Source organism: Scomber japonicus, chromosome 23, assembly GCF_027409825.1.
Source record: "Scomber japonicus isolate fScoJap1 chromosome 23, fScoJap1.pri, whole genome shotgun sequence".
In the NCBI taxonomy this organism is placed as follows: Eukaryota; Metazoa; Chordata; class Actinopteri; order Scombriformes; family Scombridae; genus Scomber; species Scomber japonicus.
The window spans coordinates 19,332,531-19,582,086 of NC_070600.1; the positions used below are offsets into that span (position 1 = coordinate 19,332,531).

General features: G+C 39.0%; 4 protein-coding genes across 7 annotated transcripts; 2 read left to right on the top strand and 2 right to left on the bottom strand.

Annotated features, from left to right (window-relative positions):
• Window positions 1–10,027: 10,027 nt before the first annotated feature.
• Window positions 10,028–10,900, bottom strand: tnnt2c (troponin T2c, cardiac). Of its 2 annotated transcripts, XM_053344206.1 has the most exons (2): window positions 10,802–10,900; window positions 10,028–10,729 (listed from the first exon to the last, which is right to left on the bottom strand). In XM_053344206.1, exons 1-2 carry the CDS (start codon window positions 10,898–10,900, stop codon window positions 10,028–10,030), a joined length of 801 nt encoding a protein of 266 aa, XP_053200181.1. The 2 variants fall into 2 exon arrangements, with proteins under 2 accessions (XP_053200181.1, XP_053200180.1); XM_053344205.1 differs by having other exon boundaries at window positions 10,028–10,900.
• A 9,305-nt stretch (window positions 10,901–20,205) lies between these two features.
• LOC128353269 (transcription termination factor 2, mitochondrial-like) lies at window positions 20,206–22,636 on the top strand. Its single transcript, XM_053313963.1, has 2 exons — window positions 20,206–20,259; window positions 21,027–22,636. The coding sequence occupies exon 2, from the start codon at window positions 21,046–21,048 to the stop codon at window positions 22,183–22,185; it is 1,140 nt and encodes a 379-aa protein (XP_053169938.1). The 5' UTR covers window positions 20,206–20,259; window positions 21,027–21,045; the 3' UTR covers window positions 22,186–22,636.
• A 166-nt stretch (window positions 22,637–22,802) lies between these two features.
• LOC128385271 (cryptochrome-1-like) lies at window positions 22,803–40,307 on the bottom strand. Its single transcript, XM_053344131.1, has 14 exons — window positions 39,382–40,307; window positions 29,412–29,520; window positions 29,139–29,281; window positions 28,791–28,975; window positions 28,587–28,675; window positions 28,321–28,461; window positions 27,851–28,162; window positions 26,299–26,450; window positions 25,749–25,951; window positions 25,218–25,322; window positions 25,005–25,103; window positions 24,374–24,445; window positions 24,086–24,189; window positions 22,803–23,689 (listed from the first exon to the last, which is right to left on the bottom strand). The coding sequence occupies exons 1-13, from the start codon at window positions 39,537–39,539 to the stop codon at window positions 24,098–24,100; spliced, it is 1,860 nt and encodes a 619-aa protein (XP_053200106.1). The 5' UTR covers window positions 39,540–40,307; the 3' UTR covers window positions 22,803–23,689; window positions 24,086–24,097.
• Window positions 40,308–44,010: 3,703 nt separating this feature from the next.
• LOC128385366 (ankyrin repeat and BTB/POZ domain-containing protein 3-A) lies at window positions 44,011–242,114 on the top strand. 3 transcript variants are annotated; one of them, XM_053344233.1, is made up of 19 exons: window positions 44,038–44,902; window positions 67,925–67,965; window positions 146,151–146,178; window positions 183,323–183,472; window positions 210,219–210,426; window positions 217,543–217,695; window positions 220,041–220,206; window positions 224,612–224,701; window positions 227,052–227,153; window positions 228,001–228,094; window positions 230,789–230,924; window positions 236,384–236,619; window positions 238,277–238,455; window positions 238,734–238,839; window positions 239,974–240,076; window positions 240,175–240,256; window positions 240,545–240,613; window positions 240,718–240,831; window positions 241,884–242,114. In XM_053344233.1, exons 1-19 carry the CDS (start codon window positions 44,038–44,040, stop codon window positions 242,112–242,114), a joined length of 3,153 nt encoding a protein of 1,050 aa, XP_053200208.1. The 3 variants fall into 3 exon arrangements, with proteins under 3 accessions (XP_053200210.1, XP_053200208.1, XP_053200209.1); XM_053344235.1 differs by lacking the exons at window positions 67,925–67,965; window positions 146,151–146,178 and having other exon boundaries at window positions 44,011–44,902; XM_053344234.1 differs by lacking the exons at window positions 67,925–67,965; window positions 146,151–146,178; window positions 230,789–230,924; window positions 236,384–236,619.
• Window positions 242,115–249,556: the final 7,442 nt, after the last annotated feature.

The window sequence follows — 249,556 nt, forward strand, 5'->3', positions numbered from 1 at the left end:
ACCTCCAACTCATGAATAACCATGATTCATATTTAGAAGTGAAACTTTTGAACCTTGAAGTGTGAATGTTTTAATTGTAGCAATCAGGGTAGCTGTTCGTCATGCCTTTAAATGTCAGTGTAGCCAATCACACAGAGCACTTATTTTCATTAACCTGCATTTATACCCTGTTTATTTAATCCGTACTGAAGTTGGAGTGCAAAAACAACAAGATGTGTGTTTTCGGTTGGGGAGAGAAGTGCCAGTTTTTGGATTAAACAAACAGGATTTGACATGAGGTGCTAGTGGGCAGTTTCTTTTTTCAGACTTAGCATGCTTTCATTTTTAAGAATGTTTTTTGAAATGTCGAGATGCATTTCCCCCATAATACAAAAATATCTTTATTTCACCACAAAAATGTTTTTACTCTGTAATAAGAAAAATAATCATAGTGAGCTCAGATAAAGACTCAAGCTTTTATGAGGCCTTCAAAGGAATTTCTCCTCTGAGAAATCGTCACTGTTGCTGTTCGCTTCTGATACCTCCCGACTCAGACTTGCATTAATTCCGGTTTTAAAATTGATCTGAGGATGATTGTAAGACACTGTAAGCACCGCTGAGACGGGGAAACAAGAGGTTTCACTGTCTCTCCACCAGGTGTGAGAAGCGGTATTGTCATCAGTACCGTCACAGTGTCGGGAAGAGGTGGTAATAACAGGTTGGGAGGATAAGGTTCTGTGTGATCAGGCCACTCCAGCTGCTCTTCTGATTTACATGGTGAGCAGAGGTGGAGGAGTCGGCATGAATCACCAGAGAGATGGAGAGGACACCGCGGAGGACGTGAGCCTGAATCTAAATGCAGCCTTTCATCAGATGCTGCTCATTCCGTCACAGGTATGGCTCATCCAGCAGTACAGCCATTCATAACCAGTGACACATCCAATGTCCAAATGAAACAGGTGGGCCACGCTGTACAGGGAAGCATTTGTCAGCAGACCACATGAATACAGATAGAGGCATCAGATCTCTTTCACTTAAGCACAAACAATGAATACATCTTCATTTTATTCTTCATGCTTAATCAGAGGTAGGCTCACAAGACACTTTAGACACAGCCACTGGTAACAGACATTATTTGAATATAAACAAGAGCGTACAATCCAATGCTGGAAGCTCTTTGAGGTAATAATAATACTGTTAAGAAAACTACTTTGTACAATGGACAAAAGTTAGAGTTTTTAAGGTTCATAATGACCTCATTAACGTTAAAACATATTGAACATTTAAGTATTGGGCAAATGGAAATTTCGACCTGATAATAGCACTAAATGAGGAAGTCAGAGGACCAGCAAAGGTTTTACAATACAGCATCTGGGAATGAATGTCTGTGCCAGATTTTGTGCCAATCCATGTAGTTACAGTCACAATATTCTGTACCAAACTTCATGGCAATCCATCTAATAATTGTACAATTGATGAAATGTTTTATTTTTTTAAAGCAAAAATGGAAAAGATCTGCTGTTTCCAAATTCTCAAATGTTTCTTTGTTATACATGATGGTCAGCTGAATATCTATTAGTTTTAGACTGTTGTTCAGATAAAATGACACATCTGAAAACATGACCTCTGACTAGGACATTGTAATGGCAATTTTTCACCATTTTCTGGACATTTTAAAGATCAAACAATGAATCGATTAAATGAGAAAATAGTAAATAGTTATAGCCCTAATTGAATAATCACTGGAGCTGGAAATCAACATTAAAGCACTCCAGATCCCAAATTGGAGCCATATCACCTCTACAACTGGACCAAAACTCTTCAAACTTTTGTACAGTATTATTACTTTGAGTTGTTTGACTAAAGTCACTATTTGGCATCAAGGCAAAAGAGCTTTTTGTCATTTCATAGACCTAAACATTTAGACATTGTTAACACTATTCTACAGCTCTATGAAAACTCTAGCATAGTGTTGAGTTTGACACACAGTCATTCTTTGAGCTCTTTGAGACAACAAAAAACATAAACAACACAATATTTCCTAGCCAGCGTCTCAGTCTGAAGCCTGTGATTCTAGCAGCAAGCAGATGTTTGATGTCATCATTGTATTTGAGCTGCTTTTGCATGAATGAATGGCCAGAGCTCCTACACTCAGATGGTGAGTCATAGTTTTGACCTGTGTCCTTACAAAGCGTTTGTAGGCGCCTGGGCGCCACCGCTAGGAAGCTGTTAGATAACGGCAGGGCTTTATATTTATAGGTTATTCCCTGTCACGCAAGAACGACACACACACACATACACACAAATACACACACTCAAAATGACTCACTCACTGGCTCTATGTATTTTACATGAGTGCATCTTACAGTCTAATACATCTGCATTTCCCACACATTAAAGAGAAAGTGTGAAAGACAGTTGTTATTGGACACAAACAGGAATATCATCTAAGAGCATCAATTTTCTTTGGTGAAAATGGTACAACCATCTCTATAGCATATCTAGCCTTGGGTTTGAGATGCATATAAATGTGTTTGAGTGCAGTTAAAGTGAAACTGCTTCACCAACTTTTGACATGATGAAACTGTAGTGGAATAAAGCAGTCTGACCCACGCCTTGGTTTGATGTAACACGAATAATGAAATTCCGCTTGTAACTGCTCTTTTTCAGGTTTGTATAATGCTGCTGTGATCACTGAATATGAGAGATAATCTCCGAACGTAGCACAGGAGTATGCCGACGGCTTGGTGAAACTAAAATTGGGACTGACAGGAAGAAGATTTGCCATTGTCGAAGAAATCCAGGAGGAAATACAGAAGACTCTGGACACAGTGACAAAAGATAGCTACAGGAAATGTTTCCAGGAATAGGAAACATTTCGCTTTTTAAGAAGAGTATTTTTGAAAAGTCAGGGGATTAGAAAGGTACTAATGACAACGGTTTTGGGAAATTGTAGGTCCTTCCAAGTATAAGAAAAGACTAAATTGTGACACACAAATTCCAGTTTAGTTTACTAAAACTAAAACTAGCAGTGAATAATTTAGTTAACTGAAATAAAAATAATAAAAACTAAAACCTGGAAAACTAAATAAAAACTCAACTAAAACTATTTCATCACTTGTAAAACTAACTAAAACTAAACTGAAATAAAACATTTTTTAAAACTTTAAAACTAAATAAAAATAAAACCTAATGAAATTTTCAAACTCATAATAACCCTACTTTAGACTTGTCTCCAATCTTTGCTTCTCTCTTGTGAAATACTGTAGTTGAATCCTTTCAGACCCACACCAAAGACTCAAACACTAAAACTCTCTCACATTGAACTGCTCACAACTTATACTGTGGAGAAAACCTTCAGCAAGGCCAGTCGAAACTTCAGGACTTCCATCCAACAAATATGTTCAAATATTAAAAAAGGAACTTCAAAAAGTCTAAAAGAGGTTGAGTCAGACAGAGTTTAATACAATAAAAGATTCACTGCACAAGTAAACAGAGACTGAAGTACAGATCATAGAGCATGCTCTTATATTCCATCTCAACTCCTCCTATGAAGCTTATTCTTATACTGTCACACCGGCGTCAACACTGAATTCAATGTGTTGCAACATGTCAACAGTTATTTTGTTATCTGCTATTACGTCAATTACAGCCTCCAATATGTTTCAACATTAATCTCATTCTGTGGTGGCATTATTTTCTGACCTTTTCCGAAAGTTTTGCACAGTCATCATTACTATTCATGTGATCATTAATCTCCCTAATTTATTTATCTAAAGATCATCATTTTTGTTACTAATTTATAACGAGTGTTTTATAACAGTTGTGTCTTAGTATTATTACTTATTCTTCCATATAGTTGTCATCTCATACTAATTCATACTAGTCATAAGACGTAACCTTTTAATCTTTACTGACTCACTGTCATAGGATTGTCATGAGAAATATACCTCACAGCGACCTATGACTAGTAGTCGGTTATAAAGAGACAGTGCTTCATATTTAAGGGTCTCGAGCAATAAGGCTGGTTTAAAGTGGACAGTTAAAAGTAACACTTTACACTGTGTAAGAAGGAGCTACCAGGGATATTATTTCCTGTGAATGCTGAATGTTTTTAATGTAGACGTGAAAATGAAGACATGGTTTAATGAGATTTTCACTAAATCACTGCAGAACAGAGAGATGTTGCCAAAAAGCAGTGGAGCAACAGGTGCTATGCAAAGCCAGATGTTTTATATTAGTCAAAATTGCTCGATAAACAAGGTGAATCTTTTAATTGAGAGGAAAGTTTTAGTTTAGTACTGTATGATCTGATTGTCAAGGTAAGAGGTGAAGCTTGTAAGGCATTAATGATAAAAAAACAGTGTACTCTTCAGAGACATACAGTACAGTACTCATATGAATTTGTCATAAAAACAGATGTATGCATATTTTTAATTAAGCATGATCCGCAGCAGAGCAGTGAAAAGAGCACAGAGACGATCTTTAGATTAACTTGAAAGCTGAACCTCCAGTTAAAGAGGGTTGGCAGCAATTAAAGCTCCACTGTTACTATTCTCAACTAGACAAATACAAGACTGATAGCTACATTCCAGCACAGACAGACAGTAAAGCTATGTATTTATGAACTCACTCTTGGAGGGTGGAAATATGCTGCTGATGGGATGCACGGCAACATCAAATCTTTATATGGCAAGAGGGATCGGGGCTTGAAAACTTGGAGGATGCTGAAGAGGTGCAGAGATTAATGCCCTGTCGGATAGGCTAAATCTCCTTTATACCTCTGGCCGCTACCAACTCCCACCTCAATTTGGAGGAGGCTGGTGATAAGCCCAAACGGCACTGTCTCTAGGGCAGGCTAATTTATCCACAGTCTAAAGGCATCTTGAGAGCTGGAGCTGGAGCATTGCTCTCTGCTGGTTTCCCTGCTGCCATTGTGTGTGCATGCATGGGATTATAATATGACAACACAAAAGGCTGCTTGCCATAAGGAAAAATACAAATCCCCTATCAGAGAGAACTCCAAATATAGATATTAAAGTATCCATTAAACAGAAATTCTGAGTTTTATTGTTTTTAATTAACCTGTGAATTCTCTCCTCAAGAATCCCCTTTTAGGTCCATTTAGGGTCATTACTTGAGTACCCAATGCTCTGTCTAATTAATAAGGGGTACTATATTAATGGCTTCAGTTGCCTGAAGTGATTAATGGTCCAATCTAAGACCACCTAGTGATGGAAGAAGTATACAGGTCTGTGAGTGAAATTTAAAATCTTACAGAAAGTCAAAGTATAAAAATATACCAGTAAAAGATACTTAAAGATCCCCTCTAGACATATTACAACATATAAAAATACAACACTGTGGTCTGTGGCTTTGACTTCTTCTCCCTCATTAAAATCTAGACTCTAGACTATTAATATGCAATATATCTTAACTTCAGCTGTAAATGCTGGACAAAAAATGTCTCCTACTTCCATTCTCAGTGTATGTGCACTGAATGCTTCGAGTTTCCACATAACACTTTTATAAGTGAACTAACAGAGCAAGACTGGCTTTAAAATTGTGATGTGACTAATCATGCTCGTAGGCCCGCCCCCCTAAAATGTGATTTTCAATGAGCTCAGAGAAACTATCCACTTTCAGCAGATAAATGAGAAAACAGCCTTCTACTATCAAAATCTGCACGTACATCATTCTGCACAGTGAAGCTCAAACATCCAACATCCACCTGTAGGAGCAAGAAGAAAAATGCTTTTCTGAGTGGAGACATTTTTCACTGCTCTTTTAAAGAAGCGTATAATTAATAGATTACAGGATAGTGAAACACCTACAGTTGCAGTGTTAGTTTAATCTTATACAATACATTGTATTATATAAGCTCAATGTTTTTTTTACTGTAAAATCCTATTCTGCAAAGCCACTAATGACTACAGCTGTCAGACAACTGTAGGGGAGTAAAAAGTACAATATGTGCCTTAATAATACAGAGGTTATTTCCACCAGATCCATAAATCCATAAATTGTTTTTTCTGGATTACTATATGTTGTGAACACATAATACCTTCATTCCTTGGAGAATTTCCATGTCTTAGTTTCCATCCAGAAAAACAGACTCATCCACTCAATAATAACCAGTGAATAAACTCAAAAGCACACAGCACTGCCTGTCTGAATGAAAGTATTTATGACATGAAAGCTGAAATAATGTGACATGTAATACTTTTTAAAATTAAAAACAAAAGCTGATATCTCTTTGGTTTCACTGGATGTTAAAAGATTACTTGCAGCCATAATGAGATCAAACAGAAAACTACACAGGAGTTTGCTGTTATATCACAAAGCAGGGGGGTGAGTCTGAAATGGGTTTTTATCTCTCACAGTGCTTACCAACAGGCATAATCTAATTTAATTGTCATTAAAGGAAATTGTGAATAAATAATAGGAACCATGAGCAACTACATCACACAGACTGACAGCCATTATGGTAGATACTGTGGAGAGAAGTACACGCTCAGGCACACAGACATATGGGAAATTTAGTCAAGGAAGCAAGCCAAGCCAGTATTGTATTGTTCCTCCCTGGACACATTAACATGCAAGCAATAGCCTTCAGCAGCTGCTGTTCATATTCTCAGATATTTATATGAACTATTTTTGTCATTATTGTCTCCATTGGGTGAGAATCACCATAATGAATTTCAACCTTTTTAGAGTAAAAACAGTGACATGTTCCTCTGATAGAGGAAGCACCAAATCCTCTTAAATGGCTTTCTATTAATATAACCAGCTTATTCTAAAAATGTCAAAGCTTTTTTTTTTCAAGAAATCGTTCAACAATTTGGGAAATTTGCTTTCTTGCTAAGATTTTTAATGACATTTTTTGTCAGAAAGTTCAGAAAGAAAGTTAGTCTAGTACATTTTTTACAGTCCGTAAGATACAATAATGGAGAATACTGGTATGTTTAGATATGTGAGTGGTGTGGATATACTTAGTTTATAAAGATAACATTCACAGTCCACCTGTGACACTTATATATTTGTTTATTTGCGTTGATATTTAGGACTATAGGACTATTTATCGCTGCAGCAAGGTTCACGGCTCAGCCATGGACTGCAGTAGTTCTTTGATTTGTTTTGTTTTGTCTGAATTGTAATCTTAAGATCTATTATGCAGCATGTTTGCATCTTTAGAAGCCTGCCTGTGATGAAAAAGGACTCACGGCGAAAAAGGAAAACGAAAGAGATGTCTGCTCCGAATCTTTGATAAGTAGTATCACATCATCACATCAAAACATCAGTTGACAGCACTTCAATCTTCTCCTTAAGCAATGTGTGTGTGTTAAAATTATCCATTTCAATCAGCAGTCAAGCAGATATGACATCTTTTTTTTCAAAAAACACCATTATCAGTGTCAGATATCTAGATGTAAAATGGTTAAATATGCTGGAGGTCTCACTCTGTTGGCAGATCTCTAAACTTGTTAGAAGGAAAACAACATTTTGGCAGTACTGAAAGAAGAAATGCCAAAAAAACCATCCCTACAATGCAACACAACAGACCACTGAACAGCTAATTTAAATGCAAATATCATATGTAAAACCAAACCAGATAAGTTCCTAGTCAGGGTTGAAAATGTGGCCTAGGAGCTGTCAATCATGCAGCACTTACATTATCCTCTCGTCTCGGCTGGCTACTAATGAGCACACAACGACCCCCTGATGACCCTGCAGCTGCTGTTCCAGGTGCACACACACACATACACACACACATACACACACACACACACAACCACACACACTTTTAGCTTTTCTGATATGACACATTTCAACTCCTTGTGCATCACTGTGAACTGCATGCTTCCTTTCAAATCATATACATCCACTGTGATAGTTCAACAAAGCCGCCTAGAGTGAAGGGAAATTCACCACCCAGCAACCACTTGTTGCCCAATTTACTCCACAGTTTGGAAACATTGTGTTCTTTGTGTGGCAGATTGATGCAGTGGTATGTCCCGATGTTGTCAAGTCAGGCATTTTTTACAGCATCGTCAATACAATCCACACCACACCTTTAGATTAAAGTGGCAAGGTGTATGTGCGAGAGGGTGTTGTATTGCGGCTAGAAGAGAGATGGAGTTGGGGGTGGGTGGGGGATAGAGACCTGATAGCATAGACGGCCTCTCCCAGTCTCTATGGTAACCTGCTGGCATACAGCCGTGTCTGGGGGGCTTTTAATGGCTTGTCATGCCCATGAGAGAAGAACAGCGGTAAGGCATTGACAGTCCAAGCCTAGGTGACAATCAAGAGCCGCAGGGGAGAGGAATGTCCCTGTACCTTGGTCTGACATATATTTTTATTGCAGTTCACTGAATAACTGCCGGTAAAGAGTGTGTTTTCCCTGCTGTGCATTGAAAAAGTCTGTCAGGGATAACCCGCATGCATCCACAAAGACAAGAAATACTTGGGCAATAATTAAATTGAGAGTGTATAACTTAAATGTTTTGTTTGTTAGCTTTCCTTGAAGTTTTAAAATTAAACACAAACTCATAACTGCTGTTTAAAAGTTTATCTGTCTGCATCATTTAATGAGTAACAAAATATGTATTACATATATAAATGCTTAGTTATGTAATGTACTTTTTTCTTTTTTTTTACAGCAGAGTGGGTATTAACCGCTGCATGCAACAAACCGGTGTTCTAGTGCCATCTAGTGGACATACAGTGTAACTACTGTGCATTTGACGTTCATTTGACTTGAGATGGGATGGATGTTGTGGCAAATAATTCAAAGTGAGGGCAATTCAGATCATTGCAGTGTGGTTGTAAGACTTTTGATGATGGTGTTTTTTGTCTTTATTTGATAGTTGACAGCACAAAAGTGACAGGAAAGAGAAATGGATGATGTAGTAGGGATCTCAGAGTGAACTGGGAACTTCTTGGTACTTTTACTTTTATTAAACAAGCAAAATCTTCAAATGTGTTTACCAGCTTCTCCAGTGATGCATAATTTGCTAAAGAATCTTGAATCTTTGAATGAAAATAGTTTATTTATTTGAATTTTTTAGCAAAGCAATGTCAATATTTTTTTTTTTCATAGCCTGTGGATTTCATTTTTTTTTTAATCATTTGTACTGTATGATTGTGCAGACAACTGAATAAAGTCTTTTACACTTTCTCAAGTAGTTTATGTCACTTTGACTAATTCATTACTACAATGTATTCAATTAATGGGAAAATGGTGGTCTATGATTATAATTCTGATAAATTTGATAATGTTTTGCATAAAATAAAATTGTCGAAATGACTTAAAAAACTGCCCTACAAAACATTTTATCTGTACACTGAATAACTGAGCTTATTGTTAGCATCAGACACCCTGCTGCTGGTCTTCACCTGTTAGTCAACTGTTGCTTCTTTTCCTGCTGAAAACACTTCAGGCCTGCACTGCTAAGTCCTGAGCTTTAGAGACTAAATTAGCTTCCTGAAAAGTCAGCTGCACAGCACCTGTTAGACTTAAGCTTTTCAGACATTTAACACAACCTACAGTAGTACACCATTAAACATACTCAATACTTCTGCCCCCTTTTGTAACACTGTAACATGTTTCAAGAGGAAAGGCACAAGTGGACTAAACAGAGTGAAAATAAAGTTTGAATACCCTGAAATATATAATGATTTAAAGTATGAAAATGATTTCACTTAACTCTAACAGAAATTTAAATGAGTTTTGATTTATTTAAAACAAATACAATTTCTTCACCCCCTTTGGAAAATGTGAAACCTCTGTTCACAAAATTCTAGAAATCTTTGGAAAATGTTTGTGAGACAAATCCTTAACATTTGTGCAGGTACTAATACTATCATACTTTGGTGGGATACTGAAAATACATCACCAAATACTCAAATTTAATAAACTTTTCAACCTCAGCTTGTGAACAAACAGACTGGTGAGCATCCCAAAGTTAGAACAATTGCAGATAATACATGAAATCTAATACAATCCCTGGGATATTTTATATAATACAAGTTGGTCCAAGCTGCGTCCTCACTTCCAGGAACCAGACTTGCCCTTGGCCCCACGCAAGGACTTGGATGCTTTGGAGCCCCTCTGGTGGTCACTGACTCGGTTTCGGAGCACATGGATGTCATACTTCTGCCTCTTCAGCTTTTCCGCCAGCTCAAACTTCTCAGCATGCAGCTCATGGAGCCACCTCCACAGGTCCTGCGCCTTCTCTGCCAACTTCTCCTGGTTCAGGTGGTCAATGTTGAGCGGCTTACGGCGCTCCATCAGCGCTTTCTTCTTCTCTTCTCTTGCAGTCAGCTTCTTGCCCTTCTTCTGGTCGACCTTCTGCAGGTAGCCACCGAATGATTTGTTTGTGAATATCTTCTTCTTCTTGGCCTCCTCGTCTGCACGCAGCTTTGCCGCCTCCTCCTCACGCCTCGCCCTCTCCTCAGCCAGCCGTGATTGGCGTTCGCGGTCCTGCTCGGTACGGACACGCTGTTGCTCTGCTCTGTCTGATCGGCGGCGTTCAATACGGCTACGCAGAGCGACAAGCTCTTCCTCCTCTTTCTGGCGGCTGGAGAAATGCACCTCGATGAGGCTCTGTAGGTCATTGAAGTCCTTTTCTACTCTCTTGCGATGGAGGTCGTCAAAATCCACCTTCTCCCCATCCGGGAGCTTTGGAGGTGCAATATTTGGCACATAAGTTGTCTTATGTCGCCGTTTGGACTCTTCTTCATGCTCATTCTCCTCTGCAGGCTCTTGTTTTTTCTCTGCTTTATCGTCTCTCTGCTCCTCTTCTTCTTCTTCTTCTTCAACTTCTTCCTCCTCGTTCACCTCCTCATCTTCCACCTCCTCCTCTTCTTCCTCTTCCTCCTCTTGCTCATACTCCTCCACAATTTCCTCAGTGTCTGACATAATGGTACTTTTGGAGGCTTGCCAGGGAAGAGAAAGCAGGGTGAGCACCAAGTCCAGCTGGTGTCTGACACACAAGAGTTGACTGGGGTCTTGGGTGTGCTGCCGGGGGTCTTTTAAAGGTTTGTCCTTACCATGTGATCATAGGCTGACCAAAGTCTCCAGAGTGTGGGTCAGCAGCAGGGCAGATTTTGAGACAGATGGAGTAGTCTATTTTCTCCTTCAGCAAGTCTTGTCAGCCTCACACACCCCCACTTATCCCCTACAGACCCCCACTCTGCGCCACTCTGACCCTGTAGCCCCCTCATTCCTTTGTAAGGACAAGATGAGAGACTATTTCAGATGCACAACAGATGCGCACATAGCACAACACAGTATCATCTAGAACAAATACCATTCATAGTTTTAAAGGCCTACTGAGCCGCTGGTGCTGATAAGAGATGGAGTTGTGGAAGCAGAAGCACAGAGGATGAATAGAGAAAACTGCTATAGATCATCCAACTTACTTCTTTGGACATGGATCATCCATTGTGTGCACCATTTAGCAAACTTGCTAATCCAACATTTAAAAGCCACTGTGGCAAAGCCTTTGGTGCTTAAGAACTTCCATTAACAAAGCAAACTGTAGTCTCTTTAGTACATCAGAGAGCCAGCGAGGGTTTTAATGATGAGAAGTTACAGCTGTCACGTTTTCTAAAATGAGAAATTACACTGAATATCCTGAGCCCTGTAGCACCAACAAACGAATGTTGTTTTTGAGTTGAGAAAGACACCACTGCAAACTCTTTGTTTTTCTCTTGCAAATCAATCTATCTTACTTCATGATCTTGTTCTGTTTTTATATTCATGAAGCACTTTAACTACTGCTAGCAGCCAACCTTATTACCCTACCAACATTATTTTCATCATCTATTAATCTGTTGATTATTTTCTCGATTAATCGATTAGTTGCTTAGTTGAGAAAATGTACTAAAATGTTGATCCTTGTTTCCCAAAGCCCAAGATGCCAACTAATGTCTTGTTTTGTCCCAATTAACAGTCTACAACCCAAACAGTTTACTATGCTATAGTTTAAGATAAAGAAACCAAAAAATATTCACATTTTAGAACCTGGAAAAATGGGATTTTAGTATATTTATTTAAGAAAACTAATTGACTAATCAACTAAACACTGCACCTTTAATACCAACAGTTATTTCTGTAAAGCATAGCCACTTTAAAAGAAAGACAGGCGCCACAGAAGACCCTCACTGAGAACAATGACGTGCAAGATGAACTTTACTACTCCGGCCTCGTCTCCACTTTGGAATGTAATTAAAACATTCTTGCTTTTAGAAGCTTTCTGCTTTCAAGCACTGAGTGGATTAAATGGTGATTGGTCCCACGCGGCAAAGTTTAAATACTGATGTCAAGAATCTATGTTCCCAAGTCTTGAGTTATCAGTGGAAAAGGACAAACGTAGTTTATAGATGACGAGATAACTGACAGGAAGAGACAGGTGCTCTTGTAGCGTCTGAGAATCCCAATTAAACTGTTACATGCACCTCCTTGGGATAAAGCTCCTGACGTTATTCTGCTATACATGTGTGTGGCAGAAAACACATTAACTCTAGGGGGTTAAATTTCAGTCTTATAATAAATCTTCTGATGCTGTAACTTAGTGAAGACAGGCTATATGTGGCCTAAACAAATCTTAATGCCAATGAGAATGCCCCATGCCTGTCTCATCCCAGCGTGGATTGAGCTGTGCTGAAACATGCCTGTGCAGAACATGAGGACAGCAGGTGGTTCCAGTATAATCAAGGCACTCTTGGTTGCTGCATGGTGGCAAGGGACAACTGTGTATATCAGTAGAGGAAGGCAACAAATGACCAGGCCTTTAAATAGCAACATGTTCTGCTGTTTCACACACTTCAAAATGAACAACATAAAGCAGCATATTAAAACTATGCCTACAATATTTTGCTATCGAATTGAGAAAAATCAGCATAGAGGTTCTGCAAAGAGATCAATACACTGTACACTTTCCTTTGACAAGAAAGATGTTATTTTTCTCATTGGTTTTCTGTGGCAGTTGCATTACTGCCATCTATTGGACTTAAACTAAAATCTCTCAACTGACTAAATAAAACTAACAGGCCAACCCCTTCCCACCCGCAGATGGGAGTTTTGCTTACTGAAAGATGCTTTGAGGGCAGAAAGTACTGTGATTGGTTCATTCAGGCAACTAATCAAAACAGAATAGAGGAGGGGGTAACAAAAGAGAGGTGGGCTAATTTGAATTTCAGGAGTTTAATTTCTCTAAGTTACGTTTGTCCCCCTGTGTAATATAAGCACTCAATTAATAACAGAAGTGATAGTAAGTTGTTTCTGTGTGCATTCGTGGAAGGTTATTTCCCCTCACTCAAATGCTGATGCTAATGCTGAGATATCTTTCTGAAGCTAGCAAGCTAGTAGCCAGTTGAACCATATTCTCCTGCCCTCAGGGGGGTTACATCACAATTTGCTGAGGGCAGTTTAGTCTCTCATGGTCCCAGGGCTGAAGTAACATTGTCCTGCCCTCAGGGCAGTTAAATCATAATTGGTACCAGTACTCACTCTGCTATAAATTCTCTATTTTTCAGGTGCTTGAAAGAATCTAAAAGCTTCTCCTAATGTTTGCTGCACATTTCCTTTGGAAGCTTCGACATCCAGAAATCTCCTTGCTTCATCTACAATTATGTCAATTTTCCTCAGATTTTCTCTCTACTCCAGCAGTGCAGTTGCCAAAAAGGCCCAAAACCTCACCTGATCTTTACAAAAGCAAAATTCATCATGCTTCCTGACTGATTTGTTTTTCTTAGCTTCTTGTCTCTTATAATAACATTATTTCCTCATGTATACGTCTTTTCTTAGACCTGACCCTGATTATCTCTACCTTCCTTACTCTCTTTGAACACTTACCCTCCCATGCTGCATGATTTCCTTTGCAAAGAAGACAGTCTGGATCTTTCACAATTATTCTCCCCACATTAACCACACATGGCAATATCACTCCTACATATAGTACAGACAAACTATGACCAAACTTCCAACAATCTTGCACTACAAAGGTTTGGGATTATACTTTCTTACTGTGTACAAAATATTATCCAGGAATACTCTACCAGTATCAAAGTAAAGCATAACAGACTTAGTTTCATTCTTTTCATCAACTTCTTCGTTCTATAACGGTCTGTCACTCTTTAAATCCCCTGGCATCCAGTTTGAGTGAGACTCCATCAACAACATCTTTTATTGGAGCTGTCTTGCTGAGGAGAAAACATGCCACTGGGCACACATCCATCTGAGAACCCGACACTAAGACCTTCAAGGCTTTTACCATCTGTGTCTCTGATATACACTGAACTATCAAGCCCGATCGTTTACTGTCGATCAGTTTAACATCACCCACTTTATTCTTAATCCATCTTGCCACAGTGTGCTTTGACAATGATACACCTCCAGCACCTTCTTTCAAACCCTGAATCTTCATTTCAACCTTGTAGGTTTCTTTTTCATGTTGACTCTCACTATGACTCAATGAATCAACTTTCCTTTTCTTTCTCTTCCCTGAGGCTATCTCGCCTCTGGCTTCAAAATTCGATTTTCCTTCAACACCTGTGGCGTCCACGCAGACAGATCTACTGAGAGCTTACGGTGATGTACTTCTTTCAACAAGAAAAGTCTTTGTGAAGCTTGGAAATGTATGGTTTGGCTCAAGAAAATACCGGTTGAAGAGTAAAAGGCTGGTCTTTGTGGCCTGGAGGCACAGTGACCTCCTCTGGTAAACATTGTGCAGTACAGGTACATTTATCCCATGCAGTATATTCCTGTCAAATTGAGGTGAAAAAGCCTCTTAATATTATGTCACCATTCTTGCTAGGGTTAAGGATATTAATTCAACATCCAGATTAAGGCAATAATCAATGATATTTTTATAGATTATGGCATGCCAAATTCATTATTAATGTGTTTGTTTTTTACATTTTGTCATTTGGCAGAGGCTTATATCCAAAGTGACTGATATGACAACCCAGTATTCATTTTTGTTCTGTTTGGTTTAACAATTTCTATCATAGAAATGTATCTAAAAAACGCATATACTAAAAAGAGAAATGGCAATGACATAAAGTGAAAATATACAAAATAAATATTTAAAAAATAAACCTTTTTACTCACCAATCATAAGTGCTTCAATTCAACTTTGACTGCAGAAGCCAGCTTCCCAAAGTCATGTGCTGAAAAAGACAGAAAGAAAGAAATAAAAACATTAATTTGGACTTCTTGCTAATATTTATTGTGTTTTGTTGACATTGGTCAAAATGTCCTGTCTTGTTTCAGGAAGCAAGTTATGGATATTATTTTTTATTGTATAGTTGTTTCTGTTATCTAAACAATGAGTACAGTAGAAAGGACAGTAGTCAAAAATTGCTCATAAGGTACACAGCTGTTAACTGAAAGAAAATTTATTTGGATCCCCCCCCCCCCACAAAAAAACAAAAAGTTTTATCCTTATGCCAATGTTGTCTGGAGGAGTAAATTATATCAAACCAAGAGACCAAAAAGTAGACCAGTCTGAGTATGAAAACTAGCCACTCAGTGCTTCCTTTTTAAGATTGTGTTTTTAGGCATTTTTTGCCTTAATTTGACCATTGCTGAGAGGCTAACAGGAAACAGGAACACGCTATAAAAAGGTCAGATACCTTCCGAACCAGCAACATTATAATTCTAGAACGTCCAGTAACCAATCAGCTATCAGGGAACTCTGTGCTAACTAGAGTGCTAGTGCTAACCGATGCTAACCTAACAGTGACGCTACTGTCAGTGTTTGGCGTCAGTTTAGTTTGACGCCAAGCTTATTTTTCAGTAGAAAAGTCACTCCTAAACATTATAGTGACAGTGTGTGACTCACTTTAACTCAGCTATCTGGTGTCTGAACATCAACGACACGCTAGCGTTAGCAGCGCTTGTGTGTATGTCCTCAGCAGGACTAGTTAATTAAGACTCTTTCTATTATCATCAATGGGCCAACGGGGGGCCAGTTTACGTATAATGTGGAGAGAGGGCAGGCTCAATTTGCGGCAGCGGCATCTTCTGCGGCATTTCTTGCGGCACCCAGAGATGCCGCAGAAAGTGCCGCTGGCTGCCGCCGGCAGCGGCACTTTCCGCGGCATTTCTTGCGGCACCCAGAGATGCCGCAGCTAGATGTCGCTTGTAGGCACTTTCCGTGGCATTTTTTGCGGCATTTTCTGCGGCATTTCTTGCGGCACCCACAGATGCCGCAACTAGATGTCGGTAGTAGGCACTTTACGCGGCAATGATTTCATGACTGTGGCATGGTTTTAGGCTTTAGATGGCAATTTACAGACATGTCAACGTTAGAAAATAATTATGTTTTGATGCCACACATGTTAAACGTAGCCTAAAGAATACATATAGAATGGTTGCCATGTTTGGGTTTCCCTGTCCTCATCTTTCTTTATCCACTATAACTAAAATGGACGTGTGCTAAGGCAATACTTACAATAAGATTTGTGACACTTTATGACACAATGAGACTGCGTCACATTTTTAACATCAGCTTTTTAGGCAATTGGTCTATAATACTGATAAACGGATTTGTGTATTTTTGTTATAGTGTTGGAGATATGTGACATAATAAGAGGCAAGGCCTACTAAAATAGCCTATACTTAATTTTTATGAGATTTTTTTTTTAATTATGGAAAATTGTGTATAAAACCGCATTTTTAAATATCATAACCTACTTTGGAGAGTTACCTGTCACACCTGGCAACCCGAGAGCGTGTCAAATCATTTTGACGACTGCCCACTCATTTGTCACATCAGCGTACGACTGTCAGTCCTGTATTTCAAATCCCTAAAGAGACATTGACGACTGGAGAAACATAGGTAAGTCATAATCAATTTAGTCAAATGTGTGCCTTGATTTTAGTTGTATAATTTAAAGCGTCTGCTATTTCCACTCAAGTAATTTGACAATTAAAATAATACCACAACTACAGCATAATGAAAACGTGACTTCACTCTATTTATTGTTATTTGGTTTTTAGGTTTTGATCCGGTGGTTGCAAACAAGCAGCAACATGTGCCGATATCGAGCTGAAAAAGTGCTTCAGGAGTGCTCAACTACCTGGGAAGAGCAAAGGTACACAACTTATTTGCAGTGTGGGTGTAGATGCCAAATTTGTGCCAGTAAATAATTTATGGCGCTAGTTGTGGCATAAAGTGGTTTTGCATCAATACACTTAACCTATATAATTTCTTTTTTATTTTCCAGTGCTGAAGATATGATAACAGCAGACACAGAGGAAGAGGTAACAAGTTACTATTTCTGCACCTAACAAAAGAGCTTTACATATTGGCTCTCAGAAAGTACTGCTGCATCTTATTGTGAAATGAAAAAGTAATTTTGTATTACAGGTTTATGTTATAGCCCACTTAACTTGATCAGTAGTGAGTGCTGATTGGGGGAAGCCATACAGCACATTTAGAGACACCATATATCAAAAATATTAAATGTCACAGATATCTAAACATTTTGCCAGATCCATTATTGTATATTGTAAAAGTGAATCTAAACAAATACAAAATTGGTAGATGAAATCCATACATCTATCTGCTGTTGCTTATCCGGAAAAAGATCACAATGGTAACTTATTGGAAATTGAGATATTCATCACCTCAGCAACACCTTACAGGTCCTCCTTATTACGTACAAGTTATGAACTAGGCTCTATTGGTTAATGGTGTGCAATTAAAAAATTCAAAATTTTAACCCTATTTGAGAATGACATCCATACCTGGACCATGTTTTCATCTTCACTGCAGCAAAATGTGTTTCTCCGCGATGTTGTGGCAGCTGCAGACTGGTGCAAAAAGAGATCCTTTGAAGGACAATTGAAACTGCCAGCGGTTCTTTCAATGGACAACAAAGAAAAAAAGGACCTGCTGGAGGAACTGAAAGTGTGGAACGAGGACTACGACGAATGTTCTCCAGCAGAACACCTCACATTTGTGTTTGGAAAAAAGACCGAATATGACACTTTCAATCAAGAATTGATAGATAAAATGGACTTGAAAGTGTGGGCTAGATTTGAAGATTAATGTGCTTTATGCACACATCCACTACTTACTGAATTTCAGCCTGCTCCTGGTTTCCCGTCCTACAAACGGATTAATCCAGGTGTGTCTGACCAAAAGTTGAGGTCAGACACACCTGGATTAATCCGTTTGTCCAATAATGTAGGACGGGAAACCAGGAGCAGGCTGAAATTCAGTAAGTAGTGGATGTGTGCATCTCTCTCTCTCTCTCTCTCTCTCTCTCTCTCTCTCTCTCTCTCTCTCTCTCTCTCTCTCTCTCTCACAACCTTGTTCAATTGTTGTGTTTGTTTCTTTTTGTTAATAAATTTTTATGGAAAACATTGCAAGGCTATTAATTGAAACCATAAAAATGTAATTTCAAGGGTTGAATTCATCAAAATTACGTATGCTTAAAGTTAGGAACAGGGCAGAAATGAAGAGAATTATTAAAAATAATAATAAATAAACAGCAGAACAAATCTATTAATCTGTTTGGCTATAATTTTGAGATGTTTCGTGGTTGATGGTTTATCTGGACAAATTGTAGTAGGCTATAATTTGGATATCATTGCTAAATACTTCCTCAGGTTTCCCCGAAATTCAAACTAATAGCCTATCCCGCACTTAGGCTATTATCATCTGCCCCGTCCCCCTACGTGTTCCTCCATGCTCCAGCACATGGTGACACAAGCATTATCCCCCGGCACACAGCGGCTTGCCGTATCACATAATTGCACCCAGCAGCCGCGGCATCTCTGGGTGCTGCAAAAAATGCCACGGAAAGTGCCGCAAAAAATGCCACAGAAAGTGCCTACTAGCGACATCTAGCCGCGGCATCTGTGGGTGCCGCAAGAAATGCCGCAGAAAATGCCGCAAAAAATGCCACGGAAAGTGCCTACTAGCGACATCTAGCTGCGGCATCTCTGGGTGCCGCAAGAAATGCCGCGGAAGATGCCGCTGCCGGCGGCAGCCAGCGGCACTTTCTGCGGCATCTCTGGGTGCCGCAAGAAATGCCGCGGAAGATGCCGCTGCCGCAAATTGAGCCAGCCCCTACTGATAATGTGAATGTATTGTTTCCTGTTTTTGTTTTTTTTAATCCTAGCTTTATGTAAGTGCTATACCAAATCATTGGCGTTACCCCTGGCTTTTTGATGGAAATTAATTCATGCACTGTCCAAAAATATTTAGTTTTTGCTGTTAATGTATTCAAATTTCTATCAATTATCTTTTATTAGGCAATGCATTTCTATATTGCACCTAATTTGGAATTTGTATCCAGATACTGAATTATCTGTTATGTTTTAATTAACAGGTACCCACATCTGAAGATAATATAAAGCTTCAGCTATCCAAATAACTCAAGTAGGCCTAGCTATCTGTTACGTTACAGTCTTAGTGCCAAAGTCTCTCTTTTTATACTGCCACTACAGCTCAACAGATAAACACTGAGGAAACACAAAGAGGGAATTTGATGCTAAAAAGACTACAGCAGATATCCACTTAATGTGTTTAACTTTCTCATATAAGCTTCATGTAAACTTTTGAAAGTGGATTTTGGTCTCTATCACTTACTTTGAAAACACATTTGAAGGAGATCTTTTGATAGCCAGTATGAACAGAAGGTTACAGCAAGGAAAATCTCTTTCACTGTGCATATGGACATACCTGACTGTTGATAGACAGACCTGTAAAACCTGTCTTTTCTGTGTACCTCTGTAACTTCCTTGAGGTTTGAAAATGTGATTTTTGGATGAATAGATTTAAATAGTAAGCTTGCAAAACCGTACAGAAGACAAAAGTGTGAAAGTTTTGAGTATTAACACTACACTAGTAGGCCTATAATTTTAAAAGCAAGTATGGAGGTGGGCAGCAGTAGGGAAGACTGTGGCTCGCATCAAAATCACGGTCGTGTCTACAAGGTAACCCTAGATTTGCGACACTCTCGCGAGATTTGTAGTGATTGTACAAAATAAAGATGTTTTATGTGATTGGGCTGTGGTTAAGCTCTTATAACCTTTAAATATAGTTGTTTAGTTAGAATTAGGTATACGTTTGGGTTTAGGTAAACAATACGAAAATCACGAAATATTTCGTAGATATAGGGTTACCATCCAGACGTGACCTAGTCACATGTTTTTCATGTGTTCAACTGACTCCGCCCAGAAGCTCCTCTAATGTTATGAAAGGTGGTGGGTGTGGAAAGCGGAGTCCTTTGGGAGAAAACAGAGCTTGAAAACGGGTAAATTCACTACTTTTAATTTAATACAAATGAAACATGTTCTTTGTGTTGTATAGCCATCATAGCCATCTACTTTTAATGTTTATCTCGTTTTAGTATGTAGTGAAGACGAGCGCTGTTACACAATGCAACACAATACATAACCACGTCTGATGTAGAGTCGCAGTCAGTACACAGTGTTCCTAGTGAGGACAGCTGCTGTGCTCTGAAACAAAAAAACTTGAACTATTTCAACTGTTGATTCATGCTTTGCAATATGAGAGCTTTATTTATTTTAACTTGTCTTTGAAAGCTTGGTGAGTCTGCAACTAATCATAATATATCCTGCATGACTAACAAAATACAATATTTGGTGAAACAGTATAAGGACAGTATGTGAGTCCCGAGCCTACAGTCGAAGCATTTAAGCCATGCTGTAATTTTAAGTGCCTCTTCAGTGTTAGAAATCATAAACGTTGGCTTTATGGGTCTTAAAAAACCTGTAAGTGTAACTTGATATTTAATGTATAGTTGTAAATCTTCAGCTTTTTACTTGTGCCTGCCTTAAAGTTAAAACTTAGAACACATTCTTGCTTTCAGCATTGAGCATATATATTGTGTTATGCTTTTTTTATTTAAACTATTATCTCAGTTATTTAAAACTTCAACTTAACTTATTTTAAACTTTTTAACTTAAAACAAATTAGAACTATTTTATGCTTATGGAAAGAGTGCCACCGGTTTGTTGAGTTCATTGTATTAATCAATATGCTTTATTCTCCTCACAGATCCACTATAGTCATCAACATGCTTCGTGTCACCACTGCCTCACTGTGCACCTACTGCCAGAGGATGAGGGTCTTTCTCCCACAGTCTGCCTCTGCCTCCACAGTCACTTCTCCCAGCAAAAGACTGGAAAACCAGCACACAGTGGACTCCCTCTATGAACTGTCTGTAGACATCAGAAAGGTACGCAAGTTCAAGGGCTGGGTTCTGTCTGAAGGCACTGCGTACGTGTCTGAAACGGCTGATCTATTGAGGGACATGGGTGCAGACCCCACAGTAATTGCCCGCATCCTGGAAACTCACCCTGAGGCTGTCTTGTGCCGGCCACAGGACGCCTCCGCCCAGAGAGAACTCTGGGTGTCTGTGTGCCCCAACAAGCGAGAGCTGATGAGCATTATTGAGAAGTTTCCCGCCTCCTTCTTCACTTTAACTCACCATAGCAACCAGCAGGCCAACATCCTTTACCTCCAAAGCCTGCGCCTCAGCAAGCGGATCATCGGAAAGCTGATGGCCAGCGCCCCGCAGAGCTTCAGTCGGCCTGTGGAGACGAATAAGGAGGTTATCCACACACTGAGGGAGACATACCTGGACTTGGGCGGGGACGAGGGCAACCTGCGCATCTGGCTGCAGAAGCTTCTCAGCCAGAATCCGTACATCCTGATGCGGCCTGCGGAGGCATGGAGGGACAGTCTGGGCTTCCTGAGGGAGCAGGGCTTCACCACAGAGGAGCTCCTCAGCCTTGTCTGCAGCCTCAGGGCCTCCATTGCAGAGCTGCAGCCTGAATCTATGCACCAAGCGCTGGCCTATATTGAAGAAGCTCTTGACTGCTCCAAGGATGAACTCAAGCAGATTGTGATCCTTTGTCCAGCTGTTTTGTACTACTCCTTGCCCACCTTGATCGGCCGCTTCCAGGGGCTGATGGATGCCGGAGTGAGCATGGGGCAGGTGAAGGAATCTCCAAACGTCCTGGAGCTCACCACGCAGATTGTGCTTTACCGGATCCAGAAGTTGGCCTCCTACGGGTATGATGTGCGTGGTGGCAGCCTGGACGTTATTGTGGGAACCAAGAAGGATTTTGAGATGAGCTACGGCAAGCTACACCTCAGGGCGCAACGGCCGCTCTTCAACCCTGTAGCTCCCCTCAGATCTGCTGAGGAGTGAATTTCAGACGGTTGATATGTTGCAATATTCTTCCATGTGGAGGGTTTTTGTGTGTGTGTGGAGGGGATAGGGGGAGTTGTGTGATTGTTTGATGCTGATTTCGCAAAGAGATTCATATCTTGACTTTTGTGCAAGGTGTGTGAGGAAAGGAGGCTGTCTGAAATAACAAACCTCCAGCAATACTTGTTGTATTGATAACAACTTTACTACTCTTAAAACACTATATATAAAACTGTGACTGCTTTAAAATGTTCATTCAGTGTTTGAAAAGAAAAACAGAAGTATTTTATATGACAAGTACGTCAAAGAATGTATTTTAATTGATGTAGTAGTCTTTATAAACAAGTGCCAACCCATGCCTGTCATTCTGGTACATTACTACTGAGATTTACAACTGTAGTTAAAACTGATTGAGGTAACTGAACATGTCAAATGAGCAATAAATGTCAAAGTTTTATGTCTTTTAGTTTTATTGATCGACAATAAGAAGCTAACAATGGGCTAATTTGATAACTGATTTATTATAATCACAATCTAGGTAACATTCAGTTGTGTTTCAGGCTCAATTGATAAATTTGAACACTTGGGCTCCAAAGAATAGACTGAAAACATTTTGTATATTTAACCAAGTTTTAATCAAAACAAGCATATTGAGAAGGACCAAGAAACAAGTGAAGCAGTTCGTTCCAGTGGTACATTTATTGGGAATTATACAGTGGGGACACCGATGATATGAATGAAAATACCGTTATTCCTTTCACCTTTTCTCAATAAACTTTGACAAAGGGCAATAACTAGACAGCAACATCAAACGGATATTGCCTCCACAGTGGTAAGGAATAAAATGAGCCGAGTAGGACTGAGATAGAGGAAGGAGATGATCAAAACACCTCTGTCGATAGATACACTGGATGGCTCAAAAGGGTGAAAACTGGGAGGAAGATGAAGATGAATAAATGAGAAGACAGGCAATTGTATTTGAAGAGATAAAAGGTTTCTCACCTTTTAGTTTTTTTGTTGGAATGGACAGTCTATAAATGCTTTAATTTTTATTGAAAATTTTTCCAAAAAAAGAAAGATCCATCCACAATGATTTCTCATATCAAAAATACTGTATATCAATGGGTCTATGGCTACACAAAGAGAGAATACACACATACAATATCCAAATATTTACAAGTTGTATGTGAGCTGAAATTAGCAAATTCATTATATACACAAAGACTTAAGTCCCGGCAATATTAACCCATAGATAAGCACAGTGTAACACCCTCTGAAGGGCTGTAACTCTGCCGGGATGTCAGCACCGGCCGAGCTGTGCAGTCCAAATGATAATATACAGTCCAGTTACTTCAGAAACGTGAGTGTGTTTAAGGACGGGCTCCTCTTGAAGGTGTGTGTTCATTTATCAGTGTAGTGCCGTGACAAAAAACGCAAATCTTAGCGTCCTTTTTTTATGTTGGCGGTGTACACAATGTGACGGTCAGCGTGGCCGCAGAGGCACCTGTGATGGAAAGAGAGAAAAAAAAGAACAGTGAGATATTGATAATGAACATGTTTCAGATGTAATTAACTCCTCACTCTTTAATAAATGCTAAGTTAATTGAAGAAGAGATAATTGGAGAAAAAGAAACATTCAGTAAGTCACCTATATCTACATTCGGCCATTTAGAGGAATACTTTGATATTTTGGGAAATACTTTTATATGCTTGATATCATTCTCCACAAGAAAGAAAATAAGCTAATTTAACTAATGCTTTAAGAGAAAAACTGAAATAGAATCTTTATCATATTTTTCCTAAAGGGCAATTTTGAAATGACCACCGGAAAGTTTTTTAATACATAATTTAAGAATAAGTTAAACATATAGGATAAAAGGATAAAATGTTCCCAGCTCACCTTTTTAGTGGTCTAGTGTCTCTGGATTTTTGAGCCTTTGCTGTTTCCGGAGTCCTCATTGTGCCGTTTGCCGAATGTGTGGATGGTGCTGTGGTGTTCGAGCCCTGAAAAGACAACAAGCTGTTATAAGCTGTGTAGAAAACAGCCCTGAAGTCACAGTTTAACCATCTCAGAGACTAACGCAGCTGAGGATAAAGGTATTGATACAGGCTGGAGAGCTTGTCCTCAGCTATAAGAAAATGTAAATGACTGACCATTTTCTCAGTCTAATAGCACATTAATATTCACCTTTTTGAGTCCCAGGAATCTGTTGGCTGCCTTGAGTGTAACACATCATGTTGGTACTGGTGCCTGCATAACCTGGAATTCAAGCAAAATACAAAGATTAGCATAGAAAGCATTTGAAACTCAGGCATTAAGTAACATGAGGGTAACAAAGATATCAATCAGTCTTTATTGGTAAAGCACTTTTCATACATAGCAATTAACACTAAGTGCTTTATTTAATTAAAAAAAAAGAAAAGAAAAGAAAACACACACAGTATTATAAATAATGACTCAATAAAAACAGCACCTGAGGAAATGCTATCATAGCTCTCAAGAATGTGCAATAAGGAGATAAATAAATAATATAATAAAGTCACTATAAAATAAAGTGAGTAAAAGCAGAAGTGTAAGCTTGGGTATTACAAGGAAAATAAAGATAATTAAACAACTAAGAGACGCAAACCAGACATAAAAAGTAGGAAAACAATCAAGAAAACAGAAAAAATGGATAGACCAAGTAATAAAACAAATATAGGAAAACTAATGTGGAATAAAGAGTTTAAAGTGAGCATAAGGCACTGGAACAAACGGGTAATGTGTTCAGACAAATGAGACAAGACACATTAAATATGTAATAGCTGAGGGTCCCCACCCTGCTGGTGTGTGCCGATGCTGGTTTGTGAATCACCCTGCAGGTACATCATGACACCGCTTTGCCAATCTCCCTGGGAGTGAACCTGCATCTGATAGCCTGAAAAAAAACAAAAAACAAATGTTAGTCAATTTCACTGCCAGCAGCTACAGAGGAAGTTATGAACAGCTTAGAAGTTTGAACTGAGAGAAATGTCGCTCTTGTGCTACTTGCCAGAAGGTGCAGAAGGTGACGCCTCAACAGAGAATCCCATCGCATCTGAAGACGCCTCGTTGTGTCCATTATTATTGGAGTTGGACGGAACTGTAGCCAAAAGGCCTGCGGACACAGAAAACAAGCAGTGAGCATAAAAAAAGTCTCCATCTTATGCAAAATACAGAAGATAGAAGAGTTATCTGCTAGTATTTATGGGGATTTTTTTACTACTTTAAGTGACCCGATCAGTCTTGTAATAAAGCTAAATGACAGATATTCTAACTCCACTGGAGCTAGACTAACCCAAGGTCTTTTATAAACACTTAAATAAAAATGTGTTGGTCAATGTTTCCCATTTATGTTGTTTTCTCCTTTATTAACTGCCCATCAACTGAACAAGTACTGGTATCTTCCCCATTGGCAGGAAAGTCTGAGTACCTTCATTATCTACTGTATGTAAAACTTTAAAATAAATTATCCTTGATGATCCATATTAATATAAATGATGATTGTGAGAATCTAGTCCAGTATCTAGTGTTATGTCCTTACCGAGGCCTCTGTAGCAGGATAGCTGCTGATAGATCTGTTTCATTCGCTCGATGTTGAGTCGACTGGACTCTGCGTGGTTCACCATGGGCTTCGGGTAATGCACTCCGATAATACATTTGGCTGCTTTTTGCACATTCTCCGGAGCGTTCCAAGGATCATAAATATACTTTGCTGGAAACCCCCTCAGAATGGGCAGGTAGCGCCTGAGTAAAAAGATGGAGGTTTAGTCAGCATGTAGGGTGGTGTAATTTATGAAAAACAAAAACATCTTCTACATCAACTTTGGCGGAGCTAGCCAATACTGATTTGTGTAATAGAGTCAAGTCATCGAGACATAACAAATGTACTTTCTTGGCACAACTAGAAATACAGTTGTTCAATTATATTAGTCTTTGATTCCAATGCCAAATACTGTAAATCTGAGTTTTTACTGTCACTGAATAGATGAGGCTGCCTTCAAAAGTGCAAATGTAATTACACAAAAACTAAGTCTGGGTAGTGTGAGAATTTTTGAATACCACAATATAGGATTTAAGCAGATATAACAAACCTTATGTAATCTCCGTTGGGGTCTGTGCGTCGGCCAAAACCAACTGGGCAGTAGCAGTGGAAGAACTGCTGGAAGAAAGAGCTGCAGGAGAGCCACATCCAGCTGCCGGCATTGACACTCCAGTCTGCATCCAGCAGCAGCTCCTCGAACACCTGAAGACACAAAAAAAAAAAATTATTGTTCAAATATGCTCTACACATCCTTCGGTCCTCCGGAGCTTTGTAGGTCCCACCACTAGAATACACAGGACTCAGTGTTTTTGGTTATGATCAAACAGAACTAAATGTGAAAATGTATGAATGTTTCTTTTGAACATAAAGAAATCAGAATTGGCTAAAGATGCTAGTGGCAAGAACAGAAAACACAATTTCTGGATGCATGATGACTTGAAATCTGTAAGGAAATTTATATATGAGCAGCAGAGGGGTCCTTGAACAATCTCTCAATAGTCTAACGGAGGTGGAAACAAGGTGGAAAAGGAAGCCATCTGAGGCAGAGAGACATCATGGGGCAAGTCTGGCAAGGAGGAAGCTTTAGCCTGGCAGCAAGTGAACCAATTTGGCACAAGGCCACAACCACAAAGTGGAGAAAATTTATGGTCAAAGAGGTAGAAAAAGTGTGAAGGCTGCCACGCTTGCTAAACAAGGGCAATGAATGAAATGGGATCTATGGGAAATAGAAGCAAGATGATGTTTATGATCACAGCTACAATTGAAACTCTTCAATTTAAGAAGAATCTCCATTAGTGCCTTCTGCCCAACTCCAGCAACTTTCAAAATCTATACATCGTGACAGGTTGTGAGCCCTCCAAAGTCTTGCATCAGCTCTTTTGAACAAGTAGAGGGTGACCCAAGTCCTTAATCCCAAGAGCAACCAACCCCCTAACATTCATTCGTCCAAGAAAGACTGAAAAGACCCAAATGTTGTACCACCAAGCCAGAAACAGGACACCTATGCGTCGACCGCGACTGGAAGATGCTGGTGGATATCAATCAGTGGCTAATCTTTTCACCTGAGATTACTTCCACCAAGCTTAGCTGCATTTGGCACTTTGTTGCCCTTCACTGAAGAATACTTACACCATAGAGGTCTTAGTCCTGTGGAAGGACCGAAATACCAAAGTATATCAAGTTCAAGTGGGAAGCAGAGGATTTGTGGCTACTTATACCACCAGAGTGCTAAAGGAACTAAGAGTCCATGGACAGGCACTGCAGCAGGCCATCAGATCAGTGTCTGAGGCAGCTGAAAGAAGCAGAAGGACCTCTGACCCATCACCAAGATAACATCAAGCGATCGAGAAAACAGAACGGAGCGTTGGTTCTGGGAAGCCAGAATCCTAATAATCTTGAGAACCCCCATCTGTCAACTGTCTGCCACTCCTAACAACTATGTGAATCTCATGTTAGTGCTCACCACCTATTGGCACAAGGGATAGGTTAATATAATGTCCTGTGTTTTTCATTCTGACGGAAATGTGAATTCAAGGTGCCAATATGTAAAGTCAACATTCCTTTTTTTCCACCCTCCCTTCCTGTTTATCCACATTATCTACCTTCATGCCCTCCTCCCAGCTGATCCACAGGTCTCCTCTGGTCAGGAAACAAGCCACAGCGTGTCTTGCCAGGTGATGGATCCAGCCTTCCTGCCTCAGTTGAGTCATGATGGCGTCGATCCAGGGAAAGCCACTCCGGCCTTCTGCCCACTTGGCCAGCGCCTCTGGGTTGCGATCCCAGGGAATCTGAACGCAGATTGGGTTACTCTCCATCTTGTCGAAGCAGGGGTTGTTGGTAGCTGCCGTGTAGAAGAACTCGCGCCACAGTAGCTGACCGTAGAGTGAGAGAGGAGGAGAGCTGTTCTTCTTCACCTTGTGGGGTTGGAGAAGTGGCAGAACACATGTTATGGTCTCAGGTATTCAAAGTATTGATCACTACATCAAAAAAAAGTGGAATCTGCTTTGAGCTACACACACACTCATCAATTGAGCTGTTTTTTTAGTTTGGACAAGACCCTTCCAAGACTTACCTTCCTGTAGAGGTCGGTGAGTTTGAAGTAGAAGAGCCGACAGGAGAGGCAGCCGAAGCGCAAGTACGGGCTGAGGCCTGTTGGGCTGGCGAGAAGTGAATTGGCGTTCATTCTGGGACGCTCAAAGTTGGCCACCCACGCCTGGATCAGATAAGGAATGAGATGCATGAGAGCATGTTGTTAAGACATAACAATTGACAAGGTTTCTATCAAGGTTATCATACTGGAAAGCTCCAAAGCTCCATGTTTTATCCAATTTGACTGACCTTCCTCTCCAAATGCCTCTCTAGTCGTGTGAGGGCTTCTGTCTCTCCCCCTGGCCACACAGCTGATGACAAACCTTCAGTATCAAAACCTGCAAGGAAATCAGTAAAAGAACACATTAATATTCAGCCTCTAATTTTCAACTTCACTCTGCAGCACACGTGGTCATATGATCTTATCATTCATATCTCTCTGACTTCACTTACCCAGCTCCTCGAGGGAGGGAACCCCGAACTTGTCATCATGGTCCTCGGACAGCGGCGTAGTGCATTTCCCCATGATGTCAGCTGTGATGGACTCTGCAGGGACCTCCACTGCGTCCATACGGCTGATGAGGGTTTGGAACCGCTTGTAGGTAAGTGGAGACTGACCCCCATTCAACTCTATGATCCTGGATGGGTGGAATGACATCAAAATGGTCAAGAGTCATAATAGATGTACAGATGTTCAATATGGCAGCAATTTTAGGGGTCTAATAACAATGAAATGTAAAGAAAATATGTCTTTGTAGACTTACTACAGTGTAAACACTTTAAAAAAGAGAGATAACTCACTTGTCCAGGTCATAGAGTGTGTGGGAGATGCGAACTGTCACCTCCACTCCAGCCTCTGAGGCCAGTTTCTTAATAGCTGCATCTCGTTCTTTCCCAAAAGGCTCTGAGTCATACTCATAAGACAGACGAGAAATATTCCATTCCTGGAGAACAGAGAAAACAAAAAGGTCAAGTGAGCTAGAGAACAGAATATTTTGGGTTTACACGCCACGTTTTAAAGCCCCCTGATTGGTATTGCTGTAGTTTGGTGATTTAATCAGATAAACATGTCACCTTGAAAAGTCTGGGAAAGACATCAGTTGGTTGGCCTCGAATCACAAACAGTCGAGAGTTGAGCTTACGGAGGCTGGAGTCCAAGTCCTCAAGACTCTGCAGTAAGAACCTTGGGGATGAGAGAAATAAAAAGTGGTCAACACATTGATTTTAACAAATATATGGAAGCGTGTTACAATGTCACTGAATCTAAAGGTATTAAAGCAACATCATTAAAAAAAAAAGTTGGTTGGAAGTTTTCAAAGTTGTACCTCTTATTTTGGTTGCATATATGAGAGGAGTGATTATTTTAAGGTTGTACTGGAGAACTGCAGTAAGGTAAAGCTCTAGTTTCAATCCAATTAGCTAATTCATTCACACATGTATGCAACACGGTGCAGCAAAATCTAATAAACGAAGTACTTCGAGAATCAAATTTTGAAATAAAATATTACTGTTCACAACAAGGTGTTGATACAAAGGATTGATTCAGTAATTAATCAATAGACCAAAAAATAATCAGCAATTGTTTTAAACATTGATTAATCATTTAGGTAATTTTTCAAGCAAAAATGACAAAACATTATCTAGTTTCCAGCGTCTTAAATGTGATGGTATGACTTTTAAAACAGTCAAAAATACAGACTCCGGGTAAACCTGGAATATACCATGAGCACTTGAAGGCAACATGTAATTCCACTTCCTACCACTATATGGGTGTCAATGGCTGAGTGGCGCTGCTGTTATTTCTGCTCATCGACTCAACAGGAAGTGAAGTCTGCAGCATTTCAAACTTTTGCTGAAAACTTTAGTCAAAAACAAGAGATATTCGTGTCTTGCTACATTTGTGGTGAATGAAACTCGTTATATTTTTCTTTGCTCGAGCTGTGTTCACCTTGTTCCTGACATTTATTCAGCTGCTTCTCTCGCTGTGGTACCGGATGAACAGGTAAAAAAGGGGTAATTGTTTTCTCTCAAACAACGCAGATTAACTTTCATAAGGGGTATATTAAAACAATCATTGTGCATCACTACTAGACAATGGCTCTTAACTTCAGCAGGCCGCTTCATGAACAACAAATGAAAATACTCAGGTTACATCAGCAGGAGTATTCAAGAGTATAAAGGAGCACTCTGCAAGCCTTGAAGCAACTTCCTGAGCAATTAAAAGAAAATACAATCCTCTCATGTAGAAAAATGTGTCTGCCAACAAACCTGAAGGCTCAACAATGCCTGCAATTAAACTGACAAGGTTAATGTCACAATGAGAGGAGGACAAACAGCCACCTTAATGATGGTGAAGGAGCGTATTTCTGGTAAATGTGTCACTGTTAGTTAGGTAACAATGCCACAGGCAGAATAAAGTGGGACCTACTTACTCTGGATGACTATTTAACAAAAGAAATGGGTAAAAGCGACTGCTGGAACACTCTTATTAGACAGTGCATGAAAACCAGTTTTATTTTTATTATTATTTATTCTTTATAACCAGAAAGACTCAACTGCTTTAGCATTTAGAAAATGAATGTTTATGAAATGTCCATATTTTCTGATTCCAGCTACTCAAATGTGAATATTTTCTAGTTTATTTTAGTCCTCTATGATAGTTAACTGAATATCTTGTGGACTATTGGTTCAGGACAGAACAAGACATTTTAAGTTTTACTTTAAGGTTTTGGGAAATATTTATCCCATCAGTTTGCACAATCCTCTTCAAGAGCTTTAAAGTCCTTCAGTTTAAATAACATTATAGGTATTAAGAAATCCCAAAGGTATATCAATACTGTCATGAATACAGATCATGTGTAGTGCACAGCATGCGCCACTAGATGTCAGTCTCTACCGGTGCAACAGGCAGCTGAGCTGAGAAAGATGGCGTCTATTGCCACATATAACTTAATCTTGAGATGACTTTTCCAACTTTTAAAAGCAGCTTATTAGCCATGTGATTTTATTAAAATATCATCTCCTTTCAGCCTGATCATGTGCCACTATTTGCCATGGCAACAGCAAGAATCTGTAGGAGAAGGGCGCTTATCTCCTATCTATTCATTATTTTATGGGAGATAAGTAATTGAAGGCAGCAAGACTTGTGTAATTAAGTTAATAATAATTAGACACAGTGTATTTTAGGCTAGACAATGAATGGCTCATCTTCAAGTACATAGCTCCACACATGATGAAATACTTTCTGCATGTAGTATTGTGTGTTATATACTTGATTTTTAGCACAAAGTATACCTTATACTCTTTGTAACTTCGGCCTGTAACCACATCTCTGTAAAATTCATGCTCTATTACAAAAAAAGTGTGAATTAATTTAAGCTGATGCCGTCTTTGCTTGAGGCGTGCAAATGTCCTGTTATGTAAATTCTGATGATGTGACTTTGCTCATTTCATATGATAATTATTCCTAAGGACAAATTTATAAATGCCGACAACATCCCACCCTCATTAATTGTGTGGAGTTTTAGAAGCATCAAACCAGCAGTGCTACAAAGTGAAATTAAATGATTTTCCTTCAGGGCATCAATTTTTCTTCCCGCTAATACTGACGTGGCTCAATTGAACCTCCGCTTTGCACAAATAAACAAGTGTTACCAGCTTACGATGTTCAGGCAATAGATAAGCTCATTCTTTTCTGTCTTTTATTTGATATTTCTCTCACATACTCCCCAACGCTGTCTTTCTCTGTTAATTTGTAAAACTGAAGCGTAACTTTAGTCCCTTCAGACAGTGTTGCACCATTTATTTGTAAAAGAAAGACCTTGAGCTCATGCTTAAAACTAAATCATGCAGACAGTGAATGAGTCAACCAACCTGGATCCATCTTAGCTTAATCATCCCTGTATATGACGTCAGTGAATGTAAAAACGACACAAACTCACCAAACAAAACTTTTTTTTTTTTTAACATAGTAATAAATGTGCTTCTCAATTCTATCATTTGAACTGCACTTCTGTTCCTTAGTTTTCCAAAAAGTTCAGAAAAACAAACTGTAAACACACCAATGTGGTCAGAAACACACACATGTGTGCAGACAGAGCGGCGGTAATGCGCTGCTTCCCGTTGCCGTTGCCATAGCTACCCCAAACTCGTAGGTGGAAGCTTCCTGTACCATTCAGGTCTAATCATGTCTTTCAATGATGTGAAAGCCAGGTGGGTGCTGCACTTTTTTACTGACAGTTAGGCTAAAATACTTTCATCTCCCTCTTGTTAATTACCATAATGTAGATGTTTCAGTTGATAAATGATGAGGCTTAAACCTGCCTTCAACTTATCGCCCACCATCATTTATCTGTCATAGTCACACACAAAAAAATCTGACTTTTACACAGTTTGACAGATGTGAAGACTTTCAGATTCTGATTATATATAATTTGTTTTGTGGGCAACAAATATAAGAGTACATCAACATTCAGATGAGCACAATTTAGCTCAGAAAATGGGCTATGATAGTAAGGCACATCATATCGAATCTGAATGTCGGGACAGAAAGAAAGCTCAACACAAACTTTTTTTATGCCACAACTCACTCATGTAACGCGACAAAAATGCAAACTTGTAAACAATTATGTCTACATGCAGTATGTAACTCACATCAACTTAAATGTTTAACTCCTGGGTGATCCTAAACCTAAGCTTAGAGGAAGTGAGTGCATCATAATCTGAATATTTTAATCACTAAAATATTCAAACTATTTCATTCATTGTAGTGAAATGTATGTGTATGTGTATGTGTATGTATGAGATTATGGATGCATGTGAAACTTAATTTAAATGAGTTTTTAATTATAATGTGCTTATAAGATGATATAAATACAATTAGAGCTGCAATTTTGACAGTTTAAGTCTATTTCTAAGCAAAAATGCCAAATATTTAATGGCTCCAGTTTCTCAAATTTGAGGATTTGCTGCACTTCATGTTTGTATTGAATATTTTTGCCTTTGAGAGTGTTGATCAGACAAAACAAGTTTCCTTTTGCTTTATAGAATAAACATTTAATGAATCAATGGAAATGAATCACCAGTGCTAGATAAGATATGACTCTACTGAAAGTTGATTCATGATAATATTGTATCACAGAGCCGCTTTGTAGAGGAGCTAAAGTAGTGATTTCCTATTTTTTTCATAAGGGAAGTTGATTTCTTTTCTTTTTTTTAATTGTAACTTCAGTATGAATGCTTTTTTCCAGTGAACGCCCTACTGTACTCTCGGTTACATATTCACATCTGGAAGTTATTTACGACTACAATCTTATCTGATGACCACTGAGCAGCAGGTCTCTCTCCGCCTGACCCTTCAGCTCATTGTGACGTTGCAAAGACAGACTCAGACCAACTGACTCCAAAAGAAAAGCTGGGGACTTAATTCCCCCATCTGGGGAGTTTAGACAGGACAAGGTTATATTACAACACACATACAAACTAATCTGTGTCTGTTTTCTATTATTTCTATATTCTGGGGGAGTAACAGTCATTTTTGGTACAGTAGTTAAAAAAAGATGATAACATTTAAGGACCATCTAAATCTTTCTTTTTCTCGCAAGGAGTCAGGACAGCTACTAACAGCTTTTTAATGATGATTTCTAGTCTAACTGTATAAAAACTAGCTCCATCTACAGTAACATGACGTCATATATAATAACACATCAGTTAGAGGGACCAAACCACTACTTTTACTTGCATCATTTTTTAACTCCTTTGTTTCTCTGGTTCTGCCGTCTCACCACATCAGAAATCCGATGTGTTTATCGTTTGTTCTGAGTGGTTTTAAAAGGAGGAGTTAAAAAAAAACGGTCACAGAGAGGAGACGGGGGAGACCACGAAGATGTGTCTCTTATTTGTCATTCGTCATGAATAAATACATTTACCCTCCACCATTTTATTTAAGTGTCTGAGTAGTGTCCGTTATCGACTTATGTCTACTTATCATGCTTACATATTGATCTTTTTATTGACCTCAGTATTGCCACACTTCACATTAGCAGCTAAGAGGCTATTCACGTCACATTGGCTAAGCAAGTAGTTGCCTCCATTCCTCACTGTGGACGTCCTGAGTGGAGACTGCAGAAGTGAGCGGCGCTGCTTATATGGAACTAAAGGTAAAGGTCTGTGTTTTTACCAAAGTGTAGCGCCTGCTCTCCAATCCAACCCCCCCACTTTGAATTATTATGCTATTATATTATCATTATATCAGTGGTTTAAAATGATCTTCAAATGACAATAATATTGTTTATCGCAATTATTTCTGAGACAATATATCGTCCAATAAAAGTAGTAATCGTGACAGGCCTATGTCCGAGTGCTGAGTGTGTAAATATATTCATGAATATCTAAAAAAAGTAGAATCCATGGTGTTTTCAATACTTTCTGCTAACAATCCCATAATGCAATTTTAAAGATGTTAAAAGTACCATCAGTTAGCATCCAAAACCTTGACTTGCTGCCCATTACTGAGTGAACTATTTACTGTCTATTATCATGTAGGGTGTAGTGAATGAGTGATGAGTGATTTCCGACAGCTAAGTGGTGCACTGCTAAAACGTCCTGGGTGGAACTCGCTCTACAATTATAGTTCCTTACGTCAGACTAAGTGGATAAGTAAACTATTTTGACAGTAATTGTTTGAGGTTATGGACAATAAGCTTCTGCACCAAACAATAATGTCCATACCTTTCCATCCCAACTGTCCTGAGCACCCCTACTTTCCTCCTACTAGTTATAAACAACTCTTTTTTTTTATATTATATAACACTGCAGTAATTACATCCACATGAATATCTTTCACTTGAGGAAAAGGTCTTTCATAATCACGGGCCACCCAGCATGACTCAAACAAACAGTCTGAACATTCAGTTTAGAACATAAAAGACGTTAAAAGATATTAAAATGGATATCGGATGGCAGCAGCTTTGTAAGGATTAGTGCTAACGGTTGCGCTGCTCAGAAGAGATAGTTGGGGTCTCTCGCTGCAGCAGAAGTAGGTCAAAAACACGTGGAGGGTGGATGGTTCACTACTAACACACTGACCTACTTTTGCCATGCGGGACTGTGTCGGGGGAAGGGAAAGTTATTGGTTATGTCATCTAGCAATGCAAACTTGGATCTCAAGGACAGGACTGCTCAATGCTCGCACCTTCACAAGCTATTCAAATAATAAGAAAAGGAGCAGGAACAAGAGCTTAACACGGACGCTGCAGGCTATAGTGAGTTAAGCTACCGGAGATACAAAAATCAAAGACATTAAAGTGCAAGAGTTAAAGTTATTTCAGTTCTAGCAATGAAACAGAGCCTGTGTCTTTAAATCTCAACCATGGCTCATTATTATTTAGTTTTTATTCATGCATAAAGCCCTGATTTTGTTTCTTTGAGCCACCTGAGATACAAAATCGGAGACACTGAAATGAGAGAGCTAAAGTTTCACTACACTTTGAATCCACTTCTTGCAATGTCTTTAAATCTCAATTGTGACACATTATTACTTCAAGGGTTTTATTCATGTAAAGGCAAATATGTCACATTTACTGTTTGAAACAATCAATACATCAAAAGTTTAGAAACCTTACTCGAGTAAAAGTGCTTCAAAAGACTTTAGGCATTAATTTAAAATCTCCATTTCTTTACAGCAAACATCTAAAAACAGCAGCAGTGCACAAAGAGAGAGAGAGAGAGAGAGAGAGAGAGATTCTAAATTTAACAGGATAATTTAGTCTTAACTAATAGAGATTTTGATCTTCTAAATACCTTTTCCTCTCCTTCAGTTTTCAGAGATGAAAGATTTTATTTCATGTACCTGTCTATGCACATAAAAAATGAAATAAAGAGATTGAATCAGGACATACTGCATGCTCTACGTGTGAGCGCTGCGTCACTCCAGGCAGCTGTTACATAACTGTGTGGAGGCATAACATGGATGCTCCGTCCATAACAGGCATGCTTTTGCTGCTGCTGCCTTACTCTCCCAGTGACGGCATGGGACCGCAATGGAAACCAGACTGAACACAGCAGGAAAGGAAATAAAAACATCCCAGTGAGACAGAGAGAGAGAGAGAGAGAGAGAGAGAGAGAGAGAGAGAGAGAGAGACCTACTGTACTTAAAACCTGAGGAGCTTTTTCATTCATTAGGAGCAGCAGTTGAATGAATCAGCCAAACAAGATCGAAGCAGGCTTTGGCATATATTTGTAGGGGTTGTAATGAATGAATGCAAAGGTCAATCTGGGTTAAAACAAAAAGAAGAAGAAAAAAATGATGCTAGTTGTTTTGACTGGGGGGAAAACTTTCCACATAACACTGAAGGTTAACCCAGACTTTTAAAACAGTCCTCGCTCTTATCTGTGTCACATGATAAAGCTTCATATACTTAATTGTGTCACCAGACTCCACCAGTCTTTTCTTGCACTCACACACACATACAAGAGCAGTTGCAGACTTTCAGGATAAGTCAGCTATGTAAAGCATTTTCATTTTCCTCTTCACTAATATAAAACATGGATTCAGGTCAAAGTCAGCGTCATTTCTTGTCCATTCATCTTTTCTTTTTTTTTTTTTGCAATAGAAGAACAAACTAGAATCCGCTTTCTCTTTTTTTGGTTTCACTCCAAGCAGTTCCGAATAAAGAACTAACAACTCTCCATTACGTGGAATACAAACGGATTAAAAAACAAAGCTTGTTAATTAATCACTCTCTCCGCTCTGGCTAACGTCGACGTCTAAGTATGTCTGGATGTCTGAACTGAAGTCCTAGACATCTATTCAGGACTGTATTTTTTTCAAACATAACCCGCTCAGGACGTTGAAAAAAGCCAGCTCTCATACCCGGCCAAGGGGGAATAAATAATGATGTCATTTATACTTTCACAGTTTACTGAAACAGGTCACCGCGGGCGACCGTGGTCTAAACTGTAACGAGCCGCGGATCCTAAACGTCAAAGAGTTTGGGAAGTGCTGCTGCGATGGTTTGGTGTTATGAGAACCCTTTTTCTAAAGATGAAAGCATCAGCATGTTAGACTGTAACCCAGTTTGGCTATAATTACAGTTGAGCGCTGAGTCGAAGATCAACACACCAAAACACTGTTTAGCAACTTGAAATGTAACAGAATGAAGTTATATAATAAATTGTACGTCTATGCAGATATAATTGATGTTTCTGCTGTTTTTGATATCTCATTTAATGATGATCACTGTGAGATAATTACAGTTTTATGTACCTCCGCATCTCAAGATGTAACAGTGGCCGAAATTAACCTTTTGAGTCACCTGACAAAGAGACTGGTAGATGAAAAAATATGCAAGCCAAGCATATTATAAATTGCCTTTTTAGGTCATACAGCTGCAAAGTTAAGTAGCTGATGTCCTATATGATAAAACATCCTGCAAAGCTTCGAGCATGTGAGACACTTGAGCTCCTTCCCCTCAGATCATCTTTGGTGCCCATACAGTTTCGTGACCCTGTTTACACGTGAATAAAAAAAACAAATATGTCGACATGTCTCATCTAAGCTATCACGCCACAAGCTGACCCTGCAAACTACCTGCATGTGGCGCTTAGAGGTGTGATATAGGATACTTTGCTTGCAGTGTGTAATGTTATCAATACAATCCAGGTATGCATATCCATCTTTCTGCACATTCCTCTGTTACAATAACAAAACTAAGCTTCCAAGTGTGACAGTCAACAATTTAAAAAAAAAAAAAAGCTCCTGTTGTATAACAAATGCCAACCTGTTTGACGAGGCTACACGGGATGATCTCTTCTACTATCTATTCTTCATTTGACATAAGTTGCAGTCAACTCTTCAGGAAACAACACACACTTGAAACAGTGGCTGGTTTTGTGATAAATTTGTCATCAATTAAGTTTTGTCAGACATCTGCCATCTCTGAACCAGGAAGCATCACAGACATAATAGCTAAAATGTGCATAGCTGAAAAGATTCAGTGCTGAAACTAATGGTTGTTTTCATTGTCGATTAAACTGCTATTATCTTCTCATTTAATCAATTTATTGGTCTGTAAAATGTTTAACATGGTGAAAAATGCCATTCATAGTTTCTTAAAGCTCAAAGTGATTTGTCCGTCCGAAGTAAAACAGTAAATGATCATATTAGAGGAGCTGGAGCCAGAGATTATTTGGCACTTTTCCTTATGTAAAATGACTTAAATGATTCATCGATTTATCAAAATACTAATACCCATCAATTCTCAGGTGATTGACTAACTGATTAATCAACTAATTATTGCAGCTATAGTTAAATACCAAACAAAAACAGAATGGAAAATACAAAATGTCAAAAAAATTGACAATAATTCAATCAAAATTCACAGAGCCCATTGTCACATCTTAGAAATTGTCTGTTTTGCCCAAAATCTTAAGATTATTCAATTTGCTATTATACACACACCACAGAAAAGCAGCACATTTATCTCATTCAAGAAGCTTAAACCAGCAAAAGTTTGGCATTTATGATTCCCAGTACTTCCCACTAAAAAAAGACTGATGCTGTCCATACTATGTAAATCCCAGTAACATTGCACACATGTAAATATAATCTCAGGAATTTCTGCATATTGCACATTTATATGTTGCAGATTTATTTTATTACTTTCACCCCTATGCTGCTACTTTTCTTTAACTGTACTGCTGAGTCAATTTGAATTTCTCATTTCATTGACATGAAATGCTTAAAATTCCAGTGGACACATGCCAATAAGTCACATAATATAATATCTTGTATTTATTATCACACCTTTTATACGTGCTGATATATATATAAATGTAATGATATTTATGAAGGTAGGAAGGAGGATAAGTGCCAAGGCTGCTCTTCATTTAATGCATTCAAGTGTGCAGGAATTACAGTCTGCAGGTATGTGTATGTACAGTATGTATGCATGCATGAATGGTGCTGCTGCCCTACATCTGTGCATGTGTGTGTGTGTGTGTATGGATAGATGGATGGATGCTGGTGGGTCATTGCTTTCCTTACCTCCACCTGTTGATCCCTACGTTGGAAGATCCTGCAAACCAGGGGTCGAGGATGTAGACACAGCGGACAGTATCCGCTCCCAGCAGAGATTCCTTGAGCGACGGGTTGTCGTGGAGCCGCAAGCCCTTCCTGAACCAGTGGATCGTATTAATGACCATTACTCGACTGGATGAATCCTTTTCTTTTTTTTTGTTTGTTTATTTGTCCTTTTTTGTAGGAATGATATTAGCAGTCTTTTGCTGTGCTTGCTCCTCTCTTATTCCGACTCACTGACAAGTGTTTCCAAAGGAGAAGAAGAAAAAACGAGGCTAACAAGCCCACTTGCAAAAATCCAACAACAAGAGAAAAACAGTGTGTATGCTGTTTGAGCATACGACACTTAAATTAAGGTGAAACAGTCCAACTTTTTCTAGATTAACCTTGTTCTAGAAGAATCTTTTCCATTATGTCGAAGAATTTAGATACTGATGGATGCTGAACCATTTGTGCGCTCTGAGGCAATGTGACAGGCAAACCGGCGGGCTCTAGGACCTAGGTCACTACCGAGTGATCGCCCGGCTTGTGTTGTATAACTTGTTTTTCTGAGTCTTGAAATAATGCGTAAAAATACACAACAATTGGCTATAAACGCACCTTACAAGCGTAATTTAAGGAATGACAAATAGCATATGCATAAACTGGCTTGAATTTGAGGCAGTTTGGTTTTTTCTAACCCCAACAAGACACCAGGCTGCTCCCCGCCTGCGAATACCGGGAAAAAAGCTGGTTATGTAAACACAATTTACAACCGCGATTTAGTTAAATTCTTCCTCCTAAATCAACATAGATGAACACTTAGCTGTCATAAAAACGTATCCTCCTTTTATCCGTGTGAATTGTCTCCTGCGTTATTGAGCTGTTGTTTTGAGCGGCTGTGTGACACAATTTTTCCCCCTCAATGGTAAAAGCTGGTCAGTCCGCCGCACCTACAAGCTTTTGGTGAATCCGCCCACAGTGCGACGCACGCGGCTGCGCGCACCAGGATAGGTCAGTGGAGGTGCGTGCGGGGCTTGGCGTGGTCACGTTTCTACAGCGTGCTTCCTCTTGCCCTAAAAACAGCCGAGATAGTTCACATGTACGGAGAACATACTGGTTGTAATAACGTCTATTAACTACCAGGCTTATTTGCAATTTATCCAATTATTATTTTTATCTAAAGACTGCTAGATTAGTTGATTTATTTTAAAACATATTTTGATTTTTTTTTTAACATATTTTTTTCATATAGTGTGTGCATATATTTAATAGTAGTTGAAAACATGTAAGGCATTTAAAGAAATACATATAAATGATGTCTTTGTCATCTTTTAAGGCGCCACTGACTTGTTATAACATAAAAGGACCCGGATAAGCACATGAAGCCTAGCATGAGCCGAGAGGTCGGGGCTCACGCGTGTGTGCATGTGCGTGTGCGTGTGTGGGGCTAGTAGCACTGACGCACTCGGTAGTACAAGTCCTCCTCTCTTTATTTTTACATACATGGGCTTTCTTTTTTGGGACAGGAAGTCCCAATATTTAGTAGCAGAAATTAGAGGTCGATGCAAAGTTTGGAAAAGAATGAAAAGTTGATAAAAGTAGTTTTGAGTGACCCAGCTTGCAATTTAGTTTAAAGTAAAGTCGAGTGACTGAATGAAGCTCTGCTGTATATTCATAGACCCTAGGCTGTGATTTCAGGCAACATTTTACATAATGTGTTGTGCTCTGTTATAACATTACCTTCCTAATTATGCATTCACACAGTCCATATTCACAACTTTTAGCGTATGCTTAAATGAATTGTAAACTGTGTAAATCATCTAATAATAATAATGACGATGATTATAACAGTAATAATAATAAGCAGTAGTAGTATGTAATAGGTTACTTAATTTTCCTTTAATTTGGTTTTCATCCATGTCAAGATAGTGCGTCACAACATGATCTTACATAAATAGGTTTGTAATTATGCAAGACGTAAAATGCTGCCATGGACTGTAAAGGAAGTGCCGCCTTTTGGCCACTGAGTGGCAGCATAACATCACACCACTGACCCTGGCCAACTCTATGCCTGCCAATACATGATAATGAGCAGTTCCTACTGGAGGCTTCACTCTTTGTCTTTTCCACTTTGTGATGCAATATTTCTGTGTGTGCTGTACAAGTCTCTCAATTAATAAAATATAACGATATATGATTAAATGTAACTTATATACTCGTAAGTCAAATTTGGAAGCACCAAAATAATGGCTTTATTTGAACAGTACAGTCAAATAAGAACAAGATATGTAAAAATATGAAAACTAGTCTTAGAAAGATTATACAATATATGTAAATAACATAGTGTAAAACAATATACTGAAGTCTAAAGATGATAACATTAAGCCCATCACACAAATGCAAATATAACAGCTACGATTTCATAAATTAATAAACGTGACTGTATCGAATGACTAGGGAAGCACGATCATGTGATACAGTCATTCTTCTGGCAAAATACTAACAATTTATCATCTTGCTGGGAAAATCATGATCATTTTGCTGTTACCAGGCAACCAAGGCTTAATAAGTGAGGACAAGCTTTAGAGGACCAGAGTGCATGGAGAGAAGCAGCTGACAGCTGCCCACCTCCACCACTCTCACCTGAGTTAGTCAGCAAGATATGCTGCATTGCATCAAGAGCTTGTGGCACACTGCTGAGGAGGAACTGAGTTAATGTCACAGAATGTAGAACAGGATTTACTCACAGTGACACCTGCTTACATGGAAAATAAAACTCTTAGGTGGAGTTCCTGATCACAATGTGTCATTTTGTCAATAATGGAATCAATCAATCACATTCTCCAGACATTACCCTCATTGGCTTCCCACTTTACTGTTAAATAATTCTCATTCAGTCAACAAATATCTTACCAAATTGGTCCTCTCATCCCAAAACATCTTATCCAACAGCTTTCAAAAGCACAGTGCATTTCAGTGGAGGGTCTTCTTGACATATTAATTTTCTTTGCTTGACAAACACAGATTCTGGTAATGCTATTGTTTTTCAACCAGTCAGATTATCTGTCAGTCACTTTGCAATGAGCAACACGTCAGTTCCCTCATTACAAATGTAGGTTTTGGCAGTTTGGGCATGTTGTAGTGCAGTGTCATGCAAAGAAAATATGAAAGGGCCTTTGGCATGGCATGCAATGTTGGACAGATGGTTGGTCCAGCTCAGACATACAAGGAGAAGCCCCAGCAGAATGAATGAATCATCGGTCCACCAACTGTTCCTCTCAGCATGTCCTAAGAATTAAACTCGCTCACTCTTTGTTTTATGGCCCGACAGAAGTGTTGTATTATGGAAAATAGATCCTTATGATGATGATGTTGATGATGATGATGATGGTGGTGCTACACCCAGAAGCAGGACTGAACGTCTTTGTCATCACTGGACGTCAGAACAAGTTACCACTCTGATCTTGAAAAAGCTCAGAACAATGTGCTTTGAACATTAAAATATTTATAAAGATATGGAGAAAGCTACTTCTACTGCCGACCCGCTTTCACTTCTCCACTGAAATGATCAGAAGTGGACTCCTGTGGGTATGCAAGCCAGAAAACAGCAGCTTGTCACTGCAGGACACATGACTGTGTATTTCATCATTTCGCCATTCAGAATCAATTGCAACAGAATGTGAGGTTCATTCAGAAATTTAGTATTTTATCCAGACTTCAAAGAGCTTAAAGTGAAAGTGAGACAGCATATTATTATCTTTATTAGTTGGGCATAATAAAATAAAATTGCAGATTTGTGATGATATTGTGGAGGAAGATTTGTGTTTAATTGAATTTATTTCCATGTTAAATCACAAGCTGCTTTTTGCATGATTATCATCAGTGATAAAGCCATGCGTAAAAATGTGGGGAAACTGCTGCCTGGTTGTAAGTTCCCAAAAAAAATGAAATATATATTTATCAAAAAGGCTCTGCTTAAATTGTAACACTTCCCTGTATTTGAACGTATCAAAAATGTGATCCATCACCTGTTGCAAAGTTAAAAATAAAACAGGCAGTCCTATATTTTTTTGTCCTAATTTTCTCTCCAACGTCATGATTCATGTTTCCACCATTGGGGATATACCTCTCATTGTGACACCGCCATGGTCACTTCACTGCAGCCACACTACAGATTGGTTGGCACAGCAGCAGCCTATGTGTGTGTGTGTGTGTGTGTACATTCTGCAGTCATGTTACACCAGCACCAGGTAGTCTTTGCTGAAAGGTAGCCGGTTGCGTGTGTCAGTCAACCCTTGATGGAAATGCTGATTGGCTTGTTTCAGCCCGCGGGGTTCCTGGCCCCTCCTTCCCATCAGAGTCCTGCCTGTGCTGCGCTTGTTGCAGGGAGCGCGGAGGATTTGTGCGCTCTCCATTTACGCGTATGAAGTTGTGGACAAGAGGAGACCGAAGACATCCAGCCACTTAAGAAGGAGGAAAGTAGATTCTCACTTGTATCCTTTCACCGTCGATGTTTTTTTTTTTAAATGTGGGGAATTACAGTAAAGCCCTCGGACAGCGGCTGAACACCGAAAAACACCTAAACGAGTTTGTGGCATTTAATTGAGAGACCAAGCATACCCAACAGTATGCGGTGCAGTTATGGCAGGCAATGGTAAGACAGTCGTGAGGACGCTGGAGGATTTAACGCTTGATTCTGGTTATGGTGGAGCCGCGGACTCGGTCAGATCGTCCAGCGTGTCGTTGTGCTGCTCCGACACGCATCAGTCCTTTCCACATGGGGGCAACTGCTGGCATCTGACAGAATCAATGCACAGCAGACAGAACAGTTTGGACACAGTCAACACCGTCCTGGCGGAGGACACGGAGGTACTGGAGTGCTCGGGTCAGTGCGCCAAGCTGCCCGAGCTGGAGGACGTGCCATGGAGCCTCGGCGAGGTGGAGGGCGCACTGAGGAAAGACGAGGAGCTGATGGTGGGCAACCCGCCACCCGAGGTCTTGGCACGGCTATCAGCTCTCATCAGCCGTGCCCTGGTGAGAGTGGCCCGGGAGGCGCAGCGGCTCAGCCTCCGCTATGCCAAGTGCACCAAGCATGAGATCCAGAGCGCCATCAAGGTGGTGCTCTCATGGACCATCTCCGTCAACTGCATCACGGCTGCCCTCAGCGCCCTTTCCCTCTACAACATGAGCACCGGGGACAAGTTCAGCCGAGGCAAATCTGCGCGCTGCGGGCTGGTCTTCTCCGTGGGGAAGTTCTTCAGGTGGATGGTTGATAGTCGGGTGGCCCTCAGGATCCACGAACACGCTGCCATATACCTCTCCGCCTGCATGGAGAGTCTGTTCAGAGAGGTGTTCAGCCGCGTCCTGCGTAGCGCGCTGGTGGAGAGGGACAACGGGATCCCCAAGTTTACGCTGGAGTCACTGGAGCAAGCCATCAACAACGACTCGGAGATCTGGGGTCTGCTGCAGCCCTACCAACATCTCATATGTGGCAAGAATTCAAGTGGTAAGAAAAGTTTTAAAAAAGAATAACCTATAACATCATTGGTTAGTTGTTGAAATATAAATCACTGAAACAAAACTGGACTCTCTGAACCTTTGGTGCTGGAGGCTTATTTGTGCTCTCAGTCAATACTCCCCATCCTTTCTAAAATCCACTTTATATTTATATATATATATATATAGCATATTCAGTCATTTCCCCCTCAGACACGTAAGGTGCCACTTATTTCTGATGGATGTCCTCTGGTCTAAGAGATATTTAAAAACAAGTGGCTGTATGGCAGAGTGGTGACTCACCTGTGAGTTATAAAGGTTGATTAAATAAAACAGAATTTTCTCAAAAACAAACACCTCCTTCCTAAGTTTTAGCCTTGTCCATTTGTTTGGAGGACAATAGGACTGTAAAATCTGAATATGTGATCAATGAGATATTTTTTTTTACAGTGCATAAAGTAATAATCATGGTTGGTGAACCCAGATGGAAAAAGACTATTAGCGGTGTAATTATGCCAGGGAATAACCACTGCATCTCTGGCTCGTGTAATTTCACTCCAAACAAAAGGACTTGACAGTTTCTTGAATATTTATTACTCTCAGCGTAGACCTCAAGGCCCACCTCTGAAACAGGAGCTTCCTATCTTGGTTATCAAAGCCCCGAAGCAGCAGCAGCAGTCAGAATAGGTATTTATGGTAGAAAAAGATCAAACAAGCTCAAACTTATATTTCTTTGAAGCTATTGTGTTCTCAGACTTTCATTAGAGACAAGAATGTTAATGTTAATGATTGTTTTTGATTCAGTAGTTCATCCAATCTGAGACTCTCAGATGTGCGTGGTGTGCAGAGATGATATGTGTGTCGTGATGTTGCAGAAACAGGATTTGTGTTTATATTGTGCTCTGGCCTTGTTGGTAATGCTATTACTGTCTCACTGCAGAAGGTGTAAGCTGTCAGTGTGGGATGGCCCTCTTATCCAAAGCCCTGAATGAGCTGGCTGAAACTATAAAGCAGAAGGGACTTGAAATGCTATTCTTTAACAGAGTGCCAACCTGGGCCATGCAATATTGACAAAAAAAATAATTAAAAAATCATGCAGCTCTTTTGCTAATTGTTGCAGCAGGATTGTTTTCCCTCAGCACTCAGTGAGATTTGTTTTCTGTCAGCGCTCAGGTAGAAAAACAAAGACGTTGGCTAAGAGAGGAATTTTTCACATGTGCAACCTGTCTTGTGGATGAGCCATGGCTCCACAATAACCCGTCAGAGGGGATTGTTCCAGAAGCAGTCTGAAGAAAAATTGATCTGAAATGTCTGTCATAGGTTCATGAGTCATAGATTTCAAATTCGGTTTCATGGATGCAGGTTTTTCCCACCGTAAAAGGTTCTTTTCTATAATTCAAACCCTTTAGTCTGTGTCATGTACAACCCACACAACAACAATCTAAACACATGAAATAATTAACATAGGAGGTGAATCAGGGGTGCAATGAACTATTATCATTATTATAATTTTCTTTATGGATTAATTGAACTGTTTGGACTATGAAATGTCAAAAAATAGTGGAGAAAATACTCAAGGTGACTTCTTCATATGTCTTGATTTGTCTGATCAACCCCCTGAAAACACAAATATATTAAATATATAATCAGCAAATCATCACATTGGAGAAGCTGGAATCAGAGAATATTTAGTGTCTGTTCTTGAAAAATACCTACATCCATCAATCATTACAATACTGTCAGTTTGCTGATTGACAAATTAGTTAATTGTGTAATTGTTGCAGCTCTATTATGAATAACATATAACTGGTTGAGGGACTTTCCACATCACCATTTAATCCCCTCATCCACCCTCTTATACGTCTTCATATGACAATGCTGTACGCTACTGCTTTGTCTTGAATTTGTAGCAGAGAAACAGGTACCACTCCGTAGACAAGATGCAGTGCCAAGCATGCATCCCCCTCCACTCCTACCCGTGGAACGCATCATTTCCTGCTGGTGCAGAGGAGGCTACAATTTGCTCTCACGCACACCAGCGTGATGTCACTGTGTGACAGCTATGAAGGCGAAAAATGTGACCTACTATCTCTTATCAAATATTTCAAGATGCTGTAGTTGACAGCCATGACCATACTTCAAAAACACATTAAAAATATGTTTGGAAATGAAATGTCAGATCTTTACATTCAGTCATTTGTGTGTAATCTCCCCTTTTTTCGTTGTGCTGTGTTGAGCCTCTGCAAACAAAGCTGATAGGCATGAGACGTGGGAGCAAGCAGGGCTGCCCTTCTTTGAGAGTCACGCTCTCCTGTCTAACATTTTTTTACCTGGAAACAAAAGTGTTGCAGCACATAATGACTAAATCTACATTTCTCTGCACTCCCACTGACCGCACGCGACAGCTGCTGCTCTGACTAATGAGCAAGAGCAAAGTGGAAGCTTTTCTTTACGTCTTTTGTTTTCAGTCATTCAGGCTGGTACATTCTGATTTATGTATTGGATTTCTAATATTTACCATTATAGGAAAAGGACACGTTGTACATATGAAACATGTTGAGAGAGCACATGTTCAAGCTTTTAATGTAGGTGTCTTATGTGGCTTTCATGTGGTTTTTGAAGTTCTTACTGACACTAATTCTGAAAGTAGTAACACCTATAAAATGCTTAACTGTCTACAGTTGGATGATTAGGTGGAGATAAAAGACTGCCATAGAAAATGAAGATAAAAAGATTTGGAAAAGGAAGCTCATAACGAAACCACAACTAACTGTAATTTCTTATTGTTCTTCGCTTCTCATGCAAGGCCAGATGCAGGTTGCATGACTCAAATAGAAAACAGCTCACTGTGATGTTTTTATCAATAAATCCACTAACCAAATTGACAAAACACTGTAGGATTGGCACCAAATAAACCTAAATGACCAATACAAAAACAATTCATATGAGCGTTTTCTGATCTGCCACCTCTATTGCTGAGATTTGGTTAAGTTTAGGCAATTAAAATGGCTTGGTCATTGTAAGGGTTTGGGAAATATTGTTTTCATGTGGTCAAATAATAACAATGAAGAGAAAATATTCAAACCACAGTCTTCTCTGTCAGACACACGCTTTGTTTATTCAACCAGAGACCCTGACCTCAAAGCTGAGAGGATTTTGTGGCACTAAAAGAGTCATGCTACGCTTGCCTTTGATTCTGAGTGAGAATGGTCATTCTGCATGATGTTGCTTGTTAGGAAAATGTAAAAACTGGTTGTTTTAAGTGCATATATCATAGTGTCTCTAATATGCATAAGTCTTATACCAAGGAGTTAATGTCCCTAACTTATGCTACCATACCACCATAGCTAAAATGAACCAAGTTGTTGAAGTTATTCAACCGTAAACCTTCTATAGCACATTTTGACCACTTGGGGGCAGCGAAAACAACCTTTAAACACAACACTGACATAATATCACTTTTTACGTTGATATGGGAAACTTGTTAGTATGGAGGTGTTTATTTAGACATCCAATATTAATCAACTGGGCATTCTCCTTTTTAGATACATTTGTTTTCAGCAACTCTTGAGAGAAAAACGGACTCTTTAGTTGCTATGTACTCCAATATGTTCACCAGATAGTTGCTAACTTTGTCTGTCTGCCGTTTGGTGCCGAGCTGGTATCGTCCAGTGAGTTTTAAGAGCTTCATGACCTTCAAAATGTCAATGGGAGCATTGAAAGTGAGCCAAAATAGTAGAAACTATGTGCTGTAAAACTAAAACAATGAGCTGAAAATGTTAAAAAAAGCCTTGTAGAGTTGGGGGGAACTGCAGAGTCGGGTAATTCTTTGTGTGTTTTACAAATAGTTGAAAAGTATGATTATAGCAGCTTTAACCCAAACCTTAACTTTATCCTGTTTTGTCTATATCACTATATGTATAGTACCAATCAGGTGGTCTGTAAAAATGCTGCAGGTGAAAATCTGTATTGAATCTGTATAGTTTCTGGCAAGGATTCCCCATGTTGGACTCTTTCTTCCCAGTCATGTTAAACCATCGAATGACAAGTGACGTCAGAAACAAAAAAGCATGGTCATCAGCTTCTAAACCTGCCGGGGTGGCTGTTAATTTTGGAATCCCGAATGACTTGATTGTATCTGATGATGTCTATCATTTGCCGTGACCTTCCCCAAGGAACTGATTCAACCTCCGCAGGACAGATGACACAACATAATGGAATTGCATAGCCTGCTATAGTCAGTCTATTAAATTAGCAGCGGGGTGTCTGTTCTCCCTCCTTCTTCTGTCTCTGTCTTTCACACCATATTTTATTGTGTTTTCTGCTAGGAGGCGGGCTCGGCACTTGCATATTTATTTTGCACTGTGGTTTTTAATAAGCTCAACTCATAACCGCATGATTCTGGCAAAGCCTTTGTTGTCCATTCTGTTATTATTTTCAGCCTGTCCTTCCCTTCCTCGGGGTGGACTCACAGATGAGCTGACAGATTGCTGTCATTCTGGTGGGGATGCAAACACCCGAGCAGGCAAGGGTTGTGATGGATTTTTATGTCATGGTAATTTCATAAAACCAAGGGCTTCACCTACACCAGCCCATCTCATTTTCAGGGGAAGGCATCAGTAATTGCGAAGTTATTTGAAGTTATTTTCTGGGGCCGAGATGTATTTTATAAGCTGCATCAGTTTCTAGTTTTCCTTTCATGTTACCAACTTGTAAAAATATTGACTTTCATTTCATATGCTTCACTAGTAGGGATTCCGAAAACACCTATAACTCTGCTCTGGGCTACGGGGACGAGTCCAATGTTGTGGTTTTATTACTTCCATGTCATTGGAGCGTGGATCCCCTTTTCTCTTTTCAGAAACTAGGTGAATGCACTGGGTCAGGATGAGATAATGAGACGAGTGTGATATCGGTGAATGCCCTAATGTTGTGAGGGAGGGAAAAGCGGGAGGAGAAACTAGGCTGGAGTGTCAGCTGAAATGAGGTGGTGGTGAGGGGGCATTGGCGCAGGTCCCCAAGAGATATAATTACCATGCAGCTCTCTTTAATTAACACTTGTGCTTATCTAGTAGTCATTAAGATTAGGAATTAGCGACGGGAAACACCAGGGAAATGGAGAGAACAAAGATGATAATTCCTCTCATTCATCTTTAATACCCGTTGTGCAGGTTGACGTCGGCATGATTCATCTGATTGGTCCGCGTCCCAGATAACATGTCTTCGAGACATTCAGAACGGTGGATTGTCTCTACCATGGGTCCTTATTGAACAGTTAGGACAAAAAAATAAGTTATTGCATCACCTGTCCTTGATGTCAACACATTTCTACACTCTCAGCACAGATGCCTCCATGTCTGATCAGGAAACTGGCATCAAACACTTCTCCGAGATCCCTGCAGGATTACATTGTTTTGAAGGAATGTCAGGACGTTAACGATGTTGGCTGTCAGTACATTTGAGTGTTCATGTCATCAAAAAGGAACAATGGCGAGACCTTGGATGTGATTTTTTTTTTTTTTATCACAACTGAGAACTGATAACAAAGTCAGTATTTGAGAATTTAAAAACATCTGACAAGGACAATACTAAAAAGGACATGAGCACTTTAACAATAAACTTGTTAGTGCTAGCTGCCAATGTTTCTGTACTGCCATAGAGAGTATTTATCTGTTGATTTACTGTACAGATACCAATATGGAAACATTGGCAGATAAAGGTCTCACAGCCTGGCAGATGTATTGGTTAGATGCTAATATGAAAGCAGATTTAGATTTCAGTATAAAAACAAATGTGCTATTTATTTTTTCTCTGACTAACTTGGTGCCTGAAAAACATCCAAATTGGGAGCATGTCAGTGTTTCCTCAGATCAGTATCACCTCCGATGAAGTAATGTTTTCGCCCCTGCCTGTCTGTTTGATTGTTTGTAGTTGCCGAAAGGGGTGGAGGAGTTGCAATGGTTGTGGCATGTCACAAAAAGGAGCATAACTTTCGATATCTCAAAAAGTTATGGACGGATACCCGTAAAAGCTCATAATTGTACCGGATCACAGAAACCTTTTGAGCGCTTTTTCTGAAAACATTATCAACTCAGGAATCCTCCTTTATGCTAGCAAGCTAAGATTGGGAGAAAACTGAGGAAACACTGTTGTAAAAGTGAGTAAAATCAGTTCAGAGGTCGACATCAGTAGCTATCAGTCAAGCTAACACCTCAATAGCTAACTTAGCCTCCACAGTCCAATAAGCTAAAGCTAAATCTTTTTTCAACACAGCAACTGGCATGTACTGAAGCCTATTAGTTCACTGGCACACATAACCTTAGTTTGTACGTTTGATCTGTTCATATTACATTCAAGTCACAGATCTACGCTTATCTTCTTCTGAAAGATAAATCCCTGGCGATCTTTCAAATCCCAGAGCGGAGTTTAAAACATCCACAGCAGTTTTTAAAAGTATTTCCAGATTCACCAACACTTCTGACCATTTGGATTTAAAAAAAATACTCTTTCTGCTTCACAATAATGAGACATTTTAACCTCTTTTACCAATCTTGAAACAATTTTCTCATCCAAAAGCAGATGTTAGCCATACCTGACTTATTGCTTTGGTCATTACGTATTTACCCTCCAGTGGAAAGCATTAATATAGATAATATACCTGATAATAAAAACGCTTTAATTCCGATTCTGTGTGGTACAAATTGAGTGGGAAAATCACATCTGGCTTACAACAAACATTCTTTCTGCACATCTGGGTTTCCTTAGGTTTATGTGTTATCAATATTGTGGCTGTTGTCTTCAATCATGGCTCAATCAGAGTTGTAATAAGACAGCAACAGCACACAGGGAGACGTTTCTTTGTCCTTGTTCTTTGTTGGTTCTCAGGTAACACTGAGAAAGTACAAAAGCATCCCATGTGTGCAGTAGTTTGCCATGCTTTTCTCTGAATTTTTCACACTCTGCCCAAGACCAAGTTGAAAGATGTGCAGGCGCTATGCTGTGTAATCACGTCCATCTGTTGACCTTTTGACCCGTGCTACAGGAGTGATGTCGGTACAACAGGTGGGCGATTGGTGCAGAAGTTAGCCGTGTTTGATGAGTTTCTTCAAGACTCACACCTCAGCGGGTGGGGAAGAAATCAGTGGAAAACAATGCCGCAATGTTAAATTGACCTAATTGTACATACTAAGTTTAGCAAACACACAGCACAATGATGCCAGCCCAATGAGATGAGACACATCCTGAAAGTCTGAGACTCACTGGGGCTCGTTTGATGTCGACACAACTTGTGACAGCGGCTGTCAGAACATACTGTGTTATTTGATGTCATCTGTCAGCACTACAAAAAGTGAATTCCCTACTGATAGGGCCGTGATGCTACATAGAGTTTTAGCCAAAGTAATAATTTCATGCCTTTTTTTTTTTTTAATTCTGTATTTTTCAAAAACATGGTTGCAGATTTATTTTTATTTGTAATGAGAGTCTTAGTGTTGCAGGATGTCAAACGTCACATGCATTAAAGAGTCAGTTAACTCAAATGATCAAAAAAACATATAGTCAAAGGTTTGGTTTCAGTCTTAATGTCACATCAATGGGACTTTTTTTTTCTTTCATTTCTGCTGCACTGCTGTATGAAACTAAGTGGTCAGTCCAGACTGAAATGTCTAAACAACTAGTAGATGAATTGCCATAAAATGTTGTCTAGACATTCAAGGCTCCCAGACAATGAATCATGCAGACTTTCGTGATCTCTTGACTTTTCCTGTTGAGCCACCATTATGCCTCTCAACAATTATTGGATGGATTGCCTTTAGATTTGGTCCAGGCATTAGTGTTCTTATGATAATATAAAAATACATCAGTGATCTCTTAACCTTTTAATCAAATGCTGACACCAAGCCAAAATTTGAATTACTTCAATATTCTGGTGATGAAATACCTGGAAGAAAAAAAAAAAAAAAAAAAAGCCACTCTCATCAGCCTCAGTTGTACAGTACTTTGCTTTTGAATGCAAATTAGCAAATGTTAACCTTGTAAGTAAAGAAACTTAATTTCTTTTGCCCCTTTCAAAACCAGAGTTACAAGGTGCGTCACAAAATACAGCACAATAACATAAGGGTGCAATTTCAAGATAAATTCAACATAGATGAATAGAAGTAGAGATAGAGAACATAGATTAATTACATTCATTTTCTTAAACCTACAACTGAGCCCGCACTGGCTTCAGAAATTTTAGAAATTGGTATCTCAAAACTTGTCTTAAGTAAAATAAATTACAGGCTCGGCTCTGAATCGTACAGCTCAGGCATAACTGAACTCCAGCAGATTTTAAAATCAAAAAGTGAGATGTTATTGAGCTGTGGCGATGCTCGATCATGTAGTTTCCGATTATGCGAGGTGAAATCAGTTAGGTTTCATTCTCAGTGAAAAACCACTTTATATCCTGTCAGTTATACGCTATATGTTCCTCCCTCTGAGATGGCAGCAGGTTTCTGTTATCACCACATACTCTCTTGTTACATTGAACCTGCAGTCCTTCTCTATCTTTGCTGATGATGCTTTTGATCATCACACCTTCAGAACAAACTAAATCTTTGGTACTATGTAGCTCACAAATCTCCTGTGTGCTTTAGAAACTGACAATCCTTCTATATCCTTCAATTTTTTTTTTTTTAATTGACTTGTCTTCTCATTTGTTTGTTGTTGCTACGATTTCAACTTGTCAGACTGGTGCCATTTCTATTTTCAATGCCTATTTTTCTGTAAAGCACTTTTTGTTTTTGCATCTGTTAAAGGTGCTACACAAATAAACTTTATTTTTTTCACAATAAATCCCAGTCCAGTTTGAGTTGTTGAAATTTCCAGGAAAAGAGAAGAGAGGGAAATAGTCCAAAACTAATATCAAGACTTACGAGAAAACATCCCCATGACTAAAGCTATTCAGCAGTTTTGAAACTCAGGCGTTACTACATGAGTCAAAGTATTGACCGATTGTGAAATGTTTGCCTTTCTGTAACATTGATGTCATTAATAGACAGGGAATGAGGAAGTTGGTCCTCTGACACTCATTTATTGAGTCAGAGATTGTTTCTGTATTTCTGGGATTTTTCGTGATTGCTTTTTTGAACCTGTGGTCAATAAATAGGGCAGGCAGGGTTATTTCAAACTGTTTTTTCTCATGATACCGAAAAGGGGATTTTCTTAAGGTTAAAACCACCATGAGATCAACAATTTAGCATTGCAAAAGCATTGCAAAGGCAGTTGGATGCAATCATATCAAATCAACAATGTATTCAAGCTTGGTTTGCTTACTCATTACTACTCAGCCTGTGTGCTATTGAATTAAGCAGGCGGACTGATGACTTACATTGTTCCAGTACCATTTGAGCTGTTTTTAAAAGCAGCAGGCATCAATCACAACTTCCCCCTTGTACTTATTATCTTCCTCCTACTATTATTCCACACACATACCACAGACTCTTGGAGTTAAAGTTGTTTAAATGTGAACAGAAACACATTCAAGCCACAAACAAAATGTATCAAACGGACTTCTGAATGCAGCGTCACATTGGTATTGTTTTTGAGTGCTCTGCGGCAGACTGTGTGTATGCGGTTATTGACACCATCCTCTCTGTTGACTGTACTTCAAAATGAAAGGAAGTGACAGATGTATATCTCTCCACTGGCTCCTTTTCTCCAGACAATCTCTGCTCTCGCTCTCCCTCGCTTCACTTCAAATTGAACTGAAATTTGTATTCCCCTCACTTTTTTTTTGTAAGCGCAGTACTCTAAAACTATAAATATTGCAGCGTGGTGGTTATTGTGCATATTTTTCAATTTTTTCAAAAGAAGATAAAACTATTTTTGGACGTATTATTTTGAAGCAGCGTTGAAGCCTCTCGGAAGGGTGTTTCCCATGGCAACATCTGACTTGCTGTATATATGAATGTAGAGCTTGAATCAATATCAATTTTTGTTTCTTCATAACATTCATGTGTAAAATGTCGACATCTTCAAAGTCAAGTTATTAAAAAGTGGGTGATGCTTGGCGACTTTAGCTGCCTGGAGACACTAGCCCTAACCCTAACCCTGTACCACAAACATGATTGGTCATTATCTAAAATTCAAAACCCATGAGGAAATTAATTTAACTAATGTTGGCTATTACATCTATCATCTTTTGTTTTTGGTGGGGGTTTTTTCCCAATGTGAAGGATAAAGCTGGTGGTTGTCTTTTCTTGTCTTGTTTAGAAAAGGCTCCAAAACCGAATAACAGCGATCACGTTTTCAGTCTCTAGAGAGTAGTTCTGTGTACTGCAGGCGCCACTGAGAATGTACAGGAAACGTGTTTTTAATAGTTTTTGGGAGAACAATGGAAATCTACAACACAGAAGAATAAAAATCTTCGTCTTTGGATTCACACACAACACTTCTAAGTAAGATGAGTCCATTGTTGGTTTGGCTTTACACATGAGATTTACTGACAATAAAAAAATATAGAAAATTGTCGTATTTTTCAAATGTTTATTGGATATTTTTGTTACATCCAACACACTCGGGGTAGGAAAAACATATCCCCCCCCTCCCCTTTCTCGCTCATCTTCCCCTGCTGTACAAATCTCTGTCCTTTCACTCAACAAGCTGGCATTTCTTCTACTCTTTTGGTTTCCTGTAAACTTTAGGAGAACTTCCTACGCAAACAGGAAGTCTTTCATGTGTCTTCAGCGTACCTCGGTTTGTCTGTACCTTTTGTGTCGGAGCCTTCCTCTTGGTGGGTCACATTTTTCTTCAATGTGATAGTTAGCCGATGTCTGCCAGCAGTCTCTATAAGCGCAGATTACTAAAAACTTTAACATGATTACTTGGCTTCCACTCGTCTGCGCTTCGTGTTCTAGCAGCAGTGATTAAAGGCTTTACGAGAATCAACAAGAAAGAGTTTCTCACACTGCTTTTCATGCTTGCATGTCAACACATAGACAAGACCCGATCCGGAGAAGTGCTGCACTTTTTCTCTTCACGCATCGCCACTTTAAACTTCACCGTGGCCTCGACCAGAGGGCAATAACCTTTTTTGTTTACTTTGTTTGACTGTAATTTCAGCATGGATGAGCTGCAGTAAGTTGGTTTTAAGGGATCAAGACAGATTAAGAGCTGAATGTTAGCATCTCTGCTAGTTGGATGATTTCATACAAAACACCTCACAGAAGATTTCTCTCAGCTGGTGGCCGGCAGTGGTGCATCTCCTCTACCAAGTTTTATCCATAGGCTTAGCAAGAACACATAATTTGTCCGCCTGCATTGAATTATGTAATACTTGTGTAATACCTGTAAATTATGTACCAAGAGAAGCTTCTAAATATACAGTAGAGTCTGTCTCCTCTTCGTGATTATAGACAGAAAGCAGAGATATCAGATTTTTGATGAATAAGATGTTTTATGTCTACTTTTATATGTACAGTATGTAGTGCTGCATCACCATGTCCTCTTGTCCCTTATTGTTAATTGATCTTCATCAGACCAACTTATCTTTTTTCTTTCGCCACTCATTAATTACTTAATTTGATGATAATTTTATATAGTCGCTTCGTCTAAAACAAATTTAAATGCTTTTCTCTAACAGTATAATATGCAATTTAAAAAAATCTAAGCTCAAAGTTGCATTTTGGAGCTTTCAACTGCAGTTTTCATTGAGCAGATGAATAATTTGCTGAATGAAGACAATGAGAGGCCGTTAAAAGCTGTTTTTGACTTTGAGCTTTAATAGTTTTTTAATACATGTAATACAGCTGTTGGTCTGAAAATGCTTGTTTTAATGATTGATTTAATGATTGTTTTAATGATTATCTATTGACATACAGTGAAATCATATTGCGGTAACATAATCATATCATTGTACAAAAAAACGTTATTTAATTGATTGATTCTCAGAAAATTGCAAATTAAATAGTAAGTTACACATATGACCAGAGCTGCATCGATTAGTCACTTAATCAATTAGTAGTTAGCCAGAAAATGTATCTATTTTTAGTTTTGAGTCATTTTGAGTCATTTTGTAAGTAAGAAAAATGCAGACAGAGTGAATATTTTGTGGTTTCTTTAGTTCTCTGTGATGGTAAACTGAATGTCTTTTGGTAATGGTCTGCTTATTATGACAAAACAAAACATTTGAGGTTGCAACTTGAGCTTTTGGAAACGGTAATAGAAAATATTTGCCATTTTCTGACTCTTCATGGTTGCTTAATCAAGAAAATTAACAGATGAATTGATAATAAAAAATAATAGTTTGTTGCAGCCCTACATGTGACACTTCATTGGCTTATCCATTTTGGTGAAAAATATTAATATCATGATATTAATTTCATAGACATTGCTCAGTTATAAGTGAATACAATTCTTTTCATGCTTGGTGATCACATGGATATACCCTCTTTCCATTAGCAACTGGAAACTGAGATTGAAAGTAAATGTTGCACACAGATAAATTAAGAGTGAAAAGTAGCTTGAGATAACTTCAGTTGTGATTTGGCTCTATATAAATGAAGATGTATTGATTGATTGATTGAGATAAGTCGAGCCTCCTGCTCACAGTGAAACAGGCTTTTAGTGTGTTGTGTTGTGCTACTTTGTGCCATTACAGCACTTAATTAATGAGGGCTGAGTGTGTGATCAGTTCCTGGCTGTTCTCAGGTGGCGATGGGGAAATTAATCTCCTTGCTCTGGGGAGAACCATCTGGTGCCACAGTGACACCAAACATGCCAATGATAGCGATACCAAGCATTCTGGGTAATGGAGTCTAGGGAAAAACCATCTGTGATTAAGACCCACACTTCTGCTAAACTTGGAAAGCACTCTGCCTCCCCTGCTCCGCTTTGTTTGCCCGCTCTACCATTTAATCCTGTCTTGACAAGTGCAATCGCCGACTCACACATGCAGCCCACAATAACAAAAGGAGCACCTCTTTTTTTAAAACATTTTTTGTTGTTGCTTTTAAAGCTGTTACATAAGCCGTTTCTCAATGAGCAGTCATTGAGAAACAGCGACAGTGACATCGTCCCACAACAGTATTCCTGTACTTTCTTACAACTCGAATGAAGATGTAGCAATTTTGTTCAGTGCTGCAGTGTAGGCAGGAACACTTCCTCCCACTGACATCAGGCATTTCATAACGATTGCACGACAAACGTTGAAAGGAAAGCTACAAGGCGAACTTCTACTCAGTTCAATCAGTGCCTGTTTGCTGCACTCACCAGCTCCTCTTGGCGACTTTTCTCCTGAGTATTTGCCCCTTTATTGATGTTTAAGGTGCAGTAGCAGAAGTGGAATATAAGTATTTTAATTAGTGCAATCATAATTAGTGCCTTAGACTGAGTCTTAGATGATTTTAATTGCAATCTCCAACCTAACCACTAGATTCCACTAAACCCTACACACTCGTCTTTTAATTAGACATTTGATGCCGCCTGTCTCGTCCTCTAATAGCTGTTTATTTTATCTTAACGAGGGCAGCTAAAGAATTGAGAGCATGTACAGTAACAGCCACAGACCTAAATAATAATAATAATAATGATGATATTTCCATAGAAAGTGGTGGTGGTGGTGGTAAGCGATTGGGGGATTATATACAGCTAAAAAAGCACCATGTTTCTGATGAATATGATGGTTAATTACCTGAAATGGGTTTGGCACTTTGTTTTTTTAATGTATAAATCTAAAGTTAATATCGTGGCCTCTTAACTCTTAGTAAAGAGCATGAATACAAACAGCAAGTGACCTTGTGCTCCTATAGAGTCCTAAAAAAATCATCTCTAATAAGTTTAACAGAGATTTTTTTGTGGAGGAATGTTGAAAGTGAAACTAAAAACATGACATAGGAATTTAGGTGTGTGTGAAACAAATAGTTTCCCAGTGACAGTCATTCATCTCCATTTTGTTCTGTAGCCAAGCTTGGTTTCTTTGTTTATAGGCGGTCTCCTAATACATGTGTGCACCTGTAACTTTAACACCTCATTGCATTGTAACACATGACTGTTATGCTTTGAGGTTTTCTTTTTAATGTTTTTAGTTTTGTTCTGCTGTCACCGGTCTGGTTGAACCTGTTTTGCGTCATCCTAACGCTCTGACATGACAGACAAGTAGAGACACAGTTTGCTGCAGACGGGTTGCATCATAGCTCTTGTTTACCGTGCTCTGATTCATTGCCAATAACCGTACTAATACAGAAATGCATATCAACACCCAAACAGGTGTCTGAACACACACAGTCGCTCCTGCACGTTTGTATTACTGCGCCTGTGGGAGTGTTTAGTAATTATAGTCATAAAACATACCACAACATGCATATTTGGGCTCTTCCCTGAACTTTGTACATCAATCCTAATCAGACTCTAAAATTCAGTTTGAAATCCAAACTAATCCTTTAAAGTACTTTTAAAAGCAGTGAAAGTAAGCAAAGTCTTAAAATCTTGCAAAATATTATAGACTCTCACTAGATCTCATCAGGGCAGCATCAGACATGTATTTCTATACTTGTGAGGACTACAAGTATCGAGGTCTCTGGTCCTGTTTAAGCTAAATGAGCTGTTGTGCTTGGTTGTAACTCCTCTTTATATGTTAAGGTAATGTGTTAGAACTGCAACAATAAGTCCATTAATCTAATCTAAATCAATCCACAAAAAAATAATTGTCAATATTGGCACTTGTTTTGAGTCTTTATTTGTGAAAAAATGTCCAAATTCTCTGGTTCCAGCTTCTTTAATGCATTTTTTCCCTATTCTGAATATAGTTAACTCAATATATTTGGGTTATGGACGATTGGTTGAGACTAATGAGGAAATTTCATTGTGATTGACATTTTTCATCATTTTCTGACAATTCATTGAGAAAATAATCAATAAATCAATCAATAATAATAAAAAATAATCATCTCTAAACATGTGTGCATCCAGTTCACTGTCTTGACTCTTGGCTGCTATGAACTCAGATGTTGAAACATAAGTATAGAGATTGAAACCATAATGACTCATTGAAATAAAAAGACTGACTCAGTATTTCTCGAGAGAAGTTGATGCTTTTTAATCTGATGTGCCAGATGGTTTATTACACAGAACCATATAAGCAGTCGCCCATGGACACTGTTTAGAGAAGGGCAGGCACTTTCAGAAAATACTAGACAGGTGATTGGATGAACCATCTGTCCATCACCATCTGTCTCTCACCGTCTTACCTGTCGAGGCAGCTGGATTCATGACGCTGATTGCTTCAGACACAAGCACATAACTTTGAAGCATGACAGATTCTTGTGTGATCTCGTGAGTTTGCAAATCCAGCTGCCTTGCAAGTTAAGATGCTTTTTGAATGGTTCAGCTGAAGCCGGCATCTAGTGGCTGTCAGTAGCATTGCACTTTAAGGTATTTCCACATGGCATCAGCATTAAGTAGTAGTTGCTGCATTATTATGATGCTTTAGTTGCCGCCAATTACACTAAAAACGATTTCACAGCTTAGTTGGATCACTGTTATGCAATGATCTATTATTTTGGTCACCTTCAGAAATGTAATAAAATGATTTATGCTGCAGAAAGGTGTTTTATATATGTTATCCATCTTATATCGCATCATTTCAAATATATCTTTCATTTTCAGATAGATGTCGTTATCCTGAATAAGAACATTATTCAATGAAAGGTCGGGGCTAATGTGAGAGCATTAGATGAAAAGGCTACAAGTAGGACAAAAATGCCCTGTTGGTCTTTACAAAGATAGAAGTACAAGAGCACTAACACACACACACACGCACACGCACGTACACACACACGCGGGTTATGAGTGCCAGGGAACAATGCAGCATTGTCACTCACCTGCTGTGTCTGCTGCACCCATGTGTGATAAAGACAGCTTGTGTAACTTACAGTGTCTGGTCTATTTTTGTTGGATGCACTAACAGATTTTCTCAGAGCCTGTAACATTATCATCATATTAATGCAACAGCAAAAAAACAAAAAAACAACAGCAAAAAAACAGAAAGAAGTTGTAATTTATATGTCAAGCAGCTTTAATCTCAGAGCTCGTGCCATCACTAAGTGCACAGATAGGTTTTCATGCATATCCTGCACTGCCAAGTTTATTCACCAAGGAACTCATTCACCTATGCTAATGCACACCTACACAAGACAGCATGCTACCATTCCTGCATCCACACATTCACCGTTGTACATAATCCTCAGGCTTCAACGCAGCAGATTTTTTATTATTTTATATTTTCTTTTTTTTCACCACACTCAATCTCATCACAGTATACCCACAATCCATCATGATGTCCCATAGGCTGCCTGTCTGTTATCGTCATCGAAATACAGTTTGTTTTTCTCTCTTGTTTTCACATGTGAATGTATCATCAAGAGGGTGGCAGCATCTCTCTCTTCCTGACCTGCATTTTGCTCGGTGAAAGGTTAGCTGAAACCTGTGAGTCAGGCTGAGTCAGTGTGTAATGTAGCTTAAACTACTAAAGTGAAACTTTTAGAGCTGCAGCTAATCATTATTTTCTACTATTGACTCATCTGTTAGATGTTTTATGATTAATCAGTTCTTCCTTTAAAGTATAATGATGTGGGAAAGTATTAAAAAATAACAAAATCATCCAAATAAATCCATCCAGCCATCTAAAATCTAAAGATATTTTATTTGCATTGATATGAAACAGAGAATAGCTGAAAATCTTCATATTTGAGTCTGAAATCACCAAATGTTTTGCAGTTTTCTTTGATAATTAATTAATGTTATTTTATTTCATGATTCATGAATGCTGTTTTATATTTAAGAATATTTTTTAAATAACCTAAAATATAAGCTGTTTTTATGTCATTCCCTTTTAAGTACTCTGCAATCTGAATATATTCCTAGTTATCTTCAGCAAAACAAGTCAAACAAAAGATTCATTGAGCTTGAAGGTTCATCATTCACCTTGGAAACGGCTTATGCCATGCTGAGGTCACATGATAATATCTGAGTAATTTGAAGGATGCATAATGCCGGCCGGATTACTGTTTTTATAAATATCATGTGGAAATAGTGTTATGTAATGTACATGATATCCACATCACACACATATGGTGGCATATATACTGTATCATATCCACTAGTAGCAACTAAAGCATTGTTATGCCTCTTTATCTTCATATAAGATTGTAGTTTTGATTTGATGCAAAGAAAGTACACAATGACTTGAATACAACAACACTACCTTAGCATTTACATTTTCCATCACAACATAATATGAGTTATATAAATGTGTCGTATTTTATAGCAGACAACCGTGGCTGATTCTACGCTGTATAAAGCTATGAATGTCGCCGCCATGATGTCACCCATCAGTTTGGGGACTCCTGATTTAAAGCAGGCGGGGAGTTCCAGTCCTCTGAAATGAGGCCAACGCAGAAGTAACTTTGAACTGCATTCTATCAAAAGGCCACCAGGGGGCGACCGTTTTGGTGTCAAAAGGACTTCCGTCTCAATACAAGTCAATGGAGAATTCACCAACTTCTCACTTGATTTCTAACCTCAGTAAACGTTTTCAAAATGTGTTTATGGTCTCAATCGCTAGTTTAAAGCCTTCTTCAATGCAGTATGATGTTCATTTGTGAAATTTTGGCCTCCCTGATTTTATATGTGACGATAAAGCAGGGTATGCATTAGGGCGTGGCTACGTCCTGATTGACAGGTTGATTGACCAATGTCCTCGAGATCCAGCCCTCGCAACCATAGCAACCTCCCCGCTCCGCCCCTAGGCTCTGCCTCATGCCCATATAAGTAGAATCCGTGTTTTCATTTTTCCCAGCATGCACCTGAAATTTTCAAGATGGCGCTGCCTAGATCCGAAACTATTGGCTTCCGAGCAGCAGTACACAAACCAATGGGTGACGTCACGGATGTTACGTCCATTTCTTTTATACAGTCTATGGTTTACAGTGAAGCCTCAAGTTTGGCATTTTGACCTTCGCCACCTCACATACTGTAGTAGCAACTTTGTCGATCACAAGTTAGCCACACCTTAAATCCTTCCCTGCTTTATCCTCATCACTTCTACTCTAAATGGGGCCACTATTTACAAAATGAACATCATGCTGTATTGAAGAAGACTACCATAAACTCATTAGGAAAGTGTTTATTGAGGTAATAAATCAAGTGAGACGCTTAGAGTTATTTTCTCATACACTTCTACACAAATTGACTCTGCATTAACTTCTCAGAGCTGGAACTACCTGCTTGTTACTGACGAAGGCCACAAGATGCGACCTTGCACTAAGAGTGTCAAAATATGAGTTATCTGCAAATATTTCTCTTTTGCATGCATGAGTACACAACTTAATGATGTTTTTAGGAGTCTGCTCATTGATTTTCATACCATACGGACAAGAAAGGAAACTAATGGATGATTATAAAAAGTAGAAATGGAGCGTAAATTAATCTAAAATGTGGCATTTGTAGATTTAGGAGCTAAAACTTTGCTCCCGAAAAAAGAAACACAATCTTAAGTGTAATTGTGAAATTGGAAATGGCAAACTGACTTTCACATCTCAAGGTGACTCTCTAGATCACTTCCTGCTGGAGTTTTTTTAGTGTAAATTTGGCAACAGTTGACAGTTGTTCTTTTTCTTTCTGATTCTCGCTCTCCTTCTCTGCTGGAAGTCGAGGGCTGTGAAATTGCCCAGGAAACATCAATCATGCCTTCATTTCCTAGTCTAACCCCCCTTCCCACCCCTCCCCATCCACACCTCTACCTCAGATTGGCTGCTATCATTTTAAGGACCTTCTCCGCTGTATAAATCCCTGCGTCCTCATGGGGGGGCGAGGCTGATAGAGTGCCCCGCTATAAGTTCTCCTGAGTAAGGATCAGGCTCATCCATGTTTTAGTGCAACGCGGTTGATATATTTATGTGTTTTCAGAAGTGTCACTCCAGAGGTTAGCCAGTGTTAGCGAGGAGAGCGATGTGGCAGATAACTCCCCCGCTGGGAGATGGATTGGATGTCGGAATTTTATTTTTAATGGTCTTCTCGCCCACGTCGGGAACAGCGATGAGAATGATGTCAGGCTTTACATTTTGTCAACTGAATGCCCCATCATGTGTATTTGACCATAAATATAAACATTTTTCTATATATATGTAACATTTAAAACAAAGTAAATGCATAATAAAATGAAACAAAACATAAATAAATGATTGCAATAATAAAATCAGTAAAAATGAAAAGAAAATTAGGATGAATATTACACTAAAATAATACAGATTAAAATAATTAAAAATACACATTTAAAGGAACATACACAAAATAAATATGATAATATTTGCAATAATTCAAGACACAATTAATCATTTAAAATATTTAATAAAAATTTAAACAAATGTAAAAAAAATTGGAAAAAAATTAAAAAATAATAAATGAGTAAACATTATGTCAAATAAATAGTAAAACCAAAACCATTTAAAATTAAAAATGTAAACAAGAAAGAAAACTAAGAAAACTAAATAAATAATACATTAAAATATACTCTAATAAACAACAATTAAACTATATCTTTCAATAGACAAGTTATAAGAACACATTTAAATAATAATAATAATAATAATAATAATATTAAAAAGGAATATTAAAACTAAAAACATAATAAAGTATAGAAAGAAATTAAAGTATATATTGGATTGAAAAATAGAAAAAATAGAAAATATATAATAGTGATGTCATGATGCCACCTGTTGTTCCCTCGTCTTGCAGGATGCATGAAAACAATGCTATCTGTCTCTCTGAGTGTCATCGCTGCAGAAATGAGACAGTCATATATAATTCCAGTGTTTATAGCGAGCTGTCAGAAAAGTGACACTGTAGACAAATAATGTGATCAGACAGAGTGAATAATATGCAGAGGAGACTTTGCAGGATGATAGATGGAGGAAAATGAAGCCGCCTGTAGCTGCCGTCGCTGCTCATAATCAAGCTTGGAAATAAATGTGTTGTGGTTTTTTCCCCCCTGGTTTCCTTTCACATCCGTGCTCGACTTATAAAACTTTTATGTTAGTGTGTGTGTGTGTGTGTGTGTGTGGTTTGTCATCATTTTATTTGTGTGTGTGATATTTAGCATGACAATAAATCTATGGGACCAGATGTACTTGTAGACCAATCTCTGCCTTCATTGTCAGACCGTCCCAAGCGTCGGCCGCTCTTTGTTGTTCTTACAGTGCGTGTTCATCAGTGCGTGAGTCTTTTTATGCCACATAGATACTGCTCTGTCAGACATTTTGTGGCTGACACCAATAATCACTGAAGTATACACGCAGACACACAAACAGGGTCCGTCGGGGGGGGAATAAACAAGTTCCCTTCTGTGGAGGGAAAAAAACGACAAAAACGACAAAAACTCTCAGACAGCACAACAGTCGCTCAGAAATCAGCTTTGATCACTTTACTTCTGTGAAGACCTGAACGTGACGGAGGAGGAGGGAGCTCTGAAATGTTCTGCTGTTTCATTTTTTGGTTCTTTTTAATCCTTCGTGTCGTCCTCCCGGGTCAAATTGGCCCCATCTCTCTTTTGACTGTTCCTTCTTTCCTTCCTTCTTCCCCTCCATCCTTCTTTCTTTGCTCCCTCCTCCTTCCATCCTTCCTTCCTTCCTCCTTTCCTCCTTCCTTCCTTCCTTCCCTCCTTCCTTCCTTCCTTCCTTCCTTCTTTCCTCCCTCCCTCCCTCCTTACTCCTTTCCTTCCTTCCTCCCTTCCTTCCTTCCTTCCTTCCTTCCTTCCTCCTTTCCTCCCTCCCTCCTTACTCCTTTATTTCCTTCCTTTTTTTCTTCCTTCCTTCTCTCCTAAATTCCGTCCTCTTTTTGTCGTTACTACTTTCTTTCCTTCCTTCCTTCCTTCCTTCCTTCCTTCTTTCCTTCCTTCCTTCTCTCGTAAATTCCTTCCTCTTTTCATCCTTACTCCTTTCCTTCCTTCCTCCTTTCCTCCCTCCCTCCCGCCCTCCCTCCCTCCTTACTCCTTTCCTTCCTTCCTTCCTTCCTTCCTTCTCTCCTAAATTCCTTCCTCTTTTCATCCTTCCTCCTTTCCTTCCTTCCTCCTTTCCTCCCTCCCACCCTCCTTACTCCTTTCCTTCCTTCCTCCTGTCCTTCCTTCTGTCCTTCCTTGACCTGAGGACAACAGGAGGGTTAAAAAAAAAAGTTTCTCTCTTTTCTTTCCATCTGTGGAGAAATCTGTAGGACAAGATTAATTGACAGACACGCTTCTGTCTCTGTCACAGTCAAAGATAGTTCACACTCTTCTGCGTAAGATGACAGACAGACAAAAAAAAAAAAAAAAAGGTTTCTGTCATCAAATTGGAGGCCTACCCCGAGGGCTTATCAGAGGCGTAAACACTCCTTTTAATCCCAAATAGAAAAGAGTTGGTGTGTGTGTGTGTGTGTGTGTGTGTGTGTTGGTGTGAGTGTTTAAAATTCTGTGTTTCACTGATTTTTGGCATTTAGCTTTTGTTTGATGTTGGGAGGATTATAATTGTAGTTGTATAGCGTGTGTGTGTGTGTGTGTGTGTGTGTGTTTGTGACTGTTATATCCCATCACCACGGCAACAACTACTGCTGAAATGATTAAGTCAATCTACAACTCGCTTTGAAGTCAACCAGTTTGATAATTGCTGAATAATTAAAGTCATGTATCCAGCAAACATGCCAAATATTCTTGAGTTTTCCGCTTCTCAAATGTGAGGATATTACTGCTTTTTTCTTTCATGGTAATGTGAATATTTTGGGTTTTTAGGTTGGTGGTATAAAATTAAAAGTAAAATAAAAGACATTTACAAGGTGTGACGTCATCCATTTCTTTGTGTTGTCACATTTTGAAGCCTTGAGTTTGCATTTTGACTGTCGCCATCTTGGATATTCGGAGCCAGAAGTGACCGTATTTGGACGATATGGTGAAGCTAAACCAAATGCTAGCTGCTAGATTGGTTAGCACGGAGCCTTTACAGCCAGTTTACTGTGCTAATGCTAATGCTAAGTGAAAAACAAGCTTAAAACCACTTAAACAAAAATGTACTTTTAACAAAATAACCGAACGTCTGACTCCTTTTTAGAACAAGCAGACGCTGAATAAAACTTGTTTACGTCACCAATATGTTACACTATTAATGTTAAACTTTCATGCACAGCAGCAGTTATGCCTGTACTTGGTGAATCTGGGGATATTATTGCCCTAAAGCATACCCTGCTTTATTGTCAAAATGAAATATGATGAATAAATGGGATCATAATTTACATTTAGAGGCTTTAAACTAGTGATTGAGACCATCAACTCATACACACACACACACACACACACACACACACACACACACACACACACACACACACAATCTTTCTCAGACCTCTTTTTAATTTGATTTTAATTTTATTTATCGTAAATTTAATTCTTTTTTTTAGCCTGAGTGAGTCAACCCCACACAAATTCCAATGTGCATATCTCCTGTGGTAATGCTGGTAAGACGTGGGTCCAATTTCTCATTTTCATTTTTATTTATTATTATTATATATTTTTTTATCAGGAAAAAACACTGAAAGCATTACCAGCTGTGGGCCTGAGTCAGATTAAAAGCAGTTTTCCAGCAGGTGTCCTGCTGTCCCACAGTGAAGACAAAAGCATTAAAATAGTATAAAAACAACACATGCAGAGAATAAAAAGCAAATTAGACAGAAGATATTCTTCATATTGGCATGTAGGATGAACACATACTGGGTATTACTGATAAAGGAATATGGAAAGCAATATTTGGAAAACAATATCAAGAAAGAATAAACACATTTTTAATATGCATACATTTGGATTGCTTTATATACTGTTAAGTGGTTTAATTTATAACTGCACAATGTTTTGTGTGTAAAATCTCAGTCTGAAAAGTAACTGTATTGGCATCTAAAAATGTGAGTAAAGTATAATGAAATGGAAATACTCCAGTAAAGTCCCAGAACCTAAAAACCTCTCTTCATTACAGTGTTTGAGTAAATGAACTTTCCACCACTGGTCTTCATCAGAGCCTAAATGTACAAAGATATAAAGAAATTACCCTAACCCTACAACAGGTGTTCAAAACGTTAGCGGATTTAAAATCTCTTGTTCATTGTTGTGTTTTCATGGTTGCTGAGAGATTTTTATTATTATTATTATCATGAGTCCAAATGAAACATATCAACAAACACTCAGCCAGCAGCATGATGCAACATCTCATGATTTGTTTCCATCGTGGCCTTTGACCACATGGTGCAGTCCGTCATGTGTACTGTGGCTGTGAGACAGGATGTTTACCGAGCTGATAGCTGCAGGTTTCATTTTTTATTTTTGTGTATGTGTGTTTGTGCATTTGTGAACATCACTGATTCTCTCTGCCATTTATAAAGAGGTCATGAAGAGTTTACATAAGTTTAGTGTAACTTTACATCCTGTGTTTATTCCCTGCTGCTGGCTGAATTTAGTTATGTAACAGATTTGTGAGCGACAATTGGAGGCTTTTGGCGTTATTTGTACAGATGCACTGATCCAATTTCTCTCCCTCAATAACATTTCCTGAACTCAGGATATTAATCAGTACTAGGTACCAGCTCCAAACCAGCACTAACTTCTCTTTTTTTCCTCTGTTTCATTACTGGGATCCTTTTTCTTCTGTATGTAAAGTAACATTCATTTTCAATTTCACATCTATTCCTGACCTCACTATGATTGGAAATGTGAAGAATTATTTTTAGGCTTCTACAAAGTTAGGTTATATTGTTTTGAAGGTTTCATGAAGTTGTATTGTTCCTTTTTTTAATTAGAGGGTATTTCTGAATGAGGCATTTTAAGCTCAAGAAGGTTAATGAGGAACTAGACTTGAAGGCATTTTCATTGTTATTTAGGGTCATTTATAATTCTCCTGGGACTTTTTGTATCTATAACGAGTATAAATATTGTACTTGTATTAAAATGACAGAATAATAACATTGTTCATTCAACGTTTGTCCACTAAGTATTTATAGTGATCTACTGTATAAGCCACACGTCTAGTAAGAGGACTGTATATGAGGAAACGAGAAGCTGTAGTTTCCCCATGTTAAGTCTGGTAAACTAACTGTGATGTAGAGAAATAAAGAAGTGTGAATATTCAGTGTGGTCAGTCATAACGGACTAATACATGATCCTTGTAACCCATAATGTTCATGTTCTGACTCACAGTATCTCCCCTTGATTAGCCTCAATACCAAACTACCTTTCATTCATAAACACTGTATTAGTCATTACTAAATAGGTGATTAATCCTGTAATCACCAATGTCATATGATTATGGTCATATGATACCTAAAACAGGAGAACATGAGAACTATCATGAGTCAAATTAATGTTACTGAATGTGAAAAAGGCAACAACATCTTTCAACTGGGATTTTTCAATCGTTGAATAAGTATCGGTTAAATTTAAGCAGGACTACCCTCCTAAGGTATGTATAAAAATATGTATCAGCTGCCTATATATACATATAAAAAAGGAAATATTCCTTATTTTTAACCAACAGCGTCTGTTTGCCCGTCTGGCCTGGCCTGGACCCACGCCCAGGTCAAAGGTCAAAGGTCAAAGGTCAAAGAATGAGTCCTCATCTGCTCTCTCTCTCTCTCTCTCTCTCTCTCTGTCTCTCTGTCTCTCTGTCTCTCAAGCTCAGCATCTTTCTCAGATTGGCTTTTTTTTCTGTTTTTAAGATGGTTTTCATGGGACACAGAATCATCCAATATTGCCAGAATACTAGGCTGCAAAATAACCCTCAAATTAAAAAGTCGGCAAAGGTTGTTTTTTTTTCGATATAGAATCTGTGAGCGAGGTCTGCTTCCATACCGCTTCACTTCACTTCACTGCTATCAAATGCAAAAATGGGTCAAATGTTGTTTATGTGGATATTTTTTAGGTTTGGTGGTTTCATCCCACAGTTGAAAAACATTTAGCTCAACTTAACGTTTGAATGAATGTGCAAATAGTTGTGAATGAGAGCGTCTGTTAGTCTTTCTGTTGATGCTATAACAACTTGTCTGGAGTGTTTTCATGCCTTTTAGTGCGCTGCATATTACGATAAAGCTTCCCTGTGGTGTGGCTAAGGATAAGTGATAAATAAATGGATTCAGGTCAGACTAAATTAAATATCAAATATCTTTTTTGTTTTAATGGCGGAGCAGTTTTCACAAATAGCCTTTTGATTGTACTTACAGAGACTCAGCTCAGGAGGAGGGAAACACAACATCTCTCGACATCTCTAATTTGTTTTTCAGATCACTTGTTTTCCTCTTTGAAAAATCTTAAGTCTTCAATGTAATTACACCCAGCGGTAGAAAAACCTCTACCTAATGCATAAATAGACAACGTGCCTCCAACAAAAAAAGAAGAAGAAGAAAAAAGAAAATCCTATCAGTTGAGTGAGCTAATTTGTCACAGTGTGTGTGATGATCTTCAGCTGTTCAGCCAGCGCTCATAAGTCAGCGTTGTGGAGGAGAGTAATTGGGAGCGAGCTAATGGGGACCTGACAATTCAGGTCTAGTTATGTGGGACAGCATGAACATTTCACTGCATCCAAGTGTCATTTAAAGGAGCTTAGCCTACAAACCAGTGACTTATAATTGGAATAACTTGAATAAATGGGGAAAAAACGATGAAAGAGAAGCACATTAAAGGTACATTTACTTTTGTTTGTGAGAGTTTATGATGACATTGCAGGCTGTGGTGCATTGATTTAAACTTTGTGTCGTCCTCCTGGGTCAAACTGACCCCGTCTGTTTTGACTGTTACGTCCTTCCTTCCTTCCTTCCTTCCTTCCTTCCTTCTCTCTTTCTTTCCTCCCCCTACCTTTCCCCCTCCTTCCTTTCTCCCTCCCTCCTTCCTTCCTTCCTTCCTTCCTTCCTTCCTTCCTGCCTTCCTTCCTTCCTTCTTTCCTCCCTCCCTCCATCCTTCCTCCTTTCCTTCCTTCCTTCTTTCCTTCCTCCCTTCCTTCCTCCCTCCCTCCCTCCCTACCTCCCTCCTTCTTGTCCTCCCTCCTTTCCTCCCTCTTTCTTTCCTTCCTTCCTCCCTCCTTCCTTCCTCCCTCCTTCCTCCCTCCCTTCCTTCCTTCCTTCCTTCCTCTCTCCCTCCTTTCCTCCCTCCCTTCCTTCCTTGACTCGAGGACAACAGAAGGGTTAAGAGAGTACTCACAATAGCCAGTTTAAGAAGAAGTATAAAAATCGGTGCAGTCAATCCAAGTTATTGTCTTTTTTTTACTCAACGCTAACCCAATAATCGACACACACAGTTGTTCCCTTATGAAAGTCAGATGTGTTGTTTTCAAAATCAAAAACTACAACGTTTTATCGAATTTTCACAAGTTAAAAAGACAATAATAAGGTTTACAGGAAGAGTGGAAACACAAGGGTAGCAAAACCCAGAAATAAACCAATAGAAATAAAAGAAACAAGAACATATACTACTCCAGACACATAGTCAATACACTACCACGTACGTAGCCTTACCTTTGTCACTTTTGGGGTGTTTACATAGACTTATATTAAATTCTTGGAGACCTATCCTAACCCTAACCTTAACTGCTGACCCAAAAATCAATTTGACCAATTACGGACTTGGCTTTTGCCCCCAATTGCAAAAACTGTCCCCAGTTAAGTGGTGTTAAGTCTGGGTTGTGTCCCCAAAAGTGGATTAAGTCATACTCCCACACACACATATATACACACACACTCACTCATTCACTCATTCTTTCCCAAAAAAGTGAAATTTACTATGGTTGTAAAGACCATAAAACACACATACAGAAATATGTAAGACACAATCATATATGCTCCTACAGATACCACACTAGTGCTTTAATCTGAATGGAACTCATACTATTGCAACATGTCATGCTAAATATAATTATCTCCATAATAAAAATGTATGAAACCCATATGCAAATCCATTAAAGAGTATGTCTAAAATAAAAAAATCATTACACACACATACAGTATACAAAATAAGTCAAACACATAGAGACAGTGTATTGCAATGCGTAGGCTATTATGGTAAATTATGATTATTTTGTGGTTCTGTTGTTTTCAGAAACATCATTTAAAAGGAAATGTAAACAGAATATTGATTTGATTTTAATTTGGAGATCTTGCTCAGAAGCTAGGACCTGATTTTCTCTCTCGCCTTTTGAAAAACAGAAAATAAAGTAGTTATATGAACCGTAGCACTCACAGGAATAAAAAGGTGTGCTTGTTCCACACAGTAGGGCGGATCAGTAAAATGGTCTTTTGAACATATTTTTATTACTGTTGAAATAAACACTGCCTCATTTCCTCTGTGGTGCTGAAAGATGCACAGCAACTGATTTCTTCCACTCTTATCCTTCATATTCTTCTTTTTTTTTGTGATCAACTTTTTATTGAAAGAATGCACAATGATATGTTCACATCATACATCTTGTTTTTCTTACAGTCATACATATATAATCATATTTACAAGACAGTAACAGTATTAAATTTGAAACCCCAACACACACAACCCTCCCTCCCTCCCCCAGGCGACTCCGTATGAACCTCCCCCCCCAGAATCTCTCTCGAAATAAATAGATAAATGAAACAAAATAAAGTATACAGTTTATACATAAATAAATAGTTAAAATAAAATAAATAAAATAAATAATCAAAATCGGCCGTGCTGCACCCTCTCCTTAACTAACTTGTGTGCTGCCTCCCAGCCCTGCAAAGTCTTATGGCTGGCTCCATGCATACGGGCAACAGACCACTCCATCAGGACAATCTCAAGAAACGAGTTGGCCCATTGCTGCCAAGCCAAAGAATGTGGCGGTTGCCACCTAAGGGCCAGCATTTTCTTGGCAGCTGTGAGACCGGCCCATAGAATACGTCTGTGTTGTAGGGACAGATTTAAAGAGGAATCATCATTAAGTAAAAGTAAGGCTGGGGAGACTGGGATATTGGTCTTGAGAATATCCTTTAAAGTTAAAGATATTTCCTTCCAGAATTCAACCACACCGGGGCACTCCCAATAAACATGCAAAAACGACCCCTGGACATTAAGTGAGCAAAGGTCGCAATTCGGAGATGTGGTAATCTTCATAGCATGACGCCTTCTGGGGGTGAGATACATCCTGTGAACATATTTATAATGTATTAACTGGTGGTTGGGGTTTTTGGAAGTACCACTGAGGTTTTTCCACACTGTGTCCCAGCAAATTTCTCTGTCATTTAACTCATTTAAATCTCTATTCCAAATGCCCTCTACTGGTAAGGATTTATAGGGTCCATAAATGAATTTATAAAGTTTAGAAACCATCCCCCGCGTAGGTCCTACTGAGGCAAGCAACTTACGTAGAGGGTGTGTGGGAAGAGCTGATCCCCACGGGACACCATATGCGCGCATAGCTGATCTTAACTGCATATAAAAGAAAAAAGATGAGCCTGGAAGATCAAATTCTGCTTGTAGGTCGTTAAAAGCTCGTAACCCATGGACGCTATATAGATCCTTTAGTATGTTCACTCCTCTATTCTTCCATTGTGGAAACGAAAAGGGCATATTACCAGTAAGAAGTGAGAAATTATTGAAAATCGGCGTGTGATTATGCCACTTGTGATCTGTGCCGACATGCTTCATTACAGTACGGTAAGATGCAAGTAAAAATGAAACAACAGGGCCTAAACGTAATTTAGCTTTTTTCAATGGTATGTTAGCATACACCAAGTCTTGCAACCTGTGGGGTAAAGCAATATTCTCCTCAATTGGTCTCCAAGAAACAGAGGAACTAGGGTTAAACCATGTAGATAGGGGGCGTAACACAAAGGACCAGAAATAGATTTTAAAATGTGGCAGAGATAGCCCCCCTTGGTTCTTGTCTCGTTGGAGAGTTGTGAGTTTTATGCGAGGCCTTTTTCCTTTCCATATGAACTTAGAGACTAATGACTGAAGTTTATCCCAGTATCCCAAAGGGGGGGCAAGAGGGATCATGGAAGAGTAAAAGTTTACACGGGGAAGAATGTCCATTTTAACTATTGATATTCGGGCTTGAAGTGAATTTGGCAGATTCGACCAGCGCTCAAAGTCCTTTTCAATCTGACTGTATATTCCTTGGAAATTTTTTATCGCAATAGACGACGTGGATGGAAATATTTGAATTCCAAGATATTTAAAGCTTTTGACTACTGGTATATGGGAGGGCAGGGGAACTTGAAGTGCAGCCGAGTTTAAATGCATCAGTGCTGACTTATTCCAGTTAATTTTGTATCCAGAGAGTGAGCCGAATGTATCAAAGGAGGAAAGCAAATGTGGAATTGAAGAACCAGCACTGCCGACATAAAGAAGGATGTCATCAGCATATAAGGAAATACGATGTTCTGTATTACAAAAAGTGATGGAATGTACTGAAGGGTGCTGTCTTATTTTCTGTGCCATTGGCTCGAGAGAGAGAGCGAAAAGTAAGGGTGAAAGGGGGCAACCCTGGCGAGTGCCCCTTAATATTGGGAATTGGGCGGAGCAGACATGACCTGTGCAGACCATTGCTAATGGATTTGCATATAAAACCTTAACCATATTGATAAAATGTAAACCTAGCCCAAATCTGTCCAACGTTGTCCAGAGATATTCCCATTCTAACCGGTCAAACGCTTTTTCAGCGTCCAACGATAGGACCGAGCAAGGGGAATCAATACTACTAGATGCATGAATGATGTGTAACAAGCGACGGACATTATCAGATGCCAGGCGAGTTCTAATAAAACCAGTCTGGTCATTGTGTATGAGCTTTGTAAGATGTGTTTCCAACCGGGTTGCTAGTACCTTAGCATATAGTTTAACATCCCCATTCAGGAGGGAGAGAGGTCTATAATTACCACATTTAGTCAAATCTTTGTTCAGTTTGGGCAGGACTGTAATTATAGCTGTGTTAATACTAGGATTAAATGCTCCCTTATCAATAGCTGTATTAATCATATCCAATAGTGGTTTGCCCAATATATCCCAAAAAGTAAGGTACAGCTCCGGTGGAATTCCGTCCCACCCTGGGGATTTGCCCTTTTTCATATTAACTAGAGCCTTCCTCAACTCTCCTAAGGAAATTGGGGTATTGAGTGATTCTGATTCATTATCGGACAGAGAAGGTAGATTGAGATCCTGAAAAAAGTCTGCACACGCCTGCATATCAAGGGAAATTTCAGATTTATAAAGAGATGAATAGAAAGATTTAAATTCAGAGTTGATGTCAAGTGGATTGCTCAGGGTGCGACTAGGTGTTTCAATGGCCGTAATGTTTGAATATTTTTCATGGGTTTTCAGTCTTAAAGCTAAAAGGTGACTTGGTCTGGCACCATTGAAATAATATGTTCTTCTGGTCCTGTGTATCAAGAACTCTGCCCTACGCCTTAACAAAGAATTCAACTCAGTTTTTGTCACAGCTATTCTGCCTTGTACTGCACCAGAATATGTGGCCCGCTGCTGCGCCTCCAGCTCAGAGAGCGTATTCTCCAGTTCGGTTATCTTTTTTAGTCTACTCTTATTAAGATGGGATGAAAATGAAATTGAGGAGTCCCTAATACAGCCCTTTATAGCATCCCATAAAAATCTAGGATCATCTACTGAGCCTGCATTTAGATCTATAAAAATGTTTAACTTCTCCTTGAGAAAAGTGCAAAAATCATCATTTTTGAGAAGTGAGACGTTGAACCGCCAGCGTGGAGCTCGAGGTGGTGTACCTAGGAGCGTGAAGCGCGCTGCAACAATGCCATGATCTGATAAGGAACAAGGCTTAATAACAACATCATGTATTTCAGAAAAGGAAGTAGTTGAAGTTAATATATAATCTATTCTGGAAAAGCTCTGATGTCTAGCTGAATAAAAAGTGTACTGTTTAGACGTGGGATTGATAGTGCGGTACAAGTCTGTTAAGCTAAGTGCTGACAGAAAGTTCTGAAAGTCTTTTGATGCTTGCAACTGTGTGGCCGTGGAGCGCTGAGAAGATTTGTCCAATATTACATTTGCATTGCAGTTCATGTCTGCACCGAGAATAAGTGAGAAGTCTTGTAGTTGCACTAAGACTTCTGTTAATCTGGGAAAGAACTCTGTTTCATATTGGGATGGAGCATAAACTGATATGAAAGCAAATTTGCGTCCAGATATAATAGTCTTAATGTAAGAAACCCTGCCATCCTCACTACCAAATTGCCCAAGTATAGTTATTGAAAGATTACGTCTCAGTACTACTAGCGACCCCCTAGTTTTAGTGTCCAGCGACGCTGAGGCGGCCACATAATAGTGCTTATTTGAAAATCTGCGGACATCTATAGCTCTTAAATGGGACTCCTGTATAAAGGCAACGTCCACATGTTGTCTACGTAACAGATCTAAACAGGCTGTGCGTTTAATTTGACCATTCAGCCCATTTACATTCCAGCTAATTACATGCATACTACTCATAATTGCTAATGAAAGCTAGTATTGTGATACAAGATGCAGAGTAGAAAAACAACCCAATATTGCAGCTGGCCGACCAAATTGTAAAATTTAAGTGCTGAGAGAGATCCATCCCACCCCAAGGTCCCTGTCGCCATGAACCCGCCACTCTCAAAAGAACAAGAGAGGGCAAAAACAAAAACCCCCACAAAAATGTGAAAACATAGAAAAACAAAAAACAAAATTTGACTCCTCCTGGGGAGCCTGACTTCCCCCCCATGTTGGACCTGTGACCCTCGAGAGGCGTGTTCCTTCCCGGCGCGCGCACAGGTCCCCCCATACAATAACAGTTATACTTATATCATAGTAATGATCATAACAATTGTAAATGGGCTACACACAATATACAGACGTGTGGTAGATTATCAGTACCTATTAGTACTGGATACAAGTGGAACATGGCTGGTAGAATAGTAACTTAAAGTAGAGTTGGCAGCATGCCGAGACTATAACAGCCTTCCTATTAGAAAATAGAGCTTGATTTTAAACAACGATCAAACAGAAATCTAGTAACAACAATAACATGTAAATCCCTAACATTATGCAGAGTAATGAGGTTAGTATTTCTTAATACTGACTGAGCAAATGAACAGGAACAGAAAGAATGATATAAGCCAGCTGGACTTAATCATAATATGAAGGGTTTAAGTCCAATGAATCCGAGTATGTTTACAGGGCATTTAGTTAAAGTGACCAGCTGGTTGGATTACCTGTGTTGTTGGAGACTATTCACCGAGAGAATTGATGAAACCTTTTACCTCCCGTGGGGTGTTGAAAAAATGGCTCACTCCTCCTTGGATGGCCTTGAGTTTTGCAGGATAGAGGAGAAAGGTGCGAAATTTCAGTTTCTGCAGAGCGTCCATTGCCTCGGAGAAGGCCAGCCTGCGTTTGAACGTGTGCGGGCTGTAGTCCGGGGTGAAGCGGATGGTTCTTCCCTCCAACTCCACGGCCGCACCGCGCGCCACTTTCAGGATCTTGTCCCTGTCAGTGAAGCGTAGTAGTTTAAGGATGATGGTGCGAGGCACAGGTCTGCCATTTGCGTCTTCCTTCGGGGCTCCTACACGGTGTGCGCGCATAATTTCAACAGATCCCAGGTTAGGAAACCACCGTGGCATGGCGTCCGACAGAAAAGCAAGAACATTCAGTGTCTCTGGGTTTTCAGGGACTCCATGCACACGGACGTTATCTCTGCGCGACCTGTCCTCCATGTCGGCAATTTTGTCCTCCAGTTGGGCATGTTTTTCTGCCAATTTGCTCACCGACGAAGAGAGCCGACTGTCCACCTCCATTACACGGTTCTCGTCCTTCTCCATATAGTCCACACACTTTGAAATATCAGCTTGCATAGTAACCATCTCGCCTCGGAAAACCGCGATCTGTGCATCCACCAGAGCCTGTGTCTTGTTAGTCAGATGAGACACCACGTCTTCCACGAGTATGGGGATAGCCTCTTTGATAGCTTCTGCAACTGCTAGCTTAACTAGCTCGGCGAGCTCCACGTTGTTGGCTGAAGTGGTTGGCGTTTTTTCCAAACTTGCTGCCATCACATTGTCGGCTGAAGTCGGGCGAATTGTTGCCGCCTGTATTTTTGTTGTCGGACTTGTTGCTTCCACTACGCTGACGGCCGAAGGAGGTGTTGCTGGCTGTTTGCTAATCGTTGGCTTCGAGTTTGCTGCCACAACGATGGCTGGACGAGGTGTCGCTGGCTGTTTGTTTGTCGGTCTTTTCGAATTTGGCATCTTAGTGTACACAAAACTTGCACAAAACAGAAAAAATTAACCGAGAGCCTAAAAAGTAGCGTTGGATATAAAAATAATACTTAAATATTGGGGGGTTCTGCGGAGCGGCGAAGCGAAGCGTCTACATCCCTTGCGATGATCACGTGACTCCCCCTTCATATTCTTCTTAATAAGGATGATGAGGAAGCTAAAATTAGCTGCTTTATAAATCTTGTATCTTCCATTTCTGACCAAGAAAACTATTTATGTTTTCCTTTTTTTCATGTTGGTGCCCCCTAGCACAGCAAATTGGCTGTTGCCCCCCGGGTACTCGCCTGATGCAATATATGGATAATCCGGCCCAGCTTGCTTACACACACACACACACACACACACACACACACACATACACACACACACACACACACACTCATTTCTATTGGCAGTTTGTATATATAGCAGCATCGTTCCAGATCTGATTACTTTTGATGCTCATAATGAATGATAGCACTCCATCTAGAGCAAGTCTTTACAACTGGCTTAGTTAATTAATTAATCCATGAGTGATAGCTGTCCTAGTCACTTACCTTAGTTCATGCCAGGTTAGTTGGAGTGTGCTTGGCTTGCTTGATCGCCTCCTGGGCTCTTGGCTGCGAACGTGAGCAGCTGTTCAATCAACACGGAGACAAACATTGCACATCGATCGGAGAGTAATTTAAGATGCAGCTCCATGGAAACACTCATATGAAACACTCAGTTTTAAGAATGCCAGAAATCCATCATATGTTCGCCTGTTCATCTCTGTTGCCGTTGTAGTGTTTTGGCGTGAGAATTGTTTGGGCAGCATGAGACTGAAGGTGAAAGCGTGAGAGTTGGCAACCCTAGCATGGATGATTCGGGTGTGTTATGTGAGTAGTGGCTAATGTTGCCTCAAGCTGTTAGTGGTCTTGTAACCTCGCTTCTTTCTGACTCCACACACCCCCCGATTTTTTTTATTTTCAAACATGTAGTCTTCAGCTCCAACTGATGTTGCAACAGTACTGCATAATGTGTAAAATTGGCGCACTTCCCCATAAAAGGTCAGAACTAGCAATTTTCTTTATTTGTCTGACTGGGAACAAATTTCATGTGCAGCGCCAAAGTATTGTGTCTGTATTCAAAGCCTGGGGTCATCCTAAAATGTTTTTTTAATGGAAGAGGACTTATTTTGTTTTATTTTAATAACTGTTAGAGGCTCTAACCTTAACCCTAAAATACTGTAATTCACAATAAATAAAGCAAAAATTGGAGGAAAGCTTTGACAAAAACAACAATTTTGTGTGTCAGAAATATGTTTTTTCTGTTATTCTATCCTATGCTATCATCTCGTGACCCCTTAGATTAACCCTTTGTTAATCTAAAGGGTCTTTGAGGGGGCCCCTACCCCCAGTTTAGGAACCACTGATCTACAGCACAGAGAATCAGACTTTGGATACACACATAATACTTGTAAGTAGCAATCGTTCATTGTTGGTTTGGCTTTGCACATGAGATTTGTTGACAATGAGAACAGCCGTATCTTTTCATATTCATTGCAAAAACAATCAGACATGACTTTACAATTTGCTTGTGCTTGATGTTACTACAGTATCGCTTGTATTGGTATAGAGTTTTCTCTTTATAATTCAGCCTTCGTCAACCAGATTGGATACCAGCTCAGAATTTACCTCACCAACACAGCTGTAGAAAGAACATTTCAAACAGCAGATTTCAACTTAATTTCCTCCTCGCAGCAGCTGGAGCTAGGGGGAAAAAAAGGGAGCAAATTTCAGAATTTTACTGATTGTGCCACGAGCCTACACAGGAGGAATTGGAAACAATAACAGTGTTGAGTAGCACTGACTTTGCTGTCACACACCCACTCAGTCACCCTCATCAAACTCACATGTCGTGCAGCTTGCTGCAGTTGCTATGCTCCTGCTGTTATGTTGCATTGCCAGCGTTGTTTTGTGTCTTGGGCAAGACAGCGTTTATCAAAGGTTCATAAAAGCAACTATTCTTATATACCTCCTCATATTTCTTTGGGAGTACAAAAACATCTAGTTGCATAATAATAATATCTGTAACATATCTGCAGTTGTAGAAGCTTGTTATAGATGAATGATTAATTACCTGCAAAATTGTTCATCCGTTCCCCTGTCATCCTGCACCACTTTCTAAGGTATCTTGAGACATACCTGATGGGTAATATAACCCTCACAGTGTGTTTTGGGTCAGCTCTAGTTTGTCCTCCCAGTTGGAGGTGCTCATAATACCTCAGGGTAGGAACATGGGAGGTGTGTAAAAATGGTTTACAGGGCTGTACTGTACATGGATTGGATTTTACAGGTAAAAACTGGATTTTTGCATACTAATACTGTAATTGAATACCATTATAATACAGTAAATGAAAGTACAGTAGTAGTAGAAAATACACAAATTAATAATATTGTACATTTAAATCATATGGTAATAATATTGTAAATGAAAATGCAGTAATAACGCTGTAAACACTTTCACAGTACCTTACTGGTATTCAGCTGACAGTAGGTTATTGTAAAATGTACTGTGAGGTTTTTACAGTGTAATTATATGAATGAAGCCGAGCAGAAAAAGAGGCAGACATTCAGTTTGGACCAGGTTGAGTCAGGACACTCTGCAAAGGAAACTTAACTTGCGTAATAATGTTTTTCTTGTGGTTGAATTTAGTGTTGTGGTCTCAGGTGATGGTAAGAATGTAGATCAGCTAGAGAGCGGGAAGCATCTCCTGCAGGCTCCTTGTTCTTGTGGACCCTGTTAGAAAGCAGACTTGAATGAAACGCTTCACATGGCATCGAGGGATTCCAGGCGATGCAGGATTAACCAGCGAGGTGAAAAGTGAAAACATTTTAACTTAATTGCACAAACTACACAGTTACTTAATTACACAACTGTATTACACAAAATGTAAAGTTAGGAACATATTAGATCTTTAAATGAATGAAGCTTTCTCTATTTTTTGTGTAACGCTGGATAGGGTGGAGTACATATTATAATAATGGCATTTCAGCAGGTATGGATGACTTTGATATTGAACTCAATTACACAAATCAACATTAACAAATACATGCTGAGAGATCGGCAGAAATATACCAACAGGGACATATGAGAATAAAATAAGTCAGTCCACCTTACTTATTATTACTTACTGGTATGGTGTGGAGGTGCAGTCTAAAAGACATCTGAGGAAATGTGATAGTGAGTTAAAATCCTGTGTGTTACATGGATAAATGTCACCTTCACACCCTGATGAAGACTCTGCTGTGCTTCTGTATGGAGAACTATAGTGGCTCACTGAGGTGTGCGAGTCTGAAAGTTATATAAGAACGTAGAAATAGAATTATAAAGGCCAAAGTCCCCAAAGCTTTAACACCTATGAAGAAAGGAAGTAAGTGCAGAGCTATAGTCCATTATTATTGTTCATCATATAGGTGGTGGTAGATAGATAGATAGATAGATAGGTAGGTAGATAGGTAGATAGATAGATAGGTAGATAGGTAGATGGGTAGATGAATGGATGGGTAGATGGGTAGGTAGATAGATGGATGGGTAGGTAGATAGATGGATGGATGGGTAGATGGGGAGGTAGATGGATGGATGGATGGATAGATAGATAGATAGATAGATAGATGGGTAGATGGGGAGGTAGATAGATAGATGGATGGATAGATAGATAGATGGATGGATAGATAGATAGATAGATAGAAGCAAGCAGCTACATCCACAAATAACATAAAAACATATCTCTAACTATCCACAGGAAAAACATAAACTAAAATAAAATAAAAATAATTACCCTAATGGACCCAAATTTGTTCTAATAAAACAAATATATATATATTTAATGGTAATAATAATAAAAGTGCCCTGCAGTGTGTATATATATCAAAAAGATATTAAAAAATAAGTAAGAAAAATTCTCCAATGCACCAGTGTTTATAGTTGTTTTAACATAAGCCTCCATGCAAGAACTTTGCCCCAAACTATTAAAAATTACCAAAGTTGGGTTTTTTAAGTAAAGAAAGAAGTAAACAAGACAAAAGAGCAACAAACTCCAGCATTGTTTCTGATGTATGTCAAAACCCTCACGTACATTGTTTTCTTGTGCGTGGCATCTTGACACACGTCATTCGTGAGCGTGTCGGGAAGCTCCCGCTCTGCGTCGACATGTGTCAACTCTTCACTAAAACAGGAATTTCATGGCTCCCTACATCAGCACATCCCAGCCACACCGTACCCTCACTACCTCTGCTGTGTGTGTGTGCGTGTGGTGCGCTCATAAATTTAACAAAGCCATCTTCCTTATTTGACAGTTTTCAGTAGTTGGTGCCACACACACACACACACACACACACACACACACACACACACACACACACACACACACACACACACACACACACACACACACACACACACACACACACACACACACACACACACACATTTCAATCTTAAAATGCATTGAGGTCTAATCACCCTAGGACATCTAGTACAGCGTGAGTTGTTTTTACATTTTTTGCATAATGCGGTTTTTTCTATGTTTGCCACAACTGTTAGGGTTGGATGAGACGTCTGCTTGGCAGGGATGAGATGTGATGAAGGAGGGGAAATTCATTGTTAGACAGCTTTTCAAGATTAATGATTTTTTTAATACTAGAAACTGTTGATAAGGCAGAAATAATAAATATAGATCAACGTTTGTGCCCTTTTTTTACCCTGTTTCCTGTTAGAAACCCTTTTTTCCTGCATGATTATGAGATTAAGTCACTGTACTGTATGTCTGTTTTGCCACTGAGAATCTGCTTGCAGACGGTAATTTAATGCACTGATGCATGTGTCCCCTCAATGCCTATTTGGGTAATAGACAAGCTACAGTCATCCAAATGCCCCAAATGACCAATGTTGCCTGCTGCACCCCATGTGTGTGTTTGCACGGCTTGTGATTCAGCCCACAGATGGGGTCATGACTTCAGCTGAGTGTAAATGGACCAGTGGACAGCGAGGACATGCTTTAGACGATGCAGCCCATCAGCCGATCCTCCCAATCTCTTCTGGGGGCACAAGATAGGGTGGCTAGCAGGACGGGAGGTGAAGGAAGGCCAGATTAGCTCTGTTGGTTATGCAGATTGGGCTTTAAAGTAGGCCAGCTCATGCCTGGGAGCAGCCATGCCAAATGAACTTCCTTTGTCGCTGTGTGAGGCGTCGTTTTGGAGGATACTCCAGGGAGCCGGGGCTGTCAAGGCAATGTGAAGCATTTGAAATGCACCAAAAAGGAAATTCAGCTTGATTTTGTTCCTCAAAAATCCCCCATTTGCAGTGCAGGAAGCTTCATATTACGTCAAGGGCTGCAGCTGAGTTTTAATTTCATTTTCAATTAACTGCACCGGCTATAATAATAAATGTTTAAAAAAGGAGAGATGAATTTCAAGTGTGTAGCAATATGAAAGATGTTGCTGATTACACTCTACCAATGTGAGGACTCTTCATTAAGCCCACATGCAGAGAGGAGATGGGACCGGATCCCTGGAGTCCAGACTCATGGTTGTAGTGGCGGAGAAAAGCCGCAGCAGGTGGTTGATGGAAACTCTCAGTTAACTCTCACCGGACATCCTGGAGGTCAGGGTGGTGATCGAGAGGTGGCGGGCTGCAGTGACAGAATTGCAATGATGTTTAGAGAAAGACATCCAGGGACTTATTGGCTTGAGGAACGTGGGCAGGAAAATCATTGGATAGATACAGTGCTGTCATGATTGTGACTGTAGGTGATACAGAAGAGAGGAGATATTCACCAATAGAATAATAAAAGCAGAATTTGAGAGATCTACCCTTTTCAGTTTCTTCAGAGCTTTTTAAAATAAGAAAAATTGCAAGTTCCCCGAGCTCCTGTTACTCTCTTATATTTGCTCATTTTAACTGCAAAATAACCCATAAGGATTTTTGATTTTTTATATTCAGAAACAAAGAAAAGCTGCAAAAGTGTTTGACTGCTCTCTTTGGATAAGATACTTGAAACAATTTTGACAGTTATTGACAAATGAGCTGTGTGTCAGTCAACGGAAGGCCCTAGGCAAGTTTCCATTTTGATGATTCAATATAAAACAATGAGCTACGTCTATTAAAATCTAAATACAGGAGTTATATCAGAGGCATATTCCCTTTTTAATACATCTTCACTTTTACATAAATAAATGGTTGGTGTATATTTTTCACCGCTCCTCACAGCAGGACCTTGCCTCCACACTTATTTAACTGTCAAAAATCCACCAGGGGAGTCTTTTAACAGTTTCTATGATGAAACAGCAATGACTGTTAAACAGTGAGGGAATCCCATGCTGCCAGACAAAGCTCATTTAATGAAGGTTTCATCTAGACTCCGGCATTCCTGCAGCCTGAGGGGACACAAAGACAGACTCTCTATGCATTTATGTACGTATTCACACATAGGCAAAGTGCAGACGTATACATCATACATGCTGATGTATTCTGTATATAGTAAGAGAAGTCGGGAAGAAACGTGGGAGTGCAATAATTGCTTTGACTGAAGGGGTAACGAATACAGGAAGACAGAGGGAGAAGTGAGAAGAAGAGGAGGAGGAGGTGGAAGAGGAGGACCGAGTGGCAGGGGCCCATTCCCGTTGAGCAGGCTGGGATAATCAGAGCAGGGAAATGAGCCGAGTCCCACGCAGTCCTCGCCAACCGCCCCAGAGCGACCGATGACAAGCCTGATGGATGGCAGCACACAGTGAACACTCTCCTCTGGGAGCGAGGGAGGAGGAAAGGAAGGCAAGGGGAGGACTGCGAAGAGGGAAAGCAGAGAGCCGCAGGTGGTCAGAGAGGCAGCCAGGTATCAGGAGACACTGGGGAGGAAGAAGGAGGTGGACAAAGTGGAAATATGTTTGTTAATGACCACTGAGAGCGAGGTTTACACCGAGTACACCAGTGACACGTTAGCCATGAAGGAATACAAATATTTCTCAGAACAGCGATGCTCTGCAGGCAGAAACTGGCTCATAAGTTGATTTCATGATCAGACTAAACACTATTTTGTCATTTTAAACCCACATGACACACAAAAAAGATTGCATACCATCCAGAGAATTAGCATTTTCAAACAATCACAAATGAGAGATGTCCCTCCAAGAATGTGATATAGTGTGTGATTAGACTGCCTTCTTCAAAAGCTAGCAATACAATTAAACTTTCATGATATTATCTTATAACTCCTCCATATATTCCCTTTACATTTTGACTGGGTTTCAGTAAGTCGGCTGTAACTGACTGTGGTTTCAATGCTCCACCAAAAACCAATGTTTAAAATATGAAACACTCCCCCTCAGCACATTTTGAAAAAGTGTCTCTTCAGAATTTATAGTTTCTGCTTCACAATGGCAAAAGTATTCCAACAGCAACCCTGATTTACGGCAAAAAAAAAAAAAAAATGACCAAAATGACCATATAAAAGCCTTAAAAACCACTAATGGAGTATGGGCCTGCTCCTCTGTCCACTTGTTACCTAAGTATGTTCCTAACATAAATATTTTAAGCCACAGAGTGCCAAAATATGGCTTAATATACAGCTTCTGTTTTGGGAAGCACGGTCAACTGTTTGGGTGTTTCTTTGGGATGGAGCAGACATAGTTACAAAACCAAACAGAGGTCAACAGGCACACATGCTATCCACAAACAAGTACGTATTAAGTCATATTTTGGATATCTGGGCAAAAACATGAGTGGCCTATTGGGAGCGTACGCAGAAATAGTAGCAGGAATGAGGAAAGTTTGGACGTTTTCATACTTAATTTTAGCCATGCTGTGAATCCACTGTAGCTGTTGTAAAACCAAGCTTATCCTCCCTGAACAAGTCAACTTTTCTGGGCTGCGTCTCAAGTCAGCAGTGGGGAGTTGGGGTTGAGAGGAGTTGTCAGTTGTTTTATATTCAAGACATTGGTTTTCAGTGGTGTATTGCTTTAAGGTTTAAATCAACCAAGTGTGTCCTCCTCCAGTCCGCCAGTGCAGCTTGTGAGACATATTTTCATACCTAAAACTGTCAGAAATATATCATCCTGGGATTTTTATGTGTCCTTGATTGGCCCCCAACTAAAGGAAGGATGTCCTAAAGCCTCTACAAGAAATAGTATTAATTGACTGTTGTAATCACACAGTGTTGATGGTTAGATAATTAAAAAGCAAGTGAAAAACAACTAAGTATCTTTGTGTGTCCTGAGGATATGTTTTCATCTGCTGGAGCTCAGCTACAAAAAACTGTTAGAGACTTCCTGCTCTTAACTTACAGAAACCTAGATATATAGTACTGCACCTTCATAACACAGACTTTGTACTGCTGCCAGAAAGCAACTGTCTGGAAAATAGACACTCTATACCTTCTTGTCTCAATGCTCTCAAACGTGTGCCCATATAGCACCACTGCATCACACTCAGTGAGACATAATGTAAGAGAAGACAGACTGAACTGTATCAGGGAATCGGAGCCTGGGTTTCCAATTGGCTGGATTAAGTCCCAGCCTGAAGTACACCTTGTGGGCCCATTGCTGGGAGATCAGCAGCCAAGAGAAATAAACAAGGCAGTAAACACTAACTGCCAGGGGGATGGCCTCCAGGGAGAGCTTATTTTTCACTCTCCGTGAGAGGTCTGCCTCATCAAAATATGTCCAACTCCCCACAAAATCACACCAATCAGTTCTCTCTAAAGGGATAAGCGATGATATGGTTGTGTAGAATTATATAAGTCCATGTAGCGGGTAAAAGCTGCAATAAGGAGGGTTTTCATGTAAAGATACACAAATCTCGTCATCCTACATCACCATATTGGGCCTGCAGAGTTGATTCAACACACAAAATGTTGATGTTGCAATAGACATTTTCAATCAGTAGACATTAACAGGCAACAAATGAGTGTTCGTGAGTGTGGCTGAAGTTGTTCCTCAAGTAAAAATAGGAAATGTGTTGGTTCCGGATTTGCAAATGTGAGGATTTTTGTTTTTGAAATCTTAAGTTGTGAACAGTTTGAGGCACAAAAGTAGCATTTTTAGAGCTAGTGATAAACAATCTTCACTATTGATGTCTTAAAGTCGCTGTAATCATTATTTTTATATTACTGACCACGTTTAATACATCACTCCATCAATGTTGTTTTTTGCACTGGTAAACCTATTGCACAGTACACACTATTGTATTTTTATGTGCAATGACAATAAAAGTATCTACCTGTCTATCTATGAAGCACCAGATGACAGAGAGGTTAATGACTAGCTTGTGAACACTGTGGATCATCTGGCAGCTAAAGAGCCAGATCATTTTCTCAGGCGTTATTGGAGACCAAAAAAAAACAGACCTCAGACTTAGATTCATCGGATGGTAGGAAACATGACTTTAGATAAATGTTAACACGCCTAATGTTGTGTAAAATAAGCAACTAAATAACTAACTAAGCTTGCTATATCAAATAAAGCTGATGGCAGTGATGTGTTGACAGCCGTCCCCCAAGTAGCCCAAAAAAATCAGTTAATGGAAGTTTATAGATGAAGAGAAAGAAAATAATATTTGTACATTTTCATGGGCAGTTTTAGGATTTCATGATGTTTTAGTCTTGTCAGTGTTTGTATATGTGTGTGTGCTCAAATTGTGTAAAAAGACACACTAGAAGTCAAACAGCAGAGCATGTACTGTATGTGTGAGAGCATGTGTGTGGGAGGCCAGTGACATTAAATGCAGCTCATACTGGGTGCAAAGTGTGTTGACTCATTAGCGAGTGCGATGCAGATTGCAGATTGCAGATGGGATGATGGGCCGAGTGTGTCACGCTGTAGTCAGGGTTAGAGCTATCAAAAGTTTCAGAAGGAGCCGACCGACACTGAGAGGTACATTAGCTCATGTGAGATATCTAACAAAGGAAATAGCATCTGAGAAAGAAAACCCAACGTGGTGCTTTGTCTTTGGGCAGACTGACAATGTGTTTAAGCTCTGTCTCAGTATTTCATTATAGCTGGCACAGATGGACAGCTTAAATTGTTAATTCACTGCAAAAAGTCTAAATATTATCAATTCTATTTTTGTCCCAACAGTCTGGTTTTTGTGTGATGTGAAACAATCTGCCAATATGAACCCATTTTTTTTGTTCTGTATATAGACATTTTCTGTGACAGGTTGATTTGTGTTGAATGCATACTGGAAAGAAAAAAAAGGGCACATACAGCACATTCTCGCCACTGAAGAGGGCACCTTAGCATGCATTTTGGCTCCCAAGAGGGCACCTTACGATGCATTTTGGCTCCCAAGATGGCACCTTATCATGCATTTTGGCTCCCAAGAGGGCACCTTATCATGCATTTTGGCTCCCAAGAGGGCACCTTAGCATGCATTTTGGCTCCCAAGAGCGCACCTTAGCGTGTTCTGCCAACCAGGAGGGCACCTTAGCCACGAGGGGGGGCCCCCCTGGCCAATTTATGTAGCGACCATTACCATAATATGTACAATAGAAGTTCAGATATATGTTTTTTCCGCCATCTTTCCACTGTGTTCTTAAGCCAGCTTGACAATGCGAGGAGATGCTTGTGTGAGTGTGTTTGTGTACCTCTGTGTGCAACTTTTATCGGTTAGGTCTTGAATTATAGAGGGATGAGACTGCTTTCCTTTAGGGAATGTACCAGAAATAGTTTGTGGAGATAATAAAACTCCTGTGCACCTTTTTAATGCTTTAAGGTAGCTATCAGACAAGTTCAGAGATTGCATGCAAGGCCGTGACTGGCCATTTCTGTGTCTTAGGCTTAATATCTGCCAGTGCCCAATGGGGGTTTAGACTTTTTCATGACCAAATTACTTTAGTTTAATTTAACTTTATTGGACTTTGCTTACTTTCTGCTGCATGTCCTGTTACAAACAGCATTTATTCATTCAAAGAGAATGTTTATATTTACACCAGTATCCTGATTATGAGTGTTTTTCTGATTAAAAAAAATGTATTTGGGATAAAGTAACCTGTTTATTAATAGATTTGTACATATCATGAGTAAATGGATAAAGAAGCAGGCAGTGCTTTCTATCAATGATGCCCCAGCAAGGATTTTGCTACCTATGGGCAGAAGCAGGCTAGCTGTTTCCCTCTGTTTCCTCTCTTTAAACAAAGATAAGCGAACCAGCTACTGACTAGGGCTTCATATTTAATTTAACAAACAGATATGGAAGTAGTATTGATCTTCTCATGTAACTCTTGGCAAGAAAACTATTAAGCATGTTCCCCAAAATATAAAACTATTCCTTTATAACTTAAATTGGCCATCTAGCTGTTGGTACTTAAAAATTGCTTTATGGTCAATAGTTTTTCTTTAGTTCCTCTACCAAATGATGCGGTGAAGGTGAAGAAGTCGGTGCAGTGGGGAGAGCAGCAGCAGCAGTAGGGTATTTTCAAAGCTGAGAGCTGAGGAGGGTGACGGTCAATGTTTCCTCAGAGAGTAACCTTCCTGACCAGCAGTTAGACCGAGACGATGAGCACCTTTGTCTGTCTTTCTGCAGGATAAATGTGTGAAGGAGATATAAAATTCTCGCCCTAGTCCAGACCCATTGGCTCCACAGAGCCATATGAATATATGAGGGGAGCAAAACAACCTGCCTGGCACCTCTAATTCTCTAATTGACCAGAACATGGGCCCCAAGGCCAATTCCTGAGATGATGTTGCCTCTGTGTTCGCTGATACTCACACCTGATTAAGCATGCATGTGATCTTTACTGTGAATGGCGAGCGCAGCCCTGAGCTGGGTCACTCTGAGCCGATCTTGACATTTAGGTTTGTTTAACAAAACAAAAAGAACAAACAAAAAAATCACCAAGTGGTTTTGGAATAATATGGGCGACGTATTTATTTGGGTAGGTCACAGAGAGGGCGTCATTTTAATTCTTGTTCCAGTTTGTAGAAAATGCATTTGGAAGACCATGCACAAGTGGGTAGAATGTAAATGCAACCATGAATCGTGTTAATTATGAAAATCTAAATAATATGAAGGCAACAGTGTCATCCATGCAGATTAGTACCTGTACCTGGCATGTGGCTCTGGTGCCTGAAGTGGCACAGATGGTATTTTGTATGCTGCGTGCAGAAAACTCTGCTTCCAGCTCCATCTACCCTCTATCAAACACAACCTAGGTTGAATGTGTCGCTGCATACAGTGTGATGCCCTTTTTTCGTGTCTGTGTTAAATGTGCTGGTAACCCATTCTGCTTAATGTACTTTTTGTTCCCTTTTCTTACCGCAAATTGTAGCTTTCACTTTTACTTTCCCTGTTCTCGTCACCGCATGAAACCATTAGCTTCAGCGGTAGCCAACGTTCCACCGCACTGACATAAATCAGAACCTAATGAGGCTATCTGTATGCTGCACATGTCATCTGTGAGATTTACTGCAGAGGGCATTGACACTATGGCATCTTCAACATAGCTTTGCACAACAGTTAAACTCTCTCAGACATCACAAACATATGAAAGGTCATTTATAGGTCCAGTATTTTTTTTTCTTGGCTGGAAATAGTTCCTCAAGCATATGATTAGACAACTCAGCTGGGTTCCTTTAGAGACCTCACTGACCCACCAGCCTCCAGGTGGTTTAGATTCATATTAATGTTACTAAAGAATCAGCCAGCCATCTGATTCACTCATCATTCTGCAGCTGCAGTGGTGTCAGTCTAAGGACTTATAGGAGATTAGAGCAAAAGCTTGTTGAAGGAGGTTACTGCAGGTTTTTAATTGTTTGTTTTAAGATTTCGTGTCGGCCTATTTGTATTTTCCACAATGCTGCAAGACCAGAATTATTTGAGGTTGTATTGGAAATCACTACATTTTCTTTGTACCTGAGACATGATCTGAAAGTATGGAAAGTGACAACTACAGTACTCGTCATCTGCATCATGACTGGTGTGGAAATGATTACTACATTAATTGATTGGTCACTCATAATTATGCCACATCAATATGAGGATCAACTATGGACATTGAACTAGTGCTGAAGTGATTAGTCAAAAATCAATTAGTCAGTTGACAGAAAATTGATAGTATAGTCAGTCAGTCATTGAGGAATGTTTGTCTTTTGGACATGTTGTCATGGCCTGTTTGTTAAACTTCTTTTCTGACATTGTATTGATTAAATATGAGTCTACGGAAATGCTAGCAGTGAGGATGACCTTTGAGTTAAATGCTGGGATTTCTACCCTAACATGCATCAAAATGACAATGCTAACACACTAATGTTTAGCAGGTTTAACATTAACCATGATCATCATTGAAGTTTGGTGTGTTAGCATGCTAACATTAGCTAATAACCATTAAGCTGGAAATATGTTTGTGCTGCAGGACTTTTCATAAACTTAATTATAAATATAATATTTATTTACCTAATGGGTAATGTTAAGGGATTAACAACATTATTAGAATTAATCCTGAGGGGGATGTGAAAGTTTGCATAACATTTTATTACAATCCACCCAATAGCTGTTGAGATATTTCAGGCTGGACTAAAGTAGTGGACCGACCGTCTGACAGACTGATCTCTCAACCAACCCTAATCTGGACAATGTCTGATTACCACTGTATTTGAAATGTTTATTTTATTTTCACTTTGGGATATTATATTTTTTCTGTTCCTATAAGAGAAGCAGAAGGAAGGAAACTATGACGTTCCTTCCCATTTCCAGATCCACATGCCTTAAACAGAAACCATATGTCACATTATCTCCTTCATCCTCCCCCCTTGTGTTTTCCGCTCCCCTTTGGTTTCACCACACTAACTCTCAGCCGTACAGAGGCTTTTGTACCTTGGGGACTGACATCGGCGTGCAGGAACGCTGCCAAGCTGGTACAGTAAGATAGGCACGCAACACTGTGCTACTCACAGCAGATAAGCTCACTGAAAGAAAGCAGAGAGGAAGCAGGCGAGTGGTAGAGTCTAGCATACTACAGGGGTCAGCGCCTCGATTATCTACCCTCTCTGAGGCCCTCCATTGTTGCCGATGGCCCATCTTATCTCCAGGCACTAGATCTCTGACACAAATGAATAATCACACCCCTTATCGCCACGTGGGCTCAATCCATCCCAGGGATGCAGTGCTTCATGAGAATACAGAGAGCTGCTTTTTTATCTATAGTGGTCAAGTATAAAATGTGTGTATCTGTGTATGTTAGTGTGTGTAGAAAAGTATACAGAGATGGGGGAAAAAAGGCTTTCAAGGGGTTAGGGAGAAAGATGAGCAAGTAGGGGACATTTATTGAGGTAATGGTAATGGACCTCGTGCCCTGCACAATACCCCAGTGTAATTTCCCTGCTGGTCTTTTATTGACTGACTGTCATTGTGCTCTGCAGCCCTAAAGGACCCCCATCTGTCATACATCTAGTTGTACAGGACTTGCCTTACTGAACTTGGGTCCAATTGAGTAATTGGCTCTCACTAAAGCAGCGTCAGATGCTCGCCAGCTGCGCAGGAGCTAAATTGTTTCATAAATTTTGCTTACGCTTTTACATCTACTGGATTCCCTCTGTATTCCTGATGGCTCCAGTTTCATGTCATGACAAATTATACTGTTTGGGAATGAACGTTTACTAGAGGCCATGTTGGGACACCACTGCCTAATTATTCCAGCACAACTGCTCGGTCTGACTTGCCGCTTTTGACACGGCACACACACCAAGGTTAAACACTGTTTATTTGCTGGAGTTTCTCAACAAGGCTCCAAAAAGAGAAAATAATTGTGTTTACTTGCCCAATTGTTCCACGTCAAGGACATAAACAGAGACAATAAACATGACAAAGAAAACAAAAAAATTAAGGTGACAATAGAGATGGAAGGAGACGCAATCATCCGTAACAACAGTCTGCAATCAGAAGAGTTTCTGGTTTGAGTCAGTTTATCAATACCAATTATAGCTTTTACCAAATAGGAAACTTGCTACTCAAGCATCAACAAGAAATAATTCACTGCTCGCAAACATACGGCTTGATGACACATTACCCTGGGGCCTTTCTGTGGAGTTTATATGTGGGAGTTTCACTTTTCTCCCACATCCATGTTCAATACTGACCTCAAAACTGTGGTATAGACCATATAGGTGGTTGCCTAGGGCGTTGAATGAGGGAGGCGGCACCAAATGAGTCTTCTTACTGACAGGTGCATCTGTACTGTAGAGCTTTTGGAAATATGCACTTTTTCAGTATTTTTCCTCTTTTTTTCTTCTTTTTAATTACATGGGTTTTCATCTGGTTTGTTTTTCTGTCAATTTTCACCCGACAGCCACCAAACGTCATGTCCTACCTCAGGCATTACCACTGAATGTCGACTTGACCGCCACTTTTTCTGTTATGTACTGGGAGGAGGCACCATTTTTTTGCTTTCACTTAGTACCAGCACTCAAAGTGCACTTCACGGGGGGCTCCGATCTTAAAATCCCGCCTATAAACCACCAACATAGTCAGTGCAGGGCCTACATCTACATCGATTGCATGCAATAAAGGTTGAAGCAGGGGCATTGTGATTCATCTTAAACTATCCAGGAAAACATTGTATTTATAGTTGAATGCTGATGTTGCTCTGAGTCTGTTTGATGTGTAAATAGGAAGTAGTTTGATAGATGTTCTCCATAACAACTTAATACAGTGATAATATGTCAATGTTGTGCTTGTTCTGCTGCCCACAAGTGTCCTAAAAATCAATTAATACTGCTTAAATGATACTAAAATACTACAATACTATTTAGGTAATAACATAACCTATTTTAAGAATTACAAAATCATATATTTTATCACAAAATTGTCCTGATAAAATCCTGTTTTTATCACATCCTTTTGGCTTCAGTCATTTTTACTGCTGTTGACCCTTTCTACAAAGAACCCAATGTCATAATAAGGAAACTCACAAAACAGATTACTCATTCTCTCTTGATAAAAAACAGAATGCCACTTAGAAGATGAAAGAAAACTAGAGAGGGAAGAGAAAGTAGAAATTTAAAAAAATGAGGCAGAGGAAGCAGCAGGTAGCTGGAGTGACAAATCGAGCGACATGAAGAGGGCAGAGCGCCCCTGTTGAATGAGACTGCTGAGGTTCGGAATGGATTCTGCCATAATGAAACCATTACCCTCACAAAGGACCTGATGTGATGAAGAAATAAAGCAATTATGTTGAAAGAGAAAGGTCAACTTTATCATATCTGCAGTTAACCTGACAACCTGCCAACAATAGCGATGTTGATGTTGCTCGATTGGATATTTGATGCTTTTGAAGATGCTTTTTTGTGAACAGAAAAGGCTGACATAGCTTTTTCATTCATTTCCTTAAAAATAACATTCAATGACAAGTTGGTAGAGTTGCTCAAAAGCTAAATCAACATGTTGACAGGTGGGTGACTATCATTAACATAGTGTTTTACCACTGACTGACACTATTTTCCACTTTATCAGGCATTTCCTGACACCTTGATGTCAGTGGTAGACATTATGCAGCTCTTGATGGCTTTTTAATTAATTTTAGGCCTATTAAACCTGTTTTTTTTTTAAACATTCAAAGAGGCTGACACATTCAAAACTTTTATTGGCTCTCCGATATCACTCAAACAGCAAGAGTTCAGCGAGATGAAATATGAGCAAGACTAGCTCTCTGTTGAAGTTTTTAATTTTTATTTGTGATCTCAGTCAATCATTTATGCATAAGAGCATAATTTATCTCTCCAATTTTTAAAAAATATTTTTCTGGACAAGAACAGTAAGAGAAAGTATATAATAAACTGGACTGCTATACTGTCACTTTGCGAGACATCTTGAGTTACAGCCTTTTGTCATCAAAAGCTTAAAGATCAAGTGAGAGCCCATCTAAATGTGCTCTTTAAAGATCAATAGGCCATGACCTTAAATCTGCAGGGCAGTTATAAACCTCAGCAGCTCTGCGCCGTTAAGTCAGGAAGTCAACTGCTGCTCAACCACGACACACGTACCCGAGCCGAGCTGACCAAGCAAAAATATCGACATTGAGCTTCACATAAACACGAGCCCTGCGGAAACGTTTCCTTGTGCACTCGTGGCGGTTTTACACACGAGCAGCTCTCATATTCTGTTTTTGTCACATGCTTTCACAGCACTGGGTGATCACATGTACAGTCACTTTAACCTCTCATGCTTTTGTTGCCAAGTTGCTGTAAATAGTGTCTAAAAAAGAAAACCTCTGTGTGTGTAATAACTAACAGCAACAGCCTAACCTGCGGGAGGGGGAGGGGGGCATTAAGTGCAGGGTGCTATTGTTTGTTGACTTTACAGCATGTTTGTTCGGGGTTTTGGGGCAAATCAATGTTAGCCATAGTGGAAAAATCATTCTAACACTGAATAGGAACGATTGCCTGCAGTTTTAAAATGTATTTTTGTTCTAAATAGGTTAGTTGTTGTTTGTTTGTTTGACAGTCATAGTTACTGACAGCAATGCAAACCTAACGTTATATAGCAGGGGTTACTCATATACTCCACTTAATACATTTGCACTGCATCAAATGTCAAGTAAGGCTACATTACATGATGATATGTCAGTACAGTAACTCCAGGAAGTCTGTACAGGAAGTGACACATTCATTGAGAAACTAGGTGCTTGAGCTTGAGCGTAAAAAGGCAATGTCCAGGTTGTGAGAGGTATGTAAGGGTTTATTAATTAGTTCTTCACTGCATTGATAGTTGAACATGTTTGATTACAACCATGCTGCTGGATTCTTCATATCAAGGCTGTTTGGTGTCATAGTGACGTTTTACATTCCCACTCTTTATTATGGCCTCTGTTTCATTTCAAATCAAGCTCTCTGATCTCATACTTCCCTCGGGCAAAATGAATGTGTATATATCTCAGCTGAGTCATCTTTTAAATGCATGTTTTTCCACTGTCAGCCTTAGTCACAGAAGTAGTAGTAGTACATGAAACTAAAAGACTGTGTGCAAAGACCCCTCCTAGGAATTGCAGTAATTATGAACAAAAAGGGACAGAAGTGCGAAACTGTTCAGCGATCAGTATCATACATTGATGGAAACCACAGTTTAATGTATTTTTTAAAAGCTGTAAATCTGTAAAGACAAATCTTTGTTAAAAGTCTTTTTTTTTTTTTGCCTTGGTCTGCAGCTCATTTGATCGTGTTGCCATGGCGACCAAACCAGTACTAAGATTCAGGGCAATCATGGGAACATTACCTTCATTACTGAGTGTGGGAGTAGTCATAGTTGGTTGGGGTTGTGAGGATATGAAACCGCCATTTATTTAATTTAAAAGTGGGACTGAGGGAGGCCTCATGAATCTTCTGGTATATGATTGATGTACATTGTTCATTGCGTGGTGAAAATCTTTTTAAATTGTGTTTTAAAAGGAGAATTTTAATCAGATTATGGTTTATAGAGAGCACAGCGGTGTCCTGGCCCAGGAGTTTGCTCAAATGACGCTACAAACACATTTACGACTTTATGAAGATGAAGCTCTGCTGCTACTCCTTGTCTCATTTTCATACCATTCTCAACAGATTCCCTTTTAAATTCAAAGGCCAGTTATAGCTCCTTAATTTGAGTGGCAGCCAGTTCTCCTGGCCACAGCACTGTGCCTGTGGAGGAAGCCATTACAGCTCTGCTCAGGGTTTAGAGATGACCCAGGTCACGGATGACATCAGAAAGTCTTATTCCTCCCGCCAAAGTCTTCCAAACTTTCGGCACCACAACGAGGTGGCAGAGCTGGCAAAGTGTCTTCTGCTGCTGCCGTCATTTTCATCTCAGCTTACTGGTTTCAAAGGACATTTTTGTGCTGGAACTTTGCAGATAAAAAACAATTTCCCCTGCAGCAGTTACAGAAAATACTACTGAGAGAAATATACTAAAGACAGTGCTTTTGTTCTAAACACAACAGAAAATGTTTGCAAAAAGCATTTAAAGGGGACCTTTTATACTTCTCCCTGTTTTAAGTCTAATGTTTTAAGTATAAAGTTACAATGTTAGATGTTCATATTACATGTGGCCAAAGTGTCAAATAATGAGGTAAATGTATGTAGAAGTAATCCCTGTGAGTAAAAAGCACCGGTTTCACAATGAGTCCACTCTGCTTTGATTGGCTAGCTGTTTATTCTACTTTCGAGCTAACGTCAATTTATGTCAGATTTCTTTATATGGTCATCTGCTCCACTAACATTATGGCATTTTTCCATTGTTTTTGGGATAGTCACGCTGAGCCATAACTCCATTATACAGTATATCAAGGTAAAAATAAGTACACGTTTCATCTCCTGTAAATTCTTTACAATAAAAGTCCTCTGTTATTTAGTCATTTAAAAGCTTTTAATATGAAGCAGTAAATATGTTTGCATCATCGGTAACTCTGATACAGCTGCCCCACAGCTGGCTTCAGGAAAGCTGGCCAATCAGAGCAGAGTGGACTCATTGTGAGCCCACTCTGTCCCTTAGAAACAAACTGCATAAAGGACCAGTATAAGACAAATAATTACTTTGTTTTTTCACTGTGAATCATGCAAAGCTACACAAGTGGAAGCCTAGAAGAAAAATATAGAGCAGGAAATGAGCATTCTGGGTCGCTGTTATCAATACTGTATGTCTGAATACTCCGTTTCATGCCTTGTTGCTGCACTAAATTGAACTGTATGTTGTCTTGAGTCACCGTCCGTCTTTCTCCTGTAGGGAAAAGACTGTCACAAGACAGAGTGAGACAGGTTTAATCCCTGTTGTCAAATAGGAGATTTAAACTCACCGCAACCTCATAGTATCCTTCACTGTATACACACAAACACACAAGTTCTTCTATACTTGTGAGGACTTTCATGGATACAATGCAGTCATTATGTCCTAACTGTTTCCTTATAATCAAGATACGTAAGCCCAAAACTATCAGTGGTGCTGGGATGTTATCATGCATGGAGAGGCTACAAGTCAGCAGCCAGGGTGGAGGGGGTTTCTGAACCTAATTGTAAGCTTAAAGGAATAGTTTGACATTTTGGGACAGTTTGATGAGCGGATCAATACCAATACACCATTGTCATTTTTGTGTAGATCAAGCAAACAAGATATAACATGTTAATTTATGAGTTTTTGAAGTAATGGTTTGGCATTTAAACATTTTTTAAATTTTGGATAGAGCAAGTTGAACTGTTTCGCCTTGTTGCCATTCTTTATGTAAAGCTAAGCTAACCAGCTACTACCTATAGCTTCATAACTACAGTACACACTTGAGTCGTATTGATCTTCTCACCTGATTTTCCGCAAAAGGTTACAGTATAGCTGCAAGGATGAATTGATACTTGAATTGATAAGTTGATGAAGAAATGCTAAAATTTTCTGGCTCCAACTTCTTAAATGTGATTATTTTCTGGTTTCTTTAGTGCTTTGTGGCAGTAAACTTAATATCTTTGGATTGTGGACACTTTAGGTTGCATCATGAGTTTACATAATTTCCTAACTAATCAATTAATTGGAAAAAAATAATCGACTGATTAATCACCAACGAAAATGTATTTACAGCCCTATTGAAGACTAGTTAAACTGTTCAAAAATACCCTCACTGTCAAAAAAACTGTCACATCATATACTCATGCACTCACTCCTCCCTTCCCCCTACACACACAACCCTACTCATCACTCACTATTACATCATGCAATTAAACTTGAACATAGGAACTTTGGCTGGGCTTATTTCCAAACACAGTGTAATTCAAAATTGATTCCCTCAACACATCCCCACACTGGCATCAAAACAACCCTGTAGATTTTGCGATTAATGTGGCAGAACGGATACCGCCAGTGCCACAGCACACTTGTTACAGGGCCACACACATCCAACATCCCATAATCTTATGAGTTGCAGAAATGATAAATTATGGGTAATTATGAGGTCACTGTGGCCATTTCGGAGAACTCTTAGTATCAAGTCTTTGTTTATGGTTATTAATTATTTTGCTCATGAATCAGAGGTAGGTGAAGACTCATTAAGTGAAGCACAGCTGCTCTACAGACAAAAATAACTCATTGGTTGAATTACACAAGTTAAAAGTTAATAAATGAAGCCAAAGAATCACACTTTGATTAGCGAAGGAATTTTTACATCAAAGTATATTTCAGGCCAAGACATTTTTCAGCCTAAAATCTGGTGAAAATGAACTGCCCCTGTAATGTCAACTACTACTACTTCCTGATATGAAAAAACATAACTGTCATTGGGATGCCTTTAGCTAGTCAAATTCAAGTTCAGTCACATTACCATAGTTATGCATGGGTCATTAACCAGCTTTTCCACAGTGATAAACTTCCTCCATGGTCATGAATACAATAAAAAAATATGTCAGTAACATTTCCTCTTTTTTTTAAATCTAGTTTTTCAATGTGCTCTTTCTCTCCGACTGAAATTCGATTCTGCTCCAATTTAGCGCCTTCAAAGTGATGTGACTTTTACTTAAAGCGTTACACTGGCGCTGTCTGCGAATCCACCACATCCACGCTGAATTTATCTTGGTGAGATTGGAGCTTAGATACATACCGCTGAATTATAATGAAGTGAGAGACTCGCTGATGCAAACAGTACAAGGACAAAGGATCTCACAGCCCATATAATGCAGGAGCAGACAGTGCAAGACGCCCACTGGGGATGGCTCCTTGGCCAGTTCTCACTTATTAGGATGACTGGCTAAGCATGCAGACACCCTGAGGGAAGAGGATGTTGAGATGGTGGGTGGTGTCGGGCGGAACGAGCCACTTCAGTGTTCCCCAGGATAGTTTTGTCTAGGTGAGCAGGGTCAGGAGCGATGTATTGTGTGCACTTCCCTTGCTTAAACTTACAGGTCATATTTGGAGGTCAGCTGGCAATTCACTTTTAATTTTTGGAAGAAGTTAAGAGGGAAGAAACCCTAACTGTGATGGTGGAAGGAAGGATGTTTATTGAGGATAAATCTTGAAAATGAGACAAGAGAGCATTAGCTTCTTTGGCTGAAGGACAAGCTACCATTGTTAATATTGTCTCTAGAGATAGAAATGTCAATCTCTCAGGGAGTTCACCACTTTTATTCAAACTGAAACATCTTAACAACTATCAGATTGATTGTCATGACTTTGGTAATTCCCTGACCTTTCCTCTGGTGCCAACAGCAGGCCAAAGTTCTGATTATAACATGAAATATCTAAAGAACTATTATATATATCGGCACAGATTTTGGTACAAAATATGTTTACATGGTAAACACTATACCTGCACATCAACATTGTTCAAAGCAAAGCTGTATAGAAAGATAGACATAGCTAGGTGTGACATGCCCTGTTTTCCTTGGAGCCCATTTGAAGCCCAGAGTTGAAGCTCATGGTCGGAGCCATGTCTTCTGTTTGGAGCCAGGGCTTTCCATATAAGGAACGCAGGTTATTACATTTCAGCAACTGGAAACACGCCCGGCCTTTAGCCTTGTTGCCTTTAGCCTTGCCATGACTTTTATCATCTTGTAAGGAAGTTTTTTGAAGGTTGTACTGAGCAGGTTTTTTATTTACATTTTGAACAGCTGTATTATATTGTCAGTTTTTTGTTTCTATTTGTTTTCTACCCTTAATCTTCTCGTCTCTCTTTTTGATATTTTTCACCAGCACGTTTCCTGCTTCCACAGTATATGAGTGCATAAAGGTGTGCGTTGTTTCTCCCCTTTCAGTCATCGTCTCACGCCACACTGCTAATTGAATTTCACCACCTGTAAATGGTGTGTGCATTACTGTGGAAGGTCAATATCTATTTTTTCTGATCTCATTTGCAATGATCGTTGGGTGGGTGTAATCAGAGCGTTCAGCCGAATCACTTCAGAGAAAAGCAGATGGGATTGGTTATAATGCATGAAGAGCCAAGATATTTCTGGGAATTTGGGAAACATCTAAATTCAGACATAAAAGTTTTAGAACCATGTAAATAAACACAAGTTAAACTAGATTAAAGTTTGGTGTATGCCGAGAAATGCTGATACTAAATTCTAATGGAGAGTCCATAAACAGATAATGGCATGTCTGGATGAAATCATGACAGACATGCTCGTAATCACCCCCTCCCCACTGACGTTATGTGGACTGTATCATGGACCAAACAAGTGTTGGTGCACATGCTGGTTGTGATCAATGTCCCGTGTGAGCGAGTGTGACATTACTTCCTTTGGGCAAGTGGCAGTGATCGCACGTGTTCACTGCAACAACAAAGAGCTGTGCTGAACACACAGATATCATGAGCACAGTTTGAGTTCATATCATCTGACATAGAGGAGGGGGGGGCAGAAAGAAGAACTGTTATAGGTCAGGTGTAAGAGAAGGGATGACTTAACTGATTGGCAGAAAATGAATCTAACCATTACTAATTGAATAGTAGTTTCAGCCATTTTTCAAGCAAAAAGGCCAAACAATTTCTGGCTCCAGCATCTCCTATGTGATACTTTTCTGTTTTTCTTTCTCTTATATGACAGTGATTTGAATATATTGATGTTTTGGACTGTTAGTCAGACAAAACAAGCAAATTGAAAGTCTTATTGTGGCCACTAAGAAGTTATTTTCATCATTTTTTCAACATTTTATACAAACTGAGTATGAATTGGGAAAATAATCCATTGATAATGAAAATAATTGTTAGTTATATTTCATAGTAATAATGTTTTCAAAAATTATCTCAAATAGCTCTCTCAAATTTTTTGTCTGATGTGACGCAATCATGAATTTGTGTTGAGAAAACAATCTCACCACAGGATCTTCACTATCAGATGGAGTTTTCTCCAGTTATCAAGATGTGTAGCGCTTTAAATTGATTGTTTTTCCTGACCAATTAAATTGCTCCATCTGCTGCTGATGAAGATATTATCAAAAGTTTCAAAGCAGCTACTAAATGGACTTTAGTGAGATGTGTTACTCAGCTGCGGTTTCAGAGGTTGACAATGGACTTTAAACCTGATTATGATACAGTATTTGTATTTGCCATATTGTGTGAAAACATCCAGCTACTGTACTAACCACTTAAATCATATCACCCTACTTTACCCAATGGCAAAGGGAATCAATCAATACTTAGTGTTGCCTCAATTCTGTGTGGCTTGATGTTTTGGAGAGCAAAGATGACCATTTCCTGTGTTTTTACTGTAAATGTGCACCTGTGTTTCATTATCTAGGTTGATATTGGTTCTGTGCCGACTGCTTTCTTGCTTTACCTTCATTACTGACAACATATTTAGGAAAAGGTAGTCCTGATTTAGTTACTTAGTCTAGATTTTCTGTAGAGTTTCATCCATTTAAGCTTTACATTTCCAACTTCTTTGGGTTCTTTCTCTCTGGAGTCTAACTTTTCAGTTCACCCGCTTCACTCTCAGTCAGAGCTCAGTGGAGCGTGAGACCAAGAGTTCAAAAGACGGGGCTGTTCAGGGTCCCGTATCCATGATGTCACAGCCGGCTTCATACTGAGGCAGCATCCCTTTATCTCTGGTGAACTCCTGCTAACAAGCTCAATTACAGTGGCTACAGATACAGTAGCGTTGGCTTCAGGCGGGATGTGCGCGTCATGCTCCCAGTGGTCGTGATGGAAGTGTTTCTACCTCACAGGGCTTTATCACAGTAGGTAAGCAGGATGAAGGTGGTGGCTCAGACAGGGCTGTCTCTCTGCTGTTGATAGCTTTCAGTGATAACAAACAACTGTACACCTATTCTGTTAAATCAGATATGTTGCTATTTTAAATGGTTGAAATCTTCTGAAATACAAAAAAGAACCCCCAAAAAAACATATGTGAGATATAAGACTGAAAAGTTGTATTTCTTCAACACAAAATGATGTGACTTTTTTCTGCTTTTGCTCTGTTGGTTGCCTTTTCTTCTTTTCTTCTTCTGATAATTTGACTTCTTTAGGCCTATGAACATTGCCTTACTATCCATAACTTATATTCATATTATATTCATATTAACTTATATTCAGACATATTCAACCAATGCCAAGGGTTTCCAAATAGACATTTCTTCATTTTAAAGATTCACAATCAAGAAAAGTAGGGCCATTGCCACCATGATGGACATACTAGATCAAACTTAGTTGTACTGTACCACACAGTTCTTACTTTAAGATCAGTATGTGTGCCACCTAACTACCAGGTTCAACTGTTGCTAAATGATCTGAATGACAAAGTTAACGTTAACGTTAAGGAGTGCTAATACTTGACCTGTTTAGATATAGAATATGGTCGACATATCTGACCTGACAATTTAAAATGAACAGAAAAACACAACAAATCTTAAATTACGAAATGAAAAAAGTTAGAGTAAATGACCAAAAAACTTTCGTTAGCTTAGCATCAGATATTTCACTCTCACCGTAAACTGCATGAATACTACTAATTCTGAAACGTATATTTTTCCAGGTATACAGATATAAATAAGAGTAAATTCACAAAGAATTGGTTGTTAAGTTTATTTTATCTTTTGGCCCTTAAAACTGTTATTTTTGGAGGTTATGTTACAGCTTGTGATGCTAGCAGTTTACATAGCGGTTGCTTTTTATTGCAGGGCGCTACATGTTTCCTAGCAACCAGTTTACACATTGCTAATTAACATATTTCTTAAATGTTAATGGTGCAACATGGTTTAGTAAATTACTAATAAACACTAAATACTTAATACTGTAATTACTCAGAATTTAAGGAAGTACAGTAAAAACTACAACTTGTGTATTTTTAGGCTTATTCCAGTAATATTACATTTGAAAACTTGTAGGCCAATAAAAGCAACAATTAAGTATTTATTGACTAGAGTTATTAAAACTACTTAAAGCTACTTAGTCAGCTTTGCCGCAGATTTAAGCCACATCTGACTGTTTTCCTCAGTGGATAATGTTTGTTTAGTTGTGTAGAACTTTGATCATGTGATATTTGATGCATGATGTCTTTTGCAGTATGGGTGATCTGAGTCTTTAAAGGAATTCCCATCAAAAAGAAAGTGAATTAAAGAGAGAGAGAGAGAGAGAGAGAGAGAGAGAGAGAGAGAGAGATGCAGAGTAAACATCACATCTCTCCTCTAGCACTGCTGATCAGCAAAAATCTAATGTATTGCGAAATCCGTACTCTCCGTGGATACATCCTCGTCATATCGATGCCCTGATTCAAAGAGAAAGCTGTTGGCTTTGTTACCATTCCAGCTCGCACTCAGCTGAAGAGTGGAGGTTGTCTGAAGGTATTTATACAGTTGGGGGGAAATCTGCCAAATTCACTCATCAGCAGCGAGTATAAATCACTTTGTCAGCTGCTAGGGTTTGGTAAGGTCATGCTGTCATTCTTTTGGTCATAAAAAAACTGCACACAGAAAGCCACGGGGGACACAGAGACGGTACCTACAGTACAGTACAGAGGTTTCTCTGGCAGACTTACTGGTGCTTATCTCACTCGGTATGGCAGCAGACTTGCAGGAGCCCTGAGTTTTAATCAAGAGGATGAGAAATTCAGCTTTAGCTTTTGGTTTCACAGTTGCAGTTTATCAGAAATTACAGTCATGTTGTCATTTTTGCCTTTATTAGACATTCACAGTGGAGAAAGGAAGGAAACACTGAGAGAAATAAGGCTCTCAGGACAGATTCATATTCTGGGTCTGAGAAATCAGTCGTGTGTAAATGCTTCGTCAGCGGCTTTACAAACTCTGTCTTTACCAAGCTGACATATTAAAAATATACCTCAAAAAACTTTTTATTGATCTTTTTGACAAAACAGCCTCAAAACAGGGCCAATTTAGTAGCTGATGATAGGAACTAATTCTCTTACACTGAGCAATCTCCATCTGCTGATAGAGATGATTATTTTTTTATTGATCAGTGTCCATTAAGGACAACAACTGTTTTCAAGTAGGCTAAGAAAAATACAAGAAGAAGAGGAAGAGCGTTTTATGTATTGATCCATAATGATTATGGAACCCAGTCTGCTAGAAATTGCTTTTATATAATATTAACTACTACCTAATTACGTTATGGTGAAAAGATAATTGCAGCCTGGATTATGTTGACAGGCAATGTTTTTACTGAGTTAATGAGGCGCTTTATACAAGGACGATCATCCCCATCTCCAGCTGCTGAGTACTGCTTCAACATACTGTATACCCTCAAAGTTTAATCATGCTTCAGTTGCTGTATATGGTTAAGACTTTAAGACTGGATATTTTGGCGGAAAACATGTTGGCATTGACCATTTTACAGATACTTTGAATATTTTATGTCCTGCCAGAAGTGCAACATTTTCCTCATTATGTTGTAATGTAGTATGTTCGTATGTAGTAGCATCCTAGAGTTTGATAGATCTGAATTTGACAAGTTGGAGAGTACCTCGTTACGTCATTTAATTACAAAATAAATGTAACTGTAATCCATTACAGTCACTCAGAAAAAATGTGTCATTAATTTAGTTACTTATGAAAATGTTGATGATTACAAAGGAGGTTTCATCTGAAGTCAGACCTTTCAAGATTTTCCTCAGGAGGGGTTTATCCTAATTTTTTAATATCTAACATGTTACTGAATACATATATTACTGTTTTTAATTTATATGTTGTAAATAAATCATGATGTGGGTTTAAATGGTGTCACAATAGCAATTAAGCCGATGCATATCTTTATTTTATATTCCAAAATCTACATGAACTAATGAATACATTTTCAAATAAGAGATAAATGTTGCTTTATAAGAAATGATCTCCCTTATAAATCATGTCAGTATCCATGAAACACAGCTGAACTTAGATTTTGGTGCTTAATGGGAACATTTACCCTAACAGCTGAAAAATATTCATAGTAATCAAAAAGTAAGTATCAAATGTAATAAGCTCCATTACTTTGATTAAGTAATAGAAATACATTACTTTACTTAACTAGTAACCTATTACATTTCCAGAGTAATCTTCCCAACTCTGTTCACAACATAGAAACATTTTTTTGGTGTAATTTTAGTGTCTGTCAGAGGAGAAACACACTTCTAAATAAATGAAAGGTTTGTGTTTTGAATTGCATCTTTTGGAGTTGATGGGGACTGACACTCGTTGAAGCATAAGTGTATCGTACTGTGCGATTACTGTGTCGAGTGGCAGTTCACTTGTTATTTCAGCTGTTAAAAATATAAAATAAAAAAAAAAGGTCTAAAATGCTCCAGGAACACTTTTGCCCTCGAGCCAAAAGGGCCATCAGGACTTGTTGTTGACAAACTTGATATGGCACAGAAGTCAGTTGCAATATTAAGAGCAATACTACAGCTATTTTTACTTTTTCTTTGACTTTTGACAAACACCATCTGAGTCCAACTGTAGACAATAGACTAAAAAGGTCGATTAAAACCTCAAAAGAGACACATTTCACCTCTGATTAATGTCCATTGGGAAAAAACTACGAATAGTACAGTAAAGGCCCAAACTGCAAGGATAACAAGTGTCATACTGTACATTGCAGACTTAAATTATATTTCATATCTTTCTATTTTATTTCTTTTCTGACTTTTTAAAATATTCTTATTCTCACTCCAGTTTCCCTTACTCAGCACTGAATACCTCAATGTTGAAGTCTATCTGATCTATTCCAGCAAACTTTCTCGAGTCTTACTTTTGGAATAACTCAAGTATCACTGGCTCAAACCCGATCTTAACCATTCTCTCCTGGATAATTAAAGGTATTATCTGCCGCAAATGGTCGTAAAAACTTAAAAGCAGTTAAGAATATCTGTCACCCTGTCCTCCATCGCTCTCCGTGTCCTTCGCTCACTTCCTATTATACAGGAGAAGGAGACAGCTGAATATTTTACACCTCATTGACTCAATTGAGATGGGTAGAGCTTTCTGGACAGGCATAACCTTTAAACTCCTTGCTCCACATGAGTCGACAAGTTTTTACAAGCCTAAGCTCCATCCCTGGTCGTGTCCTGGATCACCTGACCTCCTAAACCACACTTTCCACAAGCACATCTTTGACCTTCTGCTGATTTATTAAGGTGCTTCCTCAGTGTTTTCCATTTGTACTTAGTATTCAAGTCTCCTCTCGGGTTTGTCTCCTTGGGTACTTTCTACATCCACAGGGAGTCAAGCAAATGTCATTTTTTTTCTTCTTGGGAGAGATAATTGGACCCAGGAACATAGCGGGGAAAGATTTTTCTACGTGCTTCAGTCTGAGAGTCTGACATCCAGGTTAACGTCTGTTCACATCGGCACTGCTGCACCAGGAAATTCTGGTTCTGACATGGATGATCTGACACATCTGTTAAGGGTTTTTTTTTCTTTCTTACCTCCAATTTCTAAGCAGTGTGCTCTCCTTACCCTTTTCAGTCAGATTACTCATTAAAATTCAGAGCTGATGTATATTACAAAGAGTGAACGGATAAACATCTCTATGGGACTTTTATTTGAGGTAGCAGTTCATCTGGAGATCAAATATTTGACCAAACTGTAGTGCTTGAAATTTGCCTAGATGAAGAGATTAAATGTAGAAGCTCTATCATATATAGTATTTACTTTAGTCCTAAACTACTTTTAGAAGCTGCTAGATATCCGTGAAATCACTTCTAGTTCTTAAAATATAAAATCAAGCACATAATCATTATCTTTTAGGAATTTGGGAACCATCAGGGTCCCAGGATGCATCCAAGGATACTAAATGCCTCTCACACTTTGACCATATGTCCACGCTGTGCAATCATCCAAACTAAAGACTCCTTGCTGTAATATAAAGTACACATCCACCACTTGCTGCAGACATTTGTAAGTTGGCAGCATCTGATAAGAAACATATTTGATCACTAAAACAGCAAAATTACATTATTTAAGTGCTGGTCACACCAAAAAGTGGCACATAGTGGTATCTATCTGTCAGTCGGTTCAAGTAAGGTAGTGCTAGAAGCTCAGTGAACATTTTATAGTGCTATCTGGCTTTCCAACTGGTAGTTAGCTAGCTAATACAGTCGCTAACAAGGCAATAGGTAGACATATTTAGTGTGTAAACCATTGAGGCAGCAAAGAAGGGTTATATTAAAACAAATGGTGCAACACAGCTAAGAATCTTAAAGCTTTCTCTCAGTTTCTCTGGACTCTCGGCTCACTCAAAGGTCAGCATTGTCAAGACGGTTGGTATGACCAGGCTGTAGCGCTGCTCAATGATATAGATTTATGTGCCCTTCTGGGTTCAGACTGTAGGCGAGTCTGATATGTTTCTCTCAAATTTAAACTCTGGTACTGAATGTCATCACTGTTGTTTGTGTTTTTCCAAAAGAAAAAGAAAGTATATTACCACAAAAACTGTTTTTTAAAAAAAATCAAGCAACAGTGCAGAGCTCTATGAACGTTGTTGACCTCCGTTTTTAAACGTCATAATTTGCAAGCAATGTGAACCACGAACTATTTAAAATATAATTGTGTGGCCAGATGCAGATATGCTGTTAGAATATTTGAATCATGTATGATTGTGGTTTCTTTAAATATTCTGCAGTCCAGAAACACTGTTGCCAAAGCAGCGTGTTAATACTGAGTGTATCTGCATAAAGGTCACTGTTCACTGACATATTTGCTGCAATTTGTTTTCTGTACGTACAATATCTTCTCCTGGCAACTAGAGAACTGATATTAGAGCTGGAAAGAGAGCGTGACTAATTACATAGGCAGCAATGATGTTGTCTTCGAAACATATTTGGCAAAGCATCTTAGTATCAATCAGCATATTTTTTCAAGAGACCGGCTGAAAACAATCTCTTTGTGAAACGTGTTTGTTTAAAACTGTTGTATTGTAGAAAGGTCAGTTTCGTCTCTTTCGATGTTGTGCTAATCTGTGTTTATCGTCTTTAATTTATGCACTCAGATTCTGTTGCAGCATAAATACATCTGTAGGTGTTAGTCTTAACTACATGATGTAAATGTGTGACACTTTTACCCCTTTGACACCCGGTTCCCCTCACGTCTCTCTGAAAGCACCGACGAGCTGATTGTCAGGCCGATTTCAAAGGTAACACATACTGCAAATTGGCAAAGCGCCTGTGAAGCCCTGTTGTGATGCACTGACTTCAAAGTTCAAGTCCTTTTCTATGCTGTTATTTTATCCTTTTTTTCTTTTATACTTCAGAATAATGGTTTTTACTCTAAAGGTGTCAGTAGTATTAATGAACCTCGACAGTGTGTGTTATTCTGTAGCACAGTCATTTCGCCTGTACTCCCCCACATCATCTGACCATTTGATTGACAGACAGGCTTTCTTTTATTTCAGTGGGTGGTAACTTACATAAGGCGGAGAGTTGGTGCATGGACGATTGCTCTCTGTGCTGCTTCTTTCCTTCCAGCATTGGACATCTATTATAGCCACAGGCCAGTGCACTACATGCTGTAGTTAAAAATGCCTGAGGTTTGTTTTAAAAGACTACTTATTGAGCTGTAATACTGCATTTATTTTAAAATCAAGTTTCTTCACATGCTGGTGTAATGATATGTCTCATTCTGCTGTTGGTTCAAGAAAAAATCCTGCATCGGAAATGTGGAAATTATTTCACTCTTTGAGCTGAATAGGTTAAAAAATGTATTTCATAGATAGGAGTATAAAAATCTATACTAACCTTTGTGTCGTCCTCCCAGGTCAAATTGACCCCGTCTGTTTTGACTGTTCCTTCCTTCCTTTTTTCCTCTGTCCTTCCTTCCTTCCATCCTTCATTCTTTCCTCTGTCCTCATTTCCTTCCTCCCTTCCTCCTTTCCTTCCATCCATCCTTCATTCTTTCCTTCTTTCCTCTGTCCTCATTTCCTTCCTCCCTTCCTCCTTTCCTTCCATCCTTCCTTTCTTTCCCATCTTCCTTTCCTTCCTCCCTCCCTTCCTTCCTTCCAGCTTTCTTTCCTTCCTTCCTTCTTCCTCCCTTCCATCCATCCATCCTTCCTTCCTTCCTTCCTTCCTTCCTTCCATCCTTCCATCCTTGACTCGAGGACAACAGGAGGGTTAATTGTCTGGTTAGTCATTTCTTTCTGTGCATCCTTCAGAGCTGTTAGAACTCGAAAATTGAGGCCACTGAGGTCGTCTCTATTTTTTATGGGAAATTTGGACTTTTAGGAATGTGAGGGGAGTTCACATCCCACAACTACCATTTGGTGAATATTTCATAAGCAGATTTCATTTCATACTTTTGTAGACTCAATCCATTACATTTGAGTTTTCTGACAGCCCCTGCAGGTCCTTATGGCAGGTTAACATCATTAAACACTGATACTGGGTTTCCATAAGAATACTTGTCCAACTTTTGGCTCATATTGATAACTGTAGCCAAAAAAGGTCAATAATCATATTAAATAATTACATAAATAGACTATTTCCCAAGCATAACTGTATTACTGAAAGTATGGAGAAAAGCTCTGAGGCAAAAACTAAACTGTGGGACCCTGTGTGTTCCACATGACACAAGGCACCAATCATGAGCCTCGATGTCCCCAGTTCGACACCATGCAGGGACCTTTGTTGCACATAATTCTCTGTCTCTCCCTCCTCATTTTCTACAGTTAATGAAGGTATAAAAATGACCCAAAAAACTTATTTTTCACTTACTTCAAAAAACTTTGTAACTGTAATAATGCATGAGTTGCCCTAAGGCTCTCTCCTTTTCATAACCAGTTATTAAAATGACCACAAATTCATTGCCACACAATGAACCTGAGGCCTTTGGGGCCTATGAGGGGCCCTCGAGGCAGTTGTCCACTTTGCCTTGTTAGTAATCCAGCCTTGCCACACACATTCACATACAGTACATCTCATATATATGTATAGAAACTGAATACGGTACGGAAATAGTTTAAAATGGTTGAACTCATGACCTCTGTATTTCTATCATCCTGGCTACGACCCTGCATCCATTTCCTCTGTTGCTGCACCAACCTAAAGGAGAATCCAATGAATGATCCTAAAAGTGGTTCTCCATTGGAAAACTCTTGGAATCCACCTCCATGCATGCCAGCTTTAAAAAAAAAGAAGATTACCAGTGAAATTAGAAAAGTGGAATAATTCATTGACATGGTTGGAGCATTTCTTTGTCCCGATTATGAACAGTAATAGTTTCCTCAGGGGGCCTTAAATAGAAAACTGAGGCATCCATCAGACCCTAATGCTCATGATATCGTTGAATAGATAATTACCTCCAGGCCATTTATGTGCCATCCACTTGGAGCAATCACTGAGCAAATGTAGCTGAATGTTTTTAGTGATACACCCTTACTGTATAATATAAGGTAGCACCAAAGCTAGCATCTCAGTGATTCTTAGTGACATGAACTGCAAATGATCCTTCTATGTGTGTCTGTAATATTAGCCGGATTTAACGGATGTAATCCTTGCTAACATAATTATCTCTCTCCTTCTTTCCATGCGGTTGGGCCTGATCTCCCTGCTGTCCACTACAGGTAAGCCTCTTTGTGTTGCACTAACATAGGACCTAGTGTGTTCTGTCACTTTACTCGCAGTGTAATGGTTCAGGCCGCTTGCCAAGCATGAAAACAATTTACCTCAGCCTAACAACTTGTGAAATTGGAATCTGTACATTTTCCAACTGTATTCAAGCCAGTAGATGTGCTGGCTCTAATTCACTGCTCTGAAGTTGGCAGCATAAAAAACAAACATGCTATTTTGTTAGTATGTTGTGTAAGAGATTAACGAGAAAGCAGAGAGAGAAAATCCTTTTCTCTTGTTGTCACTTCAGCGTGTGGCATCTCATTATAGGGCTGCAGCTGATTATTGCTTTTTATTAAGTTGTGTTATTTTAACTGTTAAGGAAATGTGATATCTATTACACAGTTGTTTTTAAAAATGTGTTTCATGTTTTTACTCTCTAGAGGTTCGTTATTTCAAATGCACGCTTCAATGGTGCGCTACATGCCTTAGTTGCTGCTTTTAAGTGTAAAAAAACCCCCCAGCCGCTTCATTTTGACTATCTCTCTTTTTATATCTCCTCTTCATTATTACCTGCATCTGAATGTGTATCATATCTCTCACTGTTTGTCTTCTCTCTTTTGCATTTTGTAACCTTGTTTGTGTTGCTGTTGTAGTGACAGGTATCTCTGTGAGTGGTACATCAGATAAAAAAATACAGCGACACAGTTTATGGTTTTGCTGCATGTTACTAATGTAAGTGAACTTTCAGCAGTACACGACCTGCTCTTATCAAACACTCCCACCACCTGTGCTTTCCTAAATCACAGAGATTTTAAACAGCCCCGCAATCAGGAGGGCACTTTTAAAGAAAATGAAGGAAGGCTGGAGTTTGTTGGGAACAGCTGGCTACGTTTTTTTTTTTTAGTTCAGACTTATCAAATTATTAAGTGCTCGAGGTTCTCTGGAGGTCAACGTTGATGCAAACTTTTCTCTTTCTGCATTAATGTTACTGTAGGTGTTGGATTTTGATGCTCTTTGGTATTCTGCAGGAAAGTTTTATAATGATTGGAGAAAAAAAAGTGTCTACCACTGCTGTAAAAGTTGGATTTATTGTTTTGATCCTTAACTCAAGCAAGAAAATGTCTTGTACTGCACATTTATTGGTGCCATTGTTTGGAAAGACTGTATTTTCACTTTCTTGTCATTAGCTTGAAAGGAAATTTAAAATTCACAGGAACGTTTCTGAGACGGACAATTTAATTTGGTGCTAATTATATGGAAAATAGAGTGTGTGATCAATTGGAGCACTTCCATTTAATTAGAATGAATTGACCCTTGTCCTGACCAGCTATTGTCCATTCACAGCTTAGACACCTTAACTAAGCACCACTGCAGACCTTTCAAGCTTTGGATTTCTTTACATATAAAAGTGTGAATGGGATTGTAGTCAAGCAGATATTTCGTAATGTGTTTGGAGCGTGGTGTTTTTTTTTCAATGTTTCCAAAATCAACAGTGTAATGAATGGATTAAACAGTGTGTCTGTCTGCTCAAACATTAGCTGTAAACACATATGCAGCTAACTAGCTCAATGTAGTTTTAATCTAAACCAGAGTTACTGCAAAAGCAATGACCTGAGATAGCGTATGCCTAACACATGGCTTAGTCTTAGTCATCCTAAAAGCCTGCTTCTATCATTGTAATGTGCATATGTGCTGTATAAGAATGGAAGTAGATGTAGGCGTCGCAATAATAAATAATTATTATTATTATGGTTATCCAGGTCAACCTCCAAGTTGTAATTACCACTGGGAAACTGGGATTTTTCTGAAAGCTGTGATATATCATACTTGGCACTTAATAATATGGAAATGCCTGAAAACCAAACAAACAGGGCACCTTAGTCACCCAAAGGCCATCATTCAATGTTATTAAACCCAGGTTTGATAGATATAATGTCATTTCTTTCATACAACAAGCTCAGTTATCATACAACCTCTCTATGTTGTCAGTTTTTGGTCATTTGCAGCAGGTCAAGAAAAGAAATGAGCTGAAACTGACAAGGATTGACTTCAGTATACATTATATAGAGAATAAAGTTTCAAATAGTGTTTAATTATGAATGAATATCAACTTTGGATTTAAATCTTTCAAGCAAAGTCCGTTGGAAACTGCTAACAAATTCAACACTGAACTAAACGTGTCTTTTCCGTCTTATAATTAGTACCAAATTATAGGAAACTTTATGATAGGGCTATGATAGGGACATGCCAAATAGATCTTTACCCACTCATCTATTCCCTCGTATCAAACAAATTGGAGCACTTGCAGCACAGGATGTTGATTATGGTGTTGGAGCATCTGTTTCAAACATCCGTTCTCTAGCTCTTTCAGTTGCATTTCCAAAAACTTGCCAGTTAGGATTCCCTGTAGCTGTTATGGATGCTGCTGTTACAGACTGTTTCCTATATTTGCTTTAATGTGTCCTCCAGGAGGGATTTAACGCTTTGATCCTGCAGCCTCACTGTGTTCTCTGGCCACCATCCGAAATTCTTGCCCACTTAGTGCCAACTGCAGGCAAAAATCGGCATTGGCTAAAAAAATAAAATGGGGTCACCAGCTAGTTGGGTGGTAATGTATTCCCGGAATGACTGCCAGGCTGAAATCGCCGTTTCCTGTGCTCAGACCGGCTGAGATTGTATAGGAACAACAAAATGACCGTCTCTGTCATTATGATGCGGATGTGATGAAATTATTACATTGAAATTCAAAAGTGTGAAGCCTGATAGCTGCAGCGGTATTTTCACTCCACAACATAAAGGTTTTTATGGATGAAAAGGTTTTTTTTAAGGATGCATGATGCAGTTGAATGGCCAGTAAAGTAGTTTGGATGGTACATTTCTCAGATTACCTACCACCAGCAGATTGGTCATTGGAAAGTAAATTTTGGGTTCTTGGCTTTATCTGTCAGGCATCCTGCCCTGCAGCAGGCTGAAATAAGCATGATGAATGCAGCATTTATCATAGCAAGAGGCTCTCTATCATAGTGATTACCACTGTGCCAACGTCAGCTCCTCACACAGATGGACAGAGGAAGCTGTAGATTCACAGAAATGGATCGCCCTATCTTGTAAAACGTTTGTCGTCGTGTTCGTTTTTAGTTAGTGGTCAAAATTTCAGCTTTTTAGTTGTTAATGGAAAGAGAAACTTTTGAGCTTGTGGCAAAATAGAAATGGGATTATACATGAGACAGTTTCTAGCTGTGACAGTTTGGCTTGCTTGAAACTTGGCTTTTTTTAGTTGGGTTGTCAGTTGGATGTTTAAGGTGTTGCCAACAGCTACTGCAGCTGTGGTAATAAAAAAAAGGGGGTCTATAGAGTGTCTGTGACAGAGTAATCAGAGCAGAGAAGTCACAGAATAAAACAAAATATTAATGCAAAGAGTAAAAGAGGGGTACAGCAAACCTACAGTACAGCAGATTATACTCATTCAAGACCACTGGCTTATGTATTATATTACAATCACAAGTTGGCTGACTTCACTGGGACATAATAGATGCCGGATAGCTCAGCTGCAGGCTACTTGCCATTTAAAGGTAGACAGCTTATCAGGATGTGTGACAAATGCTGGAGAGGTAACTTAAAGTGCTGAGTATCAGGAGGACGGGGTTAATAAAACACCATCCGCCTCGTGCTGACAGGACCAATTCTTGCAGCTTTAACAAAAAACAACAACTGGTGAATGAATAAAACTTCTAGTAAATGACTAAATCAGTTGAGTCCAGAGCAGCCACCTACAGTACTTGTTTAAAGAAAGAATGAAATATTAATGACTAAGAGTAAAATGATACATGCGGCATGCAATCTCCAATTAACAGCTTTTACTACAGTATATATAAATACTGGCCAGATACTGTAAATCAAGTTAATCAGTACACAGCAGGAGAAGTAGAGAAAACCTGCTCTTTATACATTGACATATACAGCACAGTAGCTGTAGGAGGGTGATATATCATAGTTCTGCTTGCTGTAATGAAACTATAGCTTGTGCCATCATAAATAAACCAACAATTCCACACCGTTCATTCGTTTCCACCCACCAGCCTTAGTTTTCGTTACAATAGACCGAAAAGGCCTAAAGATTTCATTTTCAGTTTTTATTGATGCCTGATGAAACCATAAGAAATCATTACATGTGTGAAATAAATGTCTAGTGCGATTTCTTTTGCAACAGAAATACCTTCTTGTAGTCTGTGAGACACAAAGAAAATTAAAAAGATGTGTAGCTTTGGCTTGCACAGTGCACAGTGCACGGTGCATGAGCTGTTGCTGTTAACACCTGTATCCCAGGTGTGTTGGTATTTCAACCGGTGACCTCAGCCAGCTGGAGTAATGGTGGAAATGGTGCAGCTGCTGCACAGAATATTACAGTCGACATGATTTATCATTCAATCCCCAGAGGAACGCAGAAAGAGTTTACATTTCCCCCTGATCTGAGACAACGTTAGAGGATGGAGTTTTTGTTCAGCTCACTCCCACTTCCCACTATTGTTCACTATTTTCATTTATTCTGAATTCTTCCAGGCTAATCGCATTCAAATGGCACAGCTAGATCTTGATTTCATTGGTGCTGCAGGGATCTTTTAGTCTCTTCCTTCTCTATTTCTCCCGTCCTCCCCTCCTTGCCATAGGTTGTTAGAGGATCTGCTTATAACCTCATGGTTAAATCCTGTTAGTATTCATGTGGCGGCTGCCCTCTGACTTCTGCATTTGTCATTTAAAGGGATATAATTAGCTAATGGAGTGTGTCTGACTCAGGTCGGTCAGTTTGAGGCAGAGTTCTAGTCAAAAGATTCAACCAGCCTCTCAATTCTATTTAGCCTGAATATGATTTAACTCGATGGATGTTGGCTGCTGTTGCTTTTGCCTTAAAGAGCCTCTTGAATAAATGAATGCCAGAGCACACACACAGGAGCCACTGCTATAACGGATACAATGAAAATGAAAGGCAAAGAAAATGTAAAATGCGTTTAAACTACTTTATTCAGCTGAATGTTCTTTGCTCTTTATTGATTATTTATGTATTTTTTTATGACAGGCATCCACACACACACACACACACACACACACACACACACACACAAAATCCTCACTTACCTCCAGTGTGCTGTTTCAATCACTAATTGCTGCAGAACTGTATTTAATTATCTTGTTTTCCCTCACCTGTTGACCTTAATTTCATCTCAAGAGTAACCTATGTTCTTCTTGCAGTGCAGTGCAGCTCCACAGACCATAACACTTTGCACTTGTAAACAAAGTTACGTAACGTGTCAGGGCGGGCGATACAGTGGGAGCCAAAATTCTGCAGAGCATTTCAGAAGCATCTCTCAAAAACTTGCTCAGTGAATAATTCAGAGCAGCTACCACGAATGTGCACAAGCTGCGGTTTGCCTTCGTCGTGTGTGTTTGCTGTCATGTTTTTCGGTGAAGGACAAGGGTACGCTGGCCACCGGGGGTTAACGGAGAGATCCCCCATGCCAGGGTTACACAGGCTTTTTGGCTGTAGAGCAAGCAGACTTAATCAGCTGGATATTGTTGGATAGCTGCCTTTTGAGGGTCAGTGATCAAAGTCATGGAGGCACTCAAAGATGCAGGAAGTGGATAAAAAGTTTGTGAAAATAAATATATAAATATGAAGAGCATTTTCTGGAATTTATTTGTTTCTTTTTAGATATTTCTGACCTTTTTAGACAATGTCTTTGTTATGTTATTCATGCAGCATTTAATTCAAAAGCCCGCAATTTTCCAATTATAGCTTAGCAACCATAATTGGACACAGGAGGCCTTGAAATTTTGTACATGTATTATCATGTCGATGAGATGTAGTAAAATAAAAACTCTATTTAAAGAGTTTGGAGGTTGTTGTCTTCTCTTACGCTCTTTCAAAACAAAAAAATAGGATAACAGAAGGGATTTAACATTGCATTTGTCCACTAGCTGTAGTAGCGTTACTAACTACAGTAGTAACATAATATAATATATAAAATACATATTTACTCACCATGAAGAAGCCACTTGTAGATGTTATCAGAACTATAGGCTTATATTAGTATTAGCATTAGATTTGGGAAAGTTTAAACTCTAGTAACACAAGCCAATGTTATTGAAGTTAGCATTACGTTAGCCAAACACATCATCCTAGTTAGTCCTCATCTTGAAAACCATAGCTCTTGAAAGTATGATTGAGAAGGTAAAAGTCAAACACGAATGGAATAAGAGTCGTATGTTGCATCTTTCCAGGAATACAAATATCTTTTTAAATAGATCAATAACAGGTAAGGATGCTAACTTTTGCGTGAGACATACATCTTTAGCCTCAGTTTTCATAAAGTGCATAGTAAACCCTATCACGACACTTTTCTTATAAAGCAAGTCTACTTGAAACATTACAAAATTAGTCAGAGACGGCGTTTTCAACCAATTTATGGAGGTAACGTTAGCTTAATTAGCTCTCTAGTGACATTAGAGACAGTTCTCGTTTTAGACAGCGAAAACAACGGCTAGAAATGAGAAGCTGATTTCCTCCACAGTTATCTGAAATCAATTAAGGACTAATTATTTCAAAACTTATATAAAAAATTAAAAGTTGTGAATCTGCTACGTTATCGGGAAGCTTGAGTCTAACTACACAATTCATATATACGTTTATTTTTTATGTTTGCAGTATGTATTTAGGTTACAGTTGTGAGTGAATTAGAGCCACATTTCAGTGAATTTATGACCTAGATGTTCAGAGTTTTGGCTTCTCTTCTCATATACCCAGCTTGTTGGAAGATTTGAAGCACTCAGGAAGAAGCCGGTCTCTTCCCAGAATGCCCCTGTGGCCTCGCTGTGGCCCTGCACTGGGCCGGGCTGTCAGCCTTCCTCACATCAGTGGGGTGAGGCGGGCAAAGCTGAGAGGTCACGGTTGGAAAATCTACCGTCTACATGTCTCGCCGGGACTCTGCCTCCCTCTCATAACTGTCAGGGAAGAGATTAAGAGGTGTGTGTGTGTGTGTCATTGCATAAGCGCATGTGTTGAGGAAACAGGATGATACCTAAACCATAAAACTCCATCTTAACCTTCGATTATGACTTGAAATCTGAATTTTCTTAGACAGAAGAAATCTTCCAGTGGGTTGAAGTCTCTCTCGCTTCCTTTTAGACGTAAAGCCTCCTGACATGTCTCTAGTGTTTTCCTAATTGAAGTGTCATTTTCTCGATAGTAGTGCAGTGATGTGTCTCGGGGATATACCAGTAAGGACATAGAGGTTGTGTCCTCTGCAATTTTTCTTTTTTTTATTATCACGTCCACTTCCATTTCTCACACTGAACTGAGATTTAACTTGATTTTTAGGAGTGAAGTGAAAGAGAGATTTTCATATTTACCCAAATTTCAGTATTCAAGTCAAGAAGGGCACATTGAGATCCTGCACAGCAGAGGTGTAACAGTACATCATGAACTGCTCGGTGGAAGTTTGGTACATTAACTTTTATCAGTGTGCTCTATAAACTTAATTGTTTCAGTTATAATAGAATAACTTTCCATTTCTCATATCAGGATACAATTTAAAGTTGATTTGGGCTTTTTAATACATATGTTTCCATCAGCACCCAGTCGGACCAAAATGTGGACTAGTAACATATCATTGTGGGTCAATCTGCAAATTGAATACTTGCAGATTACAGTATGTTGTGGTTAATGTTCGTTGTTAAGTTTGAATTGTTGCAGAACAAATATGGAGGGTGAAACCACGGCGTCAAATGAAATTGGATGATACATTCAGCTAAAACAGGGTAACACTTTCTCTGTTTTGGACTTTGTGGTTTATCTGCATTCCTTCAAAGGTAAAGACTGTCAAGACAATTTGCAGTTGGTCAGTGGCTCAAAGTCCTTTTTTTTTTTTTTTTTGATGTACTGTAGTTCTGACTTGAGTCTCATGTCTACAGCTTTGGCGGATATGTTTCTAAAACAAGTCAGTAAGTCTGAAAGGGAAAAAAAAAAAAACCACACAATCTAATTAATTTTCTTTATTATGCCAAAAAAGATGATTTTTTGTTAAAGGCCAAATCAGAATCCAAACTTCTTGCAAAAAGAAGTAATCGACAAATGCTTTCAGGAACAGATGGATAAACAAATCTAATATGCCATATGGTACATTTATTCTTCCACTTCTCCACACTGACAGACAAATGCGTCCTGTTGAATCTATAGGTGCACTGAATATATTATCCTCCGGGAGGTATATCAACACTTTTTCTTGCGCCCTAACAAGACCTCTCCCTCCTCTTGCGATGACATAAACCTTCTCTTTTATCTCCCGGCTTGTCCAATCTCTTAATTATCCTCTGTTGCTAAGGCAGCTTTTTTTTTTTTACTCTTCAGACAAGTGATCCAACAGATAAGGCAGCTGAGGGATAAAAGATCGATCGGAGTGAAGCGCTGCTGCAGGGGCTGAATTAGAATTTGTCGCAGTCTCCCCCTCGCTTTTCACTTCACAACAGATCATCTGACACAGACATGCACACGCACAGAGACAAATACTCACATCAAGAGGGAAATTACATTTAAAAAAAGGGCAAGAAGAAATAAAAGCTTGTTTCCTTTACTCCCTCTCTGTGAGGTGTGAGAGGGCATCACTGATATCTTTCTTTCTTTCTTTCTTTCTCTAGAGGGGCGAGGCATCGTTCTGTATTTCTGAAGCAATAGATTAGACAGCTGCAGCGAGTCCAGCTGAGGTATTAATCAGGAATCGCCGCCCCTGTTGGCTTCACTGACTCAGGATTGACTCTCCTGAAGGGGATCAATTGAATCAGCTGTGACTCACAAGGTCTCACATTGCAGTGATCAGGGAGTCGTTGTAGCTTGACTTGAGGATTTAGAGAGGGAACAGCAACAGCTCCCTAGAGGGATATCCAGGAAAATTGGGGCTTTTCAAAGAGATTTGAATTCGCTCTGAAGATTTTCATTTCGCTGGATTTTGAAATATGCTCTGTTAATCTCTCATATTGATCTGAAAAGGAGAGGGAAAGGACAGTGCCATTTTGGCAATGACAGTGAACAATGGCCTTTTTAAAAAGGCAATCATAGAGTCCTACTGTATGCTTCTACCCGCCTCTCTCAGCTGTTTTTATTTAACCTTATATACTTGTATTAGACCTTGCCCTGTTCGCTCACCTTATGTACCGTAAATTATAGGTTACGCATGAGTGGGTGATGCTCTTGGGTGGATTCAACATAATACAGAACAGCCTGTTTCTTACCAGGTTTTCACTCTAAACATACAAGCACAGCACTCCAGAGGAAAGACACAGTCTGTAAAGGAATTGAAACAAAAAGTTACTCTGACCTTGATTTTCTGACAGCTTCTTTTTAACCTGTTACATTTTATTCAGAAGTTGTTTGGTGAGAAAAAAACCCTGATGATGTCGTCAGGGTTGGTTTTGCTTGAGACATCAGATCTTTAACAGAAAGCCTGGTTTACATACATACTGGACATACTAGATTACTATAGTGTCATGGGGACCTAATGGTTAAGATGCATCTCACATATTTTGATCGATTGGTTCAATTCCAGCTGGAGACCTTTGTTGCAATTCTTCTCTTTCACCTCGTGACTGCATATTTTTGTATATGAACAAATGCCACAAAAACTGCTTTATAATATTTTCAAATTACTGACAAAAAGACAATCAAATGTTCATTAGATTGTGGAAACCATGCACGACATTTGTAGCGACCGCACAAGTTGATTAGTTGATTGAGAGAAAATTGATGATTGCATTCATCAAGCAAAAAGTCTAAACTTTGCTCTTTCCAGCTTCTCAAATGTGAGAATTTGCTGAGGTTCTGTGTTTCTCTTATGATGGTAAATCAAATATCTTTGGGTTTTGGTCTGTTTGTTGAATAAAACTGCATAATTTGAAGACATCACCTTGGGGTTCTGGAAACTTGTGATGGGGGATTTTTCATTATTTTCTGATGTTTTCCAAATTCTAGTTTAGATGAAGCTCAGATAGCGTCCTGCAGTTGAATAAATTAAGATGTTTTGTGTCATGTTGAGCCCTGAAGGCATCGACATCAGTATCTAGTTTATTTACAAATGAAACACGCTTTGGCTTCGACTTCACCAGTTACAAACTATTTCTGACATTCATGGGGTTGAACATTGGTTAGCCTCAAACCACATATGGAGCATCGCCATATTTTCAGCTCATGAGCTGTGTCATGCCAACATGCAGCTGCATCCTCTACAAATAAACCCTCTTAAATGTTCATATTGATTTTAAAGAGGCAAAAAACTGCCTATCATTCAAATAGTTATTCATATAGTATCTACACATGGCAACTACACTATGATGACTTTTCACAGTATTTCCACAATATTTGCAACACTGCTACTAAACATTGCACAGAGTGAAATGATTGTTTTGTACATATGGTAAATATAAACTTAATTATTAACTGTATCCCACCTTGCCTTCCAATGTGCAATTAACCTAAACTCGACCCAGCGGCAGTCAGTGCAGCTCGCCTGATAATCAAGAGTGAAAAACAATCTCAACAGCTGCTGCAGTGATGAGTGAGGCAGGAGGAGTGATTATTGATCTTGTGAGGGTTGTGATGGCAAAAATCATTCAACCCATACAGCTAGAGTGGACACTACCTGCAGGCAAACATGCATCGATCTCACTGTACCAGCACAGCTCTGCTTTTAAAAAATATTATCTTTAAATCACACATACTGACACATAAAAACTTCAGTTCTGCGTGTTTAAATACTCATCATTTACAGAGCTGGATCGCATTATATTATTATCTACCTTTTGTTGGATGTGTCTAAAAAAAGAAATAATAGATATTTAAGTTCTACCAAGAAGTTTTCAGAGGTAAAGTTTACCATACAACTGATGAATACCACACTTAAATGAGCTGTAGTCTAATTCAATTACTCCATTAACACTGTGGTTTTTATCATGAACCCTGGCGTAGGCTGTAATTTGCGTCAAACTGTGCCGAGCTGACAAAAATCTTCCAGTTTTTGATCAGTGGTGCAATTAAAGCACAAAATAAAGAGGAGGGATGAAACAAGAGTGGCTCCCTGCTTTCATTCTCTTATTACTAAGAAAGTTTGGAAAAGCTGAATCTGGCTCATACAGGAAGTTGGTGCATTTAGAGCCATAGATCTATATGAGATTATATCTAATACTTTTTCAGTTGAGTCTTATAATGTTTTGTTTTGTTTTGAATTTTATTTCATGTCACTTTGAGAAAAACCTTCACAAGATTTAAAGCATGTGGATATAGTCTTTAAAAAGACTCTTTATTAAGTGATTTTTGTCTGTAATTGAGTCCTTAAAGTGGTTCAAATGAATGTTTTAACAAAATCATACCACTTAGGTTAAAGTGCTTCTTTAGATTTAATCAACAATTTCTGTTATTTTAGTCTGTAATTAGTTTCTTTCTTTATACAAAGTGAAAATATTTGCAGTGGAGTCAATTATTATACAAAATCGAGTTTCATGTCTCTAGATTGTAGAGATCTAAGGTGCTAAATAATGTACAGTACAATTCCATTTCCAGATATATACATTGATTTCTAGAAGGACAAAATGATTGATATTGTCGTATCAGAAGATAACAGCTCAATAATCCGTTATTTTAAAAGTTAAAGTTGCAAAAGGTCCAAACAGAAAAATCACCAAGAGTCGTCCAGCTGAATGCAGTCAAATGCCTATGTCTATGCCACAATGATACAATGATTTTTGATACAAGTTTCCTATTTATACTGATAATTTTGCCCATATTGGGAAATCCCCTTTGCCCATGTAAATTTCAACCAATCAGAATCTTGTCAAACCAACTTTCTTGGCATTGATCTCATCACAGGTGCACTGGGTTTTTCCACTGTGGCCTTGACACTCACAGATGGGCAGAGAGGTTAAATCTAGGTCATGGAGTTATATCTTATTTTAATCATTTATTATTTTTTGGCTACTGCATTCTTTTCTTTTTTAAAAGATAATAATAAAGTGCAATGCATTTAATCACATATAATTCAGGGTATATTTATCAGATCAAATGAGTTTATTCACTTAGTAAGTGCAGAATCACATACACCTCTTCTTTTATCATAATGCCCTCAATCTTGATTATCTTTGGTGAATAACAATCAATAATAAAGTACCCCTTAGCAGATACAATATGGTTCATTGTTAGTATTCATCACCCAAATTTTACACTACAATATAAGATTTAATTTTTTCAAATTTTTAAGAAATTGAGATGTGTAGGACAACATATTAGATACAGTTTGGTTGTTTTTGTTGCAGTGTGGTGATACTCAGCATACGATCATCAAATAGAGTAGTTGCTGTGTCTCATGAACTAGTGGCAGAGGGGGAAAGTACGATCTTTATAGTCCTGACCCGCCTTGGCATCAGAGGCTCCCATCAGCCAGAGTTATAGTCCAGGTTTATGGGGGTATCCCTGTGCTTCAGCGGGGCCCCCGGCCTTCCTCACCTCCCTTCCACTCCCCTCCCGCCTGCATGCCTTACATCAGCCTGCGTCTTTATGAGCTGTCTCTACTCTGTCTACCTCCCTCCATCTCACAGCAGCCATTAGCAGGGGCAACTCTGGCTCCAGCCTTGCATGGCAACACTGCTGTCTAATCCTGCTGCTGCTGTGTGGAGGGATGAGGCTGACTGCTGAAGCACCGCTGGGGAAGAGGAGAGGGAGAGACGGTCACTGTGTCTCCCGGGAAGAAAAGGAAATATATCTTTTTTCTTTTTTTTTCCTTTTGTTGCTTAACAAAAAAACACACTTTAGAGCTTTTAGAGCTATTACTGTCTACAGTACAGTTCTTACTAAAGCCAAACATCAGCTGTCTACACTACAGACAGAAACCTCAAACTCCTGCTTCCATGCATTTGAATAATAGAGTATGAGCTGAAAATAATAGCAAACATTGACTTTGCATTACTCTGCTTTTCTTTTTTAACTCCCTATAAATGCAAGGGTGATGATAATCCGTCTGTACAAACTGTACTCTCTGCATTATTCTCTATCTTTGGCTACAGTACTTTTTTTTCTCGCTGTAGGTCAGAAGAAACTTTAATCCAAACCCTGAAATGTCAAAAACAATTACAGCCCACATAAGTGATTTTTTTTTTTTTTTTTTTTTGTGGCTGAATTTGAAGCTCTCTTTGCATCTGGTCAGTGTGTGTGTGTGCATTTACTGCATAACGGAATGAGAAAAGCCCTCTTAATCGGATTATTATACAAAAGCACGCTGTTGGAAGCAGAGCTTGGTAATTAGCAGTGTTTTAGCAGAATTCAATAGTCTGTTTAATATCCTTGTCAGTCTGTCTGTGGTATCTGTGTGTGCAATCCAGAGATAGCTACAAGCAAATGATGAATGCTAGTTAGGAAATGAATTGTATGTGTTTAAAAGCTGCAGAAGTCAGTTTTTTTTATTAATTGATTAAGCATTTAGATTCAATAATCAAGTCAGAATAGGTGTATATCTAATGACTTCCAAAATGAGTGTTTTAAGCACCCTCTAGAGGACAGACGGGGATCAGAACGATCTGCAGGACCATTTTTAAAAAATAATATAGAGTAATGATGTTTTATGGTGTGACAACGCTGTGGTTAAAGTCTGGTTAGGTTTAGGCACTAAAGCCACTTGGTTAGGGGTTCAGGAAAGATCAGGACACCCTAGCCTTGGCCAACGATTGTGTAAAAAACTGGTGATTCTTGCCGGGAAAGACACACCCAAGCTGTGACTCTTTTGTAGGAAAGAACACCTCCTCCTGATATGAAGTCACTTAATGCTGACATCTGAAGAGCGTCACTTCTCTGAGTCATAATGACATAGCTGCTCGATGGCGTAAACAGTACTGGGCTGAATTTTATCGTCAGTGGGTCCCATACGAGAACAATTTTTACATTTTTTTATGTGAGCTTTACTCATCTACTGTAAGTGTTCCAAATCGTGACCGCCAACCTCTTTTTTAACTCCACAACCCTGTTTTTTAATCACACGTTTCAACCTGATAAATGCCACCCGCTCAAGAGGTGATGTGTGTTCGTGAGATTTGATCGTCAACATAATTGACGCCCACCCCAAATTGCTATGTGAGGCTGACTGTTCTGCTCTATTCGTGGGCAAATTTTCATTCACAGAATTTTAACCGATGAGTAAATTAAACCACGCACTGCAGAGCGTGAAGTCATGCTTTTGCAAAGCAAATCAGCAAATGAAAACAAATTTGAGTAGTCATGTTAGAGGAACCAAGAGTTTTAGAAAATATTGATAAGCTGCTGACCATATGCTGACTATATGTCATTGGAGCATAAGGTTAGATGTTTAAAAATGTATTTTTATGTTCCCCTTTGTACCTAGATTCAGCCACACTGTTTTATGCTTGAAATTGTGTTGTCCTTGTTATCCATGATTGCATACAGGATGTGCTGGAGGACTGGCGCTTGAGAGTAACAGTTTCTGGGCATTGTTCATTTGACAGCCCTAGTGTAGAGGCTGCTTTTCACTCAGGATGTGTGAGTAAGATGTTCCTGTATTTCCTGCTGCAGTGTGGGAGATTAAAGAGATGATTACTGGGGTGAGTCAGATCAGTCAGTGTGAGTTGAAGATGTTGTCAATGTCAGGCACTGATGTCTCGAACAGTTTGGATTATTTGCTGTGATGCTTTCTGGTCAGTTAAATGTCAGACAAAAGTGAAAAATGCCCATTTAAAGTTCCTTGACCCTGAGATTTATTCTTTAAATTGCTTTTTTGGTTCAAACAAGTGTCCAAAACTCAATGATACTTTTTTTTAATGGTGTAAACAAAAGAAAAACAGCAAACCTTCACATTTGAGAAACTGGAAATGGCTCATGTTCTGCAACTTTGCTTCTTACATTTCCTGATTAGTCACCTGACTAATTGACTGCTCATTTTAGCATTGATTGATTTAACTTTAACTCAATCTGAGTTTGGTGATCAGCAGATTGTGACTACAAATTTGTTGTTGCCATAGGTGTCTGGATATCAGCATGCAGCCTCCGGGTAATACACAGAGTCAATTTTAATCAGTGGGCTTTCCCGAACAAGACTCGGTGTGTTAAATCGCTCTCTGCTGAAAAATTAAAAATCAGCAGGATGTCATTGCAAGGCACCGAGGTACGGGCCGGTCTCATTTTCTTCCCACAAGCGCTCCACACATACCAGTGTCACTCCTATGGGTTTGTTATCACACTTTGTTATTCTGCACCTGTCACCCCAACTGTTAATTATTCATGGTTAATAACCACCTGCATGGGCTTAATTTTGGCCCTGACATTTCATTAGCTAATATCAGATGCCTTCATTTGTTTTCTAAAAACCACAATTCAGGATATTAAGTTGGGTGACATTAGCTTCGATTAAATTTATCTGATGAACCGTGTAAATTGTAAACCATTTAATATTTCACTCACTGGAAGTGCAATTCCAGGTACAGGTTTTATTGCTTAATGCATATTTTGTCCCCATAGTGTGACTTTCTGTTCTAATGAGGTCTTTGTAAGTTTGGGTATTTGTATCTCTCTTTTCAAGCCCATAAACTGCACTGAACTGTTATCATTTGGGCTCCAGATGTTCTGATAAGCCCCAAAAACGAGGGAGCCAGATTAAAGAGATTAAAGAGTGAAGGGGAAAATAAATAAGTATCATCGTTTACGTTAAATTACCACTCCCAGATCTGCCATCTTACTATGCTAACATGCAAAACATACTGATATTAAGCAGATGTACCATGTTCACCAGTTTAGTTTAATGTGTTAGCCTGCTAGCATTTGCTAATTAACACTAAACTCAACGAACGCCTGAAGCTGATGTCAATGTGATGAGTTTTGTACTTTAGATTTTTGGTCATAAACCAAAGTATTGGACAAATTGAAATTTTGGCCTTAGGGAATAATCAGAGTCACCAAAGTTAAAGTTAAAATTCATCCCGAGGTCAATATGACTGTTTCAAAATTTCATAGCAATCCATTCAAAATCCATCCATTCATTCTAAAAATGTAAACTTCACAATAATGCTAGAGAAAGTCAGGGTGTCACCGAAGTCATCAGGATTCATCATCTGGAAACCATTAATGTCTGCACCAAATTTCGTGCCAATCCATCAATTAAATGTTGAGATATTTCACACCTCGTTACATAAAGGACATGACTTCCTGCATTGGCGCCGAACGTTGGCATTAGACGTAAATTACGAGGTGCAAACTCATTCAATATGGATGCAATTCATGGGATACCAGGCCAATAAATACATCAGTAAGCAGTCTTAAAAGGTTTCTTCCCTGTGACATTGGCAGCTAAAATTACAATTAAATTAGTTAGGGTCAGTGCACTCGTACAAAATGTTTACCTTGTCCCTAATCTGGGTGTTTAGAGCTGTGACTACTTTCTTGAATAAACGATTAGTCGATTGGTCTAAAAAATGTCAGAAAATAGTGAAAAATGCTGATTACCACTTCCCAAAGCCTACGATGCAAACTAAGACTTCTTGTTTTCAGTCCACAACCCAAAGCTGTTCAGTATACTATCACAGATGACTAGAGAAACTAGAAGATATTCATATTTATGAAGCTGGATAAAGAAAAGAGTGGGTTTTTTCTTTAAAAACTGACTTAATGGATTATCAAAATAGTTAGCAATTCATTTTCTATCAATTGGCTTATTAATTAATGAACTTATCATTGCAGGTCTATAGGTGATAGATTGTTTAATTGGAGAAGGGCATGCACAGATTTGCATTTAGTGTGGGAAAATCAAAATAAATGCAGCACATATACAGTAGCTGTAAACTTTAAAGGATGCCATTGATAAAAGAAACGTACAGTACAATCTATATTAGTTAATGGTTAGAGTATTTGTGCTGATCCTCCTCTCACAATTAGAGTTTTTGCCACAAGTGCTTCAAGTGTAGCAGATAGACAGCCTCCCTCTCTGTCCTCTGTTCAGTAAGTCAGTCAATATCAACCGTTCCAGCTGAACAAACATCGTCATTGGTGTAGGTATCAGATCAATCTGCTCTTTCTGAGGGAGCATGAATCCCACGGAGCTTCTGCTACAGTGACGCCGAGCTCACTGTGTGTTTCCTTTCATGCATACAACAATCCACTGCGAGCACTTGAGAGGAGGTGGGGAAGGAAGCGTGCTTCTGATTAAAGTAAGCTCCCTCTGAGTTGTGACCCAGGCTGACCGTGGCAACACTCCAGATCTGCTGATGAGGACGCTTCGTTGCAGCAGGCAGTCTTTCACTCTCTGTGGGCCGACAAGGGGGTTTTCTGTCGGAGGCGTAGCTCCTCTGTCTATAAACATTTTCCCCGTCAAGTGCCTGCCTCTAATTCACCTGGCAGCTCACGCAGCATTATATAAGACATCCCAGTGTTTTTACTGTAAAAGTGAAAGCCCTAACCCAGCGTGCCGGGGGCTTTATGAATCAAGCAGCAGAAGTGCTCAGACTAAAAGGACACTAATATTGAAGGGGATCCTAAAATCAATATGAACTCAAAAAGATAGTTCTTTAAGCACAATTGTCACACAGGAAGGCAAAAACCATTGACTTTTAATGAGGAAAAACAAAATATTTCTTTTAATTAGCAAATGAATTAATACATGATTCCAGATTGTCCTTGTCCTGTAATGTAATAACACGCATCACTACCTGCCAAATAATTTGTGCAGACTAATTTAGATTTGGCATTGGGGGGGCAGCACTCAATTTTGAGATGAAAAGTTTAGAAACTCCCCAGTGCAGTTTAAAAACTTTAATCAAGCTCCAAGTTAAAATCCTGCTGTGCTCTTAATTTCCCGGCACTAAGGATGGTTTATGGTCTCTGGCTCCTAACTTGTAACTTAAGAGGATATTTAGAAAAGTATAGTATGCTACAGGATCTGGAGCTGTCACTGAGGATTAGCTCGTCGGCAATGAACATAAAATGTAAAGGAAAAACAATCAGAGCTGATTAGAGGAGAAAAAGTGAAGTCATTGTTGGTGGAAACTTAGAAACAGATGGAGTCCTGTCGCAACAAATCAGGCGTACCACTGTTTTTGTTACACCATGCACATGATGGAGACTAATAACGTTACAAGTAAGTGAAGGTAAGCAGATCACAGTTCATCTACTGTTTCTATAGTTACCTTTAGTTTAATGTATACCTTGTGCACTGATGTATAATAGTGGTTAAGCTAACGGTTTGAGGTTTCCTGTGAGCCAATCTGATATGACTGACAAAATAACCTTGGCTCCAACTGACTCCCATTCAAATAGCATCAACTTCTGTCTAGAAATACTGAGTCAATAACTGTTTTCAACAACGCAATATGGTCTCAATTGCAAATTCAGGCCCTCTAATAATAAATTGGCTAGTGTTCATTTAGGAAACTATTTCTGTTAATAAGATTTGAAGACTTATAGTAGCCCTGACGTCAGCCATGTGGGCGTTGATTGACAGTTGGCTCACCTGCTGCTCTCTCCGGCTCCGGGACTCGTACTTAGTTGGACTGTTGTCACTAAGTTTGTCATATTATAACGATACATCCCCTGTTAGCACAATATAGCTAAAGTAGTTAATGTTAGGCCAGGTCTGCAGCGCTTGGCGTTCCCAGTAAGCTAAGCGTAGCGGAGCGTGTTTCCTGCATTCCTTATTTGGAAGGTCTTGGCTCCAAATGGAAACGATGGCGCCAACCAAAAGCTGCAGTGCTTCACACCTCACATAATACCTCACTATGTTCCTCCTTACAGTCTGTGCAAGAGGCTTGGTGTTAAAGGAAGTACTCCTCCTGGCATTGTGTTCTCAGGAGGATTTTACTCAGATTTCATTCAGGTGAAGAGTTACTGAAAGAAGAAAAAAACTCTACAAACTAGCAAGAATAACAACTGTCAGCAAAATGGTGTAGATGATGCAACACTATTGTACTGTGGCCAATGAGCCTCTGTTTTGGACTCTTCACCTCTCTAGTTCCCTCAAAGTTGAACTAGATGCAAAAAAATTGCACATTCACTTACCTTGAAGCAAGTGTAGATCTCAGTGAGAGTTTGGCATTTTAAATGGTGGTGTGACTGGACCTCAATGCAGTAATGTCACGTGCTTTAAGGTGGGACAAAGCCCTATACACCAGCAATATGTAGCTCTCTCTCTCAATAGCTGTATAAAACTACAGTACACATCCAAATCAAATCCTATGTAACATTTGTGCAAAAGCTGTAAAAAACACAGAAATAGCAATTGTCAAAACATTCTTAAAAGGTCAACATTTTACCTGTTTCCATGATTAGATTTTGTGTTCTTGTTTCGGTTTTTTCTGAGCACTTTAAGTAAAATAAATATTTATTCTTTCACTGTCAGTACTGCCAGTCAAAACTAAATCACTTTTATTCATGAACAAGTAAAAATTCTATAAAATCGTGGTTCAGTTGTATGAAATTGAATCAGCAGAAAATTGTATTGCATCATTATTCATTACAAAAACCTATGATCAGCTTACCAAATATGATGGATTGTTATAGATTAAATGAACAGCAGTACACACAGCTAAGTAGTTCAAATGATCTTCTTTGCCAATGTATCTGTAGTGAGGGAGTTAGGAGGTGCTGAAGATGAATATTCCCCCCCGAATTGTCATTCATCATGTCAGCCTTACCCATACAGCTTCCATCAAGCTTGTTCTCATCTTTTTTGTGGTATAATAAAGAAACTAAAATAAGCCTAAAGAAACTTTAAATGTCAAGACATAAGGGGTGGTCTTGCTGTGCCACACATTTACCAAGATTATTTATCTCATAACAACAGATCTCCTATCGCATGGGGTTTGCAAAATTAGTCCATAAAAGGTTCAAAATTACAGGAACCTCGCTTCCATTTTGCACAGCTTTGGTGACACCCTTTACTCTCAGCAGGAGGCAAACCATTAAGTGGCAGAGCTCTAACATTAAGTGTTTGCAAGATATAATCAGCAATATGAAAATAGTTTCATATCGTAATCTAAAAGAACAGTATAACCTAAATGATGCCTACTTCTTGGCTTAACAAATATACCCCCATAATTAAAGCTAAAAAGCATAACGTGTCATCGGCAATGATAACTTTTGGGAGGCTGTTGCCAGGAAGGAACTGGTGTCTACTAAACTTGTTAGTCTCATACAGCTCAGAGTTACTCACCAACACCACTCTCTGCAGCCAACAGGCAAAGAATATGGGCTATTTCGATAACGTCAAAATATGTCTGATATATAATCATTCAAATAAAACTTTTATATAGGCTGTATATTACTCAATGTAATAAAATGAACTCAGACAAATGTTGGCATGGCTGCAGTAAAAGAGGCAGCCTGATATATTGTCTGTGTGGGAATGACCGGCACTGAACTCCCTCGGGTCAGTGATAACAAATGCTTTCACAGAGATCCTCCAGGTTGTCTAAATGTCATATTCTGTGTATTCTGGCAGATCAAATAGGTTATCTGTAAGGAAAATAAGATTCGGAAACATTTGATTGTCATGCTGCTAAATGGAAAATTGTTATGAATTGGAAGATAAGTATGCTAACCTGTTTTAACTTGAGCAATTGGTTGGAAGAGTTTATTGATTTAACACAGCTGCCACACCTTAATCTGGGCCTCGAGGGATTGTGGGATACAATAAGGTCATATGTGAACTTTTTGCTTGTGTGTGTCACTGGTGTAAATTATGATAAGCTAGAAAAAGATTTTCAAGGGTCTGCTTTTTTAAAAAACAAACAAACAGCAAAACATCAAGTATTTATTGGTGCTCCCTTTTTCCCAGTCCCTAGCATAAAAAGAAAAAGAAATGAAAAAAAAAAATCAGCTCCATCATGACCAGCTGAAATATTTAAATGCTGCTCAAAGTCAAGGATTCAATAGTAATCATATGATATGTACAATAATATAGTATACTGATTAGTATAACACTCGAGTACTTTCACTTTTGATACTTTAACTCCAGCCTATTCAACTGACGGCCCGCTGACCTACTATGACCTACTATGGCCTGCCAATCAAGTCACAGCGGCCCACCGATCAGTCCTATTTACAAATATAAAAACAAATCATTAAAACCTGAAAAAAGTCACACAAACAATAAATCCTTCAAACCAGCAGAGCACTCGTGTGTAATGCAAACTAGTTCATGCTCTACATACAGTATAGTAATACAATAGGTACTAGTAGTCGCGATATATGCCAAATGCAAAGGAAAGGAAGAAGTGTTCCTAGCTAGCTGTTTGGATAAAAGATGGCACAATGTCACCATCAATGGGGGAAAAAACATTGAAGCTTCTGAAGGCAAATAAATAAGTTTGCTTTGCACTGAGTCTGGCTCTATAGCAAAGGAATATAACCTGAATAGGCACAAGTAAAATGTTGATTGCAGGACTGCTTCTACTACTTAACCTGAGTGGTATAGGTTTATATAGTCTCCTCCTATAGTATTCTTTATGTTGCAACCTTGAACATCCTTCGGGGCTTATGAGAAGCTATTTCCAAGCTTCTGACCTACATTTAACCTTGGTGCATTATGCATTCATTGACATTACAATGTCTCCCGCATGTCTACAAGGTGTTGTCAGTATGCTGTCTACATACGACGGCACTTGTAAAACACAATTTGATTTGCTGTAGCGGTGCAGTGATCATCATGTCGCCTTTTTGATCTGTTCTTATCTGTCTGGACAGGAAGGCACTCAGGTCAGAGGTGGAAGATAAGAAAGACTTTCTGAGGAAGACATCCAGTCTTTGATCAGACACTTTTTTGGCAAGCTGAACACTACATGATGGAGCAGCAGGAGTGGCAACACGCCGCTCCAGCTGCTTCTTGCTTGAGTCCTGCCAATTCTTTAAAAAAAAAAAAGGTTAGTTAAAGGCGTAGTACAGAGCTGTGAAGATGATTAAAATCTCTGCTGGGAAACTCCTGTTTTTTGTATTTGGGAAGAAACTCAACAACCTGTTTTGAACTGTCTTGTTGGTCTTAACATTTTTCAACCTCATCTTAAACTCATTACTAGCTCCCTCCATATCTCAAGTGTTGGTACTCGGAAACTTGACATGAAAACACTCTGAGGTGATTTACACCTACAAAGATATTCCACACTTTCAGAAGCCGAACATAGAGATGCACCTATACAGCATAAACCCCCCCAAGTGTAACCCAAAACCACAGCAGTGAGATAGTCCCGCAATGTGGTTTAAAAGTATTATATATTCAACAGTTTCAGGCACGCTGGTTTGTAAATCCTACAGTGAGACCTTCTTCACTCTGCCTAAAGGAGAGCTGTCAGTTCAGAATTTCACTTAACTTGGTTTCAGTACTGTCAGCTGTTTCAGAGGATTTTCTACTTTTTCAACACGACTTTTTAGTCATGAATTATCTGAATAAACTGTTTGATAGGTTTACAATACAATTAGTGTAGAAAATGATAGTCATTAGAGGATTAATCTTAAGCATAAACTAGCATCACCCACAGGTTAAAACTTTGTACTTGTCCAATTTTTACATACATGATTGAACACCTCTTTAACTGGCTCAAGTATTAGTTGTAGACTATTTCTAACATGGCGTGCTACTGTTCTTAGCATGAGTTACATGCTAAATGTTGTCTTGCTAATGCTACACCTTTGTATGCATGCTAACATTCTAATATGTTAATTACCAATATAACTACAACTTTTACATGGGAAACTTTATATATTATATATTGTTGTATATTATGTTAGTATGCATGCTCATGAACGTTAGCAGGCAAGCTAACTAACACTGCATTAACATTTAGTTCAAAGTAAAACTTAGCCAAGTCTGATTAAAAAAAGAAGAAGCTATTGCCACTGTAGAGCGGACGGATGATTTTGTCTTGTTTTAGGTAAACATATGGCCTTTCCTTGAGCACAACCCTCAGGCCAAACCTTTTGTGTCTCATTAGTGGTAAATATTTAACAGTATTATGTTGTTTCTCAATTATTACAGCCTCACAGGGTTGCTTGGCAGTGGATTTAGCCTTGTTAGAATTGTGTTGGCATGAGAAGAGTCAAATAGAAAGAAAGACCACATTTTTTTTTTTAAAGAAAAATATTGGCAGCTTAGATGGATACATGTAGTCTTTATTGTCCTAGAAGGGAAATTAGTTTTTTAAAGCCTGCATCATGTGTATGTTCCTTGCATGAAAAACATACAGATACATAACATTCACACATAATATAACCTTGTATATACATCTATATACATCCACATTGCAGGATATCTTATTAGGGCCAGATGTAAGTAATCTAAGGGTGACGCATGAAATATTGCCCTGTTGCCCACACTGACCAACCTAACTTCACTGTTCTGTCCCTAAGATGGGAAAGAATCAGGCCACATCATACATAAATATAGTGAAAAAAGGAAGCATGAAGCACCTGAATTTGTTCAAGTTCAACTTCCTTTACTTGAATTTAGATATAATAACATCTGTTTCAACAGCTCCTGCCAGAAGTGCACTCCTGATGTCCTCATTATTGCTCTGGAAGGTTTCTGCGGCAATGATTATATTTCAAAAGTCTCTTTATAGTTATATTCACTGTGTTGTATTCATACTGAGGGATTTTCTGCAATAATATGGGGAAAAGATTAATGATGAAAAGTGTGGTAACGATCCTACTTGTCGAGTCCTCCTCGAACTGTGGTGAGAAGATATTTAATTACTCTGGGAAATTTAATCAAGTACATGCAAATCTGGATTGATTTTGACTTTAACCTTAATTAATCTGGCTGGTTGTGGGAGAATGACATCTTGATGGTCTCTATTTGTTCAAGTGAAATTGACCATTGTGCGTCAATTATCCACTCCACACTGCAATATAACATTAAAAGGAAAAATTCATAAGTTGCTGTAATTCTCAACTTTTTTTTAAAGGTGTTGTATGTTCATGCATTTACAAACTTCTTGCTTCTTTTGTTAATACCAATCTGATTAGTTGACATTCCTGGTTAGGCATTGGTGGATGGAACCATTGTTAATTTACAATATGGTGGTCTTTTCTATTCGTTTTGATTTAGAACAGTTTCTTCAATTTAATATATGGAATAAAGAGCCATATACAGTATATAATCCTAAAACTAGTAACATTTTATTTATTTTTTGTCTGGTATCTCCATCCTCTCTGATGTTTCTTGCCATGCTTGAGATTTTTCACTCAAGTCCCAGTAGGATCCAGAGTATAGAGTTACATACTGTATCTCCAGAATTTCAGATAAGCACAAGTTGTTTCTCTTATTCTCCTCTGCAGTAAAACTTTTAGCTGTCATCTCTCCCGCTTCCCGTCAATGCCAGAATCCCATTTGATGTGTTTTGAGGAGGTCAGCGTACTGTATTTAGGGTCAGAGTTCAATTTAGTTGAAGTTGCTACTCAACCTGTCGGAAAATCAGGGCAGTGCGTGCAGAGAGTGCAGCAGCTACCCTCCATTAGAAAAATGGCCTTGTTAGCACAATGACACAAAAACGCTGTTGCTATGAAATCACTGATACAGCAAAGAACCAGCACGATATTTCATTTCTCTTTGCCCATTCTGCCTTTTGTCCCTGCATTTAGCCCCACACACTCTCTCTTCCTTTAATTTTGGCATTCTCTACTAGTCCACCAGATGCCTCGGGACTTTCTTCTGCCAGGTTCCCTCACCCATGGACTCACCTGTTGCCCCTCCCTAGTTACCCTCACCTGCTGCTCAATACCTCATCAAACCCAGAAGCTTATTCTGCCATCCATTCACTGCCAGGATCCTTTATGTTGCTTTGTTACATACTTCAATCCAGTTATCTGTTCCTGCTACTTTTTACCTGCCTTACTATCTAACACCTGTGTTTTTGATGTCGAGCCTGTTTATGACCTGCCTGCCTTATTTGTCCCCTTCAGAGCTTATTTTGCTTGTTTGGACTGTGCTCTAGTTGCTGGACTATAATCCTGTTTTTGGATTTTGGTTTATTAAAGCATCGTTTCATCTAACATGCCGTGCGTGTGATTGGGCCCTCTTCCTGTTTGCCTGGTACACACTCTTAACAAGAACAGGCTCTTTGATGCCCTCTGATCATAAAACAGTTTAATCATCTAACAAAATGGAGTTTTAATTTATCGCTGTAATTAAAAAAAATCCATCTAAATTAGGACTGCAATTAAAAATAATTTAATATCGATTAACATGTCGTTTACAAAGGTGAGGTCCTTAAATTGCTTGTGTTGTCTGACAATTACATTTAGTATACAAACTGAGATGCAGAATATTTGAGAAGCTGGTACTGGAGACTTGATGATGATGAACTCATTATCATATGTTTATCTTTATTTTCTGTCGTTTTTGACCAATTGTAATTATTGACTAATTGTTTAAACGCTGGTCTACAGTAAACAGTTTCATCCCTGCCAGAATAACTCTACTCCAGGTGATACTTTTTGTTTGGCTTTCAGAGCTGTAAGCAATCATATCAGGATGTCGAGCACAACAACAGAACACAAAATTTACTGTTTGGATTAACGAAAACAGCTTTCAGGTGCATGTTGTTTTGGAAAGCAAAGCCAGATGAATGAGCAGTTTCTCCTAATAGTAGCTGCAAGATAAGTACAAAGAGCCAGTTATGAAAATGTCCTTGTGACAATTACAATGCAGAAACAATAGCTTTTCTTTTTTTATATTATTATTCTCAAGGAACGCACACAAACATGCACCAAACCTCTAGGGCCTTTCATTCACTAGAGCTTAGGCTGCCATAAACCAGCATGCCAACAAATTGGATTAGCACAGCATTTAGAGAATTAAAACACATTCTGTGGAAAATTGATCGGGGTGAAATGAGATACTTGAAAAGATCTCTGACGGCACACCAAACTCTGCCGCATTTCTTTCATCTTCAGCTCCGAGATTCACGGTTAGATAATTTGCTCCCCGGAGGGACAGATCTGTATCTGGAAAAATAATATCTTTCCTTGACTACTTGATAAGTTTAATGTGAACAGATTTACAAGACACACTGTGGTTCAACCTTGTGGATGGCTTTGAATAAAAAACACCTTTGTCACTGTAAATGCTTTAGAGAATAGCCAGTACATAAAACCAGGGGCTTCTTCTTTTCCTCCAGAATGATTAATGGCTGCTACATAAAACACAGACCACCCCCTTTTTTTCTTTTTCCTTTCCTTTCTTTCTTTTTTTTTTTTTTTACAGCAAATACAATGACTAGGGTTATTTGAGGCATTTGTTCTATTTGGGCCTGCTGTGGTACTTTCACAGCAGCTCTCTGGCTCTGGCTCCAGTGTGTGTGTGTGTGTGTCTGTTTGCAGAGAGAGAGAGAGAGAGAGAGAAAGAGAGAGAGAGTGGGTGTTATGTAAAGCCTCCACCCATTCGGGGTATGTAGGGGCAGATCGGTAATAGCAGTGGATTTAGGACAGGAGTGTAAGATGCAGGATGAGATCCTTCTGGAGCAAAGATGTAAAACCTTCAAAGTGAAATATTTATACCCCATGCTCCAGGAAAGCTAATGGTGTCATGCCATTTGTTTTCATTTCCTGCCTGGGGTTTCCAGCCAAGTAGCAATGTGTGTACGGCATCATTTTAAAACAGCTCTGAATTGGGGGAGTATAGCACTGCAGACTTATCTAATATAGATACAGCAGCAAGTACTTTAACTTCAGGAAAGTTAAAGTGTCACATATGAAACAGAGCGGGGCCATGTTGCACAGCAGGTGGTGGTGAAATACTTAAACACCTTATGCAAATGAACCAAAAAAAGGTCTTAACAGGTCACATTGGAGAAAATAGAGAAATTCATTTTATGTTCAAGGAATGAGAGAATCGGTGCTCATTAAAGGATGTACCTGTCTGGAGATTTCATTCTGAGGACTTTACTGTGAGTTTTTGGTGAATAATGAGGTGAGGCACTGGCAGTAAATTCATCGCACAAGCAGCCTAAAGCAACTTTAATGGAGCTTTTTGTTTCTCGCCGAGGCTCTCTGACCTCAATAAGGAAAAACAACTCAAAAAGCATATGAGGCCCTGTGTTACAGTGAGTCAAATATGTCGCCAAAAAAAAAAGGAAAGTTTCTTTTTTCTCACATATTTTGCTTTCCTTTTTGTTTTTAAGCCAAAGTTCTATTAAACCCATGTAGGACTGAAACAGATGGTTATTTTAATTATCAGTTTTAATCATTTGGTTCATAAAATGTCAGACAGTAATGAAAAATGCACCAGGCAACTTCTTCAAATTGTTTTTGTTCAGCCAATGGTCCAAAACCGAAAGACAATAAATTCACAATTATATGAAACATGGGGAAGAAGTAAACTCACTAAAACAAAGCTGAAGAAAAGCAGCACATACTTACATACTATACTAAGTATGTGCTGTAATATAAGTACAATAATAATAATAACAATTTCAGCTTTAAATCCATGTACTGTGTAAGTGATGTCACAGGATAGAGTAATATATTGAAAAAAACACACATTTGTTTGCTGCATTTTTTGTATTTTTTTACTATCATCCCCCCACCACACCCTCTTTCCTTCTCCAAAAGCCACATTCTTGGCTTTGGCACTGTATATTTATATATACCAGCCATATAAGAGAGTACAGTATATATAATATAAGACAACGAAAAGCAACACATATTTCCAAGTGCAAAACTAGAACTAGTGAATTTGGGCCTTTTGACACAATGTCACAGCAGTTGCTCATTAATTTCATGTATGCAACATCCAAGAGATGCTTCATCTATAAGTCTTCTATAGAATTTACAAAAAAAAAAACATGCATTATATTGCTTCAAAAATCATCCCTCTGCCACCCCCTCTTTCCCTCTCCAAAAGCCACATCCTTGGCTCCCCCGCTGTATATTTACGGATCATCTATGTATATCTTATGCTAACCCAGTGGGTGAGGTCAGGCGTGAGATGCCAGAGCAGCCAGCAAGGCAGCCTCCCTGTCCACTGCTGTGGCTGTAAGTTTGGCTTGTGCCAGACGTGTTCAGCCGCCGAGGTACTAAGAGCTAAAAAACAAAACAAAAAGAAGAAGAGAAAGGTCGCGCCCTGAGAGGAGAGTTGCTGTATGGATGGCTGGTCTGCGAACTGACCCAGCTCGTTAATTGGATGACGTTACATAAGCCAGTGCACTTGAAAAAAAACAAAGTGTGCATAAAAGGATGCACAGTCCTTGTAAGGAGTAGTGTACAGTGTGACTCTAAACCCGCAGTGTGGAACTTTTGTCTCCCGCTTTTAGCAAAGAGAGTAATGACACACACACTGCCGCAGACCCCTGACGATTATTACATGAGCTGGCACTCGCCCTGGTTATGTGACGTGGTTGGGGCACACTCAGGACAGTCCGCCCCGGTCGACATTAGCAATCCAAACTTTGCTGATTGACGTAAACTGTTGAAACCCATGAAAATCGCAAGAGATTTACAGCCTTAATCAACTTGAATGTAACAAGTGTTCATTTATACGTAAAAGTCCTGCACTCCAGTTTTAAGGCTTAAAGGTGCAGAGTGTAGGATTTAGAGGCATCTAGCGGTGAGATTGCAGATTGCGACAAACTGAATACCCCTCCCCTCACCCTCCTCCCCTCCTTTCTGGCCACAAAACTTGCATAAAACATGAAAAACCCAAAAGTCCTTCTCTAGAGCCAGTGTTTGGTTTGTCTTTTCTGGGCTACCCTAGAAACATGGCGGGCTCCGTGGAAGAGGACCCGCTCCCCATGTAGATATAAAGGACTCTTAGATATAAAGGATTCTTAAGTAATAAAAACACAACAATTCTTATTTTCAGGTGATTAAAGACATACATATTAACATCATATTCCAATATAACCAAGTCCATTCTGCTAGATGCCACTATATTCTACACACTGCACCTTTTAAAATTGGAGGTTTGAGCTTTGCAGAAGAAAACTTATTGTGTAGTTTTCCACACTGACTGAATCCACAAAAACAAAAACAAATGACAATACAACGTGCTTTACAATGTTATTTTTGAGCATCAGACTTGATTGTATCTTGCTGTTAATTGGCAGTCGTGTTTCCCTCAGTGGGCAGTGGATGTCGTCTATGCCAACAGCTTTATGCTGCGTTCTTGTTTCCAACGTTACAGAGGATTTTTCAGATATTTAAAATAAATTCTCAAGTTGAAATCTTCTATAGGTTTAAAGTTGTCTTTGAATTTCAAGCTTGGTTCATTAGTTTCACCAGGATCTGTAAGCCTTCCAGCTACAGTCTGCTCAGAGCACCCTGCATCCCCTGCTTTCTGTTTCATCTTATAAGAAACAAGGAGAGTCATCACAGGCTTAATTTTAGTAGTGTTTTTCTGGTATGTAGCATAAACCAAATCAAGAAGTATAAACTAGTTCATTACAATGTGAAACTGCTGCTTATTTTTAGCATTTGGAGAGTATATATTTGGTGATTCATGGTTTATCACTGTGCAAATATCTCTTATATAACCTCAATGCAGTCGTATATATTGATCTTCAGTTCCTAAAACCTTTTCTTGTAGTTTGATATGGACACATCTGCCTACATCCATCACCAATACCAGACAGACTCCTGATCACTATTATGATTAATAGCTTGTAACATATGCCACTAGATTAGATTGTCAGACCTCATAACAGGTCGTAGGTCGAGAGATTCAGCCCAAAAAACAAGGGGTGGACTGGCCTGCCTGAGAGTTTACAGCCATGCTAGCAAGTCTATGATGCCACACTTACACACAGTGATGCTTTGAGCTAAATGCTAATGCCATCATGCTAACATGTTCAAATTTAGCAGGTAATCGACCATGGTCACCTTCTTAGTTTAGCATTTTAGCACACTAACATCTGCTGATAGGAATATCATTAGTTTTGTAGTTATTTAGTTATAAACCAAAATGTTGTACACCTTAAGGGGATGATGATGATGTAAGAGGACAAGTTAAGACACACATTTAGCCATTTCATTTAATACCACAATAATTAACCTCCTGTTGTTGCTATAGGAAAAGTCAGGGGATCACCAAAGTCTAGATCCTCTGACGCCCATGAAAGTCTGTAATGTCAGGAGACGCTGAGATACTGTATCTCTCTTCAATCTCTCTTCAATCTTAAACCTGCTGGTGGCACTAAAGGAAAAGTCAGTAGAATATATCTTCTGGGGGGAGTGAATGCTTGTACAGGATTTCATGGCAATCCATCCAATAGATATTGAGATATTTCAGTCTGAACTAAAGTAGTGGGCTGATCAACAAACCCCAATCCCTACAATCCGACAGCTATAGCCCAGATGTCATAGTAATAATGCACTCAGTCATTTTTTCTTTGGTTTGACATGTTCCTGGTCTTTATTCCCACAGAAGAGAAGTCAAACAATGACAACTATGAGCAGAAAGTGACATTATATCACCTTCTCAAGAAAATCCACTGTTGTTATTTACTTCTTATTCACCGCTGAACTGACAGGCTTTGAAAATGAAACAGTATTAGAAAGTTTTGGGCAAAGCTGCTGCTACTGTGCAGGTGTTGGGGGGGGGGGGGGGGGGATAAGAGGCTTTTGGCTTTATGCTTTGTGACTAAATTCTCTCTTCTATTTTTTTAAGGGCTCAGGAGGATGACGATAGCACCTCATAAGTGTACAATTACTCCCTCAGCTTGTTCCTTGAAGATGCTTGTGTTTACAACGCCACCCATGCAACATCCTAATCTGTTCCAAAAACTTTGAAGTCCTCTCAGCTCGATGTAAAATCAGTTCTGATTAGTCTGCAGAGGCTTGTGACATCATGAATAAATAACAATAAAAGGAAGGTAGCCTGAAGGATTATGAGATTGAGTGCAAAAAGAAGTCAGTGGGTACAGTAGCATGTGTTTTGCAGTTCCTGGCTCTGGTCCAACATGTGGAGAGCAGGCGGTGAGGGAAACGACCAGATTTCCTGGACCAATTCACTTAGTCGTGATTCTACAGAAAGAAAAGAAAAAAACAACAAAACAATGCAATTGCCGTTGTTAAAAAGAGAACAAAATATATTTTCCTGACTTTACTTCTCCATTATAACCAAATGAGGCATGGATTTTATGGCTGAATAGAGGGCTCAGTAAATGACAACAAAGGTGAGGTGCCCGCTCTAGCTCTGCAGTAACATCCGTTTAGAGTCAAAGAGAAAGCGAGGCCTTGGAAATGAAGGATATTCTGGCGCCGCAGTGAAAGGGAGATTATCCCCAATTGTTCCTTTCAGCTAGCCTAAGCTGTCCTGATTTACTTTCAAATCAAATCATTCATTTTGCTGCCTCATCGGCATACACCTTTAGCGCGAGAGGTATCAGAGCAGCAGAGTGGGTCTCTCAAGTTGCAGCACCGAAGGCAGATGAAGTATTGTACAGTTTTTGCCGTCTTTTAAGCCACAGAGCCTTTTTTTCAGCCTTGGAGTATTGAGTAATAGAAAGCACAAAACTCTGCCTGGCTCATCTATTACAGCTGTTCTTCTCATGGAATTATTGTATATGAAATAGGTCATCAGTCTTCATGCTTGGTAAACTCTTTTCATCTCTCCACCAAAAGGGACAAAAAACAATAATTGAAGGCTGCAGTGAGCTAAAGAGGGGACTGCCAAAGGTCGCCTTTATTGATACCAAAGAAAAAAATACCACCTTGATGAGCTTTGATGATGGACATAGACCTCGTCAAATGGATGAGCCTCGTCAAATCTCAAGGGGGACAAACTTTTCTCTTCGCATCAACCAATCCTCCCAGATAAAAGAGGCAATATCTTTTGTGCACAAATGTGAGCGTCTATGCTTTGAAAAATGTTTTGTCTTTGAGTTTTATCACATATTCCAACCCCTTACCTTTTTTATAGCTCCTTTTATACACCCAAAGTCATTTCATTACTGTATTATTATTTAAAAAATGCACAGAAACACCACACAGTATATAGACTTTATATAATGTGGATTCAATTGTTATTTTCCTTATGAATAATAACTATTATCCTGCCAGGCATTAGGCTCTCTAAACCACTCACTGAAACATGGTATGTTCAGCGTGCATAAGGTTAAGAGTAGCTATTTTCATCAGAAACACTCCAAAGAACATACAACAACATTTTCAGTAACATAATCATGTGCACTTACAGTAGGGATGTTTCAAGCCTGTTTCACCTCTTACCATCTACCACTTCAGGGGTGGTTTTAGCTCAGGAGGTAGAGCAGGTTGGTGGATCATCCTCTAACCTTTACCTCATGGTTATTATTGTAAGCATGATGACAAAGGTCACCTAATTTTAAGGAAGTAGTCGTTTTTAATCCATCTGTAATGTTTCCCTAATCAAAACAAGTATTTTAACCCTTAAACCTAACCAAATGGTTTTTGTGGCTAAACGTACCTTAGCCACTTTGTTGTAACACCATAAAGTATAAGTATGTCTTAACAGTGATTTGTAATGGTTTCTGACAGTCAAAGCAGAGACAAATTATGTCTTCACCAATCACCAACAGGGGCACAAGATTAGAAAACGCTGTTATGGGTTGTTCAGGAGTGCATGGATCAATAATGTATTTCATCATGTAAGTTTGAGGACTTGTTGGTGGAGAAAGATTTTTATAGCAGGTGTTTGTGGTCGTGTGAATAATGACTGTCCGCCCTCAGGCACATATATCGAAAAAAGGGTGAATGAGAGTTCAGGAAGAAGCAGAGTGATGATGATTTTCAGTGATTGCAGTTTGCATCTACAACCAGTCAATGATGGTTTCTTCTAATCATATCCTCCGTGTCTCCTCAAACTCTGCCAAGTAGTTTTAATTTCCTAAATTTAACCAAACCCCAGATCAGTAAACACTCATGTGAATCATTTTCTTTAACAGGGTGCCAGAAAGTGCTCATATGGATCATTGTAGTTGTTTAGCTATGACCTGCTAGGAACTTTGTAAATGAACAATCAATGCATTTTTATTTCTTTAAACATTTCTGGACATCTTCCAGAGCTAACTTTTGCACATTTATTTAAATTACAGCATGTTGTCAAACTGATACAACATGCTGTAGGAGTAATAATCAGTATGTATAAATATTCTACTCATAGTGTCTCTCTACTGCACGACTTCCCTGAAAAACAAACTTATTTGAGAGTAATTAGAAGAAGAATAACAGCGCAAGTGGCAGTTGTTATTTGGCTGCTCATGCTACACCTGCTTCTGCTTAAAAATAAATATTAATAGCACTCATTACTTTCAAATTTAGTGATTGAGTAGGGTCATTATTTTCTAATTTTGACATTTTGGGGCAAGCGGGATAATTAACAGCAATGCACTAGTGTTCATACACATTTATATCCTTGATGAACGTATCTAATAGAGACAAGATATATTATTGTAACAGCTAAGTCTACCTTTTCATGCAAATGCTAATCAAGCTGGGTAATGCATGAGGCGTTACATTTTCTCTGCTTTATTCGAAAAGAACCGTGAAATCAATCATTGGTCACAGTGACTGGTTATGTGTTATGTTGGAAATCATGTTCAGAGCAATCGAAACCTATTTCATGTTGATAAAGCCAACAGAGACGGTGGGAGATGCATTTACCTGTGAAAATGATCACGGCGAGAGGTTCTGTTTAAACAGGAGTGAGCCTTCGACAGCAGGGAAGATAATACAAGCGGCCTAATAATCACAACAGAATACAATAACCATGTTGTGGGATTGCAATCTCTCCCTATAGAAGTGTCTTATTGGATCTAATAAAATGCTGCACGTATCGTTTGCAGTGGCGGTTATTAATAGCTATTCCACTCACCGCGTTGAGTTTTGTATTGGTTGTCTGCGTGGATGCCCACAGAGACCCTGAATGACTTTGTTTAATTCAGTTAACTACGTGTCAGACAATAAAAGCTAACTTTCTGCCTCCCAAGCTGATGAAACTGCAATTTTCACTTCTCCTGTTTATGAGTTTTCCTTTTGTTTTCCACACACTGCTTTCTATCAGGATGCATGATGCAGAACGCTATAGATATATTGTTGTTATAGCCAGGGGTGTCAGGCAGTCCCACCCCCCCCCCCTTTTCACACATGCAGTCTATCCCTGAAATGTTCGGGAACACTTCCTGCACTGCGTTATGTGTGAATGGGGAGACAGGGAATATACTCAGGGAAATCTGTACTACCAATTTCCACCTCAAGACCTACTGTAGTAGCATTGCAGGGGAAATGCTAGTATGGCTGTGTTGTTAATGAAAGCAGTAGCAGTGCAGGAATGATTACGTTGGTTTGGTGAAAAATGCTCTTCCATGGGGCGAGCTAGCTAGTCATAAGTCTCTGCTGATGATGTATTTGGATCCAGGATTTGTTTACGGTTGCCTTCGCTAATGTTTTCACAGGTGATTTGTCCCACAAACCTGCTGAATATTAAATACATTACAAGAACATTTGCACCAGACGAAAACAGCTCCACGCCTGCAATGTTTCTTAAAAAATAATTAGAGACGGCTTCACTGCGTACACATACATCCGGTCTTCCCTCATCTTCTTCTTCTTCTGTTGAGTTTTATGGTGGTTGGCATACATAAGTGTTACATGGTCGCCATCTGCTAGATTGTCCCTTGCCTCATCTATACCGTCATGGCCACGACATGTGTGAAAACATGCAAGATGGAAATGCTCCTAACTATAGCTGCATGTGTGAATAGTGAAAATCACTACCAGTGCTTGAAAGGTTATCCCAGTAATTTACTGAAAGCTATGTGTGAAAGAGGCTAAAATAACTTCAAATAACTGACACTTATTAACACTATGTTGCATCTAATAGCAGTATTGAACAAGACAATGTTAGCAAAAAGGCTACAGGCTCAGGTTAGCTAGCGAGATAGCCAATACCATTGATTATTTATCGTAAAGTAAAGTAAAGAAAGCTCACAAAAATAAAGGTGAAACTATTTAGCTCTTGGTTCTTTGTTAAAAAAAAAAAATCTCCTGATATCCATTTTCAGTACTAAAAAATGTAGCTTCTAGTCGGCTAATAGCAAGTGGCAACATGCTGACACTAATGTTAAAAGCTTGTGTGTTAAAATTAAAACCACTGATGCTAAAATCTCTTTAAAAAGGGAAATTCTGAAGCTTGAATTCACAAATTCATTCAAATCATACTGTTTTATGGCGTGAGTGGAGAGTGGTTATTCATGCCTCACACTGTTAACACAGCTGCAGTTTGCAGTGATTCTAAACAATATTAGTGCTAATTAATGAATAGTGATTTGATTTTATAGCTCAATTAATAATTTAAAAGTGGGACGTAATGAGAGTTACTGGTGCTTAATTATTTAGGTAATTGTAACTTTTTCATTAATTCGCCTTATATTTGATTTTTGCCAACGTTTTGGAGATGTGCTTCAAATATGCACACAAATTTTAAGGTGGTGATGATATGATGATCATTTTGTGGGCTCATTTGATAAAATCTGTGATCTGTATGAATGATGCCAAACAACATATCTAATCTAATCTAAATAAATCAGTAATTGGAGGTTTTATTTTACACATTTGTAGATTTCAATATAATTTAAAAAGAGGAAACACACTGTACATCAATGTGATTCTGCACACATACTCCATATCATGATGTATCTTGGAACAGTGTTATAATATATATCAACTATATGACTCAGTCCTGTGTGTATATGTGTGACTTTGTCCGCTATCACACTCCCTTTGTCCCTTTCTTTTCCATATCCTGTGAGAAGAAAACAACTTGACACACTTCTTCCGTCCCTCATGGTAACACAGTCAGTGTGGGTAGTGAAGTGGTCCCCACGTTAGCCCATGATGCTTCACTGCACTTCTGCAGAGCCAGGTAACTAGGCAACAGCCCTGCCGGTCGACGGAGGTGGGTCTGCAGAGGATGCTGCGGGGAGATTGTGACTTTTGAGATCCTCCTCTTGCGTCACTCTCGTAGTACAAGACACTCGCAGAGTTGAGGGTTTTTTTGCTTGCAGCTGGGTCAAAAAGTCGGGGATTTTTTTCTTCTTCTTCTTCTCTCTCTCTCTTTATGCGGAGAAGGAATTTCCTCTCCCTGCAGTTGTATCGAGATGAACTGGCAGACTGAGACTTGTCGTTTTCTTGGCTGTCCCAAACTCCCACCTCCACTCCCACAGAGTTGGGCTGCCTGCCATATGTTGCGGGACACAGTTGAGAAGAAATGTGCAGAGGGAATTTCTGCTTAGAACTGGGTCACTAAGATTGTTGGTTTATAAGGATGCTAAACTCACTCTTACTTTATTCCTTGCACCTTTTTATTGATGATGTAAATTCGTAAGATTAAGAGGCATTAGAGTAATGGTTGTTACTATGCAGATAGGGCTTTTAATTGACATATCAGCATAAATCAATGCTTTTCTGTATAAATAATTGATTTGTGTTTCCTCTGGAGATTATTTAGCATAAGATGATTGCAGTGTAGGCGTAGTTTACTCACTTTTATATTTAAATCAGTTACATACGAGATACAGTATGTGTTGTTTTCCCTCACTGATGCTATCAGGGTAGGACAATCCATCTGTTGTGTTTATCTGTTTGTTTCTCTATTAATTTGTTAGTTTTAATGAAACTTGGGGCGATGATTCATATCACCATCACAACGTTTACCGATTAGCTCAAGGGGAGACGTCACCAATATATGTCAGAGTTATGAATTTTAATAAGCAGTCGTGTCGCCCCCTCAGTAGGATAAGCGTGAAATTTGAAGCACATGTTCAGCTGTTCTTACTCTGCAGATTTTCCTCCTGGATCATCAGTGTACTGTACGTCATGTTGGATTTTTCACCCGTTTCAGTGAAGGTAGCTGAATTTAGATTAATGTTCTGACTGACCCAGCGGGGGGGCTGCATCATGCATTAGTGAGGTGACAATTTTACCTTTTTTTTCACAGTTTGTGTGCTGCTCAGGTTGTGCATTCCTCCGACTTGTTTACGTTTCAGAGAGTGTGCTCTGAGTTCCTGGAATTGTCTGCATGTTTAATTCATGCAGAAGTTCATGTATAAACCAGACTGTCTTTGTCAGTTTGGCTCTTCCTCTGCCCGCCTCGAGCTGAAGCCGTAGCAGGATATGGGACCAGGCAGGTCTGTTTGATCCGAGATCTGCCTCCAACCAAACAGCTTGTGAGGATTTACACTAGGCCCACCTTTCAATCACTGCTCACCCATGAAGAGCAGCCTGCCGTCTCCTGTGACAGGTCATGAGATATGTGTAAGGCTTAAAAAATAGGAGTTTCACCAACAAACAAACTTTGTACTTTTTTTTGGCATCAAGAGAGAGGGAGAGAGCTGTTTTGAAAGATTTTTTGTGAGGTGCAAAACATTTCCGAGTCCTCTCTGGGATGTTGCAGCAGTGATTATACCAGATGTCAGAAACTGATTTTGGTAAACTTATGGAGTTTAGAGTGGAGCAGATTGTAATTTAGGCTGATTGGATCACCGTACGTTTGATAAGAAAACTCTTTACAACCAAAATCCTTCCTTCTGGGAGCTTTCAGAGCCTGCCCCAAAGGTGTGTTATTGTATTACTCGTAATCCTTTTATATTACCTTGTTTTCAATATGGATTTATTGCACATTTTCTTTTTTCATAACATTTTATTTCATAGGGAATTGTTTAGATCAACATTTAGGTAAAAAAAACCCCAGCATTTATCAGATATTATAGCTCATTACCACACAGTACTTCAACTAATCAGTGAAATTAGTGTGAGTTTTGGTTTAACTAGCTTACAAAAGCATCATAACCAAAGAACAAAACAAAGCAAAAGTGCATGAAGTGCATGAACAATCTAACTGAACATACTGTAACCTTGGCTCAAGTCAACCAAGCCTAACAGTAAGGAACAGGACTATTGATGTCAGTTCATGCGTAAGCCTCACCCAATTTCCTAAGAGGATACATGTCCCTGCAATGTGTGGCTGCCTTTTGCACAGTTGCACGTACTTGCTCGATAAAAGCTGATATTACTCTAAAATCGCATTAGCACCTTTCTCTTTTTGTTTATCTTTGCTCATCTCCTCTACAGCAATGCTCCATCCCAGATAATGAACAGAAACGGTATCCGCGGCCAGAGACAGATGAAGACCGATGAAGTCATGATGCCCTTTTCTGATTGTTTTCTCTTTGTCAATTTGGAGATTCCACGGTTGACAGCTGACGCACCTGCTCCTGTGCAGTCACAATCTGCCATTTCTGCACAGTAATTGTCTCATTTTGCAGTAATGCCATCTAGCTAATCCGAGCTGATAGCAGCAGGACACTAACATGAAAAAAAAAAGCTTCAGCAGGACTGAAGAGACATTTTGAGTCTGTTGCCCTGCAGACATTTTCAACCCCTCCCTTCCTCTTCTTTGTTTAACTTGTGGCATCATTTCATAAGAACATGATTTTTGGAGACGGCGAGGTCCTTCCTTACCTGACACCTCCATTAAAAGGTGATAGTAGAGCTGAAGGGTGACACGTCCACTTTTCCCTGGACTGCAAAGGCACAGCTGACAGCGTTCCCTGTCATCCACAATCCCCCTGGGCGGCACAGCGGTGACAGTAATGGTGCCCTGATGTGACACCCGCTGGAGCTCTGACCCAGGATCTTGGGCGGCCCCTGGCCTCTCCACGAGTCAGCATCGCCCGTCACCATCTGCTGTCAGCAGCGTGCCTGACAGGCGAGTTTGCTTGTTGTTGCTCTCTGGGTCCTTGTGTCTAATCTTGATGCTGCTATGCTGAATGCAGCTAATGAAAAAGCATCTTCATGAGGGTCTGTAACCCCTTTTTAAAACAAAACAATTATCAGTTTGCATACATGTCTAAGTATTGTTAACAAGCACAGAGTTTTTTGTCCTTTACAGATGTTTATTTGGATGTTTAAATGTGCAATTATCCAGTAAGTCACAAGACAAACAAAGATTTTAAGTTTCCAATTTCTGCTTTTATCTTAATCATCCCAAAATTCCTGAGGTTTATTTTGCTCCTCCACTGTTCTGGACATACACAAAAAGTAGACTCCGGTCTGGATCCAGGCCAAATCCCAATTTAATCTAAAACAGGAACAAAGTTGAACTACAACCTGACCCCAACCACTTTTGAGCGACAAATCACTATCACATCAATTTCAGCTGTCATCATCCAGCCACTGCTAGTCACCACAGTAAGTGAAGTTGTTGTAAATTGTTGGTAGGAGCTCTGGTTGATGAAGTAAAATGTTTTGCTCAAAAGAACACAATACAAAAAAAAAGAAGATTGACAATAAAAAACACGCATTTAGGATCGCTGGACTGAGAAATAAGTGTTCATTCTGCCCGAGGGAAGTACAACACCATTTGCAGTAAATAGAGTGAGAATGTGAAACTCCGCTATGACACCAAACATGCTCAATTTGAACAAAACCATCCCAAAAAACACAGTAAGAACCACAAAACTGAACCAGTTAAAGTGGTGATAGCAAGACTCCAGAGCAGAAGAATTGTTAAAGCAAACATTTTCAAACTATGAAGGCTGTGAAGAACTCACTAATGAACACTCACACCAGTATCTCTGCCTCCCCATTGCACCTTTTATGCTCAAGTTTAAGTGCTTAGTTCCACAATGAATGGTGTCACATCGCCCATTAATATGGACATGCTGTTCTGTTCTGTTCTGGAGATTTCCTACTAAAATATCATCATGTAGTGCACCCTTAATGGACATTTTGATGTGGTGGAAATTTTATAAGTGGACCACTAAGACTTGTATTTTAGTACCCCTGGTTTAAGAGGTGTTTCTGTGCAGCAATAGAAATAAATACAGTTGCTAAAGAGGGTCTTTAATGTATCATGATTGATGAATAGTATGATAATGAATAGTATTATTAAGAATAATAATAGGAGAACTGAAGTGTAATTTCCAAAACTGTAGATTTGATTCATGTTGTAATCTGTAATTACTGACTATATGCACAATAATTATTGCACCTTGTAGAGTGAAGTGAGTTTATAAGAAATGAGAAAAACAAGAATGTAATTTCCAAAGTTGTAGATTTGACTCTTGTTGACTTTAATCTGTAATTACTGACTATATGTACAATAATTATTCTACCTTGTAGTGTAAAGTAGGTTTATAGGAAATGAGAAAAAACAAAATAAAGAGCCAAAAGAAGCTTTAAATGCAAAGCAGAACTGCAGTCGGATGATAATTCTCCAACATTTAGTGTTATGCATGTCATTGGATGTATTGTTAAATATTGATAAGTGTAGCTTTGAAGTTACAAAGCGATAATGCTTCCAGAGCTGTAATACCTTTTTATTTTTTTAGGCAGTGAGCCCCGGAGCTAAACTTTTTGGAATACTGATAAAATGAGCTTTTTGTTCATTAGTTTGAAATTCTCTGTTGTTTTTGGAAAAGCAACGTGATAGCCTCTTTACAGACATTTCTTCAGGTTTCCAGGAGCCTTATTAACCTTCAGGTGAGAGCAGACAGGCAGCGAATCGGTGACCATGTAACTCCACTCCTCCCGTCATGTTCATGAAGAGCCGATCCTCGGCTTCAAGGCTTCGTCAGAGCTCGACACTAAGCTCCTCAGCTCTCCTTCTCTGCCACCCATCAAGGATTTATCCCCTTTCAAACAGACCGCAAGCGCAAAGTCACGCAAGGGCAGCTGTCAGGAGAGTTACAGGGAGCCCGGTACTGTCTGATTTCAGATTTCAAAGCACAATATTCATGCCAAATCATCTTCCTCTCCGCCTACTATGCTAATCTGACATGTGAGAAACACGGGAGGGGGGCTATTTTCCTTCTCTCCCTTTTTTTTTTTGCAACTTTCACTGAATTCCCGAACCTTCCTGGCTGCATGCCTGACGTCCCCCTCCCTCGGCGTTGGAGCTGTTGGCTGTCTGTTGAGAGCGTGCTCAGCTAATTTTCCTCCAAGGAGATGTTGTAAAGGGATGGGCCAGACACACTCCAGCTTTCCTGGGGTATAATTATACCACCGGAGCCCAACCTCTGTGGCAGCCAGTTACTCCGTCTATCTAGTCTCACTTGGCTCTTGGATGTAAAGAGGAATTGTAGATAGAGGGGGGGCGGGATGGGGAGAGGATCAGGGGTTACTACCCGATTCCTACAGCTGAGCAGTGATAAGCAAGTCTCTGTGAACGACAGATACACCAACTTACTGTACTGCTTTGCCTCAGTGAGTTTTCACTTATTAAAGTTGCTGAAATTCAAGTGTGGCTTTTTGGACTCTGTAGCTTCATACTGAAAATAGATCAATAAATGAGTGTTGTCCTCTCCGTTGCAAGTTGAATAAGGTTAGAAAAAGACTATAGTCATGATGGATGTTTTGGCATACATAGCACAGGACTTTGACATCGCTCCGTCCCATCGGATTGTTAAGTTTAGGCAAATAGACTTAAAACTTGAAACTCAAAAGTAAGGACTTGAGACTTGACTCCCCAAAGACTTGGCTTACAGACACATTTAATTTTTAATTACAAGGCTGGTGAATTGAAAAGGACACAATTGACACAGCCTTAAGAGTAAAATATTTAAATGAGGTGTTTTCTTAAAGTTCAACTGAAATCCCCTTTAATGAACTGTCTTTGCAGTCAAAAGTCAACATGCTTCTATTTCTTTAAGTATATTAATAGTTAATAGTTTCACATTATTAGACTGGAGATAAAAATGTATTTGGGAAAACATCAGAAATGCTTCATTTTGTCTCAGCCAGGTGTTGATGTCTGTGTTTGATTGACGTTAGCTGCCATTAGCTGTAAAAAAGTAAACAAACTGCTGTAGCTAAAAGTCATACTGTAGATAGACATAGATAGTGTCATTAACGGGGATTTTCAGGTGCAAAGACCAAACAAGCATGTAATGGATCCAAAGTAACATTTTCAGGTATCTTAACGTGCTGTTTAATGTGCTGCAGGTGAGTAGCTAATTAGCTAAATGACATTAGCGGTGCACTTTTCCCCCAGTGAATGTTTGTTCTGGGGCTCGTTCAGTAAGCTAAGGTGCATGACAAGACGTGTGTTCATGTGTTTGTGAGTTAGATAAGAAGGAGACTTTTGGAAGAAAGCTAAAGTTCAGAGTCTTGTGTTGTGTAGCAGGATGCTGTCAGGCTCAGCGTGAATATGAATATGATAGAACGCTACGTTAGCGCTTCATGCTAATTTGGATTTGCTATGTTGAGATAAGGACTCAAGCTAAGTTAGCAGATGATGGAACAGTATTTACTCAACATAATGTAAGAAAGGAAATTTGATTTCATTTGGTATTTAATGGCTAGTTTTCAAAGACCTGAAAAATGTGTAACTTGCAATTTTGAAGACTTACGATTTGACTTCGACTTTGACTTAAAAACAGCTCTTGTTTAGGGTACCAAAGCCGGTAAAGCTGGTTAAGGTCAGAGAGTCAATGCTTAGTTGGACTGCATATAGTTGAAACACAAGATTAGCTGTGACACATAACTTTATTGATAAACCAATTTTTTATAGCCTAAACCTGACAACAAGAAGTGGGATGCAGGTTGTGAACCTCCTCCTTATTTCTTCAGTGCAGTATGTCTCACCCTGTCTCCTAGAAATCACAATTATATGCCACTAATTTGCTTTCCCCTTCGAGGTTTTTTTAGGGAAATGTAATTGCTGCCTGGATAAGGTTCCCTGGCAACGTTTTGTGAAGTGAGCTGACAGGAACTGCTGCAGATATGTACTACATGCAAATTGCAAGGAGGTGTTTTTTGGGGTGAATAGTGGGCGTACAATGTGCAGGATTCTGACACTAGACTTGGTTTTGCCTATCTAGTCCTGTGTGTGTGTGTGTGTGTGGGGAGGGGGGGGGGGGGGGTTCGGTTTAGGCAACAAAAGCACTGCAGCTATAAAAGAGGCTGATTGGAGAAAGAAAAATCAGTTGGAGAAACATGAAAAAAGTCACTTGTGTTGATGGTTGATTGACATGTGAAGTTCTCCTGCAGACACACAACAGCACAAAGAACAAAGATAACAAGATTTGAAAAAAATAAAAATAAAAAATCTTGATTATTCACATCACATATAGAATAACCTTTTCTTCTAAGCAGAACAAAAGCACATGAAGTATCCTGGTTGGTCTTGCTTTAGGGATATATATTGACAGCTTTTAGCACCGTTGCACATTCAGAGATTCACCATGACATCAGCTCCTTAAAACTGAACAAGCACTGCAAAGCAACAACACTAACCACAACTGCTGCAGCATCTGTGAGCCCCAGTTGAGAATAATTGAACATAATTGAACCGGCAGAATGGAGCACAGCAACTGTCTAAAACTTTTAGCAACATCATTGCGTTCCTCACTGAGAGAACTGAGGCGTAATAATGCGACCACACCTGAGTCCCAGAAGACACATCAGCCATAACCGTGTAATAGGGTGGGGGGGGTGTGGGGGGGGTAGCTGCTGTGGTTTTGATGATTTGTTACCGGAGAGACTCGCACCAAAGCCACAGACAAGGGTGTTTCTCTTTTTGTGGTGTGTCTGCACGCAGCAAAAAACATTCAGTTCAAGTTTCTTGGCAATAATTGAATCATGAAAAAATTGGAGTTTTCCTTTAAAACAGTTCATCATACTGCGGTAGATAGAATAGTTTAACTCTGTCTCATATAGTTGACTGTAATTAAATGGCATTATGTTGATTCAGGTTGTTTCATCTTCTATTTTTATGATCCTGATATCACACCGGCTGTTGTTTTACAGGCACAACTGTCTGAGGAGTAAAGATGTTTTCTCTATTAACAGTTTTCACTTTATTTCAGGTCTAAACTATGCTGAAAAAACAATAAAAATATGACACTTTTCTTGTGATAGACTGTAGATTTTGATATTGGGGGAAAAAACTTGCATAATTTTAAAATATATGCAATTTTTTACTTCAGTCAACTCACTTGGAAGTAATGTATGAGGGTGAAAGTATCAAAAGTTATGCAGTTTTTTGAATTGATCAATTATGAGTCTGATTTTATTAAAAGAAAGTAGATTATTTTCTCTTAGTTTATTTACAGCAGCCTAACAAGGAAAAGTATGTTTATTATTCTATATACAGTATTTTTTGAGGGCTTTGATCATCTTTTCAAACCATCCTTGATAACAACAATGTGAAGTGATAATGTGACTTTCTCAAGGTGAAAAGCCTGAAAAGTGTTTTCTTTGTGGTGTTTGAAACTTTTTCTACCTTTAGTTGATTTATATCTGTATGCCATTTAGCTCTTTTGCACTTAACAGACACGGATAGCTTTGCAGTGTCATCCTAAATGTCAATTTACATAAATTATTCTACATTAAAAGAGCTTTTACACGCAGTTTGACATTAAATCCAAAATAAAGCACTTTAGTCAGTTGTGAGTTTGCATTTATTTCATCGTATGATTAATATGAGTTGCATTATGCGACCTAAATGTAAGTAAAAGCAGATTAAATTAAATTATTCATCATCTGACTCAGCTGATTGTATTTTTTTTTTTAAGTTGTGACGAAGTAAACTTTTTTAGTTTGCATTTTTTCAATCAGGCAGTGTCGTACAGTACTGTGCACCATGCTAATCTGCTTTATTACATATCATCCTTTACATTCTTTAGATGCTAAATTATTCTGAATTATGTACAGTATGAATTATGCTGACTTGTTATTTGAAGCAAAACCAGATTTTCTTTTTTTGTCAGGGCAGATTGTATGTGTTGAGGTTAGACCATTGATCCAGTGTAAGTGTGAAGAAGACATGATGAGACCTGCTGCCAGCTGTGACTCGTGCTCAGGTGTCGGTGTTTGGTGGTATAAAGCCGGTCGAATCACCGTCACACAGACAGTACAGTAATTGCGGTAAATGCAGCCGGCTCATATTCATGCACTGAGGCAAGCTTTGTCACGTCTCTCTCCAACATGGAAACTCTCTCCTTTCTGTGTTTCACCCCCGCACCCTTTCTTTCTGCATTTATATTCCTCTCGTGAGTCCGTATTGAACATTTGAACTTACTTGTTAGAGATGTTTGTGTTTCAAGACTCACATTGTGAATCACTGTCTTCTGTTTGGAATAAATCAGTTAACCAGTTTGGACAGTTTTCCCATTTGTGAGAGACGCGTGTGGGCTAATCCGCTCTGTTGTTTCTCTCTATTTCACATTCATCCTTCTCCTGCCCACCTGTTATCTTAATATACTGACAGCTCAAGCCCTCTCTACCTGTATGAGTCTCTGTAGGTGTTTGCTGTATCAAATCTAACACTGCAAAAGCGTTTTGGTTTACTTCATTATGGACTAATTGCTTATTTTTGTCACAAAGGACATTGTAACACCAGCACAGGTGTAAATAATTGCCAAACTCCATTCAGCTGCGTCATTTTCAGGATCCTTGTATTGTGCATGCTGGCTCACTGTCGCCATGACGTTGCTTAACTGGGACGCTTGAAAAGAACCGAGCCATTGTTAACGGTATTAGCAACACCTGTGCTTTTACCGCAATGACAAGTCAGTTGTCTGTTGTGAAAAGGGTTTATTATTCAGTCTATAAAATGTCACTGAAAATGATGCGTCACATGTTCCCACAATCCCAATGTGATAAATAAACAATCTCAAACTCAAGAGATTCAATTTGCAAGGACATAAAAACAGAGAAGAGCTGCTACTCCTCCCATTTTTTAAGTCGGGAACCAACAGATGTTTTGGCAGCACATTTTCTCCTGATTCAATAATGAATGAATCCACGAATTGTTTCATTTGACAACACATTTATCTCTAATATAAAGCCTTGGTAAACAAGATTTATTATTAATGCTAAGTAGCATTAGTTGAGGGAATGTTTCCAGTATGTTAAAAGTTAGAAGTATAATCCTAGTTCTTTTTGGAAACTGGCTGCTTCTGGCTGCTTTTGACGCAACAGTCAGTAAATAGGTGTATTTCCATCCTCATGTTTGCAGGTTTTAATGGTGCATGAAAAAAACCCTGAGGGGAAACACGAAAAGTTTGTAAAAAGTTGAAGCTGGGCTGAGGTGGGAAACGTGGTGATGTATCGATGAAAGCCAAACGCAACAGAGGGCAATGAAAACAAATTGTAGCTAATAATTCATGACACACTTGACGTCTTGACATCCACTCATGTTTACGCTCCACTGAAGAGACAAAAAAAAGCAGCAGACAAAAACATTAAGCTAGTGTGGAGTGATTAGGAGACTGTAACACTCCTTAAATTAATACATTAAGCAAACAAATCTTTACTGAAACTGAAGTTAACTCACTGCATTGACGTGGAGCTACAACACGAGCACAGTGAGGGCAGAAGAAGTTTGATCATATTTATTTCAGAGATATTCAAGTTCGATATTGAAATAATGAACCAAACTATCCTCTTTGAAAGTTCAGCAGACTGTTCAGAGTTGTCTAATTCAACTTTGACCAACTTAACTTCCTGTATTGCAGATCTTTAACCTTTGTGTCGTCCTTCCTTTCCTCCCTTCCTCCGTCCTTTTTTCCTTCCCCCTTTCCTTCTTTCCTTTCCTTTCGTCCGTTCCTTTCTCCCCCCTCCTTCTTTCCTTCCCCCATTCCTTCTTTCCTTTCCTCCCTTTCTTCCCTCCTTCTTTCCTTTCATCCTTTCATCCCTTCCTTCCCTCCTTCATCCTTTCCTTCCTTCTTTCTTCCTCCCTTCCTTCTTTCCTTTCCTCCCTTCTTCCTTTCCTTCCTTCCCTCCTTCCTCCTTTCCTTTCCTACCTTCCTTCCTCCCCCTTCCTTCTTTCCTTTCCTCCCTTCCTTTCTCCATCCTTTCCTTCCGTTCCCTCCTTCCTCCCTTCCTTCCTCCCTCCCTCCTTCTTTCCTTCCCCCCTTCTTTCTTTCCTTTCCTCCCTTCCTTCCTTCCTCCTTTCCTTCCTTCTTTCATTCCTTCCTTCTTCCTCACTTCCTTCTTTCATTTCCTATTAAATCCTATTTTAAAAAGGAAATTTGCTTTACTTCTCTATACTAAGATGACTTTTTAATAAACAATGGATTTAATTTGGCAAAAGGAAGGATAATAAAAACCACTCATTTCATTAAATGAGATGGTTACTTATTCTTTCAATTTTATGAGTGTAACAAAACACTTACAGGGAGATTAATTGATGCTTATTTTTATTTATTAAGGAGCCTACCCCTGTTTGCTGCACTGTTCTGATTATTCATATGTTATTTGCACAAAATATCAGATGTTATCTCTACAGTTGCTCCTTTTAGAAAGACCCATAACAAACACCAGAGGGGCACACGAGTAAACAAACCGCAGCGCTTGGAAAGTGCGCATTCCTTGTTCCCAGCTCGCTGTACGTGACGTGTGGACATATGGTGACCATCTGGGCAGGCCCGGGGATGTCAGAACATTTTGACTGGGTGATATTCGGGGGGCCCCGCAGGTCGGGTTAACCCCCTCAGTGGCATGCAAGGGAAGAGAGGACAGACGGCTGACTGTTATTACGAGCTAACGCCGCAGCAGCAGCCGGCCTGGGAATGGCAGCGTGAGAAGAGCCACAGCCTGGTTGACACACGGAGACTATCTCTGTCCGTCGTCCTATCTCTCTCGGTCACACACTTACGTCAATATGTCCTCTCTCACACACACACACACACACACTTCCACAAACTATTATACTGTGTGCTTTCAGTCCCAAGAACGGCCCCTGTCTTATCAGAGGCCTGTCATTTTCTGTTATGGTGATATGTGCCTCTGCATTGTCCTTCATTCACCTGAGAGCGCTTGTTTATTAGAGCAGCTTCTCCCAACAGGATATGGACATCATCGCCTCTAACCTTGCAGAATTAGCTGACAATAAAGCCTCTCATGTATTGTTATGAACTATGTCGTCACCAGACTTTGAAGTGAGGGATATTTGTGTCATCAGACATGAAAACAGTAACAATCAAACCTGCATTAATTGACTTTTTGCCCATTCTCAGGCAGCTGCAACAAGCTGTAAACACAATATTGACATATAAAGTTGTTATCAAGAGAATTTGTGCCTCTTTAAACATTCAGTGGAAGCAGAGCAACATTAGCATTAATTTTCTGGCCAACAAGTTAGTCCAATATTCACTCAATTTGTTTTGTCTCCACCAAATCCTGAGGGAAGCATCTGTGTCTAAATTCTCCACTATGTTCATGAGCTAATTGCTGACTTTTCCCGTCTGCTGTTTAGTGCAGAGCAGGTAGTCATTTTGTTAGAATCATTTCATTTTATGTTTTTCACTTAAAACAGCTGCCTCCTGCACGTTGGAAGTGACGCTGATGAAAGCGGTGAGAGTGAATGGAAACAGTAAAAGCTGGCAGTCCTAAAACCAAAACCATAAAGAGCCTGAAGACTTAAGGAAACCTGCAGAGTGTTCGGAGAAACTACAAGTGACACCATCTCATTACACATAGTCCTTTCATCTATTATTCATATAAAAATATTGATTAGAGCAGCTTTAAAGACCACTTTGGCTTTTTCTGCTGTGATCTTACCAAAAACAACATAGCAACATCCTCCAACGTTTAGTTTAAGACAAAATCAGAAGTTCCGGATGATTCATGTGTGCTGTGCCCTCCGGCAGATGTGCTTTTTAATCTTTCAGGTAAACACTAAGTATGCAGGCAAGTATGTGAACACTTCTGCCTTGCAGCTGCTTGTCTATGTAAAACTGCAAAGCCAGGTATCTTTAGACTGATTTTTTTTTTTTTACCATGATGATTTTTTTTTTCATTTGAGGACACTTTCGTTCGGGTCAGGAAGAGACGATGAGCCCTCAAAAGGGCGAGGGCTTTGAAGCTGCAAGATAAAAACACGACTTCCTGGCTCCCTACCTTTGTCCTGTGCTCACAGCTTTCCCCTCTCCAATCTCCACACATCAATCACTTTTATTCTCTCCCTTTTTGTACTGTTGCCATACACTTTCTCTGCATCCTTCAGGTTCATTGTAGTTGGTCCCCATTGTTCTTTCACACTCTCTTGATCATCTCTGTCGTGCTAGCGCTCTTTCATTGTGGGATCAGGGCACTGCAGCATTCTGGGATGTGTGAAATCATTGGAGGCTGGCCCCTGGGCTCCAGCCAGTCACAGCTGTGTAACCTCAGCCACTTCCCAACCTTCCACGACTGGCCACAATGCCCTGCAGCCCAGTGACCTGTGAGCACGCTGCGTGGACACATCAGCCATGTCGCCAGCCTTAACATCAAGACCAAGTCATATGGCCCCCCCAAATATAGAGCTGCCATTCCAAATCTGTATGGGTTTTTTGACTTGCGTCACGGCTATTGTCTCTGTTCAAAGTGGTTTTTCATGCCTTGCTTTTTAAAATATCACCAGCAGACAGAGGGGGCTGCTGCAGTTAATAGATAAATGAGTGTGTTTTTTTACTGCCCTGCAGCAAAAAATGACCATCTGCATGAGAGATGATAAGATTCTTCATCATTAATAATCACCACAACCTTTATTATCGGGGACTGCTTTGATAATTTGCCCCTTTTTTTTATAATAGTAATTTCATTTGGATGTAAAGGCAATATTAAATGGGATTCTGGATGCCATTTACCAACAGCTGTATTCATAAAACGGGTGAAATGATCTAAGTGGAAATTGTATTTGACATTATCATTTGGGTCTTCATCTAAAATGTGTTTGTGTAGCTGGTGTGCTGCATTGTGTTGTAATATGCCAAATTAAGTGTCAGGCGATAAAGGAGGGTCTCTTCTTTTACTGGCACTCTGGTTAAGACAGGCAGAAAACACAGACATCATCACACAGACAGGTTGTATTCAGAAAAGGCTTTGATTTTACGTAGCTACACTGATCGAGTCAATGTGCATATGCATGAACACACATACATAAAAAGATGTTGTAAATGCCATCATTCATATTCACATGTTATGGTAGCTAAATGGCCAATGTTTTATCATTTTTTTAACTTCAAAAAGTCTCAAAATAATGAATAATGAATAATGAAACACGTTGTAGCTCGTATGCAGAGGGATGAAACACTGCCTAAGAAAATAGAGTTTTGTTAACTTAAAACATGGCATATTATTAGGGTTGCAAAATTCCCGGGAATTTTCAAACTTGGAAACTTTCCATGGGAATTAACAGGAATTATTGTATTATTTTGCTTATAACTAAACAATTATTTTTGCTTAGATATGATGAAATTGAAACGGTCAATCAATTGAAACTATTATTTTATTCTTGTGTTTTCAAATCACACACACGTTTTCAGCACTGATGCTCTCCAATAGTGATTAGACCTCCTGGAAGGTTAAAGTTGAGAGGAGTTATGTTGAGAACTACGTGATCAAACTCTAACATAACGCTGATTACGTTGTAATTGGCCCTTGAAAGTGTATCAAAACCAACAGCGGAGTGAAGCAGCTGTTAATCAAGCACAGTCAGTAGACGCCCACACAGTCTTGAGAGGTTTAATCAGGCTACAAGTGAAAACAAAACAAAACTAGTGTGGGTGGACTATCACCATGTTTGTCATGTTGGTGCCATAAATCATAATTACCAGTTTCTGACTTGTAATACCAATCAAGTCAACATCTAATTTTGTTAAAGCTCCCGTACACCCAACTTTATTATTATAATATTATAAAAGCAAACCAAACAATGTAGTTATGTCAGCCAAAGATCTTTATTTAAGGCAATTAAACCACACTTTTAATGGATATAGTGCAATATGTTCAAGTTCACACGACCATCCGTGTTGAGTTGATGGATCATGTGAGTGCATGTAAGTCGTAAACGCAGGAATCTTTCCCAACGCTGAGTACAGAGAGTTCTCTTTTACCACATCACTTTTGAAAGCTGCCAAACGAAGCCGCACACTCTGATTGTTGCCAAGATAATTTAATTGTTTATGAGAAACTCAACATCACTGTGCTTACAGTAAAAAGCAAAATTGATATTATCTAATATAAAAGGTGACAAAGTGCCAATTCTAGCATTTACTTTTAAGGGGACCAAAAATGAGATGTAGTTAATTAGTAATAGTTCAATTAAAGAACAAATTATATCTGATACATTTACTAGTAAGTGTTAGGCATTTATAAGAACATATTAGTACTCCTCTTTAGCTTCAGGAGGAAAGTGGAACTAAATGTTTTTTTCACACGATTTCCAAATAACCAGGTTAGTAAAATGAACTTAGACGTAATTTGTCCGTACAGAGGATGGTTAATACTTACAAATCTCTCTCTCTGTGTGTGTGTGTGTGTGTGTGTGTGTGTGTGTGTGTGTGTGTGTGTGTGTGTGTGTGTGTGTGTGTGTGTGTGTGTGTGTGTGTGTGATTTGTAGGCTTATGTTGCATAAGGGAATGAAATGAAAGCTGGAGTTTGAAAGAGAAAGACAACTTTGACAAATGTTTTCCTAATGCTACATATTCAATAGAAGTCATGGATTGCTTAATATTCTTTGAAAGCTCTTTCTTCACTGTTTTGCAAAGTCAGCTATGTTGTGGCCCCTCTGGAGCCCGAGGAGGTTCAACATCTTGCTGAAGGGTACTTTGATATGGCCGCAGGGGAGGATCAGGCCCAAGCCCTCTGTTTCAGGGACAACCTCCATAGCTAGAAGCTGGTCTGTCTTTTTTTCTGCTGCCTTTCAACACTTCTACTTTCAGTCAAATGGCATTTTGGAAGAATTACCCGATCGATTATGCTCCGTTTTGTGGGGATTTTTGTTTGAGTCACACTGACCGATGCAGTGTGAGAACATCCTGCAGAACACGGAGAACAGATAAGGTGCTGTATGGCAGCAGCATCCTGATGCGAAGTTATTACCCTTCCCACAGGGCAGAGGATCCAAATGTCAACACCGTCCGTGCCAAATTACAGACGTGTTCTATTTGGGTACGCATGGCAGCGTGGGAGGGGCTGAAAGGCTGGTTGGTGTCAATCTGTCTCTTTACACCTGGTACACTGTGGAGAGAGCTCCGTGTGAAATACCCGAAACTAAGTGAGATACAGGTTCAGAGGCCGCAGGAAAAACCCAGAGGAAAGAGTATCCTCCACACTATTAAAAAAGGTGTAAATGTGAGATCACTTGCCAAAATGAAACTGAACATTAAATCAATTTACGTGCTATATATAGCCATAATGTAATCCACCTCTGCTGGGACGAGGAGCAGGTGAGATGTTTACCACATGGCTTCATTAAATCAGTGATTACAGTACACAATAGTCCAACTGGCATCACCTTATTTTGGGTTGTTGTCTATATAAAAAAGTGTCTGGTTTTATTACATACAGGATCCCTCACCTGCCCCCCCTCCCCTGTGGGTCCTTAAATTAGGATGCTGCTACCTTAAATAACCTGATCTGCTTTACTGTGTTAAGCAGGATGTTTTCATAGTATCATCAGTCTGTGTAATGCAAATAAAAATCCCCTCAAAACGTATCATTATCGATCATGTAATTCTGCTAAAACGCCGTTGGATTAAGAGCAGGCGCACTGTGAGGATGCTCCAATGTAGCGAAGCGGATAGACTAAGTAAAAGAGGTTATGAGGAGATTTCTGTCTCTATCACAATACCTTCAGCAAGAGACTGAAACCTTTACTAGATGGTTTAGCGCTGACTCATATTTCATAGTGTCCAGAGTTTTTGTCCAAACAAGCACATGGTTTTAAGTGCTTAATGTTAACCCTTCAAAAATGCTGTTTTCCATGGTAACAGGGTTTGAATATCCACTACAAATACAAATAAATAAATGATGTAGCCTGTACTTTAAGACGCTGAGTCATTTCTGATAACAATAATTTTGAAGATAGTTGCAGGTTCCCTCGTTATTGCTGCAGTAGTTGTTTGTCTTCCTCAGGCAAATAGTACAAGGTTGGAAATGAAAGCCAATGGTACTGTAACACGTTGTAGCTCGTGTTCAGAGGGATGAAACACTGCCTAAGGAAATAGAGTTTTGTTAAATTAAAACATGGCATATTATTAGGGTTGCAAAATTCCCGGGAATTTTCAAACTTGGAAACTTTCCATGGGAATTAACAGGAATTATTGTATTATATTGCTTATAACTAAATAATTATTTTTGCTTAGATATGATACCTTTCCACTAAATTACCCTCAATTGCATAAATTCCCATTTAATTCCCAAAATTCCCCAGCTTAACTTCCCATGGAAATTTACCAGAAACTTTCCGGAAATTTACCGGAAATCTTCCACCCCTTTGGGATAGTATCTGGTACCTGGTACTTTTTCAGTACCTGCTCTGCTGAGGTTCCAAGCGAGCCGAGCCAATACTAAATGTGACATCATCAGACTGCCGGTCACTGATTGGTCAGAAGAGTTGTCGCTGGAAGAGTCATGAGCCGTCCCACACAAGAATCAAACCCGGCATTTTTAAATACCGGCAACAGCGTTACAGCCATACGGCTCAATTTTGTTGCTTTGTGTGTGACAGAAAGCCTCATACAGCAGCAAGTACACCATCGCCTCCATGTCCTCCATTGTTTATGTGTTTGTGTCACGTATAAAACGAGTTAACGGCAGTATCGCGGAGCCATGTTATGACGACCCCGCCCACGTTGAGGAACCGTGTCGAGTCGAGCCGAGTATTGCTGGAACTGTATAGTGGAAAAGCGCCATTACAGTACTATCACTACTGAAATTATAATGTATTTCTTCTTGTACTGCTTATCATTGGAAAGGAGATGTTGTAGTTGAAGGGTGAACTTTTTCAGACTTTTTTTAGCTGGTGGATCATTTAATTAATTATCAGGACACCACAGTTAGGCTGCAATATTCTTTTGAAGGCTTTATTCTCATCATAAAGCAGAATAATTACTAGGTTATCAAACAACCTGCTCTTGGATCACCACCTGTATAGATCCACATTAGTGAGTCATGGAAAACATGATTCAACCCTTGAATGACGGTGACGAATGACACTTTTCCTTGGTGTTTATTTGTTTATTGTGTTTTCATGAGTAATAGAAATGCCACTTTTTCAGGGTTTGCTTTATCATTTGTAGAGCACTTATTGCTGACCCTCTTTGACATCACTGTTTTTCTTCTCGTATAGTCCCAGCTTGTTAAACACAGGCTGATATTTGTGTTGCATCTGATTGCATTACGCTGCCTCCACCGTCTCTCTTCGCTCCCTGTGATTGGGGATGAGTCAGACCCGCTCCATTGAGAACGCGGACTGAACCTCGCACAGCATTTCAACCGTGGGGAAAGCAGACCACTCAATTTGAATAATATCCACACATGCAAACAACAGACCGCCCGACAGACAGTGGTGTCATTCAAGGCACAAAGAAGGTTGTGTGCTGATTTAATTTGTGCCATGATATATCCTCGTGTTCTAGATGGAGATTGTAAATATAGTAGGGCATCTGGCATTGGCACCTGCAATCCATCTGGCTTGGCATGATAAAGGTGCCCAAACGATGAAGGATTAGACTCCTCATGCTGATGACTTTGCAGCTAGATTAAGCAACTAAACAAAACAATCTGCAAAGGCTGACGCATCACATTCATGTTTTGTTTGGGTTTTTTAACAGAATGCTAAGTGTAAATTATGATACAGAGCATATGGATTTATCACATAAATACCAAAGCTCATATCCACTCTGGTTGACTTCACTCAATGATGTGTCTGGTGCAACGCTTGTTTGCTTGTTGTCGACTCGGCACAAGACCAGGAAGTTGTTTGGAAGGCCATCTGCACGAGCGCCTTTTACCCTGAAAAAGATACGTCTCATGGTAATGGCTATTGATGGATAGATGGATAAATAATAGCGTTACAGCAGCAGATTATCCAGGAGTTGCACAGGACAGTAAATGCACAGTTATCACTAGAAGAGAGCAATATATTAGGGCTGGGCCAAAAAAATCTATTTTTATATTAATCGCGATTTTTTTTCTGCCGATTTATTTATTCTTTTTTTTTTTTTTTCTCTAAAGACCAGCTAAATGTAATCTAGCAGTTTAGTTTATTGTGAGATGTTGGCGGATGAGAATATTTTTTGTGAGGGCAGGTTCACAGTTTTAAAAATAAATCTCACAAACTGATGAGATGTGTGTATTGTGTTTTTTGTAAATATGACATATGATGTATTATCAAATGTTTGGGTCAACCTGTTCTTGTTTAAGGAAAGAAAATCACAATAACTGAAATATAAAATCGTAATACTTGTTTAATCAGAATCACAATTTAAATCGAATCGGGACCCAAAAATCATTAGAGAATCGAATCGGCACAAAAGCATATCGGCCCAGCCCTACAATAGGCTATATGTATAACCTCAAAAATACCCATTATACTAGAATACGTTATAATTGATCATGTGCAGATGTGATGATTTGCAACTTCACTATAGCAAAGTTACTGAAGGAGTTTTTGGTTGAGAAAGAAGCTGAGTGTTTTGAGACTGCACTGTTAGACAGAGATGAGGTGTTGTAGAGAGTTATTGCTTCAGGCAGGAAAGGTTTACTGTATTTGGTCTTTGTGACAGCAAAGCTTAAACCAGTCTGTTAGAGAAAGTGCTCGGCTGTCTCGTCCAGTACTATAGGTAGTGCAGGGGGGGTGGTCAGGGTTTAAAAGTTTAGAGATCATAGTTATAAGAACTGTAATAGAAAAGTGTGCCTTCATGTTTTAGTCAGTCAGCTTTTACAGATTTTATGTCACCTTATTGTGATTGCAGCTCATAGGTAAATGCTAACCCAAGAGTTTACACAGAATAGAGTACATTTCTGGTAAAGGAAGCTGTACACAAACATCAGGCCGCTGCAGATGAAGTGCAACATATAAGACAGTGCCTAGTTATATGTCTAAGCTCAAGTTATTTGGGATGAAATGTCCTGGAAATTATTGATTGCTTTGTTTAGATCAAAGATTAGTAGTCATCATCGTTCATTGGCATTTTTTGAGGCTAAAAGAGGGGACACACATAATGTCTGTTGTGAATGTGACACCGTATTGGGCCGAGTTGGAGTCAGTTGATGTTGAGATATAAATCTTAAAGGTTTGGGGTTTAAGACACACTGTTAAGAGCAGATCTGTTAAGAGAATAAGTGTCTCTAAAACATAAACTCAAAAACCGAAGCCGACCAGAATCTGAAGTTAGCTTCATTTTACAAAGTTCACTCACCTCTCGTTCCCTCTGTAGGCTCCACAGTCCACCTCTTCCTTTGTTTTTTATTTTTGCTTTTTTCAGCTCCTACTGCACTGCATATAAACAGTACTAGTGCCTGTTTGCTATCCATGTTTGTTTTGGTACAAGAACGCGTCGTAATTGGCGTTCTCATGGGAACTCCAGCTGTTACTGAGCAGTCGTTCAGTGTGTTGTCGGTTTTTGCTCCTTCCTGACTCGCAAAGCCTAAAAAATCTGAGCCAGTTGGTGGAAACAGTTATTATGGGAGGTCTGTCCTGTTTGTAGACTTCAGCTAGTCAGTTTAGTCATCACATCAGAGTGGAAATGTACTTTAGTTAGTGCATCAGAAAGCACTTAAATCACAGTTAATGGTGCTGTGACGTCCACTGTCTTCGGTTCAGTATTAAGTTCAGTACAAAATAAGCACTGTTTCTAAAGTCAGTATCTCTCAGTATTCACATTGTTGAGATAGTTGCCACATTGTGATTATTTCTCTGGCTTCTGCTGCCTTTTTATAAGCTTAGAGGTGATCACAGTGGTTCAGAAACATATCAATACTGTATGTAGATATTTCAGAAAACCAAAGTTCGAATGTTGTGATCAAACCAACCAGACTCTCTGTTTGAGGCTTATTTCATATTCTGTTGGAGAATTTTTATTGACAGCTTCAATCAAGTTGAGAAAGTTATAGTGCTTGAGACAGAAGAGCGAGTACACACACGTTGAGAAAAAGACTGCAGTGATGCATCTCAGAATATGTAAATATGGTGCGAAGAGAAAGTCTGCAAACATGCAGAGCTGGTCAGAATAAGGAATACAATGTTTCAATGTTAGTGAAAAGCTGCCAGTTTAGTGGATGAGCATACACTTCAAAATCATTCCAAGTAAACACATCTGCATGTGTTTTCATTACTGGTTTGTTTGCTGTGGTGTATTTATGAGGATGTGAGGGCACATCTCGATGGAAGATATTACACTAGAGGAGGGGAAATTTCACTGGAAACAAGTGTGATGGAAAACAGTGGATCATTTGAATACTAATGAACGGATGGAACAATGTTCAGGTCAGTGAGCAGCAACTGAAGATTAAACAAGACTAAAATTTAAAAAGTCTCACTAGTGGCCCCATGAGGCTTAAATGTTCATTACACAACAGAATGCAAAAATTTCGACTGGTAGCTGTGACCATTTTAGGATATCCATTTAGTAATATTGTACAGACTGTAATTATGAGCAGCCGAGCGGGACAAATCGCTCTCTTCAACTGCAGAGTTGCAGCTGGTTGTGGATATTTTGGGAATTTTTGAGAGATACAGCATCTCCCATTTGGCTAAAAAGAAGAGACGATAAACTGGTGAGATTGCTGGTTGTTACAACTAAATAAATAATCTGAAAACGTAATTACAATATTCAATTCATGTCCACGTCCAGTTTGTAATTACAACTGGAAATCTGTTATTTTTCTGAAAGCTCTGACTTATCCAGTTTTGCATTAAATAATAGAGAACCGTGTGAAATAGCAAATGATGATGTTCCTTCCTGCCATTACCCAAAGTCTGACATTCAAAATGGATGTATTGTGCAATTCTGACTACACACAGTATATTTTTTAGACCTCACACCATCAACTCTGTAATCAGACGCCTGTAATTTTCGATTATGTGCTCACAAGACGTAAATATGGAAACTTTTACACCATTACCTTCCACCACACATGCTGTAAACTAAGCATTCATTTCCATTTACCTGGACTAACTTCATGACCAGGAATAGAGGTTTTCCCATTATTCCCACTCTGCCAAAAGGGTGTAAATGCAACTTTAAACCCAAAGCACGGCTGAGTCTGCTGGGATTTCTGTCACTAGTTTCATCAGTGACATTATCTTGTCCTGAAGTGAAGTATGTATTGGACAGAAGACATTTGCAGTGATGTGATAATGGTGTGAAATTAACTTTTTCAGTCATTCTTTAGGGAAGGAGATAGTGAAAATGTTCCTTTTTACAACAGTCATCATTGATGAGTCCAATCCAGTCATTGACGTATTTTGTTGAGTCATCTTGATGTCTGTCTCTGTCCACACCCAACATCTAAACAAAATTTGGCAGATAAGACTGACTATATCTCGGTCAGAAGAAGTGGAGCAGCACATTTACTTTATGTTAAGCTTTGATCTTCAGTCAGCTTCCTTTAATAATAACTGTAAGACCTCCATGTCACCTTTTTAGGTGCAAGAGTGCAGGGACTTCCATTTTCTGCTGTTATGCTGTGTGATAAAGATAATATTAGGTCTCTCTCATGGCTTTTGTGTGTTGTCTGTCTGCAGAGTGAGTGAAAACCAGTGAAATAAACATTTGTAAGGGCTTCCACACCTAACTGAGCTATTATTTATGATGTAGAAGGTGCTCATTAGTATTTACTGCTCAGCCATCGCCATGTGGACACGGGAGATTTGCATAACTAAACAGACCTCTCTTGGAAACAGAGCAGGTGAAAATGTAATAATTGAATGGGAAATAATGTTCTTGGGTTACAGTAAGGAAAAAGTTCAGATTGAGAGCTTTTTCTTTGTTGGTGACCGAGGTGTTCATTATCTTGGAATGGCAGCGCTACACAGTCAGAAATCTGTAATTTTTTTTTTACAGTCATTTTTTACATTCTGTTTCCAGAGTAGTTCTGCTCCTCAATACTTCAAATGTGTGGGAGTGTTTTTGTCTTATGGGAATAAGAGCACAAATAATTACCCTGTGAATATAAGATTTTTATCTAATGGGAGCTATTTATGAGTGTGCATAATGCTTGAGACAGCTACTGAGCACATCCTTTAAAATAGGTCACTGCTTGTAAATGTAGTAAGGCATCTACTCATGATTGTCCATGAGGAACTTTTAATATACGCACCAGAGATTACGAAACCTTTGCTGAACTGTGATCTCTTTGGCCAGTGAAATATTACAGGATAATAGTGTGATTTAAAGCTTTAAAGACATCATTGTTTTTCTGTGACATGCTAAAATGTAGCATAACAGTAGCAGAAGAGAAATAAGGTAAAAAATAAATAAATAAATAAGTTTGCTAACATTAGTGTGTTAACATAGCGACAGAGCACATCCTTTAAAACTGCACTGTACATCAGAAATATCTCAAATCATTTCAGTACAAAGTGAAGAGGTTGTGATATATAGCTAACACAGAGCTACTAGATCCTCAAACGGCGGACTCCGGTCCACATCCGGACCACGGGACAGCTATCTGCGGACCCTCGTCTGCATATTGAATGCGAGTGTTCCCACGAGTCTGAATTATCTGTTTTATCGCTGGTATGGATGTGTGACTCCAGTCCTTCACCGTGTGTATTTTGGTCTCCATGGCAACAATGCGTTGATAGGCTGTGACTTGACGAAAAAGAAGTTTTGTTTTTGAGTATTTATTTGATTTTTGTTGTTTTTATGAAAAGGACATTTTGTTTTTTTGTTGAAATTAAAAATACATTTTATAGTTGAGTCATATATTCTATTTTTCTACTAGACACTAGACAGTTGGTGGTGGATACACTGATTTGTTGTGGCTTGACCGACTAATAAACGGACCTTTGACTCATTGAAAAAAACGTTTTGTGGACCTTTAAGATTTGTATTTGAGGAACACTGCTCTAGAGACTGAATACGTGATCCCTTATTATTCTCCGCAGCCATTTCTAAACCAAGTAATGGACCCATACTTGAAGGAACATATCATTGGCTGGGTTTTTTTTATAGTTTATGAACAACAACGTGAGTCTACAGCAAAGAGGAATAAGATATATCAGGCTTTAGATGCACACACAAATACTTGTTAGTTACATGAGTTCATTGTTGGTTTGGCTCTGAACAATAAGAAAAATATAGAAAACCACCAGCCATATCCTGTAATGTAGTTTGACATGCTGGATATAATTTGGGGATTTTTGAAAAAATAAGTTACTGCGGTCTGAGTGTTCAGGATCCAGTTCAGCTACTATGACTGCGAGCTAGTTCAGGCAGCCCAACTCCAGCTGCCTGCTTAATAATAATGGCGGCATACTTAAGTCGTCAGTGCTCTGCTCACACACACTTTGCATGCATACCGACTGTTCATTTAAAAGTTTCACCTTCACCCCAGCATCCTTTAGGCTCTAAGGAGGGGGCAAGGGTGTTGCTGTGAGAGATCAGTGTTTCCTTGTGGGGAGTGATAAGGTCAGAGCCTAACACCAAACACTAATGCTGTACATATTCTACATTTAAATAATAATCTACTCCGCGTGAGTTAGAGCTCCTTTATTCAATTTTTGAGGTAATCTTGTTAGCACTTCATAAACATCTCCATGCATCTTTTCCCTGACTGTGTGATTAATTATATATGAAGTCAATGACATGGTCCTAATCTGAGTTACCCTTGAATAAACTAAGCTTGCTGTCTGTTCACATACAGAGCCGATAATTCCTGCTGAGGACAGTCACAGTTGTTGTTGTGCTTACGCAGCAAGTATTTTATTGTATGCATTACTTTAAAATAACTCCATTCACTGAAAAAGACTATTGGACACGGTTGAAAGTTCAGGGAATAGCTGAGTAAATGTACCTTGCATTTAGAAGAATATTCACCACATATGTGTGTCCCCAAGCATGAATCTCCACGCCTCAAAGTAAAATAAAAATAAAGTTTATGAACTGATTTCTCCTCATTTTGAGTCGGCTGTATGCCAGCAGCATGATAAAGAAGCAGATGAACTTTTCCTCAGCGTGCTTTATAATTTGAATATTGTTCAAGATACCGATCTTGTTTGCTGAAGATAATATAATAACTCACAGTGAGACACAACATAATATTTTGCTCACACAAGATAAGAGAAACACACAAATCTTTTTAGCATTTTGCAAAAAAAACATTATGAAACAGACAAAGAGAGAAATAATGTAGTAAATACAATAACTGGTTACATAAATATCAGTACGTAGGATATAATTAAATCAGCTGAGACCTATATAAGAAGAAAGAACAGCTATAATAGACACACATACAGTATGTACTTACACACACATGAACATACATATACTCATTATATTATTGTCTTAGTTATCACATCTAACAGGAAGCTCATCATCAGAAATATTGTGTGTTGTATATCTCACCAACTTTCAAGGATATGAACTTGCTTTCTAATTGATGTTGTTGTATGTATTTAATGTGCAGGGTCCTTCCATTTGGAGTTAATTAGATTATAATATTTAATAATTAGATGATCGTTCCCCTTCCCATACTATTACTGGATATATACCTGGTGTATCATTATACATTATATAGTCTTATAATATATCTTTAGCTTTGTTTGAAACTCATTTTCTAAAATGAGAGAGTTATTAAATCTCCAAATACCAGCACTTTTTTCCCATCCTACTCCCTAATGTCATTTGTAAAGGTGTGTGATGGCCAGTTTTAATGCTTTTAACTGCACACAGATCTTGAGAAAACATGAAGTTTAAATAATCAAGTCTTGAATAATTTCCTGAAACTGAGGAATAGCTTGTGTAATCCTTTTAAATTGGATTTAAAGTTCGCCGTACATCCGCTACTCCAATATCTTTAGAGAATATCCTCATCAAAAGTGTGTCCTTCTGGGCTTGAAGTTTTGTACCACTTTGTGAATCCATTTTTACATTCATCAATAAATTAAAGTCTCCTCCTAACATAATTATCCCTTTACTTTGCACTGTAATTAAATCAATAATCGTCTCAATTGAACCTTCCTCAGGAGCTTATATATATTTAATAGTGTTATATCTTCTCCATCTATCTTCCCTTTCTTTGTATTTTCTACCTCAAATGATGTTCCTCATCACATTTATAACACCTCTTCTGGGTAAGTGGTAGGATGAATAAAAGACCTGGATATTTAACAGTTTTGCTAATTTCTCAGGTTCCATTTTAGACAATTGTGTTTCTTGCATAAATACAACACCTCCTCCTTGATGTTTCATTTGTGTGAGCACTTTGCACCTCTTAATTGGCTTGTTCAAACGAGCAAATTATGTTAATGTTCATACACTCACCACATAATATTGTCTGTTTTAAAGTAGTACTCACAGTTCTCCCATTTTTATTTGACAGCCTGTCCTGCTGACTTTCTAAACCCTTGTAGATATTTTTAAATTGCCCATTTTGTAAAAAAATTTGAATATGTTCTTACATTTGCTAAGATAAAAACATATTCCTCACTTGTGCTACCAAGTGTCCAAGATAGCTGTCCAAAGGCTTCAAGGCTTGTGTCCATGCATGGATATTATGGTCTTTTGCTAAGAGGTGCCTTTAGAGTATCTGCATCTGGTTGGGTGACGATAGTGTCAAAATAAAAAAACAATACAAGCAAAATGGATGCAACTATTTAAGTACCATTATAACAAAAAAAGCATTTATGATTTCCATTGACAGATATTTAACATACAACCACACATAAATCAAAACCCATCTTAAATATATATGCACACACACACACACACACACACACACACACAGTCCCAAATGGACAACCCCAAAATAAATAAACACAACAATAGACCATTGTTTGATTTACATTTATCACATATTGGAGACGCATGGAGGTGAAATTTATGCAACACTACTTTAGAATAATGAAAATGATGAAACGCTTTGAACTGAATTAACCCCTGTCTGCTATTAATTGAACAGCTGTGGATATGTGAGAGTGCAGTGCTCCATATATTAGCAGCTAACACAGCATCCATTTCCCTTTCCCAAGCCTTTTTAATATAGTTGACAGATACAAAATCCTTCGAGGAAAAGCTCACACGTTTAGTGATCAGCTTCTTAGTCTCTGGTGAGAGAGAAAGCAATTATAAAAGAGTGTGTCTTTCACAAATAGACTCAAAGTGGGGAATTTTCATCCTCAAAAAATGCCTAAGCTGCATATAATGAAAAAAGCTGGAGAAGGGTAGATTATACTTTAAATGACCAAAAGGTGCCAAAAGTGTTGTCTAGCAATGAGGAATTTCCATTTAATCTTCAATGTATGTCCTTAATTATAGGATATATTTAATGTGCATAAGTTTAAATTTTTTTTACATAATATAAAATATAATTTACCATGCCAGCCTCTTGGAGACGACCCCCTTCTGTGAGTCAAAAAGGAAAAGCAAAGCAAAAAAAACAAAACAAAAAGAAAAATTAACCATAATTGTAGACCCTACAGTAGTTTCTCATCTTAACAGAAGTAAGAAGCCTGTTAATCGTGTGTGTTTGTGTGTGTGCGTGTGCTTGTTTTCCTTTTTTGGCGACATGGACCTGACTACACACTGACTCATGGGGGACTTGAGTAACCGTTGGGACCCAAAACAAGGTCCCCACTGGCAGAGCCTGACCACTAGGTTCAAAACAGTATTTAAACATGTCCCATGCTATTTTCCAAGAAGTCCTCAAGAGGTCCATTTACAAGACAAAAATCTGTGTATGTGCGTGTGTGTTAATACCAGTCTTTTCAGTTTATAGAAGCTCTCGGTTTAGAGTCGTTCCTTCCCAAAGGGAGCAACAGTGTCCTTGATGATTGGACCATTCAGTTCAGGCACGAACCTCATGTCCCATAGAGCCCATCAGACTAATCCACGCTGTTCTTTTCAGGCGAGTTCTGCTTCAGGCATCTTGTAGTTGATTTCATGAGTTGAATACTGCTGCTCCAAGCATCGAGGAAATCTTTGAGTGACAGGAATCTGATATCCCTCTGTTTCAGTTTCTTTATCTCAATGTATTCTTGCAGAGTTTGAGAGTGGTCATGTTCCAAAAAAGAAAAAATCTGCTTTTCTTTGATGTTCTTCTTCTTCCAAGCGGGGTAAAGCAGGCTTGTCAGGGTCATCGGGTTATTGAGTATTCCCTGAAGTGACCTGTGGGTTGTTTTTATCCCAAGATTGAGCTCAGGGGATATGTTTAAAAGTCCTCAATGCTTCATAGTATTGGCTGAGCACATTGTGCAGGTGTGTTAACCACAGTGAGAGGTATGAATAACTAATCTGATCTCATGACATAAATATAGTTTTAATGAATGTATAAATTACTTGAAGCTTCAGAATTTCCCTGATCAAAGTGACTTTAGCATCAGTGGTTTTAACTTTCATCCACAAGTAATTAACATGAGTCTTAGCTCGTTGCCAATTGCTATTATTAGTAGTGAAATTATACTTATATACGTCTTATTGTAAAGGGGATCGACATGAGGAGGTTTTTCACAGCCAAGAGCTGAATAGTGGCAGTAAAATCAGAAATTCAATTACAGTTCCAAGTAGTTACTGATAGAGGGGCAGTTTGACCCAAAATCATAGAAGCCTAAGCAGATAATCATTGGTAAAAACTTGTTTAGTGGTTTGACATATGCTTTATGAAACTGTGGCCCCCTCAAAAAAAAATGACCAGGACTTCCCTGCTTGTAAATAAACCGGCTAAATTCATAAACACATTTTTTCCTCTCCATTGTCTACATCCAGACTAAAGCATCATTTTTCTCCCCGCCCAAAAACTGAGCTTTTTTCCAAAACGGCCTCCAGAGTGTGCAAATCTGAAAATGCAGAGGCCATTCTTTGTGAAACTAAAGAAAGCAAACGGTCCAATTTGCATAAAACTATTATGGTGATGCATTGCAATTTACAGCATATCTTCTTTTAACAATTGAGACAAACTGAATAGTTTGAGCTTCTGACGTCACGAAACCTCCACAGAGAGCTCAAAGATTAAATCATTAAAACATTTATAACTAATTAAGGTCCTTTACATCGCTTCTATAATTGCATTAACAGATTGTATAGAATAAGATATTGTTTGTGTCCACTCAAAAGCTGCTCTTTCTGTTACTGCCATGGGCTTCTACCAGCAGCTGGGTCATGGATCTATGGCTGACATTTGCAGTTAGCCTGTTGGGTCGAGCCGTTTAATCATTTTGGCCATTTCACTGCTAATGTGCTCTGAGTCCCGAGTACATTCATTCATTATTGATGAGAGAATAAATGTCTCCCCAGTATACTGGATGCAGCAATTACCCAAGTGAATCATCCCCCCCAATGATGAGATGTTTTTTGGTCACCCATGTGTATTTATCTCAGGGGCTTAAAAGACACAGAGCTGCTGTGGGGTTTTTTCTTTGTGAGTGTGTGTGTGTGTGTGTGTGTGTGTGTGTGTGTGTGTGTGTGTGTGTGTGTGTGTGTGTGTGTGTGTGTGTGTGTGTGTGTTTGTGCTTTCCTTACAGTAAGAGAGAGAGAGAGAGAAAGAGAGAGAGAGAGAGAAAGAGAGAGAGAGAGAGAGAGGGAGAGAGGGAGAGAGAGAGGGAGAGAGAGAGAGAGAAAAGAAGAAGAAAAAAAACACAGCTTTTTCCAGCACAGCCAATCACTACGCTGTTAGGCAGCACTCGCCTGTTGCTATGGTAACTACCTGTTAATATTCTGGAAGAGTTTTCTCACTGACAAAGGGGAGAGCGCCACTTTCTCGCTACAGACAATCGATTGGACATTCCTGAACAAAATAAGGGAGCTGAACCATGTGGTTGGGGTGAGAATGGCGCTACAGTACCAGCACATAATGGAGCTGATGGTTCATACTGTAGCTCTCAAAGTGACCCAATTGACCTTGACTTATCGCTTAGAGGAGCGCTGGGGATGTCGTACATGTGGCTTATTGCAGCTCAAAATGTCATCCTGTCACAATTGTTATACAAGCTTAAGTTCTTATTAGGAAGTAATTTTCTTAAAAGTGTTTTTTTTTTTTTTGGTCTGACTTCCAGAGATTTCTCAGGAGGAGACTGCTCAAAGGTCGGGCATTAAGGAATTGGGCTTTCTTTACTCCGAGTGGTGAAGGCATTCAGAAGGAATTGGCCGTCTGTCATATAATGGGATGGCATTGATCTCGAACCTCATTATGCCCTGAGGTTGATCTCAAACAGTCTAGACAAACCCAGCTCCTATTTCTCTTCTGAAAAGAGCTTTTTTTTTCAAACGGTGCTCCTGTGTCACAGAGACAGTAAAGTCTGTATAACGAGCTATTAATTAAAGCCACACACACACACACACACACACACACGTATTGGCCAGTGTTGCCTTTGTGCACACATGTAGAGCCACATAATTAATAGCTAAAACCCACATGCAAATGCAATATAATCATTTTAATTACACATTTACACTTTGTATTTGCAGTATACCAAAATTTAATAAATAAATGAATAAAATAAAAAGTTTTATAATGTCAGTTGTGTGAAAGCACTTGGCCCCAAACTTCAGTAAAGTCAGCAGCAGATGCGTCTGACTCATTGAAAAAATGCACAAATTTAGAAATGTTTTTCCCCTTATGCTCAGGCAACAGGTGCCAGGTGTAGAAAAATAACTAGAATTCAAAATGTCAAGGTGTGTCATTAAACCAGCAGTGGTTTTTTCAAAGCCTGGTGCAAAACATATTGCACTGTCTCCTATGAAACTGGTGCTCTCTGCTTCTGAACTTGGAGTAAAAGATTCTCTGGTGCCTCTTGGACCTCAGATTCATCTCTCTCAGTGTATCTGGTGAATCCGGAAAAAACACAGTGGAGATTTATTTTAAACTCTGCCAGGCAGTTGTATTAGAGGCTATTTCAACACCTGCTGGATAAAGACTGAAAAATAGGCACTTTTTTTTCTAAGTTCCTGGAGGGTTCATACCCTGAAGCTACAAGACTCTCAGCTTGTACACTGTATTGATAGAATAGACGAATCTGTCAGGTCATGCTTACATTCACCTCCATCAAGGTTCAGTAAACATTGTGTAATGATTTTTTGAAGGTTTTCTGCCTTTGGTCCACTGAACTCATCTCACAGACCATCTCACACTGGGACTGTTGAATTTATTCTTAAATTTCACAGCAGATTGATTTGACATTTTGGGGGTTTTTTTCCCCTGTGGGAAGAGCAACATTATACCAACAAGTGTTAACACTGTATGTCAACATGCAGACTCAGCATTTTTACTGCCTTTGTTCAATTCATACTGTGCTTTTATAAACATTTCATATTTTATTATGTTTAATCTGAGTAAATCCACACATGTATAGAGTCCATATTGTTGACAGTCCGTCGGTATTCCTGACTTCCAATTTAAAAGCGTCCCAGTGCATTTGCTCGGAGAAACATGGGCGCCCGCAGCAAACAGAGCTAAAAGAGAGTGAATGTACAATTTGTATTCAACAGGAAAACAGAAACACAAACTCCAAATGAATAATATTATTGCTCTGTAACTGCTGGATATGGAAATAAGCAACCATTTCCTAACAAGTTCAATATTTCAACTTAAAAGTATGATAAGAAATAGCCAATAAAATAAATTCATGCAGGTTTAACATCAGCAAATGTTAACATGCTAAACTGAATTTTGTGAGCACGTTAGCATGCTTATGTTGGCATTAAGCTAAAGAAGAAAGCATGAATCCTATTGCTTATATAGCATTGTAGCTATTTGGGGTGTAGCACGTTGTTTTTAAGATACAAAAACATGACGATAAGATGAAATATATAAAACAAAATCTTTCTTAGTGGCTTAATCAGGGAAGACATGGTGTTCTCTAATGAGGAAAAACTCCATCCTACCCTAACCCTCCATCCTACTGGCTATAAGAGCAGTTTTTGCTATTTAGTATTTGCAAACTCATACTTGTGTTAATAGCTCTAAAATAATAACACTGAAGAGAAAACATATTTGTCTTTTTTTTTCTTTTAACCATTTTCAACTCAGCAGGCTCATTTAAACATCAAAAACTTGGCTGAAATGTGTCTTCATTAACAAGACACCAGCTGTAGGCTGTAAAGCCAGATCATATAAAAAAGCTGCATCTTTGCCTCACAGTTTCTCACTTTTCGTTATATTAATGGCTCTGCTCTAGGCCGTGTGAATTCTTTTTATTTTTTTTATGTATGCTTGCTCTTCTTTGTTTCTGCAAAATCCATTTTCCAAACCGTTTCATGAATGATTGATTCCTATGCAGACAGCTGCTGTGTGTATATGTCTATACAGCTCAATATTCCCTACTTTATTTATGAGGACTTGCATGAGCAGCAGTATTTCTTCTGAGGTGACTCAGAGGGGGTCGGGACGCCGCTTGGTGCTTTTAAGTAGTCCTGTCCCCGTGACCCAGTCTCCGTCTTCATCTGCCCGACAGCAACGGAGATGAAGGCAGCCCCGGAATAGAAAATGCAGGTCATATCTGATTAGACTGTTTCTCAAGAATATACACTGCTGAACTCAACCAATTGCCTCGGAGGTCACAGAAAGATGTGGTTAAAGTGACACAGAGACGTAAAGTAATAAAACACGCCTGTAATACTTCAGAGTCTTACGTTCCCTTGTCATTTTTTTAATCGGATGTTTGTGGCGGCGTCCCGTCTTCCCTCGTTCCCCGCCCGTCCCCTTCCCTCGTCTCCAAGGGGCCAGGCTGGCTTCATTCTCACCTCTGATGTTTATTACACAAACAGTACCTAGGATCAAATATTCCTACTTTTTTTTTTCTATCTGTAGAAGCCAAGTGTTAGCGAGAGATAACATGTAGAGGGAGTGGGAGAGAGAGACTTGTTTATATGTCTTGATCTGACGGGAATGAATAATTCAGTAAAAGGCACCCCGGCATCCCAGGATTATTTTAAAAGGATAGTTTGGACAGTGGGAGAGAATATAAAATAAAAAAAAAGTTGGGGGCAATAGTGAAGATGGGAGGCCTTGATTATAGAGAGCTCTGTGAATTATTCAAACCTGTTCCCCCCCCTTTTAAAAAAAACATACAAGTGCACAGTCTCCAGCAGAGGAAGCTGTGAATGCCAATACGGTTTTGGTGATTAGAGGACACCGAAGAAATGTTTCTGTTTCACTCTGGGACAGTGGTAGATACACAGAGACTGGCAGCTTCCTTTTTACCCAAAGTTTGAGGACTTCCTGTTTCTACTGTTTGCCATCAGGCTTTCAGTCTGAAGTCTTCTTTCAGAATTTTAACTCAACTTTTTTTGGGCTTTGCTGTCCCTAGACATTTCCAGCACCGAGCATCGCAGCAGGGCAACACTGATATGTTGTTCACTCTGCAGTTTTACAGACTTTTCTTTGCTTCCCCTCTTGTTGACCTTTTGTTCTGAAAAAAAGTACTGTAAACTTCTTGAATTGTGTTTATTGATATTCAAGGAATGTATTTAGTCGACCTAATCGCTGTTATAGTGATGTAATTATGAACTTAAGTCACTTCACATTGCATCAAAATCAATGGGAATGGTTGTGTGAAGAGGCAAGAACTTGAAATCCTGCGTTATGTTCTCACTTCAACACACCTGACCAATGGCTGCTTGGATAATTGTTGAGTTGTTGGCTTTGCAGTGTGTGAAAACTTGTTGGATGCAGGAGAAAGGTGTGGTGAGAAGGGGCGTTAAGGCATTTTCAAACCTGCCTTGTTTGCTTGAATCAGTTTGGTTCCTTCTTCTGAGGATGAAGTCTCAATTCTGGAGCAGTTCATCTATGGTGGGAGCATGATTCAACCTCAATCTGACCCAACTACACGGCGTACTCTTGTACTCTTAGTTTGACCTAAATGAGTCCCGTGTTGTATACTGGAACAATGATTAATGAAATCAACAGCTGTTAGCAGCTTGCTGAAGAATGAATTTTGATCTGACCTGGACTAAAACGACAAAGAAACATGTATTTGGTCAAAGGACCTTCTTCCTGTGTTTACATTCTTGTTCTTACTTTATTCAGGCCTTAACCTTTACTTAACTATCCCTATTCTATTCCTTGCCCAAAATCTGTGTATAAAAAGTGAAAACTGGCGAAATATCTGCAATTTGGAGAATCCTGGTTTATGGTGCTGACAATCAACTGCAACCCAGTTTCACTCTGTCTTTGTTGCATGTCATTCCCCATCTATCTCTCCCCCATCATCTCCTGTCATCTCTCTATTAACTTGTGAATGAAGAATGATGAATGAACAAAGATAGTTCAATTTAGAGGAGACCCTGTAAGCACTGATTTGATGATTTGAAGACGATGTAGATGTTAAGATTAACTGGTCAAATGGCTTAAATGCAATGATTCTTGCATAAAACCAGTTCAAGAGCATTTAAGTGATTATATTTCAGTGTGAAGCAGCTCCTACATACACTTTCAAATATAGTTACTGAAATGCTGTTGAAATAAGGGAAAAAACTTAAACCTTTCATCCTGATTAATGATTTCAGGGGACTTTTTCTACCCTAATCTATAATTGTAACTACATTACAGAGCAAAACCAGTCATTTTTCTTTCATTTCTTGAGGAATTCCCATTTGAGACACACCCTAATACCAGCTGCTCCATCAATACTGGTCAGAAGCTAAAGAGCGATGGAAAAAGCTGCTATAATAATTATTGGAGACTCTAAAAAAAACTGACCTCCTGGAAAGGCTGTGGGAGAAGAAGGAGCGGGTCTCTGACAGGGGAATACTGGAATTCTTGGGCAGGACACAGTGGGAGGAATCTGGAGCTGGAGAAGTCATGCAGGGAAAACTCCTACAAAATAAGACTCATGAGCTTGCTGCACTGTGTCCGGTGCGTGGGCCTTTTGTCTTTTGTAGAGTTGGCATCAAAGGGACAAATTGAGTTCTTCATGTTATAATTACTGTTTGTTGAAAAAACAGTGTATCCCCTTGAGCTGTGCCATTAGGATTAGCATTCAGCAGGGTGCTTTTCATATTATAGCAAAAAAAAAAAAAACAATATCCCATCTGTCGTAAGCCATTCACCACAGCTAAACAATAGGCAGGCTGCAGCAGAAGCAGCACCCGAATGGATTGAACCTTTGCTGCACCTTATATACAGGAAAAACAGAGCGCACATGTTATTTCCAACATGATGTAACCGCAAAAGAAAAGGAAAAAAATCCCAATACAGCTTGTGTTCCACTTTGAATTCACAGCTTTTGAAGTAACAAATGTGGCTTGCAGCCTAATTGGCTCAATTAGAGTTACAGCTACAAACTAGACTAAATGTCAGGCAAAAAGCCAAGCAGAGGGTCATAATGAGCTACAAGAGGGCTCGAAATTCACTGTCTATTTAAAACATGATACGCGATTCTGCTAGAATCATGCACTTAGAAGCATGTAATGTTGAAAGAAACCTTTGTGTCAAGGAACTGCCGCACATCACCGGAGACAAAATAAATCAGCATCTCATTCAACGTGTTCACAATACCAGCTGGGATGTTTGCACAGAAAAATTAAGATGTATGTTATTAACCTGTGACTTTTCCTTCTTGTTTAATGGTCTAAACAAATGTTTGCTCACTAGATGCTGCATGTGAAATGAATTTAGTTTTATCATCCAGCCTACTAACCCTGTTTTGGATATTTAACTGAAAGTGCTGATCTGTGAATTCTCCTTTAATTGAACATCAGCAAAATCTGAAAACTGTAAAAATCCCTCCGCCAAAAGAGGACACATAAATTACTTTTCCATTTGTGATCTTTTGACCTTTCCTCTGTGCTGTCTGCAGGTGTGCTGAGCCTTCCGGAGAGTTTGAACCTTCACCGGGATCAGCAGCGCTCGGGGAGGGCCGGCGAAGGTCACGGCTACTCCCAAGCCGAGCTCCGCACACTGGAGCAGTCGCTGCTCGCAACGCGGGTGGGCAGCATCGCTGAGCTGAGTGAGTGTTCTTTTACTATCAGTATGCAGAGCCAAGTGCATGAACTGACATTCAAAACTGCTTACGTACAGTAGGAGTGTAATGATGGCGTCAGCTCACAGTTTGGAAGGAGAAATTGGAGAGATCACAACATTTCCACATTTGTATTCTTCCCCAGCTGTAAAAAACCTGCTGAAGATTTAAAATGACATTAAAATAGTCACATTTAAAGAGATTAAATATTGACATAAGATATTAACAACTTAGATACTGTACAGAAAACCATGCTAGCAGTAATTTTTATGCACTTTAAAGGATGGATTCACATTTTTCCTGAATCTGTCGAGTCAGCACAAATACACACAGCGACAGGTCTTTCTGGCTTTAATCATTCCTGCTTCTATACTGGCTGTAAAAAGTGATGGGAAACAAAATCCACTGTCCTGCTCCGGGGCAAAAATATATTTAAAAGTTTTTCTCAAGCTAATATGATGATTCAGCCGTCTGATTCAGTCACATCAAATGGATTTCCTTCACCTTTACAGTCTTTTTGGTGCCAATTTCCTTCTTTTTATCACTATAAATTAATCCGGTTTGGCAGTTCCAATCTGCCAACGCCAATTCCTGCGGTCATTCAGTCTCTAAACACGAGTCTGAAATTCATGAGTATGCAGGCTTTGTTAAAAACATAACATTAATATTGTCCAGACTCCAAAGTCTGGATGTTAAGGTTCTGTGTGGAATAACGTTACCCAGCAGGAAATACTTTATCTCTTATGATTTAAATCATCAACTGATTTCCATGTATCATTTTAACCAGAGTAGAAAGCCTCATTTAAGATGAGAAGAAATCTGAAACACTTCCTGTCGTCCTCCCGGGTCAAATTGAACCCATCTGTTTTGACTGTTCCTTCTTTCCTCCGTCCTTCCTCCCACCCTCCTTCTTTCCTTCCCTCCTTCCTTCCTTCCTTCCTCCCTTCCTTCCTCTGTCCCTCCTTCCTTCCTTCCTTCCTTCCTTCCTTCCTTCCTTCCTTCCTTCCTTCCTTCCTTCCTTCCTCCCTTCTTTCCTCTGTCCTTCTTTCCTTCCTTCTTTCCTCCGTCCTTCCTTCCTCCCTTCTTTCCTCCGTCCTTCCTTCCTCCCTCCCTCCTTTCCTTTCCTTTCCTTTCCTTTCCTTTCCTTTCCTTTCCTTTCCTTTCCTTTCCTTTCCTTTCCTTCCCCTTCCTTCCTTCCTTCCTTCCTTCATTCTTTCCTCTGTCCTTCTTTCCTTCCTTCTTTCCTTCCTTCCTTCTTCCTCCCTTCCTTCCTTGACTTAAGAACAACAGGAGGGTTAATACTGTAAAAGTGCAATTTAAGCTACTACAGGAAAAGAACTGTTGTACCAAGCTAACACGAAATCAGTTCTCACCATCAGATCTCTGCAGGTAGATAACTCTTTGCATGTATGTCCCTTTAAGACTGTGTGTGACGTTTGCAGGCTTCTCCCTTCAGAGCCGGATGCAATGTGAGCGCATTTTAGATGATTTAATCATTTTCGAGACATGTGACTGATGAAACGTGTCCTGATTCGCTGATATATAATTTTTTTTTCAGCGCCCTTAGCCTTAGGTTTTACGAGGTGATTTTCACACAGTGCCTAAGTTTTAGATTTTTTTTTTGTTTAGTGTGTGCCTGAGGTCATAGTGGGTTAATAGAGATTCATAAAATTAAATAGACTTCATTCAGCAGAAGCTTGTGATTTTCATTTTATGTTTTTTTGTTCCTTCCAAAATGATAACGGCACAGCTCACAGCAATAAAGAACCCTCTGTAAAAACTGGCCTAAGTTTCACTGAAAAGTTAAGTTTAGTAGATTATAACTTGTATTTTAATGGCACACCAGGACCATATTTTCAATTTATAACTGCTTTTATGGAATATTCTGGACATATTTCCTAGCAAAAGTGTATTAAAGCGACATAAATTACAGTACTTTAGGTTTACAAGTTAGCTGCTACTGTAGTAACTTGGCTACTTTCTGCTGCAGAAAAAGATAACTGTGGATTTTGTCCTCCATCACCTACATTGAAAGTTTTTATAATGATGGCTAATACCAGCTAGGCAAAACCTCTTTCAGTGTATGTTTGGGCACCTGATTGTTATTTAAGTCTGGCTTGTTAAAAGTGTGAACCTGTCCTTTAAAACAAATCCGCTCAAGGTTTTTCCACTTCCACTTTGCAAACTAGCCCCATTAGTGAGAAGGAATGCACACTCCCCGTCCCTGTGGGCTGTCATGGTGGTCCGAGGCCAACCCACGATGCTATTCTGCTGTCCCCTCGCTGCTCACTTCATCCATCCCCCCCTCCTCACCCAGCGACACACAGCAGCCAGGAACTGCTCTATTACAGCTGTTCTAACACCTGTTCATGAGTCCCGCCTGGGGACCTTTAAATCCAAGGTCACTGCCTCGGAGGCTTTTAACCTCAACTTGAAAGGAAGGGCTCCATCCTTTAACTCTAACAACCCCCACCTCCACCCTCGTCCTCTCCACAGTCACATATTAGATCATCCTGTCCCCTGCAGATATTTGTTCTATGTGTGGCTTTGTGTTTGTGTCCATTTGTCCTGGATGCTTGTTTTAACCCCCGTAGCAAATAAGCCAGCCGTTCATTTAGCATCAGTGATTAAAGTTAGAATTAACAGTCTATTTCTGTAAATACTATGACTATCACTAGTTGTGTAATGCTTGTGATACAGTAGGAAGCTTGTGAAAGACGCTCTCCTCTCTACGCAGAGGGAAAAGAAACTTTACTTAATTTTGGAAAGAAATTAAAAAATAACCTAATTAGCAGTGACAGTTGCCATGGCTGAATTTAGAAAGAAGAGAGCACCACCTCCGAGATAATCCAAGAAAGAAGAGAAGAGCTCACACTCTGAAAACTGCAGCGCTGGAACACGACAGAGTGCTGAGCAGGAAACAGGCATGAACGCTGACAATACCACCACAACTATGCTTTTATAATAAGAATGGAGAACTTCTTTAACCAAATGCCAAGGAGCCTGATGTACAAGGACCAACAGCTTTGATCTTAAGAGGCACAAGTGATTTTTAAAAAATGTGCGGTATTCATCAATTTTGCGTACCGAGAATTTCTCTGAAAATGAATGTAATATAAAAGTGCACTGTACAAAGTGTCTAAGTAAGTGGGATAATGTCATTCTGACTTGCTGTGAGTATGAATTGGATTATCTGGTGCTGACTTTGCAAAGATGTTTGACTTATTTGAACTAAACTTGTCACTTGCTGCTTGTCCTTATTAGCCATTTTTATCTTATTTAGGGTTAAGGTTAGGTAGTTATAAGGGACATGTATGTTACTGCTATGTCACAGAAACCTAAACATATATATTGTTTTAAATTTTAGTGTTTTGACTTGCATGAGGGCACATTATCTACTCTATATTGGGGCAAAATATACTGTATCATTTCAAGATGTAGACTTTTATTCAAAAGTGTCCCAATTTAACACAATAAGAGCCTATATAAAACATCTGTAGACCTAACACCCTTTTCTGATGAGGAAAATAATATAAACTAGAACATCTTATATCTACAGCAATAGTTACACACACACACAGTGGCAGTCGCCCTCCCTCGTTGCCCAATTGTTGTAGAACGCGTGCTAAGGTGCCCTCTTGGGAGCCAAAATGTGTGCTAAGGTGCCCTCCTGGTTGGCAAAACACGCTAAACTGCCCTCTTGGGTGGCAAAAACATGCACTAAAGTGCCCTCTTCAGTGGCGAGAACGTGCTGTATGTGCCCTTTTTTTCTTTTCGCCCCTGCCCTTCAAAAAGTCTGTGCACGCCACTGCACACACACATGCCAGCAACACACAAAATGACGTAGAAACACTAACATTGAACTAATTCCATCATTATTGGTAAAAATGTGATATTTTAACAATGGCTGTTCTTAATTAAGAAAACTGACAGTCTACAGCCATGTTAGCAGCTCTGTGAGGCTTTAAGATAAATGCTGATGTGACTGCATGAGTGGTTTTAAAAGATATATGGATGTTTTGTTCAGAGGGTTTTTTTCCCCCCAAGTCTCATTTTAAGCCTGCAGGGGACAGAGAAATGTCAGCCAAGTATTCTTTTAAAAAATATGAATGTGGGGTTTGCAACATGGGAAGGTGAAGAGCAGCAAAATGTAATATATGGTAGCTGCTGCATTGTTTTTTTTTTTTTTTTTGCTGCTGCCATCAACACTGCTGGTTGGCACATGCAGCGCTAATGCTTGCTATTGGAAAGCATCATTAAGGTTACTAAAAACAGTTCTGGCAAGGCAGGTTTATTTGTATTACACATTTCAATATCAAGGCAACTCAAAACGCTTTATATATAAAACATTAAGACAAAGTGCAAAGGAAAGGAAAAGGACAATTAAATACAATTAAAATATGTATTTAAGAGTTAAGAGGTTAGAAAATACAAACATGTTAATAAGAAAGATAAAATGCAGGAGTAAAAGTTACAGTGCAGTGTAATTAATCATAAGCTTCAAATTTGATTTAATAAAAGAAAGCGGAAAGTCCTCAGCTCTGATTTTGATGCTAGTATGCTGAAAATCTCCAGCCATTAGGTGACTATTTGAGGCTCCTGTTGGTGTCACTGTCAGGTATTATTAGCAGTGTTGGTCAAGATGGTGAACGAGTCATGTATTAGTACTGTTCACATCAGGCGGGGAGTTCTGGTCCTCTGAAATGAGGCCAACGCAGAAGTAACTTAGAAGTGCATTCTAGCAAAAGGCCACCAGGAGGCGACCGTTTTGGCGTCAAAAGGACTTCCGTCTCAATACAAGTCAATGGAGAATTCACCAACTTCTCACTTGATTTCTAACCTCAGTAAACGTTTTCAAAATGTGTTTATGGTCTCAATCGCTAGTTTAAAGCCTTCTTCAATGCAGTATGATGTTCATTTGGGACATTTTGGCCTCCCTGATTTTATATGTGACGATAAAGCAGGGTATGCATTAGGGCGTGGCTACGTCCTGATTGACAGGTTGATTGACCAATGTCCTTGAGATCCAGCCCTCGCAACCATAGCAACCTCCCCACTCCACCCATGGCCCCACCGCATACCCATATAAGTAGAATCTGTGTTTTTATTTTTCCCAGCATGCACCTGAAATTTTCAAGATGGCGCTGCCTAGATTCGAAACTATTGGCTTCCGAGTAGCAGTCCACAAACCAATGGGTGATGTCACAGATGTTACATCCATTTCTTTTATACAGTCTATGGTTCACATAGATAATCTACACTGCTACATCACTTCACTTCTTTTGTAACAATCATAAAAACATGACAACAAATAAAAGAAAGAAAAAAGAGATCACATTAATTGAGCAGGCTGTTTGTCAAACTGACAGAAGACGTGTTTTTGACCAGAATATAACTCTCATCTCACCGTGATATCCGTATCTCTCCATGAGGTAAATTCCAGATAATGAGAAGTCCTCCAGTTGCACCCGATCTCCTCTGACATTCACAAGTTTACAAGTTTACTTTCTCTCGGCGTTCGTCTCTTCTCCTGCTTACAGCAGCTGTTGCCGGGCAACAGTTACTGCACAACATGCACAAACTAATACTTACACTTGCAGCTCATCACTCATTAACAAAGCTATTAAATACAGTATATAATTTAAACACATTGTGGAATAATTCAGTTCAAACTTTGCATAATGCAAGTAACAATGTTATAACTGCATGTGATCTATTATTCTGCTTTGTTTGAAAACTGACCCATCAATACACATACATATTTCTAAGGTTTTTTTACTTTTAACCCTCCTGTTGTCCTCGAGTCAAGGAAGGAAGGGAAAAAGAGAAAGGAAAGGAGGAAGGAAGGAAGGAAAGGAGGAAAGAAGGATGGAAGGATGGGAGGGAGGGAGGAAGAAGGAAGGAAAGGAGGAAGGAAGGGATGAAGAAGGAAGGAAAGGAGGAAGGGAGAAGAAAAGGAGGGAGGAAGGGAGGAGGAAGGAAGGAAGGATGGAAGAAAGTAAAGAAGGAAGGAAAGGAAGAAGGAAGGGAGAAAGGAAGGAAAGGAGGAAGCAAAGGAGGGAAGAAGGAAGGACGGAAGGAAGGAAGGGTGAGGAAAGAAGGAGGAAAGAAGGAGCAGTCAAAACAGTCAGGGTCAATTTGACCCAGGAGGACGACACAAAGGTTAATGGTATAATGTTTTCTATAAAAGTCAAACATATTTTTAAGGTCTTTTTCCAGTTTGCAGTGTAGTTGGCAATAAGAGATATCTGTGAATCTATTCGAGGAAATGATAGCATCCACACAGAGTTAATGAGGCCAAATTTTCTTTTTAACCCTTTTCAGACCAGCTCATTAAAAATGGTGAGAGAATTTACTGTATTAGAGGAGAGACAACATGACAAGAATACCGTGAATATAAATAACGGAGAAAACAGATTTTGCATTTTAGCAGCATGCTGTATGTAGACGCTTATATTATTCAATTAATTATTCTAAAATGTACACAACAGGAAATGCACCGGTAATGCATACATTAAGGATAAAAGCATGAGTGCGGCTCCTCTAATTGCTGATGCAGATATGTATTATAAAACTCCTCTCCTGTGTTTATGCTCGCTAATCTGAACACATCAGTCAAAAACATTAAAGGCATTATTGTTGGTACACTCGGATCAGAAAGTAGATAAAGGAGGACCGGCTGCTGTTTGATTCCTGTTTAATGTGCCGTTTGTTTGACTCCCTCCACCAACGCTGCCTCAGCTGGGCTTCCTCACCTCCAGGGTCGCCCAGTCAAATGCTGCCAGAGGTTGACATGTGGCTCGTAACACAGTGGGCTGCCAACCCGCTCGCAGTCATTTGGGGGGGGGGGGGGGGGGGGGGGGGGTTTAAGCAGATTCTATGGTAACGCTTTCTGCTCCGCCCCCCCCACGTTTTATTATATGAACAGATTGATCTGTCGTTGGACGAATCACTGAATAACTTGAGTGTGAATCTGCTTATCAAGTGTATGATGATTGCATTAAGGGTGCTACCTTTAGCATGTTGCGCCATCTGCCTTCCTCGTTTCAGACGCTTTACAGATGATTAATTTAGCAAACAGGCGCAAAAATCTGGAAAAGCAGTTTGTCATCTGAAGTGCAGCTGGTGTTTAATCAGCCTCTCTTGTTTATGCATGTGTGTAAAGGGGAAGTCAAGTGATATTTTTCTTACTTTACTTAAAATTATAAGAGACTCAGACCAACAACAAATGAACCCTCTAATAAGTTTTGTCTGTTAAAGCTAGTTATATCTTATTCATCGGTGCTATAGAGCTCCAGGTGGCATGTTCATTTATTACCGTGAACTTTGAGATCACACATATACAGGTAGCGCTGCCATTAACAATGATTATCTTTATCTATTTATCTGACAATCTGTCATTTTGTCTATGAAATGTATAAATTATAATTATAATTTCCATTTCATCTGTTTTGTCCAATTGACAGTCAAAGCCCCCCACACGTGTCGTCCTCCCGGGTCAAATTGACCCTGTCTGTTTTGACTGTTCCTTCTTTCCTCCCTTCCTTCTTTCCTTCCTCCATCCCCCTTTCTTCCTTCCTTCTGTCCTTCCTTCCTTGCTCCCTCCTTCTTTCTTTCCTCTTTCCTTCCTTCCTTCCTTCCTTCCTTCCTTCCTTCCTTCCTTCCTTCCTTCCTTCCTTTCCTTCCTTCGTTCTTTCCTTCCTTCCCTTCCTTCTCCTCCTTTCCTTCCTTCTTCCCTCCTACCTTCCATCCTTCCTTCCTCCCTCCCTTCCTTCCTTGACTTGAGGACAACAGGAGGCTTTTCCAGTCAACTAATTGGTTAATTGACTAATCGGTGCAGCTTTATCGTCCTGTACTAGAGCACCAAATATGGATCAATCCGCAGCTAAAAATAGTCCCCAACAAACACACAGTTTAGTAATGTTTGTCCATCTGTTTTAGGAAGATAATTACTTGTTGTTTTTATATATGAAACTATATATTTAAGACCCCATCTTCAGATAGAGGGAATGGGTCTGAGGGCCACAGACAGAGCTGGGAAATATCAAAAGCGGGATTAACGCATTGTTGGTTTTGATCTTTTTTTATGAGATTTGGTGACAATAAAAAACCAACCAGACTTATCCTTTAACAACTTCACAACAATAATGAGAGAATCTAAGTGTGACGGCGCCTTTCACTGGATGTACAGTATGAATGCTCATGTTTAACTTTTTTTTTAACTCTGTTTGGCTGTGCAGACATGCCAAGAATAACACATAAAAAACCAAAAGAGGCCTTATTGAATAGAATAACACAAAACAAACATGATAAGGATCTGTTAGTGATGGTAGAGGATGATTATGGAGTTGTTTTCCTATGGAAGATTATTCTATTAGACCACAGCAGTGACAGAAACAGCAGTCTTTTCTCAATGAGTTCTGCTTCTTGCTATATAATATTTCTCAGTGGTATTTTCAACCCTCAGACAGATGTTGTTGAAATTTAAGATTTAAGGTCTAAATGGTTTGAAAGAAAACACAACAATACTCAAAATACATTTTAATGACACTCAGCAACAACAAAAAGCTGACATGAGTGCCACACTGAAGTAAGTGAAAAGAAAAACAGCATCATGAAAGTAAAAGGTGTGCAGCAGCTGAAAATAACTGAAGCATTTTACAGCAATCCAACAAAGAGGGAACTGTCAGTGAACTGCTACAGTAATGCACTGTGCTGATTGTTCTCTTTTGATAAGACATTTTTGGGGTGTGCATTAAGCTGCAGATACTACTTATCAGTCTCGTCAATGACACGTACAGTACACTCTCCACCACCTGTTGTTGTCCTTGGATTTCTTTTCAACTTAACCGAGTGCTCAATTTGTACTTCAAAAAAACACACACACAAACTCAGATAAATAATAGCCCAAATAAATGTTTTTCTCACCTGGACTCCAAAAGTGTTTCTCCACTTGTCAAAAAAGGAATTTCACCACCACTGAATTTGAAGTTTTTCTTTTTATTCCCATGATATATAACCAAGCTGCTTGAAAAATGTAATCAATTAAGAAGTAATAACATTACTTTAGTAGTTACTCAACAGCTAAAGTCATTAGTTTCATGTCACAACGTATATGTTTAACATGTAGAAAAATGAGAAAGCCTAAAGTTTGGAGGTATTAATTTATCATCAAGAGTTAGCTTAAAGGGGCAAGTTGACAATTTTTCAAGTTTGTCCTAAAAGAATAATGAGGTGCCCAATTGAACACTGTTTTTCTGTCTGTAATTGTTCCTCTTGTTAATAGCCCTGAATAGATTCCTTCATAATGCACTTTTAAAGGTGCAGTGTGTAGAATTTAGTGGCATCTAGCGAGTTGGACTTGGTAATTTAATATTCAAGCATGTTTTAATTAGTGTATAATCGCCTGAAAATAAGAAGAGTTGTGTTTTTGTTACCTTAAAATGAACCCTTTATATCTACATAGGGAGCAGGTCATCTACCATAGAGGCCACCATGTTTACTTGGAAGAGGATCCTAACTGCTAGATGCTAATAAATCTTGCATACTGGACCTTTAAGTGCAAGTGAACATAGCATCAGTAGCATTCAATGTATAAAACAGAGTATAGCTGTCAGTGATCTGCACGGTACACTGGTTGATTTATGGTAATTACATGAATGTATGCAATAAGAAATAATGAAGCAATGATAGAGTTATGTAAAAAAAAATACTACCAGCATCATGTTCAATATCACAGCAGAGACCCGGAACAAATCAATGACAGCAAGCAGGTGTTTCACGGTCAGACGCTGTGTCCCCCACGTAAAGCAGTGCAAATCAAGCTTGATATCAGCACATTCAAATTGCTTAAACTGAAATCAATTTTAACCTATTAACTCAATATCTGAAGAAAAAAAAAACAAGATCACTTGAAAGTAACGCGGGCCACACAGAGCCGGTTGTCGGGGGGCAATTTCACACCCGACTTGTTCTGTAATTAACAGATAATAGAAGAGGCTTTTAAAGAGCAACATTCATCACTATATCCATAATTTCATTCTCTTGAGTTAGAGAAATAACTCTTTTATTCCTGAGGTCACTATTATCTCCCTGCTCATCTTACTCACTCATATTTCACGTCTTTTGTCTGAGCGACGACAGCAGATTGCTGATGGCGGATTTGGGCGATGGATGCTCCGGGTGTTTGTACTTTTTTCCTCATCTCATCGTGACACTCGGCCATGAATGATAACTTTCTTTCTCTTTCTCTGCTTTTGAGTTGTGTGCGTGGCGTATATAGACTCCATATAGGCGCTGAACAGACATATTGTGGCCAGGTGTGACAGAGAAAGGCCGTTTATCTGTCAGCGCAGCCGTTGCCCCGTGGGTCAGGGAGCAGCCACTAGTCAAATAAACGGAGTAATGTAATACAGTGCAGGCCTCTAACAATGAGGCCCTCCATTCCTCAGGCTGGGTGTGCCTCTTCCACAGAGGATGGCAAATATGCAAAGTATGAGCTGGTTTTGAGACTCTATTTATTTTTTACTTTGTGAAGTAGTTTCCATCCTTCAATGCCGTCATTCCCATGCTGTATTCAGATTGCCTTCACTTGTGCGAGGCATTCAAGAAAACAGGGGCGTTACTGTGTTTAGTTTTATGTCATTGATAATAGACTCACTGTTTACTCTTCGCTTTCATAACATTGAGTCAGAACTGTATTAAGTTACAGCTCATGCAAACTTTTTTTTTTTTCTTGTGACCACATTTTTATTGGATGTTTGTCTTCAGGCAGAGTGGACAGACATGAGATTATATCATTTGTAGTGATTTGAGATTAGGGGGAACAAATCATAATAGACAAATATTATCATACACATACAAGTGTGTGTGAAAAGCATCCAAAGCCTCCTCAAATTCAGCTTAAGTGAAATTTCAAACCCAAACAGACACATACAAGCTAATTTTGAGCAGAACAACCTTTTTTTTGCACAATATCTAAATAATAATAATAATCATCAGACAATAGATTAGAACCTGGCAAATATGTCTTTAATTGACCAAACTATCAATTAGTATCTTTTCCATTTGACAACTTAATATGTAATTGTCTTCTTGATTATATCTTTATGTTTGTCATTGGCTGTGTGTTTCATCACTCGCTCTGTATTTTTCCGAGCTGACAATAGCCAGCCTGAAAAATGAGTCACTGTGTATTCTACTGTGCATAGGCAGAGAATAAAGTACTTATTCTTCAGGCCTGAGAGGGTTTCACAAATAGAGGAATCCCTCTCTCCCCCCTCCTGCAAAAGCTGCAGGAATGGTGTTGTTGAAAGGGTACAGAAAATTGCATAGCGATAGGGGAGGTATTTTTCTTCTTTTCCTGGAAGTGATTGCTTAGTGAATACATGAAAAACTATGATTTTTCAGCTTTGATGCACTTGAGCATACTTTTCCGCTTGTGATGATACACTTCAAGTTGCTCTCCATAAACAGGCATTAATCTCATGATAAATCCTTATTAAAAATCATACTCCTCCTATTCCTATTCTTTTTTCTTTTTTTTTTGACAACCTACATTTCGAGATTTCATTAATATCACGTTTTTTTTTCTTTTTCAAGCTGTGACTCAGACCATTTTCCCATTGTCTCTGCTCCATTATCCAACATTCACATAATGAGTGTGGGATAATGGGATAGCTTCACACACGGGGACCGGGAAAGATTCACAGGGAGGTGTTACATTTCATCTTGAGAACATCGTATTGCATTGCTAGTCTCATTTTTCATTATATTAGAGTTAAAATACTTTTCCTTCACCATGCATCATTTTTCTTAATCTCACAGTCTGACCCACTTCTCTGTAAAGGTGATAGATTAAAAAAAAAAAAAAAAGAAGAAGAAAAATGAGTCAGTCAGACTAATTTTCTCCTTAAGTTGATAAAAGATCATAAAAACATGAATGCAGGCAGTAAACAGGGTAATGTAGTTTGATCTACAAGGTTGTGTTTCTGGCTTTATGAGCTAATTTCATGATAATGTCACCCTTTTGTCCTTTTCACTGTCCCTCTAATGGACATGTCAAGCCAGAACAGTATCTCAATGTGCTGGGAAAGGTTTCTGCTGTCATTTTTGTCCTCTTCACTCCATTTTCTGCGTCCTTTCAGAGGTCGGCCTGCAGTGCCATTCACTTCCTCACGTCTATCCATCTTAGAGACGACGTGATTTAAAAAAATAAATAAACAAAAAAATGTTGACTGGATTTTAAAGATGGAGCTGGCTTGATTCAGTCAGTCACTAGAATAGGGTGCGGCCATTTTCCTTATCTGTCTCCTTGCACCTTTTAGAGGACAGCGAGGGCATGCTGACACAAACAACCCTCCTCACAATCCCCCAAACACCACACACACACACACACACACACACACACACACACACACACAGACACACACACCTCTTCATCGTACACAAAAGACACATGCTGGAAAACCTTGTAGGCCGTTTTTGCATGCTGCAGTAATTACAGAGTCTGGATTCATTATTGTATAATGGTTTAATGTCCCTCGATACCTGCCACAGGATCCCGCTTGCTCATCTGAGCTTAGTGCTGTGAAGATTAGAGTCGAGATTAAAGAGCGTCTTGAGGAGTAACTTGAGTAGTTTTCAAGAAGAAACACGTAAGATGACATTTTTTAGGCCACTCAGACACGAGGAGATCTTTCTTAGTTTGCATTCTTGTGATTGTACCTTACATCATTGTGATTGTGTCAAGGTCAAATGAGCTAAATATGAATTGAAAAGTGATTTGTAGGTTTTTAGTAAATTCAGCAACAAAGATCTGCTTATGATTAGCTTGACAGTAAACTATATTCATTTAAATTCAAACAGTGATTACTTGTACTATCACATCAAAATTGAAGTATTAAAAGTTGTAAAACAGATTAGAAAACAAAAGTAACTTTAAATTGAGGATGCTAACTTTCCATTAGGCACGGTTTTGGTAATTTGCACAACATAGACATAGTCCTCCCTTTTTTATTACAAACAGTTTGCCTCATTCAAACCCACAGAGCATAATCTTATTTCAAAAGAAACTAAATATATATGAAATATGTCCAAATATTTGGGGAATCGTTTTTAAAATGACACCATAAAAACATGCAGTCTTTTGGTTTTTACTACTAAGAGTTGGAACAAGTTATTGCAGAATATATGATACTGTCACACAGTGCAGATTAAAATGATTTTACAAACCTTAAAGCTACGTTAGGGAAGAAGTGGAAGAACTGGGGCCAAACCAGCTTGAAAAGGAGAAGGTTTTTAGATGTCAATGACAATGTTTCAACACAGATATGATTTAATATACAGTGATTTAAATGCTGTTGAAACATTGGTCGTAGTTTGATGCTGAATTGACTAAATGGGGAGCTCTAAAGGTATGTTTAGGGAGAACATGAAGAAATTTGACCCAAGAATTGTTTTTTGCAGTGAATTTGCCCCGAACATAACCATTACCTTACCTTAGCTGTATTAAAAATCCTCTAGTTATTGGTTTGTCATTTTCTAACAGTTTCTTCCTTTCCTCTTTTCTCTGTAAGTACAATATGTGGAAAAATATTGCTTTGACTTCATATGAATACAAGCCAAAACTTCACCTTGCCTTCTGTGTGAACTCACCGCCAGAACATTTGCTAGAAAAAAAAATACTCAAGGACACGAGTATTGACTTTGTATTCCTGGAGTTTTTATTCACCTTGAGTCTCGCTTTAGAAATCTTTAATGGTAGCTCTGATGTCTTCTATAGTCCATTGACAAACTTTCCAAAGGCTGATGTTCAATTACAAAAACCACAAAGCAACACGAGGATGGACAGTGGATAAAGATCTCAGCAGTTTACTCTACAACTCAGATTGGTCAGATTGCATCTCATGGCGATCTGACCAGCAGCAGTGGACAGTAGAGCTAAAGATTCACTGAAAGACTGACACATCAAGCCCAAACTCCATTATTCTGACCAAAAATGGTTAGAAAATTGAACAGCAGCATGACTGAACTGATTATTCAACTTCAAACACACAGGCGATCTTATACTGTGAGGAAGCTTCTTGATACTAATGATTTTAAGAGGTTCACTCCACAAGGGCACAAAGCTCGGCTGTGAGAACTCTTGCATTTAATAATGACCAACTTGCTTTTAGTGGAGATTAGGCGGGGGATTAGATTTGTTTCCTGTTCATGTATGTGGTCATTGACCTTCATTTAAGTCTCTTGTTGATGTGGACATTCGATCGTGCCGTTGCTATGTGTTGGATTCTAATTAAAGTCTATTGAATGTATCGCATTTCCAACGAGGCGGATGCATCGGCATGTGTAAGCATTCAAGTATGCAACACCTCTCCGGAGAGGTACTACTCCCACTGGCAGATGTTCAACATTAATAATTATTAACCATCAGCCTGTCATGCGAGAGTACGCTTCAGCACCTTAACTACTAGTGACTTCAGTGGTTGAGAGACACATTGAAGTTATTCATGTTTAACGACCGTTTTACGCTTCAAATCCTGCCGCAATAATATGGACATTACATCAGAAGCCAGTTTTAAACAGATACCGCCATAAACAAGACCCCTCGTTGTGCTGCTGGCTTTGCTTTTTTACCCTGAACCATACAGAGACGACATAATACTTACACAGTGAGTGATTTTAGATAGCGTGACAGCGTTACAGAATCAGAGGCGTGTAACACAACAGCATCAGCATCTGGTTGCGACTCTACTTTCTAAATAATAATAAGGGTGAATTGTGTTGAGGTGCTTTTGCTAGCTGTGCATATTTATGGGACAGTGACAAATAAGGGTTGGTAAGAGGAGCAATTCAAAAATATCTTTAAAAACTTGTCTTAAAAGTAGCATCAGGGTTAGTTAATTTGCTCCTGAAAGTATCAAATGGTGTAACCCAGAAAGAATGATAAATATTAAATATTTTAGCACCTACAGTGTATTTAAGTGTACTTATACAAATAGTACCTGATCTGCATGATTCTCCAGATTAAATGTAATATTTAGAACAATTGTATTCCATTACCTTTTATTTAATATAAAAAGTTATAATGCAAGATCAGTATTGCAGATGCAGTTTTTATGATTACATCACTTAGACATTTTTGCCATAATCCTCTAATATATTCTCTCAAAATGGATAAAAAGCAAAAACGTTTATGCTGGGTAAAAAAGAAGAAGAATGTGTGCAAGTTATTTCTATATTTTCAATTTTTAACCCTTTTAAATTTGACTAAACTGCATGGACACAAAACAATGTCATAGACCCTTTTACACACCCCTGCTGGCTAAACCGCGGTGCAACAATACCCCCACTTTCGGTGTTTGTAGGTTTTATACAGAACGGCAAGGCGGAGTAACAGTGCAACATTATCAAAGGGGTTACAGACCGCCTTTAGAGTGGTGTTAGTCTAAACTGAGAGATAATGCAGACTTACTAATTGAGTGTTGTGGAGAAAGGCCCAGAAGGCTAATGGAAGTTTTGGGTAATAAGGCGTTGAATTGAACAGGCTGCTCTTAGTTCTCACCTCAGTGTTTCCAGAAAAAAGGAAAAAAAGAAAAGGATGGGGCAGCTGTTTGGAGTCAAATACCAGCAGCTGTTTGTAGCTGTTTGTGCTTCAAGGAGAGAAGACTTCACAAAAGGGTTTAATAGCTGTTAGTATTTTTGACAGAACTTTTGTCTTCAATAATAATATTAGTTTCCTGCTTCATACACAGTTCACTTCCATTTCTTTTTATTCAGTGTGTTACAATAAGAAAACAGTGAGACTTAAACCTTTGTAGGTCACACCAAGAAAGTACTTTGTAAAAAAAATATTTCTTTGCTTTTCCTACCTCTTTGAGGCAATATAAAACATTTTTTCTCATTGAGTCTAAATGTTATGTTTTAAAGACCTGATTCAGACTTCATCTGTTCAAAACTTTTTTTAAAAACATTTTAGAGGTTCATTCTGTTCGTGTGCAAGATGAAAAAATGAACCTCAACTTCAAAAATGTCTCCAGCAGGATTTCTTATGTCAGCAGTATTTGTGTTATTCTTTGTTTATACAATAGCACAACCTGTATCTATAGCAACCATAGAACAACCTGTATCTATAGCAACCATAGAACAACCTGTATCTACAGCAACCATAGAACAACCTGTATCTACAGCAACCATAGAACAACCTGTATCTATAGAAACCATAGAACAACCTGCATCTATAGCAACCATAGAACAACCTGTATCTATAGCAACCATAGAACAACCTGTATCTATAGAAACCATAGAACAACCTGCATCTATAGCAACCATAGAACAACCTGTATCTATAGCAACCATAGAACACAATCTGATGGTCTTTTTGTGCATTACATACCTCAGCCAAGTGGTAAAGATTGACCTAAAAGTTAAATGTGTTAAATAGATTTTGTTTTTGACCTGATATCATGACACAAAGTGATCTCTACCAAACTGTTGAGCAGACCTACAAAGGATTAAATGATGCAACAAAATGATTAGTTGAGGTTTGAAAACTTACACTCAGTATGTGCAGTGATAGAAAGCTCAGGTATTACTTTAGTGAAAATCTGGACACTGATTCCTCACATATGGAGGCATCTTCCCTGCTACATTTTTTCCCACAGTATGCCATGAATTATGTGAAGAAAAGACCTTCTGTTCATGTTTTGTTTTCGAGGTTTTTTTTAAATAGGATATCATTTTGATGGAGTGTTTTGACATACAATCACCGGGGGCCCATTTTTGTGTAATTAAGCAAAAGACAAACTAGGAACAAGGACAAGTGAGAATTATCTTGACATTTTCAAGGGATTAGAATAATAAATGTGCCTACAATACACTTCAGTTGAGGCTCACGAATATATTTCTTCACATAATTACAATTCTCAGGCTTTACTTTGGCTGGAAACATCTTCTACAGTCTGTTCATCTCACACAGCAGGTGGGGCCAGCAAGTCAGACTCTAAAACAGTAGACAAAATGTCTTTTATTTTAAGGTGCTACCTACTTAGTACCAACATCACATGAAACATTACACTACAGGAAATCTATCAATGCCGGCTTTGTGGGTCATTGGATGCTCACCTTGCACAACCATTGCCTGTATTGGTTTTTCAAAAAAGAAAATCTTCAAATGCAGGTTTCTTTTTCTCGTTTTAAATGAATATATTCTACTATAAAGTTGGAAATTCAACATAATGTGCTTACTGACTTAGCTTGCATAATGTTTTCTATTGTGTATGAGCTGTTGCTGCAATGCTGTGAAATACAAAGACACTCACAGCATGCCAGCTTGACTCATAAGTCATAATTCAGTGTGACTACCCCCAAAACAATAGAAAAAAGCTATAATGTTAGTGAAGCAGAGCAGTGGGGTAGATGACCATGAATAAATCTGTTATGAGCCGACGTTGGCTTGGGATGAAAGTAGGAAAAAATATTGGAAACTGAGCATTAAGAGTGATTTTTGCTCACCAGGATTACTTCTACACATATTTACCTCATTATTTGACACTTTGGCGACATTTAACATGAACATACAACATTGTGACATTATATACATGACTGAAAATGAGGAAAAACATAATAGGTCCCTTTTAATATGGTTTGTTGTTGTAAACAGTAGGACTACTAGTTTCTTGCCATGTTGTGATTGTGATGCTTCTTTTAAAAAAAAAAGATGGGAAACAAAAATAAACCCTCAACTGAAACATGAATGGTGCAGTACCACTTAAGCATATTTGACACAGTGGATAATCAAGACCACACATAAGAAAGTTATTTATTAGACATTGCAGCAGTCTGCAGTAGTGCTTTTGCAGATCTTCTCAGAGGGGCAATTAAAGTCCCTAAAAGAGCCATTAGACAGAATGAAGTGTCATCCATTTAGAAGTCTCCTCCTGTGAGTTGCAGGAAAGACGATAATAGAACGAGAAAGATACTGTGTGTAATCTCCTGCTCCATTTCCACAGACTGGAAATATCTGGAAAAACTAAGATAAGACGATGAGACAAAATGAAGCTACGGTTCAGAAACCTCCTTAGACTGAGAGAAGTCATTATCAAGAAGGGCCCTGTATTATTTTCCCCAGTTCTATGATGGCTGTTAATGAAAAAACTTGTTCCAGGGATCCCAGGGACTTAAACAAATGAGCCATCACAGCTTGTTTCAGTGCACTGGGCCTGTCTGGTGCAGTTTCAAGATCAGCTCAGGAGTGGACAGCTGCAGCAGACAAGGGCTGATCATAATACAGGAATCATCATGGTTTCTGCAGCACCAGTGCTTAGTACAGAAAGCACTTTCCTAGACAGGGATTGCATAGCTTCTTGCATCATAGGATCCTCATTCCTCATTGTTAGTTACATTTCCTCCAGGGAGAACTACAAGTAAACGACCAGCCCTGGACATTTGACCTCGGTTGGTCTTGATGCTCCCCAATAATTAGACACATGAGCAGGGAAAACAGCGGTTTACCTTACTAGATATAAAGTCTGTAAAATAAATTTATGTTTATTACATGTGGGTGATCATTTGTTATTCAAAACTTAATGTGTAAATGAATTATTCTGTACCCAATTGTCAATGGATCCTGGGGTAAAACAGATGGTATCATGTTGCTGCCTTCAAGTGTTTCCTTTAAAACGCCTGCCTCCAGAGATACAGTGGTGCAGCAGCTGGATAGAAACTGTACATCAGCTACAGTTTAACAAAGTTACACCATCTGTGTGACACCTAAACTTCATATCTGTTTATCCTGTTTTGTTTTTTTTGAGGGGGGGGGGGCGTTTGAGGGAAGCACAACAAGCTAAGTAAACGTATTTATTTGCAAACAGTTGCTTATTAACAAATCCAGCAAACACAGCATTTTTAGTAACCCTAACCCTAACCCTAAACCCTAAACCCTAACCCTAAAATCATTCTCCACTAATCCTGAGAACAATATCTGGCCCTTTAGTTGCTAGATGTTGTACTTTCTTTACTGGCTTGTTGCTAGGCCAGCCGCTGAAAGTGTAAATGTGCTGTAAAACCACAACAGTGAGCTAAAAGAGCTCTGCAGAGTTTGATGCTAACTTTCACATTATGTGTAATCACTTCACTCCACGATACAAAAGATTAGTAAATTGAGCTTTAATGCTGGCAATTTGGTGTTGAGTATTATAATGTAACATGATTGCCGTACTTCAGAGCTGCATTTATTGAGGTTTTTAGTCAGTTGGAGCAGCAGAAAAAGCTGAAAATGTGAACAAATTATCACCTTTTAATCCAGCAGACACAGAGCAACATTATTATATATTTGGAGTCGGGTTTCTGGTTGCCTGAGAAACTCAAGTCCAATATTCATTCTCCTTTTCAAATCTGTCACCAAGCAAAAACCCAGATTACGTACAATGACAATGTTTCATCGTTCCAGTATCACATCTTTTTACTATCTCTGCATAGCAGCTACGTTAGGCAACTAAACATTTGATATTTTCAACTCCTGAATATGCCATCTTTCATTTGATACGTTTCGTCCTTGCTGTTTTTGTCATATTGTGCTGTTTTTGTCACTTCCTGCACGTAAACATACTGTGTAATATTTCCAGCAGTGGGTCAAGGCAGCACAATAGCTGGTACATTTGCTAGTGCTTCAAAATGAATGAATCATTTTCTAGCATTTGTAGCACTATTTTTGTTCACTCTTAGGTTTTTTTTTTTGTTTTTTTTGTTCTGGGCCTCACCTTTTCAGTTTGTGCCATGCTGCTTTTCCATGTCGCTGTGATTTATTCAGAGCACAAACAGTGTGTTACATGACTAGCATATGATAGAAGGTGGATCAGTGGTGCTCTCTCTCGTGTCCAACCCTTCCTCTTTTCCTCTCTATGGAGCCTCTTGCAGAAAGGAACAGAAAAAAACAATTGCGGATATATTTTTAACCTTTTTTTCCTATTCCTATTTGGCTCACAGGTCGAATGGCCCAGTGGGTAAACTCCCAGTACTCCAGATGGCCACTCAGCCGCTGATTGCGCCCTAGCCAGGTTACGATAAAAGTGTGACTTTTGATTATGAAACCACCAAGCTGAGAGCATTAATAGAGAGAGTTAAAAGCAGCTACTGTACTGTATCTGTCAATGAATCCCCTGTCTATTTAAACACAGATGGTCGTCATTGACCTTCCTTCACATGGTCCATACTGAATGAGTCTACTTTGTAATTAATTTCCATTTAAGCAGCACTGGTAAAGGTATCTGCTAGTTCTGTGTTGACGATGACATGTCCCTTAATTGACTGTGATTAATAGTTGCCATGGAATTACTAATGTGCCCCATGGCAGAGCTCTGAGTCGGTCGTATTACCAAGTGATGATTAAATGTCCTCAGTTCAGCCCTCGGGGAGCCATAGGCCATGAGAGTGTGTCAGAGGACGGCGGAGGAATCTTCCATCTCAGTGCTCCATTAGGGAACACAACAGTTGTCTCGTCGTGATAATTTCTAGTCACATTTGATAAGAAGTTGGCTTACCTCACTTTGTCGGTTTGAATTACAGGCCGGCTCGTTGACCGTATTTTCAGTTAAGAGCGAGGTCCTCAAAATAACACTTAAATCACATCTGGTCAAGTGTTTGTTCATTAGTTGTAATGTGTCCAAATTTTCTTTTTCATTACAACTACGCCAGCAGGCCTCCAGATAACCAAGTCATTATCTTGGGTAAACGGGGAATGGGGTTTAAATTCATGAAACCGCCTTGTCTCGATTGTGTGTGCAGGACGAAATGTATTTTAGATGTGTTAGATTTAACATTGATTTGCATCTTTCTCCTGGCTTAAAGTGAGGTAGCATCACTTTTAAACATAAAGTCTCCCCTCCACTCAGAAATGCACTTTGATTCCTGTTCCTTCGGTTGGATGTTTGAGCTTCACTGGTGCAGAATAATGTATGTGCAGAGTTTGTTTTCACATTCATCTGCTAAAAAGGGGGGGAAAGTTTCTCTGAACTCTCCTTAAATCTGAGTTTAAAGTGTCTAACTACGAGAATGATTTCTCACATAACAACTAGTTTTGAGCCAGCTCTCATTACGTGTGATGTGGAAACTTGAAGCCTCCAGTTTCTCCTTCCCGAAATGCTGAGCAGCTACAGGAAATAAGTCCTAATTCTGCAGCAACTGAAGGAAGAAAATGTTATTAGTTAATTACTTTACACAGGATATTACTGGACTCATAATTAGCTTTTTTTAAAGTTCAGATATTGCATGAAGAACTTATCACAAATACATTGCTTACTGTCATAGAAACACTGTTTCAAGTACAATAACTCAAACCAGACTCCCTGTGGCTTCAGTTATGAGAACATATTGTAACCGTCCTTTCCTGTACCTGTTGAAGGGAGCAAATGTATACATCAAAAACTAAACAGTGTGAAGTAAAGTGTAGTTTAAAAGCATTGTCCACAACAGTGAAGCCTTAATTAGGCTCCATATACTGACATGAAATAAAGAAAGCAGCCATTAACATGAAAAAGTTTAATTTGTTGAGGCGTTAACATCTAGAAAGTGCAGTTCAAACAGCTATACATCAATGTTCTTCGATGCCAGGAGGTCGTCTTTAGTTTTTAATGATGAAGCCTCGCTAAAACGCCTGCAATGTTTAATAATTAAGTCTTTTACTGGATGAAGAACCAGGAAAATGTGTAAAGACATTAACAATGACCAGGGGATGAATCTCATTGACCTCAAACTGAAAAAGACAGAAAGATGGTGAACATTAAACCTACTAAAGCAATGTCATTGTAAGCATGTTAGCATGTTGATGTTAGCATTTAGCTCAAAGCACCACTGTGTCGAAGTGTAGCCTCATAGAGCCGCTGGCATGGTTGTAAACTCAGTCTTGTTTAAAGGGGTCGTATCATGTACATTTCCAAGTCTATGTTTATATTCTGGGGGTGTGCTGGTATATCTTTGCATGATTTACAGTTCCAAAAAGTCCTTATTTATCTTATACTGGTCCTTAATGCAGCCCCACAGTTCAGTCTCTGTCTGAAATAGGTAGTTTTAGCTACTGTCTCTTTAAGGCCCGCCTTGAGATGAGCGTAATCCATTCTGATTGTCCAGCTCCTAGCTCTGGAGGCTTCATGAACAGTACTAGAAGGATTTCACTGCTTTTTCTTATTTTTTTCAAGATTCAACTTCTCAAACACGTCCGTACATGAATTTACTCCGTATGTAATTTAATCCGAAATATGCAAGGGGACCACATGAACAACCTTGGCAACAAAGGCTATGGCAACAGACAGACATTTGTGGGCTTGTGAACAATCTGACGTCCACACAAGGAGGAATTATATGTATCTTTGCAAATGGAGCATTCAGAACAGGCTAAAGCTCTGACTTATGACTTGACGGGAGCATTTCTAGCTGCGTTTCTAGCTTTGGAACTTTGACCATGATCATAAAAATGATATTAAATCACAGTGAGCATGTTATGTCTCCTCTATGTTGTTTTTATGGAGTTTCAAGTGAAACTTTAATGTGATGAAATGATCAGCTCCATGAAAACATTTAACTCTAAATTTAGATTATTTCTCATGCATCTGCTTGTAATGGAGACAACATAATTACAGAGTTTTGTATCTGCTGAATGACAGAATCTAAAGCGGTGACATTTCATTTTAGTAATGCATCTTTGCTGTATGCTGTTTCACCATTTTTTTTCTTCTGTAGGAATAGGGAACAAAGTTTGGCTATGTAATGAGTCCTTCCAAGAAAGGAAGGACTTGGCTGGGAGAAAGGAGGACTCTAAGCTGTCCCCTATGATTAATTCAAATTAGATGAAGCATGAACCCCATAGGAGTGTTGCTTAGATAATTACAGCAAAGGAGATGGGAGCAAATGTTGTCTTGCTGACTAAAACCAAAGTCACAAGAACAATTAATGAAGGAAAAGAAAGCTTTGACTATTTGTCCCGACACTGGTTGTAGCTCAGAGGGACAACCGCGGTTTAACCGTCTGCTTGGTGGCTTCTTCTGATGTTTGTGGCTAACGTACCAGTTTGTCTTGTTAAAAAATGAAATGTGGTCTATTATTTATGGATGTGGTGTGGTTATGCTCTGTTTTTTTTCCTCAGCAAGGTCTGCAAACCCCAGGGGAGCATTGTCAGAGCTTGGAGTTAGTGGTTTTTTTGTTATCTGTTTTTATGCCGTTGCTTAGATTGTTTCCCACTGAGCAGGGGTGGGAGCGTTCATAATGCAAATGCGTATCTCTGTCCTCTTTGTTTTATCTCCTTAATCTTTATTGATGTCTCACAATTCCTCTAACTATTCAAGCCACCAGCATATTGTGGAAGCACACACTGAGTAGCATGGGGAGTTCCTGAGTACCTGGAGTGAAAAGGTTTTTTAACTCTGCTTTGTTTATTCCAAGTTGCAAAATAAATCCTACAGAGCACCAAAAATGCCCAGTAAACAAAGTGAGCAAGCTGCAGAGTGTAGCACATTCAGGGAGCCAATTCCCAAATCATATTTATACCTGTTGTTAGGGCTGCAACCAATACATTTGTTTATTTTTATGAGCCCCATTAAAGGGGTAAACTCCACAAATTTAACAAATCAGCTTCCCAGTCATGACAACCTGCAGAAACTGTTTTTGCACTATTCTCTGTGGCTGTGGGTGAGCTTTGTCAAATTGTACTCAATGACTTGACTATAACTATAACCATAACATTGTAGTGATGTTATCAGCATCTCAGCTTGTGCTTGAGAAGGCTTTACAAACTCGAAGTGCGGGGTTTGAAAGACGTGATTCTTCAGCATAGAGAGGAAAGATCTAACAAGAAGACGTTACATAATGAAAAGTCTCTTGTGAGTTCCCCAACTTTATGTATTGCCTCTTCACTTTTTCTATCTGACAATGGTATACAGTAGAGTAGGGGGGAAAAAAAGTACATGACATGTTGCCAGAGCCTAACTGATCAACAATTCAAAAAGCCTAAAGATATTCACTGACATAAAATGGAGAAAAGCATTTAGGAAAACCTCACACACTACCATCTGTATCACAAACAGAGTGAAGCAATTTAAAAGAAGCAAAGTTAAAAAGTATTGAGAGGGTTTTTTATTGTGGGGTTTGTATTTTCATAGGATTCAAGTTAAGGCATTAAATTAGATTTGAGTATGATTATATATGTTCAGTTTAACTTATTTATCATTATTGCCATCTGATTATTTATCATAATGAACAAATCAACTTATTAATGAAAGTAAAAAATAATCAGTATGTAATGATTCTTAAACATTAGTTGCAGTACTATATAAATGAGCTCCATTTCAACCCATTATAACAGTAAAATCCTGCTTTTGCATTATTAGGTCTCAGCAATAGTATTGATTTTTCTTTAAAGAGGTTTTAATAAGGTCTTAAAAGTCATTAAATGTGCAGATACCCTGATTTAGCACAACTGTTAGCAGCATAACATCGATGTCATTCACAAAATAACCATATTATAATAATTACACGGGTTGTGGCTGACAAACTTCACGGTATGAATAGGTGTAATCTTGGATCTGCACTTAGTGACCATACCTAATTATGTTAGTCTAATTTGTCATACCTGGAGATAGGAGCGCTGACCCGGGCCGCCACACATCTTTACTGCAATCACAGACACGGACCATGTGTTTATTTATTGATGTGTTTAATTCTTCCTTGACAACTGTCGATGGGGTTCCCTGGAGCCGGGGTGCAAACTGTGCTGTGAGCAGCGTGCTCTGTTTACGTCTGACTGCCTGTGAACTCTGTCAGGGGCCTTTAGTCTGACAGATGGAGAACCCTGGGCGCACAGTCACCGTGTCATTCTGTCTAAGGAATGAGGTTTCAAGACAGGCCAACTTTTCCTCAGATTGGACATTTTTGGAACAAACAATCAAGCAAGATCAAAGAAGAGCATGTTGCTGCTGGGATGTGTTTACTGGTGCACGGCAGCTCAGAGCTTCAGACTTTCACATGTGTATTGTTTCTCTCCGTATTCGCTATGTGTAAGAGAATACGAGTCCGTGTTCTCCTATAAATCTTTAACTCCCAGTGTCCCAATAAACCATGCAAATAATTAGATCAATGAGGGTATTAATTTTTCTGAGGAATCGACCCTGCAGACTCACACTGCAGTATTTTCCCTCTCAGAGCAACATCGTTATTCTTAAATGCATCTCTAATGACCTCATCGATTAACGCCTGGGAAGCTGCCAAAATCTTAAATCAGAGAATTATGACTTTCTAAATGTCAGTGCTGCATATCTGCTTCTGTCGTAAAAAAGTATTGGATTTCAGAATTTGTAATTCATAGTTTCAAACTATTTGAACTGTAAACATGTTTTTGTATTCCTTGCTCACATACTGCATACAGTCACAGCTTGATGTATTTTGAAGCTTTATTTAATCTCTGTGGTTTTTGGCCTTTCATTTATAAGGATTTTTATGTGAACCTTCAAATATCGAAAGAAAAATATAATTGATTTTCTGATTCAGGAATAAACTGAGATTGGGCTTTACTGAAGAACTAGTTTTAAAGCTGACAGTAAATTCAAATAATGCTTTTTGCCTCTTAAGTTGACATTGCATTAATTTTCCCTTACCTTAACCTTAACTACAACCTGCTGAACCCCGACACCTCAATCTTAACCGATGGCTCTCCATGTTACGTAGTTCCCTCCCACACAGAGAAAAATGGGCGATCTGATAAATGAGAAGCTATTGATTTTATGAGATACACAAAGTGCAGTTCTCCTTTCACTATCCATGTTAGGAATGAATAATGGACCCAGTAGTTTGGAGGGAATATAGCTGCATTTTATAGCTGAGTAATTACATAAAACTATAGATACAAAATCATTTTATTTAATATATCTTGTTCCACTCTTTGTAAGCAATACAACATCACCATGGCAACGTATTATCATGCCATTCCCTCGGACTGTTTGTTTGTTTTTGCTGTGCCGTCCAGAAGGAGATGTCCATCTGCCTGCATCCATGTGAGTGCAGCATAAATTGTGCACGGCCTGTCAGTTGTTGTTTTGTTTACAAGTTGGATTTGGTACCATTGACACAGATTGTTGATGTAAGCTACTTTTTAATTTGCCATAATAATAATAATAATAATAATAATAATAATAATAATGATAAGGAGAAATGCCAGTTTAGGTGCACTGGACCAGCAAAAAAGGACCCAAGTCTACAATCATTTCCAATGGAAGGAAGTTGACAAGATTTAAAAGTGCTTTCCAGAGAAGAAAAAAGGAAGAAGAGCTAACAAGATCTAAAGATAAAGTGAGAATGGAATAAGAGCTCTAAGTGATTTACTGAGAGAGGCACAATGCGCATAAGATTTTGTTTCAAGGCAGCAATTTCCCACTTAGCAAGGATTGTGTGGGCATATGTGTATGACTAAATGTACGGTGACTCAGAGGGTGTGTGAATGAGGGAGTGCGTTTTATACTTCATCACAGAGGTGATGTGAATACTCATGTGTCATGTACTCATGAAGGAAATGGATTTGTACGCTGACAGTAATGCGTAGGACTCAGTTGTAATGGCTCGATCCTCCTATTCAGTGTAGTACACAATGTTATTATTTCATCTTTTCAATGGATCTCCATGTGTGTCACTTTTATTCATCATATAATGTTAATTTATTCCATGTTCTTTCCTCATATATAAATCAATCCTCCAGGTGATTTGGTGTCCCGGGCCATGCATCACCTGCAGCCACTGCACATCAAGAACCCCAGCAATGGGACTCCAGTCCACCAGAAGACCAACACCACAGTACACTGGGAGCCCGAGGCCCTCTACACCCTGTGTTACTTCATGCACTGCCCACAGATGGAATGGGAGAACCCAAATGTTGAACCCTCCAAAATCACCTTACATACTGAGAGGTGAGTCCAACAGCAGACCTGGAAATGATGCTGCTTTCACATTTCTGTTTTAGTCAATATCCAGGAACAGGTTGCCTAAAAGTTGACACTATTAACTTTGTCATCTTACATGTTAAGTTTGATATCTGCATTTCCCACTAGAAGGTAGCATCACTGGTGGAGTTCTTGAATTGTAAGCAAGAAAACAGGGAAGATGAGGATGACATTAAAATTGAAAACGTGTGTGAAAGCAGAGATATTATGTTACGGTTAAGAACAAATGAATCACTAGTTTTATTGTTTTAGTTTAAGTTAAAAGTCATTCAGTGGAGACAAAAGCTGTTATCCAATTCAGTAATTGGATCCTGCAATGGATGCAACCCTTTAATGGCGATTCCTGAGCCTCCTTCCCACTACTTGTGCATACAGGCATTTTATTTGAACTGATCAAGTCAAATAGTTTAAAGGAAAATACACTTAAACATGTATTAAATAGAGTCGGAGTATGAGTGGTTACATTTCTCACCAGCACATAATGCCAAATAAAACTTACTTCAGTCACACTCTCTCTTTCCATCCTGCAGTGGTTTTTCCATTGGTCTATTTCATGGCATGTATGTACCAGTGATTGCAGCTAACTGAAACAGTAATACCTGGTAAATATGAAAGAGTCACAGGATATTTCCCACCTGTACAATCACCTGAACGCCCCATTAAACAATCGACCATGTGCACAATGAATTGAAGGGCCTCAAAGGTTTGAGACTTGCTAAAGACGTTACCATTACTCAGCTGCCTTTTAAATGGTGCAGGCCTTGTCAGCAGCTAATGACATATTCACTATTCATAATCAGACTTTGGAGTGTGTTCCAAAAAAGCCAAAAAATGATCCTTTTTGACCTGAAATCCTTCTTTGTCGTTCAATTTTGCCAATTAGCTAACTTGCACACTATGATATGTGCTCCTTTTCCTCCACTCATCAGGGTTTAAATCAAGCACTGAGATGATTTCTGTCTCTGAGAAATGTTTGTGTAAGTTAAAATCCAATCTCTTGATACATCTATCACCCACATTTCTGGCACACGGTGCACACTGTGAAAGCACTGCATTTAGCAGGAGCTCACTCCAAAAGCTTTCCATCTTGATATGGAGACACATATATCCTTTCAACCATATTGCCGCTGTCAGTTAGTAGTACACAACAGCTAGAATGATTTCAGCTGCTGTAAAGGTTAGACTTCCCTACTTTCTTGCACAAGTTTTTTGCTCCACAAGCGATCCCTGCAAGATGCTGCGTGGGCTGGTCAGTGCTGACACTCCCTTAGGCGTTGAGCAGATTGATGGGAACCAGGGGGACTTCACTTGGATGGACAGATGGACAGATATTCCAACATCTTTCCTCTACTCTGACGAGATAAAACTTCATCCTGATGACCCTGGGGAGCGTAAGGAATGTCAGATAGAGTGACATGTCAGCAGGCTCCCGGGTCCCCAGAGAGAAAATTCTCTATTTAGCATTCTGCTGAAAGGTTGAAGACAAGTAGAGAAGGCCTGAATAACACACAGCATGATAAAGAGGAGACAGAAAATGACTAAATGAGATAAAATAATCTCTTTAGGGTTGTTTTGTGAAGGTTTCAGATAAGCGCCTGTGAGGTAAGTTGCTGAAATGAATTTTACACCGAACAATAAAATATCTACCTGAAGCTAAATTAGCCTTAAACAAATGATTTACAGTTAAGCTTCTTTATTTAACTCACACTGACCCTTTATTCAGCCCCTCAGTTCAGCCTCTGTTTGAATCAGGCTGTCCCTTTAAGGCCCCCCACCCCGCCCCCCGCCGAAGAGCCCAATCTGTTCTTATTAGCAAGTTCTTGAAAAGTGCCCTCCGAGAGACTCCCTCTGGCTCTGGAGGCACATTATAGTACTACTCAAAATGTCAACTTCTCAAATACATTCACACATTTTTGAAATATGAGGCTTGACCATGCAAAAACCTTAGCAGCAATAGACGTCTGTTTATGCATATGACAACCTGACGTCAGCTCCTTGGCTTGATAGAAAATAATGTTGTAAACAAAGCTTTAAGGGCACATTGAAGGCAAGGAGCATTTCTATATATGCTAACCTCAAGTATTCAACATAATATATAACAGTGTATAAATAACAGAAACCACCCAAAGCATGTTATGTCCCCTTTAAAAAAGTACCAGAACTTGTTATATTCAATATTTTTGGCCCAAACATTAACTCCAGAAGAGGAATGGTTACACTGGCAGCTCTGGGTTTGGTTGTCGCTGTAGGCTTGCTGTCTGTATCGATGGATAACATTACCCTCAGTGTTTTCATTCCAGTCTGGGCCTCCCGCTTTTTCAAACCTAGAACAGTAAATATGTCTTTCAGGGAGTAGACATCAGTAAAGAGCACAAGCACTAAGAAAAGGGAGGAGGTCTGAATTGTCACATTAGTCAGCCCAACTGCTAAACAGCAGCGAAGGGTTCAACTGTTCAAGTGTAAAAACAAGGGTGGTGTGGCTGTGGAATGAGAAACTGATGCACACAAAATGTAGAAGAGTCAAACACAGCATGTCAATATGTGAAAGCTGCTGCCTTGATTAAACATGTGCTCACAGCAAATTTACAGAAGGACCAAGAAGCTGCATGCATGGCAAACATAACAGCCTCAAATGGTTTCTCTCTGCTGGGTCTGTGGTTCTGTTTGAAATCCTTTTTTCTTTTTTTGAGAAATGATGGTTGCCAGAGGGTCCTGAGGAAGAAAAGCTCCAAAGGGATCTTTTCTGATGGACTCGTAATATAATTTAACTGACTATATAATAGAATTAGCCCATTTAATTTGATGTTTTAAGGTTTTCTAACATGCATCTCAGACTTCTTCATGGTTTTTTTAAAGGCCTTAAAGGAAAATAGTCTGTTTTATTATCATCTAAACTGGGATCTGGTTAGTTAGAATTACTCAGATGTCGACCATAATTAATGTTTCTTGCAGAATAAGTACTTCTGTTGTTAAAAAAAAAACCTAAATAGAGAAGTTCATGAAAAGGGCATTGTCATGATGGCTACAAACAGATCCAGCACTATATCAAGCACTAATATCTTCTTCGTGAGAATCTCGTGAAAACCACTTTTAAAGTGTGTACTATCTACCAGTGGCCTGCTTTGAGGGATAGGTCAGGCACTGCAAAAAGCTCATATTATCCATGTCCCAAGGTTTTTCTGTTTGTCATTAGTTTGCTAATGTAGAGCAGAGAAAAGGACAATTTCCATGAGCCTAAGAGGATAATTATTATTAATGAGTAGGATGTACTGAAGGCACAGAGCCAGGGGATGAGCTCGTAATCATCATTTAGATATATTCTTTATCCAGGCCAGGAGAACCATGAACTTTTATTTTGTCTTTTATCATAGTAAATCGTGGCAACATGAAACAATAACACTGCATCTGACGAGATATCCAGTGTTTTTCAATTAATGTTTGATAGATGATCATTTCAGTACAACAGGTAAATTATATATACCTATACCTATATAGATATAGATAGCCGAGCAACTGGCTGGGGGTTGAAGCTAAGAGTCAATGCAGACTAATGCTTGAAAGCAGCTGACATTGTCACTTATTTTGATTAATTCCTTCTGTGTTGGTAACAAGATATATTCTAATTAAATATATAATATAATATATTCAATTATAAATTAAATATATCCTAAACTAATTAAAAAGTTCCGCCTGTCTGGTTTATTTACTATGTTATTTTTCAATTATTGGTTAATAACCCAGCGGTGACTATTAAATATTTAATGGTAAGAAATTGTAAATATACTGAAACACACACCTGCTGTGAGCATGTAATAGTTTTACTTTGATGTTCTCACTGAGTGTCGTCACTCTTCGGCTACTTATGGGTGTTATGATGCTACGCTAACATCCAACATGGGCAGTAAAGCAAGAATAATTACTAAATTAATACAACATACAGATTAAGTATATAACATTTATAATATATGAATAAAATGCAGCAGAAGGTTTCATGCCTCCTGTATTGAAAACACAATGAACACCTCGAACATTAAGGGAGATTTCAGCTAACGTAGCATCATGACCAACATCCCATTTTCACACAAAAGGGTAAATTAGCTTTGAGACCATGAAAAAAGCTTTTAAATAAGAAGGAGTAAAAAAGTGATTCCACTATTCTTCTGACTGACTTGAAAAGAGACTAAAGAAAAGGATAAGAGCTTCATTACCAGTTTTTCTGTCGGGGGTTTTCTTTCTAGGTTCACATTGTGGTGTAAAATTAATGCGACTGAATATCCAAGGAGGGTTGAATCAAGGGCAACTGGACTTGTACTGTAGTTGTAGATACATGAAGACGTTTCGCTTATTCAGCTCTAAATGACTGGCGGGGAAATCCCTGTGGAGTTGTTGTAAAGGTCATTGGTACCACTTGGTTCGTTAGCGCTGCTGTTGTAACAATAGTCGTTGGAGTCACTTGATGCCAGGTGTTAACGAGAACAGCGAGGAGCACTAACGAACAAAGTGCCAGTCAGTAAGAAATGAAGAAACATCTCCAATGAGTCTTCAAGTATTTACAACCAAGTCCTGTTGCCTCCAATTCAACCCTCCTCTTATAACCATGACCTGGACGACCGAGAATCTTCACAAAAAAAACGTGACAGACTAGATAAAACAGCACTAAGGCTGCGTTCAGACTGCAGGCAAATCTGATTCAAATCTGATTCAAATCTGGTTCCTTCTCAGATCCGATTTTTAGGCCTGACTGTCCACACTGTTTTCAGCAAGTGTCCAAATCGGATTTGAACCTACCTCCCAAAGGTGGTTTCGATCTGGTTTGGTTTTGATTCTGTTCAGACTTCATAAGAGACATCTGGTTCCAACCTAGACTGGCTAAAAATCGGATTTTGGCTTGCAGTCTGAACGCAGCCTAACACCTTTCTAAAGAAGCAAATAAAGTACTTATCTTGCACTTATCGTAAACACATGACTGACTGACTGACATCTTTCCCTGAGTTTTGGCAGTCACAGCTTGCCCCGGTGGAGCTCGGTGCTGATTGCTGGGAGATGTACTGAGTCTCGGTTTGTAATTCAATCCTCCGGGGACGGACTAAGCGCAGCGCAGCGGGACCTGAGTCCTGAATCACAATATGGTTTCAGGGTGGTTCACGTCAAACAAGTGCAGAAGCTGTGCAGTCCCTCAGCACCTACTGCTGCTACTGTAGATGTGAAAGTTATCACAGTCAGAGAAATAATATATTGTCCTCTAAAATAGCAATTTCCTACTAGCAACATATCAGCCTGTTAGCCTTTGTTTTTCATTATGAGCTAGTACCCAGAGTTTAAAAAAAATACATGCCAACACCTAAAGCTCAGTAATTTATATGTTGCTTCTTTTTTTTTCAATCTGTACAAAAAAAAGAGGTAAAAAATTACAGCTTTCAGTGTTATAGGGAGTTATGTGCTGTAACTATTTCTTAGCTAACTGCAACAAAAAAAAGCTAATTTATCACTTTGTCCGAAATGTCAAACTATGCATTTAATGACTTTCCCAGTGTGACCGCGCCTTGCTTTTCCACCTCAGTGTAACTGTATATTTACTGAGGAGAAAATGTGCTACCATCACAGGAAAAAAAAGCTAAATTTCGGCTGTTGTTTGGACTGGTGATCATATATGCTTCCTAGCTAATAGTTAAATGACAAGATCAAGCTATAACAATCATGACTTTGCATAAATGTGTTAACTTGCAGGTTTTATGTTATACTTAATGTTTCAGTTTCTGTACTTGTTGCAGTAATTAGCTCGTTTTAGAGTTGGATTAGAGGGTATCATTTTTAAATTTGGACAGAGCCAATTTTGTTGTTTGCTTCCTGTTCCTATGCTAAGCTGAGCTAATGCCCTCCTAGCGCCAGATCCATATTAAGCACACAGAAAAGAAAGTGGTATTGATATTCTCATCTAACTCTCTGCAAGAAAAGGGGAACAAGTCTCAAACTGTTCCTGTAATCTAGTAATGTGTGTCTTTTGTCAGGAAGGTTCATGAAAGCTTGTTAAATGTTCCTTATTTGTGCTTTTCGCTATTACTCAGTGCAGCCTGACAAAATGAAAATATATGTATATTCTGAGGACAACAACTCATTCAGATAGGGGGGCTAATATAAAAGGGTTAACTATCTGATAAATGAGTGACCTGAATTTGCCTGCTGTTGCACCGTAGAGGAGAAGAAAATATAGAGAGGACAGATACAAAGCATGAATGTGTGTACGTGAGACAGAGAGATTAGATGATTTACAGGTTATGTGATTAGAGACTACACACACACACACACACTAGTCCTGGAGATAAATTATGAAACATGAACCTGTCAAACAGGCAAGACCCATTACTGATTTTGATTAAAGAAGGTAATAACAGCATTTAGGGAGGTTGCAGCATCTATATCTCTTTCTGTTCGAGACTATCTTAGATTTAAATTATGAATATTGATTTGGTGTAGCTGCCTTTTTACTTATCTGTAAGGGCATCTTTAATTAGAAAAGTTTGTGGATATCAGTGTAAGACCAGAGTCTCTATTAAGTGATTTATGTGAAAGGTGAATAAAGTGCACCGAGTATGATGAAACCCAGCAACGGATCTTAAAGGATTAGGCGATGTTGTCAGTTTGAAAAATTCATTTTGACACAGAAAGGTCACATTAATCATATTAGTGGATATTTATAGGGGCTAGAACAATCTGATCTGTGTATTTGCATTTTTTAAATGGAACAAATGAAGTTTACTGTTATTGTGGATTGTGACATTTTAAAGATTGTAAAATATTATATAAATAGATCTTTTTTCTTGTCTTTTTCTGTCTTTATATTTCTTACTTTCATACAGCCTGATTATTGTAATAATTTTTCTTTTTTTTATCTTTTGCATTCCTCATTCATACAGTATATGTTATTTGTTATTTGTACTATATGTTTGGTATTATTTATATTTTTATTTATGTTGTTTTTTACTGTATCCTTCTATTTGTTCATGCCTGTGGGAAGTAAAACATTTCTTGCTTAATTACAACATTTAACATGAATACACAAATTCTGTCTCTCTCTCCCCGAAGGCCGTTCCTGGTACTTCCTCCGCTGATGGAGTGGATCCGGGTGGCGGTCGCCCACACTGAACATCGGCGAAGCTTCTCCGTGGACAGCGATGATGTGAGGCAGGCTGCCAGGCTGCTGCTACCCGGTGTGGACTGTGAACCGCGACAGATAAAGTAAGGATTTAATAACGATAAAAGAGGTTTAATGCAATAAGCAAGCTGCTCTACAGAGGCAGAAATAAAGCTTAATGGAAGAACTTACGGTTTGCAACCATTTACAACACCTGTAATACAAAAAATATGCAGAGTCTCTGCTGGCAGGTGGGATTCCCTCTTGGTTTCACAAGTGTTATATCACCATAAATTTTTGTCCATAACTTAGCTCAGCTCAAAACTCTCTCAGGCCATAAAAAAGATCCAACTATGTACACAGCTGTTCAAATCATCAGTAAAACTTTCAAAGAGATCGTCGAGCCTTGCCATCTATTCGATTATAAGTTACAATAATATGCATTTTATGAAAGCCAGAGATCCAAACTGTCATCATTAAGAGAGAGTACATGAGATTGAGTCAAAAAATTATGTATAACTAAATAAAACATGAGCACAAAACTAAAGAAAAATGTAGTTTCCACATAATTACATTTGCATATTATTGCATGCTCTTTAGAAAATTAGAAAACCATGCTGATTTGGTCAGCAAACATCCATTAGGATCATTTACTGAATGCTGTGGATGCTTTACATATGGCATTGTCAGTCCGTCGGTCCACCACAACAGCTATTGCCATGAAATTAGGTATAGATAGGCTATCCTTGGTGCCCAGAGGACGGATCATAACGACATTAGTGATCCCCTGACTTTTTATCTAACACCATCAGCTTACCCAGTGAAATATCTCATGTGGAATGGCACAAGACATTGATGGTTAACAGTTAATGTTTTCTCTGTTGAGACGTTTCTTCTAGCACTACTAGTCCGTTGAACTTTGTAGATTTGAGAGAAATGTCTCAAACACTGTTGGATGGATTATCAAGAAATTTGGTGTATTTTTGGTGCACTCAACATTTCATTGACGCTAATGCCATCACCTGGTCAAAATGTTATTATTTAAACAATTATTCTGGTTTATTTAAGACTGGCTGTTTCTTGAAAATGTGCCCATTGTGCTGACTTGGCACTGGCCAACTCTGTTATAGAGGATCTGGGAAGCGAGGACTGACATAAAATGATGTATAGTGGGGCAAGCTGCACTAGCCTCCTATAGCTTTCCAAACAAAAATGATTTTTACATTAATAACTTTGTCTCTGGGGCCAAATTTAAATTCACCCCTTTGCAGTATATATACGTTTATATGTAAGTATAGCTTATGATCAAACACCTCCAAAAATGACATTACCATCAGTATTAGCTGTACTTGTAAATGTCAGCTAATTAGCATGGTAACATTCTGAATTAAGTTGATGATAGTGGTAAACATTATACTTTCTAAACATTAGTCATTGCGAGTATGTTAGTATTCTGACATTAGCATTTAGCTCAAAGCAGTGCTTAAAATATCTAATAGCTGCTTGCAGAGTCTTGGTAAATTACAATGTCTAATTTAAAGGTTTGCTCGTGAGATTTGGAAGATACTACATGTAGTGTGTCTGTCCATCTTTCATCTGGACAGCAGCAATCTGCTAGCTGTGTGAGTTGGGTATGAATACATCTTCCATCTGCATTTAAGTGTCTTTTTACTCAGAACTGTTTCCCTTCACTGGATCGTCATAGCTAGCCATCTTATTCTTCTGCTTTCTTATCATCCATCTCTTTCTTTTGGCTCATGATTTTTCACTGAATGTTTTTTTCTGTCTTTCTTGTTTTCTCTCCAGTGCCTCCCTCTTTCTGTTATCTCATTGATAAACACACTGCAGCAGTCACGATGCCATGCGTACAGCTGCTCAGTCACTAATTTTGAGTTGTTGTCAGTGGGTTAAGTGTATTATCACCTTTCAAATACTTGCAGAGGAATAATAAATGAAACACTATGAGGTGTGAATTGCCAATTAACATCTGTTTATATCTGTCAGATATAATTGTCACATAATATCGGACAAACATCATGAAAAGGTTCCTTTGTGACCCCGTAGAAACGTCAGCATGACAGCTGCATGCAGCTTGGATTAAGAGGCTTTACCGGAGACATGAATGAGTAATAATGAGTCACAGTGAAGGTTTTACCTGAAGTAAAGCCACTTTAGTAAATGAAGAAAGTGCAGAAGCAGAAGTGAGCTATGAAAAATGAAATGTTGACAAATGCAAACATTAGTCAATTGACTTTGAAAGCAGACAGCTTGAAATTAAGTTATAAAATCACAGTTAATTTTATAATACTGAGAGTTCAAGTTGTGAAAAGAACTTGTTTTCAATTTGCTCCAGTGTGCTGCGGAGATGTATATCCACAGATCTCAAAATCAATTTCTGAGATAAGCTCCCATTTAATCACAGTAATGGATCTGCCATTTTCATCCGCAGAGCCGAGGATTGTTTCTGTGCCACCAGAAAGCTGGACGCAGCCTCCACGGAGGCCAAGTTCCTGCAGGATCTCGGCTTCAGGATGCTGAACTGCGGGCGGACGGATCTGGTCAAGCAGGCCGTGAACCTGCTGGGTCCTGATGGCATTAACAGCATGAGCGAACAGGTCCGGCACTTAACACACACACCTACACCTACACGTATACACTGAATTAACATCACACACCTACACACGCATTGTGGAGAGTGATGCACAATGAATTATGAATTTCTAACAAGTAATACCTGGCAAACCATCACAGCTGACACACATGCTGGGTGCAGGCTGCTCCCTATGTGCTGCATTTTTATGCCTTGATGCAACTTCATTTTCTTCAAATTCACATCATTTTCTTTGTGTCTTTCTATTTGGGATACAAATGAATACATGTATTAATTGCACATTAGGCAATGTATACATAATTGTTCATATTTTTTGCACAAATATTTAAAGTCCATTGAGGATTGACACCTGTTTTTCTTAAGCATCAAATGTAATTAAAGTGACCTGCTAGGATCAAAGCAGCATGATTTTCCATGATGCAAATTTGCCAAACATGCAATAGGCTAGAAACAGTGAAGCATTTTAAAAGTTTGATATCCAGCGAGGTTTGTTCTTGACTTCAAGGTTTGACTGATGTTGCACAGGTGTTATTTTTACCTCACAATCCAAAGTATGACTCAGTAGAAGAGTAGATGAGCAGAAGTTCAGGACACTCTCAGACAGGTGTGCAAGAAATAGCTCTATTTTTCTTTGTAGACACCTCAAACCAACGTTATTGTGATCGAGACCTCCTTTTATGGCATGTATAATGTTTTTTTTAAAGGACATGCCCGGAAATGTTCTATATTTCTCTTATTGTCAACAAATCTCATGTGCAGAGCCAAACCGACAATGAACTGACCCTACTCATCAGTATTGTGTGTGCATCCAAAGCCGGATATATCTTATATCCCTCTGTGCCGTTATTGTCCAACTACTATTAAAAACATGTCAGTGCTGCACGGAGCTCCAAAGACTAATAACAGCGATCACGTTTTCAGTCTCCAGTTGTATGTAAGGCAGACGCCGATGTGCATGCACAGGCACACAGTTACATTTACAGAGCTTCACTACCTTTCAGTGCTACTACGCCTTTTTACTCTGTGCTGAAGATATTTACAATGTAGGTATAGTACGACAAGCCGCTTCTAAACAAACTATTGTAACCTTAATTTTCGCAATATAAGAAGAAACAAAGTGCAACAGTGTGGCTTATTGATGGGTTTTTAATTGTTTTTGGATAACAACAGAGGTCTACAGCACAGAGATATGAGATATATACACACATTGTTGGTTTGGCTCTGCACATAAGATTTATTGTCAATAAGAAAAATATAGAAACTCTCTTAATGAGCCATGTTTTTGCCAATTGCCTTCTCATTTTCGATCATACACACATTTAAAATCAACTTCAAATCCAGCTGGACCCATTTAAATACCAATATATGCTAAACTTGTTAAACTAATCTTATACATTTATGTCCTAGGAGAATAAATAGCAGTAGAAAACAACTGATAGTTCTAACAACGTCTGATATAAATGCACTTACACATACAAATACAGATATTTATGTGAAATAAACATACCGATCGTCTCTTTGTGTCACACCCTCATTGTTTATCTAAAACGTGAAGAAGAAAGGAGTGATCTGTTGTCCCGATACTGCAGCACCTCTCCTGCCCTGTGCTTTGATGGGTTCGGTTTGACCAAACAGTCGATATTGCAGCCTTACTGCATCTAAGTGTTAGTGTCATTTGGGATTTTCTTCCTCCCCCAGTCAATGGAAATATTGGTTATTCCTTGCGCTGCTAAGTGGAAGCTAATAGTGCAATCAGATGTTCTTTAGTCAGATGTTTTGCCTAGTTAAGTTTAATTTAGAAACTTGGCAGGTGCCAACTATGATACTCTAAAGATATCCAGATATGTAGGATTTTATTTTTACAAGCCCTTTTTTTACTGTTTTTGGCTCTAATATAATTCTACATGTCATAAAAGCATATTTTATGTTATCCAACAGATCTTGCAGGTTGATTCATGCAACATTCAGTCATATCATTTGACTGGAGCACACCTGAATTATTTACCGGCCCTTGTAAATACGACAAATTGTATTGACTGACACGTTTCCTCCTCAGTTGTCACATAAATAACAAGCCGCTGTGACATACAGAGTTTTATTTCCTTGTAAAACCAGCCAAATGATGCAAGGGATCAGACAGCTTTACAGGAGTAATAAAGTAAAAAGCTGCGTTCTGTCATCACGGCCGAGAGGCATTTGAACTCATCATGATCATCATCAGGGTTCGTCGTTTAGCGCCCTTTAGCTGTCTGCTGATTAAGTAGATTGGAGTCCAGGAAATATTTAAGAATGAATCACCACGAAGGGATTTCAGTCTTCAACATTAAGTGCTGTGGTGTGTTATGAGCGAGTCGTAAAAGGCCTTTGTTGAACACGACGGCGCAGATCAGACATCAGAAATAATAGGTTTTGCGTCAGTCCAGGTAGTCTGATCTCGCCGCCTGGTTTACAGTTAACTTATTTTGTTATTTTTTTTCTCTTACACACCACTTTGCAACAACATCTCCATGAAGTATTAGCTTCATCCTGCAACTTGGAGCATAATGTGTGTGGGTGTATTAGGCTCAAGAGAGTGCTCTCTGCATATTGTGGCATGTAGAGATTTAAGATTATATTCAGTGCTTCACAACCCACCTGTCGATCTCGTTTTAAAAGACACAGTCAGGCAGTAATGATTATGTCTGGGAAATTAGAACCTGCAAGCAAGCTATTGAAATTTCTCTGATTGATGGGGAGGTAATGAGCGCTGAGTAGTTTATGACTACAGAGTATATTTTAGTGCAATCTGTAGGCATGGTGCTGAAAGCAGTGAACTAACAAAAACTCACATATGGCCCCTTAGTGGTTCCCCAATGACAAAGTGGTGATTTAAAGAACATTATTTAAAGAAAGACCTGGAGACTAAATGATTGGGCTGGTTTCCTGTTGAATTAATGGGAACAGCTCCTGTTGAGCTCCTTAAAGAACTCTTAATCGTCTCTTGAGGACCTCCTACTTAAACTTTTCTTTTTATTGTATAGTTGAAAGAAATAACCCAAGAAGCTGCTTTTGCGATCCAGTTTCATGTGTTTCAGCTGGATATGATAATGAAGTAACATGCTGAACACTAACAGGCTAGCATAGTGCTGTTTCTTTGATAAATGAATGGATTTTGAGGATATAATGTTTTTTTCTTTTCTGCTGGATCAACCAATCACCATGGTTACCCATAAGACAGGTTTCTGAGTATGCCCGCAAACACATCTACGTGTAACTTTGGAGAACAACAATTTTGGCCTTGTTTGGTTGTTAAATCCTACAAAATCGGATCAACAACAAATCATAAACAAGACAGCACTCAGATCAAGCACCAGAGCTTTTGGTACAGATTAAATAATTCAGGAGTCTTTGTACGATTATTTAAATGGAGACTGAAGGCGAATCCGGCATGCATGAGGCCCAGACCCAAGACATTCACTCTATTCATACAACCTAAAGCTTGTGGTCAATTAACAGTTTCCAGTCCACCTAACCTGAAGGTGTTTGGATTGTGGGAGGAAAGTGGATGCCCTCGATGACAGAAAAGCCTTGTTGATCGGAAACTGACCCTGAATCTTTTTTTGCTCTGAAGTAACAGTGCTAACCAATAAACCTTAAAGTTTTGCTTGCCTGGAAATCACATTGTTTGAAAGGATAAGGCTGGTGATATTTTTCCTTTTTCCCATCCTCAATAAATCCCACAAAAAGGCCAAAACCCACAGTGGATTGGGTCCATTTCTCAATTATCCAAGTTCCAAGGATACATTGAATACTGTACTGTATATTAAATAACATACAGCTTGTAAAACCCTTTGAGGCACATTTTGTGGGCTGTATAAATACATTTTATTTGACTTGACTCAATACTTTCCAACATCCCAACCTTGTCTGTGGCATTCAGCTCTAATCCAAGTAACAAATGAAAAGTTTCATAGTGATTTTCCCTCCTTCCTGTTTCTCAAAGGGGGTTAAATAGTGCATTCATTAGGAAGTATTTTCAGCCACAGATTTGGTGCTTTAGTGAGTATTTCTGGCAGCTGGACAGTGTATGTAGGATTGAGTCCAAGTATACTACAGTGTGTATGTTTGTGATAATGAACAAACAAACAAGTCACCCAGTGCAACAGCTTGGCTCAAAACAATGGAGTTTTATGGCACAGAGGAGTATCAGGCTTTGTGTGCAGACAATACATGTTAGCTGGATCAATTCATCGCTGGTTTTGTCTTCCCTTGGGATTTGTTAACAATAAGAACAATATAGAATATCACTGACCTGATCCTTTAAAACACAACAGCATTGTTAAAAAATAGCTAAACAGCAACAATTATTTTCCAATAACAGGAGATAAACATGAACATGCTTCATATAGTCTGTGACTCTCCTCCTGCAGGGAATGACCCCTCTCATGTACGCCTGTGTCCGTGGTGATGAGGCCATGGTCCAGATGCTGCTTGACGCCGGAGCCGACATCAACAGCGAGGTCAGTGTTAATGAGACACCATCAGTCTGCCAAAGGCAGTGAAGTCACGTTGGTTCCACATTTCTGTTCATGTCCAAGATGTTCATTTACATTTGTTGTCATGTGTACCAGTGAAAACGATGAACCCACTTTGTGTTGCTCTTCCCTCCTCTCTGTCTTCATTGTCTCACCTGCTTTCGGCATGCTTTCTGTTCCACTGGCAGCTCATTACATGAAGTGCACTGATAAGCAATAATCGGGTATCATTTGCACAGTAACAATCATAGTTTGTCTCTTCAATGATACACAATAAGAATCCACTGATAGTCTCTCAGCACAGGCAGTTACTTCATTACATTTTACACTGACGACATTTAGCAGCAGTTTGCTTCATACCACATCAATAATGCATTATTATTGTACAAGTGTGTGCACTTAGTGTAACTTGCTACCACAGATTGTACATGAAGCATGATCTTCATTGCATTTATTTATTGAGTTGAACAGAACAATTAAAGTAATTAAAGCTATATTATATAGTATAAATCTTGGTTTGTCTTATGTGTATAGCTGATTTAATCTAAGATGTCAACAAGCAACATGCAAGAGTAGAAATGCTTCATGGACTCTCCTCCACCACAGTGACCCCATCGTTGACTGTTGTGATTGCTCCATTGGTTTAGTGCCTGTATGTAGTGCAGGTGAGCTGACTCAAGAGCAAAGCACTTCCTGTGTAAATGAATCAAGATCTTATTAACTGATAAATGTTTAAATGGTCAGTTCACCCAAATTACAAAAAGCATATCTTCTCATGTAGCTCTAATGGAGTCCATCCATGCAGATATTTCCAGGTTTTATATGCTATTTTTTTTCTTGTAATGGAATTTTCTTCTTTTCCCTCATAAACATGTGCTGAAGTCACTGTTTTGCATGTGATAAGTATGTCTCAAGTCATGGCTTTAATGTCCTGAATCAAGTTCAACTTCAAAGTCACAATTGAACTGTTTAAAGTTCAGTTTCAAGTCATCAGTAAGTAATTTTGGGTTCATTATTGAATTTAATGGCATCTTCAGAAAACAAAGGAGTTGCTAAAGATTTTGGGAAATGTACCTATCCCTCAAGAGTTAGATGAGTGGATCAAGAAACAACCAATTGTAGTCTTACAGCAGGTTACATGCCAGACTATTCCTAAGGCGGGCAGCTTTCTTTGGGTTTCAGGATATCAAGTTATTGCCTCAACCCAAAGTCACTGGTGTTAAAGTCTCAGTCGAGTTTCAAAGTTTTTTTTATTGTCCAGAGACTCGAGTCCACACCTCTGGATACTACTCAGACTTCACTGTTAACAGGTTTAGGACTATTTCTTCGGGAAAAGAATAAAACTCCAAGAAAAACTGCACAGTGATGTCCTTGATTATCCAGATTTAAAGGGACATTGTTTCTAAGAAGATACATTGATGACTTTTATAGTAGCACTAAAGAAACAAACAAATTCCATTGTATTGAGGTTGCAACAAAAATGTCAGAAAACTCTCTCTCTAGTCTGTAAAAGCAAATTTATCTACATGGATATAACCAAGAGTAAGTAAGATAAAAGTTCTTTTTGTTTGTAATTTGGGTGAACTGAGCCTTGAAATAAAGTCCAAACAGATGATCTTGCATGAATATTCTCCTGGTGGAAACTTTTTGTGTTTTGAATGCTCATATTTAAAGATAATGTAGTTAGCAATGGCCTCTATTTCTGCTATAACTCTATGATATCATAACATAATGAATTATTAATCAGTGTGAAAAAACAAAAACACTAAGAGTCCCACTGTTGTTTAACATCAGAGCTCAAATGAAATGTGACATTACACTAAACGTCTGCTTGAAAGAGGCCTCCTCCAGGCGACATTTAGAAATCATTTCTTTAATTTACAAAGTGATAAGCCCAATTTCCAAATCACAGGACAACATGGCTGTTTAATTTTATTCAGCCGCCGCTTTGTTCATGAGTCAGCACCACCCGTCTTGACAGTGTTTGTACTCTCTGCCAATGTTGTGTTTTTTTCATTCCCCTTTGAAATGAAACACTATTTAAAGATGGAGCCACGCAGATAGTACAAAATGTGGTCAGAGAGCTTTGCCCAGGCAGATATATCTGCTCTCACATATAGAGCGTGAATTGAGATGAAAAATAGAAGTCAAGCTGCTCAAGATTTTCTGTGAAACTCAAGAGGAAAATCTCCCTCTGCCATCCTGCCCTTTTTTGCTTACACTCCTCCTGCATACTGCTTCTCGCTCCTCCTTCCTCCCCACCATCTCCTGCCCTGAGCTGTGAATGTTAATGGCTGTATATCTCTCTCCCTGAACTTCACCTATGACTTCCCAGGTGCCAAGCACAGTAAACAAGCACCCCTCAGTTTATCCTGAAACGCGCCAGGGGACGCCACTCACTTTCGCCGTGTTACACGGACACGTCCCTGTCGTGCAGGTAGAGACGTTTATGACCTGTAACCATTAACCTGTGGCCCTTGCCCTCACCTTTGCACCAAAATGAGAATGATGATGATGATAATTCTTATTGAGGTGCCTCATAATGATAACAATGATTTCTCCTTCTTGATCCTATCTGTGCAGTAATTATCTGGCTTAAATTCAGCCAGTCAGGGCAAACTCTCTAGATTAAGTTTGTTTTTTAATTATGTATGATTTTAAGATGTGTAGATGAGTCACCCAGCACCACCCCTCCCCTGGTTTTCACCATAACTGAATCTAACGATTGATCCTAAAGCAGCAGTGAGAAACTTCCAGAGAAGAGCTCAGTCAGGCTGGTACACAGCCGCAGGGATGCCAGATTTCAATGTTTTGTTCATTTTTAATACATGAATATATTTTGTTTCTTACTGTATGAGCTGACTCTGGGCTTAAAATCTGATTAACACTGTTGCGTTCTGATTTTTATCCCATTATTAATTTGCACCACTGCAATTATACTTAACGGTGAGTCTTTTTTAAGAGGGGGGTAGCAGAAGAAAAACATTTTGATTCTTCCTTTTCTCAACTCAGGCAAGCCAACAACAACAATAAGCCCCCCAGTCAGAACCCACACCTAATGAGGAAGTGTAGCTAGTAGTGTGTGTAGTGTTCACAAGCTACAACAATCTCCAAAATGAGGTGGATTAAGTTTCCAACAGTTGAGGTTGTTCCTGTTTCCAAGCCTGACTGTAACACACCATCTCCCCTCGCCTGTTTTCTCCCTCCTACTCTCCCTCCTGGTTTTGTCCATCCCTCCCCTCCCTCCCTTCCTGCCTTTCCACCTCCTTCCCTTCCCGTCACAGTTGTTGCTGGATAATAGCGCAAATGTGGAGGGCGCCCTGCAGGATGGGGCGGAGAACTACACAGAGACCCCGCTTCAGCTGGCCGCGGCTGCAGGTAATCACATTCGGGCAGCAAACATGTGGATTCTTCTTGGCTTTTGGATTCCAGATGTGCATTTAGTGCCTCATACACTTGACCCAAGTATTATTCCACATAAGGCGTATAAGGGATTAGTCATGACATGCTTGAATCTATGCTCACCAGAGGGCATTCTCCCTCTCCTTTAATCATCTAATTAATACATCACTTTCAATTACTATCTGGATTTTAAGAGTGCAGTGAATTTTAAAAGCTGCTTCTCATGGTTGTGCTATGATGTGCTGTGATCAGACACATATGGGCTGTAAAAAAAAAACCTGAAGTTTTTATTCACTTAATCAAAATGGGCTGTGGTCAATTGTGCATTAAAAGAAATAGTCAAACATTGTGGGATGCAATATGTGTGTTCTTGGCAAGTTAATGAGAAAATTGGTACCACTGTCATATCATTATGTTAAATATAAAGCTAAACCCAGCAACCCTTTAGCTCAGCCTAGCCTGAACACTGAGAAAATAAGGGATAAAAAACTAGCCTGGCTTTGTCCCAAGCTAACGAAAATACTCTTAAGCTAACCAATTAACATGTTGTATCTAATTGGTTTAAATTGTACAAATACCAAAGGAGTCTTGTTGTCACTGTGAGGTTGCCAGGTAACTAAAGCTTTAAATATGCTGACAGATGGATTTTGTTAGCTTTGGACATAGCCCTTGTTTTTAGTCTTTAACTATATAATAACTATGTATTTAAATGTATCACATATCTGCCCCATTAAAGGCTTATACACTGTTACCTTTAATAGTCAAAGTTAATTTGAATATATCATGTTGATAGCATAGTAGTGTATCTTCGTGTCAGTGCTTAACTGTATGAAGGTGTAGGAAGCCACGTCGCCATGGCAACATGTGGTGAAAACACGCAGCCAGCCAGTGAATTCAATTAACATCCTACTCATTAAATAATGAATAAAATGTGAATGAAATAAAGACCACAATCCCAGAACTAATTTTCTAAGTGAATAGCAAAGAGTGAGAGATTTTTCTATTCACATGCAGCAGGTTCAAGGCTCATTTTCCTCTTCAACTCCTGCCTGTTTTACTTTACTGTCATGTTAACTTTATTGCAACATAAAAGGGTCAAATAAGCAATGCCGGTATCCCTAAATTCAGCAAAGGGTTAACATTTTGATTGTGTTGGATAAGATTTTATTTGTGTGAGTATTGAACTTCTTGTTTTTGCTTGGAGCAGTGCGTCAGGGATTAGATATATCTTGTTTTGCTTTCAGTAGAGCAGATCTGACTGCTGTATTCACTCAGTTTGATATACAACAACAGTTCAGAATTCGGGGCATGTGAAAATATATTCTGACAATTTATGTCTTGTTGTTGTAAACTTGAACAGCCATTCGAAGAGCCATTTACAGCACCTCTCCTTACCTCAGAAACATTTTCAGCTCTTCGCTATACGTATAGATGTTTTTGAATCATAGAAATGTATTCACACTTGTGTATTTTACTTTGAATACCAGCAATCCAAACACCAAAGATGATTTTTTTATCATGGAAATCAAAAAAGACTAGAAAAGCATTCATTCATTCTGTAGGGCCAAAGAACTACAGATTGCTTTTCTGTTAATCACCTAATCAAGTAGTTAACTAATTATTACAGCTCTAATTATGTTTAAGATTATGTATTTTACAACTGACTGATGCTGTTTCAGTATTCTGCCATTAATTTATTATTTTTAACCCTTTAAAAAATGTCTTGTTGTTTCTTGATCATTCAAGTGCTGTTTTGATATAATAGTTGTTATGTCTGGCTGCATTTCTGTTTAATTTATGAGTTATTAGTTTAAAAGTATTCAGACACTTTACTTAAGTCAACTAAGTATATCTCAGTGTATAAAATCCACTTAAGAAAAGTATTATCAGAAAAAACATACTTAATGTACCAGAAGTAATTTCAGTGTTGTTCAGTATTGTTATACATAATATATTATTGGATTTTTGCATTATGCATTAGTGTGTAAGCATTTAAATGATGCAGCTGGTCAAGGTGAAGCTAATTTTAACTACATTATATCCTGTGGGGCAGTTTAACCTATAAAGATGCAGATTCTGTTGCTCATACATTTCATATCTGAAATTCTAACCTGCAAAGTAACCTATCTTTAAAAACTGGTCAACAGGTTTTATTATTATTATTATTTTCAGAATGTTTTGGGCATTAGTCTGTGTATTACTATTACTAAATTATTACTACACTATATTTAGCTTGTCAAACATCTGTGAACACTTTTAATTACACTAACCTGCAAGAAAAGTGCTGTACAAATGAAGTTTGATGGATTGATAGCTGTAAAATAAATGTAGTAGAGTAAAAAGTACAAAATATCTTTCTGAAATGTAGCAGAATTGAAGTATGAAGAAGCATAAAATGGTAATGCTCCATGCAATATACCCCAACGCCCCTGGTTCGAGTCTGACAAGGAACCTTTGTTGCATGCCATACCCGGCTCTCTCTCTCCCCCTTGTTTCCTGCCAGTCTCTCTTCCACCAACTGTCCAATAAAGGCAAAAAAATCCCCAAAAATGATATTAAAAAAAAGAAAGTACCCCAAAATTCTTCTTGAGTAAATGTAGTTAATGACTTCTTTCCACCATTGCTGTATTTGAGTGTTTATTCGTCTCTTTGAACTTTTGGCTTCGTTAGGTAACTTTGAGTTGGTGAGTTTGCTTTTGGAGAGAGGGGCAGACCCCATGATCGGGACCATGTGTCGAAACGGCATCTCCTCCGCCCCGCTGGGAGACATGAACTCATACAGCCTGGCAGCATCGCATGGCCACAGGTAATATTCACACACACACACACACACAGACACACACACACACACACACACACACACACACACACACACACAAGAGCCAGCAAGCTGAGATATATCCATTACCACAGTATTGATCCATTTACACACTCTGCCCTGGTCCCTCTGCCGCCTCACAAAATCCTGCAGTATATGTGACGGCAGATATCACGGCTTCACTGTCAGACAGCAGGCGACGATAAGTGTAGCAGTCTATTCAGCAGCACTTTTGGCTCCAGTTTGACATAATTTCCCTGCAGCTGAGTAAGATAAACACCATTAACATTCAAGGCAGTAAGAGCTGTCAGGAAGTGGAGTGGAGGAGCAAGCCAATAACACAATACAGCATTATTAAGACAATCAATTATAGCATAGCATGATGTTCAGGCTGCAGCATGTTGTGCATCAGGATTGGCAGAGTGCAATTGGCTTGGGGAGATAGTGGGGATTTCCTCCCCTCTGGTCAGTGCATCCCTGCTTCTGCTGAGTTATTTTTGTCCCCCTCATAGTGATTTATGCAGCCTCACCCATAGACCATATAGTATATCTAGAATAAAAAATAGGCTATTTAAAAATAAATCTAAGTAAAGGGCTGCAGTGTGAGACTAGTCTACAGTGGAAAGAAAAATAAAATCATAAATAGATTTTCACTCTAAGTGCTCGCACTCATGTGGCTATAAAGATGACATCGTATCTAGGCTATGTGATGACGCAGTAAATGGACCAGGGTTGCCTCCTTTCCTGCTCAGAGATCTGCAGTAATGTGGGTAAAAGAGGGGCGACACACTTTAGATGACCCCTCCACAGGAAAGCAGTCTATTTTCTAAGTCTGCCAAGTGGGCATCTACTGTAGCCTATTTATTTTTATAATGACAGCCTGTTTTGCTGCTGTGATTACTTTCTATTCAATATATAGGGGGGATTTAATTCTGGCATGTTAAAGCTTTTAGCCTTGTGTTTTGTTGTACATTATCACATCTCTTGTGTGTCTGCATGAGGAAAGGACAAGGCCGTGAACTTGACATCACATCACTGAGAGTGAAAATATTGTGCTACTTAATTAATTACATTTTAAAAATGGATGAAAATACTCCTGTAAATGCAGTGGTCAAGGTTAGGTTCTGTAATTGATTTATTAGAGTTAATAAGTACATGTATTTTATAGTTCTTACTTTAACAGATGCAAGAAATAGCCCATAGGATCCATAGTCTCTCTAGGCCTCTATATGGTTCTGATGTATCTTCATGAATAAAAACCACCACTCCCCCTCTGATGATCACTTCTCTGATCACTCCCTCACATATTGGTTGTGACATGTGAGGATGTGGTAGTCCTTATATACCATGACGTAAAGGTTGTATTTCAGGCATTCACCGAGGGGAGCAAACATATCCATAAGTTATTTGCATGTATTAATAACAGTTATCTAAAAATAACTATGGTGATATCATGTTCCTGATCCATCTTTTTTCAACATGGACTTGTCAAATGTCGCATGTGGTCGCTATGAACGTGGCTGTCATGAATAAAGTAAAAAGGGTAATAAAAGGTATTTTCATCTTGAACAATGGTGCATTACGTTAACTAAATTATTTGTATTTTTGCATTCAGTGTTTAAACTGGAGACAATATCTTGTACAATATATTTATTAATATTATTCATCATCAGCAAGATTCTCCTTCCTGACATGTCGTGTCTTGTCCACTTGCAAGCTAGTCACCAAGTCATTAAACAATATTCTGGGTTTTGTTTTTCAGATGTAGAAAAATGTGCAAAGCTAGCAACATCATGAGGGCAGAGCAGATAATAGTCAGTAATTAACTCAAATGTTTGAGCAAACTACTACTTTTCTTATTTGTACATGAGTTGAATAAAGATATAACTTGTAAATATGACACAATATTATTTTTTGTATATATATCGGATTTCTTTATCTGATTACATGCACACAACTTGAACAAAACCTCTTGTATTCAGCTTGCACTTAACTCAGACTGTCAATCAACTATTAGTGACGATCAAATTCATATTTATTAACAGCCTAAAAGTGATGACTGAGCCTCTCTTCAACTTGCCATTAGAGAAACACACTGACACTGACAGGAGATGATGTTATGTTGCCCTCCTTCTCCAAAGCAGATGGTGCATCATCAGGCTGTGATAATACTGTATGCGTTACATGTTGAAATCCATTCTTCTCATAGGAGGGCATCTGCTATTGCTGCATCATTCTGTTGCAGGGGCATTGTTGCATTCAATGTAGTTATTCAATGTGTTCAATGCTAATAATGTACATGCAAGCTAAACATTTTCAACCCTTTTAAAATCTTTCAGGAGATTTCTCTAATAATTTAAGATCCAGAAATCCCATGACTGAACTGCTTCATCCTGGTAAAAGTAAATAATAACCAAGATCTAAATACATTTAGCATAAAAATATGTCTTAAAACTGTCTAAAATGTCACTTTAAGACAGCTTCTGATGGTTAACCACAACAACGACACATATGCAAAGGAGATATGAAGCCATTGACAAATGACCGAATGAAATGGACTGCTACCTTAATTAAAATTATGGATTTTTCTGGGTTTGAATATTGTTGAAATCAATTGGAGTAATGTCTAATATAGGTCTTGTTGTTTTTAGACATTTTAATGCAGAAAAGTTACATATTGGGCCTTTTAGATGTTTGGCCCTTACATCTTTAGATATGAAGGTTTTTGATAAGATTATAATAAGGTGCATAACATATGAGTACATGTATGTTCTACAGAAGGTCCACAGTTTCCTTACAGGGCTGGCAGCGGAGTAGAGGATGCCACCTTGACCTTGCTGAATTACCCCTTATCATCACCCTGTTTGTAGCTTTTCCTCTACTTTTAATATTATTCAGCCATATTTACTTGCAGAAAAACTTCTGTCTGATTTTAATCTTGATATTAATGTCACTGGATGGATTTTAGAGTTTTTGACAGACCGGTCACAATGTGTGAGAGATAACGGTGTCCTTTCAAACAAGCTTCACTGGTTCACCTCAAGGATGTGTTCTGTCTCTCCTCCTTTGTATTCTTTACACAAACAACTGTCAAAGTAAATACCAGAACAGACGCATTATAAAGTTTGCCGATGACTCTGTTATATTTAGCCTACTGGAAGGAGAGGAACAAGGTCATGGGCCAGTAATTGAAGAGATTGCGTCATGGTACAAGGAGTCTTTTCTTGAGTTGAATATGTCTAAAACCAAGGACATGATTATTGACTTTACAAAGTTGGGACCAAAGCCAAAGCTGACAGATACCAAGGGGAATAAAATTGACCTGTGACAACAATTTGACCGTCCATCCAAATATAGATGCAGTTTCTCAGAAGATCCAATAACATCTGGACTTCTTGAACAAAAATGAAAAGATTGAGATTGAGTAATGATTAGTGGGCAGCGGATAACGACCTAAGCACTAAATGTCTGCACTACAATGATGACTGAGTATGGTCTGTCTTTCTGTATTGTGGCCTTGTTTGGAAACCTGAATCTGACCAAGAAGAATAGACTTGGTCAGCTTGTTAAAGTGGCCAGTTAAAGTTGCTGGGATGAGTCAGCTACTATAGGCAGGTTCATATTAGACTGCCCTGATCAGGGTCTGCAGAGAGAGTTTGAGATCCTACCTTCAGGCTGTAGATACAGAGTTCCTGCTCAGAAGACAAAACAATAAAAAGTATCTTATGTTTGCACAGTAATTAGTAGTCTGAATTTGCATTTGTGATTTCTGTACCTAAGCATTTAAATGTTATTGGCATTCAGCTCTTTGTCTGTTTGTTTGAAGTGATCTCGCATTGTACTGTTTGTTCCTGGGATCTATCTAGATTGTTATATAAGGTGATTGTGTTTTTCATGATGAATGTTTTTATATACCTGGCAGCAAGTAAATTTCCCCTGGTAGAATAATAAAGTTTGACTTGACTTAATGTGTTTAATTTTCATACTGTATATTGGGGCTCCACGGACCAGTGATACAAGTTGAGAATATGCTATCACAATGGTGCTTTATTAAGTACACTGCTGTGCAGAACAGGCTGATTGCTTGACCTCCAGCTGCTGCTTCAACGCACAGAAAAATCAAAACTGTTGATTTGAGATGCAAATAATATACACCAACAACATGAAAGAAACTAACATTGTATTATACATACTAGATGCTATAAATAATAAGTACTCTAATAGAATATGAATATTCTTTTCTTATTCCAAGTAAAATGAGGGTTGCTTTTAAAAAGAAAATACTCAACAGAGCATTTGAAAAATTCTGCATCTTAAAATAAAGTGGATCAATCATGTTGGGCTATATAATTTATTTTCTGTGGCTTCAGTTCAGATTTGAGTGGGTATGTTTGCTCCAAAGATTTGTGCGCTTCACAATTGCCACGGTCTCGGAGCATATGAGACAAATTGGTTTTGAACTGCCTCTATGAGAAATGAACATTTAAGAGTCTTGTAAACTTCTTGATTAAAAGCTTTCTTTTTGCTGTCTTCTTTTCTCTTTGCATGCCATGTGAAAGTATATTTATCTGACTGTTGTCTCTCACATGCATGCGTATCTCACTCACTGACTCGAGTCGCAATGCTTATCAACATGCACAGATTTGATTGGCTGAGTAGCATAATGTGAGATGATTCACAATGCAATTCACATGAATCGGTCTGTGAGTTTCCTGGGCTGCTAACCCAGTGCCGTAAAGGCTGGAAACGCTCTGTGAAAATGTATTAATTCTCCATAATGTATTAGTTATAATGACCTTTCACTCAACACTGCTCTTCCTTGGGTCCTCAATAATACATTGACAAGTGTGAAGTCGATCGGATGAACGATTGTTGAGAATATTGGTTGCCATCTGTGGTAGAGAGAGAGAACGAGCATAGCCCAAACATCAAGACAGCCGAAGCTATAACCTTTCTAACAGTCATGAAAGTAAGAGTATTTACTGCCACCTTATTGGAAAGGTCTAGATCCTCAAAAGTTTTTCTTTTAATGTTATCTCTAACATTTTTCATTCAAACAACTTCACACTTGACACTGCACTTCTTTGGATCCTCAGCAATATACCTGCCAAGTGTTAGGACAATCGGATGAATGGTTGTCGAGAAAAGCAAAGGACATAAATACAGACAGACTGTGAGACAGAGACTCCTTCCTTTACAGTTAGAGGAGAATATTTTGAGTCTTATCAGAGTTGCAGAGAGAAATGGACCATTATTCTAAATTCCACTTCACAACTTCTCTGACTATTTGGCCACGCTACATTTCCCTGTTTCCTCAACATCTCCCTACAGCTTTCTTACCTAACCCTCTTTTTTTTACCCCTTCCCCTGACCTGTCATAGTATCTTATCACTGTGAATTCATTTAATCTCTGTCTGAGTGTTTATCTGATACTTCGTCCCCTCTAGGAATGTGTTTCGGAAGCTCCTGTCTCAGTCGGAAAAGGAAAAGGGGGATGTGCTGTCCCTGGAGGAGATCCTGGCCGAGGGTACAGATACCACCAGGGAGAAGACTTTGGCTCCGCATGCCAATGGTGGAGGGACCCTGCGAACAGGAAAGGCCAAGCTGAGGGCCCTGAGAGAGGCCATGTACCATAGCGCAGAGCACGGCCATGTGGACATCACCATAGACATCCGCAGCTTAGGTCAGATTTACTAATACATGCTTCACTGGCACACATGCATCGCTCTCTGGTGCCTCCAGCTGTTCTGGGGATGTGCTCATGCTGTGCCTGTCCTGTCCCGTTCCGTTCTGTCCAGTCCTGTGCTGTCCTGTATACACTCTCAGCAATCACCACAGTTCATCCAACCATGAAACAGTCTCCAAAGGAGGACTTTTTATATCCAAGGCGATAATAGCTTGGGTCAAAGGTGTGAACATGATGGTGAAACAGTGTCCTCAAGCAGTGCTCATTCTGTAGATGTGGCAATCATCAGCTTTCACCCCGACATTGTCCAGTTCATTGGGCACCTAATGTGGCTCTCTATTAGTATTTGATTAGTCTAATTGACAATTTGATTATAGCTGACAAAACAGTGTCACAACAAGGTACATTCTGCAGCTGTTCAGGAGCTTTCGGTCATATTACCTCAGAAAATTGAGATTTCCCCTTTGTAATGGATTGTAGATGTTCAAATTTCCATTTGTTTAAGCTCTTAAGAATAATAGTATATCCCATTTGTTATTTTGTACTAAAACCAATGTTTTAAAACGACATTGTGGTTTCATGAGGGTTTTAACTGGATATTACATGAGCTTTAAAGGTGATGGTTGGCAGATTTTGGTTAGCTGTTTGTCCCTGTTTCCATTGTCTATGTTACGCCGAGCTAACCATCTCCTGACTGTTGCTTCATGAATACAAAACAAAGAGTGGCATAAGAGTGGCTACTCATTTAACTTGGAAGGAAAGCTTCTTCTTCTTCTTCTTTTTCTTCTTCTTCTTCTTCTTCTTCTTCTCCTTCTCCTTCTCCTTATTCTGCTCCTTCTCCTTATTCTTCTTCTTCTTCTTCTTCTTCTTCTCCTCCTTATTCTTCTCCTTATTCTGCTTCTTCTTCGTCTTCTTTGTCATGTTGTTGTAAAAATTGAGACTGAAAGTTCATTCTTGAATGTGGAAACAGCAGTCGACACTACAATCTCACAACAAGGATGGTTGTGTAAAACGACTAAAAGCTCCAACACAGTTGTGGTGAGATTGTTTTGTCAAATTTTGTAGAATTGTCAAACTCAATTGATCAATTTTGAGCTGTGAAATGTTTTTTAAAATGTATAAAAATAACCATAATAGGTTCCCAGAGCCTGAGGTGCCATCTTCACGTTGCTTGTTTTGCCCGACCAACAGTCCAAAACACAAAGACACTTACTTTAACAGCAAAACTTCACATTTGAGAACCTGGGTCTGGCAAAAATTTTCATTTTATACATGATTAATAACTTCAATGACTAATCGATTATAAAAGCTGATTTCATACTCGATTACTCAACTGATCATTCCAGCAGAGCTCCAACTGTCATCGGTTATATTAATTTCACCTTCTAGTTGCCATCAACTCATCACAGCACATAACAGTCATTTTTTAACAGGACATTGTTTAATTATATTCAAGTACTGCCTTTTTATTCCCGCCGGAGCCTCAGACTTCCCACTAATCCAATGCTCACCATGCAATCGCCCTTCAACTCGCGCTAACGCCACAAAGTGATGGAAACATGGTCGGATCTGTCGCCCTTGAAACTCCTCAGACATCAGATTGGCTTCGGTCTTCACAAGTGTGTATTCACTGTTGTTGTGGTGGTGTTCCCAGGCGTTCCCTGGACGCTGCACACCTGGCTCGAGTCCCTGCGTACCTGCTTCATCCAGCACCGCCGACCGCTGATCCAGGGCCTTCTCAAAGACTTCAGCTGCATCCAGGAGGACGAGTACACAGAGGAGCTCATCACGCACGGCCTGCCGCTCATGTTCCAGATCCTGCGAGCCAGCAAGGTCAGCAGGGTTTTCTTTCATGTGCATGTAAACAAAATGCTTGTTATTGAAACATCAGACAAAAGTAAGTCTAGTTCGCTGGGAATACAAACTGTCCTGTGCTCATATTCGAGGGTGACATTAACACTCATATTTGCATATATTTAGTTGCACTCCAAACCATATTATCATACATTTGCATAAAATTTTGTCTCTGATAGCTTGTGGAAAACTGAGACCACAAAACTGTAATCTGTGAAAAAGTTTCTGTCCTCACTTGTGTTGGTGTCTGTTTGCAGAATGAGGTGATAAGCCAGCAGCTGTCAGTCATTTTCACCCAGTGCTACGGGCCCTTCCCCATCCCTAAGCTGACAGAGATCAAGAAGAAACAGTCCTCGCGCTTAGGTAAGCAAGTTAAAAATGTTTTTGCCATTTTTTTCCACTTTCACTTTGCATTAAATAAAGCTGAGTGACGAGGGAGTGACAGCGAGGTTAGAAATAAAGTTGTAGTTTTGGGGGGGGATTTTTGTCTCCAGCTTTGTTGAGGTCAAAGAATACTTGTCAATCAAGCAAATACTCTGACACCCATCTCCCTTTTTTCCCTCAGATTTGTCTTCTTCTGTGATAGACGTGTTATTTCTTTTCAGCCTTGTAACTGTTCTCTAGCAGATGTTAAAGGTTTTATGAACTGACAATAGGTTGAATCGCTTTTGTGATAAAATCATTTGGTGCTTCAGATTGGCAAATAGGCAGACACACATGAGAAATGTCACATATTATTGCTTCACATTCTTATCATGACAAGATTACAGAGCTATTTCTTCAGGTTATTAACTAATGCAACAGTTTCTTCTTGATATTTGGGAAATATCAGAGAGCTGTTTAGTTTTCAATTGACAAAACATGGAGGAGGAGTGAAATGTTAAAGTTCAAGTTATTAACAGGTGTTATTCAGTGTTTTATTTCTATCTATTCTATTCCCTCAGTTAATAACACACATTTCTAATCATATGTTTTGCATGCAGATATTTGCAGTTACGTGTTAGTAATGGTGTGATTATAAGTTAAAGCTCTTTTGAAGTGAGGAAGGTCAGAGACAGGTCCACAATTTCATGTTTTTCTTTTTTTAATTAGAACATGAAGATGCATTGAAACCTTCAGTGACTGTGCTGTAGCACCACCTAGTGTTCGCTCAATAACAGGGCGAGACTAACATGACAGGTGGTCTGTTACTTGAAGGAGAAGTGAATTCATGCTTTAAAAACCTTTCATAACTAATTAAATTATCAGGACACATTTTAAGACACAATGAGGGCCTGATATCAAATTCACTTGGCTGCCTTTTGTAATACAAGTGAAATAGGAATCTATGCAGCGCTGAGTGATGAATCACCTGTGGAGTAGCTACAGTAATTAATTACCACATTAGTTTAATCCTCTGCTGTTTGCTGTTCTACACCTGTGGTTTAGGAGATTTGACTAATGAGGCATCATTTGGCATTTTATTGTCATGTTTTTTTTGTTTGTTTGTTTTTTAAGACCCTCACTTCCTCAACAACAAGGAGATGTCTGATGTCACTTTCCTGGTGGAGGGGAAACCATTTTATGCACATAAAGTTTTGCTGTTTACAGCATCACCCAGGTAAAGTTGGATTATGAATTTATTGTTGTTTATTTTACTTTTTTTTTAATAAAAGAAGAGTGGGAGATACTATACATGATTTCTTCTTTTTCATCCAGGTTCAAGTCACTGCTCCAAAACCGTCCAGCTGCAGAGAACACCTGTATTGAGATCAGTCACGTCAAGTACAATATATTCCACGTAAGATGTTATATCAGATTTTGATTCTTGAGAAGGCATCATTATGGTTGTGCTTTAAAATGCAGGCTAGATAAGGCCTGCAACTAGCAGTTATTTTTGTTACTGATGAATAGATTAATGCTTGAGTCCTTAAAATGTCAGAAAAGAATAAAAAATACGATGAATAAGTCTTTAGAGCTTTTGTCTAACAGAGAAAGCAGCAAGTCCTTATCTAAACTTTAAACATAATTTAAATCTACATTGTTATACAGTACCATAGACTGAAAACAATCCTGTTGTGTCTTTCAGTTGGTCATGCAGTATCTGTACTGTGGAGGCACTGAATCCTTGCATATACGCAACACTGAAGTTATGGAGGTAAGAGAGACTTAACCAAAGCCTGCTGAGCGACAGCGCAAGTATTAGCATTTCTAATCCCGAATCCTGTGCCTCATTCTGTCTGGCTGTACTGTTCCCTACAGCTCCTGTCTGCAGCCAAATTCTTCCAACTAGAGGCCCTTCAGAGACACTGTGAGATCATCTGCTCCAAAAACATCACCACCGAAACCTGTGTGGACCTTTACAAACATGCCAAGGTGAGCAAGTGTCTTCAGCAGCTGGTGGAGAACAGATGATCAACTTCTTTGTCAAAATTTAATGAAATGTCCCTGTGAACATGCCAGAAACCTATAAAATCTTATATAAGCTGCAAACATAACATACATCTGCAGTGCATTCAGCTCTTGTGAGCATTTTAGTATCTTTCAGCCTTGTTTTGGTTTTATGGACTTAAATTTTACTTATCTGGTTCATCCTTACCATTCTTATCAGTTATTTTCAGATGTAGAAGGCAACTATGTTTTAGCGAAAACACAATGCAAACAACCTTAATTTTTGTATTTTGTCATGGTCCCCAGCAAATGAAATCCAATGACTTTGGTGATCAGCTCTATGGCTCTCTAGCACCACCAGCAGGTTGACATTTATGGTTTTGCATAATCGCAACAGCTATTAGATGAACTACTATGAAATTTGGTACCAAATATTTACGATAAATCGAAATAGCTTTAGTGATTCTTCTCCAGTTTGTCCGATACTTTGTTTTATGAGTAAATACCAGTCAAGCTAAAGGCATTCCCAGTAGACGTAGTTGTACTTTGTGTTTAATGCTAATTATCAAAGGTTATCATGCTAATTAAGATGGTTAACATTGTACCTGCTAAATATCTGCATGTTAGCATTGATAATGTGAGCATGTTAACATTAGCACAACATTAGCACTTTAGCTCAAAGTGCTGCAATGTAGCCTCACAGAGCCGCAAGTGCAGCCGTAAACTTTTAGTTATGCTGGACTTGTTGTCATGAAAATGGTAAAATTCTAATGTTTGCATAACCAATAATCAGGTGTGTTGAAACATTTATGACTGTAATAGTATCAAAAAAGACTCATCCGCACTGATACCGCCTCACCCTAAAAGCAATCCAACACTGCACCAATTGTCATCTGGTGTGTTTAACTTTTCCACAAACAAAAGCGTGTTATAACAGAATATAAAGTGGCTTTAATCTAGAAATACTTAGAAGTAGTTATTGTCTGTCTTTTAAAAGTGTTAAAACTCTGTCATGCTTCTTGTTTTTTTTGATTTAGTTCCTTGGTGCCACGGAGCTTACGGCTTTCATCGAGGGCTACTTCCTGAAGAACATGGTGCTGCTGATTGAAATCGACGGCTTCAAGCAGCTGCTATATGAACCTCCTCCTGCCGAGAGCCCTGCGTCCAGCCCCGGTGTCTGCTCCGACATCCTCTACGACCTGGAGAAAACTCTGGCCACACGCATCCACTCCATCCACCTCTCCACCTCCAAGGGCTCCGTGGTGTGACGTCGTCCCGCTCCGGAGCCCTCCGATCCAGCCACAGCATCCATGTAACACCACTTTTAACATCCAGTGTCTTTGCTATACAGCCCCGTCCACCTGTCCTGCGCCCCCTCCCCCAACCGCTGCTGAAGAGGAGCTACCGGATGTCGATATGTCAGGGATTCCCTTTAATTCTGCCTGATGCAGCCCCTTGAGGGGACATTAATGTTGGCATACGTGAAGAAACCAGAGAGAGAACTTTCTCGCCTTGTCAGAAGTTTGAACTCTGTTGTACTAACAGCTCCCACTGATCACTTCACACCCCTACAGTATCTGAAACTGTAAGAAAAACAGACTCAACCCAACAGTATCACTTAGAGCTAGCCGTGATTATGAAACTTTCTACTGTATTTCATATAGGATACATGCATGAAATACACACTGTACACCTTTTTTGGGCTTAAAAGGTTAGATTAGAATTTTAAATCAATAATTCAATAAAAGCAGCTTTGTCATCATCTCAAATATGAGACTTCAGTTTACAAATAACATCACTTTATGGAAGTGGATGCCATTGCAGTGAAGTTACCTGTAGTATAAAGTTTGACACATGCCAAAATATACTCCTACTATACAATCAATACAAATAAACAATAAGAGTGATTAGTAGCAATGCCAGCAGACGGACATTTAGGTGGAGCTGAACTTAATTTGCATTTTTTTCTGTCAAATCTGTGTCGGATACGTTTCACTGTGTTATCTACTGTGTGCAGAGGCCAAACTGATCACACGAACTTCCACCTTGGCCGACACTGCGGCGCTGACTCAACTTACAGACAGCCCACTCAGTGAAATCTATGCTGACATATGCTTGAAACTTGGATGTCCAACTGGGAAATTAACTTGTGATAACTCCACGGACACTGTCGACTTTTTTTGCATGACACCTCCTCAACTGAGCTGCCCTGATATTGCTTTTTATGCAGAGCTTACTTCACGGACCACTTTCGCAAAGGAGAAGTAAGGGAAAACGCTGCTTATTAACTTTCTATCCACTGCAAAACAGACTGAGCGAGCTTGGAGATGGATTTCGAGGGACTTTCCCTTTAAAGATATTTAAAGCAAAGTGTAAATAAGTCCTGAAAAGTCATCGTGCTGTTTGTTCTTTTTTGTAAAACTGATAGACAGTATTCTCCTACACTCGCTTGGCTGATGACAACAGTCTCATTGAATGTGCTCCCTGAACAGTTTGTTCTAGCTGTATGTCTTATGCAAAGTTGCATGTTTGATCCGTTTGTATGACTCCTCTGTTTTGCTTTAGGTGTGCTTTCTGTGTAGATTGGTAGGGTTGAGTAGGTTGTTGATTGTTCAGAAACCAGTTAAAAGGAGTTTCCCCCCATTTCTGACACATTCCAAATGATCAGGGTCAACCACAAGATCCTTTTTTTGTTTTAGACTTCACCTCAGCTGAATCTCTCAATAACATGATTTCTCTGAAGGAAAAGGCCGCACACTCTCAGCACTGAGTTTAGAAGGTTGCAAAATTGGAAGACCTTTTCTACGATTTTGGATTAGCATGAAACTCTCCTGGTTGAATTATAAGTGCAAAAGAACAACAACTGCATCTCAAAATATTCAGTTCTGTAATTTCGGCAAGAAACATCCAATCACCAAGCTTAAAGTTAGCGTAGAGTACTCTGATAATGTTGGGTGGAAGCAAAAGTTAACTGATATCAGAATTTGCATCTTAAAATAATCCATGCGGATTTTGGTTGAATTTAGAAACCATGGCGCCACATTTTATTCACAAATTAATTTTGAAGCGTTTTGAATAAACTATCATGCTTCTGACTGGCTCCTTCTCCATAGCATCAGCAGCAGAGGCTCATGGATATTGTTGAATTCAGAGTTGTCTGCAATGCCAACCTGATGGAAAGAAAATGCTAAGAAATTAAGTTGAAATCATTTTAACTAGTGGCCATAATGTTAACATATGATCAAAATATTATCCAGGAGAGTTCACTTAGGATATTGTTAAAAGAAAAATAGTCAAGCATCAAATATAAAATGTGAAACAACACATAACTTTATACTAGAATAGGAAACAAAAAAGGGAGACAAAACCATATCTCCAAACACCTGAGACATTATCATCATTACATCAAAAACTATGAAAATATCCTTAGAATAAAGCAAACAATATGTCAAAATCCATAAAATACCAATGAAAATAGTAAAAAATGGAAACAGCCATGTTTTTAAATGAAATATTAGATCGGAAATGCAAAAAAAGCAATTTGTCAAAACAAAATGTTCAAAAAGAGGGTTGGAAATGGCAATCACGCCAGTTTCATTTCAATTTTACAGATTTTGACATTTTGTTTGTGTCATTCTTCGGATGTTTATATAAGCTAGTGATAGGGGTAATTGTCTCGATTATTTGAGATTTGGCTCAGGCGGTTTTGAGATTTGGTTCCTCTATTTGATTGGTCGGTTGTGGCTCTAGTATAAAAAGTGTCATTTCACGTTGGGAATTTGATGCCTGACAAAGATCCATGACAGAAATGTTGTGTTTCTGAAAGCGTGCAGAAAACGCCACCTCACAGTATGTCCTGTCCACCAGATGTGTATTACATAACAGTTAACTAACATCAATCCTAAAAAGGACCAAATGTTAAACCAAACACCTTTTTATCCAGCAGCAGCTCTGCAGTATCAGTCCTGCTATCTAAATGATGCACACCCACTCAAAAAAGGGTCAAAGGTCATTCAGTTGAACAGAATTTGAATAAAACCCAGCTGACTTGACCACGACCCCTCTCACTCAGACACATTGCATTTAAATTTAGGAGGAAATCATAGAATCTACAGTATATTATGAATGTAACAAAGCAACAAAATTTTAACATTTACAAAATGTGCAATGTCTCCAGTCCAGCAACAGACCAAATAGAGAGGCTTCCCTCTGTTTCCAGCGGCTTACGATGCATACGTCTCTAAAGTGTCCTCATAAATTGTGGTTCCTTCTACCTTCAGAAAAGAGGCAAAGCTTATAACAGATGCTGTAGCACACTCAAAATTACTTAATTATTTGGGCCAAAAACATTTTAGGTGGGAAAAAACAGGCATGTAAGAGTTAGCTTTACGTTCTGTAAATAGTTACAGAAAATGAAATATAGATACTAACCTACGACTTTATTTTCTTACCTACATACATAGCACTATATATTTTATTTTACATTCCACAGCTATTTTGTTTTACAAAAGTGAAAAAGATTATATAAAAAGATGCTTTAAAGTTTAAAATTAAGCAATATTTCCTTAAGACTGTATTACTTTTAGTAGTACAATGAATAATATGCCACAGAATAAAGGAGTGATAAATGTGAATTGAGACATATAACATAGTGGACAAATGAGTCACTGAAAAAAACCTGAATATACTATTTTTGTTTATATTTTTGTGACATCCCATGATGTATTTTCTTTTAAATGTATGTCACTCATTTTAAAAGATTATCTCTAACTTATAAAATGAAAATTTGTTGATTTTACCCTCACAGCTTTAACAAAGCTCATGTTAAATTATTCAGATTAACTATGATTGAGATAATTCATCTTTATATTTGGCTTTATACTAAATACATGCCCACATTTTAACTGAAACAACTTGCAATTTGAATGTGCAATGTAACTTAAAGATGCAAACCATTTTGTCTCCACCGAGGTAAAAGGGGTTTATAATGATGTCAAGCACTTTTTGTGCCAGTGTTACTGTAGCCTCCACACAATCAAAAGCATTAGTATTTCAACCACAAGCGTAAGTTGAAGTCTTATTGTGAGCCATCAACAGCTGCATATGGCTTTAACATGAAAAAGATGAGCATAAGCCAAAAGACTTTAAGCTTATCTCTGTTTTTAATAATCTTAATGTTATGTCATTAGCAAAAGACTAACTAACTTTAGCTTGCCCCTGTACTGGTGCTTTTGATTCGAAACTGGGTCAAAGCCGTAGAGTAAATGTCGGTTTGCATGGCTCTTCTTGTTTAATGTTGTCGAGAATGTGCTGTGTACACCAGCTTTGTCTAGACAAGACTCTCCCCTTAATTTGTCTGAGCATTTATTTGCCTGCGTACAGTATTTGTTCCTGGTAATAAACAACATTTCTCCTAGACGCAGTGGAAACATGCATGGGATACTCACTAGATTTCAACACGGGTGGGGGGCGGGGACTTTTGCTATTATTTTTTCTTTGATGAGAACATGTATATTGTACAATATATATATATGAAATATAAATTATACATGGTGTGAGAAGCAGGGATGTGGTTGAGTATAACAACAAAAAGGAATGTTACACTCGTGCTACAGTTTCTGTCGTTCCATGACATACTTTTGTGGACAGCTAATAAACAACCACAGTTTAATCTGTATGAAGATATTTTTTTTGTTTAATCTTCTCTGCCATGTTTTTTTGTATTACTGTCAGTACAGTTTTTGTGCACTGCTAACTGTTATACATCTGTTCTGCTTCTAACATTCACAAACGCTGCACATTTTAAAGGACACACAGAGTTTCACTGATATTAAAGAAATATAAAAGGTAGATCCATAATGACAAAGACATTTTTGCTGTTTTAACTTAAAATAGCACAAATGTTTTCTGTTTTCTGCTTACCTACACGAAAAAGAGCGACAACAGCTAACATAGCAAGTGTAGCAGCTGATAGCGAAACATCTAATTGTTGGTGAAAGAAGTGTATTCCAGTCAGTTTGTGAGACTTAACATCAACATATGCAATAAATATAAACTCTCACAATATTATACCAAAACCCAAACCTTTTTGACCGGGTGCCAGAGGCATCAGACTGGGTATGGAAACCCAGACATCCTTGGAGATCCCAAGGCGTTCCCAGACCAAAAGAGATATGTAATCCCTTCAGCATGTTGTGGATCTGCCCCAGGATCTCCTACCGGGAACACCTCTAGAGGGCGGCGTCCAGGAGGCATCCTAACCAGGTGCCCACTTCAGTTGGCTCATTTTATTGCAAAGTAGTAGGGGCCCTAATCCTAACTCCCTCTGGACACTGTCTCGGAAACTCATTTCAACTGCTTATATCCTCTAATTATTTCAGTCACTACCCAAGGGTCTTGATCGTAGGTGAGGATTAAAATGGTAAAGCTTTGCCTTCTGGCTCAGCTCTTTCTTCACCATGATGGTCCAGTACAATGCCTGCATTACTGCTAATGCTGCACTGATCCACTGATCTACCTGTCAAACTCATGCTCCATCTTACTCTCACTCATGACCCTGAGATACTTGAACTACTTCACCTGGGGCAGCAACTCACCCCTAACCCAGAGAGAAAGGCCCACCTTTTTTCTGGCAGAACCGTTAAAAACAGTTATATATATAGTAGGTCTTTCTCCATAAAGGATAAGTAACTTCATGAAGCTGTAGTTTTTAACAAAGGTGACTCAAACAAGAGTAAGTACGGCATTTGTTGGGGACTATTTTCAGCTGTGAATCAATACACATTTGGCTCGAACTTAGTATGTCTGTCAGCAGGATTGTGTAAGTTGATTTGACTACATTGCCAGTGTTCATTGTATTGAAGGAATATGTCACATGGTATAACAGTGACTTATTGGTGTGTTTTAAATTGTTTTCAGACAACAATGGAATAGTCTTGAGGTATCAGACTTTGGATACTCACATAATACTTGTTAGTAGGATCAATAACTTGTTGGTTTAGGTCTTTTCATAGTACAGAACATCAACAGACTTATCCTCCAAGAAGCGAAAGACCAAATCCACAAAAACTGAGGCATGTTTTTGAAAGCATTTGGTTTTATCATGAGTAGGTGTAAGCAAAAATATAGTATAACAGGTGTGTGGCAGCTGATAGTTGAGCATTTCATCCCATAAATGTATTATTTATAGCAACAACAAATAAAGTGTATATCAAAACTCATGTATGGAAACAACTTATTATCAGGAAATTGCAAATGCTCCCTTAAGAAGTACAAATATTTGCAGAAACTCTTAAAAAAAGAGGATCATTGATAGACAATAAACAACAACACAGAAATTATAGATCAAAGCTGGCAAAGCAAAGCAGTCTTAACTTGGGATAACTTTGTCGTATAAATAGGAAACTGCAGCATCCTCTGAATAAAAATGTGACAAATCTAACCCTAACCCGACACAAGGGTGTTTTATTGATCCATTTACATCGACTGAGCAAATGATTCAAAGTACTAAAGTCATGACATCTCCCCAACAAAGCTGGTGTCTGTCTGCTGGCAGATTGATGGAGAGATGCAAGGTCATAAAAGGGCTGGAGGAGAGTTTGGCTGAGAGTCATTTTTTGGGGGATTCCTTTTTTTCTGTCTACTGCGTGAATGATATGGGAGGAACTGAGCTACAACCATTCCTCCATGGAAGAATTATACCACAGTAGTCTTGCAAGTTCAATAATATTGATTCATTTGTTTGATATATAATAGAAGTCAACAGTTTGGACACATTATCTCATTCAAGGGAATGGGAAGATGTGTCCAAACTATTGGCTGTACAGTTTATGTAAATACAAACACATCTATTAGGTTTACTTCTCAAATTATATTATGGTTTTCTTTACAGGAAAGGCAGATTGACTATTTAAATATTCAGTCTAGTCTTTTCTGTACAGTACATGCTATGGTAATTTTGGCTTTTGAACCACTGCTTGGACAAAATGAGCCGAATTTATATGATAACTTGGGCTATAGAAGTGATGTGAGAGGCATTTTTCTCTCCTCTCTGATATTTTACTGAATAACAAATCTAGGATTATTCAAGAAACTCATCAGAATATGAATCGATAATTAAAATAATTGTTAGTTTCGACCTTAATATAGAATAGCTGCTGTACCTCCACTCATTTAGTCTATCATTGACAATAATCATTGGTCCCAAAGACATCGGGTCAATTGTACTCCCCTGAAGAGAGAATTACACATTTACTCATAGTTTTCTGAAAATAACCGAATAGATTAGATTATATTCAACTTTATTGTCATTGAACAAGTACAAGTACCTAAATATATGCAGTTGGCATCTAACCAGAGTACATAAATTATGATGGCCAGCTTACAAGATATGCAAGATGTAGATAAACAGATTTGTGCAGTGATGCAGTGTGTTACATGAAGTCACATTGGGGTGAGTAAATAGTTCAGTTCGTAAGGGTATGCAAGGAATACATAATAATACTACAATAAGTAGCAGTAGTGGCCTAAAGATTAGAGAGAGGACTAGAAGGTCATATGATCAATCCCTGGATTGGCAGGATAAATGTAGGTGGCCATGGTACTCTCTTCTCTCCCTCTTTATGTCCCCTTTCTCCCTCTTCTCCTTCTCTCGCTCTCTCTCTCTCCCTCAACCCCAACTAGGTAGATGGCCGCCCACCTAGAGACAGGT

Bases quoted from the DNA above. Each gene is read 5' to 3' on its own strand.
- LOC128353269 (XM_053313963.1), top strand. From the start codon at position 21,046: ATGCTTCGTGTCACCACTGCCTCACTGTGCACCTACTGCCAGAGGATG.
- LOC128385271 (XM_053344131.1), bottom strand. From the start codon at position 39,539: ATGGTCATTAATACGATCCACTGGTTCAGGAAGGGCTTGCGGCTCCAC. The intron at 25,323-25,748 runs GTAAGGACATAA...CTGTGTCCGCAG, and splicing joins ATCCTGCTACAGAGGCCTCG to GCCTTTTGGCTACAGTTCCG. The intron at 25,104-25,217 runs GCAAGTAGCACA...GTTTTTTTTCAG, and splicing joins GTCACCTTCTGCACCTTCTG to GCTATCAGATGCAGGTTCAC.
- LOC128385366 (XM_053344233.1), top strand. From the start codon at position 44,038: ATGGCAGGCAATGGTAAGACAGTCGTGAGGACGCTGGAGGATTTAACG. The intron at 217,696-220,040 runs GTAAGGATTTAA...TTTCATCCGCAG, and splicing joins TGTGAACCGCGACAGATAAA to AGCCGAGGATTGTTTCTGTG. The intron at 238,840-239,973 runs GTAAGCAAGTTA...TTGTTTTTTAAG, and splicing joins GAAACAGTCCTCGCGCTTAG to ACCCTCACTTCCTCAACAAC.
- tnnt2c (XM_053344205.1), bottom strand. From the start codon at position 10,900: ATGTCAGACACTGAGGAAATTGTGGAGGAGTATGAGCAAGAGGAGGAA.